Below are 248,043 nucleotides of genomic sequence, written 5' to 3'. Positions count from 1 at the left end.
TTATCGCCGACTAAATCATCCGCGACCTTATTTACAACTTGGACGTCCCAAATGTCGACCATTTTGAACATCCACGTCGATGGCACTACGCTACTGTCCTACACCCCAAAATCTTGGGTGTGCACGCGCAATTGTACCGAAAATCCATAACCGTATTAAATTCCTCAAATCTCTTGCTGGCAGTACTTGGGGAAAAGATAAAGAAACGCTCATTACTACTTACAAAGCAATTGGCTAGCCGATTGCATGCTACGCGTCCCCTACATGGTCGCCAAGCCTTAAAACTACTCACTGGAAGAAGCTACAGGCCTGCCAAAATACTGCTGTCAGAATCGCAACGGGATGTCTTCTTATGTCCCCAGAGCACCATCTACATAATGAGGCGCGAATACTCCCCATCAGGGAGAGAAATGAGATGCTAACCAAACAGTTCCTGTTGAATACTCAGAAACCTGGGCATCCCAACAGGTATCTGATTGATGAGCCAACACCGCCTAGGGGCTTAAGGAGTCATCTCCGTAAGCATTATGAGGAAATACGGCACCTGAGAACTCAGCCGTATGAAGCCAAAAAACACAAGCAGGTCCTCAGTGAACTCCACAAACAGGCGTCGAACCTCTATGCCGGGAATTGCCCGGTGAATCCAGTACTCAAAGAACAATACCCAAAACTTGCGAAAGAGGAACGCACACTACCCAGGGAAACACGAGTCACTCTAGCTCAACTTCGATCTGGTTACTGTAACAGGTTAAACTCCTACCTATCCAGAATCAACCCCGACATACAAAATGTATGCCCCGCTTGCAATGTGTCCCCACATGACACCAACCATCTCTTTAATTGTAATGTGGAACCCACGCCTCTAAGACCCCTCTCATTGTGGTCCACCCCTGTTGAAACAGCAAGTTTCCTTGGACTCCCGTTAGAGGATATTAATGACAATTTGTGATGGGCCGCACCTATCGGATGGGGCGAAACACTGCTACAACAACAACACCGACTACGAGTATTTGGAGGAGCAAGAGGATCCCCACGACGGGCAATCGGGGGCGATTGTTTGTCAGGTTGAGTAGGCCTATAAGCCTACTGGTAACCCCGTACCGAGTGGCAACCCTGTTATCCTCCAAATAATAGTGGTGGAAGATAACAGCTGATAGCCGGTTCCGAAATGAGATTATTGATTTTGACTTGTAATTTGTTTCACGTGTACAAGCTTAATTTTATAAAATAAACCGCACCTGAACAAAAATTACAAAAGCAAAAAATGCTATTAAAAAAACATTAACTTGTGGTTCTCTAACTGGGCTTAAATGTAAAATTTCATACTACAGTATTTTCACGAAAATATATTGAAATATATATAATTTAAAAAATAAATAAATGTAACGCGTTAACCTCCGAAGAGATTTTAGGCCGACCTTCGCATCTAATTTGCCTCGTGCTCCTATTAATTTTACCTACAATTTGGGGTGATGGGACCTACTTGTTTTATGCCGACTCCGAAGGGCATCTACAAGGCAGACGTTTTTACTGAGAGCTTTTCATGGCAGAAATACAATCACAGTGCTTGCCAAACACTGCCGAGGGGCAACCCGCTTAGAAAAACTTTCTAGTAATTGAAAAACCTTGTTTCTAAAATTTTGGTATTGCTTTGCCCGGGGCGTGAACCCAGGATCTTCGGTGTGGTAGGCGGAGCACGCTACCATCACACCACGGCGACCGCCTATATAATTTATTTTTGATTACTTACGCTTCATTACTGCTATCAACCAGGTGTTTATTTTTTTCAATAAACAGCTGTTGGTTTTGGCGGTACCACCTTGGAGATTTTTTTCAACTCCACCTGAACTCGATATGCAATGTAGGATATCAACTGGAGAAATGTGTTGAATGTTCATTTGAGATCTGTACATTTCTCAAGATCTCTCGAAATTAGGCTATTAATTGGAATATATTAGCCGTGTTTTTTAACACGCGTATATCCGTTTACGCTTAAACTTTATATTGACTGCTAAGGGACAAACTATAAATACACCTCTGAAATTGCTGCGCATAAATTTTGTCCTACTAAATTTCAATACGCATTATACTCAGATGTAACTGAAATATGTGTCTTTGTTTCACCCTGTACACTAATTCTATGTATTATATGTGTGTCCACAATTCATCGCAACTGATTCAGCTATATGTTATACCCTATGGCCATCAGAGCGTTGCGTCTCCGCTTTTCGGTACACCCTGTTGCTGTAGCTAGTTGTTTTACCACAGCCGCTAGATGGGTCTCCTAAGCATTATCTAAGCGAAGATAGGCGTTTTTTAACACGCGCAAACGAAACGTATACGCGCGTGTTAAAAAACACGGCTATTAATGACGTTGGGGATCAACTCGAAAACTTTTAATTTTACAAAATTTCTCAAAGGTCGGATAGTGCTTGGAGAATGAAGTTGGATATCAACTCGAGAACTACATGTATGGCTTAAGAATAATTAAATAATGATGTTGGACATCACTTCGCCCTTGAGTAAACAAGATCCAGCTGTTTCCGTATCTACAAATTATTTAGATAATAAAAAAAACAATGTTGCCACACATAAAGCATACCCCAAAGGCGACCTTAAACTGTGACTGAGAAACTGCTCAGTAGTTTAACGGGAGTTTAAATTTGACTAGAGTTTAAGCAAACTTAGTATAAGCTTAGCTTAACCAACTACTGAAAAACCAGGCCAAAGACGATAATTGGTGACCAAGTTATCAGTCCTCGTGTTCCAATGGTACATGAACCAGACACGGATACAGATTTAACATGCAAATGCAACAACAATGTGAACCACGACGATTAAAGGGCGAATTAATGGTGACTTATTACCATAAAGCCATTACCAGATAAAACAGCTGATCGAACCTACCTTATGGAAATCAATATAATCGATTAATGGTGCCATACCATAACGCTAACGCCATAACCCATGGTTCAATTATGTACAGGTTGGCTCATCTCATCAGCTGATTTTATTTATGTCAATGCGTGGTCGAAGGGATTGTCAAAAGGAGATGGCAAACTCAAAATGAAACCAACACATTGGCAACATTTTACTTACACATACAAAAACTGCTAAGTTTTACGTTTCCATTCTATACCATTCGCACCAACACCAATACACAGATTTTGACAATTTGAGCAGACATATTTTGTTGCTTTACAGATGAGCCAACCTGTATATAGTTGAACCATGGCCATAACCATACCATACCATCCAATTGGTTTTTGGTTTCTCGCCATATCCATAACCTAAAATATTTGAGTTGGTGAATTTAATAACTTTTTGTAGATTTTCTTCATTGTTTTGGATACGTTATGACCATGGTACAATTACCAGGTAAAAGCATCAGAGTTGCATTTTACATGTTTTTTCATTCGAAGGTGGTCATAAAATGTCAAACTTTGTTTATGTTTACATTTTTTGTTTATTTACTTTTGATGTGAAAATTTATTAGGTAATTCTTTACTTTAGCTCACAACTACTAAAACTCGTCCAAAAATATCGGGAGAGGTGTAAAAAGACGCGCTTTGGACCCAGGACCACGAATCCGAAAACGGAAATTGAAAATTTTATTTCTTTCCATATATATTTACAAAGTTCAAAATTTCCATGTGGCTGTTGTAATTTTGATGGGGTTGGTTACCCACAACAAAAACTGTGGGCAAAAGTGTTTTGCGTGGATATAGATTTGGTCTCCCATGGTAATTTTTTATAAGCGCGGCCGAAGGCCGCCAACGCAGAAAGGTGTTCTGCGCAAAATTACTATGGATCCCACCCCCGGTTTCGGAGGTACCCGCGGGTCTTTTTTTGGATTTTCGTTAATATCTTTTGAACGAATTAAAATTTTTATTTTCCGCCTTCGGATTATTAATACTGATGTCAAGACTCGTCGTTTGACACCTCTCTCGGTATTTTTGGTAGCGTATTAGCAGTCGACCCCTCAACTAGACTATTACCGGGCAAAAATACTATGGATTCCACCCCCGGTTTCGGAGCGCTCCGGTGCCATTTTTCAGTTTTTTGGGAATATCTTTTGAACGAGCTAAAAAATCATCTGTCGGGTACTGCTAATTTATTTATATATTCAATACCACGAACAGTATTCCTGCCAAGATTCCAAGGGCTGTTGATTTCCCCCTGCAGAACTTTTTCATTTTCCTCTACTTAATATGGTAGGTGTCACACCCATTTTACAAAGTTTTTTCTAAAATTATATTTTGCGCCAATAAACCAATCAAATTACCATGTTTCATCCCTTTTCTCGTATTTGGTATAGAATTATGGCATTTTTTTCATTTTTCGTAATTTTCGATATCGAAAAAGTGGGCGTGGTTATAGTCGGATTTCGGCCATTTTTTATACCAAGATAAAGTGAGTTCAGATAAGTACGTGGACTAAGTTTAGTAAAGATATATCGGTTTTTGCTCAAGTTATCGTGTTAACGGCCGAGCGGAAGGACAGACGGTGGACTGTGTATAAAAACTGGGCGTGGCTTCAACCGACTTCACCCATTTTCACAGAAAACAGTTACCGTCATAGAATCTATGCCCTTACAAAATTTCAGAAGGATTGGCAAATTTTTGTTCGACTTATGGCATTAAAAGTATTATAGACAAACTAAATGAAAATGGGCGGAGCCACGCCCATTTTGAAATTTTCTTTTACTTTTGTATTTTGTTGCATCATATCATGACTAGAGTTGAATGTTGACATAATTTACTTATATACAGTAAAGATATTAAATTTTTGTTAAAATTTGACTTTTAAAATTTTTTTTTAAAAAGTGGGCGTGTTCTTCTTCCGATTTTGCTAATTTTTATTTAGAACATATATAGTAATAGTAGTAACGTGCCTGCCAAATCAATGTGATATCGTCAACGACTGCCAAATTACAGCTTGCAAAACTTTTAAATTACCTTCTTTTAAAAGTGGGCGGTGCCACGCCCATTGTCCAAAATCTTACTAATTTTCTATTCTGCGTCATAAGGTCAACCCACCTACCAAGTTTCATCGCTTAACCCGCCTTTGGCAATGAATTATCGCATTTTTTCGGCTTTTCGAAATTTTCGATATCGAAAAAGTGGGCGTGGTTATAGTCCGATATCGTTCATTTTAAATAGCGATCTGGGATGAGTGCCCAGGAACCTACATACCAATTTCATCAAGATACCTCAAAATTTACTCAAGTTATGGAGTGTCTTCGTGATTCCAAGATGACCTCCACTTGGACCATTTTGCAGCTCGCTGAGCACGTCAGGAATCCTCTTTCTGGGAACAACTATCAGTTTCTTCTTGCATTGACCATCCTCACTCTCCCATACTCGATGCAAGCAACCGGATATCAATTCTAAACTGTTCCACTGTGCCCAATATGACTTCGCAATGAGCCTCTCTGCTGACATCTCCTCTCTGCTTGGTCTTTCGTTTCGTTCTAGCCCTTGCATAACATGTGACAGATCTGTATCTTCTAGCTGACACTTCCTTAGTTGTTCCTTGTCCCATTCATCCGTACACGTTATAGTCATTAGCCGGACATCTATAATGTCTTCTTTAGCCTCGGCCTTTGAACAGTGCTTGCTTTCCAAACTACATGGTCTTCGTGACATTGCATCAGCATTTCCATGGGTACTACCTTTTCGATGCTCAATGGAAAAGTCATAGCTTTGTAGTCGCTCGATCCACCGTGCCAATTGTCCTTCCGGATTACGGAACTGCAGAAGCCATTTCAACGCTGCGTGATCTGTTCTGACACGGAGTCGCTGGCCGTAGAGGTATTTGTGAAAATTTTTAATGCACTCTACCAATGCCAACAGCTCTCTCCGCGTAACGCAGTAGTTCCTCTCTGGTTTTCCAATCGAACGGCTGTAATATGCAACTACCTTTTCCTGTCCATCGACCAGTTGTGATAAAACGCCTCCTATAGCATATCCACTCGCATCTGTATCTAGAATAAATGTTGCTCCTGGAATCGGATATGCTAACATTGGGGCAGTGCACAAACGCTCCTTCAATGTTTGGAAACCACTTCTTGCTCCTTATTCCATTCGAAAGCTTTATTTTTTCTTGTAAGCTCATGGAGGCTATGGGCTACGCTGGAAAAATTTGGTACAAATCGGCGGTAATATGTGCACAGCCCAAGAAAACTTCTCAATTCATGTAGGTTCTGTGGTATTGGCCAATCCTTTACAGCCTCTATCTTTTCGTTCGCAGTGCAGATGCCCTCTGTCGTTACCTTGTGACCCAAATAATTTACTTCCTTTTTAAACAGCGCACACTTTTTGGGACTTAACTTCAGACCAGCGCCAGCTATTCTCTGGAAAACTTCCTCCAAGTTCTTAAGATGTTCATCAAAATTCTTGCCCAATACAATGATGTCGTCCAGGTACACCATGCATGTTTTCCAATGTAGTCCTTTCAGTACCTGGTCCATGAGTCTCTCAAAAGTAGCTGGTGCATTACAAAGTCCAAAAGGCATCACTGTAAATTGCCAAAGACCATCACCCACACTGAAGGCTGTTTTCTCTTTATCTTCCTCCTTCACTTCAACTTGCCAGTAGCCGCTTTTCAAGTCCATTGTGGAAAACCATTTCGTACCAGATAGCGAGTCCAGAGTGTCGTCAATTCTTGGCAATGGGTAGCTATCCTTTTTCGTTACGTCATTCAACTTCCGGTAGTCCACGCAAAACCTCATTTTTCCATCCTTCTTTTTTACAAGTACTACCGGTGAGCTCCATGGACTAGCTGATGGTTCGATGACGCCGCTGTCGCTCATTTCTTGAATAATTTGACTCACAACTTCCCGCTTCGCCAGTGGAACACTACGTGGAGCTTGACGGATCGGCCTCGCATCTCCACTGTCAATTTGATGTTTCACAACGTTGGTGCGGCCTGGTTTAGAATCATCCTGGTCAAATATGTTCGCGTACTTTAGGAGCAGTTGTTTTGCCTTACTCTGATATGCTTCCTCTAGCCCCTGCATGTCATTTGAAAGATCAGTATTACTAGCTGAAACGTGTTCCTGGAGCTGTTCACAGTTAATAACTACTTCAGCCTCTTGGCATCTTCCCAAAATGGCTCCTTTAGCCAGTTTGAGTGGTGACTTGAACTCATTGAGTACTCTTACCGGAATACGTCCATCTTGTTTTGTCATAGCCAGGGTTTTTCCTACAAGTATGTTTAGTGCTGATTTGTTTGCTGCTTCGACAACCCACAATTTGTTTGTCCCACAATCTCCATCAACCTTTGCCCAGATGACTGCTTCGGATTTTGGTGGTATTTGCTGACTCTCTTCCACCAACACTCGTTTACTGCTGTAGCCTCTATCGTAGCCGAAATTAAGTGATACATCCATGTTTTTATATCGCATCGTCTTGCTTTGCATGTCGATCTTGATGCCCTGGTCGATTAAGAAGTCCACTCCAATTATGATTTCATCAACAATTTCTGCCACTATAAAATTGTGTACTACCGTGACGTTCCCAATTGCGACTTCACATTCTACTTCTCCAATTACCTGGGTGTCCTCTCCCGTGGTGGTACGTAATCTTGCTCCAAGCAATGTTCTTATCTTTTTGTTGACTAAATCCGCTCGAATGATGGAATGAGATGCACCCGTATCTAAAGTCAGTAAACGTTCCTTTCCGTCCACATGTCCTCCAACAGTAAGATTGCTCGATCTTCTTCCAATCTGCGAGATAGAGATTATGGGGCATTCAATTGCGGGAGCCAGCTGTCGCCCCTTGTGGCTGACTCGATTTAGTTTAACGATTGAGTGGTCTTGGAGATTTGCTCATCACCTTCTGCTCTGCGTTTACGACCACCCACATTGTTGGAGCTATTGGGACCGCTGCTGCAATGTCGTGCAATATGACCTGGGTTGCCGCACTTGAAACATTTAATAACTCCGGCATTTTTCTTTGTGATCCCTTCAGTGCTTCCAAAATTGTGTCTACCCAATCTGGTCTTTCCACTTCCACACGATGAGCTTTGTATGCTGGTTTACTCAATAGTGAGGCCGTTTCCTGAGTCAATGCATGTGATACCGTTTCAGCAAATGTCAGCTTTGGGTTTGCGTATGTAGCTCGCTTCGTTTCCACGTCCCGTATGCCATTTATGAAACTCTGGATTTTTACCCTCTCGGTGTATTCCACGGGTGCGTCCGCATTTGCGAGATGAGCTAACCTTTCAACATCCGAGGCAAACTCCTGCAAAGTCTCATTCGCTCTTTGGTGACGGTTTTGCAACTCAATTTGGAATATCTGTTTCCTATGCTCGCTTCCATAACGTCGTTCTACAACAGCCATCAATGTTTCATAACTGTTCCGTTCGTACTCTGGAATCATCTGTAAGATTTCCGCTGCAGGCCCTTTTAATGCCACGAACAGTGCAGCAACTTTATCTTCCGCATTCCAGTTGTTCACTGCTGCGGTCTTCTCAAACTGTAGCTTGAAGACCTGGAAAGGAACAGAACCGTCAAATGATGGTGTTTTTACCTTTGGATTGCTTGCTGAAACAGCTGGGCGGTTTAGTTGCAACTGCTCGATACATCCAAAGCATCTACTTCGGCCTCGATTTTTTCCTCAAACTGTAAAATTTTTGTATCCTGGGCCTCCAGCTTCGATGTTACCTTTATCTCTTGTGCCTCCAGCTGCGAGGTTATGCGGGCCTCCTGTGCTTTCAACTGCTCAGCCAACTGAGATATATATGACGTCTTTTGCTCTTCCAGTTGTGTTTCCATCTTGGATGTAATCTGCGTCGACATTTCTGACATACGCGTTTCTTGTGCTTCAATCTTCGATGTTATTTCTGACGACATTTCTGCAATATGTGCCTCCTGTGCTTCACCTTGGATGTTATCTGTGTCGACATCTCTGACATACGCGTTTCTTGTGCTTCAATCTTCGATGTAATTTCTGACGACATTTCTTTTACTGTCGATGTTTGTGCAGATATTGCAGCCAAAATCATGCTCAAGTCTGTGCTCGTAACTGACTGCGATGTTTCGTTTTTCTCTTCAATATTTGTTGTTGTCTCGTCCCCATCAGGATAAAAGACATACTCATCCACATCAATTCCTTCTGCTTCCATTACCTCTCGTAGCCGTGCCTGAAGTTCGAGTTTAACGCCGCTTGTATTCAATCGACGGCTCTCCAACTCCTTCTTTAGTTGCTGGATCTTCAATTCACTGAACTTTGCCATGTCCTTGTTGTCCTCTGGAATTTATTCAACAATTCCTCTTCTGACACCAATTGTAACGAATTTGCTGCAAATTCCTCTTATTTGCCCTTTTGCTAGGTTCGTATCGCTAAACTGTTGAATAAATAACTCCAATATTGAATAATGGAAAAATGGCCTTTATTAAAATACTTCACAATAACACTCAAACTGTGCAACGAATAGCTTAATAACCAAACTGATAGCTCAAATGAAGCTCCACTATTCAAAATAATACTACTATTGCTCGCTAGATATCGTCTTATCCGTAACTGCTTGACAACTCAAATCAAACTCAAACTCCTCGCCTTTACTGTCGCGCCTTTTATACTTTTTGATTTCGAATTGCATACTTCTAGGCTTTTCCATTCCAGAATTTACTAGTTACTTTCGGCTACAAAATCGCCAGCCACAACTACGTGCACAAATTATTTCCCTCTCTTGTGACAACTCAGATAAGATATATGCATGTGTTTGTGCATTGCCGCTCCACTGCTCGCATACGTACATATGTGTAGACGCAATTATTTATTCGTTTATATAATGATTGAATTATTGATGTGAATGTTTGTAGTTTACAGTCTCTCGAGTACACATAGGCGTATAAGAAAATGCATCTGTGTGTGACATCTCTCTGGGCTGCCTTATATATGTGTATACTTGATTTGATTATTGACGTAAATACTGCTTAGCATGGCCTTAGTGATGGTATAGCTTAGTGATTCTAATATCCGTGACAATATATAAATAAATTAGCAGTACCCGACAGATGATTTTCTGGATCACCCTGGTCCACATTTTGGTTGATATCGCGAAAACGCCTTCACATATACATATAAGGGCCACTCGCTGTTAAAACCCTCATTAATACCTTTAATTTGATACCCATATCGTACAAACTCATTCTAGAGTCACCCTTGGCCCACCTTAATGGCGATATCTCGAAAAGCGTCCATCTATGGACCTAAGGCCCACCCCCTCTTAAAATGCTCAGTAACACCTTTCGTTTGATACCCATATCGTACAAACATTCTAGAGTTACCCTTGGTCCACCTTTATGGCGATATCTCGAAAAGGCGTCCACCTATACACCGAAGGCCCGCTCGCTTCTAAAATACTTATTAACACCTTTCATTTGATTCCCATATCGTACAAACACATTCCAGAGTCATCCCTGGTCCACCTTTATGGCGATATCTCGAAACGGCGTCCACCTATGGAACTAAGGATCACTCCCTTTTAAAATACTCATTAACACCTTTCATTTGATACCCATATCGTACAAACATATTCTAGAGTGACCCCTGGTCCACCTTTATGGCGATATCTCTAAAAGGCGTTCACCTATAGAACTAAAGCCCATTCCCTTTTAAAATACTCATTAGCCCTCATTCGGCCGACGATTTTTACAACTCAGTTTGGCCGACGCAGTCACCACGGTAACTCAGTTGAGCAGAGCTCACAGAGTATATTAACTTTGATTGGATAACGGTTGGTTGTACAGGTATAAAGGAATCGAAATAGATATAAACTTCCATATATCAAAATCATCACTATCAAAAAAAAATTTGATTGAGCCATGTCCGTCCGTCCGTCCGTTAACACGATAACTTGAGCAAATTTTGAGGTATCTTGATGAAATTTGGTATGTAGGTTCCTTGGCACTCATCTCAGATCGCTGTTTAAAATGAACGATATCGGACTATAACCACGCCCACTTTTTCGATGTCGAAAATTTCGAAAAATCGAAAAAGTGCGATAATTCATTACCAAAGACGGTTAAAAGATGAAACTTGGTAGGTGGGTTGAACTTATGACGCAGAATAGAAAATAAGTAAAATTTTGGACAATGGGCGTGGTACCGCTCACTTTTTAAAGAAGGTAATTTAGAAGTTTTGCAAGCTGTAATTTGGCAGTCGTTGAAGATACCATGATGAAATTTGGCAGGAACGTTACTTGTATTACTATATGAATGCTAAATAAAAATTACCAAAATCGGAGAACGACCACGCCCAGTTTAAAAAAAAAAATGTTTTTAAAGTGAAATTTTTACAAAAAATTTAATATCTTTACAGTATATAAGTAAATTATGTCAAACTTCAACTCCAGTAATGATATGGTGCAACAAAATACAAAAACAAAAGAAAATTTCAAAATGGGCGTGACTCCGCCCTTTTTCATTTGATTTGTCTAGGATACATTTAACGCCATAAGTCCAACAAATATTTACCAATCCATGTGAAATTTGGTAGGCGCTTAGATTCTAGGACGATAACTGTTTTCTGTGAAAAAGGGCGAAATCGGTCGAAGCTACGCCCAGTTTTTATACACAGTAGATCGTCTGTCCTTCCGCTCAGCCGTTAACACGATAACTTGAGCAAAAATCGATATATCTTTACTAAACTCAGTTCACATAATTATCTGAACACACTTTGTATTGGTATAAAAAATGGCCGAAATCCGACTATGACCACGCCCAGTTTTTCGATTTCGAAAATTACGAAAAACGTAAAAAATGCCATAATTCTATACCAAATACGAAAAAGGGATGAAACATGGTAATTGCAATGGTTTATTGACGCAAAATATAACTTTAGAAAAAACTTTGTAAAATGGGTGTCACACCTACCATATTAAGTAGAAGAAAATGAAAAAGTTCTGCAGGGCGAAATCGAAAGCCTTTGCAATCATGGCAGGAATACTGTTCGTGGGATTACATATATAAATAAATTAGCGGTACCCGACAGATGATGTTCTGGGTCACCCTGGTCCACATTTTGGTCGAAATCTCGAAAACGCCTTCACATATACAACTACCACAACTCCCTTTTAAAATTCTTATTAATACCTTTAATTTGACACCCATATTGTACAAACACATTATAGAGTCACCGCTGGTCCACCTTTATGGCGATATATCGAAAAGGCGTACACTTATAGAACTAACGCCCACTCCCTTTTAAAATACTCATTATCACCTTTCGTTTGATTATCATAACGTACAAACGCATTCTAGAGTCAACCCTGGTCCACCTTTATAACGATATCCCGAAAATGCGTCCACCTATAGACCTAAGGCCCACTTCCTTTTAAAATACTCATTAACACCTTTCATTTGATACCCATATCGTAAACGAATTCTAAAGTCACCCCTGGTCCACCTTTATGTCGATATCTCGAAAAGGCGTCCACCTATAGAACTAAGGCCCACTCCCTTTTAAAATACTCAATAACACCTTTCATTTGATACCCATATCGTACAAACAAATTCTAGAGTCACCCCTGGTCCACCTTTATATCGATATTTCGAAAAGGCGTCCACCTATAGAACTAAGGATCACTCCCTTTTAAAATACTCAATAACACCTTTCATTTGATACCCATGTCGTACAAACAAATTCTAGAGTCACCCCTGGTCCACCTTTATGGCGATATCTCGAAAATGCGTCCACCTATAGAACTAAGGCCCACTCCCTTTTAAAATACTCATTAACACCTTTCATTTGATACCCATATCGTACAAACAAATTCTAGTGTGACCCCTGGTCCACCTTTATGGCGATATCTCGAAAAGGCGTCCACCTATAGAACTAAGACCCACTCATTTTTAAAATACTCATTAACACCTTTTATTTGATACCCATATCGTACAAACAAATTCTAGAGTCAGCCCTGGTCCACCTTTATGGCGATATCTCGAAAAGCCGTCCGCTTATAGAATTAAGGCCCACTCCCTTTTAAAATACTCATTAACACCTGTCATTTGATACCCATATCGTACAAACAAATTCTAGAGTCACCCCTGGTCCACCTTTATGGCGATATCTCGAAAAGGCATCCACCTATAGAACTGAGGCCAATGCCCTTTTAAAAACTCATTAACACCTTTCTTTTGATACCCATATTGTACAAACAAATTCTAGAGTCACCCCTGGTCCCCTTTATGGCGATATCTCGAAAAGGCGTCCACCTATAGAACTAAGGCCCACGCCCTTTTAAAATATTTATTAACACCTTTCATTTGATACCCAAATCGTACAAACACATTCCAGGGTTACCCTAGGTTCATTTTCCTACATGGTGATTTTCCCTTATTTTGTCTCCATAGCTCTCAACTGAGTATGTAATGTTCGGTTACACCCGAAATTAACCTTCCTTACTTGTTTTTCATATGGCGTTGTCAAAGCGTAGCCACGCAACGCTTCTCCAAACCTAATTGTCAACCTCACCTATCCGCGGCGAATCCTGTTTCATTAACAGACGAGGCTCTGGCGACCCCAAGCTCCTCATGGAACTTGGGGGTGGGGAAGGAGGGGACGGCCTGAAGGTTTAATGTGGCCACATAAATCGTTCCCGAGATGGTCGGGCTAGCACCTTAATGGTGCTGTGGTACCGGAGCGTACCGAATCTGTATCCGGCAAAGGACCATCACATCGATAACACTCCCCAAAGCCTTCGGGGAGCAACCTTATCGCTACAACAACAACAACAACAGGATGGAGTTTCCAACATAGTGGACAGTACCCTGTCAAAACCCCAATGACCATTGATAGGTGATCCTTAGTGAACCCAATTATTTCAGCAGACCTCCTGCCATCTACTTTCGGCCAGAAAGATCTTGCTACCCTGCAAGACGTAGTGTCCGCCCAACGTTTGCTGAGCTGACTCAAGACCCAGCTATAGAAGAGCAATCCACAGGTGGCTAGCGGAATCCCGAAATCCCTACAGCCATCTTCATCCGGTTCAGTTGTACCGATTCGGGCTAAGAGATCCGCTTGAGAGTTACCCGGAATATCACTACGGACCGGGACCCAGATAATATTAATTGTAAAATAATTCGATGCAATCGCAAGTGAGGTAAAGCACTCCCAGACCACCCTCGATCGCATGTAGTTGAGCTCAAGGCCTTTATAGCCGCTTGGCTATCAGAGTAGATGTTAAATTCCCTAACCGTAGTAGCACTGGAAAGCATTTCATCCACCGCTTCCTTAATCACAGCAAATTTTGGTTGGAATAAACTGCAGTGATTAGCAAACTTAAACTTTCTGCTTACATTTAGCTCTTGACAAAAGACTCCCCCGCCAACCTTTCCGTCCAACTTCGACCCATCCGTGAACAAGTTAACCGGTCCCATGCCCCAGATAATTCCTCTTCCCCACTCCTCCCACGGGGGAATGACTGGGGTGAAGGTTTCATAGGGAGCGGCTATCGGCATGCAATTATCCGTCCTGTCCGGGATAAAGTCGAAACTAGTAAGAAGGCTAGAGTGTCCGAAATCAGGAGTAACCTTATGCAATAAATTATTCCTATTTTCTAATTCTAATGAAAATAAATAACTCTGAATTGAACAATTTTCGCCACGATATATGTAAAATAAAAATACTGTGAAACAGGAGCAACACTTTTGTGACTACATAAACCCTCTTTCAATATTTTATGTCCCTGACAGAACCCTAATTGACCGTTTTCAACCAAACAACAATGCCAACCCAGATTTTCCCGTTATACTAATTTAAGCGAGTGCCTGTCAGAAAGAAGCATGGCGGAACGATCCAAGGTGGCAGCATGGTGACATACATACAAACATTATTAAAAATTCCATGTACTTTATTTTTGTAAATTCGATGGACAAATGTCAAAATCGTACTGCGCTGGAAGTTGTTATGGATACGCATCTACAGTGGATCAGCAAGGAAGGCAGTCGGCATGATATTTTGGTGCACAGTGGCTAGTCATGTCGGCTGGGCTGGGTTCTTGCCAACCTTGCTGTCCTGCGCCATAAACAGAAAAAAGGTCATATCATGCCTTTAAAAAAAACTGACAAAAAGCACAGAGACGACTCAAAACGCTCAAAATTCAAAATAAACGACATCCGGTCGAACCGGATGCCACGGACAGAAAAATTCAAAATTCAAAACTAAACGCAGAAAAAGAAGTAACAAAATTAACCGAACCGGAAATGACCGGTTATAACGCTGAAAATAAAAATAATAAACAAAAAAAGGTGAAAATGAAAAATCAAGAAACCGAAATGGGCCGAATATTATTTGGGGGCGCCGCGGGTGTTGTTGCGACGCCCGGTGCATAGTCCACCCTTAAAACCATGGCCACCGACGCACCTAAATTTTCGGTGGCCCCTTACCTGTATTCCCTACGTGCCTTCTAAATCAACAAAATAGTCAGCATTCCCATTTTATATAACATTTATTCTATATATATTGCTAGGACATAGGTATAATAGAAATATATAAATATTGAAACATTTTCCTTTTGTTTATAAGTACCCTAACTTATGATTTTACATTTTCGTTTACGCACTTCTATTAAACAATAAAAATCTCGAAATAATTCAATACAATTGAAAAAAAATTTTTTTTTCAAAAGTGCCGGTATGTGTAAATATGCAAAAGGCTCAAAAGAATTAAAAAGTCCTATTAGATGTTTACGTTAGCTAGCGAATGCAAACTAATGATACCAGAAAAAAAATTTAATTTTAAGTTCCTTTCTTCTCTTTTCCTGATATGTTCCTAATTATTTAGTTAGATTTAATTATTTGTATGACCCCGCCCATTTGCTATTCGTTTATAATTGGCCTGTTGTTTTGTTAATAATTCATGAGGTTTTATCTCATTTTATTGGTTTATCTTATTTTATTGATGTATGGTATTTATTTATGTATGAATTGTATTTAGGTATTTATTGTTTTATTTGCTGTATATATTTATTTTACTTTAATTGATTTTAATGTAGTTTTATTCTAATTTAATTTAATCTTATTTTATTCTATTTCATTTTCGTTATTTCATTTGTATACGCGCAATTAATTTGCTTTGTTATTTCCTTATTTTCCTAATTGTAAGTTTATATATATTTCTCCCTCCTTTTTTTCTTTATTGATTATATGTAAACTTTAGTTCTCTCATAAGTTGACAAGCATACATTTTTGAAGTTCATGGTTTTAAACTAACTTCTGCTGCTAATTTTAACAAACATAAAAAAAATAATTGTAAGATAAGGTTAATTAAATAATTAATTCATGTACATATATAACGATCCGCTAAATCTAGTCGATTTTGAATTCAACTTATACCTAGGCATTACATCGCTTGCTATTATATTCATATTCATTACATTTTATCATAGCAATTTGAGTTAGGCGTGTATAATATAGACGTTTTTCTTTTTATAAAATGGACAAAAGTTCATTTCTCCATTTTTTTGAGTTTGCTTGTCCTGCATTTAAGTGCAATCAAAAACTAATTGGTTCCTAGTTATTCATACATATATTGGTTAATCTTACATTCGTGATCACTTAGAAGTTGATCATATACTCTTTATTCAATTACACAGGTGTTCTAATTTTTGTAATAAAATACCCCTACTACAACACGTTTTTCGAATGTTTTTTTTTTTTTTTTTGTTTTCATTTGCTAATAAGTTTAATTGTTGTGCATTGTGTTCCCCTTATTCTTTTTATACTCAGTTGAGCAGAGCTCACAGAGTATATTAACTTTGATTGGATAACGGTTGGTGTACAGGTATAAGGGAATCGAGATAGATATATACTTTCATATATCAAAATCATCAGTATCGAAAAAAATTTGATTGAGCCATGTCCGTCCGTCCGTCCGTCCGTCCGTCCGTCCGTTAACACGATAACTTGAGTAAATTTTGAGGTATCTTTACGAAATTTGGTATGTAGGTTCCTTGGCACTCATCTCAGATCGCTATTTAAAATGAATGATATCGGACTATAACCACGCCCACTTTTTCGATATCGAAAAATCGAAAAAGTGCGATAATTCATTACCAAAGACGGATAAAGCGATGAAACTTGGTAGGTGGGTTGAACTTATGACGCAGAATAGAAAATAAGTAAAATTTTGGACAATGGGCGTGGCACCGCCCACTTTTAAAAGAAGGTGGCGGCCACCGTGGTGTCTGCCTTGCAGATGCCGTTCGGAGTCGGCATAAAACATGTAGGTCCCGTCCAGCCAATTTGTAGAGAAAATCAAGAGGAGCACGACGCAAATTGGAAGAGAAGCTCGGCCTTAGATCTCAATACTCATTATCACCTTTATATCGATATTTCGAAAAGGCGTTCACCCATAGAACTAAGGCCCACTCCCTTTTAAAATACTCATTTACACCTTTCGTTTGATACCCATATTGTATAAACACATTCTAGAGTCACCCCTGGTCCACCTTTATAACGATATCCCGAAAAGGCGTCCACCTATAGAGCTAAGGCTCACTCCCTTTTAAAATACTCATTAACACCTTTCATTTGATACCCATGTCGTACAAACAAATTCTAGAGTCACCCCTGGTCCACCTTTATGGCGATATCTCGAAAATGCGTCCACCTATAGAACTAAGGTCCACTTCCTTTTAAAATACTCATTAACACCTTTCTTTTGATACCCATATCGTACAAACAAATTCTAGTGTGACCCCTGGTCCACCTTTATGGCGATATCTCGAAAAGGCGTCCACCTATAGAACTAAGGCCCACTCCCTTTTAAAATACTCATTAACACCTTTCATTTGATACCCATATCGTACAAACAAATTCTAGAGTTACCCCTGGTCCACCTTTATGGCGATATCTCGAAAAGCCGTCCGCCTATAGAACTAAGGCCCACTCCCTTTTCAAATAATCATTAACACCTTTCATTTGATACCCATATCGTACAAACAAATTCTAGATTCACCCCTGGTCCACCTTTATGGCGATATCTCGAAAAGGCGTCCACCTATAGAACTAAGGCCCACGCCCTTTTAAAGTATTCGTTAACACCTTTCATTTGATACCCATATCGTACAAACACCACATTCCAGGGTTACCCTAGGTTCATTTTCCTACATGGTGATTTTCCCTTATTTTGTCTCCTAGCTCTCAACTGAGTATGTAATGTTCGGTTACACCCGAACTTAGCCTTCCTTACTGTTTATACTCAGTTGAGCAGAGCTCACAGAGTATATTAAATTTGATTGGATAACGGTTGGTTGTACAGATATAAAGGAATCGAGATAGATATAGACTTCCATATATCAAAATCATCAGGATCGAAAAAAAATTTGATTGAGCCATGTCCGTCCGTCCGTCCGTCCATTAACACGATAACTTGAGTACTCATCTCAGATCGCTACTTAAAATGAACGATATCGGACTATAACCACGCCCACTTTTTCGATATCGAAAATTTCGAAAAACCGAAAAAGTGCAATAATTCATTACCAAAGACAGATAAAGCGATGAAACTTGGGAAGTGAGTTGAACTTATGACGCAGAATAGAAAATTAGTAAAATTTTGGACAATGGGCGTGGCACCGCCCACTTTTAAAAGAAGGTAATTTAGAATTTTGCAAGCTGTAATTTGGCAGTCGTTGAAGATATCATGATGAAATTTGGCAGGAACGTTACTCCTATTACTATATTTACGCTTAATAAAAATTAGCAAAATCGGAGAAAGACCACGATCACTTTAAAAAAAAAATGTTTTTAAAGTAAAATTTTAACAAAAAATTTAATATCTTTACAGTATATAAGTAAATTATGTCAACATTCAACTCCAGTAACGATATGGTGCAACAAAATACAAAAATAAAAGAAAATTTCAAAATGGGCGTGGCTCCGCCCTTTTTCATTTAATTTGTCTAGGATACTTTTAATGCCATAAGTTGAACAAAAATTTACCAATCCTTTTGAAATTTGGTAGGGGCATAGATTTTATGACGTTAACTGTTTTCTGTGAAAATGGGCGAAATCGGTTGAAGCCACGCCCAGTTTTTATACACAGTCGTCCGTATGTCCTTCTGCATGGCCATTAACACGATAACTTGAGCAAATTTGATATATCTTTACTAAACTCAGTTCACATACTTATCTGAATTCACTTTGTATTGGTATAGAAAATGGCCGAAATCCGACTATGACCACGTCCACTTTTTCGATATCGAAAATTACGAAAAATGGAAAAAATGCCATAATTCAATACCAAATACGAAAAAGGGATGAAACATGGTAATTGGATTGGTTTATTGACGCAAAATATAACTTTAGAAAAAAACTTTGTAAAATGGGTGTGACACCTACCATATTAAGTAGAATAAAATGAAAAAGTTCTGCAGGGCGAAATAAAAAACCCTTGAAATCTTTGCAGGAATACTGTTCGTGGTATTATATATATAAATAAATTAGCGGTATTCAACAGATGATGTTCTGGGTCACCCTGGTCCACATTTTGGTCGATATCTGGAAAACGCCTTCACATACACAACTACCACCACTCCCTTTTAAAAGCCTCATTAATACCTTTAATTTGATACCCATATCGTGCAAACACATTCTAGAGTCACCCCTGGTCCACCTTTATGGCGATATCTCAAAAAGACGTCCACCTATAGAACTAAGACCCACGCCCTTTTAAAATTACTCATTAACACCTTTCATTTGATACTCATATCGTACAAACATATTCCAGAGTCACCCCTGGTCCACCTTTATATCGATATCTCAAAAAGGCGACCACCTATAGAACTAAGGCGCACTCCCTTTTAAAAAGACTCATTAATACCTTTCATTTGATACCCATTTCGTACAAACAAAGGCTAGAGTCACCCCTGGACCACCTTTATGGCGATATTTCCAAAAGGCGTTCAACTATAGAACTAAGCCCCACGCTCTTTTGAAATACTCATTAACACCTTTCGTTTGATACCCATATTGTACAAACGCATTCTAGAATTACCCCTGGTCCACCTTTATGGCGATATCTCGAAAAGGCGTCCACCTATAGAACCAAGACCCACTCTCTTTTAAAATACTCATTAACACCTTTCATTTGATACCCATATCGTACAAACAAATTCTAGGGTCACCCCTGTTTCACCTTTATGGCGATATCTCGAAACGGCGTCCACCTATGGAACTAAGGATCACTCCCTTTTAAAATACTCAATAACACCCTTCATTTGATACCCATATTGTACAAACAAATTCTAAAGTCAACCCTGGTCCACCTTTATGGCGATATCCCTAAATAGCGTCCACCTATAGAACTATGTCCCACTCCTTCATAAAATACCCTTTAATACCTTTCATTTGATACACATGTCATACAAACACATTCCAGGGTTACCCTCGGTTCATTTTCCTACATGGTTATTTTCCCTTATGTTGTCACCATAGCTCTCAACTGAATATGTAATGTTCGGTTGCACCCGAACTTAACCTTCCTTTCTTGTTTTTATAACAATGACGATGATACTTTAAAATGATCACGCCCCTTTTCTCAAAAAAAGAAGTTATGGGTTTTTGTTGGCGATTTCGAAAATTAATTTTCTTTACACTTAATTAATATGTACTAAATGTTTAGGTATCTACTCGCACTACAGTAGCCGCACAAGTTAACAATCGATGCTTTTCATTAACCGAATTTAAAATTAAATTTCAGTGCAATGAGAAAAATGTGAATGAATTGTAAACCAACTTCTAAAACATTTTTGAATAAATATCGAAATGTTACTTCTGAACCTTATTAAAATTTTGAGTACGCAGCCTTTTGTAATTTAACTATTTTTAGGCTGGCATTACAAATTTATAGTCTAAATCAATTCCCAACGATTTTTGACAATTAGTCTCTTTATTTCAAAACCAACCTGTAATTTGTTAAAATAAAAAAAATGTGGTTTCCGTATTACGGAACGAACTCACCGCTTGTTGTTAGTAAATTGGGTGTTGGGTGATGTTGGTAATATGCTGTCGTTGCCGGTAAGTTGTTACAGCTGGGTGGTTGCAGCAGGCCTATATTCGGCGGCCCTGTTGGTTGTTGTTACTAAAGCTGGTGTTGCAGCAGGCCTATATGCGGCTGCCCTGCTGGTTGTTGTTACCAAAGCTGGTGGTGCAGCAGGCCTATATGCGGCGGCCCTGCTGGTTGTTGTTACCAAAGCTGGTGGTGGTGGTACGTCCGGTGGTTGTTGTGCAGTTGGGTAGGCGCTATCGCTGGTGGTTGCGCGCGGTGTTGCACGCAATGGTGGTGGCAGCACGTGGTGTTGCGCTGCTGATGGTGTTAACGCGCGGTTGGTGGTGTTTATGTCCGGTTTCGGTGGTAGCGGTAGCGCGCGGTTGGTGGTGTTTATGTCCGGTTTCGGTGGTAGCGGTAGCGCGCGGCTTTGGCGCGGTTAGTGATAGCGCGCGATGTTGGCGCGGTTGGTGGTAGCTGTGGAAGCGTTGGCAATGGTCGTTACGAAACGAATTATTGCATACAATCATATAAATGCTGTTGATAGCAAAATTGATCTCCAGCAATTTAGTTGGTTAATGATTATCATGAACTATACTATATTAGGATTGTGAAACTTTGCAAAATCAGCGCCAACAATTCATTGAAAACCGTTCGAATTATTTCATCACTACATATATAAACTCATGGGATTGTAGACCTCCGTAACTTGCAATACTTTCAAAATACTTATTCCATTCCGCTTCAGTAGCATATACATATATGTATGTGCATGGGTACATTTGTATCTTTTACTTTTGAACAATGACCGCATTCGTTGATGAGCTTCTCTTGATTTCTAAACGCGAACAGTAAAATAGTTTTTAGGTTTCTTTAATTTTTTAGCAAGTTTTCTGCGAATACTTGCTCGTTGTCCGCTTACAAGCTGAAGTACTGGGTGTTTGTGTTTGATGTGCGTGTGTTTATGTTTTTGTATTTTTATTTGGCTTATCCCGTATTTGTTTCACAGCTGCCTCATTGTTCTCGGCGCGCTTGTACACTTTATTAAATGTTTGCGTATTTACTTCGGTTATCATTTGTACACACGCCTTAAGCTATTTTTTCAGCTTTTACCACCTTATCCTTTCCGCAATTATGTTATAAACACCCATCTTATTTCCGTTTTCTTTAAATTGTTATGGATTTTTTTTTTGCGTTGTTTGTTTTTGGTAATTTTCGTTCTTGCTTCATCGGGCGAAGTCGCTTTCGCTGTAATCTTGTGTGCGTCCAGCCGCGACCGATAGGAAAAGTATATACACCCCCGTGCGTGCCAAATTACTAATAAATTTCGTCTGCCTCTTTGTTTCACATGAAATCTTTTTCTATTTTAATTTATTGCTGCAATTTTATTATCCCGACCTTTTCAGCATAGCTTTGGCAAATTATCAATCGCCTTTTAGCAGAACTTAAGTGTTTTGGATTAGTTTAAATGAACAAATTTACTTTGTTGCAATAATTCACCAACTTTAGCCCACGCGTGCCATCCACTAAATTCATAGTGTACAAGTACAAGTGTGTTGACTTCTTTCTGACAGGCACTCGCTTAAGTGAGCATAACGGGAAAATCTGGGTTGCCATTGTTGTTTCGGTTGAAAACGATCATGTAGGGTTCTGTGCAGAGACGCAAAAGATTGAAACAGGGTTTATGTAGTCACAAAAGTGTTGCTCCTGTTCCACAGCATTTTAATTTTATATCATGGCGAAAATTATTCAGTTCAGAGTTATTGATTTTCATTAAATGTTTAATTTATTACGGAGGGTTAAACCTTTAAGTGTAAAAGGAAGAGAAAACGTAGAGTTTTTCAAATTATTCTGAAAACTTTTTAATTTGAATTTCTGTACCCAAGTTCATTATATTTGTGTAACACAAGAATCTGGAGGTCAATTCCTTAACTTTGAAAAACTGAAAAATGTACACCTATTGAAAACTCATTTGCGCACACAATTTACACATTGAATTTAATTGTGTTTTTATGCACAAAATTTTGAAACTAAAAACAAAATTTTCATTTGTCAGAAAAAATAAATAAAAAACGGCCTAATGTCAAAAAACCCTATCGAAATACAAACTGGCTTGTTTGTTTTTAATGAACTACGTTGTATTTTCTTGTATTTCGTTAGTTTTTTCAAAAATAGTTCACACACTTACACCAGTACTGAAACCTTATTGGCTCCCTCGACAAAAAATATTACAGAAAATACAAGAAAAATACATAGAAAATAAAGTAGTGTCATAAAGTAATGCAGCATCATTTTGTGTAAACAGCCTTAGAAGTGAAATTTTTCCATGTTACACGTGTGGCGCTTTATATTTTGACTCTAATTTAAATAAATTTTTCTTTCCGTATGTTTCCGCATTGTTGCAGACTACAAATCTTCTAGTATTCTTATTTCCGCGGAAATATATGCAACTATTTCATCTGTAAATACTACAAAGTTTTATTAAACTAACAAATGCAACTCAGCTTGAAGTACTCTTACGTACCAAAAATGCAACTCTAGACCTGAGATTTGCATCAGGTGAGCGAGGCTGTTTGTAGTTTTGACATTTATCGCTTAGTTGACACACTTGTATAGGTACACTATGACTAAATTAGTCTCTATTTTTTTGGAAAAAAAACCTCCACCACGCAGTTATCCGTTAGCAAGACCAAATTCTATTCCATTATCTCGACTGCACCGTGGAACGGCGCCGTTAAATCGTATTATTTAACTGTGGCTGCCATGGTGGAACCACACCAGGTGATAGTTGCGGTGACATTCCTGCAGCCATCATTAAAAGTTCCATATACTTTGTTTTTGTGAACCGATGGACTAATGTCAAAATCGTACTGCGCTGAAAGTTGATGTGTCAAATCGTATAAAAGCTACAGGTCAGCTGTCACCTTGTATAGTTACGCCATGGTAGTTGCCGTTATTGGGAATTTTCCCACACCATTGGATTATTTAGCGATGCCACCTGCGCGAAATTAACAAAAATTTGTTTTGACCACCCCAGGCAGACATGAGTGAGGGTGAATCATACCTTTTTCCCTATCACTAGCCAAGTGGTACGATCCAAGGTTGACTCTCCCAAGTGGACCATAACAAACCTGCTTCGCTTTGAGACCTGACGATCAAGCGAACAGGAAACCGGTTCATCTGTGGGAAGCCACTACCAGGAACCTTCGATGGCAGCAACGTGGGGCACGACTCACCCCTAAGATACGAGTCTCAAAGTTCTACCGCGAAGCTAGCCGGGCAACAGGGTCCCTCAAAAAAAAGTTAAGTCAATTTGTGAATTAATTTTGTTTCTTAGTTTAAACGGCTTTGCGGCAATTAGACATTTGTTATGGACAACTCGTCAAAACTCCGTATGGTTCTAGTGGTTATCGCCCCCACAGAAAGACAAAAAAAAATATACATAGGTGTGTAGACATTTTGATAAAGGAGAACTCGTCCAAACTCCGTAAGGCTATTCCCTTCCAAGCGTGGACTGCCAGGCTGTTCACGGTTCTCGGTGAGTACGCGTGTGAACAACCTATGATATCATTGCTCGGGGAGAATACTGGGCGAGATGTCCCCGACCGCCAAAACGCCCAGACAGGTAAAAAAGTCCAATTGGTAGGTTTATATGTAAAAGAAAAGGTCAATTCGTAATTTAGCAAAACGTTCTTGAGGGTTTATTGTGGACGAATATCCGAAGCATGGAAGCGACCCATCAATTTCCCGTTTAGGTCCTCGAGATCATACAATGCATTGCCTATTTTTTGGAGCACTCGACACTGAAGATATTTCGGCAGGAATTTGGCGTTAATACCCTGTTTGAAGTTACTCAAAGCAAAGTTTTTCCGGAAAACTTCCTGACCTCTGTAGTTGACTTGCCTAGAGCGCTTGTTATAGGTGGTTATTCCTCTATCTTTTGCCTGATCTAAATTCCTACGAATTTGCTCGCGAATGTTAGTCAACTTGTCGGCTCTATTTCCTATCGTAACCTGATCTTCCCTAAGGCTGCCGAGTTTCTCTAAAATATTGTACGTTGAGGCATGCTGAACCATGTTCTGGCCGTATAATGCAAAGTATGGAGAGCACTGAATCGCCGTATGAAAATCGCTTTTCAGAACTGATAAAATCTCGGGTATATGCTTATCCCAATCGGTATGGTCTGGTTTATCCTTCAGGAAAATTCTAATCTTGGAAACAATCTCTCTATTAACGCGTTCGGATGCGTTCGCTTGAGGAGAATATAAACCCGTCCTCACGTGCGTCACCCCGTAATTTACTAAAAATTGGTTCATTTCCTTCGAGATAAACTGTTTACCATTGTCGCTATGAATAAACTCAGGGACCCCTACAGCTGGAAAAATTTCTGAAGCGAAGTAATTTATAACATTAACAGTGGTGGCTCTCTGCATGGGCTTTAGCCAGACATATTTTGAAAGATGGTCTAATACTATAAAAAGAAATTGATTTCGCCGCTTAGACCTCAGATACGGCCCTAGAAAGTCGCATTATAATCGCTGAAATGTCCTTTCGGATGCAAAGGTACTCCCTATGGGTGGTCTCGACTGTTGGTTAGTGGGTTTTACCGATTTGCAGGTATCACAACGCTAGACGTAGTCCCTGACGTCCTTAGCCTGCTGTGGCCAGAAGTACTTTTGCCTAACACGTTCTAAGGTTTTCTGCCACCCGCCATGGTAACTCGGGTTAGCGTCATGTGCTAATCTCATTGCTTCCTCAGTCAACCCTTTCGGCAACCATAAACGCCACAGCGAGTCTTCTTCCCCTTCCACCCCCTTACGAAATTTAACTCTTTTGAAAATTACACCGTCCACCACTCGTAAGTCCGGAACCGGTTCCTCGTTTTCGGTGACGGTCCGAATCAAATCTAGATATTCATTACTGCTAAATTCGGAAGAGACTAAATCTATTTCCCCGGGTGTGGTAGTGAAACTCAACTCATCGGCATCAAACCGCGAGAGCGCATCGGGTACTACATTCAGGGTGCCTTTACGATGTTCCATTTTAAAGTCGTATCTTTGCAGCAGGAGCGACCACCTCGCCAACCTCCCGCTCAAGTCCTTTTGCGTCATCAACCACTTGAGACTGGAGTGGTCCGTGATAATCCGCAAGGGTAATCCTTCAACATAGGGTCGGAAACGCGTCACGCTGACTATGGCGGCGAGACATTCCAGCTCGGTTACTGTATAATTGCGTTGAGCATTAATCAGCTTTTTCGAAACGAACGCGATTGGATGCTCAGCGCCCTCATCATCGACCTGGAACAACACTTCGCTAACACCTATTTTGGAAGCGTCGCATTGGATTACAAACTCTTTGGAAAAATCGGGTTGGGCCAAGACAGGAACTGAACTCAAGGCTAATTTAAGTTTTTCGCAGGCCTCTATAGCTTCAGAGGTAAGCTTGAATGGGCCTGATGACTTACGGAGACAGTCGGTCAAGGGAACTGCCAAGTCAGCAAAATTGGTAATAAATGCCCTGTACCAATTCGCCATGCCCACAAACCTACGCACCTGCCGAGGGGATTTAGGGATCGGAAAGTTTTGCATCGCTTCTATTTTTCCTGGATCGACTTTCAAACACCCGCTGCCTATCAAGTACCCTAAGTATCGTATTTCTTTCTGACAAAAATTGCTCTTCTTTCCGTTTATTGTCAGACCGGCATCGGTTGAGCACTTTGCCACTTCCGCCAGCAACTTCAGGTGGTCCTCAAATTTCGTACTGCATACCATCAGGTCGTCCAGGTAGACGAAGACATTCTACTGCAGACGCGAAGGGATTGCCTTGTCCATCAGCCTGCTCATAGTCTGCGGTCCATTGCACAGACCAAAGGGCATTACTTTGAAGTGATATAGGGACCTCCCCGGAACCGAGAATGCTGTTTTTTTCTTGGAGGACTCCGTCAATTTGATCTGAAAGAACGCGTCTTTCAGATCAATGCCACTAATAAAGTGTTTATCTTTCAGTCTGCTCAATAAGCCGTTAATATGAGGCAGGGGGTATGAGGCTTTCTTAGTTACCGCGTTGACCTTCCTGGAATCTATGCACAACCTAACTTTACCTGGTTTCCGGACCAGTACCACAGAACTACACCACGGAGAGTTCGATTCTTCTATAACTCCCAACTCGAGTAGCCTGTCTATTTCGCTAAAAGCTTCGGCTGGTCTCGGTGGTGAAAGAGGGAAATGTTTGCTTTTTATAGGAACAGCATCACCGGTGTCAATGTGATGCTCCACTAACTTCGTTTGCCCCAGTCCTAACTTTTCGAATGAAGGAAACGCCTCTATGACCTTCTGTAAATCTCTTCTCCGGGTTGCTGACAAATCCTGGAGGTTAAGTTCTTCGTCCTTTTCGTCTCTAACCTCTATGCACTCTATACTTGGGAATATTTCGGGAGCTAACGCAAATGCTCTCCAAAAATATACCCCGAAGTAAGCTTCTTGGAGAAGTGAAGGAACAAGGTAAAAACGAATAACCTTTGTGGTATTCTTGAAGGTGGCCGGTAGAGATACTGAGCCTAGGATTTTTCGCTTGTGGCCACCCGCGGTATATACGAATGCTTAAGTGAGAATGGCGGCCACCGTGGTGTGATGGTAGCGTGCTCCGCCTGCCACACCGTATGCCCTGGGTTCGCACCCCGGGCAAAGCAACATCAAAATTTTAGAAATAAGGTTTTTCAATTAGAAGAAAATTTTTCTAAGCGGGGTCGCCCCTCGGCAGTGTTTGGCAAGCGCTCCGGGTGTATTTCTGCCATGAAAAGCTTTCAGTGAAAACTCATCTTCCTTGCAGATGCCGTTCGGCGTCGGCATAAAACATGTAGGTCCCGTCCGGCCAATTTGTAGGGAAAATCAAGAGGAGCACGACGCAAATTGGAAGAGAAGCTCGGCCTTATATCTCTTCGGAGGTTATCGCGCTATATATTTATTTATTATTTAAATGAGAAATGCGTCTGGCAAGCGGCATCCCTATGCTGGCGTTGCAGGATTCTGGTCGGTTCGCCCATCGCGGATGAGGACGTTTGATTATCGGATGGAATTATCCGTACTGTCAGGGAAAGTTATTATTACATTTGGGTATTCTTTCGCCAGGGTACTACTGCACCTCGGAAGCTCACCACCTCCATGCAACCCGGTACCTGCGAGAGACTCCCCCTCTGGTTCAGCGCACGGGACGACGCCTCGGGCACTGGCTGGTGTGGGAGCTATGGCGCCGAACGAGGTTCCCCCGCCTTCTCGCTCGGGTACTGGCTTCCCTGCCTGCGATGGTCCCTATGGAATTTTGGCGTAACTACTCCCCTATGTCCACATTTAAAGCAAAATGAATTCGTAATGGGTTCCTCGCAGTATATATAGGAGTGGCCCATTGCCTGACAATTCCAGCATTGGATTCCTGAATAGTCCGGTTTCCGGTTACGTCGATACTCCAACGCCTCTATCTGCGGATCAGCTTCGCAGTTCTCGTCTTCCATCCTCATGTCCGAGTTTATCGTGCGGGCTTCGTTCACGTGCCGTCCTGGGTAAGTGGCTCCCAACAGCTTGCTTTCTTTCAGCACTTGTTCACCTCTGCGTGCTATATCGCGTAGATCATGAAGGGTTCTCACTTCCGCGTTGAAGAGCATCAGCTTAAGGCTACTGTTGACATTCCTTTTTATGATGTCAATCAGTAAAACCTCTGACATGGGTTCTCATAGCACTCACTCAGCTTCTGCTTCCGCATGGAGATCTCCATCATGATTTCATGGTCACTCTTTAGAGTACCGAACTCTCTCTTTAAGGAATAGCACAAAAAGGCATATGTCGCATTTGGGTTTTGTTTCGTAAATAACCAGTATCACTCTTCGGCCCGCCTAGAAAGGAATAGGTGGAAACTAACCATTATTTGGTCGTCAGTGCATTGAGTACCTTCGGACAGGGTGTTTAGCTTAAATAGAAAGTCCACAACACTCCCAGTGCCGTCGAACGATAGTTTCCACTCCTGTGGTTTCACTACTATGCTGCTCGGAGCAGGGTTCATCGGTGTTACTACCGCTGGAAGTGGCTTACGTTCCGTTCTAATCGCGTTCCGGTTCAAATTTATGGTTTTTTGGGCAGACTCGAGAGCTGCGTTGAGTTGGTCCATGTTGTTTCGAATCGTCCCCATCTCCCTCCGCATTTCTTCCTGCGAGGCGCGGAACAGCTGGTGTAACACTTCCACCCACGAATCTCCACGAGGAGCTTCGGTATGGGTCCCTGGGGCATTTGCCCTATCACTTGCAGCTTCCCCAAAATTCCCATGGTTCAATGGTAAAGCACTAGCTCCGTCCAGTGCGTATGTCGACACATTGGTCATTAGCCCCGAGATATCATGCGCGGTTAACAGGGGCGCGTTCACATTACTGGCGCTTACCGGTCTATCCAATTTTTCGCGGTGGTCGTTTAGGTCCGAGCCTGCATTCGTGCCCGCGGGATCTCCATACTGGCCACCTACTGGGGTATGCACCACCAAGGGAAGCTTGGCCTTTGAAAAAGCCCCCCTATTATTACCACCCCGGTGCTGGTTCCCTCTAAAATTTCCAGCACTCCCGAACGAAGTATTTCGGCCCGTTTGCCCAAATGACTGGTCACGCGACATTATGATTAGAAAAAAAAATGTAAATGGTTAAATCTTAGTATTGGTATCAAAAGAAACTTCTGTTTGAAATAAAACGTACAGCAGTTAGGGGTTAAGGAAAAAGGTCAGAATTCATCCCCCTTCACCCTATATTCAAAACGATGATTGGTATATAAAAAAAAGATGTTTTCTTATATATATAAAAATTTGCGCGAGGGAATAAAAAAATTCGTGAGAACAAATGCTAATAATGTTGGTTCGATAATCGTATCTAAAAAAAAAAATCGTAAACTGTAACAAAAAGTGATTAGTTAAATATATAATACAGGTGGTGATGGGAATGCTGACATCCCATCATTAGAAGGCACAAAGTATTGGTACCAAAAAAAAATTGTGTTACATAAAAAAAGATTCATTCACACTGGTCCCTAGTGCTCCCAACCGCAACGCAGTGGCGGTCTCCAGGAGCTCGCTAGTGGAACTGGCTGTGGGTGTTGGTGCCATCCCTCTGTTCACCCTGAACACCCTGTGGAGTCGGCATTACCTGCCGAAATAAGTAAAGCTGAAGCTGCAATTATTGAGGACCTCGTGCTTCGATTAAAGTTGGAGCTGCAATTATTAAGGACGTTGTGCCTCGATTAAAGTTGAAGCTGCAATTATTACTTGGGCCACCCTGCCTTCGCCGTGAAGGGCGCCGCCTCCAAACGGATGCAATGTTGGTTACCTTTACAGGGAAATAATTGTCTTGGCGGAAATCACCGCCATTCTTCCTTTAACATAAAGACCACGCAACTCTATATATATTTTATGCACCAAACTTTATTTGGCACGATATTTTTCTGAAGCACGTCCTATCGGGATGAGTGTAAAATTCTTCTGTGTCTATCTATTGTATTTTTGTTGCCAACTACCTGCGCCTGTCAAATGCACTTAAGCTCACGTCCCATAGACTAGCTTATATTATTATCTTTACATCATCCTTCCTTTGAAAAGAAGAATGTGGCAATTTGATCGATCTTAATTGCCATATTCTTCTTTAGCATATAAATCTGTTCGGATGAACGAAAATATTAGGGTGCACCTTCCTTTTTGAGATTCGTTCATTCGAAGCAATTTTACGATTTGTGTGGTTAAAAAAGAGTTATTTTGGACTTTTAAACTCCCTAACTGATTGACTTTGCCGGTGCTCGAAACATGGTCATATCAAGCACGAGGTTCATGCATAAAAAGATACATCAAGCTACATGGCTGTCTCCTGATCGAAATACTCGCAATCAGATCGATCACGTTGTGATAGACGGACGGCATGCCTCCAGTGTTTTAGATGTGCGAACGATCCGAGGACCTAACATCGATTCGGACCATTATCTCGTTGCAGCCAAAATACGCACCCGCCTCAACGCGGCTAAAAACAAGGAACAAAAAACACAAGGAAAGCTAGACGTCGAAAAGCTTCAATCACAACACACTGCCAATGATTTCGCAACTCGACTCTCACACCTGCTCTCTGAGGGCACAACTCATCCTGCAGGAATACAGGAGCAGTGAGAGCATATCTCCAAAGTACTTCATACTGCCGCCGAGGAAAAAATTGGTTACCGGCGGCCACGAAAAAACAACTGGTATGATGAAGAATGCCGCGTTGCAACCGAAAGAAAAGACGCTGCCTACTGGGCTACGTTAAAAGCGAGCGCGACAAGAGGAGTGTGTGAACGCTATCGTGAGTTGAAAAGGGAAGCGAGACGCCTTTTCAGGAAGAAAAAAGCAGAAGCAGAAAGGCGTGAGTGCGAGGAGCTTGAGCTGCTAGCCACCAGGAATAACGCCCGAAAATTCTACCAAAAAATACGGCGACAGACGGAAGGTTTTAAGACCGGGGCAAACTCCTGTAGGAATGAAAACGGCGACCTTGTAACTGATGTCCAGAGAGTGCTTAGATTATGGAGGGAACACTTCTCTGCTCTCCTAAATGGAGGCAGCAATTCACCGCGCAGAGATGAAGAACCCGATCCCGCAATCGATGATGATGGAATATATGTCCCCCCGCCCGATTATGACGAAGTTAGAATAGCAATAACCAGATTGAAAAACAACAAGGCCGTGGGCGCTGATGGATTGCCTGCGGAGCTATTCAAGTTCGGCGGCGAGGAGTTGGTAAGGCGCATGCAGCAGCTTCTTAGCAAAATATGGGCGGACGAAAGCATGCCCGACGGTTGGAATTTAAGTGTTCTTTGCCCAGTCCACAAGAAGGGGGATACTGCAAAATGCACCAACTATCGTGGAATCAGCCTTCTTAGTATCGCATATAAGGTCCTTTCAAGTGTATTGTGCGAAAGATTGAAGCCCACCGTGAACCGGCTGATTGGACCTTATCAGTGCGGCTTCAGACCTGGTAAATCTACCATCGACCAGATTTTCACAATGCGCCAAATCTTGGAAAAAACCCGTGAAAAGATAATCGACACACATCACCTCTTCGTCGACTTTAAAGCCGCCTTCGACAGCACGAAAAGGAGCTGCCTATATGCCGCTATGTCAGAATTTGGTTTCCCCGCAAAACTTATACGGCTGTGCAAAATGACGTTGAGCAACACCACCAGCTCAATCAGAATTGGGAAGGACCTCTCCGAGCCGTTCGAAACTAAACGAGGTTTCAGACAGGGTGACCCCCTATCGTGCGATTTCTTTAATTTGATGCTGGAGAAAATTATACTAGCTGCAGAACTTAACCGCACTGGAACAATATACTATAAAAGCGTGCAATTACTGGCATATGCTGATGACATTGATATCATCGGCCTAAACACCCGCGCTGTTAGTTCTGCTTACTCCAAGCTGGAAAAAGAAGCGGTAAAGATGGGTTTGATGGTGAATGAGGACAAAACGAAGTACCTGCTGTCATCGAGCAAAGAGTCAGCGCATATGCGCCTTGGCAACCACGCTACTGTTGGCAGCCATAATTTCGAAATAGTAAAAGACTTCGTTTATTTGGGAACCAGCATCAACACTAGCAACAACATCAGCACTGAAATCCAGCGAAGAATCATTCTTGCCAATAAATGCTACTTTGGACTAGGTAGGCAATTGAAAAGTAAAGTCCTCTCTCGGCGAACGAAAATCATACTCTACAAGTCACTTATCGTACCCGTCCTGCTATATGGGGCAGAAGCATGGACCATGACAACAGCAGATGAAGCGGCCTTGGGAGTGTTCGAGAGAAAAGTTCTTCGAAAGATTTATGGACCTCTACGCGTTGGCGATGGCGAGTACCGAAGAAGATTTGTACGAGCTATACGCAGACATCAACATAGTCCAGCGAATTAAAACGCAGCGGCTGCGCTGGCTAGGCCATGTTATGCGAATGAAAGATGATGCTCCGGCCAAGAAAGTGTTTCTATCGGAACCCGCCTATGGAAGCAGAGGTAGAGGGCGGCCCCCACTCCGTTGGAAGGACCAGGTGGAAAACGATTTAAACTCCCTTGGTGTGACCAATTGGCGCCGGTTGGCGGAGCGAAGGAGCGACTGGCGCGCCTTGTTGGACGGCCATAACCGTTTAGACGGTTAAGCGCCAATTAAGTAAGTAAGTAAACTCCCTAACGTTACATTTGTATTTACCTGTTTTTTTGTTTTATGTTTTTGTATGATACAATTCGATTATGAAGAATTTTTGTTTTTTTTTTTTCTATGTATTACAAAATGTATATATATATTTGTTATTTTTATTTTTACCTTAATGGCTGATTGTAAAATATTTTGTGTACATAATGAACTAAATATAAACTAATAGTTATTGGTAAACTTTATTCTATTTTTGTGTACAGTTTTTGGTAATTAAAAATTTAATTTTTTATAGATTTTTTATACTAGCTTATACATACATTTTGTTTGTTTCATTTACTTAAATTAAGTATGGTTTTAAAGTATGATCTGTTTTTGTTTAGATTTGTTAAAATTTTAATATTTGGCTGTCTCAAAATGAAATTGGGTACAATTGATTATATCTATCTAGGTACTCCTCTTACGCGGTTATTATGTACCGTTTTGTATTTTTTGCTTTCATTATTAAAAATGGTTACATTTACACCGTCTATATTTGTTACTAAATAGGGGCCCTGATAATTGCAAAAATCGTGTGAAAAAAAACGCACGCAGCCACACGAATTTTTGACAGGGGTGACGATTTGGAATGAAAAATTCTCCAAATGAAATAGCATGTTGACAAATTTAGCTTTGCCACAATGTATCGTGCTCTCTCGCACCTACTATATTAATAGGTATTGTGAAATATGTCATTTTTGTGTGGAAAAAAAATTTCAACAAGTCCGCCATTTTCCGCGAATTGAGCTGCAGGCCTGTGCTAATTTTGGAGCATTAAATTAAATTAAATTAAAACAACAACAACCTAACAATAACTTTATAGCTGGTCAATATGGTGAAGCAGCTAAGCCGCCGCCTCAAGCCAATGCGCCAACTTCCATGGATTCACCATCGCCTCCAGCAACGACACCGCCAGGGAAAGGTTGCGTTAATGCTAGAACATATACATTGATTTTACGTGGTACAGACGCGGAATTTCCTGAGCAAAAATAAAAACATTAGAATACTTACATCTGACAAAGGAAATAAAACGGTTGCTATGGAGATTGACGAATATAATAATAAAATGACGGAGATTTTATCTGACTTGACTACATATAGAATACAACGACAAGATCCTACATCACGTTTACAAATTAAGAATAATAACCTAGTAGATAATTTATTTAAAATGGACCTCATTTCGAAGGCGGAAAAAAATAAGCTTACCACAACAACGGCACTACCCCCAAGAATATATGGTCTACGCAAAACACACAAGGAGGGAACGCCACTTAGACCAATATGTTCAGTAATTGGATCACCATCGTACGGGCTGTGTAAATATATTTTAGATATACTGAAAAATATAACGGCGGAGTCCACATATAACATCAAAAACACATTAAATTTAAAAGAAAGAATAAATAACACTTATATTAATGATGAGGAGAAACTTATATCTTTTGACGTGGTTTCACTCTTTCCAAGCATACCGGTACAGTTAGCACTAGATGTTATATCAGAAAAATGGCCAATTATACAACAATATACGAAGATACCGAAGAAATTATTTATGGAAATAGTTACTTTTTGCATTAAGGATAATCGATATTTTAAATATAAGGATACAATTTACACACAATTAAAAGGGTTACCGATAGGATCACCATCTTCCCCAGTGATAGCCGACATAATAATGGAAAAACTTTTAGAAACTACATTAAGAAAACTAGGCCAGAAACTACGACTAGTCACAAAGTATGTCGATGACTTATTCGCAATAGTGAACGTAAATAATATTCAAAACACGCTCGAAGCGCTTAACTCCTTTAATAGACATATCAAATTCACAATCGAAGAAGAACAGGATGGAAAATTGGTATATTTGGACTCTGTAATAAATAGATATGGCAATCAACTAAAATTAAAATGGTATAAGAAGCCGACGTCATCAGGACGAATCATCAACTTCAATTCCAAACACCCGAAGTCGATGATAATGAATACGGCAACGGGCTGTATACTGATGCAGACTTCAGATGAAATTTACCATAAAGAAATAGAGAAGGAAATAATGGATTTATTAAGGAACAACGACTTTCCAGTTAAAATAATCAAAACATTGTTAAGGAAATATAAAAATAATAACAGTCAAAATATACCAAGAAACCCCATGATCTATAAGTCGGATTCATATATACCCAAATTATCAGAGCGGCTAACTGCATCGGAATATTATGACAAAGAAAAAATAAAAATAGCACACAAACCAACGAATACTTTAAAAAAAAATTTCAATCAAACCGGTACCGTTAATAGAAAAATGCAATGCGGTGTATGAAATTCCATGCAACGGTAATAACGACGAATCTTGTCAAAGTATATACGTAGGAACAACAAAGTCCAAACTAAAAACTAGGATATCACAACATAAATCCGACTATAAATATTGTCACCAAACTAACAACCACAAAACAGCACTTATGGCCCACTGTGCAAACAGCCGGCACGAGCCAGATTTCAACAACACAAAGATTCTACAACAAGAGCAACAATACAGCAAGCGCTTCACTCTCGAGATGTTGCATATTATAAATACTCCAACTAAAGCCGGAGTCATTGGTGCCGTATCTCGTATCGCTGTATCCGTATCCCTAACGTAATCAGCTGTTTATTTTTATGACGGTAAACCAAAACCCAATTGGTTGGCTACGATACGGTTACGACCTTAGCGGCACCAATAATCGATTGCATTGATCCTCATAAGGTTGGTCGAAACAGCTGTTATAAGGTTACCGATACGGTTACCGATAAAGCACCCATGTCTCCAGCTTAATAGACGATTAAACTATAAAACGGACTCCGATCATCATTCCGCTCACTTATACAAACATTTACTGACAAACAGATAGTACACAACTCCACGTCACGCAGTGCAGACGTGTAAATAAAATGTATGTAAACATTATTTTTGTTTTAATGTTGATTTTTATTATTTGTTAAAATATAAATATATTATTTGTTAAAAATGTGATTTTAATTATAATTTAAATGTTTTATGTTTGTCAACAGTCTGCCCTGAAGACGGTTACCGGTGTGTAGCCGAACTATATTGGAGATAAACAAAACCATATGTGTTTTATTTAACATTGACCTAAAGCCGGAAAAATAAATAATTGTTTAAATCAAAAAGGTCGCTAAATACACTATAGTACTTACTTTTCTTTATATCAACTGTATTAATTTAAGTTACAATTTCATGTACATATATAATAAAGCATGTCGTGGTACGATTGCTGTTGGAATTAGATTTGAAACAATCAATACTTCTGCTAAGGGTTGCAGAATTATTGCTGGAATGATTAGATTTAGAACAATAATAAGTCTGACTCAATTACTAGTCCTACATTTTTAAATTCATATTTTACTTTACTTTATTACTTTCAAATTCAATTACGACAGCAATCGGATTCCACGACACCTTTGAATATTCTTGATCTGAAAAAAAAAGAGTAAATCTAATCTGAATTTCTAATTAGCTTTAAGTTGTAGATTTAAATTGATTCAAATAATTGGAGGTTTTTCTAAGCTTAAAATTATTTTTTGTTCGCTTGGAAAAGATTTCAATTGGAAAACGAAAACCAATTCAGCGAGTTTATTTATTATTAAAATACTTACTTTTCTTTATATGAACTGTATCAATTTAAGTTACAATTTCATATACATATATAATAAAGTATGCTGTTGGAATTAGATTTGAAACCAATCCATACTTCTGCTAAGGGTTGCAGAATTATTGCTGGAATGATTAGATTTAGAAAAATAATAAGTCTGACTCAATTACTAGTCGTACATTTTTAAGTTCACCAATTACGACAGCAATCGGATTCCACGACATCATTGAATATTCTTGATCTGAAAAAAGAGTAAACTTAATCTGAATTTCTACTAAGCTTTAAGTTGTAGATTATTCAAATAATTGGATTTTTTTCTAAAGCTTAAAATTATTTTCTGCTTGCTTAGAAAAGATTTCAATTGGAAAACAAAAACCAATTAAGCGAGTTTATTTATTATTAAAATACTTACTACTTTTTTATACGAACTGTATTAATTTAAGTTGCAATTTCATGTACATATATAATAAGGGATGTCGTGATACGATTGCTGTCGGAATTAGATTTAAAACCAATCAATACTCCTGCTAAGGGTTGCAGAATTATTGCTTGAATGATTAGATTTAGAACAATAATAAGTCTGACTCAATTACTAATCGTATATTTTTAAGTTCATCAATTACGACAGCAATCGGATTCCACGACACCATTGAATATTCTTGATCTGAAAAAAGAGTAAACCTTAAAATTAAATTATTTTCTGCTCGCTTAGAAAAGATTTCAATTAGAAAACAAAAACCAATTAAGCGAGTTTATTTATTATTAAAGTACTTACTTCTTTTTTATATGGACTGTATTAATATAAGTTCCAATTTCATGTACATATAATAAAAATAATAAATATTGAAAATTCAATTTTTTTGGTTCTTATTTTATTCATATGGCTGCTCCAGGTAAAGTAAATCTGTAGGTAAAATTCATGTTATATAGCGGTTATATATATGGTCAAACCGCAGTAAAATTGATTGTCAAATGACTCGAAAATGTAGAGTGAAATGATGGAGAATATGACCGCCATTTGACGAGCTTTGTGCCGTGTTTGAGCAGCACAGTACTATGCTCACATCCTATAGGTGGGAGCGGAATGCACGATCACATTAATAGGAACGAAACGGAAAATTTGGTCACAAAACCTAATCACGCCCATGCAAATGTGACTATGAATCCCTACAAGAATACTGACTATCATATGACTATCATCTGATTGTCAGCAATGTCAACCTAATGGCTGGTTTTCATTATGTCAAATTTCACGTCAAACGTTGCCATTTTAATGAAAACGGGTTTTCATATAGTGTCATTTGTGTTTGTCGTCACTTTTGACTACGCTGTGTCAATTAAAATGTCAGCTAAATGAAAACGGCCCCATTTTTGTTTGCCAGTTGATATGGCATCATTTGACTGTCAAAATGCATTTGGCAGCATGTTGGCATTTTTCTCTAGGTTTGACATTTACACAGCTGATTTCGTAAGCCAAAAATCAAGTTGCAAATTTAAGGTAAGGAAATTAATTATTTAATATAATATATAAAGATTGATATATGTATTTAAATTGTTTTCGTTTAATTTATGAAAACTAGATAAATGGACGAAATGGAAGCCACGCCACCAACCCCTGCAACCAAAAAAAGAGTGCGAAAGCTAGCGGAACAGTGGACAAACGAGCGGACGGAAAAACTAATTAATGAAGTGGAGTCGAGAGAAGGGACCTGGAACTTCTTGTCCAAAGAATATAAGGACAGGAATGCAAGGGAAGCCCTTTGGCAAGAAATTGCTGAAATTATGGAGCTGCCTAGGTCGGAGGTATCCACAAAGTGGAACAGTCTTCGTTGTTCGTTTCGGGTAAGTTATTGTGTTTTGTGTCACCAAAGATATTGTGGGATTTATTGTCGATTTCACAAAGTAATAGTGAAACTACAATTTAGCAGTAGCAGTATCGTGGCAGCGGCAGTGAATTTAGAAACAGTGCTAAACTCGGCAGTATTGCTTCTTACTGCCACTGTGCAAATGTGAGTTATTACTTGGAACATTCCCTAAAAAAAAGTAGCCACTGCCACCGTCGCTGTTAGTGCCAAATTGTAATTTCACTATAACGAACTCACTCAGCTTATAGTAATTTATTGTCTTTGGTGTCACATTCAAATACGTTACAGAATAATAATCATATTGTCTTTCTCTACAAATTTAGGCCGCATTTAATAAAATGGGACAGACAAAGAGTGGGCAAGGGTCAACGTCGTCTACAGCAAACCCTATACACGCATCCCTTAAATTTTTAGAACCAATGATGCGAAGTGAAGCGCCAACAACTTCGAACTTGAAACATGTAAGTATATACAGAAGTGGAATACTAAAATAAGCCGTTTTCATCATCTCCGGTAAACGCTTACCGACAGTTGAATTGACAAATCGTTCGGTTATCTGTCAAAACATTTCCGGCTAGCGGATCAGTAAGCGTATACCGCAGATGGAGTTTTTTTTCCTCTTGGTTGAAACTCAAAGAAATATGCCCTTTTTTATGAAATTTAGTTTTTGACAGATCTTTTATATAGGAAGTAGCGTCTTTTAGCAGTTTCCATTGAAGACAACATGTGTAATTTTGTTTTCCGGGCCTATTTCATTAAAATCCCGCATTGAGTGGAAAATGGCAATACGACCTTTTGTTGAATCACTCCTCATTTAATAATACTGACTCATCCAAAATATGTGTATGATTTCAATTTAGAAAAGCCAAATCGCATCACTTGGATCTGCATCTGCTTCCGAACATTCTCCAGAAGAGTCCTCTCCGACACCATCCACATCAGGCACAAAGCGACGAAGATATGACAATTGTCATGAGGATGGTTACGCCAAAGTTGTTGAGCGGTGCTTAGAAACTGTAACTGCTGCTACAAAAAGTGATGCTTGGGATGATGTCGGACAATTTTTTGCCTCAAATGTACGCCTGTGGGAAGCCTCAAATCCCCAACATGCACACGACTTTAAATCAAATATTTATGAGGTTGTACTCACATTTCAGAAAGGCTTTACAGAGGCGAATACTTACACTGCATATGGATGATCTTATTAATTTATATTCTTATACAGGTCTATCCAGCAGAATATCTGATGGATTAAGGATCCATTCAACGGAAATTTATTTAATTTATAAAGCACTCCAATTAACATACCGCGTCTGACACCTTGTATTAAAGAAAACGCATATGTATATCGTCCCCTTGATTCACAAAGGCCCTAACCAACATATTTCAAGTTTTACAGGAGAAGCAAACATCAATCATTTTTTTTGCTTTTTCGAAAAAAATGTAGGTTATGGCCTTTGTGAATAAAGGTAACAATTTGTATTTACGACAGTAATTTTAATTTTTATTAATATTAATATTGTGGATACCTCTGATCTAGGCAGCTACATAATAACTGCAATTTCTTGCCAAAGGGCTTCCCTGGCATTCCTGTCCTTATATTCTTTGGACAAGAAGTTCCAGGTCCCTTCCCTCGACTCCACTTCATTAATTAATTTTTCCGTCCGCTCATTTGACCAATGTTCTGCTAGCTGCAGCGTACTAAAACAGTTTTAAAAATTCTTAAAAAAAAAAACTTTACTTTTTACGAAAATTCGATGGCTTTTATAGAAAAGTAGTTGAGTAATTTTACTGTAGGCAAAATTGGTGAAAATTACAAAAAAAAAGAAATACCTGTAAGCGGACTTAAGTTATATTAAAGAAAAAGTGTATGCAAATGGTTCCACCATTATAAATGAATTCAAATCTATTTCTCTTGCTAATGAAGTAATTAATTTATTTTATTTTCTTTTTATGCGTAATTTAACAAACTGTAAAGCTCAGTACTTAGTGTTATAACCATACCTGGACACAGTGTACAAATTTTCATTTGAAGTACCCCTACACTTTTTCCAGTTTAAGTTCAGAAATTTACAATTCATATTTAGATAATTACAATTCAAGTTCAGAAATTTCCAATTCATATTCAGAAAATTACAATTCAAGTTCAGAATTTCCAACTTAAGTTCAGAAATTTACAATTCAAGTACAGAAATTTCCAATTCATGTTCAGAAAATTATATTTCAAGTTCAGAAAATTACAATTTAAGTACAGAAAATTGTTCAGGTATTTTTATTTCATCCAAAGAAAATCTGTGCATGCAAAATTGTTTAAACATATATGTTAATTTTATTAATTCGTACATAAATACATACATAGCTTCCTCTTCAAAAGAGCATGTGGCTTTTCCAAAATAAATATGTAAACAAAAAACCCTTCCATATGAATATCAGAGAAACCTCGCTACATTCCATTACGCTTCGCTTTTCATATATTATACTTTGTATGAATGTGAAAAAATTTTTTTTACCTTGGCCGCGCACGTGTATTTACATTTACAGAATGAAGTAAAATCATATGAATTTTGACTCAATTATTTTACGAACATGTGTGAAAAAAGTGTGAAAAAAATTTTCAAAGCACAAAGTAAAATTTTCTGAAGTTGAATTGTAATTTTCTGAACATGAATTGTAATTTTCTGAATATGAAAATTTCTGGTCTTGAATTGGAATTTCTGAACTTGAATTGTAATTTTCTGAACTTGAATTGGAAATTCTGAACTTAAATTGGAAATTCTGAATTTGAGTTGTGATTTTCTGAATTTGAATTTTAATTTTCTGAATATGAATTGGAAACTTCTGAACTTGAATTGTAAATTTCTGAACTTAAACTGGAAAAGGTGTAAACCTTTTAGTGATAGCGGAATTCTGAGTGCATTAAAATTTTAATGCACCCTGCCCAGATATGGTTATAATTATGTTACGAAAAATTCGAAATTTGTTGTACTGTGTAACCAATATGCAACTAATTTGTTTATTATTAAAACTAAATAAAATTGCAAAAACTTATGATTATTTAAGTTTACCTAAATTTTGTACTTCTTAGGCGCTTTTAAAAAATTTCAATTATGCAGGGGTGGCTTTCCGTAATTCGATATGGAACAAAAACGAGTATCAAATAATCGTTTTTGGGTTCCGTAACACAAAAACTTTGAACTTTAATTTGTGTGGTTTCTATATTTAAAATGAAATTTATTAAAAACACACAAATATATGTACATTCGCTACGAAAAGTGATATAGGGAAAAGTATAGATTATATGCTGAAATAACAGCTCTTGGCCGGGTAAACTCCAAGTCAATCGGGTACGTGGAATTGCCTGATGTGGGGTGGTATTCATTCACAACTTTGAAATGAGTTATGCAATATGGTCCTGTTATACTGCCATGCCACTTCACCGTGGGGCGTCATAAAATACTCCATACAATTTTCGCGCACATTCATCGCGTTGTCTGTCCCTCTACCTAATGTGCTGCTTGGCCTAATTGATGGGAGTATCCCGTTTTCCCCCCGCTCTGTTCGCCAGCTACCTCTCACAGCAATTCCCTCAGTATCATCGTCAACATCACATCTTTGTATGTATATGGATTTTCGTGTCAGGAGAAAGTTATGTAGCACACAAATCACGAGGACAATATCTTTCGCATGCTCCGGTTTCACATCTATTGGTCTTCTCAGAATTCGAAAACGAGGCGCACATATTCCGAACACATTCTCAATTACATTTCTTGCCCGCGATAGCCTATAATTAAAAATTTTGTGCGACATCACCTGTTCCCGATAGCAAAATGGTTTCATTAAGTATGTTTTTATGGGAAACGCGTCATCAGCACAATTTCTAGCGGAAGTGGCCTTGGAGGCGGGAAATTTAATGTGTTGTCAGCAAGAGCACTTGAAAGAGGGCATCTGAAATTTTGATTAAGTTATGATAATTCTGGTGCAACATGCATGTGATTTACCTTGCGAAAACGCCCCCGTCAGACTCACGGCCATATGCCCCAACTTCAACAAACAAAAATGTGTAGTCAGCATCCGCCAAAGCCATCAGGACAATGCTGTTATACTTTTTGTAATTGAAATACTCTGAACCGCAGTTTGATGGAGCTTGAATAGCAATATGCTTTCCATCTAATGCCCCGCAGCAATTAGGAAAATGCCATCGCTCGTTAAAACGGTCAGCTATCTTCGTCCATTCGTCATGGGTGCTCGGAACCTTCACGGAAGATAAAACATATTTTTTAACGCTTTTTGCAGGAATACACATGTTACGCTCCCCACCTTTAAAAATTCTTCTCCTAAAACAGTATAAAGAGCCCGACATGTCTCATGTATTATCTTACAAATGGTGGTTTTCCCCAGAAGGAAAACACTCATCAGACTAGAAAAGCTGTCGCCAGTTGCTAAATAACGCAAAGTAACAGCAATTCTTTCGCCAACCGAAATAGGTTTTCGAAAAACTGTTTTTTTCTTGCAAATATATGGAGTGAGCAAAAAATTGCTTAGCCACTTTGGATCCCGCTTGACCAGCTTAGTGCGCAACGTAGAATAAAACCCACATGTCTCTCTATTCCGCAGACCGGGTCGAATCCACCACTGTTTCGGGTTTCTTTGGTTATACCTTTTATTTTGCCAAGCTCGTAGCGATGTTACCAAACAAAGAGCGGCAGTAGCTATACTAATTTTTATATTTTTACGCATTTTATTTGTTTATATTATTTTACTTTCTAATATTCTTTATATTTATATAAAGCTGATCATCTGCCAAAAAATGACATTTAGGCTTTTACATCAAACATGAAAATGGAATGTCAATCAACTGACACGTAAGGTTTGACATCAGAAATGAAAACGGAAGGTCAATCAATTGACGCGTAGTTTTGACGAAGGCGTTTGACACTCATACTTTGTGTCAGTTAAGGAGATGTAATGAAAACGCTTTTGACACCAAATGACCAGCTGTCACATCATGTCAATATTTCATGTCAGTAGTTTTGACATAATGGAAACCAGCCTTAACGATCAGCGCCTCATACAAACTTTCTATCACAAACTTAAGGGGACTTGCGCAAATGTGATGTAAACAACTGTGTACGTGTGAGTTTTTGTCTCCTTCTTATACACCAACATCGCCTACTGATTAAGTATATAACCGTACTGCTCACTCTCATTCCTTTTCCTGGATCAGTGCTAACACTCTAACTATCAAAAAGTGTCATAAATGATAGTTTACTGTAGATATCAGGATTGACTGTTATACTATCATAAATGACCATTGTTATATTCCGCCAAAAATGAAACAATGCTTTTTGCTTTTTATTTACTTTATTTCATTACGTTTTTAATTTTGTACATGATAAAAGCATACGTGTTTCTTATTTGTTTAAAATAAATAGTTTTATAAGAATTCGAGTTCAGAATGTTCAATTTAAATTCAGAAAATTACAAAACAACAGAAGAGCGCTTTCCTCATGCGGAAACACATTTAAAAATGAATCACCACTAACCACTATTATTTTTCGCGTATCAATTTTTTGAGTCCGCCCCATACATTCAGACAGCTTTTGGTATTTTTTAATATTATTTTCTTTTAGCATGAAGCTTTGAAATGCTCTCTTTTTCATTTTTTAAACTTATTTTTTATATGGTTTTCGTCGGTTGAAAATGGCGGATTTTAAAAAATAACAAAACAACCGTGATAATCATTTGATTGTCATATGACTGTCAGGAGTGACAACATGATTAAATCGGATAAACTGTTCTCGCATACATAAAATTCCGTTGAGAATTATGTATCTGTCTCATATGCATAATGGTATCTGCTGCATGTTCTTTTGTTCTGTACCAGGTGTCCGAAGCTTTCCCAGTTTGAGTCCTTTTTCATGATTATAGGCTGTCGTTGGGAACATGCGGACATGCGTGAGCGATCAAAGGAACATACATAAATTTGAGTATCAATGTTTATGTCATCGCAGGATCAGCATTGTCAATTACAAGTGGGAGTGTATTAGTAAAACTATCAGCGTTTCTTGTAGGGAATATAACCGCTGGGAAAATCACAATGACCGTAAAATGTCTAGTCAAGTGACGTGGAGCGGTTTTGGAGGGTAGTAAACAATGGTTCCATTGTTTCAATTTACATTGTCCAAATCGTCCCAATGGACCGCTCCTAATGTAAAAGCACAAATCACCCTTACAAGATTGCGCATTGCGCATGTAAACAAAAGATCATCTGTTTTTTATGGGCAATTTTACGTCATTTTCCTTTAGCTCTTTTTTTATTTGTAATCGAATTTGAAAAAAAAGTTTGATGGCGTAGCGCTTTTGAAATATTTCGGGTTATTACATTTCTCTCATGTTTCGCTACCAGTGTTCGGAGTATTTAAAACTGTTACCTGAGTAACGACTACTGCGGCAGTTACCCACGAACGTACGTAGAAAAAACGTGTCAGCTGACACGACCTATCTTATGAGTGTGCAATGTAAACGAAAACTCACCGACGTGCAACGCCCGTACGTACGTAGCCCGGAACGTAGAAATCAAAACAATTTTGATTTTTTCCGTAAGAACGTGTCAGCTTATCGCCCTCTCACTAGACAGAGTTGCCTAGTAAACTTTTGTGCGCTAATTTTTGACCGTTTGCAATTTTATGCAAAAACGCCTAATTCAAGATTGAAAAATTGTGGAAATAATTCGAAATAATTATGTAAAAGTGCTGATTATAAATATTTAATCTATTTATACTTATTTAATATGTATTCCGGCCTTTTACAATATCAAAAATTGTTATGGTAACGCATCTACAGTGGAAGCAGTAAGGAAGGCGGTCGGCATGATGTGTTGGTGCACAGTGGCTAGTCATTGTCGGCTGGGGCGGGTCCTTGCCAACCTTACTGTTCCTGCGCCATAAACAGAAAAATGTTCCTATCATGCCTGTCAAAACGAGCAGCTGTCAAATTCAAAAAACCTGGCAGAAGCGCAGAGACCGACTCAAAACGCTTATCAATACAAAATAAAACAACATCCGGCTGAACCGGATGTCACGGACAGACCGTTAACATTCCAAAATTTAAATTCAAATTCAAAAAAAAATTAAAAAAAAACTGACGCAAGAAAAAATTACCGAACCGGACATGACCGGTTACTACTCTGAAATCAAATATCAAAAAAAAGCTGAAAAGTAAAATAACAAAAACTGAAAGGAAAATAAAAAGGCCGAATACACAGAGGGGCGCCGCGGGTGTTGTTGCGACGCCCGGTGCTTAGTCCCACCCTCAAATAACCATGGCCACCGACGCACCTAAATTTCGGTGGCCCCTTACCTGTCTTACCTTATGCCTTCTAAATAATTGGCGACGCCAGCATTCCCATTTCAATTACAAATTTATTTATAATTCATTTTCATTACGGCTTATTACTTAGGATTATGATTAAATTTATATAAGTTTACAGCTAGGTACATTAAAGTGAGCGAAATGATGCCGTACAAAAAGGAGGTTCACTAGGAGTGATTAGTAAGAAAAAAAGGTATGTACATATATTCATTCCTTTTGATATAAACTTGATTTAGATCCAGGTCATATTTACTTTGGTACTGAATTCAAAAAAAAGTAGACCATCCCAATTGGAGGGTAGGCAGGGGTATACATGGAAGCTTCCTTATACCTGCTCACTTTGTTGTGGGCATATGTCGAATAGCATTGTTTTAAATGAATATGCTTAGTTATACGTAAAGACAGACCTATTTGTTCTTACAAATCTCTTGTTTTAAACTACGAACTTTCTTCAAAATACCCTGAAACATATGCAGGTTAGAATTGACCAATAAACGTTTAGCGTTTGACGCAATACTTCAACGTCTGTACTTAAAATTTACATTTTTATTTAGGTGTACGGTGTAAATTAGGCTTTTATTTAAAAATTAAAATATATAAAAAATAAATAAATACTAGGCGCGCTATACCATCGGGGGGGATACAGACCGACTTTTCTAAATTAATTATCTAAAACATGTTTACTTGCGAAGTTGAAAAATAAAGAAAACTCCAATATACATATGTATGTATGAATATACTAATTTTCAATAAGAACAAATAAAAATAATCTGACACTTTTTAAATATTATATTTAACTTTTACAGTTCAAGTATGTGTATATAACATACAAATTGGCATGTCTAGTCCTTTAAGGCTAAATATACATACATAGTCAAGGTATTTATCATCATGCATATGCATCTGATATCGAATCTTTAATTGTATTTGTTTTGATTTTAAATTTAATAATCCGAAATTTCCAAATTGGGTATGCCTTCTTGATTGTCTTTCGTTAATGCAAACCTTACCTAATCTTAGTCAGAAAATTCTATAAGAAATTGGCATAGCCAGGACATATGCGAAATTTTATTTAGGGTTAACACAAGGCATAGAATTAGTTTTGCGTATTTAACGCAAAGGTACAATAGTGGGGGAATTCAAACGTAATACAACGGCTGGCATTCTCCAGCTGACTAAACTTAGGCAAGTATTTCACAAGGGGGGTTGCATACATATGTGCAACCTAAGTGGTCATATGCTTATATGTACATATACCCCTACTCACTACGCACCTTGGTATATTTTCTAGGTGGCTGCACTCGACGCGCACTCTAATTGGGTATATGTCTATATATGCATATAACTATACCCAATTTAGGTAGCTAATCATACGTGTAAATGGGTGGCGATTAGATGTAAATAGTGTTAGTGTCGTATATTATGTTTCGTGTGCCTACCCTAATGTACATGTACCTAGGAGTGTATGTAAGCTCCACTCAAGGGGCTTTGGAACGGACTCACCCCTTTATGTGGTTATTGCGGTAGTTGTTCTGGTTGAGGTGGCCGGCTCTGGGTGTGCCCGGCTTATTTCGTTGGGCCTATAGGTAGCGGCCTTTGCTGCTGCGGTTGAACTTGCTGTTGTTGATGTTGCTGATACTGCCGATTCAATTCATTGGCTGTTGTTGTTGAATCTTACCATTTGTTATTTGTGCCAATACGTTCATGTTGCCAAAGACCGTGTTACGTATTTGATACAAAATCGATTTTATATAGTTGCAATTAATTTAAAAAAATTTCCCCGGTTTGTTGTTGTTGCCGTTTCAACGGGCACCTGAGCATATAACGTGGCTGCAACAGGTGGTTATAACTTTACTGCCTCCACCTTCAGGTACACATAACCGCTTCAATTTGTTGATCTAAATTTGGCCTTCACGAGTTCCATTCTTCCAAGTTCAGCTGCATGTATTTTAAAGTCACTTTCGGATATGTGTGACGATTAAAATTTACATAAGCATGTTTCGAAAAAGTATTCCTCTTTAGACCCAGCTGCTTCATTAGAAAATTTCATTATGATTTTATTAGAATTCTTGATTATAGATTTTTAATTGTATTTATGTACATAAAAGTTCAAGTTTATATTTTTTTTTCTATTAAACTTGTATGATGTTGATTATTAATTTAAAATACACTTTGATGCCAAGTATGTATTTACATTGAGAGAAATTCATTTTTTTTTTTTCTAAAATTTTGTTCTACTCATTCACTGTGCGCATTAGCTAGACACAATACAATTTACGGGCTGTTTTTTTTGCTCAGCTCCGCCTGAAAATCTTCCGCAACTGTCGAATTTTTAACAAAATCATGTGCTTTATTTTAAAATTTTTCCACTGCAACAAATCCAATTCGTTTTTTTTTTTTTTCAATCCTCCATTCTTTTTTTTTTCAGTCCTCGAAAAAATATGTATCTCTCGCACAAAATTCTTTCTTTTTTTTTCTTTACTGCGACTGCGCAGTGGAACGGCGCGGTAATATCGCGTGATTTAACTGTTCTTGCCATGGCGGAACCACACCAGGTGGTAGCCGCGGTGACAATACTGCAGCCATCATTACGAGTTCGATATATTTCGTGTTGACGAACCGATGGACTAATGTCAAAATCGTACTGCGCTGAAAGGTAAGGTGTCAATTCGCATGAAACTATGAGTCAGCTGTCCCCTTGTATGTTTACGCCATGGTGGTGGTAGTCATTGGGAATTTTCCCACATCATTGGATTAATCAGCGATGCCACCTTCTTCCATATCCTCGCCCTTAGGGCGTTCGCACGTCGACTCTCTCAAGTAGACCGTAACAAGCAGACCATAACCGCAGACCGTAACAAACCTGCTTCGCTTTGAAGACCTGACGATGAAGCGAACAGGGAACCGGATCATCTGAGGGAAGCCACTGCCAGGGAGCTCCACTGTCAATCAACGTGGGGCACGACTCACCCCTGAGATAAGAGTCTCAACGTCCTACTACGTAGCTGGCCGGGCAACATAGGTCCATCAAAAAAAAATTTTTTGTCAAATCGGGAATTAATTCTGTTTCCTAGTTTAAGGGCTTTGCGGCAAATAGACATTTGTTATGGAGAACTCGTCAAAACTCCGAAAGGTTTTAGTGGTTATCGCCCCCACAAAAGGCCTGACAAAAAAAAAGAGTATAGACATTTTGATATGGAGAACTCGTCCAAACTCCGAAAGGCTAGTGGTTATCGCCCCCTCAGAAGGCCAAAACAAAAAAAAAGGTGTAGACATTTTGATATGGAGAACTCGTCCAAACTCCGAAAGGCTAGTGGTTATCGCCCCCACAGAAGGCCAAAAAAAAATATTTGGGTAGTCAATGGGAACACTGACATCCCATTCCCCGAAGGCACTCGGGCTCCAAAAAAAAATGAAAAAAAAAACACAAACTCATTCATTCTTGTCCCTAGTGCTCCCAACCGCAACGCATAAGGGGGTCTTAAGGACCTGCCTCTGGGACTGGTTGGGGCCACTAGGGTCAATGTCCTACACACACAGGTTAGTCCCAACACACCCAGCCGCAACGCAGAGGCGGTCTCTGGGGACGCGCTAGTGGGACTGGCTGGGGGTGCTGAGGCCTCCCGTCCATTCACCCGGGACACCCCTCATGCCTCCGCCGCTATGGGTGGAGCGGCTTCAATGGCCGCTCCCCAGACTGGTGGGACAGGGAAGGGTGTCACTTTGAATCCCAGCTCAACCCGTCACAGTCCAGGTGGTATTCTAAACTACCACCTGGGGCGTGGGATGAGCTGGGGTTCTTTTTCCACATACATACACGCACTCACACTAACAACACAAAATTCGGCAAAAAAAAATTTAAAAAAAACTATTAACTTTAAGCAAAAAAAAATTCAAAACCCAGTTAGCGGACATATATGTACCAAAGCCGACTAACGGACAACATTCCGGGAAAATAAAAACCCCAACTACAAAAAAAAATAAAGTGCGTGCAGCACTGCCTCATCGGGTGAATACAAAACCCCGATAACTGACGTTAAGTCACGTGGATCCCTCAGCTACCGGAGACGATGATCACTCCGGACACCCTGATCCGTCGAACCATCCCACCGCAACGCAGGTGGCTGCTCCTGCGGCTGCTCACCCCGGACTGGTGGGATGGTCAACTTCACAAGTTGACCAGGAGTGATCCTCGCACCCGGCGCCTCAGGAACCACGTTGGGCGCCATCTGTTATGGCGCCCTCAGCAACTGTCATCGATGATCATTTTGGACAACTTGATCCGTCCAACCATCCCACCGCAACGCAGGTGGCTGCTCCTGCGGCTGCACACCTCGGACTGATGGGATGGTCAACTTCACAAGTTGACCAAAATGACCAGCGCGACAGCGCCTCGGGCACCAAACCGCGTTGGGCGCCATCTGTTATGGTAACGCATCTACAGTGGAAGCAGTAAGGAAGGCGGTCGGCATGATGTGTTGGTGCACAGTGGCTAGTCATTGTCGGCTGGGGCGGGTCCTTGCCAACCTTACTGTTCCTGCGCCATAAACAGAAAAATGTTCCTATCATGCCTGTCAAAACGAGCAGCTGTCAAATTCAAAAAACCTGGCAGAAGCGCAGAGACCGACTCAAAACGCTTATCAATACAAAATAAAACAACATCCGGCTGAACCGGATGTCACGGACAGACCGTTAACATTCCAAAATTTAAATTCAAATTCAAAAAAAAATTAAAAAAAAACTGACGCAAGAAAAAATTACCGAACCGGACATGACCGGTTACTACTCTGAAATCAAATATCAAAAAAAAGCTGAAAAGTAAAATAACAAAAACTGAAAGGAAAATAAAAAGGCCGAATACACAGAGGGGCGCCGCGGGTGTTGTTGCGACGCCCGGTGCTTAGTCCCACCCTCAAATAACCATGGCCACCGACGCACCTAAATTTCGGTGGCCCCTTACCTGTCTTACCTTATGCCTTCTAAATAATTGGCGACGCCAGCATTCCCATTTCAATTACAAATTTATTTATAATTCATTTTCATTACGGCTTATTACTTAGGATTATGATTAAATTTATATAAGTTTACAGCTAGGTACATTAAAGTGAGCGAAATGATGCCGTACAAAAAGGAGGTTCACTAGGAGTGATTAGTAAGAAAAAAAGGTATGTACATATATTCATTCCTTTTGATATAAACTTGATTTAGATCCAGGTCATATTTACTTTGGTACTGAATTCAAAAAAAAGTAGACCATCCCAATTGGAGGGTAGGCAGGGGTATACATGGAAGCTTCCTTATACCTGCTCACTTTGTTGTGGGCATATGTCGAATAGCATTGTTTTAAATGAATATGCTTAGTTATACGTAAAGACAGACCTATTTGTTCTTACAAATCTCTTGTTTTAAACTACGAACTTTCTTCAAAATACCCTGAAACATATGCAGGTTAGAATTGACCAATAAACGTTTAGCGTTTGACGCAATACTTCAACGTCTGTACTTAAAATTTACATTTTTATTTAGGTGTACGGTGTAAATTAGGCTTTTATTTAAAAATTAAAATATATAAAAAATAAATAAATACTAGGCGCGCTATACCATCGGGGGGGGATACAGACCGACTTTTCTAAATTAATTATCTAAAACATGTTTACTTGCGAAGTTGAAAAATAAAGAAAACTCCAATATACATATGTATGTATGAATATACTAATTTTCAATAAGAACAAATAAAAATAATCTGACACTTTTTAAATATTATATTTAACTTTTACAGTTCAAGTATGTGTATATAACATACAAATTGGCATGTCTAGTCCTTTAAGGCTAAATATACATACATAGTCAAGGTATTTATCATCATGCATATGCATCTGATATCGAATCTTTAATTGTATTTGTTTTGATTTTAAATTTAATAATCCGAAATTTCCAAATTGGGTATGCCTTCTTGGTTGTCTTTCGTTAATGCAAACCTTACCTAATCTTAGTCAGAAAATTCTATAAGAAATTGGCATAGCCAGGACATATGCGAAATTTTATTTAGGGTTAACACAAGGCATAGAATTAGTTTTGCGTATTTAACGCAAAGGTACAATAGTGGGGGAATTCAAACGTAATACAACGGCTGGCATTCTCCAGCTGACTAAACTTAGGCAAGTATTTCACAAGGGGGGTTGCATACATATGTGCAACCTAAGTGGTCATATGCTTATATGTACATATACCCCTACTCACTACGCACCTTGGTATATTTTCTAGGTGGCTGCACTCGACGCGCACTCTAATTGGGTATATGTCTATATATGCATATAACTATACCCAATTTAGGTAGCTAATCATACGTGTAAATGGGTGGCGATTAGATGTAAATAGTGTTAGTGTCGTATATTATGTTTCGTGTGCCTACCCTAATGTACATGTACCTAGGAGTGTATGTAAGCTCCACTCAAGGGGCTTTGGAACGGACTCACCCCTTTATGTGGTTATTGCGGTAGTTGTTCTGGTTGAGGTGGCCGGCTCTGGGTGTGCCCGGCTTATTTCGTTGGGCCTATAGGTAGCGGCCTTTGCTGCTGCGGTTGAACTTGCTGTTGTTGATGTTGCTGATACTGCCGATTCAATTCATTGACTGTTGTTGTTGAATCTTACCATTTGTTATTTGTGCCAATACGTTCATGTTGCCAAAGACCGTGTTACGTATTTGATACAAAATCGATTTTATATAGTTGCAATTAATTTAAAAAAATTTCCCCGGTTTGTTGTTGTTGCCGTTTCAACGGGCACCTGAGCATATAACGTGGCTGCAACAGGTGGTTATAACTTTACTGCCTCCACCTTCAGGTACACATAACCGCTTCAATTTGTTGATCTAAATTTGGCCTTCACGAGTTCCATTCTTCCAAGTTCAGCTGCATGTATTTTAAAGTCACTTTCGGATATGTGTGACGATTAAAATTTACATAAGCATGTTTCGAAAAAGTATTCCTCTTTAGACCCAGCTGCTTCATTAGAAAATTTCATTATGATTTTATTAGAATTCTTGATTATAGATTTTTAATTGTATTTATGTACATAAAAGTTCAAGTTTATATTTTTTTTTCTATTAAACTTGTATGATGTTGATTATTAATTTAAAATACACTTTGATGCCAAGTATGTATTTACATTGAGAGAAATTCATTTTTTTTTTTTCTAAAATTTTGTTCTACTCATTCACTGTGCGCATTAGCTAGACACAATACAATTTACGGGCTGTTTTTTTTGCTCAGCTCCGCCTGAAAATCTTCCGCAACTGTCGAATTTTTAACAAAATCATGTGCTTTATTTTAAAATTTTTCCACTGCAACAAATCCAATTCGTTTTTTTTTTTTCAATCCTCCATTCTTTTTTTTTTCAGTCCTCGAAAAAATATGTATCTCTCGCACAAAATTCTTTCTTTTTTTTTCTTTACTGCGACTGCGCAGTGGAACGGCGCCGTAATATCGCGTGATTTAACTGTTCTTGCCATGGCGGAACCACACCAGGTGGTAGCCGCGGTGACAATACTGCAGCCATCATTACGAGTTCGATATATTTCGTGTTGACGAACCGATGGACTAATGTCAAAATCGTACTGCGCTGAAAGGTAAGGTGTCAATTCGCATGAAACTATGAGTCAGCTGTCCCCTTGTATGTTTACGCCATGGTGGTGGTAGTCATTGGGAATTTTCCCACATCATTGGATTAATCAGCGATGCCACCTTCTTCCATATCCTCGCCCTTAGGGCGTTCGCACGTCGACTCTCTCAAGTAGACCGTAACAAGCAGACCATAACCGCAGACCGTAACAAAATTAAATTGGAAAAAGTTGATGTTTCCATAAGCATACATGCAAAATGGTCAATGGCAACAGTGCTTATCTGTAAACGACGCACACACAAATATGTTATGTACATGTACACAGACGCACACATTGATTCCTACGGGCTTGAGAGTTCGGTCAAACGTGCTTCGTACGACAAACGTCCTTACGTACGGCACACGTCTGTGGGTAACTGCCGCATACTCCGGAGTAAGCATTAAAATTTCGGAGTATATTTTTTCTTCCTTTTTGAAAACGGGCGAACAACTAACATCAAATTGATTTGGTGGCTTGGCAAACCTTTCGATTGTGTTTTTGCCATGAAATGTATCTCAGCAAAAAAGTTATCTGCCTGATCAGATGCACATGCAGTCGGCCTAAAACGTGTAGGATGACCAATTAATGCTCCCATTAACGCACCACATTCTATCCCCCCGGATATTTATCGCGAAGAAATATTATTATTATTATTTTCAGTGTACCATACATATTTCATGCTCTTTTAATGACCTAGGGTTTGAACACCGGGCAGATTCCTGTAGGAACGACAATGGCGACCTGGTAACTGACGTACAGAGTGTGGGGGAAGACGAACCCGATACCCCGATCGCCGATGATGAAAAACACTCCCCGGCATCCAATATCACGGCTAAAAAATCACAAGGTGCCAAGTAATGGCGGGATACCCGCCGGACTGTTCAAACAGGGAGGCGAAGAGTTGGTATAAGATAAAGAAGCAAGAAAAAGTGGGTCTTGTAGTAAATTTGGACAAGATGAAGTACTTGCTGTCATCGCGGCCTTTGTAGCTTACTGTTGACGGATATAAATTCGAGACTGTGAAGGATTTCGTTCATTTGGGAAGCAGCATTAAAAACAAAAACAATATCGGCATAGAAATCAAACGGAGAATAACTCTTGCCAACAAGTGCTTCCTTAGGCAATTGAAAAGGAAAGTCCTCTCTTTGACGAACAAATTCTCGCTCTACAAGTCACTCATCATACCTGTCCTGATGTATGGCTCGGAATCATGGAAGGTGTCGAGAGAAGATGAGATGGCTCTTGGAGTATTCGAGAGAAAAGTTCTCCTGAAGGTTTATAGTCCTATGCGTGATGTCGACGGCGAGTATCGAAGGAGGTATAATGATGACCTATATGATCTTTACGCAGACATGACGATAGTGCAGCGATTGAAAATCCAAAGACTTCGCTAGGTGGGGCATGTTATGCCGATGAATGAATACGCTCCGGCAGTTTGAAAACAGAGGAAAAAGAAGACCTTCACTGAGTTGGGAGAGATAGTTGGAGGAAGATTTGACCTCGCTTGGTGCCCCCAATTGGCGACTGTTATCGCAAAACTGGGTTAGCTGGCCTCGCTGACTCAACGTACTTAATTTTTATATAAAACTTCAAGAACATACAGCACGTTGAATTTTGGCAGGATTTACAGATCGCGCCCGGACACATTTTTTGCTTAAATTGTAATCCTTCTATTCTCATTCCGTATGAAAAAAGTACAAAAACTGTGAGTTGAATGTGAAGAAACATGTCTTAAGACACGAAAAATGAATTCACGTCATTTCATCCAATCGCCCCTCGTAAACAATCAGCTTTTCATACGTATATAATAAAAACTTCAACCAAAAGATATTAGGTAGTAATACTATTTAGTTTTCAACTCGACCCAAATAAACCTTTGAGAAAAGTAGTAGAGGTAAGAGCGGAGCAAAATACTCCAATTGGAATAAAGTCTGAACACGGGGTCAGCAATGAAACATGTTGTCAAAAGCGTGACGTCACGACGAGAAAATTTATTTCACAGCTAACTATGATTTTGTGCTCTCTCATTTTTTAATGCGGGATCTGTTTTTTGGGTGTTTTGCGCTAAACTTCGGGGAATACCCGATACAATAAATATGCTGATACACTATTGACAGCATACACACTGCTCCTTCCAAAGGTCATAAAGAAATTATTGAAACTTTGTTACAACTTGTAAGCCACAGTAAATTGATTTTATTAATGCTAAAACAATAGTTACAAAGTTGCATGTTACTACTGAAAATTGCTTTTTCGATGCTTTAAAGTCTTTTGTGCAATTTATAACATCAAGAATAAAGAAGGTAAAACACCATTTGATCTTTTTCGAGACCAGAATATTACTAACCTATTGAAATTAGTAGAAGAGCTGTTTGAGAATGTAAAAAGTGGTAATGTTGAAATTATCAGTAAGCTGAAAGAAATTAAACCCGATAAGCGCGTAGCTGTGACGAACGCTCGTAATGATCAAGACAAGATATTAGTCCAGGTTGCAGTAATCGATAAACACTCAAACCTTACAAATAAATTATAAGAAATATTAAAAAGTCCAGATTGGAGTTTACAAGATGTCAGCGTAGAAAATCGAGTAAAGTGTGAAGTTATAGCTCTCTTAAATGAAACTAATGAGGGTGCCAAGATCCAAAGAAATATACGAAATAGTGAAATTTACGAGGATTTTAAAAATTTGCTAAATAATATTAACAAAGAATTAGAAAAAGCAGTCTATGAACGAAACTTAGCTCTGCAGGTGCTAATGCTAACCTTAGAGTAGAACGGAATAGAGATACATACGTTACTTCATACTACTAGTAGTATAAAAATTACTGAAGAGCTTTTATTAGGTGGTGCTGAAGTTAATGCAAGAAACATGTATAGTGAAACTCCACTACATTCTGCTATGAAACATGGTGCTGATGTAAATGCAACAAACCGTACTAATATTGATGTAAATATATCGCAGAGAGAGCTTATGCGTAGCTTTTATCAAGAACATAAACAGTTTCTATCACGTTCTTACACATCAAAAGAGGAATTTATTAGAGAATATAAAAAACTCTACTGTAGTAAAACAAAAGCTAAAGAACTTTATCTTCTGATTTTAACTGAACTCGAAGACGCAATATCAGGTGGTAATATCGACAGCTTAGAAAAATTAAGCAACTTTATTGATTACATAAGTGATGCAGAAGATCAAGTAACTTTGAGAGACTATTATGATAATGCTAACAACCCTATTAAGAGTACTAACATAGTTATCTTAGCTTGTAAACATAATAAGGTAAAGATTTTAGAATACCTACTTGGCAGTAATAGTAAAATTCTCAGTAATTTATCTGTTGGCATCAGAGAAACTACTATATTACCAGATGATGGGGATGAAACATACCATAATGCGTTTTATTATGCTATACGTTCAGGCAATGTTGAGCTTCTTGATACACTCATTAATAAATGGCCAGATAATTATTTTGCTGTTCATTTCAAAAAATTAGATGAAATTCTTTCACGAGCTTATGAGGAATTAAAACTAAAGAACGTATTATTAACAGAAGAGATAGAAATTTTTGTTGAAAATAAGTTGATAAACCTCCGTTTTTTTTCTAGTGCTCCTGTACAAAAACAGAATGTCAAAAAGAGTTATCTTAATAACACCAGAGAACGGATTGAGTTAGTACTACAAAACGTTAGTTTGCTAAAGGCAGAGTATTCAAACACAGAAAAAGTAGATGAAAAGTTTTTATTCATAGCAAAGTTTATTGCACAAAATATTCATATATTAAAGCGGCAGTTGAAATCCACCTACGATAGACTGCCTTGGGAAGAAATGGAATTTTGTTTAGTTAGCTTTATTTTTTCTCACATAAAGCGACAAGAAATTAATTTATTTTATCATACTGTTTTGAATAAAACCAAGATATTAAAGTACTTAGAAAATTTTGCAAAGAAACTTGAAACCGAAAAAAATATAGAAGGTATAAATATTGGTGAAATCGCTGATCTTACAAAGTTAAAACGTGAGAAAGTTGTTGCAGAGATCATTAGCAACTATCCACAGTTTGAAGAGTTATATAATGATTATCAACAAATTAGGGATATTCATTCTTTAGAGAAAATAAGTGATTATATAAAGTTGGCATTATCAGCTAATGCTAAAGAAAGGGAAGGACAGTTAATTATTACGCGGGCTTTACAGGTTATTGGTGAATATTTAAAAAACACACTAGAATCTCCCAAGTTATCTAGCACTACAAGCGAGCTTCTTCTACTATCATTGCCAAAGAACACAAGAGAAGTCATTATAGATTTACGTAACTCACTATCGCATGCTTATTCACTCTCTAAAAGAACAGAGATTGAGGAAAATACAGATGTTAATTTTTTTATTGGTGTTCAAAATGACACTAAGAAAGTTGGTGATGTGATTACTAGTATTTTTTATGAAAACAAAATTAAAACTATTAGAATACTTCTAAAAAAAATTATTAATAGTGAGAACTTGGATGAGATAAAAGAAGTCACCGAAGCGTTTAGCAACGCTGAATTAGATGAAATAACCACAGGAAACTTTGTAATAATGGAACACGAAAAGCTTAAAAAGCTCATTGCAGAACTAAGCAATAGTGTAACGGAAAATACAAGTTACGAGCAAGAGCTGTTTAATAAAATTAATAACATACTCAATTGTTCAGGAACTCAATCAGAAAATATCAGAACTGATTATATTACAGGGTTTGCATTATTAAAGAGTTTAAGTATTGGCTTTAGTGATAATAAGATTGACCATAACGTTATTAGGGGAATGAAATTTCGTGTTAAGAAAATATTAGAGTATATTCTTCCCCGCATAGAATCTCACAGCCTTAAAGAGATTGCTGAGCTATCGCGGAAGTTTTTTCATAGTGTTAAGTCAAGAATACAAGAACAAGACAACATTGATGAAGTAAATAGATTAACTTGCGAAATTTTTTATATTGCTGAATTTGGAACAGGTGATATCAAATGGATTGAGGAATTAAGAGAAAAGTTGAATGAGAAGGGTTCTTTTATTCCTGCATACAAACAAAAGAAAACTTACAATATAAAAAAAAAAAAATTTAATAACCAACTTGCACTGAAGCTAACTGAACTGAAAAGTATTTTAAAGAATAACGCATTGAGTGGTAAATTAATCGAAAAACTCCCTTCCTATAAGTGTAATAAGAAATTGCAAGCAGTAGTAGAAATGCTTGTTTTGGATATAATGTCAATCTTAGGCAGCTCAAAGAATTATCTAGAAAACAATTTACTTTTCTTAGATGAGAATACTCCTTTACTAACTGGAAAATGTTTGCGTAATCACTTAGCACACGATAATGCCTTGGTTGATGTATTGTTATCTGATCCCTCAATAGCGGTTATCATAAACGCTAAAAAACTTACTTCAGAAAACATAATGAAAAGTAAGAAAAAAGTTGGCAAGTTAGTGAAAGACGATCCTTCCAAATTGAAGGATAAATACGTTCAAGGTGTTATTACTATTACTAATCAGGAAAGAATGTTTGTCGCATTGCAAGAAGGGAATCTCGAAGACTTAAAGAGTTATCTAAAAAAAGGAGCAGACATCAATGCTAGAAGTATTAACTTATGGACTACATTGCATTTTGCTGCTAAGGCACCTAGTCTTGAAATTGTAAGATTTGTTCTTAATCAAAATTTAGACGTTAATGTTAAAGATATTAATGGTCAAAGCCCACTACATATCGCTGCTGCACATGGGCGAACACATATTGTGAAGTTTTTTGTAGCGGAAGCTGGTTTATATGTTGATGATGCAGATAATCATGGCAAAACAGCACTACACATTGCAGCCCAACATGGTCACAAGGATACTGTTGAGGTTTTATTAAAAAATAAAGCCAGTACTGTTGCTCAAGATATGAGTGGTAATTCACCTTTATATTTTGCAATAGGAAATAATCATGTTAATGTTGCTAACGTTCTACTAGAAAAAGATACGAATGTTGATAGTAATGAGGCCAATGGTGGCTTTACTCCATTGCATGCAGCTGCAGAATGTGGTTACCTGGAATTAGTTAATTTCTTACTTCAAAATAAGGCAGACGTTAATGCTAGAAATGACAGAGATTGGACACCATTACATGCAGCGGCGTTAAATGGCCATCTGGAAATAGTAAACGCTTTAATTCTGAAAGGGGCAAATGTTAATGCTAGTGTCATAGATGGTTGTACACCATTACACTATGCAATAGAAAACGGTCATGAAAAGGTAGCTAATATTTTATTGAAGCATGGAGCTAATGCTAATGTTGTTGACAAAACCTATAATAATACACCTTTGCACTATGCAGCAAAAGATGGACATGAGAAAATTGTTAAGGCTTTACTGATAAATAAGGCAAATGCTAGTATTACCACTGTGGAAGGTATAACCCCACTACATTTTGCAGTGCAGAGTGGCCACTTGAAGATAGTTGTTGCTCTTCTTGAGCATGGGGTTAACATTTGCGCTAAAGATAAAAATAATGCTACGCCATTACACTATGCAGCAGAGAGTGGCCATACGGCAGTTGCTGAGCTTTTAATAAAAAATTTAGTAGAAATCAATGATAAAGCAAATAATAATCTAACACCATTACATGTAGCTGCTCTGAAAGGTCACAAAGATATTATTGAACTCCTAATAAGAAATAAAGCGGAAGTTAGAGCTCAAGATATTACGGGTAGTACACCATTACATGCAGCTGCTATGAACGGTAGCAAAGATGTTATTGATCTCTTGATAAAAAATAAAGCTGAAGTCGATCCTAGAACTAATGATGGTACGACACCATTACATTTAGCTGCTCTAAATGGCCATGGAGATGCTGTTGTTTTCCTAATAAAAAATAAAGCTAAAGTAAATGCTAGAACTTATTATGGTTCTACACCGTTACATGCAGCTGTTTTAGGAGACCATAAAGACGTTGTTAATCTTTTAATAAAAAATAAAGCTAAAGTTAACGCGGAAGGTATTGCAGGCAGTACACCATTACATGTAGCTGTGGAAGCAGGCCATAAGGAAATCGTTGAGATTCTGGTAGCAAATGGAGCCAATGTTAATGTTAAGAGCAATAACCTAACACCATTGCTTTCTGCTATTAAATGTAATCATAAGGAAATCGTTGAAGTTCTTATAGCAAATGGAGCTAATGTTACTGTAGAAGGTGGTCAACCTTTATTCCTCGCAGTTCTTGCTGGCTACAAAGATATTGTAGAGATTTTGCTAAGAAATAAAGCTAATGTTAACACAAAAGGTCCTGAAAATACTACACTATTGCATTTTGCTGCTAAAAGAGGGCATAAGGAGATAGTAAATGCTCTCATAACAAATGGAGCTAACGTTGATGCTATGACTATTAATGGTGCAACACCGTTATATCTTGCAGCACAAGGAGGTCATGCGGAAATTGCTGAAACTTTAATAGCAAATAGGGCTAATGTTAACATTGTAAATGTTGAAGGTGCTCCGCTACATATAGCTGCAGGACGCGGCCATGATAATGTTGTTCAAGTCCTATTAAGTAATGGAGCAAAAATTAATGTTAAAGACAATAAGAGTAGAACATCTTTAGAATTAGCAGTGGCACATGGTCATTTGCAAGTGGTTAAAATGTTACTGCAGTATAAAAAAGTAGATATGAATGGTAAATGCTATAATAATTGGACTATACTGCACATTGCTTCACAGGAAAGTAACTTAAAAATGGTAAAATTTCTAGTAGCTAAAGGGTCTAATATTAATGCTAAAAATGCCGGTGGATCAAAGCCTATACACATTGCAGCTAGAGAAGGTTATAAAGATACCGTAGAGTTTTTCCTTAGCAAGGGATTGAGTATTAATGAGCTTGGTGCAGCTAACCAGACATTACTACACTATACTGCAATAGAAGGTCGGTTAGAAGTTGTAAAGTATTTGATTGCACAAGGTGCTGACGTTAATGCTAAAGATACTAATGGCTTAACCCCTATGCATATTGCTGCTCATTTTGGTTACAAAGACTTTATTGAAGTTTTATTGAAAAATGGTGCAGTTTATAACGCGGTTGACAAGCTTTGTAGAAGACCATTAGAAATGACTAACAATAAAGACGTTGTCAATCTATTAGCATCAACTGATAAATTATTTGAGGCTGTAAAACATAATAGCTCTTCAGAGGTTGAGAATTACATTAAAGCAGGAGTGTTTGTTAATGCCAAAAATGCTAAGAGTGTGACACCATTATATTATGCTGCATGGAAGGGCTATGATGGAGTTGTCAATATTCTATTACAAAATAAAGCTAATCCTAATGTGGTTGGTAACAAGGGGTTTACTCCTCTGCATTATGCTGCTAAGTTCTCTCACTTAAAAGTTGTAAAGGCCCTATTGTCTTATGGTGCAGTATACAATGCTGTCTCTGACACTGGGAAAACACCATCTGATTTTACTGTGGATAAAAGTATTACTAGCTTATTTAAACTAGTCAGTGAATCATTTAAAAAGGTTAAAAATGGTAATGCTCAAGTTATTAGTGACCTAAATAATATAAAGGATATTGATACAGTTAAAGCAGTGATGAGTGCTCGTAATAGAGAGAACAAAACGTTAGTAGTTGCTGCAGTACATAGTAACTTTTCAAAAGTGGAGCAGTTGAAGCAGATATCGCAAAGTGACATATCCGCTCAGATTGATATAGCTTTAGAGCTCTCGAATCAAGGCAATTACCAAAAAGCCTTAAGTATTTTCAGAAGCGCATTTGAAAGAAGAAAAGAAATACTAGGACCAGACAATCCTGGTACTTTAGATATTCAGACATATATGGCCAAAGTGCTATATAAGCAAGGAATTTACCAAGAAGCTTTAAATATGCTTGAAGAGATTTTTCAGAAACAAAAAGAAATGCTGGATTTAAACGATAAGGATACTTTAAGTACAAGAAGTGCAATCGCTTTAGTGCTGCATAGACAGGGGAAAGATGAAGAAGCTTTTAACATTTATCAAGAAGTCTATCAGAGACAAAAGGAAATACTAGGGTCAAACCATCCAGAGACCCTAAATACTCAGTTTCACATGGCATTAGTATTGAATAAACAGGGAAAATACGAAGAAGCGTTAAATATCAATAGGGCCGTTTTTGAAAAGAGAAAAGAAACACTAGGTACACATGATCCAGCCACTGTGATTGCCAAAAATAATATAGCAATGGTACTAGCTAACCAAGGTAAATACGAAGAGTCCTTAAAAATCTATAAAGAGGTTTTTGAAAAGAAGAAAATAATTTTAGGTATTAATCATGCTGATACCTTGAGAACGTTACATAACATTGCTGGGGTACTCTGCAGTCAAAAAAAATATAATGAAGCCTTGAAAGCTTTTCAAGAGGTTTTAGATATCCAGAAAAAAGCGTTACAACCAAATCACCCAGAAGCCTTGAATACTCAATACAACATAGCAAATGTACTTTTTACTCAAGGGAAATTGATCAGCGCACTTAAAGTCTACAGAGAAAGTTTTGATCAAAGGAAAGCTGTTTTTGGACCAAGTCATCCGAGTGTTTTAGATATTTTAAAAAAGATAGAGCTAATTAATTTAAAATTCAAGCTTGAGGGTAGCGAAGCATCAGAGGTTCTCCAGCATCTGCAGAAAGATATCAACATTGCTGCTAGTAAAGGTGATATACGAACTGTTCAGCGTCTGTTAAAAGATGGAGCTGATGCCAACGATAAAGATATTCATGGAAGAACACCGTTACATTACGCTGTTAGCAATGGACACATAGATATTGTAAACATCTTACTAACAAATGGAGCTAATGTTGGTCAAGTTACTAATAAAGGTAATACACCATTACACACTGCTTCTTCCAAATATTACAAAGAAATTGTTGAGATTCTGTTACAAAATATCAGTCGTGATAAATTAAATGACTTTGTTAATGCCAAAACTACTTCTAGTGGCACTACATCGCTTCATGTTGCAGCTAAAGGTGGCTCCTTGGAAGTTGTAAAATCTTTATTAAAATATGGTGCAATTTATAACATTGAGAACAATGAAGGTAAAATACCAATTGATTTATCTAAGGACCAAACAGTTACTAACCTACTGAAATTAATTGAAGAAGTGTTTAGAGATATAAAAAATGGTAATGTTGAATCTATCAGCAAGCTAGGAACAGTAAAACCTGATGAGTTCTTAGCTATAACAAATGCTCGTAATAATCAAGGGAATACATTATTACAAGTTGCTATAGCCAATAAACATAAGAATATCGCAGGTAAATTGTTAAAAATGCAGAAAGAGCCAGATCAAAATTTACAAGACGTCAATATAGAAAGTGGAGTTAAAAGTTTGAAACTTTGAATAATGCTATTGAGATATTTATATATAAACCAAGTTAAAGTACATTATAGAAAAAAGTACAAGTTTTTGGTGCATGGGTTACTTTATACTCTGCATCACAGCTATATGTTTACCATTTGATTCCATTAGACATATTTAACGCCCATTATTTTTTTGTATTGCTTAATTGAATAATATGAATATACATATTTTATAAAATATTATTTTTATAAATAATTTGACATTTATTTACCTTATTTTGGCTATTTTATTTTGTGAGTCAAATGTGACCACGGTCAATGAGTCACATGTGAACATATAGGACCATAAGAAATAATTTAAGTTTTTGAATCACAATAACGGTAAATTGATATAGAAATGTCAAAAGCGTGTATCAGTGTGCTTTTTTGTTCAATTGAAGTTAGAAGTATATACAAAAATTGAAGAAAATGAGAAAAAGGTATCAGAAAAAAAATTTCGAAATTTTCTTTCATTTTCCTAAAGTTTAGGCATTGTGAATTCATACAAGTAAAAATCTTTCTATTCCTCCATTGCCATACCTACCTGTCAAATAATAGCTGACAGGGAGAACGGCTGTCGCGAATGGCCAGAGAATGGAAGCAAGGTTTAATTTTTTGTTCGCGGTTATTAAATTGAAGTGCCATGAATTGCCCATTTGTGTTTCAAATCAGCTTTTCTTTTAAATGTGTATACAGAGAATCACACTACATATTATTATTCATTTCTAAAATCCAGTTAATAGATTAAGTATGAGCAGCCAGTTATGCGAACAATTGAAAATATGTAAATAATGCAATGTACCAATCGTCTACAAAAATGTTTAAAAAGACTATTGAGCAAATGATTTTATTAATCGAACAGCGATTAAACAGGTGATCGAGGCTGTTTACTATTGTGAACGTTTTTACAAACATTCGCCACCTGTATGAATTCACAATGTTTAGGTCTTTTGATATACGCTCACATAGAATTCACAAATATATAACGACACGTTCATACAAAGAAAGCGTTTTTGTTGTTGTAGCGATAAGGTTGCTCCCCGAAGGCTTTGGGGAGTGTTATCGATGTGATGCTCCTTTGCCGGATACAGATCCGGTACGCTCCGTTACCACATCACCATTAAGGTGCTGGCCCGACCATCTCGGGAACGATTTATGTGGCCACATTCAACCTTCAGGCCATCCCCTCCCTCCCCAACACCAAGTTCCATGAGGAGCTTAGGGTCGCCAGAGCCTCGTCTGTTAGTGAAACAGGATTCGCCGCGGATAGGTGAGGTTGACAATTGGGTTTGGAGAAGCTATATATTGCGCTGTCAACCTGCAGGGTTGCGCTACACAGCCCCTTGAATCTGGTATTTTAGTCACATCTTACGACAGGCATACCTACCACGGGTATATTCTGACCCCTAACCCGCTGGTGTCTTTAAGTTGTATAAAGAAATGAGTCATATGTGACTCATGAACTTATTTCAATACGCTATTGTGAGTCACATATGACTCATTGGACAAGGGAAGTTGTTAAACTTATATACTGTGGATAATATATCATCTATTTAAGATTATATCAATATAAGGAAAATGTTATAATCTGGAGGGCAAGTCGTTATGCTAGGTGTAGTTTTTACTGTAGTCAAACCCGTTTATTTTAAGTAAAACTTTAATAAATGTAACTTTTATGTAACAGAAAAACTATGGGACGTATATTAAATATTACAAAATGAAAATATGTATTAACTAACAGCCCGTGTGTGACGTTGCTCGCAAAACGGATGTTTATTGTTGTACAAAATAATAACAAATTATATGTGAATTATGTCTATCTATGCTTTTTCCTTACTTCATCTCACTTTTTGAATTTACGCTCTGTTAGTAACTAATACTAAATATATAAATAAGTAATAAATTTGTACTAGTATTAAGTAAACATTTCAAATATGACACTGTAAAAACTGTCTTATATGTGCATTAAATAAATTGAATTGAATTGAATATATGTTATTGAAAAGAGAATTACTCTAAATATACTTACTTACTTACTTAATTGGCGCTTAACCGTCTAAACGGTTATGGCCGTCCAACAAGGCGCGCCAGTCGCTCTTTCGCTCCGCCAACCGGCGCCAATTGGTCACACCAAGGGAGTTTAAATCGTTTTCCACCTGGTCCTTCCAACGGAGTGGGGGCCGCCCTCTACCTCTGCTTCCATAGGCGGGTTCCGATAGAAACACTTTCTTGGCCGGAGCATCATCTTTCATTCGCATAACATGGCCTAGCCAGCGCAGCCGCTGCGTTTTAATTCGCTGGACTATGTTGATGTCTGCGTATAGCTCGTACAGCTCATCATTAAATCTTCTTCGGTACTCGCCATCGCCAACGCGTAGAGGTCCATAAATCTTTCGAAGAACTTTTCTCTCGAACACTCCCAAAGCCGCTTCATCTGCTGTTGTCATGGTCCATGTTTCTGCCCCATATAGCAGGACGGGTACGATAAGTGACTTGTAGAGTATGATTTTCGTTCGCCGAGAGAGGACTTTACTTTTCAATTGCCTACCTAGTCCAAAGTAGCATTTATTGGCAAGATTGATTCTTCGCTGGACTCTAAATATACATATGTGATATTTATTTAATTCTATAACTTAAAGTACTTCCGAATACACCACATTTTTATACCCATCGTGCTTTGTACACAGAGTATATTAACTTTGATTTGATAACGGTTGGTTGTACAGGTATAAAGGAATCGAGATAGATATAGACTTCCATATATCAAACTCATCAGTATCGAAAAAAAAATTTGATTGAGCCATGCCCGTCCGTCCGTTCGTTAACACGATAACTTGAGTAAATATTAAGATATCTTCACCAAATTTGGTACACGAGCTTATCTGGACCCAGAATAGATTTTATTGAAAATGAGTGAAATCGGATGATAACCACGCCCACTTTTTATATACAATATATATATAATATTTTGGAAACACAAAAAACCTGATTATTTTGTAAATAATACACCTAGAATATTGAAATTTGACATGTGGACTGATATTGAGACACTTGATAAAAATTTGTAAAAATGGGCGTGGCACCGCCCACTTGTGATAAAATCAATTTTACAAATATTATTAATCATAACTCATAAATCGTTAAACCTATCGTAACAAAATTCGACGGAGAGGAAGGAATGATTTGAAGAAAAATTAACGAAATAAGCTATATCTTTGCAAAAAAAGCTTTATATCAATGGTATTTCATTTCCCCAAGTGGATTTATAACAGTAAATTAGAAAAACTTAAAATTTAAAAAAATGGGTGTGGCACCGCCCCTTTTATGACGAAGCAATTTTCTGTGTTTCGGAAGCCATAGCTCGAAGAAAAATTAACATATCGTAATGAAATTGTGTACACATATTTTCCTTATAGCAAAATATATTTCTAGTAAAAATGGACGGAATCGGTTAAAGACCACGGCAACTTAGATATAAAACAAGTTTAAAAGAGTCGTAGACTAGAATAATAACTTAAAAAAATAATAGTTTTGAATCAATGATTAAATTTTGGTTAGGCTTTTTTGACCAATGTATTTTAGATGCAAAATAAAAACTTTATTTCATCTTTCTACCCGACGTTTCGCTAGTCTCTCTAGCTTCTTCAGGGGGATATCTGTTTATTTAGGAAAAACAACAAAAAACATTAAAGCAAATTGTTAAAAACCGAAATGAAAACTAATATTACATCACATTTTTATATACACATGAATACATGATAAATATCACAAATAAACACGTAACACCCTAATAAAACATTTATCACACTTACATATTTATATTGTTTTAAATATTAAATTATTCTAAAAAATATTTGTACCATTCTTTAGTGGTATCGTTGTCATACTAAACTAATAAATTTGACTATAGACATAAAGTGTAGGCAGCGGCGACGTCATCGGTATCTTCCTTTTTATTTATTGTTTTGTCTCTATTTTGTAAAATTCTTAAGCTTTCCAATGTTAGTCTGGTTTTTCCTTGTTTGTTTTTATCAAGTATCCGTATATTCGCTAAATCAGCTGTATGGTCGTTTTCTGTTGTGTGCTGTGATAATGCTGTGGTTTGCTTCTTTTTCTTTATATCAGCTGTATGTTCGGTTAGTCGAACTTGTAACGCCCGTTTCGTCTGACCGATGTATATTTTGTTGCAGTCTTCGTTTTCATTGCCTTTGCATGTTATTTGGTAGATTACATTGCTTTGCTGTAGTTTTTCAATAGGGCTTTTTGTTCTTGTGAATATCGTCGATAATGTTTGGTTTGATTTGTAGCCTAATGATATTTTCAGTTTGTTGTTGGTGAGTGTTTTGCTAAAGTTTTCTGTGAGTTTCGGTATGTATGTTACACTGAAATATTGTTTTGTTTCTGCCTCTTCTCGTGTTGATTTACTTTGTTGGCTGTTTATTTCAATTACTTTTTGTTCAGTCAGGCTTTTTATTAGGGTGCTCGGATAATTGTTATTTCTTAAAATTTCGTTCATTTTACTAATATTTTTGTTCTAAAATTGTTTGTCGCTTATTGTTAGCACCTTGTTAATAATATTTTTTGCCGTATTAATTTTATATTTTAGGGGCTGTGAAGAATGAAAATTAATGAGACGGCCGGATGATAATGGTTTTGTATACCAATCAAAAATTAGGGTTCCTTTGTTGTTATGTATTCTTATGTCCAGAAAGGGAATGGTACGATCTTTTTCCATTTCGTACGTGAATTGAATGTTTTTATGGTAGCTGTTAAGGGCATTTAAAATTTGTTCCAAATCATTTTGTTTTACTATCGCGAAGATATCGTCCACATATTTGACTAGAAATTTAATACTGATGTTAAGATTTTGCTTAAGTGCCTTAAGTGTGTTGTCAAGTAAATCATCCATAATTATGTCAGCTATTGTCGGGGAAAGTGGGTTGCCCATTGGCATACCAAAAGTTTGTGTGTAGTTTGTATTATTGTGTATAAAATAGTTATTTTCTAATAGACAAAATTTTAGAATGTCATGAAACTTGTTCTTTGGTATATTAGTTGTGGGCTTAATTTGGTCCCATTTGCTCATGATTATGTTTATGGCTAGATTGGTGGGAATGTTTGTGAACAGGGATACTACATCAAAGGACACTAACACTTCATCTTCATCTACATGTATATCTTGAAGTCTTTCTTTTAATCTGAATACATTCTTGATATTGTATTCTTCTGACGTTACATTTTGAATTTTTTCTCCTATATATTTAGAAAATTGGTAGCAGGGTACATTTACGGAGGACGATATTGGACGTAGGGGCGTATCGGGTTTATGGATTTTTGGCAGCCCATAAAGCCTGGGTGCAATGGCTGCGGAGCAGAATAATTTAAACTTTTCACTTGCGTTGATGTATTTTTGTTTATAAAGATCATCCACTATCTTATTATTTTTCTTTTGTAGGGAGTCTGTTGGGTCAGCTCTGACTTTTTTGTATGTCTTTTTGTCGTCTAATAGCGTGTCCATTTTCTCCATATATTCTCTTTTGTACATTACCACTGTTTTGTTTCCCTTGTCTGCCTCCGTTATGATGATTTTGTTTTTGTGTAAGTTCAGGAAGGACTTGCTTTTATTGTACGCTGTTGTAATAAACTTTTCCATCGCATTGTTTTTTATATTCCTTTTGAACTGGAGAATTCGGTTGCTCAGTTTATTGCGCACGCATCGAAAATACATACCTTAAAAGAACAACAACTACGCAACCTAGGAATTCGGACAAACAACGATTGGTTCGTCAACAACACAAAAATAAGTTTTCCTGAAGAAGTAAAATGGCTACTATCTCTAGGGAAGAAATTCACATTACCTACAACAAAAACGGGCGGCCACCGTGGTGTGATGGTAGCGTGCTCCGCCTATCACACCGTATGCCCTGGGTTCAACTCCCGGGAAGAGCAACATCAAAACTTTAGCAATAAGATTTTTCAATTAGAAGAAAATTTTTCTAAGCGGGGTCGCCCCTCGGCAGTGTTTGGCAAGCACTCCGGGTGTATTTCTGCCATGAAAAGGTCTCAGTGAAAACTCATCTGCTTTGCAAATGCCGTTCGGAGTCGGCATAAAACATGTAGGTCCCGTCCGACCAATTTGTAGGGAAAATCAAGAGGAGCACGACGCAAATTGGAAGAGAAGCTCGGCCTTAGATCTCTTCGGAGGTTATCGCGCCTTACATTTTTTTTTTTTTTTACAACAAAAACGAATTTCTCACCTATACACATAATAGCTGAAATGGAGCAAGCTATCCAAGCACTGAACGACGATAAGGCAAAAGAAATGGCAAGAAATAAACTGAGCAACCGAATTCTCCAATTCAAAAGGAATATAAAAAACAATGCGATGGAAAAGTTTATTACAACAGCGTACAATAAAAGCAAGTCCTTCCTGAACTTACACAAAAACAAAATCATCATAACGGAGGCAGACAAGGGAAACAAAACAGTGGTAATGTACAAAAGAGAATATATGGAGAAAATGGACACGCTATTAGACGACAAAAAGACATACAAAAAAGTCAGAGCTGACCCAACAGACTCCCTACAAAAGAAAAATAATAAGATAGTGGATGATCTTTATAAACAAAAATACATCAACGCAAGTGAAAACTTTAAATTATTCTGCTCCGCAGCCATTGCACCCAGGCTTTATGGGCTGCCAAAAATCCATAAACCCGATACGCCCCTACGTCCAATATCGTCCTCCGTAAATGTACCCTGCTACCAATTTTCTAAATATATAGAAGAAAAAATTCAAAATGTAACGTCAGAAGAATACAATATCAAGAATGTATTCAGATTAAAAGAAAGACTTCAAGATATACATGTAGATGAAGATGAAGTGTTAGTGTCCTTTGATGTAGTATCCCTGTTCACAAACATTCCCACCAATCTAGCCATAAACATAATCATGAGCAAATGGGACCAAATTAAGCCCACAACTAATATACCAAAGAACAAGTTTCATGACATACTAAAATTTTGTCTATTAGAAAATAACTATTTTATACACAATAATACAAACTACACACAAACTTTTGGTATGCCAATGGGCAACCCACTTTCCCCGACAATAGCTGACATAATTATGGATGATTTACTTGACAACACACTTAAGGCACTTAAGCAAAATCTTAACATCAGTATTAAATTTCTAGTCAAATATGTGGACGATATCTTCGCGATAGTAAAACAAAATGATTTGGAACAAATTTTAAATGCCCTTAACAGCTACCATAAAAACATTCAATTCACGTACGAAATGGAAAAAGATCGTACCATTCCCTTTCTGGACATAAGAATACATAACAACAAAGGAACCCTAATTTTTGATTGGTATACAAAACCATTATCATCCGGCCGTCTCATTAATTTTCATTCTTCACAGCCCCTAAAATATAAAATTAATACGGCAAAAAATATTATTAAAAAGGTGCTAACAATAAGCGACAAACAATTTTGGAACAAAAATATTAGTAAAATGAACGAAATTTTAAGAAATAACAATTATCCGAGCACCCTAATAAAAAGCCTGACTGAACAAAAAGTAATTGAAATAAACAGCCAACAAAGTAAATCAACACGAGAAGAGGCAGAAACAAAACAATATTTCAGTGTAACATACATACCGAAACTCACAGAAAACTTTAGCAAAACACTCACCAACAACAAACTGAAAATATCATTAGGCTACAAATCAAACCAAACATTATCGACGATATTCACAAGAACAAAAAGCCCTATTGAAAAACTACAGCAAAGCAATGTAATCTACCAAATAACATGCAAAGGCAATGAAAACGAAGACTGCAACAAAATATACATCGGTCAGACGAAACGGGCGTTACAAGTTCGACTAACCGAACATACAGCTGATATAAAGAAAAAGAAGCAAAGCACAGCATTATCACAGCACACAACAGAAAACGACCATACAGCTGATTTAGCGAATATACGGATACTTGATAAAAACAAACAAGGAAAAACCAGACTATCATTGGAAAGCTTAAGAATTTTACAAAATAGAGACAAAACAATAAATAAAAAGGAAGATACCGATGACGTCGCCGCTGCCTACACTTTATGTCTATAGTCAAATATATTAGTTTAGTATGACAAGGATACCACTAAAGAATGGTACAAATATTTTTTAGAATAATTTAATATTTAAAACAATATAAATATGTAAGTGTGATAAATGTTTTATTAGGGTGTTACGTGTTTATTTGTGATATTTATCATGTATTCATGTGTATATAAAAATGTGATGTAATATTAGTTTTCATTTCGGTTTTTAACAATTTGCTTTAATGTTTTTTGTTGTTTTTCCTAAATAAACAGATATCCCCCTGAAGAAGCTAGAGAGACTAGCGAAACGTCGGGTAGAAAGATGAAATAAAGTTTTTATTTTGCATCTAAAATACATTGGTCAAAAAAGCCTAACCAAAATTTAATTCTATAAATAAATTGACCGGAAAAAGTCATTATTGAATCAATGATGTTTCACTTATCAAGTTTTATTGTAAGAGGAAATGGGGAGACATTTTTTTTAAACAGGCGGTGCCACGTGTTATGTAGAAAAGTTATTTATCTGAAATGAAATGTACAATTGAAGCTCGCGTTGAGTATATAATTAGACACCTTTACTTGTTAGTTTTATTATCTGATTCTGAGGCTTCCCAGTTCTCGATATTGCAACATTCAACTGCCCATGGGTGAAACATAAACAGGGATTAAGCGAATTTAAAAATTCAATTGGATAGTGTACGGCATCTTCATTATTAAGAACAGTGTCATTTGATACTCTTTAACTTCGCCAGTAACTATATCTAAAATTATGTTATTTATTTCGTCTACAGTCTTATTCCTTGGTGAAATGATAGCCCGTTCGCATAGCCAAGTATATGGCTTGCTGGATAGCTCTTCAATATTTCTGATATTAATTCGCTCACGTTATGTACCACATTCCCAAGTTTTGAATCTACTATAAAGTAGCCATTCTCAGTGAAGATTTTACCATCTCCAATATCTAATAAATCCTGGGGAAATGTACTTATAGTTCCGTTAAGATGCGCTCTCATGTTTGTTCGCAGACACAATTTTTCGAGCTGAACCCATAATAACGATGATTTGAAGCACGATTTAACAATACCAGCTCGAGTTCCTTTCGATTACTGGCAAAGTCTGACGAAAATCGCCTGCAAAAAGGATTGTTATCCCACCAAAGGGTTTGTCGTTTGATCTTAGGTCTTTTAATGTACGATCTACTGCTTCAATATGTGCTCGGTTAGTCATTGTACACTCATCCCACACTATAATTCCCTCTTGTATTATTTTAGCGAGTGACCCGTTCTTTCGAATGGAACAAACCTTTTCTTCTTGGAGGGACACGTTTAATGATGCTACAGCCACGTGACCTTTACATCTGGCATATGCGGAAAGAAGATTAAGTAAAAAGGGTTTTCCACAACCACCAGGAGCATCTAAGAAAAATGCTTAACCTCTTTTGTTTTCAATGTTGTCAACGAATTTATCATATGTCAGCTGCTGATCCGAAACCATTTTCGATATATTAGCTTGAAGGTAGTCATTTAAATATTTTAAGTCACATGGGCGCCTCAGGATTGTCTCAAAAGAGCATTCCGATCATTGAAAATCAAGATTTCGGGAAGGCAACCCAAAACTGGATACATCTTTTTCGAAAAGGCCTATTACTTTGTCCTCGATGTCAATCAAACCTTAAAAGAAATGTTAACTACTTATTCAGTCATTATCGTAAAATTTTTTCAAACCTTCATTTATTAAATCTTCAGAAATTTGTAGATCGGGATCGTTACGCCTTCTGCGTTCATTGAAAAGGAAGTCATACTTGAAGGTGTTCCATAATATCTCAGCATTTGACTGCTGGCAAAAAACTATTAAAATGAAAAATAACTCTTAGCCCTGGCGGCGAATACAAAAGAGCTGCCTCAGCTATGGTATTTTTCCAATTGTCGTCGTTTTCCAAAAGTTGTGGTTCTCTGCAAGCGGGTTGAAAAGTTGGGAAAACTACACCATTTACAGTCCTCAAGCTTTCAAAAGAGGTAGGACCTCGAATATTAAGAAGCAATGAAGGTATATGAAAAGATTCCGTTTGATTGGGGTGTACATTGTAAACTCTACCAGGCGCCGAATCCTTTTTAATCCCTGGGTTACCTTCAATAGATATTCCGCGCTTTCTTCTGGAAAATTTATTATTGCTCCACGTATAATAAGACGGCACTTCATGATAAAGAAGTGTTTTCGCAAAGGAATCGGTAGCGCATAGTTCAAAAAGTGCTATCAACGTAGTTTTACGGCGGTTTTCCAGAACTGGGTGTACACTATCTTCCGAGAAGTACACTCGCTGCCCATTCTCTAAATGCACTGCCAAGTGTACAACAGTTTGTTGATATCGCTCATGGATGGGAAAATCAAAAAAACGCAAGAAAGACTCTGAAGTGCTTATATACCGACCGTTGAGATATTTTTGAATCTCATCCGAAGTATTTTGAAAAGAAAATGTAGCTTGATTTGTGCCCTTATTAACATATTTGCAAATGTATTCAATAGCTTTAACGGAATGACAGTATTCAACGTTAATATGTGCCGAAAACCATCGCAGGAGTACAGAGCAATAAGGATCTATTGTCATAGCTCCATGTACATCAAGGTCGGCAGTATTACTTCCGTTTTCAGGACATCGTCCACGGTAGGTTGGGTAGCCATCTTCGCCAGACTGCGTCTCAGCGCTATAATTGCGGGGAAATCTCTTCACACACTTACCATCTGCCATGCATGGGGAAAATATATTATGTTGTTCACATGGTCCATGTATCATATTTTTCACCCAATTTCGTACAGGAGTGGGTCATCGCGTTGGCTGGATATTTCAGCACAAATAATGTATCTATTTCGTGCGGTTGAATTTTCATCTGCAGCCAAAGCAATATATGACAATGCGGTAACCCACGTTTTTGCCATTCTACTGAGACCGTGTGGCACCTAACTTCTCCGAATATGCATTTTTGGTTAAAATAAACATTAGGTTTCTCATTTTTAAATGAAAAACTCTAGCTACAATATCATGTTCATCTTATGACTTTTGTGAATCAAAAATCTCTTGACTTATTTCTGGCCATTCAGGATTACATGTGAATGTTATAAATAAATCAGGGCGTCCATAATGACGTACATATGTCATTGCGTCTTGTGTTTTTTCCTGCATATAACGCGCTGAGCCCGTAAATGATGATGGAAGTATAAAATTCAATCTTTCGGAAATCTTTGTTGCCATCATGCCCACGGAGTATTGAAGGTGATTTAAACAGTTATCTCTGATCATGAACCGGTGATCATAGAACTGCATGCAAGATATATATTTTGATTGATCACAATTTGGCATGTTCAAACAGTATCCGTCTTCTTACAACCATGGTCGGATATTGAAGAGGATCATACGTTCGATGTAGCTTAGAGACTCGTTGGAGTTGCCCTGTGCGACAGTGCAATACAATATCTCTAGGCCCCTTGTCTTTGTCTATCAAAAGGACGGCTACTTCATTAACTAAAGATGCATTATATCGTTCTCTGTGATCATTAGCCGGTAATTTGTCCGCGTGTATAACTAACCGAAAATCATTCGCAGACTCGGGCGTGGACATACGTTCTATATTGAACTTAAAGCTTGAAATTAATGAATTATACATGTGCAATAAATTTTGAAGCATTTCAATAACTTCCACATTTAACGGAGGATTCATGAGCGAATAGATGTTTGGTCAGCTTCAGAAATAAAATAAATTTGTAAGTATTTAGCAAGTATATCCGGTTCTAGCAATAATGATCCAATGAGGTGGTATACCTGCCTCTTGAATTTTCTATGTCGGCATGAAATTGCTTTGATAATGGATGATTACCAAGAATGGGGACTTTAGCGGATACGGTGGCTCCTGAACATTAGAAATAATAACTTTACCTCCCGCACAACAAAGGCCTGGAGCCTCGCTACTTCATTATTTCGCACCGCAATGTACACAAACTACATTCATTATTCCTATTTGAAGGTCTTTTGAATTAGGATAATCTATATTTGCATGGTAATCAAACTCGGCGCATCTATTGTAAAACAAATAAGCCCGCACCCGTTCTTCTACACGATACGAAGCAACCGTTAGTGTATTGTGCGGTGTTTTCCGGGATAGTCGCGTTCGCACTTTCGGCATTTTTCAATTCGTAAAAACTAACTTTCACTGATTTTAATTATTTTAAGTTATTTTTCAAATGCACACACATTCGTTTAAACTTTCACAAAAGTAAAAAAATGCTTATGCGCAAATATTAACTTTCAAACAAACCGAAAATCGTAACGAATTGTCTAAAGCTTGAAACACAATGCCCTGACGCACAGTGTTTCGTGTAGAACAAGCTAGCTGGACAAAATTATTTTATGAGAATTTCCGTTTCATATGCAGTCATTTATTACAACTACGTCATTTTTTCAGCCATATATTTTTTTTTAATTTTTTTCCAAAATTTTACTTCATATGCATACATTTGCTTATTTCGTATACAGTAACTCATGTGAATAAGTGACATAGATCCAAAAAAAATTAAAGGACTTAAGAATATTACTTTATTGTACTTTAATTGAATGGACTACAAATCTCAATACTCTAAAAAATTCTAAAAATTCCGAAAAAAAATTAAAATTTTTTATGAAAATTCGTCGAATTTTTCAAACATTTTTTAAATATAATTTAGTTTTTGTTATAGATCGTGACAAATTTTCTTATGTGAAATTAGTTAAAATAAATTTGCGAAAGCGAAAATTGTAAGAATTGTCCAAAAAGGGGTGTCTACTTATTTATGTGAGTGACTGTACATATGTACATACATATTTTGTATTTATTTGAGTATTCATCCTGGCACTACAACTTTTCCAAAATTATTTTATAGTACCAGTCAGGAATGTAAAAGTGAATTACAATAATAATAACAATGTAAATAATTAAATTAATTATGTGAAAATTACTTAATACAAAAACTTAAAAGTAAAGTTTCATACAAAGTAGAAAAGACAATAGATTTAAATTAAATAAAACCTGATCCAACAAAAAGTTGTAGGGTGGGTTATCTTTTATAATTATGCTATTATGCGGTATCATCACTTTCATTCGATGAGTCACTTGTGGAATAGTCATGAGCATCAGCAACACTACTGTGAAAGCTTGAAACAACTGGAGTATTTATTGACTCCTCACCATTATCGGGGGACAGTAAATTTAAGATTTTTGAAGTCAGACTTTTAAATTTTTTCTTAGGTATCTCCCTAAAACTGTTAACTAAAGGATCCGATGTTATAAGCAACATATTCATAAGATCTCTATTCGTGGCTTCACGCGACTGCTTTTGTGTGTTAACATCCCTGAATCGTCTCAAATCTTTGTTACGGGGTTCCTGTGCTTCCTCAGAAAGTTGACCAATAGGTAAAATTGCTGATTTTATAATATCAGTACTATGCACTAAGATTTTATGAACTGTAACAGGCATATTAAACCATGGATAGAGATCTATGATTAGTTTTTTAGTCTCGACCGCAAATTTTTCAAGTCTTTGGATATTTATATTGTACCCAGATGCTAATGCGCGAAGGAGAGTGTCGAATCTTTTGATGAGCGTTACATCCAATCCCGTAATCTCAGCACTAGCCTCAGCATTTTCGAAAAACCTACGAGCAGTGTTGCCGTCATTGGTATTGCCGAAACCTGGTTTTGGTTTATCTACTATCAATCGAAGTACACTTTTAAATTTATTCTGGATTTCGTTGGAACGTAGCTTTACACTCTCTTTATCTACCTCATTCCTAAGCTGCAATTTTTTTACTTCGAGGCGATAACTTATGTGAAGCAAGCATTCAAAACATCTTATCCATGCATGGAGAGTAGACAAACCAAAACCAAGATTATCTCGGTTAGGCGTAAAGTCCCGTAACTCATTATTCATATCTTTTGGAGTGGCACCACAAATATAACACTTTTGTGCGGAAGAAGTTTCAGTCAAATTGCAAACTTTTCCGTCAATCATTGTTAGAAACATATTGTGATTTACGGAAACTTCGTATTCTCGAGCATGTGGGGGGGGGACATCAGAATTCGTTTTAGAGGTATGGTTCCTTCGGCAAAGTTTCTTATTTTGATCCCTAGAATATGATTTTCACAGAGCAATGGGCGATTTTTTTGCCTCCCCACAAATCGACCCGGCCTAATGCTAAAGCTTCTACATTGCTCAAGCATCTTGCATCTGGCTCACATGTCATCTTTTTGCCGGATATTTGAGTGGTTTCCTGTGACTTTTTTATAATGTTAGCAACATTTCTGTTGCCGGACATACGCGTTGATACTTCTGCCGCATAAAGTAACTCACCAGGACTTCTAGATTGCAAGAGGTCATCAACTCGACGCCGTTTGGTTTTTTCACTGCAGCTAACAAAGTCCTTCTTTCGTCTTCCGGGGCCGGGGTTACCTGTAGAAGTGGTTGGTTGGTCTGAATGCAACTTTGAATCCACCGTTATTGTAAATGTGAAGTCTGGACCCAAAAGCCACTCCGAGTTTTAATTCAAAAATCGCTCCTTATGTCTTCCAGAAGTGTTCCACTTTTGATCCAGCTTCGACAAATATGCCGATATTTGTAAGCTTAAACTTTTTATCGAATACTCGGCTGCTTTGCTTAAATCGTACTTAAGTACAACAAAACTCAATAATTCTTTATATCTGGTTTCCTTCGAATGTTGAACCCAAATGTAAAAAACTCCGTTCTTGGTACGGTTATAACTAAACTGCTTTGTGTTGTTGATTTTCCGACAGGGTAAATAGTTGATGATTGTTGTGCTGCCATCTTAAGTGTCGTTGATCGTTCTCAGTTGTGCAGTATTTATATTACATTCAGGTATTGGCGTAGATGCTACCAAATGGGGTTCTTTTGTGTAGCGTTCCTGTGTGGTTTTACCTGCATTAGGATTGCTTTGTATGTACCTGTTTTTATGCCTTGGTGACTGGTGCGGTAGGTTGTGGCAGGTTGAAGTCAGTGATCTTCGCCTTTTTGCTTTTGGTGTGCTCTTGTTGACCTTGGGCGTTTTTTTTGGTGTTTTATGGCTACGTGTTTGTTCCCTGTACCTGGGAATTGGTTTTGCCGTTTGTAGATCAGCTTTAAAGGTTCAAATATCTCGTCGGAGCTGGTACGTACATACATCCTATTTTATATGTAGAGATAACTAAATCTACAAAAAAAAATTAAAAATAGATGTGCAAAGAATTCGCAATGGTGTTTTCTTTCGACTATTAGAGAATACTTGCGACTATAACATATGTAAAATTTAGCCCGGATGTTCGCGGATGTATGTAACTTTTTTGTCCCTAAAATTAAAAATAGAGAGAAAAAATACCTTTTCTTCTTTTTTTTTTTACCTTTTCTTCTTAATAATGGAATGTTAAATATATTGAAAATACTCTAATAGCGAAAGAATTACTATTAAAAAATTTTACTTACCTTCGAGCTTAGAATCCATCAAAAAAATTAGATAAACGTGTTCAGTTAAAAGAAATAAGAAGCTTAATATTCAACAAGAACTTTGCAAATTAATCAATGCATTTTACGGCCACTCTTGCCTTCTTACTTCAATTACTCAATATATATGAGCAAAAATATCAAAAAAAAGCAAAAATCCCGTTATTTTGTTTGTTTTCTGTCATTTCTCATTACACTTTACTTGGAATAAGAACTTTGTTTTTGTCCAACTAGCTTGTTCTACACGACACACTGTGTGACGCCGCGAAATAAACGCGACGAACATCGCCTTGTCGAAAATAGAATCCCCATAATTAGATGAAGGTGAACACGATGAACGCCAAGAGCGAAATTTACGCGACGTCATTTTGTGACGATAGATTTAATTCTATCGTCGCCGCCGGGCGATGACGACAAACATCCCAAGGGTTGTTGCTGTTCAATTTTTTAAGCATAAAAAAAGAAAACATAATATCCAAAAACAAGTTTTTTTTTCTTTACATATAATTTTTAATTTATTTTCTTAAAATTTTTGTTTTGTTTTGTTAATTTTTTAACATTTTGGGCGTGTTTAGCAGTCAAGTGCTAAAGCAGAGAATTAAAAAAGTTTTTATTTTTTTCATCTTTATTTCTAAATAATGGCCACTCTGAATAAACAGCGTCAATTTCGCCCGGCATTGTGTTTTAAGTAGACGAAATGTCTGAGCGTAATTTGAAAAATGTCATCGCCCGACGCGGCGTATGTATATCGTCGTCGCTCGGCATTGTGTTTCAAGCTTAAAACTAAATTCACATTTTTTAAATAACAGCTGATATTGTGACATTATAGTCAACGATTAGACAGCCAAAAAAAATTGCAATCCCCATCGCAAGTTAATAAATGCAGGTGCGCGATTTATCATCTCCTTTCCCGGCGCTTTTGATTTCCTCTCCCCTCTCAAAAACGTTTCTAAATCTTTGCAGTTTTTTTAGCCTATAACCATGTCGAGCCACCACCAAATCTACGCTCAAAATTTCACCTCAATCGGTTCAGCCGTTCACGAGCTTTGCGCTCCAGAAAAAACGGCTTTCAAAATATATATTAGTATAGACTAGCAGACCCGGCAGACGTTTTTATGCCCTAAATTTGGTCTATCTGCATACATTTTATTAAGCTGTTTCCGTCTAACTCTGCCCTCCCCCTTTACACTTTTCCTGATCCTTTTATTCACTCCTCCTCCGTCTTTTTCGCTTCATCTATATCCATCTTCGTCTCATTCTATCTCTTTCTCAGTCTCCTTCTCTCTTTTCTCTTCTCCCTTCTCTCAAGTTCTTCTTCATCCCTCATTTCCAGTCCCAGAGGGTGGTATGTATTTTGTTCCAGTCCCCTTCCGAGTCTCAGTCCCAGTGCCACTCCGAGTCTCAGTCCCAGTCCTAGTCCTAATCCCAGTCCCAGTCCATCTCGGGTCTACTTCCCGGCAAAAAGAATCGTAAATGCTAATATAGGTAAATTTGTGTACCAAATTTCAGGCAAATCGAATAGGACGTATGTAAATAGGTATGTGGGTATTATTAATTCATGTCTTTAATTCGGCTTCGCATGCATATTTATCAGTTTTGCCAGGTTGATGCGACTAAATTGAATATCACTATGAAAATTACTTTAAAGCTCTCAGCAACAGCTTTAATTTGGTATCCATATTGTATAAACACTGTCTACGGGCCCACGGGGTAATGGTGGAGGCCTCGCTTTTATCACCTAATACACCGTGCAATACATCAGATCACATACAGATCACTGTAGTGTCTTTTATGCGAAAATTGCAGCTGCGAACAAAGCAGCAGACCTGTCGAGTCAATACTAAGGCGATATTCTTACGTAGACCTTCATCGAGAAGCGTCAATACAAATAAACATTGGTGAGACTTCGTTCGGGCCAGTGAGTTGGCAACGGTTGCATAAGATCCCTCAAGCAGGAAAGGCGTGGACGAATTTCTAGTATCATGTGCAAATACTACGACGTTATACTCACTACGTTGCCAAAGAGAGAAGACTTAAGGCCTACAATGGGCACACTACACTGGACACCGCCCTCTGGCATCTTACTTACTTTCTTAATTGGCGCTTCACCGTTTAAACGTTTATGACCGTCCAGCAAGTCGCGTCAATCGCTTCTTCGCTGCGTTAACTGGCGCCAATTGGTCACACTAAGGGAATTTAAATCGTTTTCCACCTGGTCCTTACAACGAAGTGCGCCGTCCTCTTTTTCTGGTTCCATAGACGGGTTCTGATTAAAAATAATTTTTTATTCAGAGCATCATCTTTCATTCGCATTACCTAGCCAAAGTAGCCGCTATGCTTTTGTTAGCTGGCCTATGTTTATGTCTGCGTAAAACTCATCATTAAATACTTCGGTACTCGCCATCGACAACTCGTACGGGTCCGTAAATTTTTCGGAGAACTATGCTCTCAAACACTCCTTGAGCCCCTTCATCTCGTGTTGTCATGGTTCATGATTCTGCACCATACAGCAGCACGGGTACGATAAGCCATGATTCAATCACAAGAGGTTTGCTCGGCTGACATTTGCAGCCATTTTGCTCCCAAATCGAGTTGACATCTGTTAACTGTGTTGTTTCTTTGCGATTTTTCAAAAAATATTAGTAGTAGAAATAGGAAGCAATTAGTTTACAAATTGCCGATAAGTACTGAGCTGCTAATTCCTTAAAACAATTTTTTTTTTTAATTTTATGATGAATTTATAACTATGCCATGATCTGGCTGAACATAGGTAAATTTATGAAAAGTACGAACACCAAGGAATCGTACACTTTCGTAAACATATGAACATACGAAACCTAAACCGATTCGAAATTCATCGTTCAACGTCAAAAACACGACTAGTTATTATATTCACTTGAAAATGTCATTAATAAATAATGGAGATGCCATAACGAAATATGTGTCAACGAGGAAACCGAGAGTATAAAAGCAGCGTAAGCTGAGTAATAAGTAATCAGTTTGATTAACACACGCTATTGTGAAGTCATCTAAATAAAGACCAGTTTTCAATACAGAATATTGGAGTGTTTTATTGAACAGTTTAGCGATTCGAACGTTAGCAGAAGGTTTGAAATAAGCGGAATTTCCCAAAATTCGCAAAAATACCGTTCTTCCCTTTTTGAGTGATTCTTATAGGAAACTTTACGCTCTTTTCAATGAAACAAACTGCAGTTTTCATTCTTCTTAGTTTTTTCACAAATCGCATTTAAATCCAAAACGGACCACAAATTGGATTTTTTGAAATATTTCGATCCATGCGCCACTTTTCGGAGTTTTTTCTTATTATTGAATTGTCATCGGGTTCTGAACTATATTCCAAGTTTCAAGCTTGTAGCTTATCGGGAAGTTACTTAAATTTTATTTACAAAATTCGTTCACAACGGCCGGGCGCTCCACAGAGTCAAGCTAAACAAAAAAAACTTTAAACGCGTTTTTCTCGAAAACTTGTTTCATGATTCCAGGTCACATATACTTATCTGGAATATTCGAACCTCGTAAGGTAGTATCAAACGAACGTGTCCCGAATGTTTTAAATTAACGGTTTATCCGGAACATTTCCATGAATACTTTACGTAACAGAGCTTTCCGAAATTTAAGAATAAGAAGATGAACACTCCTTATGTAGCAGGACCGCACAAAAGTTTAACTCTTCTGTCAAAGTCAAGGCCGGAATATAAAGTTCTAAGACAATACGCCATTTTCTTTTATTTTTGTTAGTTCATTACGGTTGCTGAGAAAAGTATCATCCCATGTTGGCTGCCAGTTCGAAATAGTCTTATCACAAAATATTTTTCAAAAATTTCCCATTTCAGGATTTGTCACAAAAACGACCTATATCAGAATTAGGTTGAAGAACGAACGCCTTATCTCAGAATGCTTTTCATTAACTCTCTCTTATGTCAAAATGCATTGAACTTATGCTCAGATAGGGAGGTCTGATTTACGGCATTCTTCAAACAAATTCTGAAAGAATGACCAAAGCAACATAACTCTTTATCAATTCACGAAATATTTAATAGAAAACTAATTAGTTCCTCCAAACCTGTTGGCATTTATAAACTTATTCAGACCAATTCTAAAAATTCGAAAAAATTCCGCCAATTCTTTTCTCCTAGGGAGAAGAATAATTGGGGAATAGGAATTTCGAATTTACGAACTCAACTGTTTTGTGAATTGAAATTTCGTTGCGCATTTCTTATTTCGTTTAAAAAATTGAAAAGTTTAATTATTGTTGAAAATTTGTTTGAAATTAAGAAATAAAATATAAACAATGCACAGTATTGCATTTCATGTGTTATTCACTGAAATGAGTAATGAATTTGTGCCACAGCAACATCAACAGAGGAGCATAAGAAGATGAAGACGGCGGGATAACACAAATCCGCTGGAGTTGCCTGCTTTCATTCAGCAAAGCAATTATCTGGCGTCCAAGTCGAGTTGAATTCGCCTTTCGCCATATGCCAAAATCTATTTAAGCCTTCTTAAAAATCCTTGCGCATTTTCTGGATGGCTGCATCAAATATACCAAGAGCTCTTCTGTTTCTTTTGATATACTTTTCTACTTAAAGTAAAGACTATTGTGGTTGTTGTTGTATTAACAGTGAGAATATTGTGGTAGAATGTAAATACATATTTTAGCATAAATTTGTACAAATAAGTGTTCTTTCTTAAAAGAACCAATTTCCTTTAACTATTTTGATGCATTCCCTTTAATTTAACAAGTGAAAAAACTCCTATGAAATGGCAGAGAAATCTCCATCTCCCTCACATTCATAATACCTACTTTTACCCATAAGCGGTTTCCGCTTTTTCGAACATTGTTCAGAATAGGAGGAAAGGGAGAAGTGAAAAAACTCACAAGAAATTTTTATTTAGAATACGAGGAATGGGAGAAGGGAAAAAACTCGCATGGAATTTTTGTTTAGAATCGGGCTGATTATCACTACTTACTCAGGGCCGAATTAACTCTCAACGGGGCCCTAGGCAACTATCAACTTGGGGCCCTTTTTTCACGTCCGTTCCCTTCTTTTTTCGATTAAAAATACAAACTTATATCTTTCATAAAAATTTTATTGTCAGAATGTAATAATATCAATAAAATTACTATCTACATTTTAAATATGTCATTTTCTACATTTGTTTTGGACAAATTCATCAATTATATCATCAATATCGATTTTGTTCAATAAATCTGACTCTATTCAAAGTATACCTAACATCTCAATTCGCTCTTTTCGCGTTGTAGCTCTTTCAGCAGCTTTGATTCTTTTTAATTGCGAGAATGATCGTTCGGCAGAACAAGAAGACCTATTTCTGTGTTAGGAAATATATCGGCTAATTGATCTTCCATTAGAATCTTATACAAATGACTATGGGCTTTTTGTGAATCAGTGTATCTGGAGTTATTTATAGCTTCGTGGAGGTCTCCATCACTTAGAGAAAAGTTGATGAGAAATGCAAATCTCTCTGAAACTTCCATATACACTTTCGCACGTCGTTTTATTTCACTGTGAAGATTGTCGATGATTTCGAGTAAACCTTTTGTCCTAAAATCATCGCGAGGCGAAAATTCGACTTCTGGAATTCTGGAGCATTTTCGTCATTAAGTTGGTTTTTTCTACGACGAGTGCGTTTTATGATTTCTTTATTACACCAGGTAATAATTATTTTCTTTTTTCCTCGAAGCCATGGAACTTTTCACGGAATGGAACTGAACTCTCTTCTAACAATCCGTACAAAAACCACACGTTTGCAAATCTGCTTTTTCACTTTGCAATGGCTTACTCACTGAACGCATATTAGTCAAAATAGACTTCCATAAAATAAACATGAAACCAAATTCGAATTTTTGCATTTTATTCGTGATACACGTCGCCTCATAACGAGTATCAGTATTTTGTGATTCATCATCAGCAATGATTTCTAAAGCCTCTAATATGATATCAAATGAATCGTAAACTGCATTCGTCGCATTCGAATGTGCTTCCCAGCGTGTAGTTGACAATGTCTTCAACATTTTCTCCTTGTTTATTTTATTTTTTAATACGCCCCAACGATAGGTGGAAGCCTTTATTCAAGGGGCTGTGTAGCGCAACCCTTCAGGTTGCCAGCGCAATATACAGCTTCTCCAAACCCAATTGTCAGCCTCACCTATCCGCGGCGAATTCTGTTTCACTAACAGACGAGGCTCTGGCGACCCCAAGCTCCTCATGGAACTTGGGGGTGGGGAGGGAGGGATAACCTTAAGGTTTAATGTAGACATATAAATCGTTCCCGAGATGGTCGGACTAGCACCTTAATAGTGCTGTGTTACCGGAGCGTGTCGGATCTATATCCGGCAGAGGACTATGACATCGATAACACCCAAAGCCTTCGGGGAGCAACCTTATCGCTACTACAACAACAACATAGGTGGAAGCGGAAAAAAATTATATAATGTATGCATAATGGCGAAAAAATCTACTACATAAAAACAGCACTTTACAGCATGCTCTCCAACCAAATTAAGGAAATGCGCGGAACAGGGAACACAGATCGCATTCTCATTCAAACTCAATCTTCTTGCTTGCACACTTTTATACTTCCCGGACATGTTTAATGCGTTGTCATATTATTGTCCTCTATAATTTTGATTATCTAAACCACAGTCTTCAGTAAGAAACTTTAAAGTTTGATTCGCTAGACCTTCACCAGTATGACCTTCCAACTGAAGAAAAGTTATAAACTTTTTTTTTATTCAACTAGAAGACCCGGCAGACATTGTCCTGCCCTAAATTTGGCCTATCTGCATACATTTTAATAAGCTTTTTCCGTCTGACTCTGCCCTCCGCCCCCCCCCCCCCCCCCCCTCTTCACTTTTTTCTAATCCTTTTATTCACTCCTCCCTCCGTATTTTTCGTTTCATCTATCTTCATCTTCGTCTCATTCTATCTCTTTCTCAATCTCCTCTCTTTTCTCTTCTCTCAATTTCTTCTCATTCTTCTGCATCCTTTATTGCCTGGCCCAGAGGGTGGTATGTATTTTATTCCAGTCCCAGTCCCAGTCCGTCTCTGGAAAATATATTACTCTGTACTAAAGCACTCATCAACAGCTTCATATTGTATAAACACTGTTTAGGCATTCACTGGCCCACGTTTTGGCCTATATCTCGAAACCCTAGTCACCCAGGGGTATGACAATTACCGTCTACTAAAGCACTCATTAACAGCTTTCATTTGTTATCCATATTCTATAAACACATTCTAGAGGTACTCGGGTCCACGTTTCGGCTTATATCTCGAGACCCTGTACGTCGATCGCAACCAAATCTATGTAGTAACCACCGCGTGAGGTTTACGCAACTTGTGTGAAAGTTTGAATAAAATCGACCGACACATCTCTTCAAACACCGGCGACCAACTAACACACATTTTAGCCTTTCTTTTTATATACATATATATAGATTTTTATTTTTTACACTTCACTATAATATTAAAACGAAATGCAGAATCTCGTTGCTTTTGAAATTCGGCTTAAAAATTGCACATGGAACAACTAAAGACTCTCCTGAATTAAAAAAAATGTCATAGTACCTCTAAATCGCGGCCCCCTCAGAAACCCTCCCACCACCCTATCGGCGGGCCTGATGGTGTGCTATACTTGATATCATTCGCTATAATATTTGTTATTGATAAGCACGTTGTTTAATTAAACACCAACCAATTACACGGAAGTATATCCGCACCCCAGAAAATGTGAGTGCCGGTGCGTACACGTAACATTTTATTATTATGTATAACCAAATAAAAAAATGTGCAATAAAATAATATTGCGACTATAAACTGAGATATAACCTATCCTATATTTGAAGTTAGATCAAACTACACACGGGGTGCAAAACAAATTCAAAATCGGTTCAGTAGTTTAGGAGTCCATTGGCCCCAAACATAGTGACAATTGATTTTTATATATTAAGATATACTCTCCTTTCACTTCGATACACTTCTTTGCACGCTCATACAATTTGTCAAATGAGTCGGAAATGTCCTTTCTAGGAACCTTGTCTAGTTTGTCGGTCGTCGCCTTTTGAATGCGGTCAATTGAGTTTTATATATTTGAGTAAAATTTATTTTCAGTTCTGATTATATTTTTCTTTCACTCTCTAGAGTTTTATGTTTGTAATAAAACTTTAGAAGTCTTTTTAATTTTTCGGGGGCCCCATAAAATCGGGGGCCCAGGAAACTGCCTATACTACCTACCTGTTAATGCGGCCCTGAATATACTACTAAAGGTACTTTTTCTAGTACAATTTTCGCTAAAGGGGATAGAATTATTCCCTGTTTCACTTACTTCGTAAAAGCAATCCGTCCAGATTTTTAAATTTGGGAGTGTCAACGCTCTGTCAACATTGGAGAACAAACCTCTAGTAATTGAATCGTGCGAAAAGCGACTTTAAAACAAAAAAACATTTACAATTTTAGGTTATGTTTTGACACATATATATGATATTTTATTTCTTTTAATAAATTCTTCAGTTTTTTTTTCAGATTTTCATGATGAAAACATGTATTATTTATATATGTAGTTAAAATAAAGTACATCACTTATGTATTCCATGGCTTTTGAATCATGATAAATTATATGTATGTGTATTAGACTGGGTCGATTTGTATGGACGAAAGTTAACCGATATCACGCCATTGATTTTTCGATAGGATTTGGGCTCAGAAAGAAAAAGTTTCACTACGCATACCCAAAAAAATAATTTTCGAGCCTACGAAATGTAATTTTTTAAGGGAAAACGTCAACGGGAAGAGAACACCTGAATATTCATTTCATCATGGTTTCTTTTAAGAACTAAATTAACGAAACGAAATTCAATCATTGACGTTAAAAACAAAATGGAGCAACAAAATTAATCTCTGTGTTTGTTGCTGCTGTAGCAGCCGAGAAGCATTCGTATTGTGAGGAATATTATGATCACTAATTGATACTACCATCCCTAAGCCAATACTAAGCAGTATGTACGTAAACAAATCAATCATTATGTACACACATACATACACGGCAGCAGAGAGATACCACAAACGCATGTCATCATCAGCCGAAGTAGTACCCCCATATACACAGGCATATGGATACAAACTACAAATTTACATGTAGATGGCTGGTAACCAAGCATGAAATTCGCGAAATTACTACACCTTATGAGAAATGGGTGAACGAGAAAACCGAGAAAGCAGCACAAGCTGAGGCATGACTAAGCTGTTTGATTTAAACACGCAATTAGTTGTGAAGTACTCTCAAAGTAGTCTAATAAAGACCACTTTACATTATTGAATATTGTAGTTATTTATTCAACAGTTTAGCGATTCGAACGTTAGCAGAAGGTTTCAAATAAGCGGAATTTCCCTAAATTCGTTACAGTATGTATTTCTGCTTGCATGTCATACAAGACGTTGCTAGTTGTTTGTGCGCGCGTGTCTCATGGGGTAGCTACCGGCTTCTGCTGCTCGTGCCTTCAAAAGCTAACGTTTGGACTTCGTATATGTTAAAAAATGATATTATTTCGTTTATTACCTTAACATTAAAAATCTAAATTGTTTCAACAGAAACGATTGATTTTCTTTGGTAAACGATAAAGTTAACGTTACGATGCATCCCTTGGTTAAAACTGCTAGTTTCCTTAAAATGCCGTTAGAGGACTTTGATGATCAATTGAATGGGGCGAAGCACTGATAGAATAACGACAACAGAGCTAAAAAATCACAATTGAAAAAAGCTAACAAGCGTTTTCAGCTCACTAGAATTGGGCAGCAATTAAGCGTACAAATGTCCTACCTGTGACGATGGCGGGACGGGAGCTCGACTCGTATTTATGTGAAACGTATGTATATATATGAATATGAATATGTTTGTATTTATATCTAACCCTTCTACGCCACATTAAATGTTGTTTACTTGCATATGTGTACACACATATTATAGATACATACATATATGTATATTAGGGCGGGTCAAATTGTATGGTGAAAAATGGGGGGAAAAAAACTTCAGGTGCTCATCCAGTTCCTGAATCTATGGGTCATACTGAGTTATATTGTACATTGGACCATAGGTCTGAAATGAATTTCGAGCCTCCTTACAAAAATTTATATCCCAATCCGAATCCGAATTTGACATTTATTTTCATGTATTTTATTTGTGAGAGCCACTATTCGGATTGGGATATAAAATTTTCTAACAAAATTAGGGAGGCTCGAAATTCATTTCAGACCTATGGTCCCATCGACAATATTAGCATGACACATTTTTTTCAAAAATAAATTTTACCCACCCTAATATGTATATATACCGTTTGACATAAATATTAAATTTAATTTAAAGATATTCCATGGTCTTTCTATGACGTTTTGTATCTTACCTATATATATATTTAAAATTTAATACTATTATTAAATCTAGATACAGTTTAATGTGTTTTTACACGACTTTAATAACCTAAAATCTTAAATACTATTTACACTTGGTACTCTTATCCAGTAATTTCTTCCAAAGATCAAATTGTTCATTTGATTTAATCATATGTACACTGATAAGTTTTCGTATATTGCATGGATTGAATGCAATACGTCTGTTAAGGAACTCATTGGCATGTACACGCTTAATGCCAAGCTGTTGCGCTACAATTCCCGTTGTGAACACATCCTCTAGCTTTAAATATACCTGCAAAGAGAAACCAGAGAAATTCGCCGTTATTTTTTAAAACGGGATAAGTCTATATATATATGTACATGTATTTACTTTCACATTCTCACATAGACAGAGATATTGTGACGGATATTAGCATCACTAAGCTGATACTAAGTAAATAAAGGCACGACAACAATAAAGCAAGCTGCCACTCTAAACAAATCAATCATCATTTACACACATACATAAATACAAGGCAACGAAGAGATACTCACAAACACATGTAATCATCAGCCGAAGTAGTACTCACACATACACACGCATAGGCTACACACTACAAATATACATATATATGGCTGGTAACCAAGCATGAAGTTCGCGAAATTACTAGACCTTAGGAGAAATGGGTGAACGAGGAAACCGAGAATATAAAAGCAACGCAAGCTGAGGCATGACTAATCAGTTTTGATTTAAACACGCTATTGGTTGTGAAGTATAATTGTGAAGTACTACTCCCAAAGTAATCTAAATAAAGACCATTTTGCAATACAGAATATTGGAGTAATTTACTCAACAGTTTAGCGATTCGAACGTTAGCAGATGGTCGCAAATAAGCGAAATTTCCCTAAATTCGTTACAATATTATGGAAACCTAATAAGTAGTTCGCCTAAATGTAGGCAACATTATTTTTGACTTTTCTTAAAGACATTTTTCTTCATACTGTCCTCTCTAATCGCATTCCCAATGCAAAAATTATTTATTCAGAATATATCTATGTATGAATATAAAATTCAAATTATGTATGTATGTCGGTATAGATCGGGTTGCGTCCTAAACAGATCTACCGATCACAACCAAATTTGCACGACCCAGTAGAAACCTTCCAAGGATGGTCCCCACTCAGCATTTAAGTGAATAAATTTTGAATTTGTCTACATATCAATACTATTTGATTACTCTTTCTGACTAAATAATGAGTTATCATACAATTGAACAAAAGAAATAATCAAATATGAACACTTTTGATGATCAAAAACTGAAAATCATTTTTCAATCACTTTTTGGAATCATTTTTGAAGTCCTTTGATGATTAAATTTTAATATTTCATAAAAATCAACAAAAATAATATTCAAATATGCTTACCTTTCGATGAACAAAAACTGAATATAGTTTTTCAATCACGTTTTGGAATCATATTTGAATCAAATGTGTTTGCTTTAGTTGATCAAAAATTTATAGTCATTTTTAATTCAGCTTTTTGAATCTTTTATGAATATATTTGTTGGCTGAATAATGAATTTTATACTTGTTTATATTTTACTTTTCATTAAAAATCTTGTTTTTTTTACATGCACATATTTTTTCAATTATGAAGCTAAGAAAAAATATATAAAAATTTTATTATTTTTACAAAAGATATTCTTCAAGATGTAAATAATGTAAATTTGACCGAAGATTTCCCCAACCATTTCTCCACCTTCGGCTTCCCAGAAAATACATAATGGTTGGACAATACAAAGGTTGTGACCTATCTGAACCCCAGGTAAGTGAAACCATCTTGACATACCTGGATACGACTTCAACATCCCGTGTCGTATCCGTATTTTAAGATGTAGACGATAATTGCTGATGTTGGATGTTGCAGTCGCAGGTGTATATCAGTCAAGTTTGTTTGCGAATTAGTGGTTCGTATAGCTCACTTCCGAATGCTTTATTCCCCTGATGAAATAAGATTATTATGTAGAATCTTATTTTGAATGAGATATGAAGAATAATTGCAAGATAATCGCATTCAAAAACAAGTAAGGATGGGACTGTCTTCGGCTATGCCGAAGGCTTCATACCTTTCATGAATGGGGCTGAACAATAATCTTATCCCGTTCGTAATCTCCGAATAATCGGATGTATAAGATAAGAAATATCTAGTGAACAGATCTACATACCTAAACGATTTTTAAGATAAATAAAAAATAAAAAATAGGTAGGTACTTTGTGTGAGCATGCAAAGTTTCAGGTTTTTTGTGGTCTGCGTGTAAAAACTATGACTACGAATCACGTATTTCAACAATATATGACGTAAACGTAACTATTTGATGAAATGTTTTGAATTTTGAAGCTTCTAGCCGTAAAAAAGGGGCAAAAAAATGCAGTTTATATGGGGTATATAATATATGTACCACCGATCTCTATGATTTTTGCAGACAACAATATATGCTATACACGTAAACATTTGGTGAAATTTGAACATATCTAAACGATTTTTAAGATAAATATAAAATAAAAAATAGGTAGGTACTTTGTGTGAGGATGCAAAGCTTCACGTTTTTTGTGGTCTGCATGTAAAAACTAGGACTACGAATCACGTATTTCAAAAATATATGAAGTAAACGTAACTATTTGATGAAACTTGATGAATTTTGAAGCTTCTATCCGTAAAAAAGGGGCAAAAATGACAGTTTGTATGAAGTATATAATATATATACCACCGATCTCTTATGATTTTTTCAGACAACAATATATGCTATATACGTAAGCATTTGGTGAAATTTGAAGCTTCTAGCTGTTAAAACGGGGCAGAAATTGCGCAAAGTTTCTTATCTGAACAATCGGTTGTATGAGATATATACTATATATACAACCGATCTCTATGATTTTTTCAGACAACAATATATGCCATATACGTAAGCGTTCGGTGAAATTTGAAGCTTCTAGCTGTTAAAATGGGGCTAAAATTGCGAATATATATATATATATATACTATATATATATGCTATATATACCACCATATAGTATATACTATATATACCACCATATATATACTATATATACGACCGATCTCATCAATTTTTTTAGGCAACAATATGTGCAATATACGAAAGTATATGGTGAAGTTTGAAGCTTCAATCTGTTAAATTGAGTAAGATATTACAAAAATCCTCTTTTTCTGAAAAATCGGTTGTATGAAGGATATATGTATGCTATAGTGGTCCGATCAAGCCGGTTCCGACAAATGTCTAATCGGACACCCAAATACACCTGCTCACCAAATTTTATCAAGAAATCTCAAAAATTGAGGGACTAGTTTGCATACAAACAGACAGACGGACATGGCTAAATCAACTCAGCTCTTCATTCTGATTATTTCAGTATACTTAATGGTGGGTCTATCTATTTTCCTTTAAGGACTTACAATTTTGGGTTTCGTGACGAAATTAATATACCATTTCATTTTCATAAAAGGTATAATGATTCAAAAATCTCAACCAACACGATTGAAATATGTTCACGAATATGATCAGAAAATTACTGTGAAAAGCAGTCAAATATTACTCTAAATCAATTAAAGCTCAATTTTACAATGATATTAAATATGAATAAAAAGCGTTTCGAAATAGGAATCATAAATGATTATTCAAGAATAATCACATCTAAGGTACATTTTTCTCCCGACGATACCTTAATTTTGGAACAGAAAATGCTTTTAAATTTGAACGTTTTTAATCATCTTGGGGTATGATATTTAAATATTTTTTGATCAAAATTTTCAAAAAATGCTGGCTGGGTCGTAGGCTAAAAATAATTTCGATATATAAAAGAGGGGTGGCACCTCCCATACAAATGGAATCTGTGGTACTGCATAACTCTGAAGGTATTCTTGCTAGAACATTGAAATTCAGTAAGGAATTATATGAGATCAATCCCTAACACCACCAAGAAAATGTGGGGTGAGGGAGAAGGGTCGTAGCACCTCCCATACAAATGGAATATATCATACTGCATATCTCTGGATGTAGTAATGGTAGGATAATGATAACTGGTATGGGACTTTTCAGAACTATGGCTGCCGTACAAACTTAGGTTATTTTAACAGGTAAAGTTTGACTGCAGAGTTTAGTTTGGCTGTTATTCCTTTTGGACGTTTAGTTGTTGTTGTTGTTAAAATTTGTTGTTAACTTCAGTCTTTCTACATCTTCTATCTATCTACATATATGTATATAAAGTTCAAATTAAGTATGTATGTATATAGGTATAGTTCGGGTTGCATCCTGGACGGATCGACCGATCCCAAGCAAATTTCGAACATCCACTAGAAACCTTCCAAGGATGGTAATACACTAAAAATAATTACGATATATAAAAGAGGCATGGCACCTCCCATACAAATTGAATCCTTGATACTGCATAACTATGTAAGTATTCATCACAAAGAAAATGTGAGGAGAGGGAGAAGTAGGCGTTGCACCTCCCATACATATGGAATATCTAATAATGCATATATCTGGTTGTAGTAATGGTAGAATAATAGAAATGTGGGGTGAAACCCACGGGCATAAGTTAGTGTATTATAAAATAGCTATGCCATAAGAGCCGTATTCAGCTCTAAAGAAAACCACAAAATTCCATATAAAACTACACTTAAAGAATTGCTTAAATTAAAATTTCGTCTGTAAAATTTTATTTTGCAGGAAGCAAGTTAGGTTGAAGTGGCTGCCCGAGGGCTAGGCCAGTGACATTAGCCGCGTTGTGACACCACAAAAAGACTTCATTTACTTCCCTTGAGACCTGATAAAAGCTACCAAGTCCTTGATGTCAAACTGCACGATCTGGCGCAGATTCAACACAAAGGGAACTCCGAGAAAGAGCTCTGCCTTGTGCCACTTAGCGTCGCGCAGTTGCATATAAGGTGAACTGCCGTTTCCTCCTTTTCGACGATAAGGCGCTCCTAATTTTTCAACATGTCTACCTGTAAGGCATTGCCTAGTTAGTACTCCTACAAGTGTGGAAATTATAACCCTTCTTAGATTGTAAACGTGACGGGTTCTTTTAGGATCCCATTTTGGTCAGGTTTCCTTCGATGTCCGACACCCCAACGTTTGTAGCCACTTTTCGTGGATGAGCTCCTTTAGCATTAGCTTGCATGTGGCAGGAGGCATACCCTGCATAGCGTTTTGGTAAGGAAGACTATGCCTGGTCGTACCCTGCCTGGCGAATTCGTTTGCAATACCCTAGATTTGCCTGTGCCCCTGGACCCAAGTGAGGGGTACGCAGTTTTGTTGGGCCATCTCTTGAAGATTTCGGCGACAGTTTATTGTTAGTTCAGAACTGAACGAGTAAGAGCAAAGAGATTTGATAGCAGTCTGGCTACCTGAAAATAAAGATATGTATCCTTATCCTAACTGGTATCCACGCCACTGTTGGCTAATTTCGAAATAGTAAAAGACTTCGTTTATTTGGGAACCAGCATAAACACAGTCAACAACATCAGCTTTGAAATCCAGCGAAGAATCACTCTTGCCAATACATGCTACTTTGGACTGGGTAGGCAGTTGAAAAGTAAAGTGCTCTCTCACTTATCTTACCCGTCTTGCTATATGATGCAAAAGCATGGACCATGACAACACCAAATGAGGCGGCTCTAGGAGTGCTCGAGAGAAAAGTTCTACTAAAGATTTACGGACCTCTACTGACAAGGAATTACTTGATACCATGATTCAAACTATAAACTTTCATCTGTCAAGCAATTCTTAAAAATGATAGTAGATTATGGATCTCATAAGCACGCATGTTAACTTGTTTATATATCCCAGCAAACATAGTTTCTAACGCTAGAGAGTTTTTAGGTAGGCACGTAAAAAAATTGTTAGATCGAGAAATTGCTAGTAATCGAGTCGAGCATAATTGGAGAACTATAATTTTTCTCCATTTAACAATTAGGTCCCATTTTGTTTGAGAGCCCTTTGTTTCTAGAGTCTTCCTCTAATCTTTATCTAAATTCAATGTTTGTTGGAATGTGACTAATTCGGTCCAACATTTCGTACCTACTGTGATTTTGAAAATATATTTCTATGACGGATCGTATAACACGATACGGGCCCTGGTTAAAGCAGGTATGATCTATAACCTGTGCACCTGTGTCTTATGTATGTATTTATATGTTTTTACCCACCTGCTGAAGTGCCCGTTCATACAGGGAATGTACAACATCGCTTGTTAGTAAATACGCTGGCCCAGTTGTAAATGCTGGAAATATTGGTTGACTAAATTGTTCTGTCGATACATAATATTTTGATTTCTTATTTCTAATTGGCTTCCACTGCTTTGCCAAACGTCCATATATGACACGTTTCTGTTTAGCATGGCCATCGATAAATTGCAATAACTTCGGCACATTTATAAACATATCATCATCTGTTTTCAAAATGAATTTAGCCTGACGACAATGTGCATCAACCCACTCCAATGTTGATACGGTTTTTAATGTTAAATTCGAATATGAATCAATAAAGTTCCCACGTATCATATCACCATATATAAAATTTTCTATACTCAGTTCTTTGTATATACTCTGATTTTCAGTACGTCCCAAAACAAAAGCAATCGAAACATCACGACGCGTACCATAATGTGCCCAAGTTTGTCGTATGGCTAGACGCGCCTCGCCATGATTTGGCGCCGACGTGATAAGTATGAGTAGCTTTAATTCTTCACCATTTTTGGGACAAACTTTAGCAAAGTTTATTTCTTCACTTAAATGTCCCGTTTCATAAAATTCTTTCAAAGCTATGCCTTTTGTGTGATCGCTCTGATTTTGACTCGTTGTAAGATGGTTAATAATTGGCGTTTTCGGTTTGGCTACAGCATGATTTTCGGTTGGTTTTATTGGTGTTTTTTGCTTGTGTGGCTCATGTTGCGTTTGTTGTACATTGCTACCAGGACGTTTTATAGTCATAACTACAGATGGAGGCAACGTATCATCATTGTTTGTATATTCAGCAACACCATCGCCATCTTTGCCACTATTCCCATCACTGTTGACTTTTTCTTCAGATCGCTGTTCTTTATTTACTGTTGAGTCCTTAGCGGAAGCTACATTTATGCGTGACAATATTTTGCTGGCTGAAAACAAAAATATTGGTTATTTTATCTGTAGCGATTATTATAACCTACACCATTTTGAGTTGTAAATGAGAAAACCTCTGATATTAATGGGAAAACGTCATATAGATATGAGAATAGTCAATTTTAAATGCGAAAGCGTCGTATGGAAATGAGAAGTGTCACTTGTAAACGAGTAAACGTCATATGAAAATTCGAAAGCGTCAATTGTAATTAAGAGCAGTCTGTTGTAAATAAGAGTAGTCAATTGTAAATGCAAAAGCGCCATATGGAAATGAGAGGTGTCACTTGTAAATGAGAAAGCGTTGTATGGAAATTCGAAAGCATTAATTGTAATTGAGAACAGTCAGTTCCAAATGAGAATAGTCAATTGTAAATGAGAAAGCCTTATATGGAAAAGAGAATAGCGAATTGTTAATGCGGAAGCGTTATATCGAAATGAGAATAGTCAATTGTAAATGCGAAAGCGTCGTATGTAAATGAGAAGTGTCAGTTGTAAACGAGTAAGCATCATATGAAAATTCGAAAGCGTCAATTGTAATTGAGGGCAGTCTGTTGTAAATGAGAGTAGTCAATTTTAAATGCAAAAGTGTCATATGGAAATGAGAAGTGTCACTTGTAAATGAGAAAGTATTGTATGGGAATTCGAAAGCGTTAATTGTAATTGAGAGCAGTCTATTGTAAATGAGAATAGTCAATAGTAAATGCGAAAGCGCCATATGGATATGAGAAGTGTCTTTTGTAAACGCGTCAACTGAAAATGAGAGACATCACTCCTAAACGAAAAAGCGTCATATGAAAATTCAAAAGCCTCAACTGTAATTGAGAACAAAGAGTTGTAAATGAAAACAGTCAATTGTAAATGCAAAGCGTTATATGAAAATTCGAAAGTGTCAATTATGAGAATATTCAAATGTAATATGGAAATGAGGATAGTCACTTGCAAATGAGAAAACATGAAATGAAAATGCGAAAGCATAATTTGCTATTATATAGTATATAAGTAGTACCAGACATATCCTCTAAGGATAAAAATAAATAAAATAAATGTAAGCCGCGATAAACTCCGAAGAGATTTAAGGTCGAGCTCCTCTTGCAAGTTACGTTTTGCTCCTTTTAATACTTTATAAATCGGAGGGACGGGATCTACTTGTTTTATGCCGACTAAAAGTATCGATGGGGATCAGCATAGGCGATCACGGCAGCACTTTGGTTTGACCATTTTAAGCATCAGCTACTGCTGAATCAATTCTCGAATGGCATGGCCCGTTGTCGCAAATCCAAACTAATTCGTTTAAATCGTTCGCCTGCTCTTCGCATCGCTGGAAAACTGACCTTCATCCAGCAGGGATCCACGACACTGATATCACGCCAACTAAATGACTGACGATTTCGTATATTCGAATTATTCTTTCTCATTTGAACCTAACCAATTCCTTTTTGCATATGACGCGTTCGCGTTTAAATCGGACAGTTTCTCATTTCCAACTGACCATTCTCAAATACAAATGACGCTTTCGCATTTTCATTTAACACTCTCATTTGCAAATGACGCTTCCCAAATCCAAGGAACGCTTTCGTATTTAGAATTGACTATTCTCATTTTCATAAGACGCCATCGCATTTACATTGGATGCTTTCTAATTTACAACTGACTTCAATCAACACATCTTACTTCCAACTGACGCTTTCTCATTTACAACTGGAAATGATATAAAATTTTAAAAACATTTTTTTTTGCTTACATTCCTCATTCGTTGTTGTAATATTCTTTAATATTTTATCAGCATTTTCTATGAACTTTTGCAGATTTGTTGTTGGTATCATAACATCTGTATCAAGTATTTTATCCGCATTATTGGTATTATCTATAGATTTTTCATTCGCTTTCATTTGCTGATCCAAATGTCCTTGTGATGTCCTTGATTGTTCTTGTGGCAATCCACCATTATTTTGTTGAGCACTTGAAGTGTTTGAGTTGTTTATGCTGCCGACTACTGAAAATGGAAAACAAACAACATAAGTTTCAAACTCGATCGTGCTGGGGCAACATGAGTAACCCAGGTGCAGGATACGGTAATCGCTCCGTGTGAAACTCAGAGACGTGGGGAAAAGAGATGAGGTACCGAGTCCTCTCGGAGATACTCAACTCACTATGGTTTGTAGCGTTTGCTCACCATGAGATTAAATTGCGAGCGCGCAGCTAGCGCTATAATTGTGGTATTACTTAACAATCACGCAACCGGGTTGTGCGCTGAGCTTAGATCCAGCCAAGTAAAACTGCTTCCAATGAAACGCGAAAACAAGTCTTGTAACTGAAAAACAGTCACCTTTCGTTTGTGAAAGTCTTACGGATGATGCTTTTTGAAGGACATGAATCCGGTCCACGTCGATACTAGCACCATATGGGACAAGCACGACTGCCATAGGAACGATTTTTTAATCCCTCGGACCCTCAGATCGTCTTTTTCGACAAGTATGCCTCACTGCAGTGATATTACAAAGCCTCTTAAATTGCTGGTGCCGTATTGTGGCGGTTACGTGTTCGCCTACCACACCAAAGGTCCTGGGTTCGATTCCAGGGAGAAGCACCATCAAAATCTTTAAAAACTGTTTTTTTCTTTAATTAGAGAACAAATTCGTCTGCTTGCTCCCGTCCCGCCAGTCTTTGGGGAAAATTTAAAAGAAGTACGACGCAAATTTGAAGAGAGCCTCGCTGACTGTCGTTTACGACTGTGAACGAGCGTCTCGCTTCAATCCGGCAAGTTATTTCAACAGTTATTTGCACCAATAGGTGGTGCAACCCACCTTAATAAGAAGCCGTTCTATGAGAAACCAGATAAAATATATGATACGAATTGGGGTCGATGGAAGCAATCCTCGACGGGACAAAGTAACGGAGCAGTGATAGCATATTTCTTACTCATTATATATCGCCGCTGTGTTTCAAGCGAGCCCAGAAATATTCCTTTTTGTAGCAATAAAGACACTCCCCACATATTTTGCGGAGTATTATCGATTTACGAAATCCGGATATCATCCGCAGAAGTCTCTCTCCCGTTTAGAAATCCGAGAAACAAACTGGGCAAAATATTCTGATATAAGTAAATACAAGGTGCGATAACCTTCGAAGAGATTTTAGGCCGCGCTTCTCTTCCAATTTGCGTCGTGCTCCTTTCGGTTTTTCCTACAAAATGGCGGCCTAGGTAGTGGCAGGGACATTACAATCTACACAGACGGCTCGAAAAAGATAAAGAGAACTGTGGCTTGAGTGTACTCAAAGCATCTGCACGTAAATCAGTCGTAGCGGCATAATTGCCAGATCTCAAGGTCCTTATGGCCTATGTGTGGATAGAAAAGGAACTAACGTACGGGTGTCATTAGAGGTCATTGCAGTATTACACCAATGCTCCCACGGTGGCACATACAAACAAGCTCTCTCAGCAGAAGCTGTCAGGATGAGGAAGAACAGGAATTGATCACTTACCCTGTCGATGTCCTAGGACTGCAAAAAGGACGATTCAGATTTCTAAACGCACGGTTTTTCGACAATCAGGCAGAGGTTGGGAAGTGAGAAAGCAAGTGGTTCATTGAGACCCACTAAGGACCCTCACTTTGGAGAAAAATGTCGCCGAGTAAAAGTGTGCGAAATTCCCAAGCACGCCCTCTCAACTTAACCTACGATCTTTGGCTGTTAGTGGTTCTATGGTGCAATCTGGAAAGTCTCCATTAGAACTACTCCGATTTCGCCACTAGTTGGCGCTCAGCTTGCGTTTCGCTTATCGATGTGCAGTTGGACATTTTGAGAGGATATTACGTAGATTTTTGGCCTCCGCGTTTCCTTTGAACAAAATCTGTATATATAAAAGAAAGTGGTGTTAATTACACTATTTATAACTCAAGAACGGATGAACCGATTTGGCTGAAAATTGGTGGAGAGGTAGCTTAGAACCAGGATAGGATACTTTTTATCCCGGGTCCTACGCTCTTGAGATTAAAACGTGGACCTGAGAACTTTAAAGTAATTTTAATTGTGATATTCGATTTAGACGCATCAGCCTGGCAAAACTGATGCGAAGCCGAAATAAAGACATGAATTAACAAGTAAAGAAGGATAAGTTCGGGTGTAACCGAACATTACATACTCAGCTGAGAGCTTTGGAGACAAAATAGGGGGAAATCACCATGTAGGAAAATGAACCTAGGGTAACCCTGGAATATGTTTGTATGACATTGGTATCAAATGGAAGGTATTAAAGAGTATTTTAAAAGGGAGTGATCCTTAGTTCTATAGGTGAACGCCTTTTCGAGATATCGACTAAAATGTGGACCAGGGTGACCCAGAACATCATCTGTCGGGTACCGCGAAATTATTTTTATATGTAATACCACGAACAGTATTCCTGCCAAGATTCCAAGGGCTTTTGATTTCGCCCTGCAGAACTTTTCCATTTTCTTCTACTTAATATGGTAGGTGTCACACCCATTTTACAAAATTTTTTCCAAAGCTATATTTAGCGTCAAAAAACCATCTAATCACCATTTTTCATCCCTTTTTTCGTATTTGGTATAGAATTATGGCATTTTTTAATTTTTCGAAATTTTCGACATCGAAAAAGTGGGCCTGGTCATAGCCGGATTTCGCCCATTTTTAATACCAAGATAAAGTTAGTTCAGATAAGTACGTGAACTAAGTTTAATAAAGATATATCGATTTTTGGTCAAGTTATCGTGTTAACGGCCGACCGGAAGGACAGACGGTCGACGGTGTATGAAAACTGGGCGTGGCTTCAACCGATTGCGTCCATTTTCACAGAAAACAGTTAGCGTCATAGAATCTATGCCTCTACCAAATTTCACAAGGATCAGTAAATTTTTGTTCGTCTTATGGCATTAAAAGTATTCTAGCCACGGCCATTTTGAAATTTTCTTTAATTTTTGTATTTTGTTGCACCATATAATTACTGGGGCGGCCACCGTGGTGTGATGGTAGCGTGCTCCGCCTATCACACCGTATGCCCTGGGTTCAACTCCCTTTTTTATATAATTACTGGAGTTGAATGTTGACATAATTTACTTATATACTGTAAAGATATTCAATTTTTTGTTAAAGTTTGACTTTTAAAATTTTTTTTTTGAAGTGGGCGTGTTCTTCATTTGATTTTGCTAATTTTTATTTAGCACATATATAGTAATAGGAGTAACGTTCCTGCCAAATTTCATCATGTTATCTTCAACAACTGCCAAATTACGGCATGCAAAACTTTCAAATTACCTTCTTTCAAAAGTGGGCGGTGCCACGCCCCTTGTCCAAAACTTTACTAGTTTTCTGTTCTACGTCATAAGGTCAACCCACTATCAAGTTTCATCGCCCTATCCGTCTTTGGTAATGAATTATCGCACCTTTTGGATTTTTCGAAATTTTCGATATCGAAAAAGTGGGCGTGGTTATAGTCCGATTTCGTTCATTTTAAATAGAGATCTGAGATGAGTGCCCAGAAACCTACGTACCAAATTTCATCAAGATATCTCAAAATTTACTCAAGTTATCGTGTTTACGGACGGACGGACGGACGGACATGGCTAAATAAATTTCTTTTTTCGCCCAGATCATTTTGACATTAGAAGTCTATATCTATCTCGATTAGTTTATGCCGTTAAGGATTACCGTTATGCGAACAAAGTTAATATACTCTGTGAGCTCTGCTCAGCTGAGTATAATAATACCCACATACCTATTTACATACGTCCTATTCGATTTGCCTGAAAGTTGGTATATAATATAAATTTGCCTATAGTTATTAGTATTTACGATCCTTTTTTCCGGGAAGTAGACCAGAAGCGGACTGGGACTGGGATTAGTACTAGGACTGAGACTCGGAGTGGGATTGGGACTCAGAATGGGACTGGAACAAAATGCATACCACCCTCTGGGACTGGCAATGAGCGATGAAGAAAAATGAGAAGAACTTGAGAGAAGAAAAAAGAGAAAAGAGGGAAGGAGACTGAGAAAGAGATAGAGTGAGACGAAGGTAGACATAGATGAAGCGAAACAGACGGAGGGAGGAGTGAAAAAGGATTAAGAAAAAGTGAAGAGGTGGAGGGCAGAGTTAGACGGAAAAAGCTTATTAAAATGTATGCAGATAGACAAAATTTATGGCAGAACAACGTCTGCCGGGTCTGCTAGTATACAATAAAAAAATTGTGCCACTTACCTAAAACATTATCGATATTTTGCGCACCACCATCCTCTAACAAATCATTACCGAAACGCTCCATGTCATCATCGTCGCCCGTTTCTTCAATAACAGTGTCCACGTCGATTGTGGGCTCACGATGCTGATGCTGTTTTTTGGCCACTATATTGGTGGAAAGCGATTTCGCCGCACTACCAGCACCATTAGTCAAACCGCTACCACCACTACCACCAGCGCTAGTCTCGGGTATAACAGCAGCATTCCGATTCATTTTTAAAAGGCTTGCTTCACTAACACCTTGTGGCGCCGCCGCCGCCACCCAATCTAGATGATTGTTGTTGCTTATCTCCAAACCAGAACTATCAAAATTATTATTAACACCCAAAGCTTTCAATGATGTATCACTACGTTTATTCGCTGCTTCTAATTGTGGCATTTTCCCATCACCACCACCATCATCGGAGATCGATCTTAACAGTGCGTGCGCCTGTGGTGGTGGTGTTAGGGGTCCATTTGATGAGTAAGTGGCATAAATAAATATTGTTAATGTGGCTATGCTAACCACTAGCAAGAAACGTACAACTCTAATATTATGTATATTACCCAGATTTGCCATAGTTTTTATTGTTATTATTATTTTCAAAACTTTAATATTTTTCTTTATAGCCAATTTTTTTTTAATTGCCTCACAAGTATTTAAGGTTATCGTATTGATTTTTGTGACGAATTCTTTCGCCATTCAAAATTTGCTTAAACTAATTTTTATTTTAATTATTCGTATTTAAATTATTTCATATCGTGATAGTTGCGGGTATGTAGGCGGGTATGTGCACGGGTATATTTGGTAATCGCATTCATTGCTGAGTATTGCAGTTGATTTGCTACGATTTTTTACTTCGAAAAAACCAAAAGTCGTAAAGTCTTTTAAGAATTAATTTTATTTAAGTTGTTCTTTTTTTTGATGAGTTGTATGAGTCTTTAATTATATTTTTCCGTTGTCAACCTGAGATCCGGTGTTGATAATCGGAATGTCGTTGTCTTTTTGTATTGAACTTGTGCAAGTGTAATGACTGATTTTGATTTGATGTTTCTCTATGTTTGTTTTAGTGACGTCAAAGTTGCAATATCGCCGTTTTGTAAGTAAATATTTTCTAATCTCTCGACAAAATTACTATTGTAACTTTAATTAAACAAGCTGTTGCCTTATCAAAGTTCCCTGTAAAAGTAAATTTTCAATTAATTTATTATTGAGAATTCAAATAAGTAGTCCTAGAGAATATAATGTGACGAATATTCACATCACTAAGTGATACTAGCATCCCTAATCCGATACTAAGCAGCCACTCGTATGTACGTAAACAAATCATTCATCATTTATACATACATACAAGGCAACGGAGAGATACTCATAAACACATGTAATCATCAGCCGAAGTAGTACTCACACATACACACGCATATGGCTACAAACTACAAATATACATGTACATATATGGCTGGTAACCAAGTATGAAGTTCACGAAGTTACTAGACCTTAGACGAAATGGGTGAACGAGGCAACGGAGAGTATAAAAGCAGGGCAAGCTGCGAAGTCAGTAAGCAGTTTGATTTAAACACGCAACTAGTTGTGAAGTACTCTCAAAGTAGGCTAATAAAGACCATTTTGCATTATTGAATATTGGAGTTATTTATTCAACAGTTTAACGATTGGAACGTTTACAGAAGGTGTAAAATAAGCGGAGTTCCCCAAAATTCGTTACAATAATAATCAAAATATTGTGGCGAATATTAGCATCACTATGTTGTTAGGCGGCCACCGTGGTGTGATGGTAGCGTGCTACGCCTACCACACCGTATGCCCTGGGTTCGCACCCCGGGCAAAGCAACAACAAAATTTTAGAAATGGTTTTTTAATTAGAAGAAAATTTTTCTAAGCGGGGTCGCCCCTCGGCTGTGTTTGGCAAGCGCTCCGGGTGTTTTTCTGCCATGAAAAGCTCTCAGTGAAAACTCATCTGCCCTGCAGATGCCGTTCGGAGTCGGCATAAAACATGTAGGTCCCGTCCGGCCAATTTGTAGGGAAAATCAAGAGGAGCACGACGCAAATTGGAAGAGAAGCTCGGCCTTAGATCTCTTCGGAGGTTATCGCGCCTTACATTTTTTTGATTTATGTTGTTAGTAAATAATCACAACAACAACAAGTAAGGAAGGCTAAGTTCGGGTGTAACCAAACATAACATACTCAGCTGAGAGCTTTGGAGACAAAATAGGGGAAAATCACCATGGAGGAAAATGAACTTAGGGTAACCCTGGAATGTGTTTGTATGACTTGGGTATCAAATGGAAGGTATTAAAGAGTATTTTAAAAGGCAGTGGGCCATAGTTCTACAGGTGGACGCTATTTCAGGATATCGCCATAAAGATGGACCAGGGGTGACTCTAGAATGTGTTTGTACGATATGGGTATCAAATGAAAGATGGTAATGAGTATTTTAAAAGGGAGTGATCCTTAGTTCTATAGGTGAACGCCTTTTCGAGATATCGACCAAAATGTGGACCAGGGTGACCCAGAACATCATCTGTCGGGTACCGCGAATTTATTTATATATGTCATACCACAAACAGTATTCCTGCCAAGATTCCAAGGGCTTTTGATTTCGCCTTGCAGAACTTTTTCATTTTCTGCTACTTAATATGGTAGGTGTCACACCCATTTTACAAAAATTTTTCCAAAGTTATATTTTGCGTCAAAAACCAATATAATCACCATTTTTCATCCCTTTTTTCGTATATGGTATAGAATTATGGCATTTTTTCATTTTTCGAAATTTTCGACATCGAAAAAGTGGGCCTGGTCATAGTCGGATTTCGCCCATTCTTAATACCAAGATAAAGTTAGTTCAGATAAGTACGTGAAATATGTTTAATAAAGATATATCGATTTTTGGTCAAGTTATCGTGTTAACGGCCGACCGGAAGGACAGACGGTCGACGGTGTATGAAAACTGGGCGTGGCTTCAAGCGATTTCGTCCATTTTCACAGAAAACAGTTAGCGTCATAGAATCTATGCCTCTACCAAATTTCACAAGGATCAGTAAATTTTTGTTCGACTTATGGCATTAAAAGTATTCTAGACAAATTAAATGAAAAAGGGCGGAGCCACGGCCATTTTGAAATTTTCTTTTATTTTTGTATTTTTTTGCACCATATCATTACTGGAGTTGAATTTGGCATAATTTACTTACATATGTATATACTGTAAAGATATTCAATTTTTTGTTAAAGTTTGACTTTAAATTCTTTTTTTTAAGTGGGTGTGTTCGTCATCCGATTTAACTAATTTTTCTTTAGCACACATACAGTAATAGGAGTAACGTTCCTGCCAAATTACAGCTTGCAAAACTTTTAAATTACCTTCCTGCCACGCCCATTGCCCAAAATTTTACTAATTTTCTATTTTGCGACGGACGGACGGATATGTCTAAATGAATTTCTTGTTTCGCCCAGATCATTTTGATATATAGAAGTCTATATCTATCTCGATTAGTTTATGCCGTTACGGATTACCGTTATGCGAACAAATGTACTCTGTGAGCTCTGCTCAGCTGAGTATAAAAACAGCAAGCAGCCACACTTATGTATATGGCAACGAAGAATATTCTATACACATAACTTGCAGTTTCAACAGGGTGGACCAAAAGGTCCGTCAAGCTGGAACCCCCCCCCCCCCCCCCCCCCACGATGGATTCGAAATTTGGTAGGCCAGGTATTATGTGCTATTTATGTGCTAATCTGTTCCCAAAATAAAAAATTTTTTGCTCAAAATTTAAATACTTTTTTTTAACCTCAAAAGCTAGACCCCCCTCATAAGCACTAGGTCAAACAAAAAAATTTAAATGTGGGAATTATGTGCTATTTATGTGCTCCAACATAAGCTACGGTCTGTCCAGAAAAACAGAGGGTTGACAAGGGGGGAGCAGGGGCATATAACCCAGACGGAAAGATCGAAAAGGGATAGGTGCCGAATTTTGTGCTATTTATGGGCTCGATAGTTCCAAAAACGATTCGTTTTTTTGATAACTTTTAATGTTTTTAACACATCAAAAGTGGTGGGTACAGCTGGACGTCCAGCTAGACCCCCCCCTCGTAAGCACTAGGCCAAACAAAACAATTTAAATGTGGGAATTATGTGCTATTTACGTGCTCAATAGTGCCAAAAAGAATTCGGGTTTTTGACAACTTTTAATGATTTTTTTAAAACTTCAAAAGTGGGGGGTCCAGCTGGACGTCCAGCGAGACCCCCCTCGTAAGCACTAGGCCAAACAAAACAATTTAAATGTGGGAATTATGTGTTTCGGGTTTTTAACAACTTTTAATGATTTTTTTAAAACTTCAAAAGTGAGGTTTTAAAAAAATTATTAAAATTTGTCAAAAAACCGAATTCTTTTTGGCACTATTGAGCACGTAAATAGCACATAATTCCCACATTTAAATTTTTTTGTTTCACCTAGTGCTTATGAGGGGGGGTGGGGTCTAGCTGGACTCCAGCTGGACCCCCCACTTTTGAAGTTTTAAAAAAATCATTAAAAGTTGTCAAAAACCCGAATTTTTTTGGCACTATTGAGCACGTAAATAGCACATAATTCCCACATTTAAATTGTTTTGTTTGGCCTAGTGCTTACGAGGGGGGGTCTAGCTGGACGTCCAGCTGGACCGTAGCTTATGTTGGAGCACATAAATAGCACATAAGTCCCACATTTAAATTTTTTTGTTTGACCTAGTGCTTATGAGGGGGGGGGGGGTCTAGCTGGACGTCCAGCTGGACCCCCCCACTTTTGAAGTTTTAAAAAAATCATTAAAAGTTGTCAAAAACCCGAATTTTTTTTGGCACTATTGAGCACGTAAATAGCACATAATTCCCACATTTAAATTGTTTTGTTTGGCCTAGTGCTTACGAGGGCGGGGGGGTCTAGCTGGACGTCCAGCTGGACCCCCCACTTTTGAAGTTTTAAAAAAATCATTAAAAGTTGTCAAAAAAACCGAATTCTTTTTGGCACTATTGAGCACGTAAATAGCACATAATTCCCACATTTAAATTGTTTTATTTGGCCTAGGGCTTACGAGGGGGGGTCTAGCTGGACGTCCAGCTGGACCCTCCATTTTGAGGTTAAAAAAATGTACTTAAATTTTGAGCACAAATTTTTTTATTTTGGGAACAAATTAGCACATAAATAGCACATAATACCTGGCCTACCAAATTTCGAATCCATCCTGGGGGGGGGGGGGGGGGGGGGGGGGTCCAGCTTGACGGACCTTGGACCAAAGACATATGAATGTTAGAGGCGTTGGTTTCACACTGCAATTGAAAAGATGGTAGGTTCCACGTTGGGACACGTTAAAAGCAGGACATTTTTACAACGGGTATGTTGGGGTTGATTCTAAATAAGTAAGGTTTCAACATAGTACAATATCTGTATCTATATTGAACTAGAATGATGCGCGTCTTCCTGGTGAGGTTGCTTTCCTTAACTGCGAATTTATGGTATTTGTCTTTGAGAACGGGGTTCACGTGGTATTTGTTGGCATAGTAATTTGCCGACTTTTGATGAATTACTCTGAAGGACATTTTATACTGCTTTTCTGCATACGGCTGACTACTTGAGTGCCGAATTTCTTTATAGTGCTTACGGAGATAACTCCTTAAGTTCTTTTGATGCGGGGCCTCTTCAAACGGATGTGTGTTGGGATGTCCAGGTTCCTGTTTGTACAGCATTTCATTTCTCTCTATTATGGGTAGTTTTCTCCCCTCACTGTGTAGATGATATTTTGGAGAAGACAGAAGAAGTTTTGACAGGCTTGCACTTTCCACCAGTGAGTTTCTTTTAGGTTCGGCGTCCATATCAGGAATGCGTAGCATACAAGAAAATTACCAATTTATATGTGGCTATGACAGTTTCTTTGTCTTAGCTTCATGTGCTGCCAGCGAGTGACTTAAGGATTTTGGGATTTTGTTATGGCTCTGGACTTTAGGTACAATTGCGGCTGCATACTCGGCAAAATGTAGATCTTGATCGAATGTTACACACGGACACTCGGTAAGGTAATGTCAACGACGTGGATGTCCAATATGATCGAAATTTGCCATGTCCACGCTGAAAATAGGGTCGCCTGGGTTTTGGTCGGTGACAGTGTCAGTGTCGCGCAGTCATCGCCGTAGGACACAATGCTAACTCTTACTGCTGGGGAAGGAAGAGCTTAGATATGTAAATGTTAAACAAAAGTGGGGATACTAACCATGCTGTGGCACCCCTATTTTTTTTTTTTTTTTGGGTTTGCATGTTACATACCTGAACTGGACCGATGCCTATCGACAACACAAACAATTCGCAGTACACAGTTTTAAACAGAGAAGGTGGGCTCTTCCAATTCTTGCAGTAACGTACTGTGATTGATATTTGTGTGTTCATGGCTTTTAGAGCGGTGGTGGTGCTATGTAGCAGGACGGCTTCGAATGTCTTGACTACTGGCAATGGAAGAGATATTGGACGATATGAGTCTCCTACGGTAGCTGACTTCCTAAGCTTTATTAGCGGTACCACCCTAGCCTTTTTATATTTTTCAGGGATGCGGTTATAGTCCTTTAGATGTTGCTCTCATTTGACTCGCTTCTGTTTGTCATCAAGCTGTCTGATCTGCACGTTTATGTCCCTGGTTCGGGGGTCTTGCTGTCTTAAAAGGTCACGTTCTCTCGCTTAAGTGACGTCTTCCTTTGGAAAGTTGGTCCGGGTTTCCGGAATTCTTCCAACAGGAATTAAGCCAGCAGATGCGGATTCAATGAACTTGCGGAAACCAAATTTCTCTTGACGGACGTCAGTCGGGATTGGAAGGGCAGCAAAAATATTGTCTGTGTATGCTTCATAGTAGTTCCTTTTTTAAGTTGATAAAATTGCGTTTCTCAAATGTGATGAATTCGCCTGGTCGCTCAAGCGAGAGGAGTATGGGTATGTGGTTACCATCGGCTGCCAGTTTACATAGTTTACAAGCCCTGCGCTTACGATGGAGATGTCTAGAGGGCTATGACAATTTCCTACCATACGTGTGGGCGCAGTCTACGGCCCGCCCGGGCGTTTCATATTCCAGCTCATTAAAGCGGCATATTTGTGTATCGGTAAGATTGAACTTACTAAGATTGATATCGTAGACTAGTGTCCCGTACCCAGTGAGAATTCATAAGTCTTCTCTGCTTAGATTAATGAGTTTGGCTGATAATCTCGTTGCTGGGGTCTTCAATCCAGTACTGTCCGAACTGCTTATTTCCAGTCACTAGTGGGTGCCTTTATGATTCCACGGAAGCTCTGCTTGGCTGAGTAGTCTGCCTGTTCATTATCTTCCCTGATGTCCGGGAACCCATCCTACCAAAACCTTGTTTTTTGGCTCGCAGATCATTTAGGACTCCAATGTATTCATCCACTTCCTGAGAAGTAATTGTGTAAGACTACAAGGCACATAAGGCTGCCTTGGCGTTTGACATAATGAGGATAATCCTCGAAGATAGCATCTTCCTATGCCCGTGTTTCAGGGCGAGTTTAAACTCCAGTTAAAATTAACTAGAGTTTAACTTTGCCACTTTGTTCGATATCATAAAATTTTGCTGCTCATCTCATAGTCTAAGAGAGTCACGGGCTCTCAGTGTCTGGCTGGACAAAGCCACTATGGAAAGTGTCTGGCAATGAGGCTAGTGGCTTCTTATATCGTGACGAAGACCATATATGAAAATCAGTATTTATAAAATGAAAGAAATGTCCATTTTTTCTGCAAAATTTTTGCATGATATCTGTTAAAGCCACCATGACTCAAGTTTTATAATAGGCCAAGTATGCACTCTCGAAATTTCAACTTTTATAAAATGACAACGGTCTGGCCGTCACGGGCTCTTACTCTATCAGCTTAAGCAGTCAAAGTGGTAGCGCTAAACTCTAGTCACCTTTAACTGTAGTTTAAACTCGCACTGAAAAATCGGGCCATAGACTTTCTCTAACGCAAACTTATTTGGCATAGATTTCTGCTTAAAAAATAGTACGATAGCATCCCATTGGTATCGATTTCTTGAAGTTGGTCCCATAGATAACTTTTTGCTAAATTTTTTTCCATGGCTTGAACGCAGGACCGTTGGTGTGGAAGCGAAGCTCGCCACTAAAATAAATACTTAACAAAATATTTCTCCATTTACGTATTTTCCATCTGTACTTGAAAGATTTTAATGGAAATTTTAGTAAAATAAAGCGCTAGCAAAACTTTTACGTTGTTTCAGTTTAAATTTGGTTTAGATTATATTGATTTGAGGTAAATAGCTCCCTAGCTAGTATTTTACAGTTATGCATATTATCACACAGTGTGAAATTTTCTCCCGCTAATGGTGGGGAATTCCATTTTTGAAAATGCAATCAGTTATTTTTACTTCCTTTATATTAGGTCGGTTGAATGTTTGTCTGCATTTACATTTACAAATCTTGTAATCGATTTTAAGTAACTTCTCATTGAGCTACAAACGTGAAACTTGACATATAGGTTAAGACACCGAGACAATGCAACAAAAACGAAAAACCCGTTAGGTGGCGCAGGGATCGAAATAATTAGATGAGAACTTAAACTGGCTTTTAGAGATTTGAAATTTCAAGCTTAATTCAGAGGCCGATGACAGTATAAAACGCATAATAAAAATTTCCGCTAGGGGGCGCACGAATCGAGATATTTAGAAAAATCTTACGGAACGGAGGGAATCTTGCGATCGATTTTTAAGTAACTTCTCATTGAGCTACAAACGTGAAACTTCACAGATAGGTTAAGACACCGCGACAAAGGAACAAAATGAGAAAATAAAAAAGATTTAAGCATTTCCTTTATATAAATAGACAAAAATCAGAAAGAATATGTCTTTAAATAAGGCCACATTTTTCGCTGATTTTTGTCCATTTATGTATATAAAGAAATGCTTAAATTTTTTTAATTTAATTTTTTTATTTTATTTCCTATCGATAACAGATACTAGTTTCTAATCGATTTTTAATATGATCGAATTACATATATGCGCCGAAACTACGCCTGTTCTAACCGTATTTCAAAAAAACAAAATTTTTAGAAAATGCAAACGTTAAGAAAATTCTAATTTCAATTAACTCAAGCAAAAATTAATTTGTGACTATGATTCGTGAAAATTACGACATCAATTTTCATTCTAGAAAGCGGTCTTTCATAAATAGATTGGTGATATGCTTAGGCACATCAAGTCTGCTATTCATGGTAAGGCGTTGTGGCTCAAAAGAGACAAGAAATGGTTCATGCTCTTTTAATGAAGTGCACGACTTTAGGCAACGTTTTGAAATTAAACGTTTAGTTGTGCTGCATGGAAGGTTGGGAAGACGCGTTCCCAAGCCACCCACCCTAAAAATTGTTTTTATAGCATTCATGAAAATGAAATGGTCTATTAAGATTGTCACGAATTTCAAAATTGTAAGCCCTTAAAGGAAAATAGATAGACCCACCAATAAGTATACCGAAATGATCAGGATCAAGAGCTGATTTGGTTTAGCCATGTCCGTCTGACCGTCTGTCTCTTTGTATGCTAACTAGTCCCTAATATTTTGAGATATCTTGATAAAATTTGGCGAGCCGGTATATTTAGGTGTCCGAATAGACATTTGTCGGAACCGGCCGGATCGGACCACTATCACATATATCCGCCATACACCCGGTTTTTCAGAAAAGAGGATTTTTGTCGTATCTTCCTCAATTTATCAGATTGAAGCATCAAACTTCACCATACTCTTTCGTACATCGCTCATATTGTTGTCTGAAAAAAAGGGTTAAGTATATAGCATATATCCCCCACAACGGATTGTTCAGATAAGAAGCTTTTCGTTATTTCTGTCCCATTTTAACAGCTAGAGGCTTCAAATTTCACAAAATGCTTACGTATGGAGCATTCATTGTTGTCTGAAGAAATTTTATATATCGGTGGTATATATAGTAAGTACATATATCACATACAACGGATTGTTCGAATAAGAAACTTTTCGTAATTTCTGCCCCATTTTAACAGCTAGAACTTTCAAATTTCACCATATGCTTTCGTATATAGCAAATATTGTTGTCTGAAAAATTCGAAGTGATCGGTGGTATATACGGACTATTTTTACCACCCCTTGAAATAAATCTGAGATTACGCGGGTTTCATACTTCTGAAACATATTCTAGGACTGGTCTAGCTCAAGAGCTCCAAAAATAGTCCGAAAATGATCCGGTATGTGATATAAAAGAGAACATGGAAATTGTTTTCACAATAACCCTGAAACGATCTCAGCAAAGTTTCAAAATGATCCCGAAAATAATCCTGAAGTGGTTCGTAGAAAGTTCCAAAATAGACCCAAAAAAAATCCCGAAATATTTCGAAAAACACCCGAAAGTTTTGAGAAAATTTCCTCCCATCTATATAAACTAAATATAACTTATATATATTATTTATTTTAACCATTCAACAAAAAGTGTGTTAATTTTTTTCGGAACCCCCTTTCTCTATTCACCTATTCGCCAAAAAAAAAATTTAATAGGTACAAACGGATGTACAAAGCACTCACGTGTATGACTTGAGCGCTGTGCTACGAATAAAAGTGGAATAATATAAATTATATCAAAGCCATAACTAATTATGAACTCCGTATAAAATTCAACAACTAAGTACTTAGTAGATATATTACATGTTTGAACGATAGGGTGGGTAAATTAGTATGAAGCTTTTTCCGATTAGATAAAAATTCAATTATATGATGATTCGTAGGAGTGATTTTGATATCGATATTTTACAAAACATATTTTTGGGTTGATTGAGGCGCATTTCTATCCACATCTTCAATATGGGTTCATGCTTTGAAATAATAGCGATGTTGTGAGAGCGATGAAACGCTCAGCGCAGATGAGAAGCTCAAGCCCGCAATCGATGATGATAAAATAAATGTTCCCGCAATAAGAGAAGCGATAACCATATTAACAGTCTATTCTGTTTAACGAAAGAGATGCTTAACGAACGATACCTGCGTTGGCGAAATCAATTGTCGGTTTTGTCTTTGTTTCGTACATTCTGTTTTCACTTGCACAATAGCTGTTCTTGATACAGAAAGCCGAGATAACGTCATCGTTTTGTCTGTCATATTGCTAACCGTGTTACAAACAGACAAACGACGATCGTTTTGGATACGATAGCGTCAGAGGTAATGACGCTGTAAAAAAACAAGGCAGCGAGCGCTGATGGCTTGCCTGTGGAGCTAGTCAAATACGGCGGCGAGGAGTAAGTATGTCTGAATCTGGTTTTCCGGCTGTGCAAAGTGACGTTGAGCAACACCGCCAGCCAGCTCAGTTAGAATAGGGAAAGACCTCTCCGACCCGTTCGAAACTAAACGAGGTTTCATTTGATGTTGCAGAAATAAATACTAGCTGCAGTTCTAAACCGCTCTGGAACAATATTCTATGAGAGCATGCAATTACTGACGCATGTTGACGACATTGATATCATCGGCCCAAACGTGCGGAAAATATGGGTTTGATGGTGAATGAGGACAAAACGAAGTACCTGCTGTCATCAAGCAAAGAGTCAGCGCATTTACGTCTTGGCAACCATGCTACTGTTGGCAGCCATAATTTCAAAATAGTAAAAGACTTCGTTTATTTAGGAAGCAGCATTAACACAAACAACAACGCCAGTATAGAAATCCAGCGATGAACCATTATTGCCAACAAATGCTACTTTGGACTGAGTAGGCAATTGAAAAGTGAAGTCCTCTCTCAGGACCGCAACGTGTTTTACGATCCGTGATCGAATTCTATTTTTTAAATTGCAACAGCACTGAAACGGTGAAGCGGATTAAGAATACACTTGAAACAGTGACTACGAGTGTTAAGTAGATCCATAATGCAATGACATATTCATATTTATCGTTTGAGTGAAATTAGTTTTCGTTATGTGATCGTAAAACACGATACGGGCCCTGATTTTTTGTATAACTTATTTTTTAAAGCTTTCAGTTTTTAGTACACCATGCTTGGGTTGGTTCAACATAGGCAGATTTACGTTTAGGAACATACTGTTACGAATATTAGCAACACTAAGGGGTACTGCCATCTCCAGGCCGATGCTAAGCAGTGACGTGAATTCACATCAATAATTCAATCATTATGTATCTACATAAACGAATAAATAATTGCGTCTACACATATGTACGTATACGAGCAGCAGAGAACCAATGCACAAACACATGCATATATCTTATCTGAGTTGTCACAAGAGAGGGCAATAATTTGTGCAAGTATTGCTCAAATGAGAAGTTATAAAGGTAGTTGTGGCTGGCGAGATTGTAGCTGAAACTAACTAGTAAGTTCTGGAATGGAAAAGCCTGGAAGTATGCAATAAGAAATCAAAAATTATAAAAGGCGCGACAGTAGAGGCGAAGAGAGAGTTTCATTTGAGCTATCAATCAGTTTGGTTGTTAAGCAAGCTAGTTGCAAAGTATAAGTGTTATTGTGAAGTACTTTAATAAAGGCCATTTTTCCATTATTCAATATTGGAGTTATTTATTCAACAGTTTAGTGATTCGAATTTAGCAGAAGGGCAAATAAGAGGATTTGTAAGTAAATTCGTTACAATTGGTGTCAGCAGAGGAATTGTTGAATAAATTCCAGAGGACAACAAGGACATGGCAAAGTTCAGTGAATTGAAGATCCAGCAACTGAAGAAGGAGTTGGAGAGCCGTGGATTGAATACAACCAACATTAAACTCGAACTTCAGGCACGACTACGAGAGGCAATGGAATTAGAAGGAATTGACGTGGAAGAGTATGACTTTCATCTTGATGGCGAGGAAACAAGAAAAATGGAAGAGACAGTTACGCAGACAGTTACGAGCACTGACTTGAACATGATTTTGGCTGCAATATCTGCTCAAACATCGACAGTGGCTTCTCAACTGGAATCGCAAAAGACAGATATAACATCTCAACTGGCATCCAAGATGGAAGAACAGAAGACACGTATTGCAGAAATGTCGTCAGAAATAACATCGAAGATTGAAGCACAAGAAACGCGTATTTCAGAAATGTCGACACAAATTACATCCCACATGGAAGCACAAGAGGAGCGCTTATCATTGCAGGTGGCACAAATGTATTCGCAGTTAGAAGCACAGAATACAAAAATTGTACAGCTCGAGGACAAAATGGATGCCGAGATAGAAGCTTTGAAAGGTCGTATACAGAAGTTGCAAATAAATCGCCCAACAGTTTCAGCGAGTAATCCAAAGGTAAAGACACCATCCTTTGACGGTTCTGTTCCTTTTCAGGTCTTTAAGCTACAGTTTGAGAAGACCATAGCAGTGAACCACTGGAATGCTGAAGACAAAGTTGCAGCTCTGCTCGTGGCACTGAAAGGGCCTGCCGCGGAAATCTTACAGACTATTCCCGAGTACGAACGGAACAGTTATGACGCATTGATGGCTGCTGTAGAACGAAGGTACGGAAGCGAACACAGGAAACAGATGTATCAAATAGAATTGCAAAACCGTTACCAAAAAGCTAATGAGAGTTTGCTTCGGATGTTGAAAGGTTGGCTCCTTTGGCAAATGCGGACGCACCCGTGGAGTACACCGAGAGGGTAAAAATCCAGAGTTTTATAAACGGCATACGGGACGTAGAAACGAAACGAGCGACATATGCAAACCCAATACCCACATTCGCGGAAACGGTATCCCATGCGCTGACTCAGGAAACAGCGTCACTTTTGAGTAAGCCCACATACAAAGCTCATCGCGTGGAAGTGGAAAGGCCAGACTGGGTAGACACAATTTTGGAAGCATTAAAAGGAACGCAGCAGAAAAACGATGGTGCCGTCAAATGCTTTAAATGTGGAAAGCCAGGGCACATTGCACGTTATTGCAGTACCAATCCTAACAGTTCCAGCAATGTGGGTGGCCGTAAACGCAGAGCTGAAGGAGAGGAACAAATCTCAAAATCCACTCAATCGTTAAACTAAAGCAAGTCAGCAGCAACGGGCGACAGCTGGCTTCCTCAATTGAATGCCCCATAATCTCTATCTCGCAAATTGGAAGAAGATCAAGCAATCTTACTGTTGGAGGACATGTGGATGGAAAGGAACGTTTACTGACTGTAGATACGGGTGCATCCCATTCCATCATTCGATCAGATTTAGTCAAGAAGAAGATAAGACCATTGCTTGGAGCAAGATTACGTACAGCCACGGGAGAGGACACCCAGGTAATTGGAGAAGTAGAATGTGAAGTAGCAATTGGGAACGTTACGGTACTACACAATTTTATAGTGGCAGATATTGTTGATGAAATCATAATTGGAGTGGCCTTCTTAATCAACCAAGGCATCAAGATCGATATGCAAAGCGAGACGATGCGATATAAGAACATGGATGTGCCACTTAATTTCGGCTACGAGAGAGGCTACAGCAGCAAACGAGTGCTGCTGGAAGAGAGTCAGCAAATACCACCAAAATCCGAAGCAGTCAACTGGGCAAAGGCTGATGGAGGTTATGGGACAAACAAATTGTGGGTTGTCGAAGCAGCATACAAATCAGCAATAAACATACTTGTAGGAAAAACCCTGGCTATGACAAAACAAGATGGACGTAATCCGGTAAGAGTACTCAATGAGTTGAAGTCACCATTCAATTTGACCAAAGGAGCTATTTTGGGAAGATGCCAAGAGGCTGAAGTAGTTATTAACTGTGAACAGCTCCAGGAACACGTTTCATCTAGTAATACTGATCTTTTAAATGACATCACGGCATGGACGGAGGGGCTAGATCAAGATTATCAGAGAAAGGCAAAACAACTGCTCCTAAAGTACGCGAACATATTTGACAAGGATGGCTCCAAACCAGGCCGCACAAATGTTGTGAAACATCAAATTGACACTGGAGACGCGAGGCCGATACGTCAAGCTCCTCGTAGTGTTCCACTGGCGAAACGGGAAGTTGTGAGTCAAATCGTACAAGAAATGAGCGACTGCGGCGTCATCGAACCATCAGCTAGTCCATGGAGCTCACTGGTAGTACTTGTAAAGAATAAGGATGGAAAAATGAGGTTTTGTGTGGACTACCGGAAGTTGATTGACGTTACGAAAAAGGATAGCTACCCATTGCCAAGAATTGACGATACTCTGGACTCGCTATCTGGTACGAAATGGTTTTCCACACTGGACTTGAAAAGCGGCTACTGGCAAGTTGAGGTGAAGGAGGAAGATAAAGAGAAAACAGCCTTCAGTGTCGATGATGGTCTTTGGCAATTTAAAGTAATGCCTTTTGGACTTTGTAATGCACCAGCTACTTTTGAGAGACTCATGGACCAGGTACTGAAAGGTCTACATTGGAATACATGCTTGGTGTACCTGGACGACATCATCGTATTGGGCAAGAACTTTATGAACATCTTAAGAACTTGGAGGAAGTTTTCCAGAGAATAGCTGGCGCTGGTCTGAAGTTAAGTCCCAAAAAGTGTGCGCTGTTTAAAAAGGAAGTAAATTATTTGGGTTACAAGGTAACGACAGAGGGCATCTGCGCTGCAAATGAAAAGATAGAGTCTGTAAAGGATTGGCCAAGACCACATAACCTACATGAATTGAGAAGTTTCCTTGAGCTGTGTACATATTACCGCCGATTTGTACCAAATTTTTCCAGCGTAGCCCATAGCCTCCATGAGCTTACAAGAAAAAATAAAGCTTTTGAATGGAAAAAGGAGCAAGAGGTGGCTTTCCAAACATTGAAGGAGCGTCTGTGCACTGCCCCAATGTTGGCATATCCGATTCCAGGAGCAACATTTATTCTAGATACAGATGCGAGTGGATATGCTATAGGAGGCGTTTTGTCACAACTGGTTGATGGACAGGAGAAGGTAGTTGCATATTACAGCCGTTCGATTGGAAAACCAGAGAAGAACTACTGCGTTATGCGGAGAGAGCTGTTGGCATTGGTAGAGTGCATTAAACATTTTCACAAATACCTCTACGGCCAGCGATTCCGTGTCAGGACAGATCACGCAGCGTTAAAATGGCTTCTGCAGTTCCGTAATCCGGAAGGACAATTGGCACGGTGGATTGAGCGACTACAAAGCTATGACTTTTCCATTGAGCATCGGAAAGGTAGTACCCATGGAAATGCCGATGCAATGTCACGAAGACCATGTAATTTGGAATGCAAGCACTGTTCAAGGAACGAGGCTTAAGAAGACATTATAGATGTCCGGCTAATGACTATAACGTGTACGGATGAATGGGACAAGGAACAACTAAGAAAGTGTCAGCTAGAAGATACAGATCTGTCACATGTTATGCAAGGGCTCGAACGAAACGAAAGACCAAGCAGAGAAGAAATGTTAGCAGAGAGTCCCATTGCGAAGTCATATTGGGCACAGTGGAACAGTTTAGAATTGATATCCGTTTGTCTTCATCGAATATGGGAGATTGAGGATGGTCAATGCAAGAAGAAACTGATAGTTGTTCCCAGGAAGAGGATTCCAGACGTGCTCAGCGAGCTGCATAATGGTCCAAGTGGAGGTCATCTGGGAACCACAAAGCCGCTCGAGAAAATTAAGCAGAGATTCAATTGGGTTGGTTGCGAGGTATGCAACAGAGCGAAAGGCCCTCAAACACGAAGTCATGGCCAGATGAAGCAGTATATATCATATGGACCATTTGAAAGCATCGCCATGGATGTCGCAGGTCCATTTCCTACTAGCAACCGCGGAAACAAATACGTACTGGTGGTTATGGATTATTTCAGTAAATGGCCAGAGGTATATCCAATCCCAAACCAAGAAGCAGAAACAGTAGCAGAAGTGGTTACAAACGAATGGGTTGCAAGGTATGGTGTACCAATGGAGTTACATTTTGACCAAGGCAGGAATTTTAAATCAGCTGTGTTCCAAGAAATGTGCAAGAAGTTGGGCATTCGGAAAACACGGACAACTGCATTGCATCGTCAGTCCGATGGTATGGTGGAACGTTTCAATAGAACGTTGGAGGAGCATTTAAGGAAAGTAGAAGACAAGTACCATAAGGACTGGGATACACACATATCATTATTCTTGATGGCCTACCGATCGGCAGTACATGAGACAACGGGCCAAACTCCCGCAAAGGTAATTTTTGGCAATAACCTTCGACTGCCAGCGGATTTGAAGTATTGGATAGATGCCGATGCGGAGAGGAATGTCAAGAAATCCACTGGTGTCTTCGAAGAAGAGCTGAGAGAGATACACGATCTGGTAAGGCAACGAGCAAAGATTATGAGTGACAAGATGAAAGCGAGGTACGATAAAGCAATTAATTCGGAAGGGTTTCAGTAAGGAGATTTGGTGCTGCTATACAACCCACAACGGAAAAAAGGTTTGTGCCCGAAATTGCAGTGTAACTGGGAAGGCCCATACAAAGTTGTAAAACGGATCAACGATGTAGTATACCGCATACAAACCATTGGCAAACCACGAACCAAAAGGAAAGTGGTTCATTTGGAGAGGCTAGCAGCGTTTAGATCGAGAGATTTGTGCAGGTTTTTTATAATTTCATAAACTATTTCTCAAGAAGGATAGTAGGCACATTCGGGTAGGATCAGAGGATCACAACGGCTCAACGAAAATTTAAATGTGTCGTCAACGTATGCAAAAGCTAAAATTCTTCCAAAGTTTTAAGGGATAAGATTAATCTGGTTAAGGCAAAGATCGGCCATATCGCCCAGAAAACCGTAATATCCCATTTTGGATGAAACTGGTAAGATGTAAGGCGCGATAACCTCCGAAGAGATCTAAGGCCGAGCTTCTCTTCCAATTTGCGTCGTGCTCCTCTTGATTTTCCCTACAAATTGGACGGACGGGACCTACATGATTTTATGCCGACTCCGAACGGCATCTGCAAGGCAGATGAGTTTTCACTGAGAGCTTTTCATGGCAGAAATACACCCGGAGCGCTTGCCAAACACTGCCGAGGGGCGACCCCGCTTAGAAAAATTTTCTTCTAATTGAAAAACCTTATTTCTAGAATTTTTGATTTTTGCTTTGCCCGGGGTTTGAACCCAGGGCATCCGGTTTGGTAGGCGGAGCACGCTACCATCACACCACGGCGGCCGCCGTTTAAGATACTCTAAGATTAAAGATACTCTAAGAAATGTAAGAAAGGTTTGAAGTCACGCAAGAAATAAAATATGTTGAATCAGAATCGTTAAAATTCTACAAAGGTAGGAAATTTGTAGCATCTAAACCCTTTAGAGATCACTTATTAACCCATTAACGTGCACGGATTAATACCTTGCGGCTAACCTTTTTAGTTCTAAAATCCAAATTATTTGAATAACAATACATATCGTCGCTGCGCTAACGCAAACAGTTATGTGTTTTTTGTCAAAATTTTTTTTATTGCATATTCAATATCACTATATAGAGCCCACATTTCTGCATATGCCATTTTTATACTCAGCTGAGCAGAGCTCACAGAGTATATTAACTTTGTTCGCATAACGGTAATCCGTAACGGCATAAACTAATCGAGATAGATATAGACTTCTATATATCAAAATGATCTGGGTGAAAAAAGAAATTCATTTAGCCATGTCCGTCCGTCCGTCCGCCTGTAAACACGATAACTTGAGTAAATTTTGTGATATCTTGATGAAATTTGGTATGTAGGTTCCTGGGCGCTCATCTCAGATCGCTATTTGAAATGAACGACATCGGACTACAACCACGCCCACTTTTTCGATATCGAAAATTTCGAAAAACCGAAAAAGTGCGATAATTCATTACCAAAGACGGATAAAGCGATAAAACTTGGTAGGTGCGTTGACCTTATGACACAAAATAGAAAATTAGAAAAGATTTGGACAATGGGCGCGGCACCGCCCACTTTTAAAAGAAGGTAATTTAAAAGTTTTGCAAGCTGTAATTGGCAGTCGTTGAAGATATCATGATGAAATTTGGTAGGCACGTTACTCCTATTACTATATGTGTGCTAAATAAAAATTTGCGAAATCGGATGACGAACACACCCACTTTTAAAATAAGTAAGGAAGGATAAGTTCGGGTGTAACCGAACATTACATACTCAGTTGATAGCTATAGTGACAACATAAGGGAAAATAACCATGTAGGAAAATGAACCGAGGGTAACCCTGGAATGTGTTTGTATGACATGTGTATCAAATGAAAGGTATTAAAGAGTATTTTATGAGGGAGTGGGCCATAGTTCTATAGGTAGACGCCATTTAGAGATATCGCCATAAAGGTGGACCAGGGCTGACTCTAGAATTTGTTTGTACGATATGGGTATCAAATGAAAGGTGTTAATGAGTATTTTAAAAGGGCGTGGCTTAGTTCTATAGGTGGACGCCTTTTCCAGATATCGCCATAAAGGTGGACCAGGGGTGACCCTAGAATTTGTTTGTACGATATGGGTATCAAATGAAAGGGGTTAATGAGTATTTTAAAAGGGAGTGGGCCTTAGTTCTATAGGTGGACGCCTTTTCGAGATATCGCCATAAAGATGGACCAGGCGTGACTCTAGAATGCGTTTGTACAAGATGGGTATCAAGCGAAAGATATTAATGAGTATTTTAAAAGGGAGTGGTGGTAGTTTTATAGGTGGTCGCCTTTTCCAGATATCGCCATAAAGGTGGACCAGGGGTGACCCTAGAATGCGTTTGTACAAGATAATATATTAATGAGTATTTTAAAAGGGAGTGGTGGTAGTTTATTAAATACGTAATACCACGAACAGTATTCCCACCAATATTTCAAGGGTTTTTTCGAGATATCGCCATAAAGATGGACCAGGCGTGACTCTAGAATGCGTTTGTACAAGATGGGTATCAAGCGAAAGATATTAATGAGTATTTTAAAAGGGAGTGGTGGTAGTTTTATAGGTGGTCGCCTTTTCCAGATATCGCCATAAAGGTGGACCAGGGGTGACCCTAGAATGCGTTTGTACAAGATAATATATTAATGAGTATTTTAAAAGGGAGTGGTGGTAGTTTATTAAATACGTAATACCACGAACAGTATTCCCACCAATATTTCAAGGGTTTTTTTATTTCGCCCTGCAAAACTTTTTCATTTTCTTCTACTTAATATCGTAGGTGTTCCACCCAATTTACAAAGTTTTTTTTCTAAATTTATATTTTACGTCAATAAACCAATCCAAATATCATGTTTCATCCCTTTTTTCGTATTTGGTATAGAATTATGGCATTTTTTACATTTTTCGTAATCCAAATACCATGTTTCATCCCTTTTTTCGTATTTGGTATAGAATTATGGCATTTTTTTCATTTTTCGTAATTTTCGATATCGAAAAAGTGGGCGTGGTCAGTCGGATTTCGGCCATTTTTTATACCAATACAAAGTGAGTTCAGATAAGTACGTGAACTGAGTTTAGTAAAGATACATCGCTTTTTGCTCAAGTTATCGTGTTAATGGCCGAGCGGAAGGACAGACGGTCGACTGTGTATAAAAACTGGGCGTGGCTTCAACCGATTTCGCTCTTTTTCACAGAAATAAGTTATCGTCCTAGAATCTAAGCCCTTACCAAATTTCACAAGGATTGGTAAATTTTTGTTCGACTTATGGCATTAAAATTATCCTAGACAAATTAAATGAAAAAGGGCGGAGCCACGCCCATTTTGAAATTTTCTTTTATTTTTGTATTTTGTTGCACCATATCATTACTGGAGTTAAATCTTGACATAATTTACATATATACTGTAAAGATATTAAATTTTTTGTTAAAATTTGACTTAAAAAAAAATTTGTTTAAAAGTGTGCGTGGTCGTTCTCTGATTTTGCAAATTTTTATTAGGCATACATATAGTAATAGGAGTAACGTTCCTGCCAAATTTCATATGATATCTCCAACGACTGCGAACGCCCGTTGTCCAAACTCTTACTGATTTTCTATTCTGCGTCATAAGGTTAACCCATCTACCAAGTTTCATCGCTTTATCCGTCTTTGGTAATTAATTATCGCACTTTTTCGGTTTTTCGAAATTTTCGATATCGAAAAAGTGGGCGTGGTTATAGTCCGATATCGTTCATTTTAAATAGCGATCTGAGATGAGTGCTCAGGAACCACATTTCATCAAGATAACTCAAAATTTACTCAAGTTATCGTGTTAACGGACAGACGGACGGACGGACGGACATGGCTCAATCAAATTTTTTTTCGATCCTGATGATTTTGATATATGGAAGTCCACATCTATCTCGATTCCTTTATACCTGTACAACCAACCGTTATCCAATCAAAGTTAATATACTCTGTGAGCTCGGCTCAACTGAGTATAAAAAAATTTTTTTTTAAGTCAAATTTTAACAAAAAATTTAATATCTTTACAGTATAAAAGTAAATTATGTCAACATTCGACTCCAGTAATTATATGGTGCAACAAAATACAAAGATAAAAGAAAATTTCAAAATGGGCGTAACTCCGCCCTTTTTCATTTAATTTGTCTAGAATACTTTTAATGCCATAAGTCGAACAAAAATTTACCAATCCTTGTGAAATTTGGTAGAGACATAGATTCTATGACGATAACTGTTTTCTGTGAAAATGGGCGAAATCGGTAAGCCACGCCCAGTTTTTATACACAGTCGACCGTCTGTCCTTCCGCTCGGCCTTCACATATACAACTAAGGGCTACTCCCTTTTAAAACCCTCATTAATACTTTTAATTTGATACCCATATAGTACAAACATATTCTAGTCACCCCTGGTCCACCTTTATGGCGATATCTCGAAAAGGCGACCACCTATAGAACTAAGGCTCACACCCTTTTAAAAAGACTCATTAACACCTTTCATTTGATACCCATATCGTACAAACGCATTCTAGAGTCAACCCTGGTCCACCTTTATAACGATATCTCGAAAAGGCGCCCACCTATAGAACTAAGGCCCACTCCATTTTAAAATACTCATTAACACCTTTCATTTGATACCCATATCGTACAAACATATTCTAGAGTCACCCTTGGTCCACCTTTATAGCGATATCTCGAAAAGGCGACCACCTATAGAACTAAGGCCCACTCCCTTTTTAAAAGACTCATTAACACCTTTCATTTGATACCCATATCGTACAAACGCATTCTAGAGTCAACCCTGGTCCACCTTTATAATGATATCTTTATAACGATATCGCGAAAAGGCGCCCACCTATAGAAATAAGGCCCACTCCCTTTTAAAATACTCATTAACACCTTTCATTTGATACCCATATCGTACAAACATATTCTAGAGTCACCCTTGGTCCAACTTTATGGCGATATCTCGAAAAGGCGACCACTCCCTTTTAAAAAGACCCCATAACACCTTTCATTTGATACCCATATCGTACAAACGCATTCTAGAGTCAACCCTGGTCCACCCTTATAACGATATCTTTATAACGATATCTCGAAAAGGCGCCCACCTATAGAACTAAGGCCCACTCCTTTTAAAATACTCATTAACACCTTTCATTTGATGCCCATATCGTACAAACATATTCTAGAGTCACCCCTGGTCCACCTTTATGGCGATATCTCGTAAAGGCGCCAACCTATAGAACTAAGGCCTACTCCCTTTTAAAATACTCATTAACACCTTTCATTTGATACCCATATCGTACAAACATATTCTAGTCACCCCTGGTCCACCTTTATGGCGATATCTCGAAAAGGCGACCACCTATAGAACTAAGGCCCACTCTTTTTTTAAAAAGACTCATTAACACCTTTATTTGATACCCATATCGTACAAACGTATTCTAGAGTCAACCCTGGTCCACCTTTATAACGATATCTTTATAACCATATCTCGAAAAGGCGCCCACCTATAGAACTAAGGCCCACTCCCATTTAAAATACTCATTAACACCTTTCATTTGATACCCATATCGTACAAACATATTCTAGAGTCACCCTTGGTCCACCTTTATGGCGATATCTCGAAAAGGCGACCACCTATAGAACTAAGGCCCACTCCCTTTTAAAAAGACTCATTAACACCTTTCATTTGATACCCATATCGTACAAACGCATTCTAGAGTCAACCCTGGTCCACCTTTATAACGATATTTTTATAACGATATCTCGAAAAGGCGCCCACTTATAGAACTAAGGCCCACTCCCTTTTAAAATACTCATTAACACCTTTCATTTGATACCCATATTGTACAAACATATTCTAGAGTCACCCCTGGTCCACCTTTATGACGATATCTCGAAAAGGCGACCACCTATAGAACTATGGCCCACTCCCTCTTAAAATACTCTTTAATACCTTCCATTTGATACAAATGTCATACAAACACATTCCAGAGTTACCCTAGGTTCATTTTCCTACATGGTTATTTTCCATTATTTTGTCACCATAGCTCTCAACTGAGTATGTAATGTTCGGTTACACCCGAACTTAGCCTTCCTTACTTGTTTTATCATGCCTATATCTACACAAAAATAGTGAACGTGCGCGTCACAACCCATTAAAGGCTATATATTAACTCATTGGTGAGATTTTTTTCTGTTTTCGTTCTTAACCTAACTGTTTAAGTTAGTGTTTCGTATTACAAGGTATACGTAGATATCAGTTATCTTTATTAGTTTTTTATACTCAGTTGAGCAGAGCTCACAGAGTATATTAAGTTTGATTGGATAACGGTTGGTTGTACATATATAAAGGAATCGAGATAGATATAGACTTCCATATATCAAAATAATCAGGATCTAAAAAAAATTTGATTGAGCCATGTCCGTCCGTCCGTCCGTTAACACGATAACTTGAGTAAATTTTGAGGTATCTGGATCAAATTTGGTATGTAGGTTCCTGAGCACTCATCTCAGATCGCTATTTAAAATGAACGATATCGGACTATAACCACGCCTTACTTTTTCGATATCGAAAATTTCGAAAAACCGAAAAAGTGCGATAATTCATTACCAAAGACAGATAAAGCGACGAAACTTGGTAGATGAGTTGAATTTATGACGCAGAATAGAAACTTAGTAAAATTTTGTTAAATGGGCGTGACACCGCCCACTTTTAAAAGAAGGTAATTTAAAACTTTTGCAAGCTGTAATTTGTCAGTCGTTGAAGATATCATGATGAAATTTGGCTGGGACGTTACTCATGTTACTATATGTACGCCTAATAAAAATTAGCAAAATCGGAGGACCACGCCCACTTTAAAAAAAAAAAATTGTTTAAGTAAAATTTTAACAAAAAATTTAATATCTTTACAGTATATAAGTAAATTATGTCAACATTCAACTCCAGTAATGATATGGTGCAACAAAATACAAAAATAAAAGAAAATTTCACAATGGGCGTGGCTCCGCCCTTTTTCATTTAATTTGTCTAGGATACTTTTAACGCCATAAGTTGAACAAAAATTAACCAATCCTTTTGAAATTTAGTAGGGGCATAGATTTTATGATGTTAACTGTTTTCTGTGAAAACGGGCGAAATCGGTTGATGCCACGCCCAGTTTTTACACACAGTCGTTCGTCTGTCCTTCCGCATAGCCGTTAACACGATAACTTGAGCAAAAATCGACATATCTTTAATGAACTTAGTTCACGTACTTACTTGAACTCACTTTATCTTGGTATGAAAAATGAACGAAATCCGACAATGACCACGCCCACTTTTTCGATATCGAAAATTACGAAAAATGAACAAAATGCCATAATTCTATACCAAATACGAAAAAAGGGATGAAACATGGTGAGGTAATTGGATGGGTTTATTGACGCGAAATATAACTTTAGAAAAAACTTTATAAAATGGTTGTGACACCTACCATATTAAGCAGAAGAAAATGAAAAAGTTCTGCAGGGCGAAATAAAAAACCCTTAAAATCTTGACAGGTATTACATATATAAATAAATTAGCGGTATCCAACAGATGATGTTCTGGGTCACCCTGGTCCACATTTTGGTCGATATCTGTTAAACGCCTTCACATATACAACTACCACCACTCCCTTTTAAAACTCTCATTAATACCTTTAATTTGATACCCATATCGTACAAACACATTCTAGAGTCACCCCTGGTCCACCTTTATGGCGATATCTCGAAAAGGCGTCCACCTATAGAACTAAGCTCCACGCCCTTTTAAAATAATCATTAACACCTTTCATTTGATACCCATATCGTACAAACAAAGTCTAGAGTCACCCCTGGTCCACCTTTATGGCGATATTTCGAAACGGCGTCCACCTATAGAACTAAGGCCCCCTCCCTTTTAAAATACTCATTAACACCTTTCGTTTGATACCCATATTGCACAAACGAATTCTACGAAAACGGCGTCCACCTATGGAACTAAGGATTACTCCCTTTTAAAATACTCATTAACACCTTCTTTTGATACCCATATTGTGCAAACAAATTCTAGGGTCACCCCTGCTCCACCTTTATGGCGATATCTCGAAACCGCGTCCACCTATGGAACTAAGAATTACTCCCTTTTAAAAAACTCATTAACACCTTTCTTTTGATACCCATATTGTACAAACAAATTCTAGGGTCACCCCTGGTCCACCTTTATGGCGATATCTCGAAAATGCGACCACCTATACAACAACCACCACTCCCTTTTAAAACCCTAATTAATACCTTTCATTTGATACCCATATCATACAAACACATTCTAGAGTCACCCCTGGTCCACCTTTATGGCGATATTTCGAAACGGCGTCCACCTATGGAACTAAGGCCCACTCCCTTTTAAAATACTCATTAACACCTTTCGTTTGATGCCCATATTGTACAAACAAATTCTAGGGTCACCCCTGGTCCACCTTTATGGCGATATCTCGAAACGGCGTCCACCTATGGAACTAAGGATTACTCCCTTTTAAAATACTCATTAACACCTTTCTTTTGATACCCATATTGTACAAACAAATTCTAGGGTCACCCCTGGTCCACCTTTATGCCGATATCTCGAAACGGCGTCCACCTATGGAACTAAGGATTACTCGCTTTTAAAATACTCATTAACACCTTTCATTTGATACCCATATCGTACAAACGCATTCTAGAGTCACCCCTGGTCCACCTTTATGGGGATATCTCGAAAAGGCGACCACCTATACAACAACCACCACTCCCTTTTAAAACCCTCATTAATACCTTTAATTTGATACCCATATCGTACAAACACATTCTAGAGTCACCCCTGGTCCACCTTTATGGCGATATTTCGAAACGGCGTCCACCTATAGAACTAAGGTCCACTCCCTTTGAAAATACTCATTAACACCATTCGTTTGATGCCCATATTGTACAAACAAATTCTAGGGTCACCCCTGGTCCACCTTTGTGGCGATATCTCGAAACGGCGTCCACCTATGGAACTAAGGCCCACTCCCTTTTAAAATACTCATTAACGCCTTTCGTTTGATGCCCATATTGTACAAACAAATTCTAGGGTCACCCCTGGTCCACCTTTATGGCGATATCTCGAAACGGCGTCCACCTATGGAACTAAGGATTACTCCCTTTTAAAATACTCATTAACACCTTTCTTTTGATACCCATATTGTACAAACAAATTCTAGGGTCACCCCTGGTCCACCTTTATGCCGATATCTCGAAACGGCGTCCACCTATGGAACTAAGGATTACTCGCTTTTAAAATACTCATTAACAGCTTTCATTTGATACCCATATGGTACAAACGCATTCTAGAGTCACCCCTGGTCCACCTTTATGGCGATATCTCGAAAAGGCGACCACCTGTACAACAACCACCACTCCCTTTTAAAACCCTCATTAATACCTTTATTTTGATACCCATATCGTACAAACACATTCTAGAGTCACCCCTGGTCCACCTTTAAGGCGATATTTCGAAACGGCGTCCACCTATAGAACTAAGGCCCACTCCCTTTTAAAATACTCATTAACACCATTCGTTTGATGCCCATATTGTACAAACAAATTCTAGGGTCACCCCTGGTCCACCTTTATGGCGATATCTCGAAACGGCGTCCACCTATGGAACTAAGGATTACTCCCTTTTAAAATACTCATTAACACATTTCATTTGATACCCATATCATACAAACGCATTCTAGAGTCACCCCTGGTCCACCTTTATGGCGATATCTCGAAAAGGCGACCACCTATACAACTACCACCACTCCCTTTTAAAACCCTCATTAATACCTTTAATTTGATACCCATATCGTACAAACAAATTCTAGGGTCACACCTGGTCCACCTTTATGGCGATATCTCGAAACGGCGTCCACCTGTGTAACTAAGCATCATTCCCTTTCAAAATACTCATTAACACCTTTCTTTTGATACCCATATTGTACAAACAAATTCTAGGGTCACCCCTGGTCTACCTTTATGGCGATATCTCGAAACGGCGTCCACTTATGGAACTAAGGATTACTCCCTTTTAAAATACTCAGTAACACCTTTCATTTGATACCTATATCGTACAAACGCATTCTAGAGTCAACGCTGATCCACCTTTATGGCTATAATCCCTAAATGGCGTCCACCTATAGAATTATGGCCCACTCCCTCATAAAATACTCTTTAATGCCTTTCATTTGATACACATGTCATACAAACACATTCCAGGGTTTCCCTCGGTTCATTTTCCTACCTGGTTATTTTCCCTTATGTTGTCACCATAGCTCTCAACTGAGTATGTAATGTTCGGTTACACCCGAACTTAATCTTCCTTACTTGTTAATAGATAATACTTATATTTGGAGCTAAAATACATGCATTTCGAAATTAAATTTAAAATGGTAGAAATATTAAAAGTTTGTCTTTCCTTCGCCTATGCAACTCCTAATTACTTATGATTCAAATTTTATGTAAAGTTTTTAAAAGTAATCACTAAAGGCAGCAATAGTCGTACGCGCCTTTGTGCTACTTAGACCCAGTTTTTCAGTACCTGGTTAAGCTAAGCTAAGTTTGATTAAACTCTAGTCAAATTTAAACTCCAGTTAAACTACTGAGCAGTTTTTCGGTCAACGTTTAAGGCCGCCTTTGGGGTAGGTTTTTTTGTACGGCAACATTTGTTTTTTATTATCTAGATGATTTGTAGATATGGCAACAGCTGGATTTTGTTTACCCAACAAAAATGGAAAAAATATTTCTCCTGCGAAATATATATCTAGTTCCGGAGGTGATATCAAACATTTATTTAATTATTCTTAAACCAGATAGTTCTCGAGTTGATATCCAACTTCATTTTCCAATCACTGTTCAACCTTTGAGAAATTTCGTAAAATTTGGAGTTCTCGAGTTGATCTCCAACGTCTGTCCGTAAACACGATAACTTGAGTAAATTTTGAGGTATCTTAATGAGATTTGTAATGTAAGTCCCTGGGCACTCATCTCAGATCGCTATTTAAAATGAACGAAATCGGACTATAACCACGCCCACTTTTTCGATATCGAAAATTTCGAAAAACCGAAAAAGTGCGATAATCCAAGCTGCAATTTGGCAGCTGAGTATGTAATGTTCTGTTACACCCGAACTTAACTTTCCTTACTTGTTTGATGTATGAAAAATTCCCTTTTTTGTTGGGTACGCTATGCTTCTCAAGTTGAGCCACTGTTTCGAAACAACTCTTAAGATTTAAGAAGTATGTCCCGTTATCACCATAAGCTCTAATGGTACTCAAGTCCAAATGCTTATTGGGTATATTCGAAAGAATGCAAATAACTGATAGGTTAACTAGAGTTTAACCCTGCCAGATCGGCCGCTTAAGCTCATCTTAAGCTTCACTTAAAGTGGACTGAAAAACTGCAGAATAAATTTAAGCGTAGTTTAACTGACAAACTGAGTTGAACTTGAAACCGGGCCTTAAAACGCAAGGTTAATGTACGTACACACAATCAACAATTGAATAATACAACGCACTAACAATACACAGAAAAACCCCTTCTAAGGTATAATGGCTTTTTCTATTCGAAGTATATGCAGCGGCTGTCTAAGCTAAAAAAATATATATCAACATATAGTGCATTTATTTACATTCACGGAAAAAAGCATTGGTACCAAGAGTTTTTGCAGTTTTCCCCTAGTTTTACTTGAGAAAAATAATTCTCGCTATTTTTATACTCAGTTGAGCAGAGCTCACAGAGTATATTAAGTTTGATTGGATAACGGTTGGTTGTACATATATAAAGGAATCGAGATAGATATAGACTTCCATATATCAAAATAATCAGGATCGAAAAAAAATTTGATTGAGCCATGTCCGTCCGTCCGTCCGTCCGTCCGTCCGTCCGTTAACACGATAACTTGAGTAAATTTTGAGGTAACTTGATGAAATTTGGTACGTAGGTTCCTGAGCACTCATCTCAGATCGCTATTTAAAATGAACGATATCGGACTATAACCACGCCCACTTTTTCGATTTCGAAAATTTCGTAAAACCGAAAAAGTGCGATAATTCATTACCAAAGACAGATAAAGCGACGAAACTTGGTAGATGAGTTGAATTTATGACGCAGAATAGAAAATTAGTAAAATTTTGGACAATGGGCGTGGCACCGCCCACTTTTAAAAGAAGGTAATTTATAATTTTTGCAAGCTGTAATTTGTCAGTCGTTGAAGATATCATGATGAAATTTGGCAGGGACGTTACTCCTATTACTATATGTACGCCTAATAAAAATTAGCAAAATCGGAGAAGGACCACGCCCACTTTTAAAAAAAAATTTTTTTTAAAGTAAAATTTTAACAAAAAATTTAATATCTTTACAGTATATAAGTACATTATGTCAACATTCAACTCCAGTAATGACATGGTGCAACAAAATACAAAAATAAAAGAAAATTTCAAAATGGGCGTGGCTCCGCCCTTTTTCATTTAATTTGTCTAGGATACTTTTAACGCCATAAGTCGAAAAAAAATTAACCAATCCTTTTGAAATTTGGTAGGGGTATAAATTTTATGATATTAACTGTTTTCTGTGAAAACGGGCGAAATCGGTTGATGCCACGCCCAGTTTTTATACACAGTCGTCCGTCTGAACCGAAAAAGTGCGATAATTCATTACCAAAGACAGATAAAGCGACGAAACTTGGTAGATGAGTTGAATTTATGACGCAGAATAGAAAATTAGTAAAATTTTGGACAATGGGCGTGGCACCGCCCACTTTTAAAAGAAGATAATTTAAAAAAAAAAAATTGGATTGGTTTATTGACACGAAATATAACTTTAGAAAAAACTTTATAAAATGGTTGTGACACCTACCATATTAAGTAGAAGAAAATGAAAAAGTTCCGCAGGGCGAAATAAAAAACCCTTAAAATCTTGGCAGGTATTACATATATAAATAAATTAGCGGTATCCAACAGATGATGTTCTGTGTCACCCTGGTCCACATTTTGGTCGCGATCTGGAAAACGCCTTCACATATACAACTACCACCACTCCCTTTTAAAACTCTCATTAATACCTTTAATTTGATACCCATATCGTACAAACACATTCTAGAGTCACCCTGGTCCACCTTTATGGCGATATTTCGAAACGGCGTCCACCTATAGAACTAAGGCCCACTCCCTTTTAAAATACTCATTAACACCTTTCTTTTGATACCCATATTGTACAAACAAATTCTAGGGTCACCCCTGGTCCACCTTTATGGCGATATCTCGAAACAGCGTCCACCTATGGAACTAAGGATTACTCCCTTTTAAAATACCCATTAACACCTTTCTTTTGATACCCATATTGTACAAACAAATTCTAGGGTCACCCCTGGTCCACCTTTATGGCGGTATCTCGAAACGGCGTCCACCTATGGAACTAAGGATTACTCCCTTTTAAAATACTCATTAACACCTTTCATTTGATACCCATATCGTACAAACGCATTCTAGTGTCAACCCTGATCCACCTTTATGGCTATATCCCTAAATGGCGTCCACCTATAGAACTATGGCCCACTCCCTCATAAAATACTCTTTAACACCTTTCATTTGATACCCATATCGTACAAACGCATTCTAGAGTCACCCTGGTCCACCTTTATGGCGATATCTCGAAAAGGCGACCACCTATGCAACAACCACCACTCCCTTTTAAAACCCTCATTAATACCTTTAATTTGATACCCATATCGTACAAACACATTCTAGAGTCACCCATGGTCCACCTTTATGGCGATATTTCGAAACGGCGTCCACCTATAGAACTAAGGCCCACTCCCTTTTAAAATACTCATTAACACCATTCGTTTGATGCCCATATTGTACAAACAAATTCTAGGGTCATCCCTGGTCCACCTTTGTGGCGATATCTCGAAACGGCGTCCACCTATGGAACTAAGGATTACTCCCTTTTAAAATACTCATTAACACCTTTCTTTTGATACCCATATTGTACAAACAAATTCTAGGGTCACCCCTGGTCCACCTTTATGGCGATATCTCGAAACTGCGTCCACCTATGGAACTAAGGATAACTCCCTTTTAAAATACTCATTAACACCTTTCATTTGATACCCATATCGTACAAACGCATTCTAGAGTCACCCCTGGTCCACCTTTATGGCGATATCTCGAAAAGGCGACCACCTATACAACTACCACCTCTCCCTTTTAAAACCCTCATTAATACCTTTAATTTGATACCCATATCGTACAAACAAATTCTAGGGTCACACCTGGTCCACCTTTATGGCGATATCTCGAAACGGTGTCCACCTCTGGAACTAAGCATCACTCCCTTTTCAAATACTCATTAACACCTTTCTTTTGATACCCATATTGTACAAACAAATTCTAGGGTCACCCCTGGTCCACCTTTATGGCGATATCTCGAAACGGCGTCCACCTATGGAACTAAGGATTACTCCCTTTTAAAATACTCATTAACATCTTTCGTTTGATACCCATATTTTACAAACGCATTCTAGGGTCACACCTGGTCCACCTTTATGTCGATATCTCGAAACGGCGTCCACCTGTGGAACTAAGCATCACTCCCTTTTAAAATACTCATTAACACCTTTCTTTTGATACCTATATTGTACAAACAAATTCTAGGGTTACACCTGGTCCACCTTTGTGCCGATATCTCGAAACGGCGTCTACCTGTGGAACTAACGATTACTCCCTTTTAAAGTACTCATTAACACCTTTCATTTGATACCCATATCGTACAAACGCATTCTAGAGTCACCCCTGGTCCACCTTTATGGCGATATCTCGAAAAGGCGACCACCTATACAACTACCACCACTCCCTTTTAAAACCCTCCTTAATACCTTTAATTTGATACCCATATCGTACAAACAAATTCTAGGGTCCCCCTGGTCCACCTTTATGGCGATATCTCGAAACGGCGTCCACCTATGGAACTAAGGATTACTCCCTTTTAAAATACTCATTAACACCTTTCATTTGATACCCATATCGTACAAACGCACTCTAGAGTCAACCTGATCCACCTTTATGGCTATATCTCAAAAAGGCGACCACTTATACAACTACCACCACTCTCTTTTAAAACCCTCATTAATACCTTTAATTTGATACCCATATCGTACAAACAAATTCTAGGGTCACACCTGGTCCACCTTTATGGCGATATCTCGAAACGGCGTCCACCTGTGGAACTAAGCATCACTCCCTTTTAAAACACTCATTAACACCTTTCTTTTGATACCTATATTGTACAAACAAATTCTAGGGTCACCCCTGGTCCACCTTTATGGCGGTATCTCGAAACGGCGTCCACCTATGGAACTAAGGATTACTCCCTTTTAAAATACTCTAGTACAATTATACTTCACTTCGCAACTGATAGCGTGTTTAAATCAAACTGATTACTGATTACTCAGCCCGCGCTGCTTTTATACTCTCCGATGCTTCGTTCGCATATTTGTTCTAAGGTCTAGACATTTCACCTTTTAGAACTTTTCTATCTCCTACTTGGTTAGTTACCAGCTATATAAGTACATGTATATTTGTAGTTTATAGCCATATGCGTGTGTATGTGTGAGTAACTACTTCGGATGATGACTACATCTGCGTGTGTGAGATAGCTCTTCGTCGCCTTGGCTGTGGCTGCTTCATGTTTTTGTTGTTGCGTGATTAGTGATGCTAATATTCGTCACAATATAAACTAAAGTTTAGGGTCCTACACAAAATTCCTCTTAGCTGAGCATTTTCTTCCATACAAACTTATGGCCAAGACACAATGCAGTTTTTCATATATGTATTATATGTATATTATGCATGACAGTAACACCGCCACAACCACGCAAGACGTTGCGTTTGTAAAGTGTGGCCTGAGTACAACGGGGATATTGAAGTGAGTGTATGTGCTCCACGATATTTTGCACAAATACATACCTTTATCGGACACCTCGACAGCTACATCAATTGCTTGGTGCACTAAAGAACTAAAACGTCTATAAAACCAAAATACATGTTCGTTCAAGCGATACAAACTATCTGGCACTAGAACTGCCTATGCTGCTTACCTACTATATTTTACGTCACAAATATGACACCATAAACGGCAGTTGCTATAAAGAGTATATTAGTAGGATTAGGAGTCAAATTTTTTGTAACCCTAAGGCATTTTACAGTTTCGTTAACTTGAAAAGAAAGACTAAAGGGTTTACTTCTACAATGAAGCTTAACGATCATACTTCGAACGAGAATGCCATAATTGCTAATATGTTTGCAATTTTTTTCAAATCTAACTATTCGAATTCATCTGACTCGGTGCCGTCAGATTATACATTTAGTTTATCCCACCGAATTCGGCAGTAGTTCGATTTATTAGTGTTGGGGATGTTCTTTGGCATCTGTAGTGGAATTCACTTATAACAATGCGATTTGTCGAGATTTTAATTAACGATTTTGCCGCTTGCCTTATCGATTGTACTACTCACTAACTTAGTTTTAACGACTCGAAATAAATGACATTTAAATTTCCTTTTAATAGTAGAAAGGTGGCAGCACAGCTTAACGAAACCTAAAAAAAATGCGAAAAGTACAAAAGAATGCCAAAAATAAACAAATTCCACAAATCACACACAGAAGAGTGCGCATTCAAGAGTTCATAATTGCTCCGTTCGAGGCATCTGCGTCACAGTTGACTGTTGAGCGAATGAAAGAAAGAGAGCAAAAAAAACAATAGCTAAAGGAAAATTACGTAAAAATTGCCCATAGAAAACAGCTGATCTTTTGTTTACATGCGCAATGCGCAATCTTCTGTGAGCGATTTGTGAACAAATTCCGTATACTAACTGCTGTAGATGAGTTGAATTTATGACGCAGAATAGAAAATTAGTAAAATTTTGGACAATGGGCGTGGCACCGCCCACTTTTAAAAGAAGGTAATTTATAATTTTTGCAAGCTGTAATTTGTCAGTCGTTGAAGATATCATGATGAAATTTGGCAGGGACGTTACTCCTATTACTATATGTACGCCTAATAAAAATTAGCAAAATCGGAGAAGGACCACGCCCACTTTTAAAAAAAAATTTTTTTTAAAGTAAAATTTTAACAAAAAATTTAATATCTTTACAGTATATAAGTACATTATGTCAACATTCAACTCCAGTAATGACATGGTGCAACAAAATACAAAAATAAAAGAAAATTTCAAAATGGGCGTGGCTCCGCCCTTTTTCATTTAATTTGTCTAGGATACTTTTAACGCCATAAGTCGAAAAAAAATTAACCAATCCTTTTGAAATTTGGTAGGGGTATAAATTTTATGATATTAACTGTTTTCTGTGAAAACGGGCGAAATCGGTTGATGCCACGCCCAGTTTTTATACACAGTCGTCCGTCTGAACCGAAAAAGTGCGATAATTCATTACCAAAGACAGATAAAGCGACGAAACTTGGTAGATGAGTTGAATTTATGACGCAGAATAGAAAATTAGTAAAATTTTGGACAATGGGCGTGGCACCGCCCACTTTTAAAAGAAGATAATTTAAAAAAAAAAATTGGATTGGTTTATTGACACGAAATATAACTTTAGAAAAAACTTTATAAAATGGTTGTGACACCTACCATATTAAGTAGAAGAAAATGAAAAAGTTCCGCAGGGCGAAATAAAAAACCCTTAAAATCTTGGCAGGTATTACATATATAAATAAATTAGCGGTATCCAACAGATGATGTTCTGTGTCACCCTGGTCCACATTTTGGTCGCGATCTGGAAAACGCCTTCACATATACAACTACCACCACTCCCTTTTAAAACTCTCATTAATACCTTTAATTTGATACCCATATCGTACAAACACATTCTAGAGTCACCCTGGTCCACCTTTATGGCGATATTTCGAAACGGCGTCCACCTATAGAACTAAGGCCCACTCCCTTTTAAAATACTCATTAACACCTTTCTTTTGATACCCATATTGTACAAACAAATTCTAGGGTCACCCCTGGTCCACCTTTATGGCGATATCTCGAAACAGCGTCCACCTATGGAACTAAGGATTACTCCCTTTTAAAATACCCATTAACACCTTTCTTTTGATACCCATATTGTACAAACAAATTCTAGGGTCACCCCTGGTCCACCTTTATGGCGGTATCTCGAAACGGCGTCCACCTATGGAACTAAGGATTACTCCCTTTTAAAATACTCATTAACACCTTTCATTTGATACCCATATCGTACAAACGCATTCTAGTGTCAACCCTGATCCACCTTTATGGCTATATCCCTAAATGGCGTCCACCTATAGAACTATGGCCCACTCCCTCATAAAATACTCTTTAACACCTTTCATTTGATACCCATATCGTACAAACGCATTCTAGAGTCACCCTGGTCCACCTTTATGGCGATATCTCGAAAAGGCGACCACCTATGCAACAACCACCACTCCCTTTTAAAACCCTCATTAATACCTTTAATTTGATACCCATATCGTACAAACACATTCTAGAGTCACCCATGGTCCACCTTTATGGCGATATTTCGAAACGGCGTCCACCTATAGAACTAAGGCCCACTCCCTTTTAAAATACTCATTAACACCATTCGTTTGATGCCCATATTGTACAAACAAATTCTAGGGTCATCCCTGGTCCACCTTTGTGGCGATATCTCGAAACGGCGTCCACCTATGGAACTAAGGATTACTCCCTTTTAAAATACTCATTAACACCTTTCTTTTGATACCCATATTGTACAAACAAATTCTAGGGTCACCCCTGGTCCACCTTTATGGCGATATCTCGAAACTGCGTCCACCTATGGAACTAAGGATAACTCCCTTTTAAAATACTCATTAACACCTTTCATTTGATACCCATATCGTACAAACGCATTCTAGAGTCACCCCTGGTCCACCTTTATGGCGATATCTCGAAAAGGCGACCACCTATACAACTACCACCTCTCCCTTTTAAAACCCTCATTAATACCTTTAATTTGATACCCATATCGTACAAACAAATTCTAGGGTCACACCTGGTCCACCTTTATGGCGATATCTCGAAACGGTGTCCACCTCTGGAACTAAGCATCACTCCCTTTTCAAATACTCATTAACACCTTTCTTTTGATACCCATATTGTACAAACAAATTCTAGGGTCACCCCTGGTCCACCTTTATGGCGATATCTCGAAACGGCGTCCACCTATGGAACTAAGGATTACTCCCTTTTAAAATACTCATTAACATCTTTCGTTTGATACCCATATTTTACAAACGCATTCTAGGGTCACACCTGGTCCACCTTTATGTCGATATCTCGAAACGGCGTCCACCTGTGGAACTAAGCATCACTCCCTTTTAAAATACTCATTAACACCTTTCTTTTGATACCTATATTGTACAAACAAATTCTAGGGTTACACCTGGTCCACCTTTGTGCCGATATCTCGAAACGGCGTCTACCTGTGGAACTAACGATTACTCCCTTTTAAAGTACTCATTAACACCTTTCATTTGATACCCATATCGTACAAACGCATTCTAGAGTCACCCCTGGTCCACCTTTATGGCGATATCTCGAAAAGGCGACCACCTATACAACTACCACCACTCCCTTTTAAAACCCTCCTTAATACCTTTAATTTGATACCCATATCGTACAAACAAATTCTAGGGTCCCCCTGGTCCACCTTTATGGCGATATCTCGAAACGGCGTCCACCTATGGAACTAAGGATTACTCCCTTTTAAAATACTCATTAACACCTTTCATTTGATACCCATATCGTACAAACGCACTCTAGAGTCAACCTGATCCACCTTTATGGCTATATCTCAAAAAGGCGACCACTTATACAACTACCACCACTCTCTTTTAAAACCCTCATTAATACCTTTAATTTGATACCCATATCGTACAAACAAATTCTAGGGTCACACCTGGTCCACCTTTATGGCGATATCTCGAAACGGCGTCCACCTGTGGAACTAAGCATCACTCCCTTTTAAAACACTCATTAACACCTTTCTTTTGATACCTATATTGTACAAACAAATTCTAGGGTCACCCCTGGTCCACCTTTATGGCGGTATCTCGAAACGGCGTCCACCTATGGAACTAAGGATTACTCCCTTTTAAAATACTCATTAACACCTTTCATTTGATACCCATATCGCACAAACGCATTCTAGAGTCAACCTGATCCACCTTTATGGCTATATCCCTAAATGGCGTCCACCTATAGAACTATGGCCCACTCCCTCATAAAATACTCTTTAATGCCTTTCATTTGATACGCATGTCATACAAACACATTCCAGGGTTTCCCTCGGTTCATTTTCCTACATGGTTATTTTCCCTTATGTTGTCACCATAGCTCTCAACTGAGTATGTAATGTTCGGTTACACCCGAACTTAACCTTCCTTACTTGTTTTATTATAAAAACATGAACAAGTATGTCATAAAATCAATATTGTAACGAATTTTGGGAAATTCCGCTTATTTGAAACCTTCTGCTAACTTTGGAATCGCTAAACTGTTGAATAAATCACTCTAATATTCTGTATTGCAAAAATGGTCTTTATTACACTACTTTGGGAGTAGTACAATTATACTTCACTTCGCAACTGATAGCGTGTTTAAATCAAACTGATTACTGATTACTCAGCCCGCGCTGCTTTTATACTCTCCGATGCTTCGTTCGCATATTTGTTCTAAGGTCTAGACATTTCACCTTTTAGAACTTTTCTATCTCCTACTTGGTTAGTTACCAGCTATATAAGTACATGTATATTTGTAGTTTATAGCCATATGCGTGTGTATGTGTGAGTAACTACTTCGGATGATGACTACATCTGCGTGTGTGAGATAGCTCTTCGTCGCCTTGGCTGTGGCTGCTTCATGTTTTTGTTGTTGCGTGATTAGTGATGCTAATATTCGTCACAATATAAACTAAAGTTTAGGGTCCTACACAAAATTCCTCTTAGCTGAGCATTTTCTTCCATACAAACTTATGGCCAAGACACAATGCAGTTTTTCATATATGTATTATATGTATATTATGCATGACAGTAACACCGCCACAACCACGCAAGACGTTGCGTTTGTAAAGTGTGGCCTGAGTACAACGGGGATATTGAAGTGAGTGTATGTGCTCCACGATATTTTGCACAAATACATACCTTTATCGGACACCTCGACAGCTACATCAATTGCTTGGTGCACTAAAGAACTAAAACGTCTATAAAACCAAAATACATGTTCGTTCAAGCGATACAAACTATCTGGCACTAGAACTGCCTATGCTGCTTACCTACTATATTTTACGTCACAAATATGACACCATAAACGGCAGTTGCTATAAAGAGTATATTAGTAGGATTAGGAGTCAAATTTTTTGTAACCCTAAGGCATTTTACAGTTTCGTTAACTTGAAAAGAAAGACTAAAGGGTTTACTTCTACAATGAAGCTTAACGATCATACTTCGAACGAGAATGCCATAATTGCTAATATGTTTGCAATTTTTTTCAAATCTAACTATTCGAATTCATCTGACTCGGTGCCGTCAGATTATACATTTAGTTTATCCCACCGAATTCGGCAGTAGTTCGATTTATTAGTGTTGGGGATGTTCTTTGGCATCTGTAGTGGAATTCACTTATAACAATGCGATTTGTCGAGATTTTAATTAACGATTTTGCCGCTTGCCTTATCGATTGTACTACTCACTAACTTAGTTTTAACGACTCGAAATAAATGACATTTAAATTTCCTTTTAATAGTAGAAAGGTGGCAGCACAGCTTAACGAAACCTAAAAAAAATGCGAAAAGTACAAAAGAATGCCAAAAATAAACAAATTCCACAAATCACACACAGAAGAGTGCGCATTCAAGAGTTCATAATTGCTCCGTTCGAGGCATCTGCGTCACAGTTGACTGTTGAGCGAATGAAAGAAAGAGAGCAAAAAAAACAATAGCTAAAGGAAAATTACGTAAAAATTGCCCATAGAAAACAGCTGATCTTTTGTTTACATGCGCAATGCGCAATCTTCTGTGAGCGATTTGTGAACAAATTCCGTATACTAACTGCTTATAAGTCATTATTGTGCAAGTTTTTACATATTTTAACAAAAGGTAAGTACATGCGGTACTAATTTCTTTTTTCTCTGTTGATATCGCAGTTATTCTTGTACCCCTTAATTGGCCATCAAGTTGAGAAATAATATGAGACAAGTCTGGGGTTAGTCTGTACAGCTTTCGAATTTGTTGCATTCAAGTGGAATGGGTTATCTAAGAACGTGTCTGTCAATTGGCGATGGACTTAGTAATTCTTCATCTTGTTATAAAACGTATGCCAAGTACTCAAATGCCATTTGATTTATAAAGCAGCTTTTCGTGTTTGAAAGTATTTAATTAAAGTTCCGATTTTCTTTTTTAACTAAATTGCCAGAAATATTAATTTCGTGATTTTTAACACAGCCAATTTACTTGCCGTTTATTTAACAACACAGCTGATCGTCGATAAACAAATATCGATACAAAATAGTTAGTGAATAACGAAATCGTTATAGTTATCGATTCGCAAATAAAGCGATGGCAAATTTGGTTAAAAAAGTTAGGGAATTCCACTAGAGGTGTTGTTATCCCAACAGCTGATTGCTTCTTCTTGATAACTTTCCATACGAAGCCTTGTACTACAATATGACAGTTAATCGAAATCAATGAAAATTTTCTTCTGACTTGACATTCTTCTGCACGGCGAATTGGTTGAATTCGCTTTGCCATGACCTTGTATGGATTCACCTTGACCAGAATATTGATATTTAATATGCTTTTTTACACCATTAATTGGAATTAGACACTAAAATTTGTGAGTTTGAAAAAAATTTTTTTGGTGAATTTCTTCACTGTCACACAGAAAAAAAGGTTGAAAGCTGAAAATATAGTGGAAAGTGCTGAATTTTATGGGGTACATAACTGTCTTTTTATTATTTGAAAAATTGCATTTTTATACTCAGCTGAGCAGAGCTCACAGAGTATATTAACTTTGTTCGCATAACGGTAATCCGTAACGGCATAAGCCAATCGAGATAGATATAGACTTCTATGTATCAAAATGATCTGGGTGAAAAAAGAAATTCATTTAGCCATGTCCGTCCGTCCATCCGTCCGTCCGTCCGTCTGTAAACACGATAACTTGAGTAAATTTTGAGGTATCTTGATGAAATTTGGTATGTAGGTTCCTGGGCGCTCATCTCAGATCGCTATTTAAAATGAACGAAATCGGACTACAACCACGCCCACTTTTTCGATATCGAAAATTTCGAAAAACCGAAAAAGTGCGATAATTAATTACCAAAGACGGATAAAGCGATGAAACTTGGTAGGTGCGTTGACCTTATGACGCAAAATAGAAAATTAGAAAAATTTTGGACAATGGGCGTGGCACCGCCCACTTGTAAAAGAAGGTAATTTAAAAGTTTTGCAAGCTGTAATTTGGCAGTCGTTAAAGATATCATGATGAAATTTGGTAGGCACGTTACTCCTATTACTATATGTGTGCTAAATAAAAATTAGCGAAATCGGTAGACGAACACGCCCACTTTAAAAAAAAAAAATTTTTAAGTCAAATTTTAACAAAAAATTTAATATCTTTACAGTATAAAAGTAAATTATGTCAACATTCGACTCCAGTAATGATATGATGCAACAAAATACAAAAATAAAAGAAATTTTCAAAATGGGCGTGGCTCCGCCCATTTTCATTTAGTTTGTCTAGAATACTTTTAATGCCATAAGTCGAACAAAAATTTACCAATCCTTGTGAAATTTGGTAGGGACATAGATTCTATGACGATAACTGTTTTCTGTGAAAATGGGCGAAATCGGTTGAAGCCACGCCCAGTTTTATACACAGTCGACCGTCTGTCCTTCCGCTCGGCCGTTAACACGATAACTTGCGCAAACACGATATATCTTAACTAAACTTAGTTCACGTACTTATCTGAAGTCACTTTATCTTGGTTTAAAATATGGCCGAAATCCGACTATGACCACGCCCACTTTTCCGATATCGAAAATTACGAAAAATGAAAAAAATGCCATAATTCTGTACCAAATATGAAAAAAGAGATGAAACATGGTAATTGGATTGGTTTATTGACGCAAAATATAACTTTAGAAAAAACTTTGTAAATGGGTGTGACACCTACCATATTAAGTAGAAGAAAATGAAAAAGTATGATTTTAATAATCGGGGATTGCCCATATTGCCTTTTTAAATGTATGAAAACATTTATTTGAAGCAATTTTTTAATTTTTATAATTTATTTAATAATTTGGGAAAAATTGTAAACAACGTGACATCAGGACGGACAAGGCGACAGCTGTTTCGATTATACCTTGTAAATCTCTTCAAAGCCTTTTCTCCCGGGAGTGGGAGTCGAACTCGCACTCCTACAATAGTTGAAATGGTTATAAACGCATTCAGCTACGTCATGCCTGTTGTAAAGTTTTTCCCAATTGCCTTCTTTTTGCATATTTTAGTCTTTTACACATTGCATACGAAGTTAAAGCTATGCTTGGTACGGCGGTTTTCAAAGAAACTTTGGTTTTTGTTGCTGTTTTCGTTCTATTTATAGAACTACAACGAATTAACCAATTTTGTCTGTTTGTATGATTTTAATAATCGGGGATTGCCCATATTGCTTTTTTAAATGTATGAAAACATTTATTTGAAGCAATTTTTTAATTTTTATAATTTATTTAATAATTTGGGAAAAATTTAAACAACGTGACATCAGGACGGACAAGGCGACAGCTGTTTCGATTATACCTTGTAAATCTCTTCAAAGCCTTTTCTCCCGGGAGTGGGAGTCGAACTCGCACTCCTACGATAGTTGAAATGGTTATAAACGCATTCAGCTACGTCATGCCTGTTGTAAAGTTTTTCCCAATTGCCTTCTTTTTGCATATTTGTCACGTTGTTTAAATTTTTCCCAAATTATTAAATAAATTATGAAAATGAAAAAGTTATGCAGGGCGAAATCAAAAGCCCTTGGAATCTTGGCAGGAATACTGTTCATGGTATGACATATATAAATAAATTAGCGGTACCCGACAGAAGATGTTCTGGGTCACCCTGGTCCACATTTTGGTCGATATCTCGAAATCGCCTTCACATATACAACTAAGGACTACTCTCATTAATACTTTTAATTTGATACCCATATCGTACAAACACATTCTAGAGTTACCCCTGGTCCACCCTTATTGCGATATCTCGAAAAGGCGTCCAACTATAGAACTAAGGGCCACTACGTTTTAAATAATCATTAACACCTTTCATTTGATACACATGTCATACAAACACGTTCTAGGGTTACCCTAGGTTCATTTTGCTAAATGGTGATTTTCCCTTATTTTGTCTCCAAAGCTCTCAGTTGAGTATGTAATGTTCGGTTACACCCGAACTTAGCCTTCCTTACTTGTTTATAAATCGAATTTTGAGCGCGCTTGATCCCAGTATGCGCCTATTTAAGCAGAGGTCGAAAACGATTAAAATTCCCTTACCCAGCAAACACAGTTTCTAACATTGGAGAAATATTTTGTGATTTTACATTAGAGTTCCTCTATAATCGAAAACCAGGTTAGATAACTAGGTTAGAATTCGATTAGAAGACGGATGGAGAAACACTAGAAATGCGATGTTGCCACAGTTTTCTATTATTTATACAAGTTGTGCGGAGATATTTTTAATGCAAAATCATTTTTTCATTTGTAAAAATTAAAATTAGTAGGTGAACATGAATAAAACAGGTAAGGAAGGCTAAGTTCGGGTGTAACGGAACATTACATACTCAGCTGAAAGCTTACCTGCGTTGGTTTCGTAGGATTTCGTAGATGGTTTATAAGTGGTTTTTAATTCCATACCACATACGTTTGGGAAATATCGACCAAATTGTAGACCAAGGGTGACGTTTTTTGGAACGATTTTCCTTCATCCTTTGTCAAATAAGGGAAAATAACCATGTAGGATAATGGACCTAGGGTAACCCTGGAATGTGTTTGTATGACATGGGAATCAAATGGAAGGTATTAATAAGTATTTTAAAAGGGAGTGAGCCATAGTTCTATAGGTGGACGCCTTTTTGAGATATCGTCATAAAGGTGGATCAGGGCTGACTCTAGAATGTGTTTGTACGATATGAGTATCAAATTAAAAGTATTAATGAGGGGTTTAAAAGGGAGTAGCCCTTAGTTGTATATGTGCAGGCGTTTGCGAGATATCGACCAAAATGTGGACCAGGGTGACCCAGAACATCATCTGTCGGGTGCCGCTAATTTATTTATATATGTAATACCATGAACAGTATTCCTGCTATGATTCCAAGGGCTTTTGATTTCGCCCTACAGAACTTCTTCATTTTACAAAGTTATTTTCAGTTTTCGTAATTTTCGATATCGAAAAAGTGGGCGTGGTCATAGTCGGATTTCGGCCATTTTTCATACCCAGATCGAGTGTGTTCAAATAAGTACGTGGATTAAGTTTAGTAAAGATATATCGATTTTTACTCAAGTTATCGTGTTAACGGCCGAGCGGAAGGACAGACGGTCGACTGTGTATAAAATCTGGGCGTGACTTCAACCAATTTCGCCCATTTTCACAGAAACGAGTTATCGTCATGGAGTCTATGCCTCTATACGCGTGCTTTGCACACTTATTAACGAGCCACCCCCATTTTGAAATTTTCTTTTATTTTTGTATTTTGTTGCACCATATCATTACTGGAGTTGAATGTTGACATAATTTACTTATATACTGTAAAGATATTAAATTTTTTGTTAAGCTAAGTACTGAACTCGAAATATCCAACATTCATACATTATACTAGTATAAAAGCAGATGATGCCTTTAACTACTCAGCCGTATGAATGTCCGCAGCTCGCTTTGCATTGGTCTCTAAGTATTGCTCTTTTGTTGCTTTCCTGTACTCACCATTTAGGTACATACTAATTATATATGCTTCTTAATCCCAATTGTGTGGAATATTTATAGGCGTGCTTAAGAGCTTAGCAACATTCAATTTTTATAGTAGTGCTTTTATAACAGTACGTCTGCTGTTCACTATTATATCAATATGATTATCTGTTTTTTTAATTAGCGAGACATGCTCATATTTGTTTACACAATTGTTTTTGTTATTGACTGAGTGGTTAAACTAAACTAGTGTCAATGTTGGAGATTTCGAGTTGAATACTCAGCTCCCGAGAAACTAGCTGATGAAGAAGTGAAATTCAAAACTCTTCGATAAATCTTATAATAAGAATATAGGGCTTAACACAAATTGTTTGACAACATTTTCAAAACAAGCTGTTTTTAGGTTAATTAAAATAGTTCAATCAGCACTTAACTTTAAGAGAAAAAAAGGCCCAAAAATACATTTAAATATAAAAAATAACAACATTACTATCCACACTGTCTCCAGTTTTATAACAAAAATTATCTACGCACCAAGGTTCACTTTTCATGGAACCTCCCGTATTTCAAATGATAAAACAATGAAAATTGAATTGATTTTAATAGTTGAATTTAGGTTCGCATCAATTTAAAATTCACATTAGAAACCAATTAGAACTCGACATTAGAATTCGATTAGCGTTCTCACCTTTTTCTCGATATCGAGAACAAAGTCTCCTTTTTTATAATTCCCGGCATTACGCAAATCGCCCTCTAACTTTGTACCTTAGAGAAATACGTTAGGATTCGATTCGTTTTCTAATCGTACTCAAACCCAAATGTTTGTTCGTTAGTGTCACCAATTGGCACCAGTTCACCCAACGAAGAAGCAACTGGTGGGATTTCGATTTTCATAGAAATTTATGTGAATTACCTATTTGCCAAAAACATCCAGTACCTAGTGTTCATATTAATAAAACGAATTAATCAAGATCGCAACAAAAAGCATGTACACATGTCTAGTTGAGTTTAGAAAAACATATTTGATTAGGTTTTGTCAATATTTTTTTAGCAAATACAACAAACTATAAACTTCTTGAAGGAAACGGAAAAATTACCATAAACGAGTTCGCTTGGTGGGGTACCAATATTAAGGTTAGAGAACGAATCGAATTCTAATGTATTTTTTATACTCAGCGTGCTTTGCACACTTATTAACTTTAATTGGATAACGGTTGGTTGTACAGGTATAAAGATAGATATAGACTTCCATATATCAAAATCATCAGCATCGAAAAAAAATTTGATTGAGCCATGTCCGTCCGTCTGTCCGTTAACACGATAACTTGAGTAATATGTGTGAGATATCTTCACCAAATTTGGTACACGAGCTTATCTGGACCCAGAATAGATTGGTATTGAAAATGAGCGAAATTGGATGATAACCACGCCCACTTTTTATATATATAACACTAGAAGACCCGGCAGAGGTTGTTCTGCCCTAAATTTGGCCTATCTGCATACATTTTAATAAGCTTTTTCCGTCTGACTCTGCCCTCCCCCCTTTTCACTTTTTCCTAATCGTTTTATTCACTTCTCCCTCCGTCTTTTTCGCTTCATCTATCTCAATCTTCGTCTCATTCTATCTCTTTCTCAATCTCTCTCTCTCTTTTCTCTTCTCTCAATTTCTTCTCATTCTTCTGCATCCCTTATTGCCTGCCCCAGAGGATAGAATGTATTTTATTCCAGTCCCAGTCCCAGTCCCACTCCGAGTCTCAGTCCCAGTCCTAGTCCTAATTCCAGTCCCAGTTCGTCTCTGGATAATATATTACTCTGTACTAAAGCACTCATCAACAGCTTTCATTTGATATCCATATTGTATAAACACTGTCTAAGCATTCACTGGCCCACGTTTTGGCCTATATCTCGAGACCCTAATCACCCAAGGGTATTAAAATTACCCTCTACTAAAGCACTCATCAACAGCTTTCATTTGTTATCCATCTTCTATAAACACATTCTAGGGGTACTCGGGTCCACGTTTCGGCCTATATCTCGAGACCCTGTATGTCGATCGCAACCAAACCATGTAGTAACCACCGCGTGAGGTTTACGCAACTTGTGTGAAAGTTTGAACAAAATCGACCGACGCATCTCTTCAAACACCGGCGACCAACTAACACACATTTTAGCCTTTCTTTTTATATATATAGATTTTTATTTTTCACCCTTCACTATAATATTAAAACGAAATGCAGATTCTCGTTACTTTTGAAATTCGGCTTAATAATTGCACATGGAACAACTAAAGACTCTCCTGAATTTAAAAAAATGTCATAGTACCTCTAAATCGCGGGCCCCCTCAGAAACCCCGGGCACGGGGCTAATCCCGGGCTAATTGGCCTGGTGATGTGCTATAATTGATATCATTCGCTATAATATGTTTTATTGATAAGCACGTTGTTTAATTAAACACCAACCAATTACACGGAAGCATATCCGCACCACCTGAAAATGTGAGTGCAGGTGCGTATACGTAACATTTTATTATTACGTATAAGCAAATAAAAAAATTTGCAATAAAATAATATTGCGACTATAAACTGAGATATAACCTATCCTATATTTCAAGTTAGATCGAACTACACACGGGGTGCAAAACAAAATCAAAATCGGTTCAGTAGTTATGAGTCCATCGGGAACAAACATAGTGAAACGTGATTTTTATATATTAAGATTTTGGAAAACACAAAAAATCTGATGATTTAGTAAATAATACACCTAGAATGTTGAAATTTGACGTGTGACTGATATTAAGACTCTTGATAAAAATTTTAAAAACATTTTTTAAATGGGCGTGGCACCGCCCACTTGTGATAAAATCAATTTTACAAATATTATTAATCATAAATCAAATATAGTTAAGCATATCGTAACAAAATTCGGCAGAGAGGTTGCCTTTACTATAGGGAATTCTTTGCAGAAAAATTAACGCAATCGGTTAGGGACCACGCCCACTTTTATGTAAACGATTTTTTAAAGAGTCGTGGATGAATGAAATAAGCTATATCTTTGCAAAAGGGAGCTTTATATCAAAGGTATTTCATTTCCCAAGTGGATATATAATAATAAAAAGGAAAAACTTCAAATTTTGAAAAATAGGCGTGGCACCGCCCCTTTTATGACTAAGCAATTTTCTATGTTTCGGGAGCCATAACTCGAAGAAAAATTAACGGATCGTAATAAAATTGGGTACCCCACATTTTCCCTATAGTAGGAAATATTTCTAGGAAAAATCGACGGGATCGGTTAAAGCCCACGGCAACTTAGATATAAAACAAGTTTAGACTGAAACAATAAGCTATAAATTAAAAAAAAAAAAATAGTTGTGAATCAAAGATATTTCACTTATCAAGTTTTACTGTAAGAGGATATGGGGAGACATTTTTCTTTTAAACGGGCGGTGCCACGTGTTATATAGAAAAGTAGTTTATCTGAAATGAAATGTACAATTGAAGCTCACGCTGATTATATAATGTTCGGTTACACCCGAACTTAGACGCCTTTACTTGTTTAAGGTTTAAGGTTAGAGGACGATTTGAAAAACTGTAGAGAATGCTATATATATTGTGACGAATATTAGCAACACTAAGGGATACTATCATCTCTAAGCCAATACTAAGCAGTGACTCGTATGCACATCAACAAATCAATCATTATGTCTATACATATGTCCATAAAAGCAGCGGAGAGAGACGCACAAACACATGCATATCCCTGAGATACTCCCAAAACTAGGCAATCATCGATGGAAGTATCACTCACATATACACGCGCATATGAGAAGCTATAACGTGCATCTGTAGTTATAGCTGGTAAACAAATAGTCAATTCTAGAAACGCCTAGAAATATGCAAACGAAGAAACCGAAGAGTATAAAAGCAACGCCAGCTGAGGCGTGCTGATTTAAGCACGCTATCTGTCGAGAAGTAGAAGTGTTATTGTGAAGTACTTTAATAAAGGCCATTTTGCATTATTGAATAGTGGAGTTATTTATTCAACACTTTAGTGATTTGAACGTTAGTAGAAGATTGCAAATAAGCGGAATTGCACTAATTTCGTTACAATTGGTGTCAGAAGAGGAATTTTATGAATAAATTCAGAAGATTGCGAATACAATTTGGACATGGCAAAGTTGAGTGCATTGAAGATCCAGCAACTGAAGAAGGGGTTGGAGAGCCGTGGATTGAATACAACCGGCAATAAACTCGAACTTCAGGAACGACTACGAGAGGCAATGGAAACAGAGGGAATTAACGTGGAAGAGTATGTCTTTCATCTTGATGGCGAGGAAACAATAAAAATGGAAGAGACAGTTACGCAGACGCTTCGCAAGGCAGTCGGTTCTATGTACCGGAGCAACTCGGGATTTTTCCAGACCAAGGACTGCCATTTCAGTGTAACCCCATTTAATTTGTTGCGTCCCTCCCATAAATTGTCAACCTCCCAGCAGCTCCTTGCAGCGGGACTGCTTCATATTCTCTTGCTCCGGGAAGGTGTCGAACCCAATCCGGGTCCGTCTCCTGACCCTGGTCCTGAGAAATGGTTTTGCTGCATCTGCCGGAAAAGAATCTTTTTAGGAGGGTCATCCTCTGTTCAGTGTGTCTCGTGTAAGGGATGGTTGCATCGGATAGGTTTTTTTGGGCTTGATCCCAAAACCCGACGTCCACGTAACTTTTATAAATCTTTTTTTGGCTCCTTTCTGTTCGCGCCCAAGGGCGTCCCGTAGTCTACGCCTTAGCGCCCACCCCCCCCCCCCCCCCCTACCTTCCAGCAGCTCCTGCTCAGCAAGCCACAACAAGTACCCGCTGCTGCTCGCGCCCCACGGCGCCAACAACTCAAACGGCTGCTACCACTCATAACTACTATCTCCGTAGTAGAGTCGGTAGCAATGCCGAGCATCAGCCCCTGCCCCCGTCTTCTTCCCCCCTCTTTTCCGGCAGCAATCGTGTAGGTCAGGGAAACAGACTCTTAGTCCCTACCACCGTTGGACAGCACAGAATATATATGTTTGCGAATCCGCCCAAGGCAAGGAGCTGCATTGCCACTTTCCTAGATGTTCTGGTCTCCGCGACGGCAACCCCCCCGACGGGTTTCATTGCGCCACGTTGCCAGGTCGCTAACCCAATTACATCGGGTACCCCAATGCTTACCCAACGATGTCCAGCAGCTGCGTCCTAGCCTTTCACAACCCAGGCGTAGTCACCCATCTCTTACTCCTAGAGTGACGACACCTCCCCCGTTGCACTTCAGACTTCTGCAGTTAAACTGTAATGGATTAACTGGGAAGATCACGGAGATAGACGATTTCATGAAGCGGCACAACATCCGCATCGCCGCGATTCAAGAGGCTAAACTCATAGAAAGATCTGCTCTGCAGCCCTGTTCTGGGTATAATGTCCACAGAAAAGATCGTGAGAGCGGAAATGGAGGCGGCCTCGTGTTTATCTTACACCACTCAGTGCAATATCATTTATTTGATCCCGACATCGGCCGCAGGGACAGTGTCTTAGAACGTCAAGGCTTATCTGTCCGGTCAGGCGCTGCAAACCTAGAAATCATCAACATCTACATCCCTGCTGCCACCTGTTGCCCCAGTGGATACCGCCCTAACATCAGCGCCTTACTCACTGCCAATAATCGCATTATTTTAGGCGACTTCAATGCCCATCACGATCTATGGCATTCAAACTTGCAGTCAGACAGTAGGGGTGAGATGTCGGCGGATCAAATAGAAGAAACATTGGCATCCGACCACCTGCCTATACTTATTTCGCTCGAGCGTACCGCCGACTTCATTGTCACAGGAAAACGCACTTTCGTAAACTTTAAAAAAGGATAGTGGGACGAATACAAATCCTTTACAGACAACCGCTTTGCTGCCCTCCCAATCCCGACTGATGCTCGCCAAGGGGAGCGTGCTTTCCGCAAGGTCATTGAATCCGCCACGGCTGGCTTCATTCCCGCCGGTAGAATTCCCGAAATTCGGCCTCACTTTCCGGCGGAGGCCCCAAAGTTAGCGAGAGAACGTGACCTTATAAGGCAGCTTGATCCCGGCGACCCCCAAATAAGGGATATAAACCAACGCATCAGATTGCTTGTGGATGAACACAAGCGGGCGAAATGGGAGGAGTACCTAAGAGGTTGTAACCTCTCTGCCGATGTAGGTAAACTTTGGTCCACCGTAAAGTCCCTATCGAATCCGTCTAAGCACAATGACAAAATTTCCATCGCCTTTGGCAATAAAGTGCTGTCGGATGCGAAAAAAATGCGCGAGCGCTTTCTGCCGACAATATATAATGCATTCTACGGTCGACAAAGATAGACGGAGGGCCAACAGACACGCACATAAACATAAATTCAGCGCGTCTCCGATTACCATCACCGCCAAAGAGGTTGAGGATGCCATCGGTCATGTTAAACCATCCAAAGGAATGGGGCCCGGACGGCAAAACCATGCCGATGCTTAAAAGCCTAGGGAAAGAGGGTTTCAAATATATAGCGTATGTCTTCAACGTGTCTCTTTCCACCTTTGTCATTCCCGAAAAATGGCCAAGGTCCCGCTACTAAAGCCTGGGAAACCAGCTAACATAGGAGAGTCATATCGCCCGATATCTCTCCTATCGCCAGTAGCCAAGACGCTTGATGCCATTTTGCTCCCCTACTTCAAAGCAAATTTGCAGCTAGCCTGTCATCAGCATGGCTTTAGAAAACTCCATAGCACCACCACCGCGCTAAATGCCATTAGCACCCAGATAAATTGTGGTTTAAATCAGAAGCCCCACCATAGAACAGTACTCGTAGCGCTAGACCTATCAAAAGCTTTTGATACGGTCAACCATGGCACGTTACTGCAAGACTTCGAAGGGTCTACCCTTCCCCAATGCCTTAAAAGGTGGACCGCAAATTATCTGGGTGGTCGGCAGGCATCGGTGCAATTCAGAAACGAAACATCAAAGCCAAGAAGAATTAAACAAGGGGTGCCACAGGGTTGTGTCCTATCCCCACTTTTGTTTAATTGTTACATATCAAACTACCTTCGCCACCGGAAGGAGTTACAATCGTTTCTTACGCCGATGACTGCACAATAATGCCCACAGGCCCGGGCCCACAGATCGATGAGCTTTGTAACAGAATAAACGGCTACCACCCTGTCCTCTCGCCTCGCGAAATCTGGCATTATCACCGACTAAATCATCCGCGACCTTATTTACAACTTGAACGTCCCAAATGTCGACCATTTTGAACATCCACGTCGATGGCACTACGCTACCGACTGTCCTACACCCCAAAATCTTGGGTGTGACGTTTGATCAGGATCTACATTTTGGTGAGCATGCAGCCGCAATTGTACAGAAAATCCAGAGCTGTAATAAAATCCTCATATCTGCTTGGCAGTACTTGGGGAAAAGATAAAGAAATGCTCATTACTACTTACAAAGCAATTGGCCAGCCGATTGCATGCTACGCGTCCCCTATATGGTCACCAAGCCTTAAAACTACTCACTGGAAGAAGCTACAGGCCTGCCAAAATACTGCTCTCAGAATCGCAACGGGCTGTCTACTTATGTCCCCAGAGCACCATCTACATAATGAGGCGCGAATACTCCCAGAATACCCAGAAATCTGGGCATCCCAAAAGGTATCTGATTGATGAGCCAACACCGCCTAGGGGCTTAAGGAGTAATCTCCGTAAGCATTATGAGGAAGTACGGTACCTGAGAACTCAGCCGTATGAAGCCAAAAAACACAAGCAGGTCCTCAGTGAACTCCACAAACAGGCGTGGAACCTTTATGCCGGGAATAGCCCGGTGAATCCAGTACTCAAAGAACAGTACCCAAAACTTGCTGAAGAGGAACGCACACTCCCCAGGGAAACACGAGTCACTCTAGCTCAACTTCGATCTGGATACTGTAACAGGTTAAACTCTTACCTATCCAGAATCAACCCCGACATACAAAATGTATGCCCCGCCTGTAATGTTTCCCCACATGACACCAACCATCTCTTTAATTGTAATGTGGAACCAACGCCTCTAACACCCCTCTCATTATGGTCCACCCTGTTGAAACAGCAAGTTTCATTGGACTCCCGTTAGAGGATATTGATGACCAGTTGTGATCGGCCGCACCTATTGGATGCGGCGAAGCACTGCTACAAGAACAACAACAACAGTTACAAGCACAGACTTGAACACGATTTTGGTTGCAATATCTGCTCAAACATCGACAGTGTCATCTCAACTGGCAGAACAGAAGACATATATGGCATCACAATTGGAAATACAGGAGGCACGCATTTCAGAAATATCGTCGCAAATAACATCGAAGATTGAAGCACAAGAAACGCGTATAACATCACAATTGGAAGAACAGAAGACATCTCAACAGGCAGCGCAAGAGGCACGTATATCTGAAATTTCGGCACACATTTCGGAACAGGTATCATCGCAGCTCTTTCTGAAACTGGAAGAGCAGGATGCAAAAATTTTACAACTCGAGGACAAAATTGATGCCGAGATAGAAGTGTTAAAAGGTCGTATGAAGCAGTTACAACTAAACCGCCCAGCTGTGCCAGCGAGCAATCCGAAGGTAAAAACTCCATCTTTTGACGGCTCTGTTCCTTTCTAGGTATTCAAGCTTCAATTTTGAGAAGACGTCAGCAGTGAACAACTGGAATGTTGAGACTTTGCAAGAGTTTGCTTCGGATGTTGAAAGGTTGGCTCATTTGGCAAATGCGGACGCACCCGTGGAGTACACCGAGAGGGTAAAAATTCAGAGTTTTATAAATGGCATACGGGATGTAGAAACCAAGCGAACGACATATGCAAACCCAAAACCCACATTCGCAGAAACGGTATCCCATGCACAGACTCAGGAAACAGCGTCACTTTTGAGTAAGCCGTATACAAAGCTCATCGCGTGGAAGTGGAAAGGCCAGACTGGGTGAACATAATATTGGAGGCACTGAAGGGATCACAACAGAAAAATGACGGAGTTATGAAGTGTTTCAAGTGCGGTAACCCAGGTCACATTGCACGTCATTGCAGCACCGGTCCTGGTAGTTCCAACTTGAGCGGCCGTAAACGCAAGGCGGGAGGAGATGAGCAAGAGCGTGCCAGATGTAAAGATCGAGAGCTAGCTCCAGCTGTTGAATGTCCTGTGATATCTATCTCGCAAATTGGAAGAAAATCGAGCAGTCTTACCGTCAGAGGAAATGTGGATGGCAAAGAATGTGTACTGACTGTAGATACGGGCGCATCTCATTCCCTGATCCGATCTGATTTGGTCAACAGGAGAGCAAAGCCATTACCTGGAGCAAGGTTGCGTACGGTCACTGGCGAGTATAACCAAGTCCGGGGAGACGCGATCTGTGACGTCTTAATTGGGAAGGTCATGGTTCTACACAAATTCGTTGTGGTGGAGATTATTGATGAAGTCATACTGGGAGTGGACTTCTTAGTTGACCATGACATCAGTATCGATATGCAGAGAAGGATTATGCGTTATAAGAACCAGGATATACCACTTAACTTCAGTTTGGAGAAAGGCTTCAGTAGTAATCGAGTACTGGTGGAGAAGACTCGACAAAGACCACGAAAGTCAAAGGCAAAGGTTGATGGATCGAATGGGCCAAATAAAGCAAAATCAAAGGTACCTGCGAGAGAAACACTGGCATTGACAAAATTTAATGGACGAACTAAACTGAGCAAAAGAGTTTCCCAGAAAGAATGCAAGGGTGGTTTCAAGCCAGGGCACACTACTGTTGTGAAGCGTCGGAACGAAACTGATTATGCAAAGCCAATCCGTCAAGCGCAAGCTCTACGAAGTAGTTCATTGGCCAAACAACAGAGTGTGAGGGAACGAAACAGGATAATGAGTAGTACGATGAAACACAGGTACGACGAGAACAAAAATTCGGAAGGTTTTTTGGAGGGAGATTTGGTACTGTTATACAACCCTCACTGGCGGAAAGGTGTTCCATCCAAATTTCGGTGCAGTTTGGAAGGCTCATACAAAGTTGTGAAGAGGGTCAGTGATACCATCTACCGCATACAAACCATTGAGAAACCACGAAATAGAAGGGTGGTTCATTTGGAGGCAGCGGTTAGATCGAGAGATTTGTCTGATCGGGACGATCATACTTAAGTGGAGGGCAGTGTGATGAATATTAGCAACACTAAGGGATACTATCATATCTCTAAGCCAATACTAAGCAGTGACTTGTATGCACATCAACACGTATGCACGTCTATACATATATCCATACAAGCAGCGGAGAGAGACGCACAAACATATGCATATATCTCCCAAAAGTAGACAATCATCGATGGAAGTATCACTCACATATACACGCGCATATGAGAAGCTATAACGTCCATCTGTCGTTATAGCTGGTGAGTTTATAGCTGGTAAACAAATAGTAAATTCTAGAAACGCCTAGAAATATGCCAACGAGGAAACCGAAGATCATAAAAGCAACGCCAGCTGAGGCATGGCAATCAGTTTGATTTAAGCACGCTACTGTCGAGAAGTAGAAGTGTTATTGTGAAGTGCTTTAATAAAGGCATTATTGGTGGAGTTATTTATTCAACAGTTTAGTGATTCGAACGTTAGTAGAAGGTTGCAAATAAGTGGAATTGCACTAAATTCGTTACAATATTTTATATATATATATATATATTTATATATAAATTTTTATATAATCAAATTCTGTGTGTGTCTGTGTGCTCGCTATGGAAACGTATTTCCCACACTTCAATCATCACCAAATTTTCGCTATAGGTTCCTTCGATCAGCACAAAGGTTTAAGGCTAAAAATAATTTCGATATATAAAAGGGGCGTGGCCCCTCCCATACAAATGGAATCTTTGGTACTGCTTAACTCTGAAGGTATACATGCCAGAACATTGAAATTCAGTAAGGAGTTATATGAGGTTAATCCCTAACACTACCAAGAAAATATGGAATTGGGAAAAAGGGGTAGTGGCACCGCCATACAAATGGAATATGTCATACTGCATATCTCTGGATGTAGTAATGGTAGGATAGTGCAAATTGGTAAGGAGTTATATGACGTGAAGTTCTAACACCTCCAGTAAAATGTGGAATTGGAGAAAAGGGGCGTGACATCTTCCCTACAAATGGGATTTTTCAGAACTAAGGCTGCCGTACAAACTTAGATTATTTTAACACCTAAACTTTGACTGCATTGTTGAGTTTGGCTGTTATTCCTTTTGGACGTTTAGTAATCTGCCGCCATTAAAAAAAATTTTTAGCTTCAGTCTATATATGTATATAAAAATGAATGTCCGTTTGTGTGAGGCTTATAGAATCAAAAACCATACATCACTATAGCTAAACCATTATACAAACTTTTTCATCGAGTCTTGGGAGTGGTTTGGGAACAGTTCCGAGACCCCTCCGGTAGGTGTCAGTAGCTATAAATGCCAATTTCTTACATGGTACATATCTTATATATAACAAGTAAGGAAGGCTAAGTTCGGGTGTAACCGAACATTACATACTCAGTTGAGAGCTATGGAGACAAAATAAGGAAAATCACCATGTAGGAAAATGAACCTAGGGTAACCCTGGAATGTGGTTGTATGACATGTGTATCAAATGGAAGGTATTAAAGAGTATTTTAAGAGAAAGTAGGCCATAGTTCTATGGATGGACGCCATTTAGGGATATCGCCATAAAGGTGGACCAGGGCTGACTCTAGAATTTGTTTGTACGATATGGGTATCAAATTAAAGGTGTTACTGAGCATTTTAAGAGGGAGTGGGCCTTAGGTCTATCGGTGGACGCCTTTTCGAGATATCGCCATTAAGGTGGACCAGGGGTGACTCTAGAATGTGTTTGTACGATATGGGTATCAAATGAAAGGTGGTAATGAGTATTTTAAAAGGGAATGGACTTTAGTTCTATAGGTGAACGCCTTTTCGAGAAATCGCCATAAAGGTGGACCAGGGGTGACTCTAGAATATGTTTGTACGATATGGGTATCAAACGAAAGGTGTTACTGAGCATTTTAAGAGGGAGTGGGCATTAGGTCTATAGGTGGACGCCTTTTCGAGATATCGCCATTAGGGTGGGCCAGGGGTGACTCTAGAATGTTTGTACGATATGGGTATCAAACGAAAGGTGTTACTGAGCATTTTAAGAGGGAGTGGGCATTAGGTCTATAGGTGGACGCCTTTTCGAGATATCGCCATTAGGGTGGGCCAGGGGTGACTCTAGAATGTTTGTACGATATGGGTATCAAACGAAAGGTGTTACTGAGCATTTTAAGAGGGAGTGGACATTAGGTCTATAGGTGGACGCCTTTTCGAGATATCGCCATTAGGGTGGGCCAGGGGTGACTCTATAATTTTTGTACGATATGAGTATCAAACGAAAGGTGTTACTGAGCATTTTAAGAGGGAGTGGGCAATAGGTCTATAGGTGGACGCCTTTTCGAGATATCGCCATTAGGGTGGGCCAGGGGTGACTCTAGAATGTGTTTGTACGATATGGATATCAAATTAAAGGTATTAATGAGGGTTTTAAAAGCGAGTGGCCCTTAGATGTACATATATGTGAAGGCGTTCTCGCGATATCGACCAAAATGTGGACCAGGTGATCCAGAAAATCATCTGTCGGGTACTGCTAATTTATTTATATATGCAATACCACTAACAGTATTCCTGCCAAGATTCCAAGGGCTGTTGATTTCGCATTGTAGAACTTTTTCATTTTCTTCTACTTAATATGGTAGAAAGTTTTTTCCAAAGTTATATTTTGCGTCAATAAACCAATCCAGTTACCATGTTTCATCCCTTTTTTCGTATTTGGTATAGAATTATGGCATTTTTTTCATTTTTCGTAATTTTCGATATCGATAAAGTGGGCGTGGTTATGGTCGGATTTCGGCCATTTTTTATACCAAGATAAAGTGAGTTCAGATAAGTACGTGGGCTAAGTTTAGTACAGATATATCGGTTTTTGCTCAAGTTATTGTGTTAACGGCCGAGCGGAAGGACAGACGGTGGACTGTGTATAAAAACTGGGCGTGGCTTCCACCGATTTCGCCCATTTTCACAGAGAACAGTTACCGTCATAGAATCTATGCCCCTACAAAATTTGAGAAGGATTGGTAAATTTTTGTTCGACTTATGGCATTAAAAGTATTCTAGACAAACTAAATGAAAATGGGCGGAGCCACGCCCATTTTGAAAATTTCTTTTATTTTTGTATTTTGTTGCATCATATCATTACTGGAGTTGAATTTTGACTTAATTTACTTATATACAGTAAAGATATTAAATTTTTAGTTAAAATTTGAATTTAAAAAAATTTTTTTTAAAAAGTGGGCGTGTTCTTCATCCAATTTTGCTAATTTTTATTTAGCACATATATAGTAATAGTAGTAACGTTCCTGCCAAATTTCATCATGATATCTTCAACGACTGCCAAATTACAGCTTGCAAAACTTTTAAATTACCTTCTTGTAAAAGTGGGCGGTGCCACGCCCATTGTCCAAAATCTTACTAATTTTCTATTCTGCGTCATAACGTCAACCCATCTACCAAGTTTCATCGCTTTAACCACCTTTGGCAATGAATTATCCAATTTTTTCGGTTTTTCGAAATTTTCGATATCGAAAAAGTGGGCGTGGTTATAGTCCGATATCGTTTATTTTGAATAGCGATCTGAGATGAGTGCTCAGGAATCTACATACCAAATTTCATCAAGATACCTCAAAATTTACTCAAGTTATCGTGTTAACGGACATACGGACGGACGGACGGACATGGCTCAATCAAATTTTTTTTCGATACTGATGATTTTGATATATGGAAGTCTATATCTATCTCGATTCCTTTATACCTGTACAACCAACCGTTATCGAATCAAAGTTAATATACTCTGTGAGCTCTGCTCAACTGAGTATAAAAAGAAAGCCTAAAATGTGTGTTAGTTTGTTGCCGAAATTTGAAGAGATGCGCCGATCGATTTTGTTCAAACTTTCACATGAGCTGCGTATACCTCACGCGGTGGTTTGCACATAGGTTTGGTTGCGATCGACGCACAGGGTCTCGAGGTATAGGCCAAAACGTGGACCCGGGTCCCCCTAGAATGTGTTTATAGCATATGGATATCAAATGAAAGCTGTTGACGAGTGCTTTAGTAGAGGGTAATTTTCATAACCCTGCGTGACTAGGCTCTCGAGATATATGCCAAAACTTGGACTCGGGTACCCCTATAATGTGTTTATAGAATATGGATATCACATGAAAGATCTTGATGAGTGCTTTAATAGAGGGTAATTTTCATACCCCTGAGTGACTAGGGTCTCGAGATATAGGCCAAAACGTGGACCCGGGTACTCCTAGAATGTGTTTATAGAATATGGATATCAAATGAAAGCTGTTGACGAGTGCTTTAGTAGAGAGTAATTTTCATACCCCTGGGTGACTAGGGTCTCGAGATATAGGCCAAAACGTGAACCCGGGTACCTCTGGAATGTGTTTATAGAATATGGATATCAAATGAAAGCTCTTGATGAGTGCTTTAGTAGAGGGTAATTGTCATACCCCTGGGTGACTAGGGTCTCGATATATAGGCCAAAACGTGGACCCGTATACCCTAGAATGTGTTTATAGAATATGGATATCAAATGAAAGCTGTTGATGAGTTCTTTAGTAGAGGGAAATTTTCATACCCCTGGGTGACTAGGTCTCGAGATATAAGCCAAAACGTGGGCCCGTGAACGCCTAGACAGTGTGTATACAATATGGATATCAAATGAAAGCTGTTGATGAGTACTTTAGTACAGGGTAGTTTTTATACCTATCAGTGACTTGGGTCTCGATATATAGGCCAAAACGTGGATCAGGGTAACACTAGGATGTGTTTTTACATTATGGGAATCAAATTGAAGCTGTTGATGTGTGCTTCAGTACAGAGTAAGTTTTATACCAATGGGTGACTAGGGTCTCGAGATATAGGCCAAAACGTGGACCCGTGTGCCCTAGAATGTGTTTATAGAATATGGATATCAAATGAAAGCTCTTGATGAGTGCTTTAGTAGAGGGTAATTGTCATACCCCTGGGTGACTTCGGTCTCGAGATATAGGTCAAAACGTGGACCCGGGTACCTCTAGAATGTGTTTATAGAATATGGATATCAAATGAAAGCTCTTGATGAGTGCTTTAGTAGAGGCTAATTGTCATACCCCTGGGTGACTAGGGTCTCGATATTTAGGCCAAAACGTGGACTCGGGTACCCCTATAATGTGTTTATAGAATATGGATATGACATGAAAGATCTGATGAGTGCTTTAGTAGAGGGTAATTTTCATATCCCTGCGTGACTAGGGTCGCGAGATATAGGCCAAAACGTGGACCCGGGTACTCCTAGAATGTGTTTATAGAATATGGATATCAAATGAAAGCTGTTGACGAGTGCTTTAGTAGAGGGTAATTTTCATACCCCTGGGTGACTAGGGTCTCGAGATATAGGCCAAAACGTGGACTCGGTTCCACCTATAATGTGTTTATAGAATATGGATATCACATGAAAGGTCTTGATGAGTGCTTTAGTAGAGGGTAATTGTCATACCCCTGGGTGACTAGGGTCTCGATATATAGGCCAAAACGTGGACCCGTGTACCCTAGAATGTGGTTATAGAATATGGATATCAAATGAAAGCTGTTGACGAGTGCTTTAGTAGAGGGTAATTTTCATACCCCTGGGTGACTAGGGTCTCGAGATATGGCAAAACGTGGACCAGGGTACCTCTAGAATGTGTTTATAGAATATGGATATCAAATGAAAGCTCTTGAAGAGTGGTTTAGTAGAGGGTAATTGTCATACCCCTGGGTGACTAGGGTCTCGATATATAGGCCAAAACGTGGACCCGTGTACCCTAGAATGTGGTTATAGAATATGGATATCAAATGAAAGCTGTTGACGAGTGCTTTAGTAGAGGGTAATTTTCATACCCCTGGGTGACTAGAGCCTCGAGATATAGGCCAAAACGTGGACCCGGGTACCTCTAGAATGTGTTTATAGAATATGGATATCAAATGAAAGCTCTTGAAGAGTGGTTTAGTAGAGGGTAATTGTCATACCCCTGGGTGACTAGGGTCTCGATATATAGGCCAAAACGTGGACCCGTGTACCCTAGAATGTGTTTATATAATATGGATATCGAATGAAAGCTGTTGATGAGTTCTTTAGTAGAGGGTAATTTTCATACCCCTGGATGACAAGGGTCTCGAGATATAGGCCAACACGTGGACCCCTGTACCCTAGAATGTGTTTATAGAATATGGATATCAAATGAAACCTGTTGATGAGTTCTTTAGTAGAGGGAAATTTTCATACCCCTGGGTGACTAGGGCCTCGAGATATAGGCCAAAACATGGACCCGGGTACCTCTAGAATGTGTTTATAGAATATGGATATCAAATGAAAGCTCTTGATGAGTGCTTTAGTAGAGGGTAATGGTCATACCCCTGGGTGACTAGGGTCTCGATATATAGGCCAAAACGTGGACCCGTGTACCCTAGAATGTGTTTATAGAATATGGATATCAAATGAAAGCTGCTGATGAGTTCTTTAGTAGAGGGAAATTTTCATACCCCTGGGTGACTAGGGTCTCGAGATATAGGCCAAAACGTGGACCGGGGTACTCCAAGAATGTGTTTATAGAATATGGATATCAAATGAAAGCTGTTGACGAGTGCTTTAGCAAAGGGTAATTTTCATACCCCTGGGTGACTAGGGCCTCGAGATATAGGCCAAAACATGGACCCGGGTACCTCTAGAATGTGTTTATAGAATATGGATATCAAATGAAAGCTCTTGATGAGTGCTTTAGTAGAGGGTAATTGTCATACCCCTGGGTGACTAGGGTCTCGATATTTAGGCCAAAACGTGGACCCGTGTACCCTAGAATGTGTTTATAGAATATGGATATCAAATAAAAGCTGCTGATGAGTTCTTTAGTAGAGGGTAATTTTCATACCCCTGGGTGACTAGGGTCTCGAGATATAGGCCAAAACGTGGACTCGGGTACCCCTATAATGTGTTTATAGAATATGGATATCACATGAAAGATCTTGATGAGTGCTTTAGTAGAGGGTAATTTTCATATCCCTGCGTGACTAGGGTCGCGAGATATAGGCCAAAACGTGGACCCGGGTACTCCTAGAATGTGTTTATAGAATATGGATATCAAATGAAAGCTGTTGACGAGTGCTTTAGTAGAGGGTAATTTTCATACCCCTGGGTGACTAGGGTCTCGAGATATAGGCCAAAACGTGGACTCGATTACACCTATAATGTGTTTATAGAATATGGATATCACATGAAAGGTCTTGATGAGTGCTTTAGTAGAGGGTAATTGTCATACCCCTGGGTGACTAGAGTCTCGATATATAGGCCAAAACGTGGACCCGTGTACCCTAGAATGTGGTTATAGAATATGGATATCAAATGAAAGCTATTGACGAGTGCTTTAGTAGAGGGTAATTTTCATACCCCTGGGTGACTAGGGTCTCGAGATATGCCAAAACGTGGCCCAGGGTACCTCTAAAATGTGTTTATAGAATGTGGATATCAAATGAAAGCTCTTGATGAGTGCTTTAGTAGAGGGTAATTGTCATACCCCTGGGTGACTAGGGTCTCGATATATAGGCCAAAGCGTGGACCCGTGTACCCTAGAATGTGTTTATAGAATATGGATATCAAATGAAAGCTGTTGATAAGTTCTTTAGTAGAGTGAAATTTTCATACCCCTGGGTGACTAGGGTCTCGAGATATAGGCTAAAACGTGGACACGGGTACTCCAAGAATGTGTTTATAGAATATGGATATCAAATGAAAGCTGTTGACAAGTGCTTTAGTAGAGGGTAATTTTCATACCCCTGGGTGGCTAGAGCCTCGAGATATAGGCCAAAACGTGGACCCGGGTACCTCTAGAATGTGTTTATAGAATATGGATATCAAATGAAAGCTCTTAAAGAGTGCTTTAGTAGAGGGTAATTGTCATACCCCTGGGTGACTAGGGTCTCGATATATAGGCCAAAACGTGGACCCGTGTACCCTAGAATGTGTTTATATAATATGGATATCGAATGAAAGCTGTTGATGAGTTCTTTAGTAGAGGGTAATTTTCATACCCCTAGGTGACTAGGGCCTCGAGATATAGGCCAAAACGTGGACCCGGCTACCTCTAGAATGTGTTTATAGAATATGGATATCAAATGAAAGCTCTTGATGAGTGCTTTAGTAGAGGGTAATTGTCATACCCCTGGGTGACTAGGGTCTCGATATATAGGCCAAAACGTGGACCCGTGTACCCTAGAATGTGTTTATAGAATATGAATATCAAATGAAAGCTCTTGATGTGTGCTTTAGTAGAGGGTAATTGTCATACCCCTGGGTGACTAGGGTCTCGATATATAGGCCAAAACGTGGACCCGTGTACCCTAGAATGTGTTTATAGAATATGGATATCAAATGAAAGCTCTTGATGAGTGCTTTAGTACAGGGTAGTTTTCATACCTATTAGTGACTTGGGTCTCGATATATAGGCCAAAACGTGGATCAGGGTAACACTAGGATGTGTTTTTACATTATGGGTATCAAATTGAAGCTGTTGATGTGTGCTTCAGTACAGAGTAAGTTTTATACCCCTGGGTGACTAGGGTCTCGAGATATAGGCCAAAACGTGTACCCGGGTACTCCTAGAATGTGTTTATAGAATATGGATATAAAATTAAAGCTGTTGCATCAATCTGGCAAAAGCGATAAATATGCATGCAAAGCCGAACTAAAGACATGAATTAATACCCACATACCTATTTACATACATCCTACTCGATTTGCCTCAAATTTGGTATATAAATTTGCCTATTTTAGTATTTACGATCCTTTTTTCAGGGAAGTAGACCAGAGACGAAATACTCGCAATCAGATCGATCACGTTGTGATAGACGGACGGCATGCCTCCAGTGTTTTAGATGTGCGCACGATCCGAGGACCTAACATCGACTCGGACCATTATCTCGTTGCAGCCAAAATACGCACCCGCCTCAACGCGGCTAAAACCAAGGAACAAAAAACACAAGGAAAGCTAGACGTCGGAAAGCTTCAATCACAACAGACTGCCAATGATTTCGCAACTCGACTCTCACACCTGCTCCCTGAGAGCACAACTCATCCTGAAGGAATACAGGAGCAGTGGGAGCATATCTCCAAAGCACTTCGTACTGCCGCCGAGGAAAAAATTGGTTACCGGCGGCCACGAAAAAACAACTGGTACGATGAAGAATGCCGCGTTGCAACCGAAAGAAAAGACGCTGCCTACAGGGCTACGTTAAAAGCGAGCGCGACAAGAGGAGTGTGTGAACGCTATCGTGAGTTGAAAAGGGAAGCGAGGCTCCTTTTCAGGAAGAAAAAAGCAGAAGCAGAAAGGCGTGAGTGCGAGGAGCTTGAGTTGCTAGCCACCAGGAATAACGCCCGAAAATTTTACCAAAAAATACGGCGACGGACGGAAGGTTTTAAGACCGGCGCAAACTCCTGTAGGAACGAAAACGGCGACCTTGTAACTGATGTCCAGAGAGTGCTTAGATTATGGAGGGAATACTTCTCTGCTCTCCTAAATAGAGGCAGCAATTCACCGCGCAGAGATGAAGAATCCGATCCCGCAATCGATGATGATGGAATATATGTCCCCCCGCCCGATTATGACGAAGTTAGAATAGCAATAACCAGATTGAAAAACAACAAGGCCGTGGGCGTTGATGGATTGCCTGCGGAGCTATTCAAGTACGGCGGCGAGGATCGACCAGATTTTCACAATGCGCCAAATCTTGGAAAAAAACCCGTGAAAAGAGAATCGACACACATCACCTCTTCGTCGACTTTAAAGCCGCCTTCGACAGCACGAAAAGGAGCTGCCTATATGCCGCCGTCTGAATTTGGTTTTCCCGCGGCTGTGCAAAATGACGTTGAGCAACACCAGCTCAGTCAGAATTGGGAAGAACCTCTCCGAGCCGTTCGAAACTAAACGAGGTTTCAGACGGGGTGACCCCCTATCGTGCGATTTCTTTAATTTGATGCTGGAGAAAATTATACTAGCTGCAGAACTTAACCGCACTGGAACAATATACTATAAAAGCGTGCGATTACTGGCATATGCTGATGACATTGATATCATCGGCCTAAACACCCGCGCTGTTAGTTCTGCTTACTCCAAACTGGAAAAAGAAGCGGTAAAGATGGGTTTGATGGTGAATGAGGACAAAACGAAGTACCTGCTGTCATCGAGCAAAGAGTCAGCGCATACGCGCCTTGGCAACCACGCTACTGTTGGCAGCCATAATTTCGAAATAGTAAAAGACTTCGTTTATTTGGGAACCAGCATCAACACTAGCAACAACATCAGCACTGAAATCCAGCGAAGAATCAATCTTGCCAATAAATGCTACTTTGGACTAGGTAGGCAATTGAAAAGTAAAGTCCTCTCTCGGCGAATGAAAATCATACTCTACAAGTCACTTATCGTACGCGTCCTGCTCTATGGGGCAGAAGCATGGACCATGACAACAGCAGATGAAGCGGCTTTGGGAGTTGTCTAAGCCGATCCAATAACTGAAAATGTTGTGTCATTCTCGACACAAGTCCGAGCGTCAAACGAGACACTCAGTTCTCAACTGAGAAAATTTTGGGAAGAGGAGGAAATTCCACAACCTCCACAGATATCCCCCGAGGATCAAGCGTGTGAGCAGATATATGCAACAACCACGACACGTGCACCAAACGGTCGATACATTGTGCGACTTCCATTCAAGGAAGAGTTTCCTGAAAAACTCTCCCTCGGCAAATCCCGCCCGGCTGCTCTGCAGCAGTTTTTCAGCATGGAGCGATCGCTTCAGAAAAAGGGGGAGTTAGGTACAATGTACAACAATGTGTTGCAAGAATATCTCGACCTTGATCACATGGAATCTGCCGACCCATGCGAAATAACTTCGAATGGCAAGGTCTTCTCATTTTACTTGCCACATCATGCGGTAGTCAAACCAGATAAGGTCACCACCAAAGTTCGTGTGGTTTTCAACGCCTCTAAAAAATCTGGGTCAGGAAAATCCCTGAATGACGTGCTATACACTGGTCCAACTCTCCAACCAGATCTCATGCTACTAATTCTACAGTGGCGCATGCATAAGTATGTGTTCAATGGAGATATTGAAAAAATGTACCGTCAGATCCTTATACACGAGGACGACAAAGATTTTCAGCGAATCCTATTTCGCAAATCGGCCAACTCCAATGTTAGCGATTTCAATCTAAAAACGGTTACATTCGGCGTCAATTGTGCACCATATCTCGCTATTCGTACGTTGCATCAACTATCCGATGACACGAAAGCGACATTCCCGTTGGCTGCAACAATTCTCAAGACGCAAACTTATGTCGACGACATCCTATCCGGAAGTCATACCATCGATAACGCCACTGAATCACTCGTTCAAGTGATAATCGCCCTAAAATCAGCTGGTTTCATACTAAAGAAACTAACGGCTAATCACCCGGCCATATTAGAACAGTTTCCGAAGGAGGATCTTCTAGACTCCAACTTCTTAAAATTTGAGAGCACTTCCAATACCAAAACTCTTGGCATTCGATGGAACGCGCTCACGGACAAATTTTCATACACCATTCTAACGGAACACACCCAAAATGCGGTCACAAAGCGACAAATTTTATCTTCTGTTGCAAAACTTTTTGACCCGGCAGGATGGCTGTCGCCAGTTATGATCCAGGCCAAGATGCTTCTCCAAGAAATCTGGCTGGATGGAAGCGATTGGGATGAAAGCGCCAAACCCGCGACATTATCAAAATGGCAACATTTCGCAGAAAATCTGCCAGATATTTTCCACATCGAAATCCCTCTTGTCCAGGGCAAGACACTCAAATCCACGGGTTCTGTGATGCCTCGGAAAAAGCATATTGCGCAGCGATTTACATCCGCACACATGTGGGCAACCAAATAAAATCTTCTCTTTTGGTTGCGAAAGGCAAAGTTGCCCCCATAAAAACTGTAAGCTTACCCCGCTTAGAGCTATGTGGTGCAGTCCTACTCGCAAAACTGGCTTCAACTGTTCGAAAACAGCTCGACTTACAAGCATGCAACACATTCTTATGGTCAGATTCTGAGATTGTACTAGCCTGGCTAGAAAAATCTCCATCGACCTGGAAGACTTATGTGGCCAACCGTACCTCTCAAATTCGAGAATATCTTCCCAGCGGCACCTGGCGCCATGTATCTAGCCAAGACAACCCTGCTGATCTTGGCACACGTGGTTGCAAGCCGCATGATTTGATAGGTTCATCACTTTGGTGGCACGGACCACAATGGCTTTCTTGCCACATTTCGGCATGGCCAAAGCCGAAAGCAGGTAGCGCTTCTCCACCCGAGAAACGCAAGGTGGAAGCATATCACGCACTCGAGGAAGAGGACGACATTCTTCAACGTTTCTCCTCATACTCTCGAGCTCTCCGTGTGATTGCATACGTGTTCCGCTTTGCGAACAATGCCTGCAACAAATCCAAATCGGTGGCAACAACACATAATCCCCATCTGACGTACAAAGAGTTGCAACATGTGAAAACGCGGCTTGTGGCAATGGCACAATCTCGCCATTTCGGGGCGGAAAAGAGCGCCTTACAAAACAATATGCCAATAAGCAAAAAGAGTTCCCTTCTGGCTCTTGACCCATTTCTGGATGGATACGGGCTCCTACGTATCGGTGGAAGATTGGAACATTCTACAATGCAATACAACGAGAAGCATCCAGTAATCCTTCCTCCGGATTCGAGGCTCTGCCAGCTGTATCTGGAGTTCTTACATCGCCTGCTTCTTCATGCAGAAATGCGGTTAATGCTCCAAATGGTGAGGCAAGAGTACTTCGTACCAAAACTAAAGCCTCTTATAAAGAAATGCATTTTTCAATGCAAATCTTGCACGCTTTTCAAACAGAAAACGCGCACGCAAATAATGGCAGCTCTACCACCTGAGCGCTGCAATTTCTCACTCCCCTTTTCCACAACAGGAGTAGACTTTGCAGGTCCATTCCAAATAAAAGCATCGGTTCTGAGGTCGACCACTATCATAAAAGGGTACGTGGCTGTATTCGTCTGTTTTTCCACAAAGGCAGTACATCTCGAGCTATGCTCGGACCTTACTACTGAAGCCTTTCGCGCAGCATTCGCCCGATTCGTTGGCAGACGAGGTTATCCCTCAAAAATAATGAGCGACAATGGTAAAACGTTCATTGGCGCTCAGCGCGCACTCGAACGCGACTTCGTTAAATTTCTTAACGAATGCTCTGCGGACATTGTGCAAAAATATGCCCCCCAGGGAATAAACTGGCAGTATATTCCACCCAGCGCTCCTCATATGGGCGGCTTGTGGGAATCCGCAGTAAAAAGTTTTAAAGCCCACTTCAAAAAAACCGCTGCATCCCACAAGTTTACTTCCGAAGAATTCACGACGCTGTTGGTGCGTATTGAAGCAGTTCTCAATTCGAGGCCTCTCACCTCACTATCCCAGGACCCAGCTGACTTCACAGCGCTCACTCCGGGTCACTTCCTTCGAGGTGCACCGCTATTAGCCATTCCTGAGCCAAACGCGGAAGACCTCTCCTGGATAAATCGATGGGAAAAACTCAAATCGCTTCATCACCAATTCAGTCGACGCTGGAAAGAGGATTATCTGAAGGACCTTCAGAATCGCTATAAATGGCAAACGCCACAGCGAAATCCTCAACCAGGCAACCTTGTCGTAATTAAAGAAGATTCGCTCCCACCCACCGAGTGGCGTCTGGGACGAATCGAGAACGTTCGCCACGAACCTGACAACCATGTTCGGGTTGTAGAGGTTCGCACCCAAAATGGGCTTGTCATGCGCCCCTTAGTTAAACTGTGCTTTCTTCCAATGGAGTACTCTTCGAGCACAGCGCTCTAACTTATATACGTTTCCCCTGTATAATTAAATTTCCGTATCATCCGCTGTATCCAACTACTTCTCGTTTCTCTCTCTGCTCTTATGCTTTCAGGACGACACCATCATGGCATCTCGACCAGCATGTCCACTGGCTCCCACAGCAGAGACCGATAACTGCCTCCAGTGTCGGCTCTGCCACCGCTACCACGCTCTGCGGACCTGCCCGGCTTTTAAGGCGATGCGGCCACCGCAGCGTGCTACCGTGGCCAGGGCACAGGGCTATTGTTATAATTGCTTAGCCCTCACGCATACAACGGGTGAATGCGACTCCCGAGGGTCGTGCAAAATGTGCGGTCTGGCGCATCACACCCTCCTGCACAATGGACCGAAAAGTCAACGTGGTCAAGGAAAGGTCCCAACACAGCAAGCATCCCGGAAGCCGAAACCCAGGCCGAAAAAGAAGAATGAAGAGAGAAAGTCCACCTGCGCCTGTAGGGCACAAAAGGCGCACCCTGCGACCAAACCCGCAGCAACCCCAAAACCAAAAGGGACGGTCAAGCGCACGATCGCGCGCACCCCAGACGGCCTGCAAACGGCGCAAGGCCAACGGCGCAATACCAGTCGCGCTTTGGATACCACCATCCGCGCCTTGCAGGAGCTGCAGAAGGTGCTTACAAGCACCTCCCTGCAGGGCGGGCAGGATGTCTAAGCCGCCGTCACAAATATTTAGACGGCGTCAAATATACGTATGCGCAGCCGTGCGCGGCGAAGTGGAAGACACCAACGAGCGACCACTGCCATCGTCGTCAACGATATTGGGTCAAAACAGTCAAGAATTATTACTCGGCAACCGCGGACGCGCTCCTACTACAAAGTCGTGTATATATATGTACATATTTAAATACTTTGATTTTTTCCAAGTTTGAAGAAAGTGGATAGGAAAGAAATAAAAATAATATTGAATGACAAAATAAAATTTTGAATTTGTAACGTTTATAAAAAAAACCAATAAATCTTTTTATTTCGGATTTGAGTGTAGCGAAGAGAGACCAAGTGAAAGTTGTTCAGGAGTGTTCGAGAGAAAAGTTCTTCGAAAGATTTATGGACCTCTACGCGTTGGCGATGGCGAGTACCGAAGAAGATTTAATGATGAGCTGTACGAGCTATACGCAGATATCAACATAGTCCAGCGAATTAAAACGCAGCGGCTGCGCTGGGTAGGCCATGTTATGCGAATGAATGATGATGCTCCGGCCAAGAAAGTGTTTCTATCGGAACCCGCCTATGGAAGCAGAGGTAGAGGGCGGCCCCCACTGCGTTGGAAGGACCAGGTGGAAAACGATTTAAACTCCCTTGATGTGACCAATTGGCGCCGGTTGGCGGAGCGAAGGAGCGACTGGCGCGCCTTGTTGGACGGCCATAACCGTTTAGACGGTTAAGCGCCAATTAAGTAAGTAAGTACGACCAGAGACGGACTGTGACTGGGATTAGGACTAGGACTGGGACTAGGATTCGGAATGAGACTGGAACAATATACATACCACCCTCTGGAATTGCCAATAAGGGATGAAGAAGAATGAGAAGAACTTGAGAAAAGAGAAAAAAGAGAAGGAGACTGGGAAAGAGATAGAATGAGACGAAGATTGAGATAGATGAAGCGAAAAAGACGGAGGGAGCAGTGTGCTGAAAATGGTGTATTTTGGACTAGTACAATCTAAATTACAATATGGTATAAGTTGCTGGGGAAGTGCGTATAATAGTAAAACTCGTCCGCTCTTAATTCTGCAGAAGTGTCTCATAAGAAGAATATGTAACGCGAACCGCCTATCACACACTAGGAACCTGTGAGGCACTTGTATTTCTATAAAGTTTTAAAAATATTTTTTATGAGGTGTGGGTATCTACGTAGTCCAATATACCCCCCACAAAGGCTAAGAAGCAGCTCACATTCAAATGTTGTAGTTCCTGCTTCTCGTACCACCCTGTTTCGCAACTTCTACACAAGAGTGTCCTACATGGTTTTCAATAAGCTTCCCGAAGCTATACAAAGCATTAGGAGACTATCCGTTTTCTTGAAGGAGGTGAAACTATGGCTCCTTTGTTTGAATCATGATGATATAGAAGTTCTGTTGCGGCCTGTTACGTAAAGTATTTCCCTTTAAAAATTTTAAAATTTAACAAATTTTATAATTAATTAATATAATATAATATAATTACTAGTATTTTCATTATATTTTTTGTCTTTCACTACCTCTGTATAATTCTTTCGTAGTAAGCACACTTGTAAATTGGAATTTGTTTAATTCTTCAACTTCTGTAAATATTTCTTCTACATTACATAGATTTTGTATTGCACCCCACAATGTACAACATAGATTTATAGTTATTTAAGGAAATGGTGTTATCTCTGTCCTGTTATTTGGACACTAAACACCATTAACTGTTATCTTTTGCTAATTTTATATATATAAGTATACTTCTGTTTTATGAATTGTATAAATTTAAGATTGCACAGGATAATAATGAATAAAATGAATGAATGAATGAAATGAATGAATGAAGAGGGGGGGTCAGAGTTAGACGGAAAAAGCTTATTAAAATGTATGCAGATAGACCGAATTTAGGGCAGAACGTCTGCCGGGTCTGCTAGTCTTCTATAAAAATCAAATTCCGTGTGTGTGTTCCCTATGGAAACGTATTTCCCACAATTCAATCATCACCAAATTTTGGCTATAGTTCCTTCGATCAAGACGAAGGTTTTTCAGAGTTAAGAATTTTAAATTTAAGTGTTTTTTTTTTTTTGGCTATGCGAACGAGCAGTCTTAGCTCCCAAAAATGATCATGTTAACAAAATCAATGATCGCATTCAAAACCAAATTCCTGGTGAAGTGACGAAATATAAATAGATCGACCCAGTTACAGATGAAGATCAAATTGAGAGTTATCCAATTGAATTTCTAAACTCTATAGAACCACCTAGAATGCCTGCGCATATATTAACTTTGAAAATTGGCTCACCTATCATGCTCCTTCGGAATTTAGACCCACCAAAATTGTGCAATGGAACCAGACTTTGCGTTTAGAAATTAATGCCGATTGTAATCGAAGCAACAATCATCAGCGGTAAAAGCTAAGATGAAGGTGTACTCATACCACGGATTCCAATGATTCCTACAGATTTGCAATTCAATTTTAAGATCTTACGGTTTCCTTTCGCCTTGCTTTTTCAATTACAATCAACAAAGCACAAGGACAATCGCTTACTGTTGCAGAATTAAATTTAGACAGTCCGTGCTTTTCCCATGGCCAGCTATGTGTTGCTTGCTCTATTGTTGGAACGCGAAAAAATTTGTTTATCTTTGCACCGAACGAAAAAACCAAAAATACTGTGTACCCACTTGCATTACAATAAAATGTTTTAAACAAAAATTTCACCAAATATGCGTACAAAATTCAATTCAATTTACAGAACAATAAACTAAATTATCAACAAACAAAACAGAAAAAATAACGCAACATTCATTCGATCTCGGGCGTTACAACGTACGCCGGGTAAAGCTAGTAATTCTACATAAGAACGGGGCTTTTTTTCTCGATATCGAGAAAGGGGTTATAACTCTAATCGAATTCTAACGTCGAGTTTTAATTGGTTTTTAATGTGAATTTTATTTTTATTGTTTCAAATCAATTAAATTTTTATTGTTTTATTATTTCAAATACTTTAAATAGATTACAAGCTTATATACTTAATATAAATATAATTCAAGGACTTCTTTTTATAATTCAAAACCTAATTTAAACGAAATTTTCGCTGCCACTCATAGTACTGATTCGGATCGTTCCAATGAGATTTGATCGTGATCCAAAGCCCGATGACGCAATGGAACGCTCTTACTAGGTTAGTTTAGGTTGAAGTGGGTGCCTCCGCTGTCCAAGCGGAGACTCACGTAGGCCGTTGTGGCCCATTGTGCTACCATGCGGGGGCCCCTATTTTCAATATCCCTATTTCCGAAGAATGTTTAGACCCCAGTGGGGCTAAACCAGCGCGTTTGCCTGTTGAAACGCAAGATGTCGTTTGTGTGTGCAGATTCCAGCTCCGCAAGACCCCCAAAGGAGTGTATGTGGAGGCATTTTTTTGATTGATTTATTTATTTAGTAATAATAGGATTACTTGTAATTACATTGATATTATTTACAAAATTTGGATATGCTATTTTCTTACAAAATCTATACATTTTCTCTTGAATGATTTAATATTTTGCTCTTGTTTGATGTTTCGCTTAATGTATTGAATATTCTAAAACCTTTATAAAATATATTATTTTGCGATGATGTTTTGCTATACTTCTGTAATCTTAAGTCTTTAACGTTTCTCAGCCAATATGGTTGCACTTCTCCAACATAGAGGACCTTCTCTGCTATGTAGTCTGGCATTTTTCCGATAGTAGTCTGGTATACAAACATAATTGTATTCAGCTCCAGTCTCTGCCGCATATTCAACCATTTAAGTGTATAAAGCATCAGCTGTACGGATGTATATCTACCACATTTTAATATTATTCGCATAGCTCTATTCTGTAGCATTTGCATTATATCAATTTGCGAGTTACTGCAGCACGAATACAGTATAGTTGAACAATACTCAAAATGTGGTTTAACTATTGTGTTATAAATTTTTATTGTATTTAGCACAGATAAGTTCTTTCTAATTCTTCTCAAGAAACTAAGTTTTATTCCTATTTTTTTTGCATGCGTTTTCCATGTGAGGAGAAAACTGAAGACCATTGTCTATTATTACACCGAGGTATTTAATGTTATCTACTTTCTCAATCATTTGCCCGTTTATTTTGATACTCTCCGTACTGCTCATATTAATTTCCATTAGTTTCGTTTTTTGCTAATTTAATTTAAGTTTATTCATTTTTAGCCATGTACTTATTTCGGTAATGTCTTGTGCTAATTTATTTTTACATTCTCTCGGAGTTTCACCTACGCTGTATATTAATGTGTCATCGGCATATAACATGACTTCGCTGCATTTTACCACATTGCCTATATCGTTTATATATATTATGAATAATAATGCACCAAGAATTGAGCCTTGCGAGACTCCTATGTTCACATTTAGGTAGTCGGATTCATACCCTTTCACTACTGTGCGCTGCGTTCTATTTCTTAGGTAGGTTCTAAACCCGTTTAGTTCACTATTTTGAATTCCGTACATATATAACTTTTGCAATAGTATATCTCTGTCTATTGTTTCAAACGCAAAAGCTCTCTTAAAGTCTAGAAAAAGGGCCATGATTTTTTTTTTTTCATATCGTTTCCACTCACTTACTACATGGTTTACAGCTGTTTCACACGAGTATTTCTTTCTGAATCCCGATTGGTATTTCATAAACAATTTATTTGATTCAAAATAGTTTTCTAACTGTATTTTGACAGTTTTTTCAAGAACTATCTCTAACGTCTTTAATGAGTTTATGGGTCTGAACTCATCACAGTTTACTGCCTTATTAATTTTTTCAAGTGGACTAATCATAGTTTCTTTCCATATATCAGGAAACACTCCTTGCATGAGGGGCTCATTTACTATTTTCAATAGGGAATCACCAACTTTATTCCAGTTGTCTAATATCATTTTGGGTTTAACTCTTACATAATCTCTATTATTTTTTAAGGATTTGCATATATTTTTCAATTCTTCTAAACTTATTTTCCTAAATTTGAAAATGGCCTGAGTTTTTGTGGTTTTATCTACATATTGCACATAGTCAATCGAATCTCTTATGTTCTGTACACTTTCAACAAAAAAATTATTGAACTCATTAGAAAAGGTCGTATCATCACAGTATTTTTTATCGTTAAATATCACATAGTCAATTTGCTTTTTGTTCTGTTTTAATACTAATTTTTTGATCTCATTCCACATTTGTTTTTGATCTTTCGCTTCTAAAATTCTTTTGTTTACGTAGTTGTTTTTCACTTTAATAACTTCCTTATTGTAATTATTTCTTGCACTTTTGTAATTTATCCAGCTATGGGTTGTACCAATTTTTTAAGTTTCTTGATACAGATATTATTTCATCTTCCTTAGACTCCGGAGAAGGTTGTTGTACCAATCATTTGTTTTTTTCCCGCATGGAATAACTTTCTTCTTCATAAACATCTTTATTGTATTTTCGAAGCTTTCGTCAAATACTTTAGCACCACTGTGCACATCATCACTTGACAAGGTTAGCTTTTGCCTGCCTAACTCGGGAGCAAATTTGGCTTTATCATATTTAAAATATATTATTTCTTCAAATGTTGTACTACACTCAGTTTTCTTAAAGTTTATATGGAATTCAATGAGCTCGTGATCTGATATTTTTAGGTAACTATTTACCCTCACGTCTTTTGCTTGAATGTTGCTAATTATATCCCCCCCTATTGCGAGTGTCGATTGCAGTAGATAGTCGACCGCTGAGCGATAATCGATTATCTTTAGAATGTATACAAATTATGTTATATACATCGAAAAGTTGAAAAAATAGCAAAATCTCTCTTGTATAAAATAACTGTTTATAATGGTCCAAAGATTTGACGATTAATTTGTATAGTAATAATATTAAATGCAAAAAAAGGAATCGACACATTGTCGATTCTATTCCGATCGACACTCGCAATAGGGGGGATAGTCTATTCGAGTTTTCGAGTAACTGGTTACGCGGGTATGTTCTTTCACATGTTGCTTTAGACCATTGTCATTCAAAAAACTTTCAATATTTCTTTTATACGTTCCTCGCTTATTCCAGTCAATGTTAAAATCTCCTGCTTTCATTATATTGCCCAATCACTCCATTATTTCTTCAATTTTTTCAAAGATTCCACAGAATTACTTTTCGGAGCTACTGGGTGATCTATACACAGCCACAATAATCAAGTCAATATTTCCACGCTTGCATCTACATGCTAACATCTTTGATTGGATCGAGTGTTCTAGTACCTTTGTAACTTTCCAATTGCTTTTATAATATAATGTCACTCCTCCGGTATGTATGGAGTTGGATACACAACTTTCGCTTTTGTACCCCGATAAATTTATTTCGTTTTCTTCGATACAAGCCGTCATATGTGTTTCAGTTAGAATAAGAAAATCCATTTCACTGCTGCCAATTAGTATTTCTATATGCTCGAGATTGTTCATAAGCCCTTGTTTGTTTGTGCAAATTCCACTAACATTTGCTAATTGCTAATAACCTATTCATTTCTTTTTTGCATCGAGCTTATTCAAATAAACTGGACACAACTTACTGGTAGTTACATGACTTTCGTCGAGTCCAAGCTTCAGCTTCTCATTTGCCCTTACACAGTTGATACATTTATTTACTTTTTCTTTATCACACTCCTTTGTTTTATGTTTGCCGAAGCATTTCAGGCACACTTCATCATTTTTACATTCTGCAGCCTTGTGATTGAATCCACGACATTTATAGCAACATATCACATCAACACCATCATATACATTACACCTATCCCATCCGACGTTAATCTTTTCATTAGTTAGGACCTTTGGAAACGATTCGACATCGGTCTCAATTATCGCATTGTAGTATTTATTATTAACTTTTTTTATTTCATACGTCGTTACGTACTTAAAGTGGCTTTTTTCGAGTATGCCGTTTTGCATTCTTAATTTTCCAATTAGCTCTGTCTCCTCATGTTTAAAGCTCATACGTGAGATTACAAAGCTGGGGTTTATTCTACTTGGAACTTTAACTTCATAATTATCACCGATATTTTTTTGTAGTGCACATTTAATTTTTTCCCGGTCAGTGTTATCTTCGCTTTCTATACTTACAACGCCGTTTTGTTTATTTTCTATATTTGAAATCTTAAGTTGCTTTGGATCCACCTTTTTATTCAAATTATTGGCATACTTTTTTTCATTTTAGGTAAAACCGGGTTTTTCGAACTACCTTTTCACACATCTGAAAATGATTTCTGGCAACTTTGGTTGTTTACAATTTTCTTTACTTCATCACATGCTTCTTCATTTTCTTTCTTACTGCTCTCTAAGACGCATGCGCAAATATAAAACGACGAAATTTGTGCAAATGAAAATTTTGCCATACACGGCTCAAAAACACTGCGCAATATTCATTTTTAAAGTAGCGCCACAAACGAAACATGTGTTTTAATTGTATAAAATATCACTATTTATTTTCCACAGTGCTGGTAATTCACGGTATAAGTCGAAAAACTCGCACCAGAAGCGTTTATTTTCCATTGTACTTATAAAATATATATTTTAATTGCAAGACCAGCTCAACTCATTGCAGCACTGCGCAATATTCATTTTTCAACTAGCGCAACAAATGAAACATGTGTTCTAATTGTATAAAAAATTATTTTGTATTATTAAATTTGTGTGAATTCCTGTTACAAGCTAGATATGGGCCTTACGCCTTCGATATTAACATTTAAGCAATAATTACTGATGTTATATTATCAGGAACCACAGGTAAACTGTGTAAGATTCACCACACACGAAGAAAAAAACATGTGAAATATTTGCAGATATGCGTAAATATCATAATCGTTTTGATTTTAGCGCAGTTCTCTGCGCACATAGTGTACAAGTACAAGTGTCATCATTGACAAGTGTGTTGAGTTCTTTCTGACAGGCACTCGCTTATGTGAGCATAACGGGAAAATATGGGTTGCCATTGTTTTTTCGGTTGAAAACGGTCAATTAGGGTTCTATGCAGAGACGTAAATGATTGAAACAGGGTTTATGTAGTCACAAAAGTGTTGCTCCTGTTCCACATCATTTTAATTTTATATCATGGCGAAAACTGTTCAGTTCAGAGTTATTGATTTTCAATAAAAGTTTAATTTATTATGGAGGGTTACTCTTTTAAGTGTAAAAAGCAGAGAAAACGTAGAGTTTTTCAAATTATTGTGAAAAACTTTTTAATATGAATTTCTGTACCCAAGTTCACTATATTTGTGTAACACAAGAATCTGGAGGTCAATTCCTTAACTATGAAAAACTGAAAAATGTACACTTATTGAAAACTCATTTGCACACAAAATTTACACTTTGAATTTAGTTGTGTTTTATGCACAAAATTTTGAAACTAAAAACAAAATTTTCATTTGTCAGAAAAAATAAAGAAAGAACGGCCTAATATCAAAAAACCCTAGCGAAATACAAACTGGTTTGTTTGTTTTTAATGAACTACGTTGTATTTTTCTTGTATTTCGTTAGTTTTTTAAATATAGTTCACACACTTACACCAGTACTGAAACCTTATTGGCTCCCTCGACAAAAAATATAAGAGAAAATACAAGAAAAATACGTAGAAAATAAAGTAGTGTCATATAGGGGTTTGATTTGTTTGCACTAACAGCACCATTTTATTTGCAGGAGACTTTCAGAGCTACAAAAATTAAGGCGGATTTACACAGACGCTTTGGTTGTGTTGCATTCATTAATTCATCTGTCGGGAGAAGTATCGAAAAATTTACATAAATGGTTTGGTCGAGTGCCTACGCTTTGACAACGCCATAAAAATAATGAAACGCCGTATGTTATCTTTGCTTGAAGCGACCAAAGCGTTTATATAATTTTGCCCTTATGCATTTGTGTAAACAGCCCTAGAAGTGAAAATTTTCCATGTTAGACGTGTGCCGCTTTATATTTTGACTCTAGTTTAAATAAATTTTGCTTTCTGTATGTTTCCGCATTGTTGCAGGCTACAAATCTTCTAGTATTCTTATTTCCGCGGAAATATATGCAACTATTTCATCCGTAAATACTACAAAGTTTTATTAAACTATCAAATGCAACTCAACTTCAAGTACTCTTAAGTACCAAAAATGCAACTCTAGACCTGAGATTTGCATCAGGTGATCGAGGCTGTTTGTAGTTTTGACGTTTATCGCTTAGTTGAAACACTTGTATAGGTACGCTATGATAGCGCAACCAGTGCACACACCGGTCAAATCTTTGTGAAAATTGGTAATTGGCACAAGGATACTTGAGCAGTGTAATTGGCGTATAACTCTTTGCAGATTTTTTCGCTTTGCAGCTTAAAGCTTTCGGCCAGATCACATAAGCTTTTCATTTCTTTCACACTTTTCTCACACGATTCTTGTGCATTTTGCATTGACTGCATTCTCACTGCGTACCGATTCCTTAATTGCTTCAAGCAGCTTTTTAATTTCATTTTCATTGTTTTGTATAGCATCCTCGAAATCTTTCTTATACTCTCTTAAATAGCGACCATTTGTTTTTACCGTTTGTTGCACTTCTCTTAACACCATATCAACATTATGTATGTACATAAGGAAATCTTCACAAATAAAATTAACCATTTTATTTGTATCAATAATGCCACTAGAGTACTGATCCAAACCCGAACATTTCGTTGACACATGATAAACATTTTCACAAACACCGGCACATCTTATTCCGTCTCTCCCCGTATTGCATTTCTGCATTTACTGCACTTAGATTCCGGAGGCATTATGCACAAAGCGTCACTTTCGCATATATTTTGTTTATTTACTTTTATATTCAATTACTCCACTTATTTTTATTTAGAAAACACAAAAATGCCTCTAATTCGCACTTTGGTTTGGTTTATTTCTATATTTTTCACTTTCCTTTTATTCAAAACCAACACCGCATAACAACGAAACACGTCTGCTCACGGCAAAGCATGCAGGTACCTGGTTTTTGACAGTGCGGGAGAGTGGCACAGATAGTGCTCTACACTTTCTATCTCCTCCTCGTCCCTACAGCTGCGGCAGAAATCATTTGTCGGTAGGCCCATATAGGCACCATGAGTGCCCATGAGACAGTGACCTGTAAGAAGGCCCACTAGTGGGCTTATAGAGATACGGTTTAACAGTATCACCGATTTCGATCTCTTAGCGTTAGGCCAGATTTGCTTGGATATTCTACATGTAGGTTCCATAGCTCATCTGGCGTTAACTTTATCGGTGAATAAAGATCGCAAGCAGTGCTTGCACGTGTTTAGAAGAGGGCTGGCCCAACCAGCGGAGGGCTTCCCTAGCTAGCTCATCCGCAGCGCAGTTTCCTGAGATGTTACAGTGGCCAGGAACCCATATAATGCTCAGATTGCATTTATCAGCTAGCTTGTTGAGGGTTTCTCTGCACTTCAACGCCACTAGTGACGAGGTGTTACTGCATTGCAGGGATTTTATGGCAGCTTGGCTGTCCGAGAAAATTGAAATAGAATTGGTCACCTGCAGGTAAGCAAGATAGAGGGCTGCTTCCCAGATAGCTATAAGTTCATCCTGAAAAACACTGCAGTGGTCGGGTAAGCGTAAGCTCTCGCTTATATTGAGCTTTTCTCAGAATATTCCGCTGCCGACTCTGTTCTTCAGTTTAGAGCCATAGAGCTACTATTACTAACATGATCCACTGCGCTCCACTCCGGCGCATATTGCACCAATCATATTTCTTGAAAATGCAATTACACACACTAAGTAAATTTACTTGATCAGATCTTCTTTCCATGAGCATTGTGACGTTTCATCGGTCCTACCATTGCGCAAAATATTTTCTTCTTTGGTATTTAGTATACAGCAATATTATCTGATCTTATGGTATTTTGCTTATTTATCCATCTTCATACATACATATTTACATACGTCAGAGTTTTGCAAGTTTTTAATCAAAGTTTGCAATATTACTTATCAACAATATGTGTATCAATAAGAACTGCACTTTGTAATGGAAATATTGTTGCGAATTTTAGCATCACTAATCTGTTAGTAAATAAAGGCACAACAAAAAAAAACATTAACCAAGCGTCACTCTTGTAAACATGAACACATAAATCTAATCATCATTTACACACATACATGGAAGGCGACGAGAAGTACATGCACACACATAACCACCAGCTCGAAGTGAAGAGATATCTCACACATACACACATAAATGTAGTCATCAGCCGAAGCTCCTACTCACACATACACACGCAAATAACTAAAATTACCAAGCAGAAGATACAACAATTCTAGAAGGTGAAACGTCTAGATCTTTGGAGAAGTATGCAGATGAGGCAACAGAGAATATAAAAGCAGCGCAAGCTGAGGAATGACTAATATCAGGTTGATTTAAACACGCTATTAATTGTTCTACTCCCAAAGTAATCTAAATAAAGACCAGTTTGCAATAATGAATAATGGAGTGATTTATTCAACAGTTTAGCGATTCGAACTTTAGCAGAAGGTTTCAAATAAGCGAAATTTCCCAAAATTCGTTACAATATGGTGTGAGGTATTTGTGGAACAATTATGAGAGATAAGGTAGCTAACATGTGGCAAGAGTTGGATCACATTTCAGATGATCACTTTAGCATATTCGGGTTCCCTACGTTGGATAATCGTCGTACCTTGAACAATATGATTATATGATTTAAAAGCTTGTACCCTGCATGTTCGCACAGTTAGTGGAGAATGTCCCATTACACGACTGGTGGAGCAATATAGGCGATGGCCAGAGATCAGCTGATTAGTACTTCTTTTATCTGATTTGACATTTTAACTTCTGACGCAGTACGATTTTGACATAAAAACCATAGAGCTACAAAATAAAATACATGAAGTGTGTATGTGTTTTTGTGAACGCAAAGGTTAACATTACTATCCCACAGTATGTGCGATGTGCTGGCGGGTTAAATGGGTTATACTGTGGTGGATATTAGCAAATCCGGCATATCAGTATGCCGGTAGTAAATAAATGCTGCACAACCAAATACATTGCTTCTTTCCCTCTTCAGTGAACTTCGCTCTATCTTGGCTTAAGGCTCCATTACTGATACTTAGCATAGACTTGACTTGACTTGAGAACTGTCACTTACAGTTCTGTTAAATGAACAGTGCATGTTACTGATTACTCAAAACTTGGCAACACTTAGCTTGACTTAGAAGTCTGTTGAATTTTGATTTTCTATGTAAGTTCTAAGTGACATTTACATTTTGAGATGCCATTTGTTTGTTTCCATGTCATTTTGACATTTTGTCATACAAATTGACATTTATTTAAAAGTAAATTTCAAACCTGATTATGATGCCAGATTGTATGCGCTAAGTGGAGTATAATCGTGGCTAAGTTGCCAAGTTTACGCCAAGTCAAGTCAAGTCTATGCTAAGTATCAGTAATGGAGCCTTTAGTCTGTCAGACGGGTCCAATTAATAGCTGAGTTCAGTAAGCCGTCTCTAGTCACTATTAGAGACTATTTGGGGTGAAAATCACTTTTGAGACAATTTGCCATTCTGTAAGCTGTCTCGCGTCTCCAGCCTCACAAAAGCAATCACTAATTTGTGAGCTGGGCCGGGGCAGATCACAAACGTGAAAATTTCAGAAAAAGTATGAAAATTATTTGCGAAAAACGCTTTAAATATATTTTTTTTTATTCCTCAAATTAAAATAAGCATAGAAAAAATTAAAAAACAGAAAATACTTAAAAAAACATCGAACTCTATGTGGCGCCGCTGAGATTCGAACATACACACTTTGGGTTTTTCTATAAAATTTGTGAACGGCGTCTTAGCGAGCTCAGCCAAAACACCACTCAAGATTGCGTTGACAAAATGCAATGCTATATTATTTGTTCAATGTATGAGTAAATTGTAATTTTGGTGAATTTCGTTGATATGGTGAATTGTTTTTGTGACTTTCGTTTACTGAATACCGAAATCATCTCAAGTCACAAAAATTGTCTCTAAAGGAAAATCTCAAATTTAGAGACTTGAGATGAGACTGAATTACAGAATTCAGCCGTAACATTCAACTACTTGAACATCTTTAAAGCTCTCTCTTTACCACGTCGTTTGTCTCTCTAAACCAGATGAAAAAGGAAAAATGAATCAGTTTGATTTTCAAACATTGTGAGTGAAGTACGGGAATAATTTCAATTATGAAGTTCTACTACCATAGTAGTGCTGTAAATAAAGAACATTTTGTTTAATTGGGGATTTGAGTTTATTTAATTGACAGTTCAGTGATTCGAACGGTACATGGTTCAACTATATACAGGTTGGCTCATCTGTTAAGCAACAAAATATGTCTGTTCAAATTGTCAAAATCTGTGTATTGGGGTTGGTGCGAATGGTATGGAATAGAAACATAAAACTTAGCAGTTTTTGTATGTGTAAGTAAAATGTTGCCAATGTGTTGGTTTCATTTTGAGTTTGCCATCTCCTTTTGACAATCCTTTCGACCATGCAATGACATAAATAAAATCAGCTGATGAGATGAGCCAACCTGTACATAATTGAACCATGGAACGGTAATAGAATGCAAGAATTGTTAAGATTCGCAACAATACGATGCAAATCTCGATTTATTTTGAATGAACTGCGCGTTTCGGACCAAAACTATCTTGGAACATATTTTAAAGCCGGAGTCATTGGTGCCGTATGTCGTATCGCTGTATCCGTATCCCTAACGTAATCAGCTGTTTATCGTTACGATGGTAAACCAAACCCCAATTGGTTGGCTACGATACGGTTACGACCTTAGCGGCACCAATAATCGATTGCATTGATTCTCATAAGGTTGGTCGAATCAGCTGTTAAAAGGTTACCGATACGGTTACCGATAAAGCACCAATGTCTCCAGCTTAAAGTCATAATCGCTAAATGTCCAATTGGTTGTAAATATACCAAAAAATAGTGAACGCAACGATTACGTTCAATACGAATTGTGTAGTATGATTGTGTATGTTATAGTCCGAAAACCATGTTTTTACATGACTAGTTTTCACCATGACGGAAGTAACGATTTGGCTTCTAAGCAAGGCAATAAGTCTAGTGATCACTGTGACAAACCCCCAGCGAGTCATAATATACCCGCGGTAGTTATGATTGTCGTAAGAGGGGACTAAAATACCAGATTCAAGGGGTTGTGTAGCGCAACCCTTTCAGGTTGCTAGCGCAATATATAGCTTCTCCAAACCCTATTGTCAACCTCACCTATCCGTGGCGAATCCTGTTTCATTAACAGCCGAGGCTCTGGTGACCCCTCATGGATCTAGGGGGTGGGAGAGCGGTATGGCCAAGAAGTTCGCATGTGGTCATAATAAATCGTTGCCGAGATGTTCGGGCTTGGTACCGGAACGTACCGGACCTGCATCCGGCAAAGAACCATCAACATCCGATAACACTCCCTAAGGCCTACGAGGAGTGTCCTTATCGCTACAACAACAACAACTAAGGGCAGGCTCCACTTCGCTGGAAGGACCAGGGGGAAAAGGATTTAAATGAAAATGATGTGGTGTGGTTAGTGAGTATGGATTCGTTTGAACTTTATTTACCCTAGTTCAATATTTAATTATTTATTTCAGTTTCAACCAACATTTGCAAACATTTTGCACGAAATTTTAATAGGAAGCTGTAAAACTAATTTTATCATAGCCTAAGTGGTCATAAATCGGTGATGTTCACAACTTATTTACGGAGACTTATGACTATAACATACATATGTATGTAAATGTGTGAACAAATACATAAAAAACTGGTAACGATGGCACTGTCTTCGGCTGTGCCGAAGACTTCATACCTTTCATGAATGGAGCTGAACAATAATCTTATCCCATTCGTAATATCCACATAATGGGCTGTATTAGATATGTAATATATATTAAACAGGGCTCGTATTACGTGTTACGATCAGTGACTGAAAACGATTTTCAATTAAGTGATAACTATGCAAATGTTAAACTATTATAATAAGTTATGGATCTAAAAAGCACTATTTATGGCTAGTTCGCGACTTATTGGTTAAATATTAAATTAACAAGGAAGAAGGCTAAGTTCGGGTGTAACCGAACATTATATACTCAGCGTGAGCTTCAATTGTACACTTCATTTCAGATAAATTACTTTTCTACATAACACGTGACACCGCCTGTTTAAAAGAAAGATGTCTCCCCATTTGCTCTTACAATAAAACTTGATAAGTGACATATCATTGGTTCAAAACTATTTTTTGCTGAGTTATAGCTTATTATTCTAGTCTACGACCCTTTTAAACTTGTTTTATATAAAAGTGGGCGTGGTCTTTAACCGATCCCGTCCATTTTTACTAAAAATAGTTTCTGCTGTAAGGAAAATTTGTGTACCCAATTTTATTACGATCCGTTAATTTTTCTTCGTGTTCTGGCTCCGGAAACATAGAAAATTGATTAGTCATAAAAGGGGCGGTGGCACGCACATTTTTTAAAATTTTAAGTTTTTCCTATTTATTGTTATAAATCCACTTGGGAAATGAAATACCATTGATATAAATCTCTTTTTTTTTGCAAAGATATAATATAATATATATATAAAAAACTTAATTTGTTGTAACCAAGCTGTTAACATGGAGGATGAAAAAAGCAGCAACAAAGACAAAGCGAAGGAAAAAGCAAGTTCAAATAAGCGCAGTGCTAAAAATAAGAATAAAAACAATAAGAACAATCGTGATAGCATGGTTACATATGCAATGGATCTATGCACTTTCTCGCCGGTGCCTTCTGGCTCGCATTCGCAGTGTACGGGTCCCCCTCTAAACACTCCTCTAGAAGGTTCACAGCTACATATAGCTGATAATGCATCGGCTATGCTCACACCTACACCCCTCTCTGTGCCTATCCCACCTTCGTTTTCGTCAATTGTTTTGTCACCGTCCGCTGTCTGCAGTGACGCCAGGCTGTCTACTGTTGAAAATTCTGGCGCCGCTAATTCAAACAATTTCACCGCCGCCGATAAAGTACATACTGTCGTCCCACAGACTAATAATGATGCCGTCGACACCTTAAGTACCTCTTATGCTGTAAATACCAATGTTAAGCCTTCGACTGCTAATAACATTTCTGTTAACCTTAATGCTAAAGACGTTACCAATAAAACTGCAAAAACTGCACATGCCCACGCTGCTGCTGAACACATAGCCGCTGATAAGGTAAACACGAATGCTAAACCTACACCCTTGGCTCAAGTTCAAATTACTGCTGTTAATGATATAACAACCATTAATAATGACAATGCTGCTTCCAGCTCCACCTACACTGGTGGTGATTCTACCTCCGCCGCTGTGCGTTTGCCAAATGTTGACAATGCGCAACCGAGGCAGGTGACTGCCGTGCCGCCTCGCAGGACAATTTTTGTATCTCGTCTTCATTCTTCGCTTATGGAAAATGATATTATTAAGTATATAGAAGATAAGCTAGACCTTTCACAACCTATTAAAATAGGCGTTTATAAATTTAATTTTAGATATGATAGGGATATTTCATCATTTAAAATATCAGTGCCAGACGCTTATTTTGATAGAGTTCTTGAACATACATTCTGGCCGGAACATTCAGTTGTGCATTTGTTTACAAAAAAACCTAACGCCGCAGGAGCTTCAAAAAACTCAAAAATCCCTGCGGAAACAGTGAAAAAATAACCATCACGTACCAAAATGTTCGTGGCCTAAGATCGAAATTAAGTACCTTTTATCTGAATAGTTTTATTTTTACTTCTCAAGTTATAGCTTTTACTGAAACCTGGTTAAAAGCTGACAATTTTAACTCTGTACTCTTTTCACGTAAATATGTAGTTTATCGGCGTGATCGTGAATCTAGAGCAGGTGGTGTCCTTATTGCTGTTGACTCGACGCTTCCATCTGAGTTGCTGCTATTGGACACCACAAATGACATTGAATTTATAGCAGTAAAGCTTGCCTTGCACAATTTTAGTTTGTTTATCTGCTGCTCGTATATACCGCCACGATCGGATATACACGTTTATACATGTCATAGCACTGTTATTTGCAGTTTGTACTCGCAATTGCGAGACAAAGACCGCCTAGTAGTTCTTGGTGATTTCAATTTATCATCAGTAAATTGGATCAATACCATCGACTCAAATTTCATGAATCCCACTACTCAGCACGAGTTTTTAAACAGCCTGCTAGATACATCTCTTCTCCAAATTAATAATGTTTTAAATTCCAAAAGGAAAATCTTAGACTTAGTTTTTACAGATGACTCTGCGGGTATTACTCTAACCCGAACTCCCCCATTATCCCTTCCTGAAGACCCTCTTCATCCTACGCTTGAGATAGTACTGGATGTTGTTCAACCTGTGATGCTCGATGTTTCTAAGCCCAATTCCCGACCCCGGTCGAGATGTTTTTCAAAGACGAATTTTAGTGAGCTCAATAATTTGATCTCTGCCCATGACTGGTCGAGTCTTTATGCGTGTACAGACGTTGAAACAGCGACTTCCTTGTTTTATAGTTCTCTTGATGCTTTGTTTGAAAGCTGTGTCCCCCTTCGTTATTCCAGTACCACCACGGGTAAACCACCTTGGTTCTCAAAGCAACTATTAAGACTTGATAATATTAAATCTAGACTCTATAAGCGTTTCAAAAGATCTGGTAAAGCTATTGATTTATCTAAATATTTAGTGGCGCGCTCCAATTTTCATCGTCTTAACCAGCAGTGTTATAAAGGTTACTTATCATGTTGCAAATTCCAATTTACTAATAGTCCGAAACGTTTCTACAGATTTGTTAATTCCAAAAGGAAAATTTCTGGTTTCCCATCTACTTTTATTTATGGGTGCAAAAACGCAAATTCTGATCACGAAATCGCTGATTTATTTGCTGAATTCTTTAAATCAACCTATTCATCCCAATGTGTCCAGTCTAATCTTTACCCGTATTGCTTGGAAAGTTCTAATAATATTTTAAACCCATTTATTGATAAAGATACTGTTCTTAATAAACTTCTTGCATTGAAACCGATATCTTCGCCGGGTCCGGATGGTGTTCCTAGTTGTGTACTTAAGTACTGTGCTGTCAGCTTATCAGAGCCTATCTTTAAATTATTTAAACTGTCTCTGGAATCCGCATCATTCCCATCTATTTGGAAACAATCGTTTGCATAAAAAAGGTAGTAGGTCTAATATTGAGAACTACAGAGGCATAGCTAAGCTCTCAGCTATCCCTAAAACTTTTGAGCAGATAATTACATACCAGCTTCAATACTTGTGTAGCTCTTTAATATCACCTTGTCAACATGGTTTTGTCCTTCGGAGATCAACTACTACCAACTTGCTTGAATTTACGTCTTTTGTTATGAATGGTTTTTTAGTTTGCAAACAAACAGATGTAATTTACACCGACTTTAGTAAAGCATTTGACTCTGTTAATCACGAGCTCTTAGTTACCAAACTTGATCTTCTGGGTTTTCCAGCGCCTTTATTTAAGTTGGATTTCAAGTTATCTTGAAAATAGGACTCAGCGAGTTTTCTTTAACAACAATCTTTCAAAGTCGTTTGATGTAACTTCTGGCGTGCCCCAGGGTAGCCATTTGGGTCCATTACTCTTTAACCTGTTCATTAACGACTTACCAAAGGTTATATTACATTCTAGAGTTTTTATGTATGCAGATGATGTAAAACTTTGTTACACTTATCTGCCTTCGAACTTGTTCTGTTTTAATCAGCTTCAGGCCGATCTGGACTCATTTCAAAGCTGGTGTACTGCAAATTTACTTTTTTTGAATTACTCTAAATGTAAGCAAATGACTTTTCACCGTGTGAAGCCGGTCCTATCATCTTATACACTTAACGGCGACCCCTTGGAGCGGATATCTATTGTTACTGATCTAGGAGTTATTTTTGATCCGAAATTAAGTTTTACCACACATATTTCAACCGCTATAAACAAAGCAACTGGTGTATTAGGTTTTATCAAACGTTGGGCTAAAGAGTTTGATGACCCTTATTTCACAAAGATCCTTTATACCTCGCTGGTGCGTCCTATTCTCGAGTACTGTTCATGTGTCTGGTCTCCGATCTATCAAATCCATGTTGATCGGATTGAGTCGGTCCAGAGACGGTTTTTAATTTTTGCATTACGAGGTCTCAACTGGGAATCAAGTACTCATCTTCCACCATACAGGAATAGACTTCTTCTAATTAATTTGCCATCTCTAGAAAATCGTAGAGTATTACTTGGCGTTATGTTCATTCACAAGCTCATCATTGGTGTGATTGACTCCCCTGACCTAATCACAGTCAACTAAATTTTGCGGTTCCCGCTAGGGCGTCCAGGCATTTTGTGCCTTTTCATTTACCTCTATGCCGGCAAAATTTTGCTAGAAACAGTCCCCTGCGCCATTGGTGTTCGCGGTACAATGATTTGTATAACTTCATTGGCTTTGAATGTTCGTTTGCTGCTTTACATACTGCTATACTCTTATGTTTAGCCTGATATTTTAATTTTATTTTTTCTTATACAATGCGATGTCAAATGTTTATAACATACAAATTTTCTATGTACCTTTTTTGAATTTTTTAATTTTAAGAATGGCTCTGTATTTTACATATATATCTGTCTATTACAATAATTAGTCGACCGCTTTGTGTTTGCGTCGACTTTAAATAAATAAATAAATAAATAAATAAATAAATAAATATGGCTTATTTTATTCGTTCGATTTTTGATTTATGATTAATAATATTTGTAAAATTGATTTTATCACGTCCATATAAAAAAAAATTTCAAATATTTATTACTTACTTTTATTATTTACGAAATAATCAGGTTTTTGTGTTTTCCAAAATTTTATAAATATAAAAAGTGGGCGTGGTTATCATCCGATTTCGCTCATTTTCAATACCAATATATTCTGGGTCCAGATAAGCTCATGTACCAAATTTGGTGATGATATCTCAATATTTACTCAAGTTGTCATGTTAACGGACGGACGGACGGACATGGCTCAATCAAATTTTTTTTTCGATACAGTTGATTTTGATATATGGAAGTCTATATCTATCTCGATTCCTTTATACCTGTACAACCAACCGTTATCCAATCAAAGTTAATAAAAAATAGTTAGGTACTTAGTGCAAGGATACAAAGTTTCACGATTCTTGGGGTCTGCATGAACAATATATGTCATATATGTAATACTTCTATATTGCTAATAGAAAATGCTCGCAATGTGTTTTGAATTCGAAATAAAAACAAGACAGCCTATAAAATTTTTGTGATTGTAGCAGCATAAGTGTAACAAGAAAAAATAAATAAATTTAGGTACATTCGATTATTGAAAACAAAAACGTTTAAACAGCAATATATCGGCACTCTGATATTAGGGAATGTACTTAGCCTTTCGTAGCAATATAAGAGTATTACATATATGATATATGCTATATACGTAACCATTTGGTGAAATTTGAAGCTTCTAGCTGTTTAAATGGTGTAGAAATTGCCAAAAGCTTCTTATCTGAATAATCGGTTGTAGGGGACATATGCTATATATGTATACAACCGATCTCTATGATTTTTTCAGACAACAATATATGCTTCATACGTAAGCTTTTGGTGAAACTTGAAGCCTTTAGCTGTTAAAATGGGGCAGAAACTACGAAATGTTTCTTATCTGAACAATCGGTTGTATGGAATATATACTATATATACCACCGATATATACAATTTTTTCAGACAACAATGACTGTCCTATACGTAAGCATTTGGTGAAATTTGAAGCCTCTAGCTGTTAAAGTGGGGCAGTAATTACGAAAAGTTTTTTATCTGAACAATCAGTTGTGGGGGATATATGCTATATATATACGACCGATCTCATCCATTTTCGTAGACAGCAATATGAGCAATATATGAAAGCCTATGGTGAAGTTTGAGGCTTCAATCTGATAGATTGAGGAAGATATGACAAAAGTCTTCTTTTCTGAAAAATCAATTGTATTGGGGGATATATGCGATATTGGTCCGAACCGGCCAGTTCCGCACAAATGTTTAATCAGACACCTAAATATACCCGCTCACCAAATTTGAGAAAGCACCGACATTGAAGAGTTGGCTGCAAAAGCGCAAGCCTACAAGAATTAGACTCAGAGATATTGACGTTTAAAGGTCGTGAAAGGTGATCACACGTTTGTTGCTGTAGCTTATGAAGAATAATAATAAGAATTCAAGGGGTTGTGTAGCACAACCCTTTCAAGGGGTTGCCAGCGCAATTTATAACTTCTCCAACTCAATGGTTTACCTCGCCAACCAGTGGTGAATCCTCTCTTTAACAGCCGAGGGTCTGGCAACCCCAAGTTCCTCATGGATCCAGGGGGTGGGAGGGCGTTATGGCCTAGAAGGTTTCATGTGATCACACCAAATCGGTCCCGAGATTGTCAGACTAGTACCTTAGTGGTGTTTGTTACCGGAACGTACCGGATCTGCATCCGGCAAATGACCTTCAACATCGAACTATCGCTTCAGCGAAAAAAAAAACAATTTGGTTCGGTGGCTCTGAAGATAAAAAACTGTGTATTGCGTGTATTAACCCCTTGAATCCCATTACGTTTACCTAAGATCTTTTTGAAAAACTTGTATGGCAAATTTAATCAGATTACCAAATTTGGATTCCTTCAGTCTATGTGAGGTCCTCACGGACCGAACTCTTCGGTAATCGCAAGATGTTTCAAATTTTATACGGAAATTAGTGATCAAATAAGAAAGCTACCTAATATAAAGGAAGTTACTAATAATAGAATTAAGATGATGTCGCGTTTTATTGTTTTATCAAACAATTACAAGAAAACGATAAACAATGAAGACGAATGAATGGCCTGAGTATAAGGTATCATAAATGAAATAGACTTACAAGGTCGAAAACGTGTTTACAATGTATACATATGTAATACGTATAAACATGTATACATAGATAAGTACATTCATATATTTTGAATACTGACCAATGGCTAAAATGTGTTAATGTGCTTTAAACATCTAAAATAAAGCAAAAGAGGAAACAACTAACAGTAAACGAACTACGGTTTTATCTTATACACAGAACGAAAATCGACACTGATGATGGCACAATGCCGAAACCGGTTAGTCTCGAAATCAAATTAGACAAGGGTTGGCGGAAAATCGTTCCAATATACATCATTTATCCACCATGTCGAAAAATCAACAAAACAAAATAAGACAATAAACAGCAAAAAACAAGTAAGAAAGTCTAGGTTCGGATGGAACCAAGTAATATATTTGGCAACAAAATTTTAGGAACAATTATGGCAGTCGATTCTAAAAGAATCGATATCGAATCTGATCTTTGTTTTCGCGATATTTAGGCTTAAAGATTAAAGGATTGGGAAGGATCTCTCCGATGCATTCGAAGGCAAACTAAGCTGCAGACTAGGCGCCTCCGTTTCGAGCGATTTCTTTAACCTACCAGCAGAACTAAACCGGGATGACACGCTTTTTTTAAGAGCACAATTACTGACATATGGTGATTAGATCTATTTTCTCCGGATAAGATAGAGGCAAAATAATGGGTCTTGCGGTAAATGAGCGCAAGACGAAGTATTTGCTGCCATCCAAGAAAGAATCGGCGCTCTTACGCATTTGCAGTCACGTTATTTTTGACGACTATAAATTTGAGACTGTGAAGGACTTTGTCAATCTGGGAAACAATAACAGGTTTGGGAGTCGAACGCAGACAAGATCTCTCCAACAACTGCTACTTTGACCTGAGCAGGCAATTGAAAATCTCGAAACACAAAAATCACGCTCTACAAGTCGCTTCCCTGATCTATGGCTCGGAATCATGGTAAGTGTCGACAGAGGACGACATGGTGATTGAAGTGTTTGAGAGGAAAGTTCTCCGAAAGATTTATGGTCCTGTCGGTGATGCCTAAGGCGAGTATCGAAGAAGGTATAATGATGATCGAAATGAGCTGCGGTAGACTTTACCTATAGTTGTTGTTGTAGCAGTGCTTCACCACATCCAATAGGAGCGACCGATCACAAATTGTCATCAATATCTTCTAACGGGAGTGCAAGGAAACTTGCAGTTTCAACAGGCGTGGAGGGGGGCGTAAGAGACGTTGGTTCGACATTGGTTCCACATTGCAATTGAAGAGATGTTTGGTGTGTCATATGGGGACACATTGCAAGCAGGACATACATTATATAAGTCGGGGTTTATTCTGGATAGGAAAAGCTTAACCTGTTACAGTAAAATTGAAGTTGAGCTAGAGTGACGCGCGTCTCCCTCGGGAGAGTGCGTTTCTCTTCTGCTATTTCTGGGTATTTTTCTTTAAGAACTGGGTTCGCTGGGCACTTCCTGGCGTAGAGGTCCTACGCCTGTTTGTGGATATCACTGAGGATCCGTTTGTGTTTTATTGCTTCATAGGAATTGTTCTCAGGTGGATTATTTCCTTATAATGCAAACCTATTTGACAAAATGAGCCATACCATATACTAAATTAATGAATTCCTTAGATTAACGAATCTTAAGAAATTAATCTAGTGTTAATTATTTATATGTTTCAGTGAAACTAAATAATTCCCATCGAATGTATGTAACAAAAGCAAAAAAAAAGCGAGGCGAAGGTGTTCTTACTAGTGATAATTGTAAGATAGTGTTCTTACTTTGATAAAGAAGCCATTGGCGCTTCTTTTCCCTTAATAAAAAAATAAATAAATAAACTATTACAATTCTTACTTGAAAGAAAATTGGATTGATTCTCCCAAGTTCTCCGTGCAGCAACCATTTTTGTTAGAATTTGGCAGTTACAATTATTACTGACGAAGCAACAGCTGAAAATTTGTACTTACTCGAATGTTGAGCCAAGTTAAAGACTACTATATCTATATATGTGTGTTAATGCGAAACATTTGTGATTCTGTTGTTTTCAATGACACTCACTACCGGTACATTATTTTATCCTTTTAATTTCTGCTTTTTCACACACACAAATTCCATATGCAATACACTAGGAAGGATTTTAAAAGCACGTTAAGGCTGGAAATTGCATGGAGCAAGTGTCCACCAAACACGTTAAACACGAACCCGATGTTTTCCCAACCGAACTAACATACCGAAGATAGTGTAGACACTTATCCATATACAAACTATGATGGCATTGAAGCCAACTCGTCGTTGTTTATTATGCTTAGTAATTAGCAATGTACTGCAAATTATGACTTCCAAAATATATAATTGCTCACAAACGAACGGATGTGATAGAATACAATAAAATGCGGTGTTTTTTTTTACTATAATTTTGCTATTCGTTCGCGGCACGACCGACTACGACTCAAGACGTTGGATATTTATAAATTATAAAAAAGTGGTTTCTTCTGCTTCTGCTGCTATTCCTTTGATTGAAGTGAATGGTGGGGTTTGAAGAAGGTGGACGTACAATTGGTGAACTCATTAAGTAAAAAATGTTGAGGCGCTGTATACCAACTTTGTTTAACTTTAAGTCCAGTATAGAATTTAATTAAAGTAATTCTAATATAAAATATATTAATCTCAATATTTGTTCGATCGACTGCTTTAATTAAAATACAATAAATAAATATCGCAAATGCCTGTGCATCCACTGCACTATATTCCTTTTTCACCACTATGGCGCTACCAGGTGTTGAGCAATCTCTGGCGAAACCATACAAAGTGGCAGCACGGTGATACAGCTACAGGCATAAATAAAACGACGTTTTATTTTGTTTTTGTAAATCAATGGACTAAAGGGTGAATTAATGGTGACTTATAACCATAAAGCCATAACCAGATAAAACAACTGATCGAACCTATCTTATGGAAATCTATGTAATCGATTAATTGTGCCATACCGTAACGCTAACGCTAACGCCATAACCATACCATAGCCAACCATGGTTTTTCGTTTCTCGCCATATCCATAAACTAAAAATATTTTAGTTGGGGAATTTAATAACATTTTGTAGATTTTATTCATTGTTTTGGATACGTTATGACTAAGAGACTTATTTTTTGTGGAATATTTTTGTAATTTTGTGCGTTTTCTTCATTTTGATGAAATTTTAATGATTTTTAGGTTAAGGCACCATTAATCGATGACATTGGAGATGGTTATGGATATGGGTATAGTTACGACTATGCCGTTAGGGTTAAGGAAGTTTAATTGGCACTTAAGTGACTTATTTTTTGAGGAATGTTTGTAATTTTTTGCGTTTTCTTCATTTTTATGAAATTTTGATGATTTTTAGGTTAAGACACCATTAATCGATGACATTGCAGATGGTTATGGATATGGGTATGGTTATGACTATGGCGTTAGGGTTAAGGAAGTTTAATTTGCACTTAACCCTCAAGCAGGCGAATTCTTTTACGGCGAGCTACCATATTGAAAAAATTCACCTAGACTAATTTTACATAGAGGAAAATGGAAACGTAACCATTTCTGCGCTTGGTGGGTATTTCAGCGAGAAAAGTGGGAAACCCGTTACACCGCTTATAAGCGGTCTTGCCTGATGAAGGCATAAATTTGGTGATAATATGATATATACAATGAGGAAAACTATCTAAATAAAAATACGAAAATATCAATAAGAGGCAATTTTTTTTGTATGAAATTGTACAAAACAGTTTCTCTCTTTGACCAAGCAAAAATTTAAATTGCATTTTTTTGCATATTACTTGTGTTTCATATTTACAGCCAACAAATTTACATTTTCGTTTTCCTTTTACGTCCTTTACCTCCGGCCAGTGTCCAAAGGGATCAAATCGTATTTCTAGGGGTGGCAAATATGTCTCATTTCCAAGAGCGCAACTACGAAGCGTTTTTTTTTTTGCGGACGGCCAACGGTATTTCTTTGCGGCACCACCTGGAAACTGGTAAGGACATCAGCGACGAGGAGTCTGAAATCAGGAAGCATGACGTGTTCATTATCTGCGCCATTCTTGTGTATTCGGCGATAAAGCAAGTACGAAGTAACGTCAGTCATATCGATGAAATGGTAAAACAAGCGATGAGAATAACTAGATGTCTTTCGTTGAATCCTGTACCGTCCAAGTAGTCCATCCATATTGTCAACTCCACCCATATGCGCATTATATTTATTATTGGATTTAGTGTCTATGTCCATAGCATTGCCAGTAAAATCAAGATAATTTGTTTGAACTTCTGGACCTTCTAAGTCATACTGTGGTAGGAGAGATCTTAGCCGTTTAGGAGGTTTTTTGGACAAACGAACTACTGTTGCTGTTACTATTTCTCGTTCAATCCCTGCTGCTGATGTCGATGGGTGCATGACTGGTGTAGATGGCGAAGTTACTGACACCAAAACCTCAGTGGGAGTGGTGCGCACTGCATGGGCAGAGTTATCGAGATCACTTACGTTGCTCGTATTCAACATCTGGTTCAATAGTTGAGCAAGGAACTCAGAGGAGCTCCATCGTCTTAAATCGGAAACACATCGTCCAATTTGTGCTTTACCTTTTTGAGACATGTCTTCCAATAAAAGATTAACATTTCCTTGTTCATTTTCTAGATAATAGTCTTGATCACTGTCTTGAAAGAAGCATTTACAATAAGACTCAGCATCCGACTGAGTTTTGTTTGGATCTCCAGCCATCAAATCATTAATTTCTTCATCATTTAGAGCACTGATTACTTCAAAAGTCCACCTGTTCCGCCCCAAAACTGGATTACGTCATTGACATTTCTCTGCAAGAAAATCACCAATCACCATACTAACATGATTCTTTGAATAATTCAACCGCTAAAATTTGCCTGTAAACGGCAAGACCGCTTAGAAGGGGTCTTTGTAAGTGGAAGCTGTGACTCTTCCATTTAACATATCACAGTAAAAAAATCACATATTTTCATAAGAACAATATTTATTTACCAGTAATAATTTTTTCAAGATCCACAAATGAATTATTTTTCTGCATTTAGCTAAATAAATTATAAAATATTTCACTCTGAATTTTACATGCACATGCACTGACTTCACAAGTTCAAGTGACTATGGGGCAATAAGTAAGTAACCGAGAGAACTTTTTTTTGGAAAAGCTTAACTACGGCTGCATTATTTCAAAACTTTCTTTAAATAGTAAAAATCTATGGCGTGTTACATGAATTTCGCTTTCTAACTCTTGACCGCTTAAAAGCAGCCTTGCCCGCTTGAAGGCTAATGTCAAAATCATTGTAAATCTTATAGTAAACAATGGTCAAAATCGTACTGCGCCGGAAGTTGACGTATCAAATCATATTAAAAAAGTACAAAACCCGTTTTGTCAATTTTATTTGCAATAATAAAGTAACAAAAAATATCACTGAAGATGGAAGAACATTGAAAACGGTTTGTCTCCACACCAAATTTGGAATTCGGAAAATCAAAAAATTAAATGGATTTTCATTAAAAAGTATATATATTAGCGACGCAAACCCAAATGACAAATTTTAACACTATACCTTCAACAGCTTTTGATTTGTATCTTAAACACTTTTAAATTTTGTTTCTCAAAATGTGTGTACTTCCAAAGTTTATTACATGATTGAACGAATTATTCGAATAATAGAATTGTAGATTATCAATAATAATACGTTGACAAATAAACGTGTCTTTAAACATAATTTTATTTTCTGCAATGCTCATTATATTTAGCCTGTCGATACTGATGTCAGTACACGTCGTTTGTCTGCTCTCCCATAATTTTTGTAATCATATTAGCAGTCGAACCGAATGTTAACTCGTTAAAATGATATTAACGAAAAGCCGAAAAATGACCCCAGGTCCCTTCGAAACAGGGGGTGAGATCCACAATATTATTGCGAAGAACACCTTTTTGTGTTGGCGGCCTTCATCCACGCTTATAAAATATTACCGTGGACGGTCCACCAATGGGGTGGGATCAAAATTAAATGCGTGCAAAATCCCTTTGTATACAAAATTTGTTTCAGTGCTCAACAACCACAAACAACAGCAAATATCCCCGGACAGAGATAAAATGTTTCCTCCCCGCCTTTGGATTATTGTTGTCGAGATAAATGCGCGTCTTTATACACCTCTCGCGATATTTGGACGCGTACGAGGTTTGCTATTTATATTTTGACCCTTGGCAACACTAATTGTTTGCCGGCGCCATCTGACGTTTTCAATTCAAAGTTTGACATTTTTAAGCATAACCTTCTTCAGAAAATGTTGACATTTGAGCACAACTTTTGTTGTTAACAGTTGCCATCATCCGGTGGCAAAAGACTGAGCCAGATAAATAATTTTGCATGTAAATGCAACAACAACGATTTGAGCCAGATAAATCCAGATAGAAGTCTGGTTCAATTTTTGAGCCAGATAATTTGTTAATTACTTCTTTTTAGTTTGGCAACGCTGCCTTTAATAAACCTACTTTTTTAAAAATAGATGTCGCTGCTTAGCCTTTGGCCGTATGAGTTAAATGAAAAACAGCGGCGGCATCTGCCTATCACATTTCACGTGTACGAAAATTTCACGACATCTGCTCCTCAAGTCCCTCAATGATCCAGAGCATTCCCGTGAGAATTGAGCGTGAGCCGGAGCTGTAAAACTCACTGGAAGACGGCAAGTAACTTCAAAATTTTATTTCAGCGAAAAAATGGAATTAACTCGCGAAAATTTCCGTCCGATGATTTTTTACGACTTTCGACGTGGATTATCAAGAAAGGAGTGCTTTGAACAACTTGCCTGCTGGTTTAATTTTTCAAATTCCATCGTGGCCGCTGTTCGCTCTGGGACGAAAGTCATGAAATCGCTTGTTGTGCAACAAAACATTGACGCTGTGCGCGAACTTATATTGCAAGATCGTCATACGACTTATCGTGAGATTGAGGCATCCCTGGGCATTAGTATACGAGCATTAATAATATATTGCATGAACATTTAGCTGTGAAAAAAATTTGTTCGCGTTGGATCCCGCATAATTTGACAAAAGCTCAATCCTCAATACCTCAATAGGAGTGGAAAAAGTGCTACGAAAATTAGTTTGGACGCATGCAAAAGTGTATTGATTATCATGGAGGATACTTCGAAAAACAATAAAGCCATTTTCGATAACAAATTACTGGCTTTTCATTATTAGACTTAAAATATAAATAGCAACCCTCGTATTAACAGTCGTACCCTGTTTTAGACTAAAGGGCCAATTAATGGCGACTTATACCATAAAACCATAACCAGATAAAACAGCTGAGCGAACCTACCTTATGGAAGTCAATGTAATCGATTAAAGGTGCCATACCATAACGTTAACGCCATATGGTTAATAGTCAGCCCATTGGTTTTTGGTTTCTCGCCATATCCATAACCTAAAAGTATTTGAGTTTGTGAATTTAATAACTTTTTGTAGATTTTATTCATTGTTTTGGATACGTTATGACTAAGACACTTACTTTTTTGTGGAATATGTTTGTAATTTTTTGCGTTTTCTTAATTTTTATGAAATTTTCACGATTTTTAGATTAAGGCACCATAAATCGATCACATTGGAGATGGTTACGACTATGGCGTTAGGGTTAAGGAATTTTAATTAGCCCTAATGAAGGAAACGCAAAAAATCACAAACATATTCCACAAAAAATAAGTCTCTTGTTCATAACGTATCCAAATCTTCAAAATGTTATTAAATTCACCAACTCAAATATTTTTAGGTTATGAATATGGCGAGAAACCAAAACCAATTGATTGGTTCAATTGGTTCAATTATACAGGTTGGCTCATCTCATCAGTTGATTTTATTTATGTCATTGCATGGTCGAAGGGATTGTCTAAAGGAGATGGCAAACTCAAAATGAAACCAACACATTGGCAACATTTTACTTACACATACAAAAACTGCTAAGTTTTATGTTTCCATTCCATACCATTCGCACCAACACCAATACATAGATTTTGACAATTTGAACAGACATATTTTGTTGCTTTACAGATGAGCCAACCTGTATATAGTTGAACCATGGTTCAACTATACATGTTGTTGCTTTACAGGTGAGCCAACCATGTATAGTTGAACCATGGTTCAACTATATACAGATTGGCTCATCTGTAAAGCAACAAAATATGTCTGTTCAAATTGTCAAAAGCTGTGTATTGGGCTTGGTGCGAATGGTATGGAATGGAAACATAAAACTTAGCAGTTTTTGTATGTGTAAGAAAAATGTTGCCAATGTGTTGGTTTCATTTCGAGTTTGCCATCTCCTTTTGACAATCCCTTCGACCATGCAATGACATAATTAAAATCAGCTGATGAGATGAGCCAACCTGTACATAATTGAACCATGAGTTGAACCATGCATCTGGCATACGCCTAAAGGGCAAATTAATGGTGACTTATAACCATAAAGCCATAACCAGATAAAACATCTGATGGAACCTTCCTTAGGGAAATGAATGTAATCGATTAATGGTGCCACACCATAACGCTACCGCCATAACCATACCATAGTCAACCAATTGGTTTTTGGTTTCTCGCTATATCCATAACCTAAAAATATTTGACTTGGTGAATTTAATAACTTTTTGTAGATTTTATTTATTGTTTTGGATACGTTATGACTAAGACTTATTTTTTGTGGAATATGTTTTTAATTTTTTGCGTTTTCGTCATTTTTAAGAAATTTTCACGACTTTTAGGTTAAGGCACCATTAATCGATCACATTGGAGATGGTTATGGATATGGGTATGGTTACGACTATGGCGTTAGGGTTAAGACGAAGTCATTGGTGCCGTATGTCGTATCGCTGTATCCGTATCGCTAACATAATCAGCTGTTTATCGTTACGACGGTAAACCAAAACCCAATTGGTTGGCTACGATACGGTTACGACCTTAGCGGCACCAATAATCGATTGCGTTGATTCGCATAAGGTTGGTCGAATCAGCTGTTGTTATAAGGTTACCGATACGGTTACCGATAAAGCACCAATGTCTCCAGCTTTAAGGAAGTTTAATTCACACTTAAAGCCGGAGTCATTGGTGCCGTATGTCGTATCGCTGTATCCGTATCCCTAACGTAATCAGCTGTTTATCGTTACGACGGTAAACCAAAACCCAATTGGTTGGCTACGATACGGTTACGACCTTAGCGGCACCAATAATCGATTGCGTTGATTCGCATAAGGTTGGTCGAATCAGCTGTTAAAAGGTTACCGATACGGTTACCGATAAAGCACCAATGTCTCCAGCTTAACGCTAGAGCAATACACCATGACAATCTTGCAATCTATCATAGTCAATCTCGCGAACCGAACATACTAGTACGCTTCGTAAATTCGTGGTCACGAAATTATGTTGATGTGAAGGAAAAACGTGTGGAAAATTATTAAAGAAATTTATAAAATTCAGTAAAATACCAAATTTCTGTAGTTAAAAGGTTATAGAATAGCTTGGTAAAAAAAAATTGTGGATGCGGTGTACTTTACAGCGTTAAATGTGAAATTGTGTGCCACTGAATCAGCAGCCGCACAAAAACGAAAACAAATTCAATGCGGCAGCAGAGGTAGAAAAGCAGAAGTTGGCAGAAGCAGAAGTTTTAGCAGCGCGAACATAGGGCAAATCAGCGCCGCAAGTGCACTGAAAAATTCTCGAAGTGAAAAAATGGTAGTGCAATTGTTGTTGCCGATTTTAGAATTGCATATATAGGCTAAATTTTATTGCTCGGGTGATTGAAAGAACTTGCAAGTAAATGCAAATTTAAGTTAAGTTTTTGCAAAGTGGAGGGGGCGATTAGAGTTTTTCTTTAACTATGCAATCGTGCTAACACATTGTGGATAAAACCTCACGCCAGTACTCCCAATATTGGTTACAACAAATTACGCAGTGCAAAGAGCAGTAACAAAAACAGCAGCAACTGAAACAAGGGTCCGGCGCTGGGACAGAAGAGAAGCAGTGGCGGTAAATTCATCGATTTTTTTTTTTGCCTGTGGCTTGCGTTTTGTTTTAGCAAAGAGTAAAATATTAGCAGAAAGTGAAAAAATCAAACATTTCTAGTGGGTAAATACAAAAATAGAAAAATAATGGAAAATTTAGATACAAACATTGACAAAATACCTGTGAAAAGTGGAAGTGGCGATGATAAAGCAGTTGCATCACTACTACAGCAGGAAAACAAAGAAACGACACTAACGCTAAAGCTGCCTCAACCTGTCAATGGACAACTAAATGCTACAAACAATGATACTATGAATGCGATCGAGAACGACAAAGTTGAGGGGCAGCAGGGTTTGAAGGAAGTACGGACGGATGAAAAAATTTCACAGCCAAATTTAACAAAAGCAGCTATACAACATACTGGAAATTCGCACAATGACGAAGAAGTTGATATTAGAAGTGGCAATGATAAAGGTGAGACGATACTATTATGAAAATGGGCGAAGCACACATATGCATACAAACTTCTCTTTACTTAATAGATAAAAATCATAAAAGGAAAAAGAAAGAAAAGGATCGTGAGCGCGAAAGAGATAAAGATAAAAATCGTGACCGCGACCGTAATCGAGAACGTGAAAAGGACCGGGATCGCACTACAGAAAAAGGGCGCGAACGAGATAAGGAAAAGGCACGTGATAGGGAAAAAGATCGTGAACGTGATCGCCATCGGGATCGTGACTCAACAAACGAGCGTTCTAATAGAGAGCACGGATCCCATTCAAGGTCCGGCACTAGCGATAAAGTAAAAGATGGAACCAATAAATCCGAAAGAACTAAATCAAACCCTTCATTCAGCTCATCTAAACGTGACAGAAGCAAAGAAACGGTAATGCAGTATTTTTTTTTTTTGATATATCGATGTATACGAGGCGATTAACAGAATAAACTTCGTTTTGTTGGCCAGAAAAGAAAAAAATAACTGCTCGTACCTATACAAATACCTAAATATATTTGGAATAATTCTTTGTATCTTCCCTGAATAATCGCCAAATGTTAAATATATTTAATCATAAATATCAAAATATGTAGTATGTCCTACAATTTTTTTTTTATTTTCTGATGGCGTATTTAAGATAATAATAATAGAACCAGTTTATGTGAGAAGATAGCTTAACATTGTAAGACACATTTACTTGCTACACTCTCAACAGCATTTAGAAAATTTATAATTAAGTAAAAGTTGTAAAAAATGGCAATTATATTACGAACCTCGAGTGATTTATAAGCTTACCCAATCAATAGCTTGTAATACTAGAATAATACAGCTAAAGACTGTTAGAAGGGACCAAAATCCACGTGACTTTCGGTCAGTCAACAACACAACACCAAAATCCACCACAGACCGACTCTCGGCATATTCGACAAATTATTGACTAAATCCATTATACTCCGCTAATTTTTAGAGGTGTGTTTATGCTTACAACCATAACAATCTTTGTCACGTGACTTTCGGTCATCTTGGTTTTATGCTATGTATTTAGAGTTTAGTCCTCTCTAGGGGATTATTAACAGACGGAAAGAATATCAGAGTTTTCCGTTTGAAGGTACGACTCAAGATTCCTTTGCAGTGTTACAAAATCCATTTGCTGCCAGCAAAATCTTTGTTAAGGTTAAAATTCACGCATGCTCGCTTACAACACCGAGAGTCCTGGGTTCAAGGCCAAGAGGAGAACATCAAAATCTTTAGAAAGAGTAGTTTGAAATAGAAAAATATTACCATAAGCGAGATCGACCCTTGGCAGAGGTTTGGTTGTTGTTGTTGTAGCGATAAAGAAACCCCGAAAGTTTTGGGATGCCAAACTTTCAGTCAGATATCCTAGAATAGGTATTCTACTGAGCCTTTAAAACAAAAACCAATAGACTTGCTTTTACCGGAATACATCCTTTTCGCCAAAGTTGAAGATTGTGTTCAAAAATGTGTTTATTAGCGGTTATATATTGTTTACCATCTGCTTCAAGCATACCAATTCTGGACTTTCAGACCGCAGCAAGAAAGAAACAGTATTCGCCGCGGGTAGGTGAGGTTGACAATTGGGTTGGAGAAGCTATATATTGCCCTGGCAACCCATTGAAAGGTTGCGTCACACAACCCCTTGAATCATTTCGGCTAACACAACAAAAATAACAGTCGTTTATACAAAAACAACATCAATCATTTGGGTATTTTAGTCACCTCTTACGACAGGCATACTTGCCGCGGGTATATTCTCAGCCCCCGCTGGGGGGAAGTGCTTTGGTAAAAGCTCCGAGTACAATTCTGCCATGTAGATTTCGACCCGCCAATTTGTAGAAAGCATCAAAAAGGAGACGAGGCAAATTGGAAGAGAACGTCGACCTATATCTCCTTGGAGGTAGATGGAGGAGGGGTTGACGTGTCACTGAAATCTTTCCCTTGGTAGGTAGGTAGGTTGTAGTTGTTGTTATTGCAGCAGTGCTTCGCCTCTTCCAAAAGGTGCGACCCCTTACAAATTGTCATAAATATCTTCTAATAGGAGTCTTAGGAAACTCGCAGTTTCAAAAGGGAGGGACCAGAGTGGGAGGGGTGTTAGAGGCGTAGGTTCCATCCACCATGCAATTAAAAAGATAGTTGGTGTCATATGGGGACACGTTGCAAGCAGGACATACATTATGTATGTATGTCTGGGTTGATTCTGGATAGGTAAGAGTTTAACATGGTACAGTATCCAGATCGAAGTTGACCTAGAGTGACGCATGGCATTTCTCTTTAAGATCGGGGTGCGCTGGGCAATACCTATCGTAGAGGTCCGACGCGTGTTTTTGGATAACACTGGGGACCTTTTTGTTTTTTTTTTTTACATTCGGCTGATGTTTGTTCAATAATCAATTCTCCCCCTAATGGGGAGTACTCTCGCCTCGCTGTGTAGGTTGTGTTCTGGAAACATAAGAAGAAAGAGGTTCGTTAGTAGGAAGAGGTAGGTAGGTATGCTGCGACCCAGATCGCCCAAGAAGTTAATGAAAAATTGTTAGATCTTACTGGATGCTAGTTTGAAGTTGTTTATAAAATCTAGAATATTTAGAATTCCTGCCGATAATCTTCCCTAATTTGTCAAAAAGGTGCTTCGAGGGATCTTTACCGTGATCTAGTTATGAGCCAGGCAGAAAATGCTCAACAGTCTGTTATTGTTGTTATAGCGATAAGGACACTCCCCGAACGGTTTGGGGAGTGTTCCCGATGTTTATTTACTTATTTATTTGTCTACAAATTTAACAATTAATCAGACTAAATATAGTTACGGATTACAGATAAATTACAGAAGCAAACAAAGTGAAATTTATATTATAAAATATGAATATATACATATTATTAAATCAGTTGTCGGGATGGACTGTAATGCCGAGCAACGATAATTGATTATTAGTGCTGTCGGAATTGACGTGAATTCGGTCAGCTGATGTATATTTAACACACAATAAGTAGGGCTGAAATTACTAGAGCTGGTGATAAAAGAGTGTAAGTTTGGAAGGGACGTGTTCCAAGCCACCCACCCAAATCATTGCGTATTTAAGGTAGTCAGTAGATATTTTTTTATTGCGTGGTGTGAGTCACACGTATCAATGTTTTTGCAGTGCTTATTGAAATCAGTACACAGACAACGAAGAGGTTCGTGCATTTCAAAATTCGATCTGCGTGTGCTTATATGAAGCGGTTGAAAATATCTAGATGGTCTAAAGGGAGCATGAAATAAAATTTCACCAAGCAGAAATCGGCTATTTACCATCCCTCTAATAAGTTTTACTAAAAATAACACACCTACCATCTTCCTACGATTCCTGTCGCTGAAGCAGTTTTAAATGGCAGGAGTGGGGAGGAAGAATCCTTGAGGGGTCCCACGGTTAGTCCCTTGACGCAAAAATCAGGTATTGCTTTTGAACCGACTAATTTGTCGCAGTGGGTACGAGAGTTCCAGATTATCGAAGCGTATTCCAATATTGGCCTCACCAAAGATATAAAGATAGTTTTAGTAATACATATATGGATCATCGGATTCTTTAGACCATCGTTTGACGAACGACAAAGTCCCATTGGCTCTCAACTTTGCGCAACAGTATCATTTGCAGTTACGTGGTTGTAGCGATAAGGTTGCTCCCCGAAGGCTTTGGGGAGTGTTATCGATGTGATGGTTTGCCGGATAAAGATCCGGTACGCTCCGGTACCACAGCACCATTAAGGTGCTAGCCCGACCATCTCGGGAACGATTTATATGGCCACATTAAACCTTCAGGCCATTCCCCCCTCCCCACCCCCAAGTTCCATGAGGAGCTTGTGGTCGCCAGAGCCTCGTCTGTTAGTGAAACAGGATTCGCCGCGGATAGGTGAGGTTGACAATTGGGTTCGGAGAAGCTATATATTGCGCTGGCAACCTGAAGGGTTGCGTTACACAACCCTTTGAATCTGGTATTTTAGTCGCCTCTTACGACAGGCATATCTACCGCGGATATATTCTGATCCCCTAACCCGCTGGGGCGCAGTTACGTGGTCATTGTGCCAAGTATCCATCTTTTCCGCATGCGTGGCTAAAGTCAGATGACCTATGGGTGTTGGCTCTGCATCTACCCAGTTGACTCCTTGTTCTCGTTTCATTGTATTCTGGCCATGTAGCTCTTGAAATTGCATCGCACGTGATGCTCTTCCCATTTTGATGAGTTTGTTATTATAAAAATGTTACTATATTTTATTTTCTCAACCTTTATTTAAGGTTGTCCAATAACTGCAAGGACTGTGTACGTTAGATAAATAAATAAATCCAAATTCCAGGTTGCATTAGTGGTGGGATTTTACCTGTCCACTTCTCAGTTATTTTGCTTTTTCCAGCAATTGCTCCTTATTGGAATGAACTATGTAGATTGTTTTGGTTTAAAAAGGCTTGGGATTCACCAACTAAAGCAAATTTGTGTTAGAATCCTCGTTTTCATATGCTTCAACTTATACCTTCGAAGAACGAATGCCGGTTTTGTGTCGATCAGCGGAGACTGCGGACCATGTACTCCTGGTGTGTGAAGCAATCTGAAGACATAGGGCTAAGTTTATGGGCTCACCATGTCCAGAGCATTCTCACATCAAATCCTCCAAGCCAGGTTGTTGTTGTTGTTGTTGTAGCGATAAGGTTGCTCCCCGAAGGCTTTGGGGAGTGTTATCGATGTAATGGTCCTTTGCCGGATACAGATCCGGTACGCTCCGGTACCACAGCACCATTAAGGTGCTAGCCCGACCATCTCAGGAACGATTTATGTGGCCACATTAAACCTTCAAGCCATCCCCTCCCTCCCCACCCCCAAGTTCCATGAGGAGCTTGGGACGCCAGAGCCTCGTCTGTTAGTGAAACACAGACGTTGACAATTGGGTCTGGAGAAGCTATATATTGCGCTGGCAACCTGAAAGGTTGCGCTACACAGCCCCTTGAATCTGGTATTTTAGTCGCCTCTTACGACAGCCATACCTACCGCGGGAATATTCTGACCCCCTAACCCGCTGGGGTCTCAAGCCACGTGAACTGCTGGGGTTCTTCAGAGATGTCGGCTTGGATGAGGTGCTGTGAAGCAGCTGAGGGCACAATAGACCAATGGTCGCAGTGCGATCCTCAATTAATTATCTATCTATCTACACCTTCCTACATTAATTACGATTTCTTAATTTGTTTTTGCATTCACAGCCCCTTTCTGCATCTTCGTCAGCAAGTTCCTTAACAGAGCAAAGTCGTCGTAGTTCAGACAGTAGTGTTGGCAGTAACAATAGTTCTACAAAGTTACTCAACCAAGTGGGGAGCATTAAAGTAGGTAAAGATCAAACCGCTTTGGCGCAGAAAGAAATAATGCCAGACATAAAAAATGTTTGCGAAAATGCAACCCCACAAAAAGCGAATGTAATAAAGGTGGAAATAAAAAAGGAGGAAACTAATAAATCTGAAAAGTTTCCAAAAAGCACCAAACAAGAAACTGTATTGGACAGTAAAAGTATTGCTTTACCTTTAGAGAATATAAAAATTGAGAATGAAGAGTGTATTACTTTGAATACAGTTGCAGTTAACGGTACGAAATTCATTAATGGCACCAGTGAACACAACAGCAATGTTTTGAACTCCAACACTGTACTAGATACCGCGTTAGATTTCGTAGGCAATGAAAAGCTTAAAATAGAATGCAACGGCAAAATCTTGAGTAATAATGAGCTCTGCGCACCAACGATAAAAACACGCGACAACGTCACACGCCAATTAAGTTTCAGCAACGAACCAATAGTAAATTCCACACCGAAAACGGAGGCATTAAATGATAATGTGGTCACACCTACACTAAAAACAACATTAGTCGCAAAAGCGTCTGGCAGCAGTGGTACATGTACGACGACTAACTCTACAAATAGTTCGAGTACTCGCAAATCTTCCTCATCCAGTAGTTATCACCGCAAAAATTCATCATCCTCTTCCTCATCCACAACAAAACACTCAACCTCATCATCTACATCAACAACGGCAACAGCAACGCAATCTACATCCTCATCCTCGCGTAGCCGAGATTGTTCTAAATGTTATAAACGTTCTAAAATACGACGTACCAGTACTGGAACACAATTCCATCCAAGTGAACCTTTTTCACTTAGTACGCCACGCCGACGTCTTCAACGTCCACCCGAGGGTTTGGAGCATTTGAAATATGGAAAACTATTCGAATTGGAAGTCCATCCAAATGGCGGTGCATCTGTTGTGCATTTGTATCAAGATGAATTGGAGCAGCTAACGCCAGAACAAATGGAAGAATTGGTAGATGAGTTTTTCGATGTTTGCTTTTCCGAAGATGCAGAGGGATATGCATTACATGTTATGGGAATTGTGCATGATGCAGCACGTTATTTGCCAGATTTGCTAGAGCATATGGCTGAGAATTACTCTACACTGACTGTGAAAGCTGGCGTACTTGGACGCAATTCAGATATTGAAACATGCACAATGGCGCAATACAACGAACAGGTAATTGTTGTGAAAGTTTTAGAAGAAAATGAAAAATGTATATATAGTACGTTTGTTATTATTTTATAGGTTGTTCGTAACTATGCTCAAGGCACATTTCGATATGGGCCTTTACATCAAATAAGCTTAGTTGGCAAAGTGCATGAAGAGGTAGGCGGATATTTTCCGGATTTGTTGGGACGTATTGAGTCAAACCCTTTTCTAAAAAAGGTATTGATTATTATTCTTAAAATGTGCAATCTACATATTAGCTTGAGTGGCAATTGCAAAGTATTTTAATTTCTTTGTAGACCATGCCTTGGGGCTCGTATTCGATTTTACAAACGGATCCTCGGCTTTCTAATGACGGTCCAATATTGTGGGTACGCGCAGGTGAACAATTAGTGCCTACGGCTGAACTCAATAGTAAAACACCATTGAAACGGCAACGGTATGTCATATATTTCGATTTGTATGTTAGTTAAAACTTTGAGCTAAATTACAGACAAGATATTTTAAACACACTTTCCGTTACTATTTTAGCACACGTATCAATGAACTGCGTAATCTTCAGTATTTACCACGTTTGTCAGAAGCACGTGAGACGATGATAGAAGATCGCACCAAGGCACACGCAGATCATGTTGGACATGGTCACGATCGAAATACTACCGCAGCTGTTGGTATGTTAAAAAAATTATGTAATTTTTTTTCCGCTTATTAGTAATATATTTCACTCCGCAGGAATACTCAAAGCAGTGCATTGTGGTCAACCGTATAATCAAAATCGTATCACTAAAGATGTGGTAGCGTTTGCTGCACAGGATTTCAATTATCTAGTAGGAGCATTGCAACTCGATTTGCACGAACCACCAATATCACAATGTGTGCAATGGATTGAGGATGCTAAACTGAATCAATTACGACGTGAGGGTATACGTTATTCTCGAATTAAGCTGTGTGATAATGATATATACTTTCTGCCGAGAAATATAATTCATCAATTTCGTACGGTTACAGCTGTTACCAGTGTTGGTGAGTATATTTAAAAATTAATGAAGCCACGAATGGATGAAGTTATTTGCGTGTAAAGCTATTAATGTGTATGTGATACAGCTATTAATGTACATATGTGACCCGGCCTATGAAAAGCTGGCTTATGACTAAAAACAAAAAGAAAACTAAGAAACTGAAGAAATGCATTGTTTATCTTTAACAGCTGTTTCTCGCAATTTCTTTTTGAGTCATAAGCCACCTTTTCATAGGCCGGGTCACATATGCTAATTTAAATTAAATACTTTCTACTACAACAATGAATACTCTTTCGATTCTATGAAATTTCTCTAACCCAGATATTCCCAATTCCCTACATATAGGACACCCAGATTTGGGCTGGCAAAGCGAGAAATTTTTTATTATTTAGAGCAGGCATGCTTAACCAACGAACCGATATCATTTCGTTACGATAATTAACGTTAATAAACGAAACAAAGTCTTTTCGTTTCGTTTATTAACGTTAAGAACGTCAAATTAACGAAATGATTTCGTTTCGTTTTCTGCCATATCAAAACGAAATCAAATCGTTTATGTTGATTATAAATTTCAAGCTATGCTGGCAAAGCTGATTGGTGGCGGAGTAATTAAAGGTGAAAGCATTAGCCAAGCTGATTGCAACTTTTCTCATGAATTTTGACAGTACGAACATTTCTCAGAGAATTTTTTACATTACCACAAACGCTGTTGCCACCTTACGGCTTCACCATGGCTATAGCATTGCCAGCACAATTCAAACATAAAGTATCACGTTTTTGTTAACGTTTTTAACGTTAACGAAAGCTTTTCGTTTCGGTTAAAAACGAGATACAATTTATCTTGATAATTTCTTTATCGATAATATTTCGAAGTGTTTCAACGGAAACGGTGGAAATTTTTTGATAAACGATTGGCTTAACGTTACGGTGCATCCCTGATTTAGAGTTCATTTTATATATTGATTAAGTGTTTGTGAATAGCTCGCGGTCCATAGTGCGATTGGTCATAGGATGTATGGACATAGGTATACTTCATTCTTGTTTTATTTATTTATTTATTTATTAGTCTACAAATTTAACAAATAATCAGAGGGCAAATATATTTCTTCTAATGACGTCAGCATGTGTTATGATCTTTTCTTATCGAAGTTGTCTGAGATATTTCACAGTACATTGCCTCGTTTTAAGCCTAGGTTGCATAAATTACCTCTTAAGAGGTTGAAAAACAATCGTAACAAATTCAATAAATTATATAAGGCAAATAAGGAAAACAGGGAACAGTACTTTAATAGTGTGAATAGTGTGCGGCAGTTTAATGTTCTCAACAAATTTCTTTATAATCGCTACATGAGCTTAAAGAAAATCCAAAAGCCTTTTGGAACTTTATCCGATCCACACGGGGTTCAACGAATATTCCGATCTGCATGACCTTTAATGGCGTAAGCTCCCAGTCGCTAACTGAAAGAGTTGAGCTATTTGCGGAATTCTTTAAATCTAACTTAAACGATGCCAATGTAGGTTTGGCTGGCTCTCATTCGCACTCGGGACTTTGTGATCAGATAGATTTTGGCTCCCTCATTATCTCCGAGGATGATGTTCGCAATGCTATGCTTGCCCTTAAACCATCGCTAAGTTGTGACACTGATTGGCCTTTGCGCCTTTGTACTGAAGCACTGTAGTTTAACTCTCTGCGCGCCCATTTGCCATATCTTCAATTTATCTCTGTCCTCGGCCACTTTTATCGATAGATGGAAAAGGAGCTCAATGTGTCTTATTTTCAAATTCGGTAACAAAATGACATCTCTAACTATATACTAACTCACAATATTCTCAAAGCTTTTCGAAAAAATCATAAAGAAGAAGTTGTCTTTTGTAATTAAAAGGGTGATTGACCCGCGTCAACATGGGTTTGTTGCTGGTTGCTCTACTGTTACTAATCTAGGGTCGTTTTCTGATTTCTGTATTCCTGCATTTAAGGATGACTGCCAGGTTGATACCATATATACTGACTTCTCAAAGGCTTTTGATAAAGTTTCACCTCAAATCTTATTTTCTAAACTTGAGTATATTGGATTTCATTCTGTATTCTTATCTTAATTAAAATCGTATCTGTCGAACCGGTCTCTATGTGTTGAAATCGAGGGATGCAAGTCCCTTCCTTTTTATGCAACGGCCAGAGTTCCTCAGGGTAGCATTCTCGGGCCTTTGTTGTTTGTGCTTTTTATAAATGATATTGGTTCCTGTTTTTTTCGTCCTCTTTCCTTCTATATGCAGATGATTTAAAGTTATTTCATAGAATTAATGGCGAATCGGATTCCCTACTCCTACAAAATGACCTAACTAATCTTATCGAATGGTGTAAGGGCAATAATCTCTTCCTCAATGTGAATAAATGTTTTCACATGCCTTTTACTAAGTCATCTAACTTAAATTTCACCCTCTATGATATCGCAGGTGCTCGACTGGTTTCGGTTAATGAATTTATTGACTTACATCTTTCTCCTTTGTCAATCATATCCCTTATATGCTTCCCAAGGCTTACAGAATCCTTGCCTTTCGTCGCAGATAGACTTTAAGGATCCTTATACAAGGAAGGCTCTTTATACCTCTCTCGTTCGTTCAAAAGTAGAATATGTCTCAATTGTTTGGAATCCTATCTATAGCAGCTATGTTGCCAGAATTGAAAGGGTTCAAAGAAAATTTATTCGTTGTTGTTTATTTTCACTCAACTTTGACGACCCAATGCCATCCTATTACTCGCGCTGTAGGCTTATAAATCTCCAAACTCTCGAATCCAGAAGGGTAGTACATCTGCTAATGTTCGTCTATGATCTAATAGTTGGCTCTCTTGATTATCCAGCTCTCTTAGCGAAGGTTTCATTTAATGTACCTAATCGGAGTCTTCGAACATTTTTTCCATTTTACACGCGTGCTTGCAGAGCTAATTATTGTAGTTTTGACCCAATTTTTCGGACACTTACTGAATTTAATAGACTCTCAAGGAAGTTTTTTTTATTGATTTTTCTTTGTCGAGAAATATCTTCAAGTCAACTCTGGAAGAATACCTCTAATCTTAACTTGCAATATCTTTTTTGTTTTTTGTTTTCGCTAGTCATGTTACTTACGTTTTTCATTGTAGTTTTCAGTTGATTATTTGTTTTAAGTTTTTAATTTACTTTTGTATTCTAGTTTGTAAGATTATTTTTAACTTTTTAATTTACTTTTGTATTCTAGTCTGTAAGAATAAATTAAACATAAACATAAATATAGTTACGGATTACAGATTAATTACAGAAGTATACAAATTTAACGAAAGTATATTATAAAATATGTATATATATTATTACATCAGTTGTCGGGATGCACTGTGATGCCGAGCAACGGGAATTGATTATTAGTGCTGTCGGAATGGACGTGATTTCGAGCAGCTGATCTATATCTAACACAACAAGTAGGGCCGCGGAAGGAATTTCCCTGCATAAGAATTAGTTTCGTTTGAACCACCAATGTAGCTCATGAGGATATATAGTTGAGCCAAGTCAGTGGCATAGTGAGGGGGGATAAGGGGCATCTTTCCCCGGGCGCTATTCACAGGTGGGCGTCAAATGGTCCGCAAAGCAGAATTTTCTGAACTGTTTGTGTTTTTATTATAACTCATTTCTGGAAAATATTGAATTCGGAAAAAATGTTCTATACTAAAAAATCCATGCATATATCTAGTGTTCCAGCGACAGGTTGTGGAATTATACAAAACATATATTTTTTTTTTCTCACGTTCAACGCTATGATGGGAATTATTAAAAAATGCTTAAACAAAAACTGTCAAACGTGAATCTGAAACACGATGGACCGCCAGAATACAAGCGAGTAGCGTTATCGTAGATGGGCTAGAGAATGTAGTCGACCACTTAGAACAATTAACAGAGGACACTAACACCACAAGTGACACCAGAAGCGAAGCTACAATTCTGTTGCAAAATATATTAAATTTTAGCTTCATAATATTAGTTTATTTATGAAATTTTAAGGACGATTGATCGTGTGCAGCTCAGATTACAAGATCCGAGGATGAATTTTAGAGAAGCGTATCATGATCTTAAATCTGACTGAACTCTCCGAAATTCGAAAAAGCGTAGTCTCCTTGTGAAAAATGGGATATTGATATAGGAAAACGTGTAAGAAGGCGCCACAAAATGCCCAGAGAATCGGCTAGAAATGTTGGTCTTTACGCAGAATGTGAAATTTCTCGCGTTATGAAAAGTGTTCTCGATCGTCTCCAGCAAGAAATACGTACAAGATTTACATGACAAAATGACCTTAATTTTAGATTTGGATTTCTCTTAGACGTTGGAAATTTGTTAAACAAGGATAATAACGACTTAGAAAGAAATTGTAAGAACTTGGGTAAATTTTATAATATAGATTTCGATGGAATAGAACTTTTTATCGAAATATGTGACTGCAAAATATTACTTCGCAGTAGAAAAGAAATTGAACCTTAAACTCCGTTAGAATTAATAAAGTTTATAATCTCGTTGATGTATTCCCAAACTTGCGAGTGGCACTTCAAATACTCTTGACTATCGCAGTATCAATTGCTAGCTGCGAACGTTCATTCAGCAAATTAAAACTGATTTTGACGTATTTACGATCAACGATGGGGCAAGGTCGCCTAAGTGATCTAAGATTATTAAGTGTGGAAAAAGAAAAATTTGAAATGATAAATTTTGATGATATCATTGATATATTTGCTTCCTCAAAGTCAAGCAAAATGTGCACATACATATGTAGATATTAGTTTTACTAATGTATTATAATCATATTGTAACGAATTTAGGGAAATTCCGCTTATTTGAAACCTTCTACTAACGTTCGAATCGCTAAACTGTTGAATAAATCACTCCAATATCCTGTATTGCAAAATGGTCTTTATTAGACTACTTTGAGGGTACTTCACAATAACACTTATACCTCACAACTAATTGCGTATTTAAATCAAAACTGATTACTGATTCTCAGCTTGCACCGTTTTTATACTCTCCGTTGCTTTATTCGCGTATTTCTACTAAAGTCTAGACGTTTCGCCTTCTAGAACTGCTGTATCTCCTGCTTGGTAATTGAGCTACATATATGCGTGTGTATGTGTGAGTAACAACTTCGTCTGATGACTACATCTTTGTGTGCGATATAGCTCTCCGTCGCCTCTATGTATGTGTATAAATGATGATTTATGTGTTCATGTACACCAGTGTGGCTCGCTTTAATATTTTTGTTTTAGCGTGATCAGGGCCGTACCGGAGGTCGTGGGGCCCTTGTGCAAATTTCACTGGAGGCCATTTTTCTAAAAAAAAGGTTATACGATACAAAAGGTTTTGTAGTATATTTTTATATTATGTTGCATACATACTTAGGTTAGGTTAGGTTAGGGTGGCTGCCCGAGGGCACACTTAGGCCAGTAGTACTAGGCCCGTTGTGATACCACGAAAAACATCGTTACCTTTCCTCTTCGAACCATTTTGAGGACCTGATGAAAGCTACCAGGTCCTTGACGTCATGCTCCACAACCTGACTCATAGTATCAAGAAATGGAGCTCCCAGCAAGCGCTGCCGTGCTGCGCTTAGCGCTGGGCAGTTGCAAATGAGGTGAACCACCGTTTCCTCCTCCTCATCTTCTTCACAACTCCTACAGCAACGACGATAAGGCGCTCCTAGCCTTTCTGCATGGCTACCTATGAGGCAATGACCCGTTAGTGCCCCCACAAGTGTGGAAATTGTATCCCTTCTTAGGTTGTACACGTGACGGGACCTTTTAGGATCCCATTTAGGCCAGGTTTCTTTCGATGTTCGACATCCCGGTGTTTGAAGCCATCTTTCGTCGGCTTGACGGTAGATGTGCTCTTTTAGCATTAGCTTGCATGTGGACAGGGGCATACCTAAGCGTTCTTGTCCAGGAAGAACCTGCTTGGTTGTACCCTGCCTAGCGAGTTCATCTGCAAGGGATTCAAGGGGTTGTGTAGCGCAATATATAGCTTCTCCAACCCAATTGTCAACCTCACCTTCGAGCGGCGAATCCCGTTTCACTAACAGACGAGGCTCTGGCGACCCCAAGCCCTCATGGAACTCGGGGGTGGGGAGGGAGGGATGGCCTGAAGGTTTAATGTGGCCATATAAATCGTTCCCGAGATGGTCGGGCCAGCACCTTAATGGTGCTGTGTTACCGGAGCGTATCGGATCTGTATCCGACAAAGGACCATCACATCGATAACACTCCCCAAAGCCTTCGGGGAGTAACTAATCGCTACAACAACAACAACAGTTCATCTGCAACGCAGTTTCCCTCGATATCCCTATGTCCAGGGACCCATGTGAGGTGTACATGGTTCTGTTGAGCCATCTCTTGAAGAGATCGGCGACAGTTTAGTGCTAGTTCAGAATTGAACGAGTGGGAGCCCAGAGATTTTATGGCAGCTTGGCTGTCGCTGAAGATAAAAATTTCTTTGCCGACAATGTATGTCCCTATCCTAGCTGCGGCTTCCATTATGGCTGCAAATTCTGCCTGGAATACACTGCAGTGGTCGGGTAGTCTGAATGAGAGCTGGAGGTCAAGGTCCCTTGAGTATACTCCACCCCCAACTCTCCCGTTTAGCTTGGAGCCATCCGTGTATATGGAAATGCTGTTGCTCATAGCAAGGCACTTATCCGACTCCGTCCAGTCATCCCTGCTGGGTATGTTTGAGGGAACTTGCCTTTGTAGATAATCGCTAGGTCATCAGCATATGCCACGACCTTCCCGCTCCCCCAACTAGTATCTCTTAATAGCGAGTTTACCGTTAGGTTCCACAGTAAAGGGGAAAGGACACCACCCTGGTGCGTGCCCCTTGCGACAAATCGTGTTATCTCAACCTTCCCCAGTGAGGAAAGCACTTTCCTTCCCCTGAGCAGTTGACCAATTAGTCCCACTAGGGGTCTATTTACGTCCATATCAGTTAAAGCATTGTTAACGGCGTCTGGACTTATATTGTTGAATGCTCCTTCAATGTCTAGGAAGGCCACAAGACAATAATCCTTTTCGAACAAAGATGTTTCTATAGTAGAGACTAGGCTGTGTAGCGCAGTCTCCGCAGATTTACCTTTGGTGTACGCGTGTTGATAGTCCGAAATGAGATTCCTATCAATGCTTGTAGTGAGAAAATCGCTAACTATTCTCTCTAGGGTCTTGAGTACGAAGGATGAAAGACTGATAGGTCTATAGTCCTTCGGCTCGTAGTGAGAGGCTTTGCCTGCCTTAGGAATGAATATGACCGTAGCGCTCCTCCATGCACACGGAATATAGTTCATAGCCAAACAAGCGGTATATATGTGCCGCAGCCAGTTGGCTGATAACTCCAAAGAGTAGATAAGTTGAGCGGGTACAATCCCGTCTGGGAGAGCAGCCTTAAAAAGTTTAAAACTTTTGACTGCCCACCTCACTCTCTCCTCAGTGATGGGTATATTCACAGCTTGGTTTGCTGCAGGTACTTCCGGTGCGTTGGTCATATTTCCCGGGAAATGTGTGTCCAGGAGCAGCTCTAGAGTTTCCCCTTCTGTGCTGGTCCAGGTACCATTCGGTCTCCGCAGAAAGCTAATAGCTGTTTGCGTCTTAGAAAGCACGCACCGAAGCCTGGATGTGTCCACAACACTTTCGACTCCAGTGCAGAAATTTCTCCATGAAGTTCTCTTCGCTTTTCTCAGGACTTTTTTGTAGGTCCTTAGTTTGTCCTTGTATTCTAGCCATTGTGCCCCGTTATCAAAGAATTTGGCTTTGTTAAACTGTTCTCTACAGGATTTACGAAGTAGGTCCAGATCATGGGACCACCAGTGAGGTTTACGCTTACCGCGCGGTTTTGGCAATGGACAGGCCTGTTCTAAGGCTTTTGAGAATGCCGATGTGAATGTTTCTACCAGACCCTCTAGCTCCATCGTTGATGAGGGGCTTTGTGGGGGCAGTTCTGGTAGTTCTCTTGCTAACAGCTCATTATGTAGTTCCCAGTTTGTATTACGCGGGTTACGTCTCGCAATGGGCTGATCGACGAAGAACTCTAACATTACTTCAATATACCGGTGGTCTGAAAAGGAATGTTCCTCAAGAACACGCCATTTTTTAACCCACCCATAAACGCTTTCGCTACAAATAGTGAGGTCAATAACCTCTCTACGGTTTTTAGTAATAAAAGTTGGTTCATTACCTACATTGCAAACTACAAGGTTAGTTGTTAAAAGGTACTCAAAAAGTGACTCACCCCGAGTGTTTATGTTGGAACTACCCCACTGCACGTGGTGGGCGTTTGCGTCTGTCCCGATTAGCAGATGGCCTTTGCTTGAGTCGGCCACCAGATCCTTTACCGTCTTTTGCGGAGGAGGTTCCTCTGCGTCGTACGGCATATAAACGGAGGGAAGCGTTAATTGGGTGCCTCCGCTTGCCAAGCTGGCCGCTGTAACGTCACCATTGCTATAATTAGGTAAGAGAAAGATATTTAGCTCAGACTTTACTAAAATGCATGTTCTCACTTTACCTTCATCTGCAGCTCGGATGAGCTTAAACCCAATGGCCCCCAATCCGCAAATCCTTGAGTTGTTCACCCAGGGTTCTTGGATAAGGACCACTTCGACGTCGCCTTTAGAAAGGCGACTGATGAGAGCAGCCGAGGCTGCCTTACTTTTGTGCAGGTTTATCTGGAGCAACCTCAGCATGAGCTTGCTCAGACTCCCCTGCCTCCATTACCGTGATGTTGGGATCCTCTCCGTCGCTATCCAGCAGAGCATCCTCCATCGACAAATTGCCCAGAGCCCCTGCGCAATTTGACGTGGCGGAAAACAGGCTTTCGGCGTCGGAGATTTCCGCTTCCACTTCGGGTGCCTCAATGTCCGTGTCCAAAGAGGCACTCGAAAGGGATGCGCGCTGTGCGTCCCCACGGTATACGTGAATTACGACCTCGCCGAGGCCGTAAAACACTCTTCTTTTGCTCCGTCTAAGGGGCTCGAGAGCTTCCTTATTCAGGGCTAACACGACCTGTCTCCTAGGTCCTACAGCGTCCTCGACTTGGATGACACTCCAGTCCTGCGTTGGGAGAGCCGGGTTCATAAGTTGCAGCATCCTGAGAATTCTCTCAGGTTCTGCTGGAACCGCTGGAACCCATGCCCTGGCCCTTGGCCGAGCCGGAATGTCCTTCCAGTCGACGACCTCGATAATCGCCCCGGGATAGACTTGTCCCAGCTTTGCGGCGCTGCCTTGTACAGCGCAACAGACCTTGCGTCCTCGCAAGCGAGTACCTTGATTTGGCCCTGGTACCATCCTGCATCAGAACCTCGCGGCGGACTACCCGGAGACTCCATCAGCACGTCGAGAACGGCGTTACCGATTTCATTCCGGACGTACGGCCACTGGTCTTTAGGGATTGCACCACGGTCATTCCCTCGGTCCAGGATTCCTATAAGGATCCGGCCCTTGGCTACCTCGGCAAAGCTGGGTTTGGCTACCGCGGGGTGATTCTGGTGCCTTTTCGGCGGTGGTTTGATGTCCTCATCGGACCTTTGACGCTTATATGGGGTTGCGCTTGTTGGCAGAAAACCCCGAAAATTCGGCAGTAGAGCTCGCGCCCTTTCCACCGAATTCCTGGCGTTCTCTGACAGCGTTTCCAGCGGAACACCCTCATACCTTGACAGGACTTTTGCAGCCCTTCTCTTGTTCCTGTGGAACGATCCCTTGTGGGACTCTTCTTGAGAAGGGGTCCGACCCGTAGTTGCCCTCTCGGTCGTACCCCCGGATGATGTCTTCATTATGGCTCCTTTCTCCTTTGGCTCAGTGTGATCAGATCGTGGGACCCCTGTCACAGCCGTGGGGAGAACAGTCGCCATACCGGCGTCAGACGGGCGCCCAGCATCAGCAGGCGCGTCAGTGTTCGCCGTTGCCAGCGCAACTACCTTCGCCGCCATACTGGTGCTTGCCCCCGTCCGATCACCTAAGACTGTGTTGACTGAGGTTGCCCTCTTGTCGTCCATGGGGAGCAGACCCGTAGTTTCCAACGCAGTCGCTCCCCCGGTTAAAGTAGCTGTTGCGGCCCCGTTTTGCCTTGGGTCGGAGTGGCCAGGTCCAGAGACCCCTGCCACAGCCGTGGGAAAAATGGTTGCCGTTCCGGCGCTTGGTCGGTGTCCGACAACAGCAGGCGCGTCAGGGTTCGCCGTTGCCAGCGCAACTCCCTTCGCCGCCATACTATTGCCGACCCCCACCAAGTCGCTCTCCCTTTAGCGTTGGTAGCATTGGTAGCTCTCCCTCGTTCACTAGGGCGTATGGATGCCAATGCTGTTGTCCTTCTCCCTGTGGAGGAGGACGAATTATCTTTTTCTTTGTTTTTTTTTTGTTTTTGTTGTTCATCTTGTTCGTACGACCCCTTGCTAGACGAGGCCAGCTTAGGGTCACCTTATTGAAAGGGGGAAAAGTGTCGTCCGCCGCGGCAGAGCCCCTTACCGCGGTAAGACCATTTTTACTCTATGAGGCGGCCCGGTGTCAGAGAGGCTCCGTACAAATACAGCCAGATTAACCTCCCGGCTGCAAACTATCCAATGGGCACGGTGCCTTACTTTCTTTACATACTTTTTTTCAGCCAAATTGTTGTTGTTGTTGTCGTACTACTTGTGTCGCTAATCACAAGTTATTAGCGTTACAAAAAAATATTCTTATATCACTACATTTGATTAGTAAATTAATGACTAATACTCAATGTAAAATCTCAGAAACATTATAACTTCAAATTTTCTTGCACATATTTTGAGTTTCTTTTGTCCCTCATTCTAGAAAAGTTTTTTCTACTTTTATTTTATTTATTTATTTATTATTACGGTCTTTAAGACCTAGTTTAGGTTAAAATAAGAGATTAACATAAATACTCATGTCACATTTAGTGACGTATAATATAAAAACGGTTTTTCTTTGAACTTACTAATATTTTCACAGTATTTCAAATCAGAAGGTAACTCATTATACATTTTATACCCTAAATATTCAAGAGACCTTTTGGCGAACTCAGTTCTTATTCTAGGCAGTCTTATATTATTGCAATTTCTAGTTCCATAATTGTGGATTTCATGATTATAATGTATTGTTACGAATATTAGCAACACTAAGGGGTACTGCCATCTCCAGGCCGATGCTAAGTAGTGACATGAATTCACATCAATAATTCAATCATTATGTATCTACATAAACGAATAAATAATTGCGTCTACACATATGTAGACGGAGAGCCAATGCACAAACACATGCATATATCTTATCTGAGTTGTCACAAGAGAGGGCAATAATTTGTGCATGTATTACTCAAATGAGAAGTTATAAACGTAGTTGTGGCTGGCGATTTTGTAGCTGAAACTAACTAGTAAGTTCTGGAATGGAAAAGCCTGGAAGTATGCAATAAGAAATCAAAAAGTATAAAAGGCGCGACAGTAGAGGCGAAGAGAGAGTTTCATTTGAGCTATCAATCAGTATGGTTATTAAGCCAGCTAGTTGCAAAGTATAAGTGTTATTGTGAAGTACTTTAATAAAGGCCATTTTTCCATTATTCAATATTGGAGTTATTTATTCAACAGTTTAGTGATTCGAACTTAGCAGAAGGGCAAATAAGAGGATTTGCAAGTAAATTCGTTACAATTGGTGTCAGAAGAGGAATTGTTGAATAAATTCCGGAGATTGGGAATACAACTTGGACATGGCAAAGTTAAGTGAATTGAAGATCCCGCAACTGAAGAAGGAGTTGGAGAGCCGTGGATTGAATACAACCGGCATTAAACTCGAACTTCAGGCACGACTACGAGAGGCAATGGAATAGAAGGAATTGACGTGGAAGAGTATGTCTTTCATCTTGATGGCGATGAGACAACAAAATTGGAGGAGAAAAACGAAGCATCGCTGGCAGTAACCAGCACAGACTTGAACGTGATATTAGCTGCAATATCTGCACAAACGTCGACAGTAACATCCAAGATGGAAACTCAACTGGAAGAACAGAAAACATATATGGCAACACAACTGGAATCGCAGGAGACACGCATAACATCCAAGATGGAAGAACAAGAGGAGCGCTTATCATTGCAGGTGGCACAAATGTCTTCGCAGTTAGAAGCACAGGAAGCAAGGGTAACATCAAAGCTGGAAGCGCAGGATGCAAAAATCGCTCAATTTCAGGCAGAAGTCGATGATTTGAAGGGTCGTATGGAGCAGATACAATAAATCGCCCAGCTGTTTCAGCGAGTAATCCAAAGGTAAAAACACCATCCTTTGCCGGTTCTGTTCCTTTCCAGGTGTTTAAGATTCAGTTTGAGAAGACCGCAGCAGTGAACAACTGGAGTGCTGAAGATAAAGTTGCTGCACTATTCGTGGCATTGAAAGGATCTGCTGCTGAAATCCTACAGACTATTCCCGAGGGAGAACGGAACAACTACGAAACATTGATGAGCGCTCTAGAGAGGCGATACGGAAGCGAACACAGGAAGCAGATACACCAAATAGAGTTGCAAAACCGCTACCAAAAAGCTAATGAGACTTTGCAGGAGTTTGCGTCAGATGCGAAAGGCTTGCACATTTGGCGAATGCCGACGCACCCGAGGAATACACAGAATGAGTAAAAATTCAGAGCTTTATAAATGGCATACGGGACGTCGAAACGAAGCGAGCCACATACGCAAACCCAAAGCCAACATTTGCAGAGACGGTATCACATGCATTGACTCAGGAAACTGCCTCACTATTGAGTAAACCAGCATACAAAGCTCATCGTGTGGAAGTGGAAAGACCAGATTGGGTAGACACAATTTTGGAAGCACTGAAGGGATCACAACAGAAAAATGCCGGAGTTATTAAATGTTTCAAGTGCGGCATCCCAGATCATATTGCACGACATTGCAACACCAACCCTAACAGTTCCAACAATGTGGGTGGTCGTATACGCAGAGCTGAAGGAGATGAGCAAATCTCCAAGTCCACTCAATCGTTAAACTAAAGAGAGTCAGCCACAAGGGGCGACAGCTGGCTCCCTCAATTGAATGCCCATAATCTCTATCTCGCAAATTGGAAGAAGGTCAAGCAATCTTACTGTCGGAGGGCATGTGGATGGAAAGGAACTGTTACTGACTGTAGGTACGGGTGCATCCCATTCCATCATTCGATCAGATTTAGTCAACAAGAAGATAAGACCATTGCTTGGAGCAAGATTACGTACAGCCACGGGAGAGGACACCCAGGTAATTGGAGAAGTATCGTGTGAAGTCGCAATTGGGAACGTCACGGTAGTACACAATTTTATAGTGGCAGAGATTGTTGATGAAATCATAATTGGAGTGGACTTCTTAATCGACCAGGGCATCAAGATCGACATGCAAAGCAAGACGATGCGATATAAGAACATGGATGTACCACTTAATTTCGGCTACGGGAGAGGCTACAGCAGTAAACGAGTGCTGATGGAAGAGAGTCAGCAAATACCACCAAAATCCGAAGCAGTCATCTGGGCAAAGGTTGATGGGGATTGTGGGACAAACAAATTGTGGGTTGTCGAAGCAGCAAACAAATCAGCACTGAACATACTTGTAGGAAAAACCCTGGCTATGACAAAACAAGATGGACGTATTCCGGTAAGAGTACTCAATGCGTTCAAGTCAGCACTCAAACTGACTAAAGGAGCTATTTTGATAAGATGCCATGAGGCTGAAGTATTTATTAACTGTGAACAGCTCCAGGAACACGTTTCATCTAGTAATACTGATCTTTCAAATGACATCACGGCATGGACGCAGGGGCTAGAGGAAGCATATCAGAGTAAGGCAAAACAACTGCTCCTAAAGTACGCGAACATATTTGACCAGGATGGTTCCAAACCAGGCCGCACCAACGTTGTGAAACATCAAATTGACACTGGATATGCGAGGCCGATCCGACGTAGTGTTCCACTGGCGAAGCGGAACGTTGTGAGTCAAATCATACAAGAAATGAGCGACAGCGGCGTCATCGAACCATCAGTTAGTCCATGGAGTTCACCGGTAGTACTTGTAAAGAAGAAGGATGGAAAAATGAGGTTTTGCGTGGACTACCGGAAGTTGAATGACGTAATGAAAAAGGATAGCTACCCATTGCCAAGAATTGACGACACTCTGGACTCGCTATCTGGTACGAAATGGTTTTCCACGCTGGACTTGAAAAGCGGCTACTGGCAAGTGGTGGTGAAGGAGGAAGATAAAGAGAAAACAGCCTTCAGTGTCGGTGATGGTCTTTGGCAATTTACAGTGATGCGTTTTGGACTTTGTAATGCACCAGCTACTTTTGAGAGACTCATGGACTAGGTACTGAAAGGACTACATTGGAAAACATGCTTGGTGTACCTTGACATCATCGTATTGGGCAAGAATTTTGATGAACATCTTAAGAACTTGGAGGAAGTTTTCCAGAGAAAAGCTGGCGCTGGTCTGAAGTTAAGTCCCAAAAAGTGTACGCTGTTTAAAAAGGAAGTAAATTATTTGGGCCCCAAGGTAACGACAGAAGGTGTCTGTACAGCGAATGAAAAGATAGAGGCAGTAAAGGATTGACCAAGACCACAGAATCTGCATGAATTGAGAAGTTTCCTTGGGCTGTGCACATATTACCGCCGATTTGTACCAAATTTTGCCAGCGTAGCCCATAGTCTCCATGAGCTAACAAGAAAAAATAAAGCTTTTGAATGGAACAAGGAGCAAGAAGTAGCTTTCCAAACATTGAAAGAGCGTTTGTGCACTGCCCCAATGTTGGCATATCCGATTGCAGGAGCAACGTTTATTCTAGATACAGATGCGAGCGGATATGCTATAGGAGGCGTTTTGTCACAACTGGTCGATGGAGAGGAGAAGGTAGTTGCATATTACAGCCGTTCAATTGGAAAATCAGAGAGGAACTATTGCGTTACACGGAGAGAGCTGTTGGCATTGGTATAGTGCATTAAACATTTCCACAAATACCTCTACGGCCAGCGATTCCGCGTCAGGACAGATCACGCAGCGTTGAAATGGCTTCTGCAGTTCCGTAATCCGGAATGACAATTGGCACGGTGGATCGAGCGACTACAAAGCTATGACTTTTCCATTCAGCATCGAAAAGGTAGTACCCATGGAAATGCTGATGCAATGTCACGAAGACCATGTAGTTTGGAATGCAAGCACTGTTCAAAGGCCGAGACTAAGGAAGACAGTATAGATGTCCGGCTAATGACTATAACATGTACAGATGAACGGGACAAGGAACAGCTAAGAAAGTGCCAGCTAGAAGATACAGATCTGTCACGTGTTATGCAAGGGCTCGAAAGAAACGAAGGACCAAACAGAGAAGAGATGTAAGCAGAGAGTCCCATTGCGAAGTCATATTGGGCACAGTGGAACAGTTTAGAATTGATATCCGGTTGCCTTCATCGAGTATGGAAGAGTGAGAATGGTAAATGCAAGAAGAAACTGATAGTTGTTCCCAGAAAGAGGATTCCTGACGTGCTCAGCGAGCTGCATAATGGTCCAAGTGGAGGTCATCTTGGAATCACGAAGAAACTCGAGAAAATTAAGCAGAGATTCTATTGGGTTGGTTGCCGTCAGTCGGTCACCGAGTGGAAAGGGCCCAAAATACGAAGTCATGGCCAGATGAAGCAGTATATATCAGGTGCACCATTTGAAAGGATCGCCATGGATGTCGCAGGTCCATTTCCTACTAGCAACCGCGGAAACAAATACGTACTGGTGGTTATGGATTATTTCAGTAAATGGCCAGAGGTATACCCAATCCCAAACCAAGAAGCAGAAACAGTAGCAGAAGTGGTTACAAACGAATGGGTTGCAAGGTATGGTGTACCAATGGAGTTACATTCTGACCAAGGCAGGCATTTTGAATCAGCTGTGCTCCAAGAAATGTGCAAGAAGTTGGGCATTCGGAAAACACGTACAACTGCATTGCATCCTCAGTCCGATGGTATGGTGGAACGTTTCAATAGAACGTTGGAGGAGCATTTAAGGAAAGTAGTAGACAAGTACCATAAGGACTGGGATACACACATATCATTATTCTTGATGGCCTACCGATCGGCAGTACATGACACAACGGGCCAAACTCCCGCAAAGGTAATTTTTGGCAATGACCTTCGACTGCCAGCTGATTTGAAGTATGGGATAGATGCCGATGCGGAGAGGAATGTCAAGAAATCCACTGGTGTCTTGGAAGAAGAGCTGAGAGAGATACACGATCTGGTAAGGCAACGAGCAAAGATTATGAGCGACAAGATGAAAGCGAGGTACGATAAAGCAATTATATCGGAAGGTTTTCAGGAAGGAGATTTGGTGCTGCTATACAACCCACAACGGAAAAAAGGTTTGTCCCCGAAATCGCAGTGTAACTAGGAAGGCCCATACAAACTTGTAAAACGGATCAACGATGTAGTGTACCGCATACAAACCATTGGCAAACCACGAACCAAAATGAAAGTGGTTCATTTGGAGAGGCTAGGAGAGGCGGGACGATCGGACTTAGGGGGAGGGCAGTGTTACGAATATTAGCAACACTAAGGGGTACTGCCATCTCCAGGCCGATGCTAAGCAGTGACGTGAATTCACATTGTTCGGCCTGAGTGCGTCGTAAACCGGCAGTGGGTAGGCGCACAAGGGTCGATCTCGCTCAATGGATGATTCACTCAAAAGGAAATAAAGAAGAACACGGGAGGATTTTCCTCGTTATAATGGGTGAACTTTATTAGGTTAATAGATATATATAACCTGGTTACAATATTACCTGAATATATTCTGGAAAACAGTGGAGATCGTTGGCGGCAGATGCGTGCTGGTTGGCGGTTGAAATCAAAGAGGCCGGTTGTATAGCAAGCTACAACCGTTGACCCGCAAAATCCTCCGTTTTGGAGGGGAAAGGCACCCACACATCAACCCCGACATGCATATGCATGAGTGCTGACAAAAAGCACACATACACGTGCATGTACATGCATGCACATGTCTGAGGGTGATGGTGTGGGTGGTTATAAATTAATTCGAGTATCGAGTATCGATTTGCTGAGTTGCATTGGGGGGGTCGCAATCAGATGCGGAATAGTTAGGCATCCTGCCTAAACATGCCGGCCCCCCTTGCGATACGCAACATCGTGTTCCGCCAATGACCTCCGCTGAAACGAAAAAAATTATTATAAGACTTACACACTAAACTTAATCTAAATGAGGAGTTCGTCTGCGACGCAAAATGGCCGGGAATCCTTTCCGATTTGCTTAGCATGCCACCTAAGCTAGGATGATAAAAGTTAACGGTGATGAACAGATGTAAGTGAATATTTTGGTGATTTGTATTCCGGTGTGGCACGTAGCTTGTGTGCTGCAGTGGCTTCCGCTGGCTGTCGCTTGCTCAGTGTTTTGACGCTGGTGTTAAATAATAGACTTTTTGTTGGTGGGCAAAATACTTTTCCTGATGAATTTTGTGAGGAATTCTTAAAATGTGTGCGGTCAGCTATGGTCTTATGTTGTGGACTGTAATTTATATCGCTGTGGTTCCTTTTTCGGGGAGAAGGACCAAATGTTCGGCCGGGGTGCGTATGCTCCTGAGTCGTAGGTCGGCGCACCGGGGTCGATCTCAGTGGGAATATGGCGTGTAGAATAATGAAATAAACAAATAGACGAGAATTTCTCGTTATAAAGGATGATCTTTATTCAGTAAAGATAAATAGCTAGGGTACAATATTACCTGAGTATAAAACGGCAGAGATCGTTGGCGGCAGATGCGTGCTGGTTGGCGGTTAGAATCCAAGAGGCCGGTTGTATAGCAAGCTACAACCGTTGACCCGCAAAATCCTCCGTTTTGGAGGGGAAAGGCACCCACACATCAACCCCGACATGCATATGCATGAGTGCTGACAAAAAGCACACATACACGTGCATGTACATGCATGCACATGTCTGAGGGTGATGGTGTGGGTGGTTATAAATTAATTCGAGTATCGAGTATCGATTTGCTGAGTTGCATTGGGGGGGTCGCAATCAGATGCGGAAAAGTTAGGCATCCTGCCTAAACACACATCAAGAATTCAATCATTATGTATCTACATAAAGGAATCAATAATTGCGTCTACACATATGTACGTATACGAGCAGCAGAGAACCAATGCACAAACACATGCATATATCTTATCTGAGTTGTCACAAGAGAGGGCAATAATTTGTGCATGTATTACTCAGATGAAAAGTTATAAACGTAGTTGTGGCTGGCGATTTTGTAGCTGAAACTAACTAGTAAGTTCTGGAATGGAAAAGCCTGGGAGTATGCAATGAGAAATCAAAAAGTATAAAAGGCGCGACAGTAGAGGCGAAGAGAGAGTTTCATTTGAGCTATCAATCAGTTTGGTTGTTAAGCAAGCTAGTTGCAAAGTATAAGTGTTATTGTGAAGTACTTTAATAAAGGTCATTTTTCCATTATTCAATATTGGAGTTATTTATTCAACAGTTTAGTGATTCGAACTTAGCAGAAGGGCAATTAAGAGGATTTGCAAGTAAATTCGTTACAGTATTTTACTACTCAGGTAACTCGGTAACATTCCTAACCTAAGTTGGTGTATAAATTTCAATGTGAAATAACTAACTGACTGTTTAATACTAAGCCAGTTTAATCAATTGAGCATTACAATTTTTGGCGTTCTTGGAGGACATTTAATCGCATTGCCTTGTTTTGCTGTATTTGAAGTTTCTTAATATATATATCATTACTTAATAGCAGAATAGTAGGACAATAAATAAAGTGTGGTTCAATAATTGAACGATATACCAATATTTTATGACTTTGACTAATATGTTTACATGTTCTATACATGAAGCCTATTTTCTGTGCAATTTTCCTTTCCAGATAAGTTACATGCTCTCCAAAATTTAGATTATCATCAATCAAAACTCCTAAATACTTAATTTTTTCCACTCTTTGGATTTCCATGTTTTTTACCTTCAGCGTAATATTATTTAAACTATTGTTACCTATGATATTAGTGTTTTTACAAAATATCATGAACTTAGTTTTTTCGACATTTAATTTCAGTTTTCTAAGGCATTTTAAATATAACGTCCAATAGCTCGGATCTATCGACAGTTTCAAAAGCCCGTTTTAAATCCAAGAAGACAGACACCGTAAATTTTGTGTCCGCCATGTCTTCTTTCCAATCTGCAATTACCATATTCAACGCTGTTTCACAAGAATGGCTCTTCCTGAATCCCGATTGTTCTGGGATAATCACATTGTGCTTCTCTAAGTATGCCACAAGTTGATCCTTCACAACTGTCTCCATAATTTTTTCATCTGTAGGTAACGTGTTAATTGGACGTAGTTCCTCAGGTTTCATTGTATTTTTTACTTTTTCCACAGGTATTATTGTTGAAATTTTCCAGTAACTAGGTACAATACCGCTGTTTAAGGATTCGTTAATTATATCTTTGTAGAAATTAGCAGTATATGTCATGGCATCTTTAACGACACCCTCCGATAAAAGCTTGTCGCTGCCATATTTGTTTTTAAGTGATTTTGTGATAATAATAATATCGTCCACTACAATGCCAGTAAATTTAAATGTTTCAAATGGATTACTATGATTTGCGCTTATTTCATCCCCATTTACAATTTCTTCGATGCTATCATTAATTTCAACAATACTTTGTACAAAAAAGTTATTTAGGGCATTAGCTATATCATATTCATTTTCCAGGCATTCACCGTTAATTACAATTTTAGTGATATGTTTTATTAAGCTCGACGAGGTCTTTTAAACACTTCCACATACGTTTCATATCGCCATTGTTATTATTTACTCTATCTTCCATGTATTTATTTTTTTTTTTATAAATTATAGTTCTTTTATATGTTTTCTTAATGACGTTATATTCGTCCCAAAATCCAGTATTTCGAGCAGTTTTATAAGATTATATTATTCTTTTATGCAGGTTTGTTAATTCTCGGTCGTACCACTTATTTCTTATCTGTATTTGGGTCCTCTTTATATAAGTCAGTGCTTGCATAGCCTCAGTTAAAACTTCGTTCAGTAGTTTTAGTTTCTACTCCGGAAATTGACATAAAGCTGAAATCGCATGTTCGTAGCAAAGTTAAAAGATTTTCAGCACTATAGTATTCCCAACATGTAACAGTAGCACACCTTCTCATTTCATACTCGTAAAATCATCGATTGTTTTTGAAAAACCAAATTTCCGAGCTCTTTCATTTTCAATAGATATGACTGCCAGACCACTTAATAGTTCGCTGCCCATCGAACTTCGCAAATAATTTTTGATCAAGTTTAATTTTGAAAACGACCGTTCAGCGGCGGCAGTTGTTGCTGGGATGGTCTAGAACATTATGCAAGCAGTACGAGTATAAACATCTGAAAAATTTGATATCAGTGAACTGTTTTCAATTACAAGAAAATCTGCCAGCTCTTTGATTATTTTCATTTGACTTATTTTTGAATTGAACGCAGATTCATTGACATCAACTGTGCAGGAACCAATGGGGATATGTGATCTGGAATCTTTTGAACGAATTTTTCTGCCTCTACTGCTATTTCAGATTCACTTAAAGTAGCCATGAATTGAGGTTCAGAACCATCATTCCTTCAAATCTGTGTTTTAACTGTGAGCAAATCGTATAAACCATTGGATAGAAAATTGAAACTTTGAACAATTTTTCAGGATCAGTGAGTCTTTCATCTTCGCAGAGCTCATCAAAATATTTTTTGATTTTTCTTTTTTCCTCAAATTTGTTACTGATACTTAATTTCGTACACAATTCAGAAGCTTCTTAAACCAATTCGTTAAAAGAATGACGAATGTTGGTGACTTCTGAGAAAGCATTTTCCAGGTATTCCTTAGCTGTAAAAAGGTCAAGTTCTTTTGACTGAAGAGCTTTAGATGCAACATTTACTTTTTCTAGGATTCTGTATTGGATTGTCAGCAGCAATACGAAATCAAAATTTTCAAATTTTTTTTTTGAGTGCTGCAGCTTTATTTTTTCATCGGATTTTTTGCTTGTTTGGGGCCCTCGGAGCTGGGGGCCCTGGTGCACCGCACCACTTGCACCAGTATGGGTACGGCCCGGTGCGTGATTATTTACCAACAGCCTGTTGATTTCAACATTCGCCACAATATTATTATTAAATATGTATTTGAGTCTACTTATAGATGATATATTCAGCCCATTATAAAAATATAGGAAGGTAAAACCATTCTCTCTTCTCGGCAGCCATAATGTCTTTTTGATTTTTAGAAAAATTCTAAAATCTCTGTAAAAAATTTTGTAGAAATGCCAAACCAGAGGATACACACAAAAATTTTAGCATATTTGACTTTTACAAATTCCCGAAAAAAATAAAATAAAATAGATCGAAAATTAGGTATTAATTTTTTTTAGTTCAGTTTTATAGTTTGCTTTATTTTTTTTTAAATTTGTACGATTTAACCATGCATGGTCATGATTGCTTATACCAGCATTCAGCTTACTTCCATCACTAGAGATGTTGCAGGTCTTCGCAGCTGGACGATTCACCTAATCCAATTGGGGGATATTAATTTGTGGAGCCTGAATTTTTCCGACACCTTTTTCTGCCACTTTGGCGTTAAATGGGACATCCCTATTTTGTTTTGATGACATGCCGAGAGCAGCGCACATAGGCATTTTCATGTTTACATCAACAGAATTAGGCGGCGTAGTTTTTTCCCGTCCTTCCATGTATGGTTCTTATTTTTGTTGTAAACATCTCTAGCCTGGGTTAATAGGCTAGAACACTCAAGAACTTTAAATAAAATCCTCTAAACGAGGTCCAAGGAATTGAGCTGTTTTAATATGGTTTTACCAAACAGAAGTTGCTATTATAGATTTTTGTTCCACATTACAGATGAATAGATGATTTGTGCTATACACCAGGCTGGGGCCATACATAGAGATCGAAGTTGGGGCAGAGTAACGCGCATATTCTTCGGAAGTGTGCATTCTTCTTCGGCGATGTCTGCAAAGGCGGGAGCCTGACTTAAGGAAATCACAGACTCTGCGTTCGTGTTGCTCTGGATCATACTACACCAGATCTCGTCATAGGGCTTATGCAGATGTCTTCTTATCTGCCTTGGAGGTGCAACTACATCAATCAATTGTCTTTTGTTGCAGCGATTTGAGGATTTTGATGCATCTTTGTGCATTGTAGGCAATTTCGGATGCATTTGTATTGAAGCAGAGACTGTGTTCCAACATCACAACCAAAAGTTGTTGGTGTCCACAGTACACCTTTTCCAGTTTAAGTTCAGAAATTTACAATTTATATTCAGAATTTCCAATTTAAATTCAGGAATTTACAATTAAAGTTCAGAAATTTACAATTCAAGTTCAGAATTTCCAATTCAAGTTCAGAAATTCCAATTGAAGTTCAGAAATTTACAATTCAAGTTCAGAAAATTACAATTGAAGTTCAGAATTTCCAATTTAAGTTCAGAAAATTACAACTCAACTTCAGAAAATTACAATTCAAGTTCAGAATTTCCAATTTAAGTTCAGAAAATTACAACTCAACTTCAGAAAATTACAATTCAAGTTCAGAAAATTACAATTCAAGTTCAGAAAATTACAATTCATGTTCAGAAATTTACAATTCAAGTTCAGAAAATTACAATTCAAGTTCAGAAATTTACAATTCAAATTCAGAAATTACAATTCAAGTTCAGAAAATTTAAATTCAAATTCAGAATTTCCAATTTAAGTTCAGAAAATTTCAATTCAAGTTCAGAAAATTACAATTCAAGTTCAGAAAATTACAATTTATGTTCAGAAATTTACAATTCAAGTTCAGAAAATTACAATTCAAGTTCAGAAATTTACAATTCAAATTCAGAAATTACAATTCAAGTTCAGAAATTCCCATTTAAATTCAGAAATTTCTAATTCAAGACCAGAAATTTCCAATTCAAGTTCAGAAAATTACAATTTAAATTCAGGAAATTGCAATTCAAGTTCAGAAAATTACAATTCAAGTTCAGAAAATTCGTCGGGTTTGTTTTCCATCCAATGGAAATAAATGTATGTAAGATGCCTTCTATGTGTTAAGAAAGCATTGAACATCTTAACTCGTTTAAATAATTTTGCGAGATAGCGAAGAGAAAAACTCTCGCTCATAAGAAGCAATTGCAATGCTATCCAGCTATATTCTTAGCGTCACAACCATTAATCTGCACTGAGTATGACAGCAGTGATGACGAAGATATGACCACTTAAACAGTCAACGGAGCGTCCACACTCCCGGGATTAACGTAAAGGTACTACCTGCATAGATCGTGGCGCCATATGTCAAAATATCTCAATTTATCCGCCATCATCATCATTCATCATGAATTGGCACTTAATCGCGACTTTGGCAGTTTCGTAACAAATCGTGGGAGCTTTCCCTGTTTCACTGTAACTTACGGCGATTGTGAGCACCATGAGAAGTCAAGTCTTCCTCCACCTTCCACTGCTTCCAAACTGCTGTTTCGACTGAAGTACTTGGGGTTCACTATACCCAACCCACCATTTTGGCAACATGGTCAACGAAGCATCAAAACTTCCGCAAGAAACATATAAGTATAAAATTAATTAATTAAAATAACTTTTGAAAATTAACACCCTACTTATAAATTTCTGAATTCGAACTGTAATTTTCTGCACTTGAAATGTAATTTTCTGAACTTGAAATGAAAATTCTAAATTTTAATTTTCTGAACTTGAATTGTAGTTTTCTGAATTTAAATTGGAATTTCTGAACTTGAATTGTAATTTTCTGAACTTGAATTGGAAAATCTGAACTTGAATTGTAAATTTCTGAATTTACATTGGAAAATCTGAACTTGAATTGTAATTTTCTGAACTTGAATTGCAATTTTCTGAACTTGAATTGTAAATTTCTGAACTTAAACTGGAAAAGGTGTAGATTGTGAAGCAGTCTCAAAAAACAAAATTTGATCTGTTGTTGTTGTTGTTGTAGCGATAAGGACACTTCCCGAAGGCCTTGAGGAGTGTTATCGACGTGATTGAATGTTGATGTTGAGGATTCTCCACGGATAAGTGAGCTTGACAATTGGGTTGGAGAAGTTATATTTTGCGCCTTGAAAGGGTTGCGCTACCAACCCCTTGAATCTAGTTTGTATTTTAGTCGCCTTTTAGGACAGGCATACCTACCGCGGGTATATTTTAACCCCCCAACCCGCTGGGGGCCACCGTGGTGTGATGGTAGCGTGCTCCGCCTATCACACCGTATGCCCTGGGTTCAACTCCCGGGCAAAGCAACATCAAAATTTTAGAAATAAGGTTTTTCAATTAGAAGAAAATTTTTCTAAGCGGGGTCGCCCCTCGGCAGTGACTGGCAAGCGCTCCGAGTGTATTTCTGCCATGAAAAGCTCTCAGTGAAAACTCATCTGCCTTGCAGATGCCGTTCGGAGTCGGCATAAAACATGTAGGTCCCGTCCGGCCAATTTGTAAGGAAAATCAAGAGGAGCACGACGCAAATTGGAAAGAAGCTCTGCCTTAGATCTCTTCGGAGGTTATCGCGCCTTACATTTATTTATTTTTTAACCCGCTGGGGGAACAGAATTTTATCTCATCTTGTCCAACATAACTTGTCAGATAACTATTTTTCAAAAGCCCTCTGATTATGTATTGTAACGAAATTGCTGCAAATCCTCTTATTTGCCCTTTTGCTAGGTTGGTATCGCTAAACTGTTGAATAAATAACTCCAATATTGAATAATGGAAAAATGGCCTTTATTAAAATACTTCACAGTAACACTCAAACTGTGCAACGAATAGCGTAATAACCAAACTGATAGCTTAAATGAAACTGACTTTCAAAATAATACTGCTTATTGCTCGCTAGATATCGTCTTAGTCGTAACTGCTTGACAACTCAAATCAAACTGAATTCCAGCGCCTCTACATCTGTCGCCTTTTATACTCTTTGGTTTCCTCGTTTGCATCTTCTAGAATCTACTAGCATTGTCCATGAGCTCTCAAACTTCTCAGCTATAACTAAAATTGCACAATTTTATACATCTTCTAGGCGCTTCCAGAATCTACTAGTCCAGTAGCTCTCAAACTTCTCAGCTGTAACTACAATCGCACAATTTTATAGTTTTTCCCATTGCATACTTATAGGAGTATCTCAACTATCTCAGATATATGCATGTGTTAGTGCATATATGCATATGTAGACGCAGTTATTGTTTCGTTTATGTAGATACATAATGATTGAATTATTGGTGTGCATTCACGTCACTGCTTAGCATCGGCTTAGAGACGGCAGCACTCCTTAGTTTTGCTAATATTCGTAACAGTATGTATGTATGTTCTATGCACTCAGCCATATGAATTTTGTAATTTTTCTCTAATATCAATAACAAAACTATATAAAGCAATGTGGGCCTGTTTCACTAATTAAATACACAAAAGATTTTTATAAAACAGTGGTGTCCAAAACAAAAAATGTGAGTGTATGAGTGAGAACGAGAGAATGGGAGCAGCCCAGTAGGAAATTTAAACCAAAATCAGAGCATATTGGATTGGAGTAGAAAATTTGGAACGTGTTAGACTTTCAAATAAAAAATTCAAGTGTGTTACTTGTTAAGCCTACACATTTTTTAAATAAGGGCGGTATTTTACAGATTTTGTATTTAATAAAATTCTTGTATTAGCGATGTTTATGATTTAATGCAAATTAATTTTTATAAGTGTGTGGACTGATGGGAAAACTTTATGACTGGTAAAATAAATGCTTTGTAGGTCAACTGAACAAAAATTAAATTTTTTAGGCATATTGCATCAACCATCAACTTGTATTCGATTCAAAGATCACAGCGACACAAAAAACTTCCAACAATCTTTCTCATATACTTTCAATTATCAGTTTGATTAAAGATATAATATAATTTTACAAATTAATATATCATGGAAAAAATCACAAAATCAAAATATTCAATATTTTATTTATTTAAACCATTCATTTGGAAACCTTACCTCCCTACCTCCCGGTTTCCAATTGAAATTTAAATAAATAAAAAAATTTCATTTAGAATTTTTTTCGTGATGATATATTTATATAACTCCTTATGTATATTTGGGTTTGTAAAACTATATTATCTTTATTTATAAAAATCACGTGTCACATTGTTTGTCCGCGATGGACTCCTAAATTACTGAACCGATTTTGAATTTGTTTTGCACCCCGTGTGTAGTTTGATTTAACTTGGAATATAGGATAGGTTATATTTCAGTTTATAGTCGCAATATTTTATTGAATTTTTTTATATGTTTATACGTAATAATAAAGTGTTACGTATACGCACCGGCACTCATATTTTCAGGTGGTGCGGATATACTTCCGTGTAATTAAGGGATGTGCCTATTTTCGGCTCCTAAATCAGTTTCAGTGCCAGCGAGTGCTAGGTGAGACGTTTGTGTGTTTTGGGATGTTAGGGGAGTAAAAAAATACATAAGAAATATCGTACGCTTCGTCTCGAATGATACTCATCGCAAGAAGGTTGCGGAAACACTAAAAACCTGAAATGAAAACCTCTCAACCTCGAAAACCAATTCCCAAACTGTGTTGCAATGGTACGAAAACAAAAACATAAATTTTTTGGCAAGAAATACGAAAAACGGAATAACCATAGACTGAAGTCGACTTTATGTTAAGCAGCGCATTATTGACATTCTTTTCGCCTTCACATACATTTAATTATATGCAAGCCGATTCATTTTGCAATATATACATAAAAGTTTTTAAAAAAGTATTTTTAAAGTAGTAGCATTAGAGGAAGTAGTAGTAGAAAAACGTACTAATGCACGTTTCGTATACAATCGTGGGAAAACGAAACCCTTCTCAGACTTGTTGGCAGTGTTGCCGTGAGCCTTGAAAGAAATGTATCAGTTTACAAATAAAAAAAGGTACCAATTGCAAAGGCAACGACTAATTTTACTATTTTTTATTGTAAACATAACTGCTTTCATTTATAAATTTCAAATTATGGAGGAATTTTGAAATTTCTTCAGCTCACACATATATCGTTAAATCCACACTGCAAAAATTGTTGGAGCATGTGTGTTTAATTTACGGCGACCATTTTACTAATTTTGAAACTTGCTCTGTTCATGATTTGAATCATAAAAGAACTTTTAAAATTACAACTGAAAATTCAGTTCGAGTTGTGAATCACAAAAGCGACATTACATATTTGTGGCCTTTAGTGCGAGCGAAGCCGCCCCTGGACCCGGGGTTTCTGAGTGGGCCCGCGATTTAGAAGTACTAAGACATTTTTTTTTAATTCAGGAGAGTCTTTAGTTGTTACATGTGCAATTCTTAACCCGAATTATAAAAGCAACGAATATCTGTATTTCGTTTTAATATTATAGTGAAGTGTGAAAAATAAAAATCTATATATATATAAAAGGAAAGGCTAAAATGTGTGTTAGTTGGTCGCCGGTGTTTGAAGAGATGCGTCGGTAGGTTTTGTTCAAACGTGGACCTGGGTACCCCTAGAATGTGTTTATATAATATGGATATCAAATGAAAGCTGTTGATGGGTGCTTTAGTACAGAGTAATATATTATACCGCTTGGTGACTAGGGTCTCAAGATATAGGCCAAAACGTGGACCTGGATATCCCTAGAATATGTGGGTAATATGGATATGAAATGAAAGCTGTTGCTGAGAGCTCTAAAGTAATTTTCATTGTGATATTCTTTTCTTTCAAAACTGATAAATATGCATGCGAAGCCGAAATAGTGACATGAATTAATAATACCCACACACCTATTTACATACGTCCTATTCGATTTGCCTGAAATTTGGTATATAAATTTGCCTATATTAGTACATATTTACGATCATTTTTTCCGGGAAGTAGACCAGAGACGAACTGGGACTGGGATTAGGACTAGGACTGGGACTGAGACTCGGAGTGGAACTGGGGCTGGAACAAAATACATACCATCCTCTGGGACAGGCAATAAGGGATGAAGAAGAATGAGAAGAACGTGAGAGAAGAGAAAAGAGAGAAGGAGACTGAGAAAGAAATAGAATGAGACGAATATGGACATAGATGAAGCGAAAAAGACGGAGGGAGGAGTGAATAAAAGGACAGAACAACGTCTGCCGGGTCTGCTAGTATCTTTAATAAAATCTTCAATATCAATACTTTCGTGACAGCTTCTTAATAAAAGTATATTCAATAAATGACTTGATGTTAAACTGTTGCGCTGCTTGGAGCAAATGAACTTTAAGTCCGAAAAAATTTTCTCACAAAAATATGTTGTGGGAAAAAGTGATAGGCACTGAAAAGATATTCTTTTCAATATTGGATATGATGATTCTTCTAAATTTTTCCAGAATGCAATATTATCTCCGTGTGGTGGAACGTTTTTGCTTCGTAAGATGATTAGCTCGGACTGAATTTCAAATTCATACTTACTTATATCGCATTTGAAGGGGTTTTCAAAGATGTCAAGAAATGGTTGAAAACAAACAAAATCCTGAAATCTGTCTTCAAAATTTTTAAACAAACTTTCGAGAATTGCAATATGATCACTCGGCTTAACACCCGCATGTTTCTTAATAATAACCGAAGTTTTCGGAAAATGGCTATAATAGCCAGATTGAAGTTCCCTTAAAAGCAAAAACAGTTCTGTTTGGAATTGATGCACATTTTTCACAGCATCGTTTATTCCTGTTCCTTTTCCTTGAAGCTGTAAATTGAGTTTGTTCAAAAAAAAAAAAAAAGGAGACATCAGCCAAAAATGCTACATAAATCCAAAATAAAATTGTCATCTTTTAAAGACCGAACTTCGTTACAATTAATTTCAAGAAATTGCAAAACTTTTTCCCTCAACTCAAATAACCTGTTGAGACAATCACCACCACTTAGCCAACGAATATCTGTAAACATTTTTAGGTCATCATGCCGAGCAGAAGTTGTTTTTAAAAAACTTACGAACTTTCTGTGGGTGAGGGAATGGTGCCCTCCCTGTGTTTCATTGATAATCTGTTCTGCTCAAAAATTTTGAAGCGAGTGCAACTTGATGAATAATGCAATGAAAATATCTGCCAGAAAGTCCATTTTTATTCAATTGGCCTATGAACCCTTGCCGGTCATAACGTTTGCCCCATCCGTACATACTCCTGCAAATTTGTTTGCATCGAAAGCTGAAAAAAACCTTTTCGTTTACTACGTCGAACAAGATCTTTTCTGTCACATTACCACAGAATGTTTCAAGAGAAAACATTGTTTCAGTTATTCCATAATTTACGAATGTCCGAACACATATCGCCAGTTGACATAAATCATTAATATCTGGTTTCGTCCAAGCACAGAGAAAACAATTGGCAATCATTAATTTTTTTCTTTATTCCAGATTGAATGTGTATTCCCAGTTCATCAATCCGTCGGGTTTACTGTTTGACGGGTTATGGGTATATTTTTAACTAGTTCTGTATCAAGATTCATTTTTTTAAAAATTTTTAGACATGTTTTTAACAAAAACGCCATCTATAAAAGGCTGGCCTTGTTTAGCAATGTCTAAGCTGATCATGGAAGATAGCCCAGTTTTCATTTTTCTATTTGATTGCTTGACAACTTGCTCATTTTCTACATTAGCCAAACACCCTTTGAATTTTTCCAAAAAGTCTTAACTTTTTTTCTTCATATAATACCTGACTAGTTTTTTTGTCTAAAATTTTTATATTTTTGTGGGAGGAATCGAAATGCCTTTAGGCTGGGTGCAAGTTCGCCTAAATTTTAGGTACATAAACTAGTATTCCACTGAAACTTTCCTGAACTGCAATAATTTGGGAAAGAGCTGTCAAAACTGTGCGAGTTGATTTGAAAACCTAAATTGTATGCTAAGAAAATAATAACAATACGGGATATTTAAAAAGGACGGGGGGTCAATTAGGGTCCGCGGTAAGTACCAATCTCAAGATAGCAGTTCAAGAAAATGCAGTGGCTCCATTTTATAAGGCCTTTTTTCGGACAAAGTGGAGCACGTGCACAATGACCTTTTCCACAATCTCGAATTCAATACTGTGATGCTGGTACGCCTCCAATAACTTCTTTAGGCCAATTAGTGCACTTGGCTGCCAAATATGTTCATATTGCGGTCCATATTGGAGAAGGATCCAATTCTTGTGTCGCCAACATCAGCTTGAACAAAATTGAGCTCACCATCACGTACAATCGATCGGACATTAATCGCAGCAGGGATCATCGCTCTATGATCTATGATTTACTTAAATTGAATGGGCAAGAGCCACTTATTTACATATACAATATTGGAAAATTAATATTTTTGTTTTTGAAATTTGACATTTGAATTAAGGTTGAAAAGTATGCACATAAAAATTCAAAATTTTTATTTTGCACTGCCTTACCGACAGTGATGTAGGTTTTTTCTCTATTGAGGTAGAAATTTAGGTCAACTCGCACACAGCCTTAATATTACATCTATAGCCTCCTTTGAACGACTTGTAACATAAAAGGCATTGCAAGTCGCCAAAGGCATTTTCTAGCATACAAAATTTCTCATAGGGCATTGTATTGCATATACAATTTGCATACGCTAAGCGTCGGGGCCAAGCTTGGTGTTTATTCGTTGCTGGTTCGCTAACGACTGAACGATGGAGAATAAGAATACGTGTGATCAATTGATCTATGGGATGAACAGCAATGTTATAAAGCCATAATAACAATTGTAGTTTTTACAAAACATATCTGCAAAGCACTTTGAAAAAAACTACGTACTTCTGATGGGTATATCTAAGTTAAGCTTATCACTTAAGACATTTAACAATTCACACACGCTTCGATTTTCTAGATAATTATTACCTTTAATTTTATTTCACAGCTTGGCACTTACGCTTGCGTCAGTATTATCCAGGACAAGAAGTAATCAATGAGAGGAATAACCCAGTGTTAGCAGAGCCACCACATTACAAAGAGAAACAAACTTTACTGCCTAATCCTGTATCACATGATGAACATCATGGCAAGCGTACACCGTGCAAACGTACACACGATGGCAAGGCAAAGAAGACAGAAACAAAGCCAACTCATATCGATATCAATGGCAAAGAAAGGCTTTCAAGTGAAAGTGGCACGGAAGATTCAAATTCAAAGGATGGTTTTGAAAATGCTGCAACATCATCAGGCCGTAAGCGAAAAGTTGTTAGAGATGATGCCAGAATCGATATGCGCAAAATGGTGCTGGAACACACATTGCACAAATCAATGTCTATAAGTAGCGACAAAGAAGAGGTACCCACGTCGGTTTCGGCTACTGATATTGGCAGCATTACAAATAATAGTAGCACCGTCTCTACTACAAATGCAGGTACAGATAAAAGTGTCACTGCGAAACCAACGAAAAAACACAAGGAATCAAAAGATACTACGGCAAAAGCTGTAGAGGCTAATAATATCACACAGGAAAGAAGAAATAGTATTAATGATAGCAATAGTAATTTAATACTTATACCAAATGAAACACAAACAAACATCTCACATTTAAATGCAGTTACTAAATCTCAAATACAAACAAGCACAACACAAAGTGCCCAAATTGTGCAAAAAAAGACAAATATTGAATTACTTAATACAACGACAACGCCACAACAAAAACTAACTCCAACATCAACAATTGCAGCACCAGTAGCAGCAATCGCATCCATACCAACAAAAATAACAACACCCCAAAAAATACTCAAACTGCCGGAGCCGACAGTGCCTGCAACACCCTTGCCACTTGTGCCTCAAACGCCCTTTACACATCGTGAGGCCTACGTTAAAAGCCTAAATCAAAAGGAACCCGAAATCAAAATACAAGTACAAATAATATCCGATGAGCCTACGCCTGTTACTTCCACTTCGTCGCTTTCCTTATCCGCCAGCACCTCGGTCAGCACTAGCGTAATCAACACTAAGCCACTGACAACAACTATCGTACAACCGCAAGCAAACGCGGCACCGTTGCTTGTAGCTATACCTACTATAACACAACAGCTGCCATTAATACCAGCAGCCACTTTAGTAGTACCAACAGATATAACAAACAACTCTGTATTAAATACCATAGCGGTGCCGACAAGCTGCGCGTTCCACACGCAAGCGGATACTATAAATATAGACGCTGTTGCAAATGAGCCCACAACATTGTGTCAACCCCAGCTGGTGGTTGATCATGAGGAAGAAGTTGTTGTATGTGAACAGGAAGTTGTCGAAGTGAGTACATCAACAACAAATGTGTCATCTTCTACACTAACAACAGTAGTAGCAGCGGCGGCGACGACTACGGTGTCTGCAACAACAAATTGTACGATGACATATCCACCATTGCCTCCTCAAATAGCGGCTGCAGCTTTGCCACCACCACCACCACCAACAACAACAACAACAACAACACTACTAGCAAATAAAACGGTATTACTAGCAACGCCTCTTGTAGTCGGAGGCAATCAACCAACGAGATCGCTAGTAGTCGTGCCGCAGAAAACAACAGTAACAGCAATCTCATCACAGCAAAAATTAACGCTTAAAGCAAAAAGCAATTACGCCACTATCCCCAACGTGCGTATGGTAACGAGTGGAACAACAGTTCGACAACAACCAAACGAACGAAAACCACATAAAATAGTTAAAGTCAGTTCAATAACTAAAACACCACCAGCATCAAAAGCATCGGCTGATCTACTTAGCACCATTATGGCCAGTATGGATCATAGTAATACTACAACGACAACTACGTCAACACCAACCACACCTAGCTACTCCTGCACACAACACTAAGACCATGGCTCTTGAGTGGTTTTCTGAGCTAAGCAGTCAATGGCTAGTAGGTAGGGGCATAGTTATGCCTAGAGCAATCAACTGGTTTGTACAATTTAGTATGCAGTATGTTTAACTGAAAAGCTGAAGTTTTAAACTGCAATTTATAAAAAAGCTTAATTTTATATACACACATATATTTACATATATAGACAAATATTTGTAAGTAATTGATTGCTTGTAAGCGCGTAAGAATATCAAAGAAAAAATTGAGGTTGAAAGTGTTAAAAAAAATTGCATGGTTCAATTGAGCCAAGAAAAATTGTTTACGTATAATATATTTCATATCTACAAGTTTGAAACTTCAGCCGTTCGGTGTTTTACGTGCTTTCTAAATTTTGTATAAAACCAATTACAAAAGTTACACAAAAGATAAAAGTGAAAATAACACTGGATCACAAATTCCAACTTTTTTCTGCACCAGAGACGCCATTATGAAATTCCTATGTAAAATCACCCCCTGATTCCGGAAATGAAGGTTATTTTTAATTCTATGGTAACGTTTTTGAGATATTTACGAATTACCGTTTTTTCAAAAAAAAAAAAAAAAAAAAGAGCACTTAATCATATATATCTCAAGAACGAATTGAGCAATTCCAAAACGGTTTGAAGCTTTTAAAAGGTAATAAAATTTGTGTTAGTATTCGCTAACTAACTGATATAAGAACTAACACATATGTACCAGTAGGGTACTTAAGTATTAAATGGATATATTTACTTAAATGCTTATAACTTTTGTATTAGTCCATAGATTTTGTTGAATGAAAGCTTTTTTTTTTTGTAATAAAACAGAGCTTAGAGAGAAAAAAAATCTGCAAAAAAAATAAAAAGTTTTCGAGACCCTTCCTCCCAAAGTACAATTTTTTTATATTTTTACAAAAAAAAAATTTAAAAAATCCGTAATGATTGTTCGTTATCTTTGAGTAGGGCCTTTGTATCCATAGTTTATAGCAAATTTTATTACCTTTTAGAGGCTTCAAACCATTTTGGAATTGCTCAATTCTTTCTTGAGATATATATGATTAAGTGGACCAATTTTTTTTTTTTTTTTGAAAAACGGATATTCGTTAATATTTCAAAAACATGACCATAGAATTAAAAATAACTTTGATTATCGGAATCAGGAGGTGATTTTACATAGGAATTTCATAATGGCGTCTCTGGTGCATTTTGGCTGTAAACCAGTGTAATTATTGTTACAATTTACAACTTATTTGTAAATACTTTTTTTTTTTATTATACTATATCTTTTAACATACTACGTACATACTATATATACATATTTATTTATGAGTAATTTAGTTGTGAGTTGTAAACGTCTTAAGTAAGTTTCCCCCTAATTTATTTACGATAAAAAAGGAATTTGATTGTGTACAACAACCATAATGTTATATTGCATTATATAACACATAGAAATGTTAACATGCACACACACTATTAAACAGGAAATTATGCGTACCAACGTATCACACTTAGAGTACAGAAGTCTCAGTTCGGGTAGAACCCGCAATTGATTCCTTTATATTTAACAAAGATTTTAGTGCTCATACAACTTAATTTAAAATAATTTTTATTTCTCAAATACAAATCGATTACCGTAACATTTTTGAATGCTTAAACATTTTATATGATTGTATTCCAATTACATAGGAAATTGTAAAAATTAATCCTCATAATTATGTCTTATTTTCATTATCATTTGTGTGTCGTTTTGGGGTTCACATTAAGCCAAAGGCTGACTTCAAAAGATATGGCTGTAGGAAATGTCAACAATGTCGTAGGGATTCTTAGATCCTCATAAACCAGGTGATATTCCGACGGTATTAAAGTGATTTGTATGTTGAGATATCGACAGCTGTGTTGTATTTAATCAGAGCTGCTCAACCGCTATACACTTGTAGCACTTTTGTTTTTGGTTTGCCCTGAACCATAGGCACAGATTCAAATTCAGACTTCGAACATAAAAAAAAATTTCATAGCACTCCCATATGCCCTCACATATAATTTCGAATCATATGAAAATGCTTGAATTTCTTATGAAAGTGCCAAGAAAAACACTCCCGTATGAAGCTTAGGCACTTGTGTATGATGGAAGAAATTTACACTAACAATTTGACAACTAAAAACCATGCAAAAGCATTATAGACTGAAAAAAGTTTGTAATCGAAATTGATTCATAAATAAAATAATAATTTTTGTTGTTATATCGGCC

General features: G+C 38.5%; 3 protein-coding genes, 1 long non-coding RNA gene and 1 pseudogene across 12 annotated transcripts; 3 read left to right on the top strand and 2 right to left on the bottom strand.

Annotated features, from left to right (window-relative positions):
- Positions 1-38,275: 38,275 nt before the first annotated feature.
- Positions 38,276-43,883, top strand: LOC137242626 (uncharacterized). The gene is made up of 4 exons (XR_010950312.1): positions 38,276-38,378; positions 38,461-38,722; positions 39,069-39,206; positions 43,535-43,883. It is a non-coding gene; the product is annotated as an uncharacterized lncRNA (long non-coding RNA).
- Positions 41,970-43,070, bottom strand: LOC137242625 (uncharacterized; annotated as a pseudogene).
- Positions 43,884-55,909: 12,026 nt separating the features above from the next.
- Positions 55,910-66,114, top strand: LOC137240645 (uncharacterized). Of its 5 annotated transcripts, none has more exons than XM_067767152.1 (3): positions 55,910-56,079; positions 56,140-59,700; positions 59,764-66,114. In XM_067767152.1, exons 2-3 carry the CDS (start codon positions 56,646-56,648, stop codon positions 64,155-64,157), a joined length of 7,449 nt encoding a protein of 2,482 aa, XP_067623253.1. In that variant the 5' UTR covers positions 55,910-56,079; positions 56,140-56,645; the 3' UTR covers positions 64,158-66,114. The 5 variants fall into 5 exon arrangements, with proteins under 5 accessions (XP_067623253.1, XP_067623254.1, XP_067623255.1 ...); XM_067767153.1 differs by having other exon boundaries at positions 56,140-63,018; positions 63,082-66,114; XM_067767154.1 differs by having other exon boundaries at positions 56,140-63,633; positions 63,752-63,951.
- A 22,161-nt stretch (positions 66,115-88,275) lies between these two features.
- On the bottom strand, positions 88,276-197,563 carry LOC137240644 (uncharacterized). Of its 5 annotated transcripts, none has more exons than XM_067767145.1 (5): positions 196,667-197,563; positions 103,608-104,805; positions 99,138-99,389; positions 96,443-97,392; positions 88,276-90,526 (listed from the first exon to the last, which is right to left on the bottom strand). In XM_067767145.1, exons 2-5 carry the CDS (start codon positions 104,326-104,328, stop codon positions 90,317-90,319), a joined length of 2,133 nt encoding a protein of 710 aa, XP_067623246.1. In that variant the 5' UTR covers positions 104,329-104,805; positions 196,667-197,563; the 3' UTR covers positions 88,276-90,316. The 5 variants fall into 5 exon arrangements, with proteins under 5 accessions (XP_067623246.1, XP_067623250.1, XP_067623247.1 ...); XM_067767149.1 differs by having other exon boundaries at positions 99,138-99,386; XM_067767146.1 differs by having other exon boundaries at positions 196,780-197,563.
- Positions 197,564-204,218: 6,655 nt separating this feature from the next.
- Positions 204,219-247,450, top strand: LOC137240643 (uncharacterized). The gene is made up of 8 exons (XM_067767144.1): positions 204,219-205,309; positions 205,378-205,721; positions 210,568-211,881; positions 211,951-212,091; positions 212,172-212,311; positions 212,404-212,543; positions 212,605-212,895; positions 243,856-247,450. The coding sequence occupies exons 1-8, from the start codon at positions 204,982-204,984 to the stop codon at positions 245,790-245,792; spliced, it is 4,635 nt and encodes a 1,544-aa protein (XP_067623245.1). The 5' UTR covers positions 204,219-204,981; the 3' UTR covers positions 245,793-247,450.
- The last annotated feature ends 593 nt before the right edge of the window (positions 247,451-248,043 follow it).

Source organism: Eurosta solidaginis, chromosome 2 (genome assembly GCF_040869045.1).
Source record: "Eurosta solidaginis isolate ZX-2024a chromosome 2, ASM4086904v1, whole genome shotgun sequence".
NCBI classification, from domain to species: domain Eukaryota; kingdom Metazoa; phylum Arthropoda; class Insecta; order Diptera; family Tephritidae; genus Eurosta; species Eurosta solidaginis.
Note: the sequence above shows the minus strand (reverse complement) of the source record. Positions and strands in the feature narration are given on the sequence as shown.

Coding starts and splice junctions, on each gene's coding strand:
- LOC137240645 (XM_067767150.1), top strand. CDS start 56,646: ATGTATAGTGAAACTCCACTACATTCTGCTATGAAACATGGTGCTGAT.
- LOC137240644 (XM_067767145.1), bottom strand. CDS start 104,328: ATGGCGAAAGAATTCGTCACAAAAATCAATACGATAACCTTAAATACT. Junction 97,393..99,137: donor TACAACAACGAATGAGGAAT/GTAAGCAAAAAA, acceptor TTTTGTTTTCAG/CCAGCAAAATATTGTCACGC. Junction 90,527..96,442: donor ATGAACGGGCACTTCAGCAG/GTGGGTAAAAAC, acceptor TTCTCTTTGCAG/GTATATTTAAAGCTAGAGGA.
- LOC137240643 (XM_067767144.1), top strand. CDS start 204,982: ATGGAAAATTTAGATACAAACATTGACAAAATACCTGTGAAAAGTGGA. Junction 212,312..212,403: donor ACACCATTGAAACGGCAACG/GTATGTCATATA, acceptor TTACTATTTTAG/CACACGTATCAATGAACTGC. Junction 212,896..243,855: donor TACAGCTGTTACCAGTGTTG/GTGAGTATATTT, acceptor TTTATTTCACAG/CTTGGCACTTACGCTTGCGT.